General features: G+C 34.6%; 1 protein-coding gene, 1 long non-coding RNA gene and 1 other non-coding gene across 6 annotated transcripts; 2 read left to right on the forward strand and 1 right to left on the reverse strand.

The window, feature by feature from the left end:
• Positions 1-18362: 18362 nt before the first annotated feature.
• LOC105468261 (uncharacterized) lies at positions 18363-128985 on the reverse strand. Of its 3 annotated transcripts, XR_011609913.1 has the most exons (10): positions 128718-128985; positions 126218-126294; positions 115174-115266; positions 76994-77108; positions 61010-61196; positions 57618-57761; positions 54809-55015; positions 45866-46012; positions 22278-22573; positions 18363-18703 (listed from the first exon to the last, which is right to left on the reverse strand). It is a non-coding gene; the product is annotated as an uncharacterized lncRNA (long non-coding RNA). The 3 variants fall into 3 exon arrangements; XR_011609914.1 differs by lacking the exons at positions 18363-18703; positions 22278-22573 and adding an exon at positions 45110-45683; XR_011609915.1 differs by lacking the exons at positions 18363-18703; positions 22278-22573; positions 45866-46012 and adding an exon at positions 53954-53995 and having other exon boundaries at positions 54594-55015.
• Positions 76971-77103, forward strand: LOC112424373 (U8 small nucleolar RNA). The gene has a single exon (XR_003015119.1). It is a non-coding gene; the product is annotated as a U8 small nucleolar RNA (small nucleolar RNA).
• On the forward strand, positions 128971-224100 carry LOC105468262 (fibrous sheath interacting protein 2). Of its 2 annotated transcripts, XM_011718362.3 has the most exons (23): positions 128971-129142; positions 129495-129620; positions 133281-133442; positions 134488-134577; positions 135907-136046; positions 137151-137292; positions 137793-137903; positions 146719-146845; positions 149166-149246; positions 153926-154035; positions 154897-154942; positions 156105-156211; positions 157483-157546; positions 173497-173554; positions 177047-177083; positions 179383-188329; positions 190814-200253; positions 204506-205003; positions 206332-206432; positions 215480-215526; positions 219189-219232; positions 222684-222753; positions 223964-224100. In XM_011718362.3, the coding sequence occupies exons 1-23, from the start codon at positions 129044-129046 to the stop codon at positions 224098-224100; spliced, it is 20784 nt and encodes a 6927-aa protein (XP_011716664.3). In that variant the 5' UTR covers positions 128971-129043. The 2 variants fall into 2 exon arrangements, with proteins under 2 accessions (XP_011716664.3, XP_070929127.1); XM_071073026.1 differs by lacking the exon at positions 133281-133442.
• Positions 224101-288358: the final 64258 nt, after the last annotated feature.

A 288358-nucleotide genomic window follows, 5' to 3' on the forward strand; every position in this document is an offset into this window, starting at 1 on the left:
CAATTCTACTCAAAGCATATCAAGAGACCTAAATGAAGAGAATACTTCCAAATTCATTCAATGAGACCAGTATTACCCTGGTACCAAAAGCAAAGACACAATTAAAGAAAAACAAAACCACAGGCCAAAATCTGTATTGAATGTAGATATAAAAAAAAAAATCCTCAGCAAAATACTAGCAAACCCAATTCAGCAACATATTAAAAAGATCACTCATTATGATCACGTATGATTCATCTCATGAATGCAAGGATGGTTCAACATATGCAAATAAATCAATGAGGTACATCACATTAATAGAATGAGGGTCAAAACCATATAATCATTTTAATAGTTGCCTTAAAAAGATTTGATAAAATTAAACATGGTTTTATGATTAAAAAAAAAAACTCTCAGAAAACTGAATATAGAAGTAGCATACCTCAACATAATAAAAGGCATATGTGACAAACCCACATCAGGTATCATATTGAATGGTAAAAACTGAAATCCTTCCCTCTCAGATCTGGAAGAAGACAAGGATACCTACTTTCACCACTTTTATTCAACATACCACTGAAAGTCCTAGTCAGAGAAATTAGACAATACAAAAAAGTTAATGACATCCAAATTGAAAAAGAGAAAGTCAAATTGTCCTTTTTGCAAATTGCATAATCTTATATATATATATATATATATATATATATATACACACACACACACATATATACACATATATAAAGACTCCACTAGAAAACTATTAAAACTTATACATAAATTCAGTAAAATTTCAGGCAACAGAATAAACCTGCACATTTTAGTAGCATATTTATATACCAACAGTTAACAATCTGAAAAAGAAATCAAGAAAATAATCTCATTTACAATAGCTACAAATAATAAAAATTATCTAGGAATATACTTAACCAAAGTAGTGAAAGATCTCTACAATGGAAACTATAAACACTGATGAAAAAACTTCAAAGAAAACCCAAAATATGGAAAGATATTTTATGTTCATGGATTGGAAGAATCAACATTGTCAAAAATGCATATACAACCCAAAACATTTTGCAAATTGAATGCAATCTCTATCAAAATACCAATGACATTCTTCATGTCAACAGATAAAATAATGCTAAAATCTATGTGGAACTACAGAAGACCCAGAATAGCAAAAGCCATTCTGAGCAAAAATTACAGAACTGGAGGAATCACATTACCTGTCTTCAAATTATACTACATAGCTGTAGTAATCAAAAGAGTATTATGCTGACATAAAAACAGACCCATAGACCAATGTAACAGAATAGAGGACCCAGAAATAAATCCACACTTACAGTAAACTAATTTTTGACAAAAATTCCAAAATGCTACATGGGGGAAAGAATAATCTTCCATAAATGGTGCTGGGGAAACTGAATATCTACATGCAGAAGAATAAAACTACACTCCTATTTCTCACCATATGCAAAAATCAAAGCAAAATGAATAAAATACTTACAAAGACCTGAAACTATAAAACAGAAGAAAACTTTGAGGAAACACTTTAGGATATCGGTTTGGGCAAAGATTTCTTGAGTAAGACTACAAAAGCAAAAGCACAGGCAAATGAATAGAATAACTGAGTCACATCAAATTTAAAAGCTTCTGAACACCAAAGTAAACAACAAAGTGAAAGACAACCCTCATATTGGGAAAAATATTTGCAAACAATCCATCTGAAATGAATTAATAACGAGAATATATAAAGTGCTCAAACAACTCAATAGGAAAAAAATTTGATTTAAAAGTGTGCAAAACATTTGAATAGATATTTCTCAAAAGAAGACATACAAATGCCTAACAGATATATGAAAAAATAATAAACATCACTAATCATCAGAAAAATGCAAATCAGAACTACAATGAAACATTATCTTACCCCAGTTAAAATGGCTTTTCTTAAAAAGGCAGGCAATAATGAATGCTGGTGAGGATGTGGAGAAAGGGGAACGCTTGTTCAGTGTTGATGAGAATAAAAATTGACACAGCTACTATGAAGAACAATATGGAGGTTCCTCAGAAAACTAAAAATAGGACTACCATATGATCTAGCAATCCGATTGTTGTGTATATATCCAAAAGAAAGGAAATCAGCATATTGAAGAGATGCCTACACACCCATATATGGGTATTTGCACTATTTACTATAGCAAAGATGTGGAATCAACTTAATTGTCCATAAACAAACTAATAGATAAAGAAAATGTGGTTTGGATCTGGTCGCCGTGGCTCACGCCTGTAATCCCAGCACTTTGGGAGGCAGAGGCAGGTGGATCACTTGAGGTCAGGAGTTCAAGACCAGCCTGGCCAATACGGTGAAACCCCATCTCTACTAAAAATATAAAAATTAGCTGAGAATGGTGGCATATGCCTATAGTCCCAGCTACTCGGGAGGCTGAGGCAGGAGAATTGCTTGAACCCAGGAGGCAGAGGTTGCAGTGAGCTGAGATCGTGCCACTGCACTCCAGCCTAGGTGGCAGAGTGAGACTCCTTCTCAAAAAAAAAAAAAAAAAAAAAAAGAAAGAAAGAAAAGAAAAAGAAAATGTGGTATGGATACACAATGGAATATTATTAATCCATGAAAAACGAATAATGTCATTTGCAACAACGTGGATGGAATTGGAAGACTTTATGTTAAGTGAAATAAAGCAGGGACAGAAAGACAAATATGACATTTTCTTACTGATATGTGGGAGTTTTAAAAAAATGGAACTCACTCAGAAAATAGAATTATGGTTACTAGAGGTTGAGAATGGTATTGAGGAGTGTAGGATAAAGTGGGGATGGTTAATGGATACAAAAAACAATAAGATCTAGTATTTGGTAGCACAATAGAGTGACTACAGTTTACAATAATTTATTGCATATTTTCGAAACAATTAAATGAATGGAAGTAGAATGTCCCTAACACAAAGAAATGATAAATGTTTGAGATGTTGGATACCCCAGTTACCCTGATTTGATCATTATACATTGTATGCCTGTACACAAGGACTGTAAAAGATAACAATATTGGAAATCAAAAGGATCTGAGACAGGTCTCAATCAATTGAGAAAGTTTATTTTGCCAAGGATAAGGACATACTTGTGACATAGCCTCAGGAGGTTATAATGACATGTGTCCAAGGTGGTCGGGGCACTGCTTGGTTTTATACGTTTTAGTGAAACATGACAATCAGTATGTATGAGATGTACATTGGTTTGGTCCCAAAGACAGGACAACTTGAAGCTGGGGTTGAGGGCATTCAAGATTATGTGTAGATAAAAGACAAAGGGTTGCATTATTTTGAGTCTCTGCTTAGACTTTCACTGAATACACAATTTACATGTGAGAGGGAAATAGAGGAATAGTCACTTTTGTCTTAGTATGGCATAGTGAATCTGCAATTTTATGTAAACAATAGGAGCAGAGGAAGCAATCAGATATGCATTTGTCTCAGGTGAGCAGGGGGATGACTTTGAGTTCTGTCTCTCCTTTGTCTGGCACCTCTGAAAACAAGCTATCATTTTGCAAGGCCAGGGTAAAATTCAAGAGAACTGTTTTAGGGTAATGAGTTTGAGGCTCATAAGGAATTTCCCTCTGGACAAATTGCGAGGTAGATATGTAGCTTTTTAATCTTTGTATCTATTTTAGTTAGAAATAAAGTAAAGGGCAGGTTTGTCTGACACAGTTCCCAGCTTGACTTTTCCCTTTGATGTAGGGATTTTGGGGTGCTGAGATTTATTTTCCTTTCACAATATAAGTAGAGGGAGAAAAAAAGTGTTCCCATATTTCAGAATAACTTCCTGAAAACTCGAATAGTAAAAAACAGTCACAGTAGTCCCTTCTTATCCATGGGTGAGACATTCCAAGATCTCCAGTGGGTGCCTGAAACCTCAAATCATACCAAACTCTATAATACTTTGTTCCTGTATGCACACACTGTGAATCCCAAATATCTAGGACAGGTCTCAGTTAATTTAGAAAGTTTATTTTGCCAAAGTTGAGGACATGCACCCATGACACAGCCCCACAAGGTCCTGATGACATGTGCCCAAGGTGGTCAGAGCACAGTCTGGTTTTATACATTTTAGGGTGACATGAGACATCAATCAACATATGTAAGATGAACATTGGTTCAGTACAGAAGGGGGGACAACTGGAAACAGGGTGGGGGCTTCCAGGTCATAGGCAGAAAAGAGGCAAATGTTTGCATTTCTTTCAGTTTCTGATTAGCCTCTCCAAAGGAGGCAATCAGATATTCATTTATCTCAGTGAGCAGAGGGGTGACTGAATAGAATGGGAGGCAGGTTTGCCCTGAAGAGCTCCCAGCTTGATTTTTCCCATTAGCTTAGTGATTTGGGGACCCCAAGATTTACTTTCCTTTCACAATATCTATGATAATGTTTAATTTACAAATTAGGTACAGTTAGAGATTAATAGCAATAACTAATAATAAAATAGACCAATCATAACTACATACTGTAATAAAGGTTATGTAAGTGTGATCTCTTTTTCTCTCTTTTCCTCTCTCAAAATATCTCATTTTACTACACTATGGGTAACTGAATCCTTAGAACATTCGACCTTGAATAAGGGAAAACTGCTATATTTCTTAATTTGATTACATTAAACCTTCATTTTAATACTAAAATTGCCTTTGACTAATTGAAGGTGAAATTCAAATATAGAAGAAGAAAATTATAGTTTGAAAATTATCAATTTGTCACTGTCATAAATTGATATTAAGAACATATGAAGACTACTTAATTGAATACAACTGGAGTTGCTTATAAAACATTATTCCAGCAAGAATTTATCATATCTTACATTGGAACATCTGGCAGGCTACATGACATTTATTAAATTTGGCTTTTTCTAATATAAGGCATGCTAAAGCTTCAACTTGATGAACATTGATGGCTCATGCCAATCATTTGTTTCCTAACAGTCAAGATATACATATTTATTTGAATGATTTGGGCCTATATGGCATCCAAAATAAAAGCAATGTCATTGGAGTCAAAACTGAATCATATTACAAAGAAAAATAATATATGCACAATCTAATTTGCAGGGAAAGAAAGTCTATAGCCATTTGGAGCTGTTTTTCTGATATAACATTCCATATGTGATGGAAAATATCAGAAGAAAATAGGAAGCAAATAATTGATAGAAGCCTCTATATAATGAAAAACTGGAAACCTGGCCCTGGAACTGCTTGACAGTCTTCAGACATTTTTACACAAAGCAAGAATGGACAAAATGACAATTCATTTCATCTGTGCCTTTTTTCTCTACCCAAAACGCAGTCATCTATGGCAGAACTATGTCCTTTGCCCCAATTATCATGCAGTATAACACCTAAGGACACCACTTGGGTGTTAGCCTATGCTCCAAGACCCCCAGTGGATGCCTGAAACTACAAATAGTACCAAAGTCTATATACACTATGTTTTTTCTTATATACATATACCTGTGATAAAGTTTATATATTAGGCACAGTAAGAGATTAACCACAATAATTATAAAATTATAAGTATAAATATAATTATAAAATGGAATAATTATGACAATATACTGTAATAAAAGTTATGTTAATGGGGTCTCTCTCTCAAAATATCTTATTGGACTGTACTCATCCTTCTTTCTGTGATCATGAGAGATGATTAAATATCTACATGATAAGATAAGGTGAGGTGAATGGCATAGGCATTGTGACATAATGTTAGGTTGCTATCGACCTTCTGATGATACGTCAGAAGGACACACATCTGCTTTGGTTGATTTTGGATCATTGAACGATGATAATGTCTGTGGTTGGCTTTCAGGAGCAGGGAATATTTGGAATTTTTCACTTAATATTTTAAGATCAGTTGACTGCAAGTAACTGAAACTGGAAAGTGAGTGAAGGGGGACTACTGTACATATCTTTTTCATCATAAGATCTTTGTGCCCTTTAATACTATTGGAATATTCTTGCTTGTATAAACAAATCTCCACTTCTCTTTTCATGTTTTTTTATATTTACTTTTTATGGATATATAACAGCTGTACATATTTACAGGGCACTTGTGATATTTGATGAAAGCATATAATTGTAATGATCAAATCAGAGTAATTGGGGTATTCACACCTCAAACATTTCTCATTCTTTGTGTTGGTCCACCTCTTTATATTTTCTCCATAATATTTCCTTCACTCAGAATGTATATGCTCTCTGAGGCCAATTTTGTTACAACCTCCAGGCAGGAAGATTGTACTGACCCGAGAACTCTTGATGTCTAAGGCATTCTTCCTTTGGAAATTCCACCTTACTTCATATCATACATGAAGAGTTATCTGGATCCCATATTAAATATAATGTTTTTGTACAGGTTAACAGAATTATAGTTTTGTTTCTGATATTATATTTTTATATTTAAGATTTGGTAGGGCCTCTTTTTGACAATTCTCTGGCATGTTCAGGAATTCCGCCAAAATTAAAAATTGAACTTTCAATTCTTTTTTGGTTTTTACAAATACAGTGTATTAGCCCATTCTCACGCTGCTATAAATATATTACCCCAGACTGGGTAATTTATGAACAAAGAGGTTTAATTGATTCACAGTTCCACATGGCTGGGGAGACCTCAGGAAATTTACAATCATGGCTATTGGGGAAGCAGGCACTTTCTTCACAAGGTGGCTGGAGAGAGTGTGAGCACAAGCAGAGGAAATGACAGATGCTTATAAAACCATCAGAACTAGTGAGAATTCACTCTCTGTCACGAGAACAGCATGGGTGAAACTGCCCCTATAATCCAATCACTTCCCACCAGGTCTCTCCCTAAAACCTGGGATTACAATTCAAGATGAGATTTGGATCTGTACACAAAACCTAACCACATCATATAGTATTTAGCCTCTCAGCTACTATCTTCTGCTATGCTTTTAAGGATCTCCCCTCTGCATGGGCAGTTTATGAATCAGCCAAAAAAAAAAAAAAAAATGGGGAGGTATATTTTGAAGATCTTGTGGCACAATTCTCTGAGGTCCTACAGCTTTTCAGCTCAAGCTCCAATCTCAGCCTCCTCAGTACAAAAATATTGCTTTCTAATTCTTGAACTCTTTTTCAGTAAACTTGGAACTGTAAAAAATTGTTCTAAGCAAAAAAATCCAAGATGAGTGTGGCCTTTTTTATCTTTCTCTTTTCTTAAGTATTGTAATCCCTCAACTCCTGCCTAAATTGGTGCTCTGTTACTGCCTTTCAAGGGTATTTCAGCAGTGTTAATATTCTATTTATTTATAATTATTTCAGAAAGAGGATTAGTCCATTATAATCTGTTTTGTCCCAGACAAAAGTAGAAGTCTTATTTAAGTATGGTGATGGTAGTGGTGATGGTGGTGGTGGTGGTGGTGTGTGTGTTTCTACTTAAAGAACTTTCATCTTTACTTTATATCAGGGGTCTGCACCTCCCTGGCTGGGGGCCGATACTGGTCCATGGCCTGTGAGGAACCAGGCTGCACAGCAAGAGATAAGCAATGAGTGAGTAAGCATTACCACTGGAGCTCTGTCTACTATCGGATCATCAGGCATTAGATTCTCATAGGAGCATGAACCCTATTGTGAACTGCACATGTGAGGGAAGGATCATGTGTGCTCCTTATCGGAATCCATCTAATGCCTGATAATCTGAGATGAAACTTTCTCCCCTCACCCCACCCCCATCCGTGTAAATATTGTCTTCCATGAAACCAGTCTCTGGTGCCAAAAAGATTGGGGACTATTGCTTTATTTGATCGTCGACTCATCTGCAACATTATGTACAAATTCCTCAGTAACCTCTACAGGGCAGCTTTGCATACAGTCTTATTTCGTTTATTTCATATGTTTTGCCACCTTCATAGGATCCCTGATGCCAGATTATTTCTTATATATGTCTGTTCACTTGATTTTAGCCAACACATATTATTAATCTTTGTATCATTGGTAATTCATTGAGTTCCCAGCATATGGTACATGACCAAAAATAGTTTCAAATAATAAATAATAGGTCCTCAAATTTATATTTGTTACAGTCATCAACATCTTGGGTTATTTGAGAGAAATTTCTTTTGCTTTCAACAAAATAATTGAATAGTTTTTTATCTCCTGGTAACATGAATCATGGAAGATGTAAATAAGAGTTGTACTATTTGAAAACCTACTTGCAATTAAGTTACTATCTAAAAATACCTCATTTTAAGAGACTTATCCTATAAATGATGTTTATGTCACAGATTCAAAAGTATTTCTTAAATATAGTCTTTTAAAGTTACCGTAGGACATCACTTCACTAAATAGCTTGAGATCTAGTGTTTGATAGCACAACAGGGCAACTTCAGTCAAAAATGGTTTATTGTACATTTATAAATAACTAAGATAGGATGATCAGAATGTTTGTAACAAAAAGAAATGATAAATGCTTGAGGTGATGAATATCCCAATGTGATTATTGTGATGAATAATACAATATTTATTGTACTTTCTGAGGGCTCAGAAAGTAAAGAGGAAAGCTAGAAAGAAAAGGCTTCCATCTGCTTACAGAATATCTGAACAGAATATCTGATTCTATTTAACATCTATGGATGTTAAGGGCCATTATGCAAAACATGAGATGGAAATAAAGTTATCAGAAACTTGAAGGAAGGTGATACTTATTATAAAGTGACAAGTAACTTAGATAAATTGTGTTTGTATTCTAGATATCATGTAAGGTAGAACTTGAAAGCATCACAATGATGAATACCCTGATGTGATTATTGTGCATTGTAATGCCCTTATCAAAATATCCCATAGACTCCATAAATATATACACCTACTATGTACTCATAAAATTTTTAAAAATTAAAAAGAATATAATAATATATAAGATAAATTATTGAATATTTTATACTCTTAGAGAAAATATAATTTCTATGTTACTTTTAACACCAACAGCAGTATCTGAACATAACTATTTTTAACTTGATATATAAGTATGACATAAAGTTATTTAATTGTTTTTGTATTTAAATGAACAGCAGCATTCTGTTTTGGTATAGTAATGAACAATTCAAGTGCAGTTTTTAAGACTAAACCTATCCTAATGGAAAAACAAAAGTACATTTGAACATACAAAACTGACTGGGCCTAAAGCAAAAGTAGATGATGAAAGAAAATGCTTAATGAAAGCTTCATATACACACGCACAAAAAGACATATAAAGCAGTATGAATTTATAAAATTGTTCCAGAAGGAAAAGGAGTAAATGAAATTATAGAAAAATAAAAATGCATATAAGAATGCAGTCATACTATTTGTAAGCACAAATATTTAAAAAGGAAGAGAGAAATAAAGCTGAAAGTTAGCATGAATTATATCTGTTATTCTAAAAGCCACATTTGTCATTTAAAGAATTTTGATCTTTGAATTTTATACTGTTATGTAATGAAAGTTACTAAAGTATTTTTAACTAGGTGGCGGATATGATCAGATAGTCATTTAATATATACATTACTCTGACAATTGTGTAGAAGAATGATGGCACCAGGAGCAAAAGAAGAGAAACGAAGTCAGATGTTATTTCAAAAATTCAGTACTGTCAGTATGGATGAAAAAGAGTATGTGACAACAATAAATACCACTTGGTTTATTGCCCATATAAGGGTAGAAGAAGAGAGATAATTCAACAATTTCTCAGTTTTTCTGTCTTGGATAATTGGATGCACAATGGTACCAAGCATTAAAATAGAAAAATATTTGTAGCCATAGTTTTGAAATATAATAATTAGAGCTTGGTTATTAATTATTCATTAGAGACCAACCGAAACTTTTGATTATGGACTTGATTTTGGATGTCCCATCCTTCAGAACTGTGAGAAAGAAATTTCTGTTGCTTAAGCTACCCACTCTAGGATATTTTGTTTTGATAGCTTGAACTGATTAAGATTTTGGTAGAAGTGGGGTGCTGCTATAACAAATGCCTGAAAATGTGGAAGCAGCTTGGGGATTGGCCAATGGGTAGAAACTGGAAGAGTTTTCCAGGTACATCCTGGAAAAACAAATGTTAGGGTTAATGCTGGTGAGGGCTCAGAAAGTAAAGAGGAAAGCTAGAAAGAAAAGGCTTCCATCTGCTTACAGAATATATGAACACAATATCTGATTCTATTTAACATCTATGGATGTTAAGGGCCATTATGCAAAATATGACATGGAAATAAAGAACATGTTATCAGAAACTTGAAGGAAGGTGATACTTATTATAAAGTGACAAGTAACTTAGATAAATTGTGTTTGTATTCTAGAGTTCATGTAAGGTAGAACTTGCAAGCAATGAATATAGATATTTAGCTGAGGATATTTCTAAATAAAGTGTTGAAGGAGTGACTTAGTTCCTCCTGATTGTTTATAAGAAAATGCAAGAAAAGAGAGGGATGAATTGAAGAAGAAATGACTAAGCAAAAGAAAAAACAGAACTTGCAGATATTAAAAATTCTCAGCCTGTCCAAATACATTTCTCATTTCCTTAATATTTTCTCATTTCTCTGAAGAGAATACTAAGAGTACAATTGGAAAAAAAAATTCATAAAGTGGTCATAGGCGTGTCTCATGAACTAAATCAATCATCTCAATAGAATCTAGAAATAGGAATGGGAATATGCCAGCAGAGACACTGCCAGTTTGAGCTAAGGAGACACAGAAGGAAGGACAGATGAAAGGAAGTCTAATGACCTTCTTAGATTTTACAGGACAAAACTATAGATCTACTTGACTGGAAAAGTACAATATCTTTCGAGAAAAGGGAAGAAATGTACCATTATTTACAATAATGGAAAAAGAATTATTTTGTATATATAGTACTCAGCCTTAGAAAAACGAGGACATTGCTATTTTTGACAACATGGATGAACCTTAAGAGAATTATGCTAAGTGAAGTAAGTTGATCTCACAACTTACTTCACTTACCTTACTTCAGATGATCTCACATATATGTGAAATCTAAAAATACTGAACTTGTAGAAACAGAGTAAAATGGGGACCTCAGGGGCAGAGTCAGTCATGGGGGACAGGACTGGGGAGATGCTGGTCAAAAGTTACAAAACTTTGGTTAGGAGGAATAACTTTAACAGACCTACTGAACGACATAATTACTATATTAATAACAATATGTGTATTCTTGAAAAATGCTAAGAGAATGTATGGTAAGTGTTCTCACCACAAAAATCTGTGAGTTAATACATGTGTTAATTAACTTGATTTAACCATTCCACAATGTATACATATTTAAAAACATCATGTGGTACACAATAAACATATACAATTTTATCTGTCAATTAAAAAATAAAATATACATTTTTAAATAAAATAATAAAACTCTTACTAAAGCACGGTTAAGCACTTACAGAAAACAATTTTATTTAGGATCAGTTAAAATGTAAAACTCAGATTTGAGTTTTAAACCTGATATTAAACATTTGAATTCACATTTCACATTGATACTATTTAACTATAGTAGCCATGTTAATTTGTGAAAAAGAATAACTATGAGCTGAAAATTTCTCATAGAATATTAAAAATCCATTTTGTCTTGGGTTAAGCATTATAATGTATTATGTAAACTGCAAAACTTTACTACTTGAAGTTATTTCTTCTAAAAGATAGCATTTGAAATTTACTTTCTATCTTTTTGTTAAATGCCCTTTGTGCATCATTATGTCAATAGAATAAATAAATAACAGAGTATATTCAAATGCTATAACATAGTCTTTGGCTAAACATATCTATAATGTTGTGTTTCTACATAACCAGGCACACAAACAAACAAAAAGCAAACATTTGTTAAATTCAAGGATATATACTGTACCCTTTTTAAATCATTAATATAATATTCCAAATAACAGAAGTAATTACATTTTTAGGTACTTGGTTGAATAAAACCAGTAATGATGCTATTTTAAAACCAGTTTGTTATCTATAATTAGTAAAGCAGGTATTATTAGATATATTTGAAAAATTAAATGAAATTCACAAGTTTCATCACAGTTATACCATTTTAATATGTTTTACTGCTCAATTATTGTACTAAGATGTGAATTTAATCAGATGTATTTCCTGTGACATGTATTTGTAAAATATTTTTTCCTTATATGATTGTTAAAGAATTACATTCATGAAGTTACTATCTTAAGCCTTAATTTAAATTCTTAATCAAGCTATACTTTTTGTGATGTTTACTATTCTACTTGTTAATGCTTTATTTGGGATTTTCACATTTTTTAGATTATTTTATAATTTTAGTTTTCCATGAAGACTTTTCATATTTTAGCTAGTATGTCACAGTAGCTTTATGAATTGAATATAGATTTTATTTAAGAGTAGTTACTGCTATAATCTGAATTTTTTTGTCTATTCCCTCAAATTTTTATGTCAAAATCTAATCACCGATGTGATGGTATTATGAAGTAGGGCTTTTGGGAGGTTATTAGGTTATAAGGACCAAGTCCTTGTGAATGGTGTTTATGCCCATATAAACGATGCCCCAGAGAGCTGCTTTGAAGACGGAGAAAGAAGGCCGTTCTACGAAACAAGAAGACCTCACCAGACACCAGATCTATTGGTACCTTGATCTTGAACTTGTCAGCTTCCAGAACTGTGAGAAATAAATTTCTGTTGTGTGTAAGCTCTCTAGTATGGTATTTTGTTTAAGCAGCGCAAGCAGACTAAGAGAGTTTTAAATTATATATTATTAGGTAATTCGGGGTTACGAATTCAGTATTGTTATATATATTCTAATAAGGTTACCTTTTTTATTATGCAGTGAATAACATTACCATTTTTGCTCTAGTGACTGATGAAAAGTAAGGCCCCTACTTACAATGGTTCATCTTAAATTTTTTTTACTTTATGACATTGCAAAAGTGACATGCTTTTAGTAGAAACTGTTTTTTCAAGTACCTATACAACCATTCTGTTTTTTACTTTGAGTACAGTATTCAATAAATTGTATGAGATATTCAATGCTTCATTTAAAAATAGGATTCATGTTACATTATTTTGCCCAACTGTAGGCTAACGTAAGTGTTCTGAGCATGTTTAAAGTACAATAGGTTAAGTTATGATGTTTGGTAGATTAGGTATATTAAATATATTTTTGATGTATGATACTTTCAACTTACAAAGAGTTTATCAGTACATACCTCCATTGTAAGTCAAGGAGCATCTGTATTCAAACTCAGTTAACAGAAACAAGAGCAAACAACCTATATTTTAGTTACGTTTTCCTGATGTATCTTTTCTCTTTGTTTATTTTCAATCTTGGCGTGTCATCTAGCAGTAAATATGCTTCATGTAAACAGCATATGTTGGGCTTTATTCTGTTTTATGTGTTGTATTCTATATATGACACTCTTTTGGGGGGCAATTTAAAATTTATTTTCTTATTTCTCTGGGATTATTCTGTTTTCTTTATTTCCTTTCCTGCAGTGAAGATTATTTTTTATGGATTTAGCAATCATATTTCAAATTTTACTTGTAGACTTAGATATCACTATCCATTTCAGCAGATTAAGTTCAATTGAACTTAAAAATTCCATTTTCTTCCTGCCCCGCTCTATCTTCTGCAACTTCTCTTATGGTGTTCTACAAATGAAGTCCAGTCTTTTTTCTCAAAACGATCCCTCATTAGTCATAATGATTACTAACATTGTTTGTATTCAATATGCAATTAAATTTAATGATAGTCTTACTCATATTTGTAATGACCTCCTGGTTAGTGTTGACATTTTTTTGAAGTTTAATATTTCATATATCTTTTAGGTTAAATTTACATATATGTCCAAAATATATTTATCTTAAATTTTCAATTTGAATTTATCTAGGTCCGAAATGTTGACAAATTTCTTCTATTACATTTTATGACTGATGTAAAGCATGCTGTAATTTTAAGTGTCATATCTTTGTAAGCAATATGTGTTTTTTCCTGACAACTGCTTGTATTTTCTATTTGCTTTTACATTTTGTAGGTGCACTAAAATGTGAATAAGTACAGAAATAGTTCTATCTCCCAATTATACCTGATGTAAATGACGAGCTGATGGGTGCTGATGAGTTGATGGGTGCAGCACACCAACATGGCACAAGTATACATATGTAACAAACCTGCACGTCGTGCACATGTACCCTAGAACTTAATGTATAAAAAAAAAGAAAGAAAGAAAGAAATAGTTCTATCTATGCTGCTTGATGCTGTATAGCTTGCTTCTGAGAAGTCATATTCTCATTTTTGTTATTTTTAACAATATTAATTCCATGAATATTGAGCTGTGCCCTTGCCCCCTTCCCTAAATCTCTGATTTTCTTCTTATTAATTTTTTTGTTTGTATGGTTTTTGGTTTTTTTTGATAGAGACAGGGTCTTGCTATGTTACTCAGGTTGGTCTCAAGCTCCTGGGCTCAAGCAATCCTCCTGCCTCAGCCTCTCAAATTGCTGGGATTACAGGTGTGAGCCACCACAATGCCTGGGCTTCTTTTTTTTCCCAAACAAATGCTGGGTCTTCCTGTTTTGCCATTCATGACTTTTAAACAATACTTATCTTCCCTTCCTTCCTTCCTTCCTTCCTTCCTTCCTTCCTTCCTTCCTTCCTTCCTTCCTTCCTTCCCTCCCTCCCTCCCTCGTTCCCTCCCTTACCTCCCTCTTTCCTTCCCTTCCCTTCCCTTCTCCCTTCCCTTCCCTTCCTTTCCTTCCCTCCTTCCTTCCTTCCTTCCTTCCTTCCTTTCCTTCCCTCCTTCCCTCCTTCCCTCCTTTCTTCCTTCCTTCCTTTCTTCCTTCCTTCCTTCTTTCCTTCCTTCCTTCCTTCCTTCCTTCCTTCCTTCCTTCCCTCCTTCCTTCCTTCTTGCCTTCCTTTCTTGCTTCCCTTATTTCTATCTCTTATTTCTTCATTATAGGATAAATCCCCACACTTAAATTCCAATATATTAATTATTTCTTTGGCAGTATTACTGAACCACAAGTTGAACAATAACTTCTATATATATTTTATTCCCATAATTTATTTTCTAAATACAAGTGGCCTTTTTTTCATATTGTCTTGCTCTTTCTTTAGTATTTTGTTATTTTGGGGTATGAAAATTTACTTTAATTTTTCTTTCAGGGTATACTCACATTACATATTTTTTGTTGGATAACTTATTTTCTCACATTATTTTTTTTTACTGTGAGTTCATCTTCAGTTGAGGGGAGTTTAATTTACCTTAGGAGGTCTATGTACCCTACATTTTGAGTATATTCCCACAAGCAATAGTGTATTTTCCTCTGCGTGGATTCAGTTAATTTTACTGGTCCTGAACCGGTGTTTATGCCTTTTCAACATAACATCCTGGCACAACACAATGACTGTGAACTTCTCACTTCTATGCACAATGAAAGAGTGGGGTTCCATTTTCTTGTACACAACCCCTTTCTAACACTGGTTCAAATAGTCCATATTTTGAGAGATTTTGGTACGATTTACTTTGAGTAACAGACTTACTTCCAATCATATAAATACATAGGATATCTATACTTGAGTTTCTTCTTCATATAGATCTTAAACACAAACCCCAAATGCTTACTCACACTTACCCTTACATCTGTTATATAATAATCTCAGGACCTCCTTTATCATTCACTCCTACTCATTACTCAAAGTGTTAGTCCTCTTTCCTTTTGTCCTGGTATTAACAAATTTGTTTCTTGGCAATGCACATAAAATAATTAATGTTTTGAAATAGGCATAATGTTTGGTATGTGTAGCATGGTAGGAAGAGGGAAAGAAGCAGTGAATAAGTAGTTTTCACATTGGTCTTGTATGCCATGTTGTTATAAGTTAACAGTTGTTTTTTATGCAGCACACTATTTTGATTCATTCAGAAAACATATAGACACAATTACTTTGTTTCAGGTATCACTCCAGGTCCTAAAAATACAGCAGTGAATATAACAGGCACCGATCCTTGACCTCATAAAGTTCACATTTCATGTGGAATCGGAAAACAAACAAAACAAAAATAAGTGGGTGTGTGGAAGGAGAGATCAGTTCCACACCACTAAACAAGGGTTTGCTTTTGCTTTTGGTTTCCAGCAGCACAGCCTTTAATCAAATGATTTACAATGTTTTTGGAACACCCCAAACCTTATATCATGTAATGAGGACTGTTTCTTATATCATGTGTTACACCTTTGAGTACCCCTTGATTCAGCAACCACAGCCATAATACCTTTCAAGTAAGAATGTGTAGCTTGCTGATCCACTGTCATGAAAATAGACCTTCTTTCTCCTACCTAGAAGAGACTGAGAAACAACTAAAGCACTGTTTATTTGGTGACTTGATTCAATGTTTAGTCTTGATGTTCAGTCTCATCAAAAGGTAGGGAAGTGGGGGATATTATCCTACACACCATGTGAGTGAGAACGTTCACTGCCAAATCGTAGGGCGTCTTCTTCTATCTCCTCATCTGCACTGTGAGATAAGTTGCCTTTTCTCTTCCAGAAAGCCATTTGTCAACATCCCATCCTCTTCACCACAACTGACCAAGCAAAAAACATTTTAAAAGTTATGTTATCTAGTTACTGTTTTATGCATGCTTACAGAAAACTCGGCTCTTGGGTCAGAGACAAATGGCTTTATTTCTCTTGGAACAACAAGTAGCAGGAGCGTCAGTAGTTTTCTGTGAGTTCCTCTTGTCTACCAAGTCCATGAGGCAATATGAAGGGGCCCTAATCCATGCTGTGTTTCCAGAGGTTTCTGTCATAGCTTATGAACACTAAACTTGGAGAATACAAGGATAAACTCAACCTAGACAACACTAAGACAATTTTAAGTAATAAGTAAATTAATCTGCCCTGAAAACCCAGCTTGCTTAGAACAAGGATAATCAAAGAAGAGAAAATTAGATAAAACATGGGTGTGGAAAAATAGGGGTAGCTCAGTCTCTAATCAGTGAAACACTGTTTCACATTACATTTATCCTTTATATACTATGCAGAGAAAGCAAAGCACTGGGGCATTTTTATTCTTAGGCCAGGGATTGACATAAATAAAAGGCAAGATAGTAAACATTTTAGGTTTTGTGGGTCACATAGTCTTGTGTCACAAGTACCCAACTCTGTCATAGCAGTGTGAAAGCAATTATAAACAAAAACAGGTGTTAGCCTGGCCAGATTTGGCCTCAGTCATAGCACATTGACCCTTGTTTTAGACTCAGTGTTTGAGGATTATCATCAGAATAACTTGAATGACGCTCTGTGAAATCTGACTAAAAATAATAACATTAATGATATAGTGGAAATAAATGTGTATATGAATGTCCCCAAATCTCACAGTATAAAAGTTGATTCCTTCAGCAGCTTATAAAGAAGACAAGTACTTTGATCAACCTTCCCCACACATTCATAGAACTACAAACTGTTTATTATCTCATTATATTTATATAAAAATAATCATTATATATTTGAGAGAATATACAAAATAAAAGATAAAAAATACAGTAAAAAACAGCCAGGCGTGAGCTCACACCTGTAACCCCAGCACTTTGGGAGGCCAAGGTGGGCGGATCACCTGAGGTCAGGAGTTAGAGACCAGTCTGACCAACATGGAGAAACACCATCTCTACTACAAATACAAAATTAGCCTGGTGTGGTGGCCCATGCCTGTAATCCCAGCTACTCAGGAGACTAAGGCAGGAGAATGGCTTGAACCCGGGAGGCGGAGGTTGCAGTTAACCAAAATCGCGCCATTGCACTCCAACCTGGGCAACAAGAGCGAAATTCCATCTAAAAAAAAATATATATATATACACAAAATATAATATGTATATATAGTAAAAATATATAGTATATATAGTAAGAATATATAATATATATAGTAAAAATATATATAATATGTATATATAGTAAAAGATAAGAAAGCTTGACATCAATGAGAGAGATACTTTGACAACAGAGTGAAATTTAAAAGAAATTTATTTGACATTTTATTTTTTTTTTTTGTAATCTGGCATTTTAAAGAAGATACTGAAAACATAAAAAGCCAGAATTCTATAATAATAAGCTAGAAATAGAACACAATACATTTGAGTATTACTAATTGTTGCTTAAGTTCAAAAAATAAATGTCCAGAGTGTAAAATTTTTTAAAATATCACAGAATTCACAAAAAGCACATATACTATGAAAGAAAATTTAAAAGACAGAAGATCTATTCAAAAAAAGAGAATAAAGAAAATGGAGTTAAATAAAATTTTAAATAGAAAATATGAGAAAATTAATCACAACTAGAGGAAACGTGCATTTATATGGAGAGGGTTCTCTGAATAACACTTAAATTTAAAAAATAAAATTATTTTAACCTTAGAATTCTGAGGTAAATTAGCATTCAAGTGTGATGGTGAAATAAAGTTTCTGGGATTGAAAAATGTATTACCTGCATAACCTTTATTAGGAAATTGTTTTAAAATACACGTTTGAAAAATAGGGAAGTAAACCAATGAGAAAATGGGATAGAACCTAAGAGAGGTGACATCCATGAGGGTCAACAAAACCGATGTGGAAGAAGAATTAGGGACTGCAATCTTTAAGAAGTATAGTGATTTAATAGAATAGTCAAAATCACTTAGACCACTAAAGCTCTTCATAAATGCAGTAAAAACAATTGATGGGATCTGAAAAGACAAAAAATGAATTTAAAGTTTTACATAAAACCTTTTTTAAACAGGCATTGTTCTAACAACACTGCACTCATAAATAATTAAATCCTATGTCAGCAAATTCTTTGTAAAGTAAGATTGTTGATAATAATCGCACAAAAGCTACATTTTGATTTTCAATGTTTAGTGACATAACACAAATTATGGGAGACTTAAAGTATAATAATACAAAGTAGATTCCATAGAAGACATGATCCTATTTCATTGTAATATGGGAGAAATATTGTGGAAATTTAATGACAAATTTATATTACGGTTACTGTTTGCATTATATATGTGCAATATATGACTGTTGAGGCCTCCCTGACAGATTAACATAATGCCATTTGGCATATTCTGCTATGTGGTGAAATGCTTTTGACTCATAATTAAAGACTAGTGTCTACATATTTCCTTTGATAAAATCTACCTGACAAAACATTACAGCAATAATATTAGTTGAAGTTTAAAGTCCTTATAAATCTCTTCAAATATTGTTTATACTTGTCCTATCAATAAACATAACTTTTTAGTTAAAAATACACAGTCATATCCAAAGTATAGTCTTAAATCCTTCCCCAGTACATTCATCTAATTACCTTAGTTTTCTGGCCTACATTTTGTTATCTATAAACCAAAGATCCGTTTGTCATTAACAGGAGAGTAATTGCAACAGTGATTTTTTTTGGCATTTCTTCTTCCAAGCATATCAAGATCAGCATACATGTTTTTTCATTAGCTCACAGCACAAATGGTTGACAGTTTGGGGATTTGTACAGCACTTCTTGCTAAATTTCATTATTTGATCCATCTTGACGAAGGAAAGGTTGTTATACTAGTGTGCTGACAAACTGACAAACCTTGCTTCTGCTCTTACAAGTTTTTAAACATCATAGTTAATATTCATCTAGTGTTCCTCAACTGTGTGCCACAGGAGGGCATACCATTCACAAACAATTAGTTGAGAAATCACCATGATGATTCAGACAAATATTGAAAGTGATATGCTGATGGTAGCAGTCTATGATTTGACCCAGATTAAGAAAAATATATGTCATTTTTCCTCTTATGCAATGTATGTTTATGGAAAAAAGCATTTAGTTTTTTGTCACAGTATTTTTCACTGTCTACTACATTTCTGTTGTATTTAATTTTATTTTCCTATTTTATCATTTTTAATATGCTATCACAGTAATTTCATATTGAAATACAAAAATAATGAAGCTTATTTTAAAAAATCCTGGTAAAATATTTACATAACAGAAATGAAAATCAAATAACCCCATGATATTGGTTTAGATCCACCTATCCTACATATGCAAATAGACATAATGAGGTGGTAAAATTTCTGCATTTAGATCTCAGCAACATTTGAATCATTTTTAAGTAATCATTTCATAAGACTGACAGTTTTCCTAAAGTTAAACTGCATTGCCTTCATTGTGCTTTGAAAAAAAAAGTATAAAAGTGAGGAAATAATAAATATTAAATGACAATGCAAGATGAGTTATTGCAAAAGTTTTGCAAACTTTTGACCCTGATATCATTAATTCAGATTTTGAATTTCAGTTTAAGTTTATTGTTGTTATTCTACCATTCCTTTTCTACAAGGGATTTTAAATGATGAAATATAGCAACTCACTTTCTCATCTTTGTAGAAATCAAAAATTATCTACATATGTATCTACTGACTGAGGATGGTTCTTCAAATTTTTAAACAATTAACTATAAATTTTCTAATACTGATGTTTTTAATACATTGTTTTTATTTTTTTAATATTGGATTTCTCTTCATACATTGTTTTATGTCAAAAATCAAACTTTATTTGAACTAGAAAGTTATAGTAAAAAGTTCATTTTATTACTTTAGTCAGCTTTATTCTGAATTTTGCATTTTTTACCTTGAGCTGAGTCTTATAAGGTAGGTTAAAAATTGTGCAGGAAGAGTAAAAGTGAAAAACCTTTCAGTGGAAAAAAACAGATGAATGTCAAGTACAGATGTATATCAAGGACAAAACTGAATGAAACAAATTCAAAACTGAATGAAAGACAAAACTGAATTCAGAATTGGAATAAGATTTTTTCCATAATTTATCCATTTTCATATGTATATCTGTATTAGTTCTAATTCTACATTGTTATCAAGTTTGATGACTTATTTGCCTATTTCCCTTTTCTTTACAGCTATTTTTATTACTCATACATAGCATAGCTCCTACTACACTAATTATACTTTAATTCTGAATTATTGGGAAAGCACTCTCCTGGGCTCTAGAAAAATAGCACAACTGTAAATGTCAAAATACATTATTTTCATTTTCAAATTGCTTGTGATCTAACCAGTGTGGTAATTGGCTACTTTCTCTATTACTGATTCTTGGCACTTCCTGGGTTCTTCCAGTCCCACTTGTTCTTTAAAGTCAGTGATCTGTAGCCTCAATTTAAATCAGAGATGACCTTTAAAATAGATACTCAAAACAGTAATGATTGAATGGTACAACTATTTACAACAGGCATTTCCTCTCTTGTCAGAGTTAATGAAGACATTGTGAGCAGCAGTTTTGGGGCTATCTACCAAGGAAAATGTCATTCTTCCATAAATGTTTAAAATGTAACACAAAAAGTTAAAGCTAAGTAAGTGAAACTAACGTTTTTGTATGGATTACAATTATTTTAATATAGAATGAATACATTTTTGTTATATATAATTAATTAGTCACACATATCACTTTTATTTCAAGTCAAGGAAAAACAGGTAACTTCTTAGTAAGGATTGGCTGTTTCATAGTCAATCATTCCACATGTCACCTGTTGGGGAGGCAAAATATTCTCAACCCAATATTGGAATAGCCATACACATCATAAAAATATTTCACTCTAAATAATTTGGAGAAAATATTTATAGGTCATTTTCAATTTTCCATGAGCTTTTGTTTCTCATAGAGCTCCGTCACATCTTCGTACACACAGCCTCTGTTGACCCAAAATGAGTGGGCTGCTTGCGTCTCCTCAAGTCTCTTCTGCGCATATGCACAGTTTCTGATCAACCCAGGATATGGGCTTGGCTTATCCATTTCTCTACACCTATCTCACTCGTAGAACTGCCTCTTAAATTCCTCAGCTAGTCCTTTGGTCTATTGTTTGAGCCAATGGAACAACCCTAGCTGGCAGGGTCAGTAGCCCTCCTGTTTGCTTGCCACTAAGATCAACACTTCAAGTCATACTTCTCCAGATTAGGTAAGCCTCTCCTGACAGCAGCAGCAAAACAGCTGGTTTCACACCCTGCCCTACCTTATGTAACTAACAGGTTGCCAAAGCCAGGTGGGGATGGTAGCCACTGTTTACAGAAATTTCATAAGTAACCTAGATTTCACTAGAGACTTGATAGGCAACTAAATGGTACGGAAATCATGCAATATATAGCTTCCATTTGAAATCAGATGTAACTGTAAACGTATTTCCATTTTATTCAAAGACAAATGAAAATTAACATTATATAAGAATAGGTAAATTTTTTTGTAAAACGTGTGGAAACTAATCGGCCACTCACTTGCTATATGTTCTTAGCACAGGTTGGAACCTGCAGTCTCTTTGTCTGTAAAATGGCATCGATGCAAACACATGGCTATAATAAAGTAGCTGACTGTGATAATCCATTTAAGACAGTATTTACTTAAAGTATTCCATAATATCAAACTGGAAACTATAAAATCTTCACAGAGAGTGTCTTCCTTTAACTTTTCATCAATCGTCTTCACTCTTAAGTTTCCCAGTTGTCCATCATGACAATAAAACTTCAATAAAAGTCTGGTCACTAGTATTTATAGGAGGATTTCCTTGTAAATCCTATAAAAGAAGTAGACTTAGCTTACTTCTCTACATTGCTTCTTTATTTTTTAAAGAATTATTATTATTATTATTATTATTATTATTATTATTATTCGAGGCGGAGTTTCACTTTTGTTGCCCAGGCTGGAATGCAATGGTGCGATCTCTGCTCACTGTAACCTCCACTTCCCGGGTTCAAACAATTCTCCTGCTTCAGCCTGAGTAGCTGGGATTATAGGCTCCTGCCACCATGCCTGGTTAGAGTGTGTGTGTGTGTGTGTGTGTGTGTGTGTGTGCACACGCACGTGTTTAGTAGAGACAGAGTTTCTCCATATTGGCCAGGCTGGTCTCAAACTCTTGACCTCAGGTGATCCGCCTGCTTAGCCTCCCAAAGTGTTGGGATTACAGATGTGAGCCACTGCCCCCGGCCTTAAAGAATTATTTTTTAAATGTATGAACTATATGCCAACAAATTTGAAAACCTAGAAGAAACGGATAAATTCTTTTATACTGTTTTTAAATAAATATATAATATCACAGGAAAAAACTCTCAAAGATAAATAGAACTTCCATTATGTTCCAAAGGCCATTTTCCACCTATATTTTACTTAAAACATTTTCTGATTATGTAAAGAACAGATTTTTATAATAGAAAATTTGGAAACTACAGAAAACAATTGAAAATAAGTATCTAAAACAAGATATCCAAAATAGCAATTATTAACATTAAGTATTTTCTTTTAAAAAAGTTTGCTTTTAAACACAATGTTCAAGAAGTAAAACTTATTCTGATACTTTATTAGCTAGTAAAATTAAACTTTTTTTCATTTGCCTAAAATCTATTCATTATTGTTTTATTCTGAGTTTGTTTTAGGATTATCAAATAGCATACTTTTTGTTTTTTTAGAATAAACTTTGCCAAAAAATTTATTAACTAACTAATAAGGAAACAAGCAGGATGGTAAATTTGCTTCAAAGGAAAATAAATTGAGGGAAGCATACATAGTAGTTAAAGGAAAGAATATCTGAGTAAGGTTTCCAATTTACAATTCAAAAGAAAACCATAGATTTGAGCTTGTAATCTACTATACTGGACAAAGCCCAGAAACTATTAATATCTCTACAAGAAAAAATTAGTTTGCTTTCTTCGAGTAAAATCCATTTGCATAAATACCAGTTCTCTACAAGATAACATCTATCCCTACAGCATTGTAAAATGCACTAATCGGTACTAAAGAGTAAATCAAAGATATCCACACTTAAAAAGATTCAAATAATCATAGATAGGCCTGCTAGATATACCTACCAGACTCTGAAGGAACACACAGTAATTTTTTTCTCTATTATCAATTTTTGAGCATTTTTTCCTAACAGTGGTTCTTGTGATCATAAATAATCTCCAAAGATTATTCTTGGGCACAAAAAAGAGTGACAGTGATGAATGAATGGTACAACTGTTTAAAACAGGCATTTCCTGTTATAGAATAAACAAATAGAATAAAACTATATTTTATTATTTTTTTAAGAGATGCAACAAGAGGTTTTTTTTTTTCCTTTTTTAAAATTATTATTATTATACTTTAAGTTCTAGGGTACATGTGCATAACGTGCAGGTTTGTTACATATGTATACTTGTGCCATGTTGCTGTGCTGCACCCATCAACTCGTCATTTACATCAGGTATAACTCCCAATGCAATCCCTCCCCCCTTCCCCTCCCCATTATAGGCCCCGGTGTGTGATGTCCCCCTTCCCGAGTCCAAGTGATCTCATTGCTCAGTTCCCACCTGTGAGTGAGAACATGCGGTGTTTGGTTTTCTGTTCTTGTGATAGTTTGCTAAGAATGATGGTTTCCAGCTGCATCCATGTCCCTACAAAGGACACAAACTCATCCTTTTTTATGGCTGCATAGTATTCCATGGTGTATATGTGCCACATTTTCTTAATCCAGTCTGTCACTGATGGACATTTGGGTTGATTCCAAGTCTTTGCTATTGTGAATAGTGCCGCAATAAACATACGTGTGCATGTGTCTTTATAGCAGCATGATTTATAATCCTTTGGGTATATCCCCAGAAATGGGATGGCAGGGTCAAATGGTACTTCTAGTTCTAGATCCTTGAGTAATCGCCATACTGTTTTCCATAATGGTTGAACTAGTTTACAATCCCACCAATAGTGTAAAAGTGTTCCTATTTCTCCACATCCTCTCCAGCACCTGTTGTTTCCTGACTTTTTAATGATTGCCATTCTAACTGGTGTGAGATGGTATCTCATTGTGGTTTTGATTTGCATTTCTCTGATGGCAGGTGATGATGAGCATTTTTTCATGTGTCTGTTGGCTGTATGAATGTCATCTTTGGAGAAATGTCTGTTCATATCCTTTGCCCACTTTTTGATGGGGTTGTTTGTTTTTTTCTTGTAAATTTGTTTGAGTTCTTTGTAGGTTCTGGATATTAGCCCTTTGTCAGATGAGTAGATTGCAAAAATTTTCTCTCATTCTGTAGGTTGCCTGTTCACTCAGATGGTAGTTTCCTTTGCTGTGCAGAAGCTTTTTAGTTTAATTAGATCCCATTTGTCAATTTTGGCTTTTGCTGCTGTTGCTTTTGGTGTTTTAGACATGAAGTCTTTGCCCATGCCTATGTCCTGAATGGTACTACCTCGGTTTTCCTCTAGGGCTTTTATGGTATTAGGTCTAACATTTAAGTCTCTAATCCATCTTGAATTAATTTTCGTATAAGGAGTAAGGAAAGGATCCAGTTTCAGCTTTCTACTTATGGCTAGCCAATTTTCCCAGCACCATTTATTAAAAAGGGAATCCTTTCCCCATTTCTTGTTTCTCTCAGGTTTGTCAAAGATCAGATAGCTGTAGATGTGTGGTATTATTTCTGAGGACTCTGTTCTGTTCCATTGGTCTATATCTCTGTTTTGGTACCAGTACCATGCTGTTTTGGTTACTGTAGCCTTGTAGTATAGTTTGAAGTCAGGTAGCATGATGCCTCCAGCTTTGCTCTTTTGACTTAGGATTGTCTTGGAGATGCGGGCTCTTTTTTGGTTCCATATGAATTTTAAAGCAGTTTTTTTCCAATTCTGTGAAGAAACTCATTGGTAGCTTGATGGGGATGGCATTGAATCTATAAATAACCTTGGGCAGTATGGCCATTTTCACGATATTGATTCTTCCTATCCATGAGCATGGTATGTTCTTCCATTTGTTTGTGTCCTCTTTTATTTCACTGAGCAGTGGTTTGTAGTTCTCCTTGAAGAGGTCCTTTACATCCCTGTTAGTTGGATTCCTAGGTATTTTATTCTCTTTGAAGCAATTGTGAATGGAAGTTCATTCATGATTTGGCTCTCTGTTTGTCTGTTACTGGTGTATAAGAATGCTTGTGATTTTTGCACATTAATTTTGTATCCTGAGACTTTGCTGAAGTTGCTTATCAGCTTAAGGAGATTTTGGGCTGAGATGATGGGGTTTTCTAAATATACAATCATGTCATCTGCAAACAGGGACAATTTGACTTCTTCTTTTCCTAACTGAATACCCTTGATTTCTTTCTCTTGCCTAATTGCCCTAGCCAGAACTTCCAACACTATGTTGAATAGGAGTGGTGAGAGAGGGCATCCCTGTCTTGTGCCAGTTTTCAAAGGGAATTTTTTCAGTTTTTGCCCATTCAGTATGATATTGGCTGTGGGTTTGTCATAAATAGCTCTTATTATTTTGAGGTACGTTCCATCAATACCGAATTTATTGAGCATTTTTAGCATGAAGGGCTGTTGAATTTGCAACAAGAGGTTTTAACATATGCATGCCTTTCTGTCTTTATAGAGTTTAGCAACTACTAAGGCCAAAGAATTAACTTCTCTTAGGAATTTTAAAAGTGATATAGGGAGGTATTTTAGATAACTTGTCTCACACCAGAGATCTTTTTTGTATTATTACTATCATTCTTTGCTCTTTTTCTTTTTCTTTTGAGATTAAGAAGTCTAACCCAACAAGACTGTCTCCACCAGATTTCACTTATACTACTTATAAATAAGGCTGCATATCTCCCTCTCTCTGAGGTCCCACAAAACTGTTAAGTTTCTTGGCCTGGCAGAAAGTGACCTTCCTTACTACATAAAATACAGAGCATAGTAAACCATTAAACTGACACCACTCAATTTTTCTGAGTAGGCTTGGTGGAAATTGTTTCACTGAATAAATATAACTCAATTCCTTTAACTCAATTCCTTTTCATACTTATTGAATAACACATATTCTAAATTTTCTTGTAAAATTGACATAAAGAAAAAATATTTCAGTAGATTAAAATCTCAAACATATACTGTGTGATCAGAGTGTAAATAGATTAAAATAACATCAATAAAGCATCTCCAAAAGCAGTGAATATCCAGAAGTGAAACAACTTAATTCTAAACAGCTAATGTGTTAAAGAAGTTACAAAGGATATTTAAAAATACTTAAATTTCAATAATAATGAAAGCACAACTTACCAATTTTGGGGGGAAATAGAAATCTATACTTAGAAGAAAATGTATAGCTTTAAAGATGTATATTAAGAAAGAAATATTTAAAATCAAGAATACAGGCTTCAATCATTAGAAGCTAAAAAAAGGTAAAAATATTATCAAAATATGTAGAAAGAAAGAATAGATAGGAGTGAAAATAAATTAAATGAAAAAAGAAGACAATATGAATAAAACACTTAAAAAGATGTTTTGTTAAAGTCAGTAGAATTGATAAACCTATATGTAGACTCAGAGAGAAAGAGGGAGAACACAAATTATCTATATCAGAAATGAGAAAGGGGTCACCACTACATATTGTATAGGTAAGAAGAGAAAAATACTACATAAATACTTATTCCACAGATAATAGAAATTTTAAAAAAGGAATGTGTATATACAAATACAGGTATATGTATTAGAATTTTACTCCCAAGGATTTGAAAAGTTAGATAAAGTGGAAAAATGCCTTGAAAGAGAAATGTTATCAAATATACCTCAAAAGGAAACAGAAAGTCTTAATAGACTTATATTTAGAAGAACTGAATTTGTAAACAAAAAATTTCTCACAAAGAAAACTTTAAGCCTTGAGGAATTCACATGCAAATTCTATGTAATATTAAATAAAAAACCAATACTAATCTATACAAATTCTTTTAGAAAATAGAAGAACAGATGTTGGCAAGGATGCGAAAAAATAGGAACGCTTCTACACTGTTGGTGGGAGTGTAAATTAGTTCAACCATTGTGGAAGACAGTGTGGCAATTCCTCAAGGATCTAGAACCAAAAATACCATTTGACCCAGCCATCACAAACTCCCTCATGGCCTGTAGGTTTCCATTGAGAACTTGTTTCCAGGTGAACTGGGATTCTTTCATATGTTAGTTGATTCTTTTATCTTGCTGCTTTCAATATCATCTCTTTGTCCTTGACTTTGAGTTTGATTATTGTACACCTTGGGAAAAATCAATGATAAAAATAGATGTGTCGGTTACAAAGCTATAAATATATGTAATTATTTGGAGTTTTATAAATTTTGTCTTTTTGTTTCTTTCTTCCAAAAACTTTATTGTAAGGTGATGGTGCCTCAGATTGGAGGAAATCTAGGCTATCTTGGCTTCTAAATAATTCTGCTAGTATAAAATATCTCACCTAGAGATCTTTTGATAAGTAAATGACTATTTAATTTTAAAAATGTAAGCAAGTTACATGTATTGAAAGCTTCCAGTTTTAGATAGTATACGAGGCTTTATCCGACCAATAATAAACATAATATTTTCTCTGCTTTTGAGGGGCAAACAATATTAGAGGTAGACAAACTAGATATTGTACTAGATTTTGAAATTTATAAAAGGATGTAATAGAGTAAGAAAATGTCTCATATAATTGCATAGAAGAACTAAATTATTCTGCATAATATTTGACAGATGAAATTACATTTTTCATCTGTTTTTGTTTTTAACGATGCATAGGAAAAAATAACCAAGCAGTGGGCAGAAGATAAGAATTTGGGCAGGTATATGGTAAAATGAAACTTCTCTAAAACTTAAATCTTCATTATGAATGGACGATGAATATTACTAACATATGAACATTGAAGAGCTTGTTAGAGCTATATTTTTTTAGGGTTATATACACTATCTTGCTGGGGAGAAACTACTAAAGTTTTAAATGGAAAAGGTGACATGATTATGTCAGAGAGTTAGAGTAATAATTTTGGGCACTTTGCAAAAGTCATTTTTTTTGTTGCTAAAAGCTAAAAAAGCTTTCTGTTGTACGTTAAAGAAAGAGTGGATTGAGAGACTATTGTAATAATCCAGGTGATAAATGGCAAGTTCTTGAAATACAATAATATCCTTGAAGATGAAGGAGAAAGTATAGAATAGAAATCTATTTGGGTAAGTAATAGCTTCTGTACATTTCCGAACAATATTTCTAATGATATTGTTAAAAAACACCAAGACATTACAGTGAATGTTAACGCAAAGAAGAGCAAAATAGTAGGCAACAGGAACAAATGAGTGAAAACAACAAACAAGAAAAGAATATTATGTCAAAGATGGCCAACTAGAAGTCATGGCATTCAGAGGCTCCCAATGAGAAAACCATAATAAGCATGTAAATCTTCACCAGCAACCAAGGTATCCAGGTTCTCTCATCAAAATTGACCGGAAGGCTGCTATGACCCATGGAGAGAAGGAAGAGCAGTGTGATGTGGCAGCCCACCTGAGAGTCACAAGAGGAAGGGGTACCCCCCTACCCCCAGCCAAGGGAGGCAGTAAGTGAGGGTGCTACTAAGCTGGGGAAACTGCTTTTTCCACGGAACCATGCAACCCATGGATCAGAAGATCCCACTCGTGAACCCACGCCACCACCAGGGCGTAGCACCCCAACCCCAGGTGGGTTGCACGGTTCTGTGGAAAAAGTACGGTTTCCCGTGCTGGGTGGCATCCTCACTCACCACCTCCCTTTTCTGGGGGAGGGGGCTTCCCTGCCCTGTGTGCTCTCAGGTGGGCTACTGCACCACACTGTTCTTCCTTCTCTCAGCGGGTCACACCAGCCTCCTAGTCAGTTCTGATGAGAGAACCTGGATATCTTGGTCGCTGGTTAAGGATTCACATGCTTATTATGTTTTTGGTTTTGGTTTTGTTTTTGTTTTCGTTTTTTTGATGGGAGCCTGTGAACACTGATGCTTCTAGTTGACCATGTTGACTCCACCCTTGAATTATTTTAAGAGAGGGAAAACCCTGTTATTGCCCCAGCCAGTTCCTTGAGAATGGTCTGTGACAGTGAAGCATGAGAGAAAACTAGGGAAGAGCAATGCAGACTCTCTAAGTGGAGGAGGCAAAAATAAAAACTATGTGAGCAGAACTGTAAAAGAGAGTACTGGCAAAGATAGAACGACATGGAAAAAGGGCTCTGGAGATTTGGAAAGGGCTCCCTTAAGTATTTAGCTGAGTATAATTAGTTTATGAGTATTCAAAATCTAAAAGAAGTCAGGGAAAGCTATTGAAAAGTTTTAAAGTTAACCATGCCCATCTGCCCCACAGAGCTGGGATCAGTGTCTGTTAACTTCAGGCTAACAGGACAACAACATGATTCTCAGAGAATGTGATCAAGTGCAAAGAAGGGTACTGCTGCCAATGTGGAAGAGAATTAGCTTTACAAGGAATAACGTTCCAGGCACACCTAACAAAACCAAACTCTGGTCAAGTAAGTGATTCCATCCCCAAACAAAACTCAAGAATAGTTACAAACAAAAATATCCAGCAATCCTCAAGGTAAAATTCAGTGTTTGGCATCCAGTTAAAATTATCAAGGATGCAAAGAAGTAGAAAATACAACTCATAACTAATAGAAATATCATTCCGTTGAAATTGGCTTAGAATGGCACATATATTAGAATTAGCATATCAGTACATTAAAAGATTTATGATAACTGAATTCCATATGTTAAAGAAGTAAAATACAGATATAAAATATACAATAAGAAACAAAACTTCTAGAGCTAATATGTTTGTGCTGTTTAAGTCATTAAGTTTGTTGTAATTTGCTGCAGCGACAATACGAAACAAATACACCCCACCTTCTCATTACAATTTAGGGTAGATTTCTCCACTATTTGTTTAATTTCATCTCTTTGTACATGCTTCTATCAGAGATTAAAAACATTTTTGTGTCAGTTTTATCCAATTGAATAAACACACACAGGGTATTTTGCTGTATTTTGATCTCTTGAGTAGATTACAAGCTTCTTTAGTTCAAGACTTATGTCTTTCATCTCTATAAACATAGTTACTTTATCTACTTATGCAGTTGGAATTAAATTGCAGCTGAATAACAGATATATGAATTTCTCAAGCCCTCCAACCTGGAAGTTACCTTTCATTCTTCCCTGTCCTTTATTCACTACAACTCATCATCAAATTTATTTTTCTACCATTGAAAAAAAAAAACCCTAGAATATGAAAATTTTTAGTTTCTTCACCACTATCACTCTGTTCCAAATCACTATGATCCCTAATTGGACCTTATAACTTGCCAAAACTATTGCAATATCCTCATGATTAGTTTTCTTAACTATCTTCTTACCTCTTTATAGGTTTATTCTTAATCTACTACTCTCAACCCAGAGTACTTTTGTTTAAAAAATTCTGATTATTGCATTCCTCTGTTCCAATGCCTCCAATGCTTAAAGTGTCACTTATAATAAAATCAAAAGTCCTTTTGATATATCAGTTGCTACATGATTTAGCCCAGTGATATTTTGATGAACGCATCATCTCCCTTATTCCACTGGATCACTTTGTCTTGCTATCCTGGTCTTGTAAAACCAGCATAATTGTCTCATAGAACTGATGTTTATGGCTTCTTTTGATGACACAAAACAATTGACCCTCCCAGTCTTGAAACTTGAGAAACTCAAATTTGTTTTATCTCAGTTTCTTTCTCAGGAAACCAACCATCAGTCATCCCAGATAGTATCAAGGAACTGAAACTTAGCAGATCACCACATTTGGACAATGAGATGCCATACTCTTCACCCATCATGATTGCCTATTCAACCTCCTGCTTCCTATTGACCACCTCCACTTCCTTACCGCTCCAAAATTCCTGTGTTTTCACATATAGTTACATTTCTTCCTTGCTATATAAACCCCTACATTTAGTAGGTTGAGGAGATGGAATTGAGACTGACTTCCCACTTTCTCAGCTGAGGGACCCAAATAAAGCCTTCTTCCTTGGAAATATTTGTTTTAGTGATTGGCTTTCTCTGTGGTAAGCAACAGGACCTAGACTTTACCCTGGTGTTTCAGTAACACTTGCTATGCAAACAGTTAAGACACTCTGAGATCCTTAGCACTAAAACTGCCTATTCCTGGAATGCTTTTGCCCATTGTGTGCTTTATTCACCTCCTCTTACTTCACTTAAGTCTCTGCTCAACTGTGCCTAATATAATTGTTCCTCTGCGACCACACTATATGTACTCACACATTCCACTTAAATGTATCCATCTTCTACGGATTTATTTTTCTTCCCAACACTTATCGTGACATGATACTTTATATATTTATTTGTATCCTGTGTTTCTTCTCATTATAACATAAGGTCCATGAATGGAGACACATAGTCTACTGTTTTATATACAAGCGCACCCCCTATACCTAAGCTAGTTTTTTAGAAGTGCTTAATAAATGTTTGTTGAATAAAGAAGTAAATTACATTGTACAAAAGCATTTAGAATTGCTAAATGCCATCTTATATTGTTGAGTGGAAAAAGCAGGCCTTTCAAAAATATTTTTGTGCTATATGTTTATAAATATTTACATCAACCAGAACATGCATCACATTTTTATATAGTTGTTTCCAGTTTCAGATGCAAAGATGTGTTATATTTGTTATTGATATTTTATAATTACAAGGTATTAATATAATTGTGTAACTAAAAAGCCTATTAAAGTATGACAAATATAAAATTATAGTGGTCTAATATTTCTGTACATATTCATTATTATAACAAAAATAACCACTTATATACAAAATGTTAACATTAGCATTGTCTTAAAAAACTTTGAAATTGTTTTAATATATTTGATAGTCTCTGTGCATTAAAATAAAAATTAAAGAACAGGGATAAAGTATGACTTCATATGGTATGGACTTGCTTTTTACACTTTGTCATTATATATATAAGCATATTATTATGCAGTACTTGTTGCTAATAGTAGCATGTATACTTTGTTGGAAAAATACTGCCATGGAGGTATTATCCTGAACTGTGCCTAATTTTATCATCTAAATAATCTAAAAACGTATAGCTGAAATTTCAAATTAGTCAATAATAACACATCTAGGGAGATATCAAAAATGCAAATATAATATTATTCTGAGTATACAGATAGGTAAATGAATCAAGTAAAATAAATCTTTTGTTACTTGTATCTAAATTATTTCAAAGAATCATACACTGTACTCATGAAGACAAAAAGAATCACTTCCCATGTAGTTTTAAACATACCATATGCTTAATATAAATATTGGTAAAAACCGAACATGAGACATGTCCTATAGGCATACTTAGTAAACTGCATATGCTGCCATCAAGGCAGGTGAAACCTCCCTTGCTGTCAAATTAATTTCAGGTATTAAATGTTGTTAATGACTCTAGCAGTCTTGACTGATCTAAAATTGGACTGCTTTTAGATTTAAATTTGTGCCACTGTTTTCTTTGTAGTGTGATACCCTATTATTAACATGAAGTTTCCATAAACACAATTTTGTGTCATCTGATTACTGAAGACACCACTATCTACAAGGTCACACTCTAGTGGAAATGAAAGTAATTATGGAGCTGTGTAATATGATAATTTATCTTTTGGTCAAAGAGGACAAATGTAGAACAGCTGGATTTTCTGTTTTAAAATTCCCATCAGTCAATTATAGTACATTGATCTGAAAACAGATGGCACTGCAGTCAAGCAACATTATCCAGCATTGAGAATTAACATGCAGGAATTTTATTAATAAAAAGTGTTCACTTCATAAAATATATTCTGTATGACATTTACCATTGATATATTACATAATTAAATGGCTTTTTATCTCTTAATAAAATTAACCTGATTTTCTATTATTGAGTGATATGGCATTTTATTAACTAATTCTCTATACTTAGTGGCTACTTTCCCTGGAGAGAAACAATGGCTAAGTCCTCAGTGGCCTTTTTTTGACCAGATGGAAGTGAAATGGTAAGGTTTTTAAAAATGAATACTGAAACATCTGTTCTCAGTATTGTTCTGCTCTCAATAATTCAGCTTGTTAGTAGGTGAGGTTCCCCTATCTATGAGATATCTCCCATAGTTAAGTACAGACTTCCAGGATTACATTTTGTAGAAATAAAAGAAATAATTGGTAGCTCTCTTACGGAAAATATATAGATTTATTTTACAAAATGTTCACACCACACTATAGATGTTCATTTAATTGCATCTCTTTATATTAAAATAAAATAAATCATTTGAATTCCAACCAAATGTGAATGCCAACATTTAGCATATTGCATTCATCACAAGCAAATTAATTCTAAAATTGATATGCATCACAGCAGAACCTAAGAAAGCAGGTATACTGATTCTACTACTTAGCAACTACGTTCAATGTAAGAAAATACTCACATATTGAGATAAATATCATTAAGAAAGGAATACTAGCAAAACACGACTCTTATAAGAAATATAACTCTCAATATTTCAGTGACATAGGTACAAATAAATCAGAAAAACAAAACAAAAACATTTTAAGGAATACTGAAGGATTTCTAGTTCTAGCAAGACAAATTGTTCCTTCCATGTGTCTCCCATGCATAACTAAAACACCCTGGACATAATCAACAAACAAGTATAGGAAGACTATGATGGACTGTAGGAAGAAGAAAGTTAACCTGGGGGCTTCTGAACTTGATGAATGATACAATAGTGAGATCCTTATTGCTTCCCATATATCCCATTAGTATATTTCAGAGCACCTACAACATACTAATAATACTTCTAGATGGTTACAGAGAAGAATATTTTCCCAAGTAGGGTAGACAAAGACTGCTTTCCAAATAGACCACAAAGAAAGTTATTTTTAAAAAATAAATAAAATTTTAAGTAATCAAGAATTAGCATGGAGAATGAAGGGGCTACCTACAAACTTTGAAAAGACATTCATACATCATGCAAGGCATAAATAACATATTCTGAAAAAAATGTATATACAAATATGTTTTTTAAAAATATGTATCTACAGGCCGGACGCGGTGCCTCACGCCTGTAATCCCAGCACTTTGGGAGGCCGAGGTGGGCGGATCATGAGATCAGGAGAAGATCGAGAACATCCTGGCGGACACGGTGAAACCCCGTCTCTACTGAAAATGCAAAAAAATTAGCCGGGCGCGGTGGCAGGCACCTGTAGTCCCAGCTGCTAGGGAGGCTGAGGCAGGAGAATGGCATTAACCCAGGAGGCAGAGCTTGCAGTGAGCAGAGATCGCGCCACTGCACTCCAGCCTGGGCGACAGAGCGAGACTCCGTCTCAAAAAAAAAAAAAAAAAATTAAAAAAAATTTTTAAAAAACAGTATATACACTTTTTAAAAAATGTATAAAAAACAGAGTGAAACTTTGAATAGGTATGTCACAAAAGAAAATATTCAAATAACTAATAAATATATGAAAGGGTGTTCAATCTCATGATACAGAAATGCAAATTAAAACAATGAAATACCACCACATACCCTCCAGAATGATGGATGCAGAGCTGTCACGTTGAAAGTAGTTTTATTGGACTGAACTACATATTTAAATAATAATAAATTGGTTTTTACATGTTATCACTTTTTATCATTATTTATGCCCAAAAATGGGGTTTTAATGAGTTGTGATACAACAGACTTTACTATAGCTAAAAAGAAAAACTTTATTTTGAATTAAACACTTGGTAGAAGTCTTTAAAAACACCAGTATTTTCTTTTCCTAAGGAAATTGCAACTGAATATCTGGAACTTTCAATTAATAATATAATTTCAAATAATAGAAAATTGATATTACAGATGAATTGTACTGAACTAAAAGTACCAATTGCCTAGTAGGTCTCACTGAACTTTTTTTATGAAGGATACCATATATAATTACATTTCACAGTCAAAGGAAAAACCCTTTTAAATGCTTGTATTAGCATGATAACTATACATTTTCAAATAGAATACAGTATCAAGCTTTCTAATAACATTTCTGTTTTTCCCACTCAGAATGGCATTGTCAAATTATAGTTAATGACCCATTTTGAATCCCCGAAATTATAGAGTGAATGATGTGAGTTAATGTGCTCCATTACCTTTTTAACATTTCTTAAGTAGTTTTTCTAAGTTTTTTAAAGAGAAAATACGTTTCAGTCACATTAAAACTTATGTTCAACTTTTCCACATATGAAGAGTTATTTTCTAACTTTATTTTTTATAATAGATTTAGAAGCACAAATAAAGCAATATCCATAAACATATCACTGGATTTCATTCAGGCAAGTGAATTACTTTTAAGAAAAAAATCAAAATAACACATTTCAGAACCAGAATGTTTTATGACAGGAAGTAACATTGGTTTCAAATAGAGATTTTCCCCTGCATTATCCACTCTATTTAACTAAGCAGTATGATTATAATATGACAACACTTTTTTTTTGTCATAGTGACTTCTGTTTCCTATAAGTAGGTCTTTCTGTATCTTCTGAACATTATCTGCAACTTGACACAATGATGAAATCATGGGCACTAATTTATATTTAAAGGGAATGCCTTACAGGATAGAAGTTGGCCATATTGTACTTAACTAATAGGAAGTTCTTCATGGAAGTTTCTTCCTGGACGTGCAATGGCAGCTTGTGCATATAAATTTTAAGAATTACAGCATGATGCCCATATGTATGGGAGGAAGAAGACATTGTTTAATAAATAATAAGTGGAACAGAATATTTTCATCAAGCATTTACAGTTGTAACAGCCACATAATCAGCATAATTATTTTAACCTCTAGGGTCATGGGGAATATACCTATGGTATTCTTTTTCTTTTGTTCAGTAAGTGCTTATTGTCTGCAGTTGCCAAGGACTGAGCTAGGCATTTATATTTACGTGAAGTGATTAAAAAATAAAATATTTTTCAAAGTCTGTAGGTAGAGTTTTAAAATCATGATTTATTACAACTATTGTTTCCTTTTCTTCTGTAGATTTAAACTGTGAATTGTCTCTTAATGTGAATTGAGTAGAAAACTTTTCTGAACTGCTTAAAGAGATTGAGTTATAGAATATTTTGTGGTTATTGTAAGATGGTGGATTAAAGAAATCTAAATATTTACCTGCCATAAATATTTAGAAATCCTACATAATACCTAACAAATCTATTTTAAATTCAAATCTGCTTTGACCTTAAGGAAAAGTAAGGAAGACTTGAATTTAGGGGCGGAGCAAGATGGCCGAATAGGAACAGCTCCAGTCTCCAACTCCCAGCGCGAGCGACACAGAAGACCGGTGATTTCTGCATTTTCAACTGAGGTACTGGGTTCATCTCACTGGGGAGTGACGGACGATCGGTGCTGGTCAGCTGCTGCAGCCCGACCAGCCAGAGCTGAAGCAGGGCGAGGCATTGCCTCACCTGGGAAGCGCAAGGGGGAAGGGAATCCCTTTTCCTAGCCAGGGGAACTGAGACACACAACACCTGGAAAATCAGGTAACTCCCACCCCAATACTGCGCTTTAAGCAAACAGGCACACCAGGAGATCATATCCCACGCCTGGCCGGGAGGGCCCACACCCACGGAGCCTCCCTCATTGCTAGCACAGCAGACTGTGATCTACCAGCAAGGCAACAGCGAGGCTGGGGGAGGGGCGCCCGCCATTGCCGAGGCTTAAGTAGGTAAACATAGCCACTGGGAAGCTCGAACTGGGTGGAGTTCACAGCAGCTCAAGGAAACCTGCCTGTCTCTGTAGACTCCACCTCTGGGGACAGGGCACAACTATACAACAACAAAAGCAGCAGAAAACTCTGCAGACGCAAACGACTCTGTCTGACAGCTTTGAAGAGAGCAGTGGATCTCCCAACACGGAGGTTGAGATCTGAGAAGGGACAGACTCCCTGCTCAAGTGGGTCCCTGACCCCTGAGCAGCCTAACTGGGAGACATCCCCCACTAGGGGCAGTCTGATACCCCACACCTCACAGGGTGGAGTACACCCCTGAGAGGAAGCTTCCAAAGCAAGAATCAGACAGGTACACTCGCTGTTCAGAAATATTCTATCTTCTGCAGCCTCTGCTGCTGATACCCAGGCAAACAGGGTCTGGAGTGGACCTCAAGCAATCTCCAACAGACCTACAGCTGAGGGTCCTGACTGTTAGAAGGAAAACTATCAAACAGGAAGGACACCTACACCAAAACCCCATCAGTACATCACCATCATCAAAGACCAGAGGCAGATAAAACCACAAAGATGGGGAAAAAGCAGGGCAGAAAAGCTGGAAATTCAAAAAATAAGAGCGCATCTCCCCCGGCAAAGGAGCGCAGCTCATCGCCAGCAACGGATCAAAGCTGGACGGAGAATGACTTTGACGAGATGAGAGAAGAAGGCTTCAGTCCATCAAATTTCTCAGAGCTAAAGGAGGAATTACGTACCCAGCGCAAATAAACTAAAAATCTTGAAAAAAAAGTGGAAGAACTGATGGCTAGAGTAATTAATGCAGAGAAGGTCCTAAACGAAATGAAAGAGATGAAAACCATGACACGAGAAATACGTGACAAATGCACAAGCTTCAGTAACCGACTCGATCAACTGGAAGAAAGAGTATCAGCGATTGAGGATCAAATGAATGAAATGAAGCGAGAAGAGAAACCAAAAGAAAAAAGAACAAAAAGAAATGAACAAAGCCTGCAAGAAGTATGGGATTATGTAAAAAGACCAAATCTACGTCTGATTGGGGTGCCTGAAAGTGAGGGGGAAAATGGAACCAAGTTGGAAAACACTCTTCAGGATATCATCCAGGAGAACTTCCCCAACCTAGTAGGGCAGGCCAACATTCAAATCCAGGAAATACAGAGAACGCCACAAAGATACTCCTCGAGAAGAGCAACTCCAAGACACATAATTGCCAGGTTCACCAAAGTTGAAATGAAGGAAAAAATCTTAAGGGCAGCCAGAGAGAAAGGTCGGGTTACCCACAAAGGGAAGCCCATCAGACTAACAGCAGATCTCTCGGCAGAAACTCTCCAAGCCAGAAGAGAGTGGGGCCAATATTCAACATTCTTAAAGAAAAGAATTTTAAACCCAGAATTTCATATCCAGCCAAACTAAGTTTCATAAGTGAAGGAGAAATAAAATCCTTTACAGATAAGCAAATGCTTAGAGATTTTGTCACCACTAGGCCTGCCTTACAAGAGATCCTGAAGGAAGCACTAAACATGGAAAGGAACAACCGGTACCAGCCATTGCAGAAACATGCCAAAATGTAAAGACCATCGAGGCTAGGAAGAAACTGCATCAACTAACGAGCAAAATAACCAGTTAATATCATAATGGCAGGATCAACGTCACACATAACAATCTTAACCTTAAATGTAAATGGACTAAATGCGCCAATTAAAAGACACAGACTGGCAAACTGGATAAAGAGTCAAGACCCATCAGTCTGCTGTATTCAGGAGACCCATCTCACACGCAGAGACATACATAGGCTCAAAATAAAGGGATGGAGGAAGATTTACCAAGCAAATGGAGAACAAAAAAAAGCGGGGGTTGCAATACTAGTCTCTGATAAAACAGACTTTAAACCATCAAAGATCAAAAGAGACAAAGAAGGCCATTACATAATGGTAAAGGGATCAATTCAACAGGAAGAGCTAACTATCCTAAATATATATGCACCCAATACAGGAGCACCCAGATTCATCAAGCAAGTCCTTAGAGACTTACAAAGAGACTTAGACTCCCATACAATAATAATGGGAGACTTCAACACTCCACTGTCAACATTAGACAGATCAACGAGACAGAAAGTTAACAAGGATATCCAGGAATTGAACTCATCTCTGCAGCAAGCAGACCTAATAGACATCTACAGAACTCTCCACCCCAAATCAACAGAATATACATTCTTCTCAGCACCACATCGTACTTACTCCAAAATTGACCACGTAATTGGAAGTAAAGCACTCCTCAGCAAATGTACAAGAACGGAAATTATAACAAACTGTCTCTCAGACCACAGTGCAATCAAACTAGAACTCAGGACTAAGAAACTCAATCAAAACCGCTCAACTACATGGAAACTGAACAACCTGCTCCTGAATGACTACTGGGTACATAACGAAATGAAGGCAGAAATAAAGATGTTCTTTGAAACCAATGAGAACAAAGATACAACATAACAGAATCTCTGGGACACATTTAAAGCAGTGTGTAGAGGGAAATTTATAGCACTAAATGCCCACAAGAGAAAGCAGGAAAGATCTAAAATTGACACTCTAACATCACAATTAAAAGAGTTAGAGAAGCAAGAGCAAACACATTCGAAAGCTAGCAGAAGGCAAGAAATAACTAAGATCAGACAGAACTGAAGGAGATAGAGACACAAAAAACTCTCCAAAAAATCAATGAATCTAGGAGTTGGTTTTTTGAAAAGATCAACAAAATTGACAGACCACTAGCCAGACTAATAAAGAAGAAAAGAGAGAAGAATCAAATCTATGCAATTAAAAATGATAAAGGGGATATCACCACCGACCCCACAGAAATACAAACTACCATCAGAGAATACTATAAACCTCTACGCAAATAAACTGGAAAATCTAGAAGAAATGGATAATTTCCTGGACACTTACACTCTTCCAAGACTAAACCAGGAAGAAGTTGAATCCCTGAATAGACCAATAGTAGGCTCTGAAATTGAGGCAATAATTAATAGCCTACCAACCAAAAAAAGTCCAGGACCAGATGGATTCACAGCTGAATTCTACCAGAGGTACAAGGAGGAGTTGGTACCATTCCTTCAGAAACTATTCCAATCAATAGAAAAAGAGGGAATCCTCCCTAACTCATTTTATGAGGCCAACATCATTCTGATACCAAAGCCTGGCAGAGACACAACAAAAAAAGAGAATTTTAGACCAATATCCCTGATGAACATCGATGCAAAAATCCTCAATAAAATACTGGCAAACCGGGTTCAGCAACACATCAAAAAGCTTATCCACCATGATCAAGTGGGCTTCATCCCTGGGATGCAAGGCTGGTTCAACATTCGCAAATCAATAAACATAATCCAGCATATAAACAGAACCAAAGACAAGAACCACATGATTATCTCAATAGATGCAGAAAAGGCTTTTGACAAAATTCAACAGCCCTTCATGCTAAAAACGCTCAATAAATTCGGTATTGATGGAACGTACCTCAAAATAATAAGAGCTATCTATGACAAACCCACAGCCAATATCATACTGAATGGGCAAAAACTGGAAAAATTCCCTTTGAAAACTGGCACAAGACAGGGATGCCCTCTCTCACCACTCCTATTCAACATAGTGCTGGAAGTTCTGGCTAGGGCAATTAGGCAAGAGAAAGAAATCAAGGGTATTCAGTTAGGAAAAGAAGAAGTCAAATTGTCCCTGTTTGCAGATGACATGATTGTATATTTAGAAAACCCCATTGTCTCAGCCCAAAATCTCCTTAAGCTGATAAGCAATTTCAGCAAAGTCTCAGGATACAAAATTAATGTGCAAAAATCACAAGCATTCTTATACACCAGTAACAGACAAACAGAGAGCCAAATCAGGAATGAACTTCCATTCACAATTGCTTCCAAGAGAATCAAATACCTAGGAATCCAACTTACAAGGGATGTAAAGGACCTCTTCAAGGAGAACTACAAACCACTGCTCAGTGAAATCAAAGAGGACACAAACAAATGGAAGAACATACCATGCTCATGGATAGGAAGAATCAATATCGTGAAAATGGCCATACTGCCCAAGGTTATTTATAGATTCAATGCCATCCCCATCAAGCTACCAACGAGTTTCTTCACAGAATTGGAAAATTGCTTTAAAGTTCATATGGAACCAAAAAAGAGCCCGCATCTCCAAGACAATCCTAAGTCAAAAGAACAAAGCTGGAGGCATCACGCTACCTGACTTCAAACTATACTACAAGGCTACAGTAACCAAAACAGCATGGTACTGGTACCAAAACAGAGATATAGACCAATGGAACAGAACAGAGTCCTCAGAAATAATACCACACATCTACAGCCATCTGATCTTTGACAAACCTGAGAGAAACAAGAAATGGGGAAAGGATTCCCTATTTAATAAATGGTGCTGGGAAAATTGGCTAGCCGTAAGTAGAAAGCTGAAACTGGATCCTTTCCTTACTCCTTATACGAAAATTAATTCAAGATGGATTAGAGACTTAAATGTTAGACCTAATACCATAAAAATCCTAGAGGAAAACCTAGGTAGTACCATTCAGGACATAGGCATGGGCAAAGACTTCATGTCTAAAACACCAAAAGCAACGGCAGCAAAAGCCAAAATTGACAAATGGGATCTCATTAAACTAAAGAGCTTCTGCACAGCAAAAGAAACTACCATCAGAGTGAACAGGCAACCTACAGAATGGGAGAAAATTTTTGCAATCTACTCATCTGACAAAGGGCTAATATCCAGAACCTACAAAGAACTCAAACAAATTTACAAGAAAAAAACAAACAACCCCATCAAAAAGTGGGCAAAGGATATGAACAGACATTTCTCAAAAGAAGACATTCATACAGCCAACAGACACATGAAAAAATGCTCCTCATCACTGGCCATCAGAGAAATGCAAATCAAAACCACAATGAGATACCATCTCACACCAGTTAGAATGGCGATCATTAAAAAGTCAGGAAACAACAGGTGCTGGAGAGGATGTGGAGAAATAGGAACACTTTTACACTGTTGGTGGGATTGTAAACTAGTTCAACCATTATGGAAAACAGTATGGCGATTCCTCAAGGATCTAGAACTAGATGTACCATATGACCCAGCCATCCCATTACTGGGTATATACCCAAAGGATTATAAATTATGCTGCTATAAAGACACATGCACACATATGTTTATTGCGGCACTATTCACAATAGCAAAGACTTGGAATCAACCCAAATGTCCATCAGTGACAGATTGGATTAAGAAAATGTGGCACATATACACCATGGAATACTATGCAGCCATCAAAAAGGATGAGTTTGTGTCCTTTGTAGGGACATGGATGCAGCTGGAAACCATCATTCTTAGCAAACTATCACAAGAACAGAAAACCAAACACCGCATGTTCTCACTCATAGGTGGGAACTGAACAATGAGATCACTCGGACTCAGGAAGGGGAACATCACACACCGGGGCCTATCATGGGGGGGGGGAGGGGGGAGGGGGGAGGGGGGAGGGGGGAGGGATTGCATTGGGAGTTATACCTGATGTAAATGACGAGTTGATGGGTGCAGCACACCAACAAGGCACAAGTATACATATGTAACAAACCTGCATGTTATGCACATGTACCCTACAACTTAAAGTATAATAATAATAATAAAAAAAAAAAAAAAAAAAAAGACTTGAAAAGTAAGTTTCTAGTTCCAGAAATAATGTGAAAACTGAGACCTACTCAGAAAAGCTGATAAGTTTATCCTGACATGCCCCAGGTGTCAGGGGATAAGAATACACATTAGAAGGGGATTACATACCCCCAAGACCCAGGAGATTAGTTCTTGTGCCCATCTAGGACATAAGGTAGAAAATAAGATCACTGAATATAAACCAGGAACCCCAAGTGTCTATAAACCTTGAAAAGTAGGTAGACAGTAAGTGCATGGAAACCGTAAGCTGCACTGTACCTGCATAGGCTCTAGGTGAGAACAAGAAAAAGCAGTCTTCTCAGAAAACTCAAAATTTCTGCTCAGCCTTTACTTCTTCAAGTTTGGCCTCGACATGCTTTAAGCACATATAGGCCATGAAATTAACATAAAAATGGTCATTGGCTTTTGAACTCCTAAGATGTCTCATGAAATTAAACCACAATCTACTACGGAGATACACTCCAACTCTCAACCCACACCATCACAGGTTTCTCCCAGATAAAATTTAATAGAAGGACTTCATAAGACAATATTGCAAACATCTAAGATAACAAGGCCACATGAGCAAGAGACATCAGAAACAACTAAGAGTATAATTTTACTTTCAAGTATTGTTATTCTTATATTAATCATTGAGCAATCTGCTAGGAATAACAATATGAATATTTTAAGTACATACATATTAAATAAAGACTTGCAATCAATGAAAAATAAGCAAAGGTATCTGTGAAAGTGAACAAGCATGTTCTGAAACACCTTTTTAAACTTTATATGCTCAAGCTGCCATTGCACTTCTAGGAAGAAACTGCCATGAAGAACTTCATATTAGTTAAGAACAATATGCCCAACTTCTATACTGTAAGGCATTTTTTAAAATATAAATTAGTGCCCATGATTTCGTAATTTTGTCAAGTTTCAGACAATATTGGGAAGACAAAGAAAGACCTACTCATAGGAAATAGAAGTCACTATGACAAAAAAGAAGTCTTGTCTTATTATAGTAGTAATACTCAGTTGAGTGGATAACAGAGGGGAGAATCTCAAATGGGACATGAAAAATTTAAGTAAAAAGACAAAAATAGATTAAGGAAAAGATTCAAAAATAAATACTGAATTAAAATACATCTCAAATTACTTTCCAGAATAAAACCGTGAGATAAAGTGATGGAAGATATAAAAATACAGGTTAACAGAAATAGTGGTTAGAATGATAAAATTCTGCTATAGGTGGAATATAGTTTGTTTGTCTCCATCAAATCTCATGTAGAAATTTGGCTTCCTTAGTGTTGAAAGTGGGTTTTAATGGAAGGTGTTTAGATCCTGAGGGGACATCCCACATTAATAGAATAAAGCCCTCCCTGAAATAGGGGAAAGGGTCAGTGTGTTCTCACTCTGTCAGTTCCCATGACAGCAGGTTGTTAAAAAGAAACTAGCATATCTTCTCTCTCTGTCTCGCTTCCTCTCTCACTATGTTATCTCTGTACACACTGAATACCCTTTTCCTTCTGCCACAAATGGAAGAAGCCTGAGGCTCTCACCAGATGCAAATGTACAAACTTGAACTTCCCATCCATTTGAAATTATTTGCCAAATAAACCTTTTTTTTAAATGAATTGCCCAGCCTCAGGTGTTCCTTTATAGCAACACAAAATGAAATAAGACAAATCCAAATATATATATTTGATATGTCTTAGTTCAAAAAATATATAGTTATGTATATTAAATTTATTTAACGAAGTATTTACAGTTATAGTAAAAAAAAGAACAAAATTTTCAGATATAATGACATAGCATTTACCAGAATTGAAGACGTTGCAATGTAAAAAAGCATAACAAGCTACAAGCAGAATGAATTAATAAAAGTCAACATCTGAACGTACTGTTGTGGGACTTTTCCTCAGTTCAGCTAAAGACGGGGTTATTATCAGAGGGACACGAAAGATTAGGCTTGCAGACAATGTGAAGGGTGAGTAAGGCAGGTTTTTATTGGGTAAAAAGGGAAAGAAAGGGGAACAGAGACCGTCCAAAAAGCTAGGTCCCTGCTGGTGTGCTTCCCACTTCACAGTTTGAATCCCAGGTAGCACCTAGAAAGAGGAGGGTCCAGGCTCCTCCCCGCTGCAAACGGTGCAAATTTCTGTGGCTCCACCCCAGTGCACATTCCTCCCAGTGCGCAGGCTAGTTGGAGTTTCTCTGGGGATCCCCTTTCACCTGGCTATCTCATTGCCCTTCTCTAAAGAAGTACATCTAAATGCCCTTAGAATAAGGGTAAGTACAAAGACAAATCTTAACTGCTTCCTGCTGACAGGGGGCGCTGTTTTGGGGAAAATAACATTAAGAGCTTCCTCAGAGATCTTTCTAAGGGTACACAGTAGAAGGGGCTATCATCAGAGGCTTTGGTTGCATGACCATTTGGCATTTGATGGCCTGAAGGCAAGAAAAGACAAACGAGGTTATTAGAAAACATGTTATCAAAATGAAACAAGGGAACATGTAAGGACAGCTCAAAAATCTGGAGGCCTTTTACCAGTTTGCAGAGAGAGAGGGAGGCCAAAAGCCTGACTGGTAAAAACAAAACAAAACAAAACAAACAAAAAAAAAACCTTTACCCTTTTGGCAGCATGTTGGGCTTCTGGATTTCCTTCGCTGACCCTAATCTTAAGCCAACCAGTTTAACGTTTGGGAAATTAGCTCTTTCCAGTTTGGAGGAGGCATCCGAGGGGAGTGTCCTGTAGTACAGAGACACAATTACCTATCTGTGAAGAGAGAACAGAGGAAGAGAAAGGAAAAATGAGACTGGCCTCATACCTTTGTCTACACAGTCCCTATACAGGGCTCTGATCTGTGGTCAGTAAAGAATGTCACTTTTCAACAAGCTCCAAGTTTATCTTGGGACCTTAAGAGGAGAGAATCATCTAACTCATAGGTATTTGAGGTTACAAACCCATGGCTGGGCTCGCCTTGTAGAACAGAATTCCATGAAAGCCAATCCAAAAGGCCTATATAGAAATAGTTACTCTATTTCTTGCTGCACTTTATGCAAATAATCAAGCCAAGTATAAAATTAAAGTCTATTTTGCAAACAACTTGGTCCTATTATGATTTGTTATTTTAATAAACATAAGGACTGGAGAGAGAGAAATTATATTTCAAACCTTATCATACATTTGTCATTAAATTCTACATGGATTACTTGTTTTTAAGTTTTCTCCTACAATTTAGGCTAATCCTGCTGGTTCCTGTGAACCAACCAGCAGTCTCCGGCTGCAGCTCAGAAAGAACAAAAGGGATGGGTAATGTAGAAATCTGGATCAATATTCTAGTTTTGAGCAATTATTCTGCAAATCCTCCCAGGTGATGGGAATCAGCGAGCCATGGAGACCAACATCGACCTTCCTGACCCTCAGGAGTGATGGGGTGAAGGCATGGTTTCCCCTACCCTCAGAAGTCCAAGGATGAAAAGACTTAGAAGCAAGAGGGGAAAATATTGCTTGGTTTGCAGCTCAGTCACTGCTTCTCGACCCTATGTTGCAACATTTTCTGAAATATTGCAGGACATTTTCTTAGTTCAGCTAAAGATGGGGTCCTTATCACAGGGCCACAAAAAATTAGACTCACAGACAATTTGAAAGGTAAGGCAGGTTTTTATTGGGTGAAAGGGAAAAAAAGGGAAGTAGGGATCCTTCATAAAGCCAGAGTCACTGCTGGTGAGCTTCCTGCCTCAAAGTTTGAATCCCAGATACCACCGAGGAAGAGGAGGGACCAGGCTTCACCCCACTGCAAATGGATCAAACTTCCACGGCATCACCCCAGTTTGCACTCTTAGTGCACAGGCTGGTTGGAGTTTCCCTGGGGACCCTGGCTGTACCAATGTCTTAGTGAAATTTTAGAGTACTAAAAATAAAGATCTTACAAACAATCATAGGTATGAAATAAAAATTAGGTATATGACAAAGTTTCCACGAGCAACTAGAATCCAACTGGATATCTTTAAAGCTCTAGGGGAAAAAAAAGACAAAAATAAAATTTTTTTTTCTATCAAAATATGTTTATCACTGGTAACTTTCCAATTAAAAAATGTACATGTACTTTAAAAAGTAGAGAATTAGATATAGAGGGAGGAGACTAAAGAAATTCCTAGAGTGTGGAGTGTATAAAGCAATAATAAATATAAAAACATAAAAATTAACACAATGAAAACATTGTATAGCAGCAACACGTAAAATGTTTATCAATGTTCTGATATTGTAAAATGTTTATCAGCTCTAATATTGTTTGGGATGAGGCTATATCTCCTGATTATCTTTATAATTTAAAATTAAGTATATATAAGGAAAATTTAAGAGCAAGCTTTAGTAGAAGAGATAAAATGTGTAGCTTTAGATCACTAGAATTTAAAATGTCTATCCAATAGAAAACTAAAAATCAGTAACATAGAAGCCAAGAAAAAACATTATGGACCATTTCTGATAGCAAGAATACAGTATATATATCCCTCAAATCCCTGAAAAGAGGGATGGAGACAGAGACAATCAGCATAGCACAGAAAATCCTACCAGCAACCTCCTCATTGAAACTTGGTAACAAGACAACTCAACTTATTATATATATTCAGGCAACTCTAGAGTACATCAAGACTAGCCTATATATTGCCACGGCATCAAGATTAATATGAAACCATAAAGTGTTAATGGCACAGGATCTTATGAATCACAGAAACCAGAAACCAACAACAAATACCCATAAAAGTCATGCCACCACACTTTGTGAGAATCTGGATAAGTAAACCTGAGAACAACGAGTGAAATTACAAGAATTCTTCTTAGGCTCTAAGTTGTGGATGATTGCAATAAGACCACCACAGTAACCACTATAGGGCCTCAACACATATATACGGTTGGGAAGAACAGTTGTGAGAGACTTTAGAACGTTTTATCGTTATTTAAAAGCTGTAAAAACAAACAAAATAAAGCAGGACAAACCCGACTAACTGTATGAAGCAAATGACTTTTGTCTATAGTCTATTTAACTTCCAAGGTAGAAAAAGTTTTATTACCAATTTTATTTTCTATATCATTGGAACTTTTAATTTTCATATGTTTTTATCTTCTTTTTGAATATAGAGCAATTGCTCTTTCTCTCTATATATATATTTCATATAATATATATACACAAACATATATAATTCCCTAGTATACCAAACATCCATTTACCAAAAAGCATACTATTCTTCAATTTTTTTTTCTTTTGTCAAAGAGGACTTATAGTTCTGTATGATCCTACAATGTTAGTAAATTGCACCATTTGGCAGTGGTTGCCAAGCAGATTCTATATTCTTGATGTGCTGGAATGTTTTGTTCATTTTAGGTGAAACTATTTCCTATTTTAGTTCTAAAATGTCCCCAGAGACTAAGCGCAGTGAGTCACGACTGTAATTCCAGTACTTTGGGAGGTCGAGGCGGGCGGATCACCTGAGATCGGGAGTTCAAGACCAGTCTGACCAACATGGAGAAACCCCAATCTCTACTAAAAATACAAAAAATTAGCCAGGTGTGGTGGCACACACCTGTAATCCCAGCTACTTGGGAGGCTAGGGCAGGAGAATTGCTTGAACCCAGGAGGTGGAGGGTATAGTGAGCCTAGATTGTGCCATTGCACTCCAGCCTGGGCAACAGAGCAAGAGTCTGTCTCAAAAACAATCAAAAAATGTCCCTAGGTGACAATAATATAAGCAAAATTTTAAGGAAAAAAATACCCTTCTTTTTGTAGAAGTCACAATGATTACATATTATAGTACAAAATGATGTTGTATGATGCACTAGTGGTGTTAAACATCCCTTGACATTTAAGTTGTATTCACACAGGGCTAGTCAATCAAATAAGAACCAGAACTCATTCTCCTTTCTCCTGAGCTCTGCAAAAATAAGAGTTTTACCCATCTCACAAATAACAATGGAAGAAGAAAAATCTGTTATCATTGTTTGGTCATTAAAATTTTCCTTCCTAATTAATGACCAAAAGCAGGAGAAAAAATAACTCCTTTAGAAAAAGTAAAAAGTGTTGTATGGAAAAGTACTTCTAATGCCCATAAGACAATAGAGAACAATTTAGATCATTAAAAAAAAATAAATGAAAGCTATTTATTTAGATTAAAAATATAGTATAAGTGTAGACAGGGTCAATGTTCTTTTTTAAATTAAATATGTAATGTGATAAAAGGGTCTTTGCCAAAGGATCTTTGTACACTAAAAGGCTCACCTTTGTAATTCCAATCTTCAGAATTCTTTGAACTGTAACTGCTGCTAACCTGATCCTGGAAGTTGAAGTGAGTAAGGTTATACTTTCTTTATAAATTATGTTATCTGGATTTTGATCCTTTATTTCTAATTAGACAAAGATAAATAACAATTTTCTCTTATTCCTTTGATGCCAGGATCGTGCATTGTTCTATTCCCTTTAGTATTATAGGCCCACAAAGTAACAATGTAAGTGAATAGTGCTTTTCTAGCCCCAAACTTTACTTGTGTCTTCTTTCTGTGTTGGCCAAGCTACTTAGAATTAAAAAAGAACAAAGAAGCATGGGTGACTTACAGTAATAGAATTAAAATATATTAATTACAAGTAGGAATGAATGTCAAGAGAAATTATTTGCAGTAGTCTAATTTTTCGGGTTCACAAATTTCTTCCCTTAGGATCGCAAACATTATATGAGTAATGTGTTCATATGTTTGTTTCTTATAAACTTATTTTTTGTTAAGGAGATTTATGGGTTCATATAGTTTTTATAACATTTATTATGGTTCCAGTTTTAGAGAATCTCTCAAAGGAAGCTGTGCAATAAAATTGTCCATTACAAATACTTCATTAAATCTTTTTATTTTATAATTTATGATACCATGAGAAAGATATGTCAAAATATATATTTAAAAATAAATGTTCTAAATATTAATTCTTAATTATTAAATCTCATAATTTTTATTTTTGCATATATCTTTTTATAGAGGTGTAATCAGAGTGCATGTATGATATGTTTGCTATTTTTTTCATAGATTTAGGCTTTTTCTAAAAACATTTTAAATTGTTGCATAATTTTGTTATTTAATGAGTGCTTAGTTGTTCATTGGTTCTTGATCAAATAAAGAGTATTTCTTTTGTGAGTCTGTATATTTATTTTCCTCCTATTCAGGTATCAGCAGAGCCCCATTTATTGTAATAATAAAAGATGACATATGTAAGTATTAATAAAATGAGCACGTAGGCATTACCATAAATTTATGCTCATTCATGGACTTTGAATATGCATGTGCTCAGATTTTTTTTTTTTTTTTTTTTTTTTTGCCAAAAGTAGAAAATAAAAGTGTATATTGGGTGCTCACTATATTTGACAAACTAACTTTTGAGGAAGAAAGAGAGAGAGATGACCAGGACCCATTCCAAAAGAAGCTTATAGTCTAGTCAGGGTACAAGGAATACACAATTAATTTAATACAGTATAAAACATATATCAGCTAGTATTTGTACTCATAGTTATCCTTGAAGAAAACTCAACAAGTTATGTATTTCTTGAACATAAATAAGGAGAGAAAGATGGATTAGTATGAGATGAGGTTGGAGAATCAAACCATAGAAGGGCAAGTCAGGATATGCTAGAATCTTATCATTTATTCTGTAAGAGATGAAAAGTATGTAAGTTATGATAATAAGAGAGAGAAAGATTGAATTCGTTTATGTCACTCTCTTCACAAAATGTGCATTATTTTACTGATCTATAATATAGTAGCATAATAAAATATGTATACACTATATAAAAATATAGAGTGTCAGAGAGCTCAATATATTTTTACCAGTGAGGTGAAGATTGAATACGAAGGTATGCAATTAATTAAGTTTGGAGACTACATATTGATTTAGAAGAAGAATTTGAGAAATAGAGATGAAAGAAGGCAGTTATGAGGGTATGGCAAGAATCTGGAGATAATTACAGACTAAACTAAAAGAAAAAAAATGATCTCCAGTTGAGTCATCCTGTAGGTCATCCTATGAGGCCTTGGAATCCAGGATCTGTCTTAGATGTCCCTAGCTATGATATAACTTATGACATCTGGTGATTGAGCATCATGTCATGGTCCCTCTGCATTCATGCATTAAACATCATCGCAGCTCTCCATGACTTCAGGTTATTTAGACAATGCATTTTGTGTTCTGCTGTCTCCAAGTCTGTCAGCCCACATAGAGACACTGTTGTTGCTGCCTTTCTGTGCCCTATGGGCCAGCAGAAATCTGGAGAACTGCCTAGCCCTTTGTTCCTATCAAGTTCATAATGTTGCCACAAGGTTGCAGACAGTAAGCAGGAACAAGTTCTCTCTTCTTATATGTAAATATTTATTTGAAGGTTTTTGTCACTTCCCAGGTTTTGATCTGAGAGGAATGAGGGTGAAATTATCTGAGGGGAGCTCTCTTTAGTACAAGGATGAAGGATGGGTAGAGAAGGAATTGTCAACTGGCAGAGAAAAAGAAAGAAAAGAGAAAGTAATAAAGAAAAAAAGAAAGCATCTAGTGCTCATTTTCAGGGACTCACAATTTCTTAAGTTGGATTCCAATTTCAACTTTAGAAAAACCTGTGACATGTGTGACCTGTGGCCTGTGGCAGTTGTGTCATTGCAGTAACCATAATCATACAACAAATGACCTTTTAGCCTTTCCATAAACCTTTATGGAGAAATGAAAGTATTTGCTCTAATTTGATAAACAAAGACAATGCTGCAGTGTCCAATAACCCAATGAAATCAGAGTCCATCACAAATTTCTCCGTCATTGGAAGATTGAACTTGTCAAAATCTTTCAGTAGGTCACAGGGTCCATAATACATCCATAACAGAACCAATTGAGAAAAATTTCTCAATTTTTCTTTCCTGGTAGTAGTTTTTTAAGGATTTCAAGATGTCATTTGACCATAAGGCCAAAGATATCAAGAGTGTTGTTACTTTTTTTCTGAGTTGTAGATGGTGCATTGGCATTTATATGTTTTAAAATAGAGCTCATCTTGCAATGCACATTTTCTATGAAGTAACAGCAGTAATCAAAGTGCAGTAAAGAAGAGTAGGTTTATTTAGTTAGTGGTAGTATACCTATAGCTTTGAGAAAATATTTCTAAAGTCTATCGGTTACTAATCATTTTCAAAATTGCTTCACACTATAATAATTTCACCAAGCTTAATTATTAATATTAAATTATTTCTAAAAAAGGGAAGTAGAATGGGAAAAATACATTTTTATATTACATTTTTAAGGTATTCTCAATATTTATTATATCCTAAGACAGAAATACCATTAGAGGAGGTTTTGGAAACACAATAATTTATAATTCCCAATCTCTTTTGAAATTTATGCAAAATCAACAATATGATAACTAAGGATTAGCTAGTAAGCTATTTGTTGATTTAACAAATATTTATTGAATGATATTGCATACTAAGCTCTGTTTTCTGGTGCTAAAATACTGCAGCAAATATAGTAGATAAAACTCTGCCCTTGGTTGTTTAGACAGACAATGATTTGATCAGAGAGTGATATGTTAAACTTTCAAGTTAAAGCTAATGTGAATCACACTGCCTACGATGGGCAGGTTGAAATCATCGGAGCTCTCAACCAATACACAATAATGATATAAAGTATAATTATTCCAAATTGACAATTGAAGAAACTGAGGTACAAATAGATTAAAAATATTACAAGGTTTGTATGTAACTGAGTCAGGGTTAAAACCTTCTTTCTTTCTGTAAGGCTCATGCTCCTTCTCTTAAACGATCCTCATGACTCTATGCTCCAAAATTATGATTTTCTTTAAAAAGTCTAGCTGCCTATTGGATGTGGCAGCTATTTCTGTGTTGTTTTAGGTTGAGGCCTTTGTAAGTGGCCTGTAAAACAAATAAAACTGGTTAGCATTTTTCAGTAGCTATTAGAATTGTCTGTGCAAGATGTTTTGTTAAAAAATACCATAAATTGCAAGAAATGAAACTTCTTTCTCTTTTTGGTCTTTCATTATTACTAAATAACACTCTCATCTGGATGCCAGAAAGAAAACAGGCTAAAAAAATAATAGACTGGCCTCCGGAACGTCATTTGTTTCAGCAAAGGAGTTAAATAGGTGTACCTCCATGATCAAACTACGTCACATCTTAGAATGAGAGTTTGATCAACTACCAGAGTGAATGGTCCCTGGTAAAAACTAAAACTATCTCCTTCCACCAAGCATTGTAAGTGATTTTAATAACCTACTTTATGGAATATTAGTGGATATCTGATTCTATTCTATGAAGTTTACAAAGAAAAGAAAGTTTAACTTCTTTCCTTTTCTTAAACCTCTTTATGAGTCAGATTTTATAAAAATGAGAAAAACATTGCTAACAAGAAGTATGAACATAAGTGATACTGATTGTAGATGAGCAGTGATGACTGAAATATAATTCTGATCCTGTATTCACCATATGTTATATTGCAATGTAACAGCTATAACAGCACATAGAATTTGTAGTAAATAAATGACATATAAGGTAAGTAAATTCAGTAGTTCTATATGATGGCCAAGTTCACTAATAAATAATCTAACCTAATAATAACTAGGTTAAGAAAGCAAATAAACAATGAAAAAAACCAACCTACCCTGAATACATATGCTATCACCTTCTATCTGCTGCATTTTATAGTAAACAGTCATAGAAAATATGTTTAGAAAAAGCCTGTTAAAAATAACATTTGAATGGTAAGAAAAACAAATAAATATAACATGTTTCAATTTACCTAAACTCAATCTCATTTTTGGATTTTTAAAAAATAGGCTGGACTATAGCATAGACATATGGAATGTCTAGGTCATATGGAAACTGAAGACAATATACAATGAGAAGAGCTTCATTTTGATTAAATTTAGCTTTTTAAACAGAAAGGAAATATACTTTTCCATAGTGATTTATTTAGTTTGCCTAGTCCAGGAATAATTGTATATCTACCAAACAGAAAGAAGAGGAAAAACAGTGCATTAATTTCACATATCCGTTTATTGTAGACTTTAACTGTGTTACAAGACCTTTCAAATCTCAAATAGAAAGAGACAAATAAAACAAGGGTGCTGGGTTCATTAGCATTTAATGAATAACAAATTAGCTTGCCTGGACTAGTAATCTGAATTAGTTTTTCTCCTGAGTTTTCATTTATGTTATCTTCTTTCATGCAAATTAAGGAACTACACAAACACAATTAGAGGTGGCAGCTATCTTTGTAGCAAGTAACGGGAAATACGCTTTACAAAATGAATTATAGATATATTTCTTCTCTTACCAACAACAATCAAACACTTTAGTTCAAGCACATTTTAGACTTCTTTTCATCATCTCCTGTAAGTTAGAGGATAAGGTAATATAAAGTAAATGTTTTAAAGAAAATGAATTTAGTTGTTTTCCCCATTCTATTTTCTCTCATGAATAGTTGATTTCATGAAGTCTTGGGGGAGTAGTACTTTCGAGCATTTCTGCTGAATCCAAGGTTGTACTCACCTGGAATCTACAACTCCCACCAAGCACAGCCCAGTAAGCACAAATGTATGGTTCCCGCTTGCCCACATGATTTGGCTTTATGCCCTTGGCAACAAAAGTTGGGCTCTTCAAATGAAAGTAAAACTTGTTTTCCGTTCTTCAGCAATACACTTTTCAGACATAAATAAAAAATCGGCTGCATCATCACACAACTGGCTCCAGGTGAAACTGTAAAGTAAGCAAAGCTTGTCTACAGCTGTTATAATATTGTTTCACTTCTGTAAAAATGTTCCAGGCATTAAATTTACTTTACTTGAACAGTGACTCATTTTGCATATGTTAAATAATTTAATTCTCTCCATAACTTTATGAAATATGATTAGCTAAACTAGAAATTTTAATTCAGAAAAGTATGTGGTAACCTATTGCACAGTCAGTAAATGGTAGACCCAGTGCTTAAACATAAATCTGAATAACTCCAAAATATGTGTTCTTGCCTCTTTATCACACTGCCTGCCAGGAAACTGGGCTTTTCACAATTTTTTGAACGTGATTATTTGTAGTGTAGCTTACCTCCTGGGTCCAGTTCTTAACTAGGTTAATACTGTTGGCCCTACTTGTGCCTCTCCTCCTTTAAACCTAGAAGGCCTATGTCAGCCAACATTAAAACCTACTTTACTGTACTGTAGTTGCTGATTTTTAAGCTGCTTCTATAAGCAGGGTGTTATTTTAGCATCAAAGGGCATGGTTTCTGTGCTAAAGTAGTTTGGAGTCTAGAGGGGCAACATATAGATGAAGAACTTCTGGAGACTGTGATTACTATGAAAGTAAAGGTATTCAGGGAAGGCTGTGGAAGAACAGTCTAATTCTTTCTGCAGATTTCTGCCAATGTCCAGGGAAAAAGTCTACTCCAAGATGGTCATCTCTGGCTCCAACGCCATGATTGTTTCTTTGTTCAGCACCTTGACAATATTATTTTTTTCAGTAACAAAAATACAAAACCCAGCTTTTTGCTTTATATAACTACACACAATAAAATAAAACTGCCATCCTAATCCTGAATGTGTAACATTATAACTAACTAAAGAGAAGAGTTAACTCAAAACAAAATGAGCAATGTTAATCAAGTATTACACATTTTTGGTCTTAAAGATTCTTCAACCACTGCTCACTGTGTCCTTACTATACCCCACTCTGTCTTTTTTCCCTCTCTTCTTTCCTTAATTTTTCCCGAGCATCCCTTTTTTCCTATTTGTCCTGCCAATTTGAAATCTCATGAGCAGGCCAAGGTGGAAGGATCACTTTAGCCCAGGAGTTAGAGAGCGGCCTGGGCAACATAGGGAGACCTCATCTTTACAAGATTAATTTAAAAATATTAGCCAGACAAAGTTGTGCATGCCTGTAGTCCCAGCTGCTCAAGAAGCTGAAGTGGGAGGATGGCTTGAGCCCAGGAACTCAAGGCTGGTGTGAGGAGCTGATATCCTGCCACTGCACTCTAGCCTGGGTGACAGAGCAGGACCCTATTCCTGAAAAAGAAAGAAAAAGAAAGAAAGAAAGAAAGAAAGAAAGAAAGAAAGAAAGAAAGAAAGAAAGAAAGAAAGAAAGAAAGAAAGAAAGAAAGAAAGGAAGAAAGGAAGAAAGGAAGAAAGGAAGAAAGGAAGAAAGGAAGAAAGGAAGAAAGGAAGAAAGGAAGAGAAAAGAAATATAACAATCTAGTTTAGTGTGTTTGTGTGTGTCTCTTCAGGTAGGACATTATACCATCACATTCTCCTAAGCACAAGCTCTTTCTCCCTAATAGAAACTTCGATGATAGCTCTTGAAGCTACATAAGCTATATATATAGAGAGAGAGAGAGAGACAAACAGCAAATTTATAAGAGTGGTCCATGTATGACAGAAAAGGATAAAAATGAGCTTATTGGTGAGTTTCACAGAAGCAAAGAAAAAGAAAAACTTTCAGGGAAGAAGACTGAGTAAACAGTGTCAACTGCTAGAGAGATGAAGGGCAAGAAGGAAAACAGGATGTTGCCTCTGGCAATGTGGCAGGTATAGTTATTGCTGACTTCAGCATAAACAGTTTCAATATCATATGTAATGCTGACAAACTGTTTAATATAGATTCATCCTAGAGATAAGTACTGTTCACAATGGAAAGGGTTTTTGTTTGTTTGTATGTTTTAAACTCAGGTTAAAATAAAACAGAGCTTGGATAATATCTTAGGTTAAGCACATTATTATTATTAATAATTATTATTTGAGACTGAGTCTCAATTTATCACCCAGGCTGGAGTGCAGTGGCATCATCTTTGCTCACTGCAACCTCCACCTCTTGGGGTTAAAGGGATTCTCCAGCCTTACCCTCCCGAGTAGCTGGGACTACAGGCATATGCCACAATGCCCAGCTAATTTTTGTATTTTTAGTAGAGACAGGGTTTCACCATATTGGTCAGGCTGGTCTTGAACACCTGACCTCAGGTGGTCTGCTCACCTTGTCCTCCCACAGTGCTGGGATTACAGGCCTGAGCCACTGCGACCAGCCTAGTATAATTTTTTAAAAGAACTCCATGTAGATCTATAGCTTTCACAAGACAAGTGCACACAAACAATCCCCTTTATCTTGAATAAAAGGAATAATTTTATTCCTGCATACAATTTCAATTGTTATAGTTTTTAGGATTTAAAAATATCTTACCTATAATTGAAGCATGAAAAAGGTAATAAAGACTCTAATCATAACAATTAATGAAAAAAGAGGGCATTTATATATGTGAAAAATAAATTAGGAACATTATTGACAATATAAGCATAACATTCTTGATTCATTATTATACCTCTTTACTCTTGAGCATAATTGTGGATGATGAAGATGTGGAGATTACAGAAGCTCTGAGAAGCTGTATATATATATATAGCCAAATAGACCAATAGAAACGTTTGTAACAGCTCTTGAAACTATATAAGTTGGTAAGGTCTCTCTAAGAACACACAAAAAAAGAAGACAAACAGCAAATTTATAAGAGCGGTCCATGTATGACAGAAAACGATAAAATATATATACATAGTCTCTACATAGACTATGTGTGTATATATACAGCCAAATTTGGTACCCATTTTTATTTGGCACATTGTCTATTCACATAGATTAACTTATATACTTTATTATAATCCCTTCTTAATTCTTCACACATTTTTAAAATTTTAGTTAATTGTTCCTTTTTCTCATCTTTATTTCCCTATGTTAATTAAGGGGCTAATTAACTTTTTCTCTTTTGTTAAAACGAACTTCTGTTTCATGTATTTTAATTTTATTTCCAATGTCTTTCCCTCTCCTAGTGCTGATAATCTAATACATTTCTCTTCCTTCATATTTTTTTCAATCCCTATGAGAGGTGACAATGTGCTGGCAGCCCTCACTCACTCTCGGTGCCTCCTCGGCCTCAGGGATCCACTCTGGCCACGCTTGAGGAGTCCTTCAGCCCGCGGCTGCACTGTGGGAGCCCCTCTCTGGGTTGGCCGAGGCCCGAGCCAGCTCCCTCTGCCTGCCGGGAGGTATGGAGGGAGAAGTGCAGACGGGAAGCGGTGCTGCACGCACGCTTATGGGCCAGTGCAAGCTCCAGGTGGGTGCAGATTTGGTCCACCGGCACTCAGAACAGCAGGCCGGCCAGCGAGGCTGGCCTCCCAGGCAGTGAGGGGTTTAGCACCTGGGCCAGGAGCTGCGGAGAGTGTGCCAGGTCCCCCAGCACTGCCAGCCCAGACGCCATGCTCGAATTCTCACCCAGCCTCAGCCGCCTCCCCATGGCGCAGGGCTGGGAACCTCTAGCCCGCAGTGCCCAAGCCGCCTCCCCCAGCCTGTGGGCTCCTACATGGCCAGAGCCTCCCCTACAGGCACGGTCCCCTGCTCCACTGTGCCCGGTCCCATCAACCACCCAATGACTGAGGAGTGTGGGCACTGGGGTGACTGGGCAGCTCTGGCTGGTACCCCAGCACGTGATCCACAAGGCAAAGCCAGCTGGGCTCCTGAGTTAGGTGGGGACTTGGAGAACTTTCATGTCTAGCTGGAGGATTGTATATGTACCAATCAGCACTCTGTGTCTAGCTCGTGGTTTGTGGATGCACCAATCAGAACTCTGTATCTAGCTAATCTGGTGGGGAATTGGAGAACTTTTCTGTCTAGCTAAAGGATTGTAAACACACCAATCAACACTCTGTGTCTAGCTAAAGGTTTATAAATGCACCAATCAGCACCCTGTCAAAACGAACCAATCAGCTCTCTGTAAAATGGACCAATCAGCAGGATGTGGGTGGGGTCAGATAAGGGAAGACAGCAGTGGCAACCCGTTCAGGTTCCCTTCCAAGTTGTGGAAGCTTTGTTCTTTTGCTCTACATAATAAATCTTGTTGCTGCACTCTTTGGGTCTGTGCCACCTTTATGAGCTATAACATTCACTGTGAAGGTCTGCAGCTTCACTCCTGAAGTCAGTGATACCAGGAACACACCAGAAGGAAGAAACTCCGGACACATCTGAACATCTGAAGGAACAAACTCTGGGCACACCATCTTTAGGAACTGTAACACTCACTGCGAAGGTCTGAAGCTTCATTTTTGAAGTCAGCGAGACCAAGAACCCACCAATTCCGGACAGACCTATCTCCCTGTACTAGTTTGCTAGAGATATTAAGACAAAATTACATAGACTGGGTGGCTTAAACAATATAAATTCATTTTCTCGCATTTCTGGAGGCTGGAAGTCCATGATCGAGGTGTCAACACGGTTGATTCCTCTTGAGGCCTTTCTCCTTGGCTTCAAGAGGGCTGCCTTTTCATGTCCTCCTGTAGCCTTTTCCCTGTATAAGTGCACTCCTGGTGTCTCTTTTTCTTTTTAGGACATCAGGCCTATTGGATTAGGACCCCCACCCTTATCACCTCATTTAATCCTAATTGCTACCTCAAAGTTTCTATCTCCAAATAAAGTCATATAATGACTTTAAGTTATGTGCTTTGGGGTATGCAATTTGATCCATAGCATCTTATATATTCCATCTGTGAGATCTTCACGATATTTTTACTTCTGCTATCTCTTACCCTGACTCTGGGGGTAAACTTTGAAATACTTTAATTATCCACTTACTCTTACTTCACTTTTGATGAAATGGCTTAATCCTTTAAAATATCTCTTTGTTTAAGAATCCCTTTTATTTCAAGAATACTTAGCCTTCAACTTCCGCAGAATCTGCTCAGTTACATATACACATTTGTATCTGCAAGGTTCACTGCTCAATACTTCTCCTTTCAATTCAATTGCTCATCTTAAAGGCCTTTGTCTTTTGTTGTTTGGTTAAACCTTTTCTTAGAGTAGCCTTTTTGGTTGTTGTAAATGGGCAATAGATTTACTGAAACCCTTTAAGCAAATGTCTTCCATTATAACCAGTGAATAATGATGTATATCGGTTAATAATCCTCACATTGATGTTTTATTCTCTGGGTAATCTCTACATGTCATTCTACTGTGTTCTGTTTTCTAGTGTGGCAGGATGACAAACTCAATGCCTTTTTTTTTTTTTTATCTCTTTTAATGGCTAAAGTTATTTCTGTTTGAGGTTTTGTTCACAAAGTTTGTTTTTGTATAACAGTATGTAGTTGCATTGTCAATGAGCAATTTGGGGAATTTCATTCCATTTGCCTCCACAACATTTATTCATGTCTCAGTAATAACTCTTCTTTTCTTTAGATCATCTTCTAAAATTTTGAAAAGTTATAAAATTTTTGAAGTTTTCTAAAACAACGTGTTGATTTGGTGTTTTTGTTAGGCTAGTTGTGTATATTAATCTCCTTAAGGACTCTTGCTATTTTTCCAAAATAGCAGCTCCCAATATATCTGTTTAATTAGAGACCTTTTCTGATAGGTGTGTTCAATGTTCTCTAGGTCACTAGTGAGTGCCTTTTCTGTATCTGCTCATTGGGGTTTAATTTTAGTGGCTACTGTTCTTAAGGTGCAGAAGTTCACAGAGTGATTTGAGGCTCAGTGGACTCTGCTCCTGGGATAGCATTATAGCTGTGGGGAATTCCTCAGTGCCTACTCAATCACCAAGAGACATTTTTACTCCATACTCTCCTCCCACCTTTCTAGCTGCAGGAAGTGAGATAACCCATCACATTTTTTGGCAAATACCCAAGCTTTTGGGAATCAGGGAGAATGAGTACATCTAAAGAAGCCACAGCTGACCTTTCTTAAAGTGTGCAAGACATCTCTGGTCCTAGGAGGATTTAGTACTTTCTTATCCTAGTCCTGTTAATCTTCTACCCTGTTCCCAGTCTCTCATCAGGATCAGAGGTGAAAGTATCCTGCAGCAGCTCTCTTGGTTACATTCCCCAGATTTGACCTGACTACTGGAGACAAGAGTGGAGGATGGCTGAAAGAGAATTTGGGGGAGGAAGGGCAGGTAGGACATACTTAGATTGCCAGTTTCCAGAATCCTTATACCTTTTGAAAGATCTAACTTTTACTACAACATCTACATGACTGCGTTTGTTATTAGCATATATTGAAATTAGGTTATTCATAATTGTTCATTTGTTTATGCTTCATTGTATGCATTATTATTTCACAAGGAAAACGCTGCATGTTCAATGATATTCTAGATATTCAGTATTACAAAAAAGAATATTATTGTTATGCTTGTTTCTTTTATGTTTGGCCGAATGCTCACCAAATACCTGCTAACATAACTTGACAGAACCTTAATGAGGATTCTCTCCTTTTCCTAGACCCCTGAACTTTGTCCCATCCTTGAGCTTGAGCACTGAAAGTTAGAACAATGTCCTATTAACGGCCTCTGCTGAGAATCAGCTGACTAGAAAAAAAATTTTCTCTTCAGTTCCTTTGTCATGCCACCTGCTACCCCACTCCTCCATGTGTGGTTCTTTCCTGTCTTGTTATTACTTATCTCTATAAAAGAGGTAAGTCCTTTTCTCCTTTACTTGGAAACACTTTGGGATATTATGGTTACGGCATTCTTCCTTTGTAATAGTCTTTTATGTGGTGTCTTAGCTTATGTAAGTCTAGACTTCTTTTTATTTTGATATATTAAAATTGTTTATATGCTGAGTTGACCTTGAATAAAGTTAGGAGAAACACTTTTGAGGAAATAAGAGATGTTTGTGTTGAAGAGAGATTTCATTACTACACTGAAATCTTTAATTTAAAAAGATGAAGAATTTTAGAATGTAAACTAGCATGTTGTTAATGTTGACAAAAGGCAGCTAAATAATTCAACTAACTATTATTATCTTCAGTGAGACAGAAAATGTATTTTATGCTTCCAAATACTTTATCACCTTCAGGTTTCCCATTAACTCTATGAAATCTTAGCCCATTTTCTCTAAGAAGAAAATGAAACTCAGAGATACAGTCATAATATGGTTTGACCAAGGTCATACAGCTAGCAGTAATGTGGACAGTTGCCATTTGAATGCAAGTCTCAGGATGACAAGCCAAATGCTGTTTACACACAACAGCTGCAGCACAAAATGTGTATACCAATTGCTTGTAAAAGGGGAGAGGTGAGCTGCTTTGTATAATATTGAAAGTTGAGCACTTTCAAAGTCATCTAGGGATCTACAGGCTCAGAGAATGTTGTCATTAAATGAACAAACAAAACACATTAAGAACACTGAGGAAAGTTTTTCTCCATATACAAAAGATGACCCTACTTGTGGATATTTTGCAGTGTTTCCATTTGCTGGTGGTATTTAAGAGAACCGAGAATCCTATTTTCAGCCTGTGAGGCATTTTGGAAGTTTGCTGCAGAATTATTCTTCCTTTACTTGTGACGATTTTTTGCTTTGTATCCTGCCGTTATTTGAAAAAAAATTATGAAATATTTAAAGTGTTTTGAAAACTGGTGCTGGTTACATCTGATTCTTACTCAAAACTAATTTGTGTAGAAATCAAGGGACTAAAGAAAACCTTTTGTGTGTATGTTAACACCACTTGGTGTTCTTAAGTCTTCCCTACTTTGTAAAAGAAGCAATAAATCATTTAGATCTAGTCAAAGAAAAGGGTAATCATTTATCTTGACAAGATTCTAAATAGGTTGTTTTACATTTCAAGGTCACGGGTGCTGTGGCACAATGAGGCAATTTCTCCAGTCTGTGTTAGACTGAGAGGTAACCCACATGGCTAGATTACAGACCTTGGACTTTGGATCTGTTGCAGTGATCAAGTACAGTTCAAAGAAAAAAAAAATAGCTTCACAAAGACCACTTGTTGAGTAGTGTACTTAGAATAATAAAATCATCTCTCTATTTCTTTCCTCCTCTTTCATTCTTTTATTAATACTTTCCTTATCATTTCCGGTTTGTTTTTAGTAATGTGCACATTCTATTTAAAACAGTTTTACATACGCAAGCCTTAGTTTGAGGAAACATATGGAAATTTTCAAGTGCTAAGGCCGAAGTATTTTCATCGGCTGCACATTTCAATAAATTGATTTTGTGATATATTTAAGTAGAACACTATTTAGTTTTAGAGACTATATCTCTCCTAAGAGGATTCAATTGTTTTCATATTTCTACCCATTTACCATTTCATTGTGTCTTATTCATGTTTTTATTTTATTTCAGTTTTAATGTTTTCCTGAGTCATGTTAGGATGGCATCCTTTAAACTTTTCAGCAATTTCTTATGTCATGGAACAATCAAGGTCATTCATTCATTCACTCAATACATTTTTATTAAGCATTTACTATGTAACAAGAACTGTCATACCCACTAGAAATTAAATAGTGTGTGTGGGGGGCAGATAATGTACCTATTCTCTTGAAGCTTACACTCTCTTAAGGGGAAAAGACAAAAAATGAACAACAAATATATAATGTACTATCAGCTGTAATGAATACTTTGCTGAAAAATATACAGGAGACAGAGATATCATGCTCAGGTGGCAATGAAGAAACAAATCTTTTTAGTTAAGGTAGTTAGGAAAAGCATCTTCAATAGGAAAATATTTGAGCACACACCTAAAGTGACAGAGGTGGAAAAAACAAACGAACAAAAAACAGCAACAAAAAAATGCATTCTAGACAGAGGGAACAGAAAAAGTGGGAAGGTTCTGAGGTGGGAATGTCTTTGGTTTAATCAATGAGTATCAGCCAGACTCGAAAATGCTACAGCAAAGTGAGAAATGAAAAGACTAATGATTTCATAAATAGGTAAGTAGCCCACATTAGATCTTTGGTTAGAGTTATACTGATGTTAAGAATATGATCAATGAAAAACATGAACAGAGGACAGAAAGGTGATGAGATTTACTGAATCTAAGCCAGAGTGCTACTGAGGCAGATCTAAAATCAAGAATGTTCCATTAAAAAAATTAAGCATGGACCGGTGCGGTGGCTCACGCCTGTACTCTCAGCACTTTTGGAGGTCGAGGCGGGCAGATCACGAGGTTGAGAGTTCGAGACCAGCCTGGCCAACATGGTGAAACCCCATCTCTAGTAAGAATACAAAATAATTAGCTGGGCATGGTGGCAGGTGCCTATAATCTCAGCTACTCGAGAGGTTGAGGCAGGAGAATCACTTGAACCTGGGAAGTGGAGGTTGTAGTGAGCCAAGACTGCGCCACTGCACTCCAGCCTGGGAGACAGAGCAAGATTCCGTCTCAGGAAAAAATAAAATAAAAATAAGAAAATAAAAAAATTAAGCATGGATTTGCCCTCGCTTTGATTAGGATTTTCGAGGCTTCAATATGATAAAATAAGTAAATATAAATACAAAAGCAGGCCATCTTTGACCATGTGCAAAAGGAGCATCTGAAAGTGTTGCCATAAAAACCCCTTTGTCATCAGAGAAGCAGAAATAAAATGAACAACACTGAGGAGGCAAAGTCTGATTCTTGACAATTTTGAGCAAGAAATGGCCTATGAAAATGTTCCATAAAGTGGAATTGGTTCAGAATACCTTTATTATTTCCATTCAAAACAATAAATGTGTTTAGTTGACCTTAAAAAAATGTATTTTATTATTATTATATTTTATCCTATTTTTTATTCAAAGTATTATGCATTTTACTATATTTAGAGTTATAAATGATTATTTTGATAAAATTTAGGAAAACATAGGAGGTCATATTTTGGCATTTAAATGACATTTCCATGAACCCCTAATTTTCTGCTCTTTCTTATGAAAATGTATCTTAATTAAATAATTGATAAGTGTTTTGGGAGAGCCCAAGGCATCAGGAAATGGGTAGAATGAATTCTCACAAGAATTACTGGGGAAATCACTATAAATACAGAAATATCATGTGTAAGATGAAAACCAGTTGAAACTTAAGATGTTGAACCAAAGTCACAAGCAATTAAGATGATTTTGCATACTAAATTCACATACTAAGTCCAAGGTTGAGGGGCTGCATCTGGTAAGGGCTAGTGAAATTCTCCACAGATTCCTGAGGTGGCACAAGGCATCACAAGACAAGGGGGCTGAGCAGACTGGCTCAGGTCTCTCTCCTCTTATAAAGCCACCAGTGCCCTACCCTATGACCTCATCTAATCCTAGTTACCTCCCAAAGATCCAAGCTCTCAAATACCATAGTTGGATTTCCTCCTCTTTTAATACTATTAACATAGGGATTAAGTTTTAACATGAGTTTCAGAGGGGACAAACATTCAAGCCATAGCAAAATCCAGTATTGGTAATTTAATTAATATTTTCTCCTCTAATAAACTCATGAGTAAATACACATGTGTGTTTTAACCTATCATTTTATTCACTACCCAGTGTTCACAGAGTAGTAGCCAAATAAATCTGTGCATTTGAATCTGGTCTCAGCAGAATCTAACTTCCCATGTCACTCTTTCAATAATTCATATAGTTTAAGCCTCTTCCATTTTTTTCTGTTTCATGACCCAGCAATAGGACCTCACATAGGTGTCTAAGTACTGGTTTAATCAGGCTTGTCTTGGACTTACATAAGAAAGAAATCTTATAATTTACCACAAAACCACGATTCTAAGCCTGTTCTATTACTAGCAAGTAAGAATCTAAAATGACTGAAAATATAAAAATAAAAATCCCAAACTGCTTTGAGATGGAAAAGCTATAATAGAGAAACTTCGAGGTTGCAGAGATCAAGCAGAAATTCTGGCAGTGCTTTAAAGTCTTTATACCACCAAAGTAACATAGGAAAATAGTGAGTAGCTGACAAACCCAGGGTTAAAGACTGAAAATTACCTTCTAATATAAAATGTTTTCCTCTAATATTTAGCAATAGAACTCTCCAAGTTTTAGCCAAGCCCATGACTTAAAGATTGTATCTCCCAGCCCCCTTGCAAATCCATTTGGTTATATAATTAATTTATTACCAGTGGAGCACAAGCAATGTATATAATGACTAAGTGTTAACCATTAAGTAATTGAAAGGGTAATCCCTCTCTCTTTACACCTTCCCAAAGCTGCAATATTATAGAATACACTATTGACATAGATTCTAAACTGACTATGAAAATGATGTAACAGATACATAACCCAGCAGAAGGTAGAACTAACTTGGGTATTTAGGTGACCTTGTAGAGCAGAACTACCTGTAAGTATGTATACATGTACCTTCTCAATATCCCTGGCCAGTTAAGCAGAAAGGAAATAAGACACTAACTTGATAAAGACTTAAAGTTTGGAGTTTCAGTGCAGTTAAGATTATGAGGTACTTTAAATATTACAGAGGTGTTTTTGTGTGATAAAGAACAAACACAGGGGCAGAATACCAGCTTCCAATATTTATTTATTTTAAGGTGGTTGGGCATGAAATGCCAAAATAAGCACAAAAAGTGTCAAGTCCAGAACATATTTTTCAAAATAAGGGGAAATAATCACATTTAATATTTGCTTCAACTGAGTCAAACAATTTGCAATACCTACAGACAAAAGTTGCAAAGTAACACCTCGATTAAGTGTTAGGGCCATTCTAATACGTCAGAAGACGTGGGTTGTGGAAGAGATAAAGGAACAACAACAATCTTTACACTTTTTTCAGACATTTACCTCAAATGAAGAGACCTTGGGAAGCAGTAGGAAAGTTAAGACCATGGCACTTGACACAATCATTTAGACTGAAAATTTATGGATTAACTGTAATATATTGTAGTCCTAAGCCCCCATTGTGACTGTATTGGGAGATGGGGCCTTTGGGGGCAGTGGGGTAATCAGGGTTAGGTAAAATCATGGGAATAGGGTTCTCTTGATAAGATTAGCAGCTTTATAAAAAGAAACTCTCTCTCTTCACCATATGGCAAGACAGTGAAAATGTGGCTGTCTAACTCTTCATAGGAAGTAGGTCCTCATCAGGAGCTAAATTGACATGCATCTTGGTGTTGGACTTCCCAGACTCAAGAACTGTGAGAAATAAATGTCTTTTTTTTTAAGCCACTCAGTCAAGGGTATTTCACTATAGCAGTCGGAGCAGACCAATACAATAGACCAATGGTCAGACAAAATGCAACAGTAATACATACATTTTTAAGTCAATTTAAAGAAATCAGAGAATTGCTAAGACATCTAAGGCTTGAAGGTCCAAATCTTGGAAGAAAGAAATTCCTTTGAGATGAATCTAATTTTTTTTTTTTTGGTATAGTTGTTCTTCAGGAATTCATTGCCAGCAGACTGCACTAAAAGAAATATTTTTAAATAGTTCTCTGGATGGAAAGGTGGGCTGAGCAACCAAGTGAAGGTTGAGGTCAAGGTAACCATGACATAAAAGATCAAGATCTTCACATATCCCCCTACCCAGAAAAGATCCCAATCTGAAAAAGAATGGAGGTAATTAGAGGTAAGGCTGTATGCAGCAGTTTTCCCCTTGACGGTTTTGCTGAATTCTAATCAAGCAGGGCAAGACACAAATAAATCAAGAAGAAAAAACAAAACAAAAATACAGAACAATTTTTGCACTCTTATAATATTAAGAAAGAAAACTGTAGTTTAGAATTCACCAAGAAATAAAGGTGCCAATAAACACTCCAAGTTTGCAGCCAAAATGATTGGAGGCTTATGCCATAGGAATTATTGTTAACAAGAGATAATGTCATGTTTCCAAAGTGAAATCCCACTAGAGTCAGCTTAGACTGTAATTTGGGATAATCTCCCTTGTATAGCTCTTTGATGAAGGACGAAGTAAATGTTTTCTGACAATAAATCAAATAAGTCATAGTCTCTAAAGTTTGACATGGACAATGTTAAAATATTGTTAAAACTATCATTCATATTAACAAAAACAGCAAAAACAAAAAAAGGAAACTAGCTTATAGAAACAAACTCAGAGGTGACACATATTTTGAACTAACTGGTAATAAAATTTTTAAAACTGTGATTAAAACAACGAAGACAATAGTAAGCAATATATAGAATTTTACCAGGGAACTAAAGACTACAAGAATTGAATGGAGATTCTGACATTTTTTTAAAGAATGGAAAATTTAGAATGAATGTATTCAATAACAGATTGGACATAGCAGAAGACAGATTAACTAAATAGAACAGTAGAAAATGATTCACCCAAGAAACAAAGATTTTTAGAAAGGAAAATACAGAGGATATTAAACATATGGGACTTGATTTAAATCTAAATATATATATTATTAGGGTCCCAGAAGAGGAAGAGAATGGAATAGAGAAGCAACCTTCTAAAGAAGGAAAGGATGAGAATCTTCTAAATATAAAGACAAACATCAAAATAAAATCTTATGAAAATCAAGGAAGATAAACATACAGAAAGACAAACTAGTCAAAATGTACAAAAAGCTTCTGAAAATCAAAAGGTATATAGTGAATTTTAAAAGTAACCAAATAAAAGAGATACAGTTGCTCTCTGGTATTCATGGGGGATTGGTTCCAGGACCTCCCAAATATACCAACATCTATGGATGCTCAAATTCCTAATATAAAATGAAGTAGTATTTGCATATCACCTTTGCACATCCTCCTGTATACTTTAAATCACCTCTACATTGCTTATAACACCTAATACAATGCCAATGCTATGTAAATAGTTGTTATACTAATTCATTTAAGGAATAATAAAAAATAAAGTCTGTAGGTGTTCAGTACAGATGCAGATTTTTTGTAGTTTTTCCATTTGCAGTTGATTGAATTCATGGATATAGAACCCACAGATACAGATACAGAAGACCAACTGTATGTCATTTTGAAAGATGAAATAATAAAATTGACAGTTTATTTCTCAAATAATTCCATAAAAGAGAAGAAAATAAATGATACCTTTAAAGTGATGAAGAAAATAACTAGCAAACCTAGAAATTATACTTCCATCAAAAATATCATTTAAAAGTAAAAGCATTTCCATACAAATACAAACAAACAAAAATTGTTTCCAGAAGATTTTACGAAAATAATTATTTTACAAAAGTTCTTCTGACAGAGAAAACACAATCTCAGACAAAAGTAACAATATGCAATAAGAAGTGAAGAATGACAAAAGGGGTGATTTTGTGAGTAAATGTTAATAAATATCTATTGTATAAACAATATCATTGATACATATGGGTTTTTAAAATGTAGAACCATAAATGCATGAAAACAAAACAAAAAATAGGAGAGAGAAATTGATTTAATGAGTTCTAATGTATTATTATCCTGGGAAGCAAAGTAATCAGTTATATTAACCCCTAATGATTCAACTGTGCTTGTAATTTCTAGCAGTAATGAAATGTGTATCTCTCTAGCTAGTAGAATGACAAAACAGAATACTGAAAAACACTAATTAATAAAAAGAAGACTAAAAGAGAAAAGAAAACAAGAACATACAACTGTTGTATCAAGTGGAAAACAAATAGAAAAACAGTAGGTACAAACCCCACTACAGCATTACATTTTTTACGTATAAATAAACAGTATACTGATTTAAAAATGAGTGTGAGAAAATAAAACTACTCTTGATTTCTCAGTGTTCCTGTATAAAGTCCTGGGCTCCCAAGACAAGGAATATTCACAATATAAATATTAGATGTTTGCTTTCATTTCTTCTAGACTACTTTTCACATACCTTCAGAGTTAGATTTATAGCATTTAGCTATTTGTGTACTTAATTATTGTCATTCAAGAAGACCAAACAGTTATAGCCCAGAATAGGTCCCTAGCTTAATCCCTAGACAATAATTTAATTAGATCACTGGCATCCTAGATATTTTCAATTCAAAATGTATGGAATCTACACCTTGGAGGTGGCTCTAGGTCAAAAAGCCAGAACCATTGGATCCACTTGCCCTTTGTAAAGACTCATTTAGATTCCTAACATTAGGCTAATAACTCATGATCCTTTCCATCCCATATCAAAACAAAAACAAAAACAAAAACAAAAATGAGTTCCTTTCTTGTCCTTTTCATTTGCTCTCTCTTTTGGGCAGGAAGGGAATAGTTATTTTTCTCCATCCTTTACCAGTAAAGCTACTCATGTAGGAGAGATTTTCATCATGTTGCCCAGGGATATGGCAATTTCTAGGGCAATTTGGTCTAGGGCAATTTTATGATGAATAAAAAGAAAACACATTTCTATTCTGCATACAAAGGACATCCATTCAATACAAGGACACAGAGGGTTGAAGAAGAAAGAATAGGAAACATTCTCTATATAATACATAATTTTTTAAAAAGCCAAAGGAAGTCATACTAATATATGATCAATTGTATCTAAATTCAAGGAGTGTTACTAGAGATAAAGAGGAACAGATAAAGTCAAAAGGTCAACTCGTAAAGTAGATATAACAATATATTTAAAAACAATGAAAATATAGAATAGAGAATAGACAACTTTACAATTATTGTGGGAGTAACTCATCAAACAGCCAGACAAAAAATTCAGTAATGTGAACCTTGAAAATTTGAGACAGTTCTCAGTTAATTTAGAAAGTTTATTTTGCCAGGGTTGAGGATGCACCTGTGATACAGCCTCAGGAAGTCCTGAGGACATGTGCCCAAGGTGGTCGGGGCACAGGTTGGTTTTATACATTTTAGGGAGACACGAGACATCAATCAATATGTGGAAGAAGTACATTGATTCCATTCAGAAAGTCAGGGACAACTTGAAGCACAGAAGGGGCTTCCAGGACACAGGTAGGTGACAGACAAACAGTTGCATTCTTTTGAGTGTCTGGTAAACCATTCTAAATGAGGCAATCAGAATATGCAACTATGTCAGTGAGCAGAGGGATGACTTAATAGGATGGGAAACAGATTTTCCCTGAGCAGTTCCCATCCTGAATTTTCTCTTTAGCTCAGTGATTTTGGGGGCCCAAGATATTTTCCTTCCACAGTAACTATTTAGAATACCTGAAAAATATTAACAAACTTGACTTAAATTGCATATATAAACAGGGGACTAAGAAGTACATATTCATTTAAAACACATGGTAATTTTACTTCATCGATGGAATACTAGAACACAAAACAATTCTGCACAACTTTCAAAGTATTTAAATCAGGTATAGCACAATTACAAAAAATAATAATATAAATATAACTAGAAAAGCCCCACTGTTTGGAATTTAAGAAAATACACTTATAAATAACCCATATATAAATAAAAATTAGAAAATATTTTTAAGTGAATGGGAAAAGCAATACAACATATACAAATGCTGTTTATAAGAAAATTTATAGAGTTAAACTACATATAAAATATATACATTAGAACAAAAAAGAATGAAATTCATGATTAAAGTGAAAATAAGATAGTTTTGTAATTTTATGAAAAACTGGTAATTAGGGAGATGAAAAGATCTAAAAATTGAGCCAATCTATTAAAGTGTTTAATCAAGTGCTAGTTTCTGCCCTCAGCATAGAATAACCTGTACAGTTTTTAATGCTATTTCCATTTATTTCAGTAATGACATTACTTAATAGGGACAGAAGAATGAACATAATAACAACTAAAAGCCTTTTATTTCCATTGTTCCTTCCTTTTCCTTAAGGATATCTTGTCTAGAATCTTCTAAAAGCTTATTCAAATCAACACTAGTTGTCAACAAGACTAGCAGCAAAGTTTTCATTCTGAGAGCAAACACTATTGCCATTGATTTTTTTTTTTTTCTATCTTCTCTATTGGATTTACTTGCTGCTTTCCTTTCTATTGGATTTCTCATTTCCTCTATCACCTGTATTTTCTTTTCTTAGGTAACCCCACTGTTTTATTAGAGTATATCATTCATTATTCACTGTTAGTTCAGTTAGGTTGCAAACATTTTCAGCAGAAAACACAACACAGGTTTACTTTTCACTCATATTAATTCTGGTATGGATTAGGTGACTCATCAGGGCAGCAGTGACTTAGTGAATTGGGCTAATTTATTTTTGTGACTGTGGCCTCCCTTGCCACTTTGGAGGTAAAGTGGAAAGTGCAGAAATTCCCCATCAACTCTTCCATTCTTAGTCCACAAAGTGGTCCATGTTATTTCCACTCACAGCTCAGAAAACTAGGTTCAGAATTTGTATGGCATCTATGCAACTGCAAGGAGGTAAAAAGTATAGTCCATCTAGGTTCCCAGTAAAAACAAGAGAATGTAATGTTGGTAGACAACTTACATGTTTACAGCAAGCAATTTTTTGAAATTTTTGTATATCTGAAAACAATTTTATTCTACCATCAGTTTTTATTGGTAGTTGATGTTGATATTAAATTCTATGAAATTAATTTAACCAAAATATTGAATACGTTTTTCATTGATTTATTTTTTCCAGTTGATGCTCTTGATAAATCCAATATCATCATGATTCTTGGACCCTTGAATTCTATAATTGTGCAAAAACGTGTCTCATGATAGACATTAAAGTTGGCATAAAATATCACCCTGTAGATCAATTTCCTTCAATTCCAGAGATTTTTATTTCTTTGGTTATTGTTCACAACTTTGTATTCTTTCTGTAAATCTTACTATTTATATTAGAGCAATAGATTGAGACCCTATACTAATTAATCAAAATATTTTAAACTTCTGAAAGCCTTAAATGTATCCCTCCCCTAAATGGGTTTCATGTCTGAACACTATTGAAAAAAGAAGTGAAAGATAAAATAAATGTCTTAAATATTATTTATCTTACAGTTGATGAAACATCCATCTTATCTATTTTTCTCCTCTCTCTGAGGCATAAACATCGGTTCTGTCCAAATCTAATTACCTCACTTAACATTTTTGCTTGCATCTTCTAACTCTTTTATACGCTTGTTACTCTGTAAGATGACTTTTGAACTCTACCCCACCTTCCTTAGAAGTTGTATATTTGTTTTTTATTGAGGTACAATTCACATAACATAAAACTAATCATGTTAATATAAACAATTTGGTGGTGTTTAGTATATTTACAATATTGTACAATCACCATATCTGTCTAGTTCCAAAATGTTTTTATCACAAATCCCCCAAATTCATAATACAAATATTCGTTCCCCTCCTCCACTCCCCCACGGTCCCTTCAGCCCCTGGAAACAAACTGCATTCTCTCTGTATGCATTTATTTTAAATACTTTCTATAAATGGAATCACATAATGGTAATAATCATATAACCATAAAAATGACATTTTATGTTTGGTTTATTTTACAAAGCATGTTTTTGAGGTTTATCTATATTATAGCAAGCCTCAGACCTTCATTATTTTATGGCTGATTATTATTGTATCATATGGATATACCACATTTTGTTTGCCCATTTGTCGGTTGATGAACCTGGGTTGTTTCCATCTTTCGGCTATTGTGAATAGTGCTGCTGTTAACATCCATGTACAAGTTTTTGCTTCAGTATCTGTTATTACTTTTTTTGGTAAATACCTAGGAGCAGAATCCTGGGTTATATAATACTTCCAAATTCAATTTTTTGAGGTACTGACAAACTTTTTCCCACGTGGCTGAATAAATTTACATTCCTTTTAGCAAGGTTTAAGAGTGTCTCTTTCTCTATATCTTCACTAGCATTTGTTATTTTCTGTTTTTTGTTTATTTTTGCTTTGTGTGTAGTTATAGCCATTCTAATGGATATAAGATGGTATCTTATTGTGGTTTCGATTTGCATTAGTCACTACGGTGACTAACGATGTTGAGCAACTTTTCATGTACTTTGTGGGCATTTGTATATCTTTTGCTCATACTTAAATTGGATTATTTCACTTTTTGTTGCTGAGTGGTGAGAATTATTTATATATTCTGCATATAACACCTTTATCTTACATGTGATTTTCAAATATCCACTCCCATTTTATAGGTTGTATTTTAATTTTCTGGATAATGCCTTTGAAGCAGAAAAGTATTTCAGTTTAATGGGGTTTAATTTATCTGCTTGTTTTAGATTTTGATACTTGCATTTTTGGTGTCATGTCTAAGAATCAATTGCCAAACTCAAGGTAATAAAGTTGTAATCATTTTCTTCTAAAAGCTTTACAGTATTAGCTCTTACATTTAGGTTATTTAATTTAGTTAATTTTTGTAAATAGTATAAGGAAGGAGTCCAACTTCAATCTTTTACTTGGGGATACCCAGTGATCTCAATAGCATTTGTTGAAGACAATTTCCTTTCCACGTTGTGTATTCTTTCCACTCTTGTCAGAAATCAGATCAAAATAGATGAATAGATAAAAATGTGACAAATAGATACAACAGATCTTTTTGCCTTAGAAAAACAGAAGGATCCTGCTATTTGTAACATGGATGAAGTTGGAGGACATTATGCTAAGTAAAAGAAACTCGTCATAAACGGACAAATACTTCATAGTTCCACTTCTATGAGATAGTCATAATGGTCAAACTCATAGAAGCAGAGAATATTGATTGCCATGGGCTGGGAAATAGGGGATATGGGAAATTGCCAGTTATGATAGATGAATAATAGATCTTCTGTACAATATAGTACCTATATTTAATATGGTATTGTGCACTTCAAAACTTGTTTAAAAAGGATATCTTGTGTTGTGTCCATATGCTCTCTACAAAAAAATGGACACAAGGTAACTTTAGGAGATATTGGACATGTCTATTATCTTGTTTGTGGTGATGGTACCATGGATGTTCATGTATGTGCAGGTTCATGAAACTGGACACATTAAATTTGAGCAGTTCTTTGTATGTCATTAATACCTCAAAAAAAACTGTTAAAATTGTGTGACATATAAGAATAATGAAGATATTAATTTAAATGTCATAGAATACTATCAGTATGTCAGTGTATTAAATAACTTTAAATGCTCATAGCAACTAGAACAGCGCCTACCACATGATCGACACTAAATAATTATCAATTTTCTTCTTTTTCTCTCCTTTCATGTTTTAGTTGGTCAATTTTAAAAACATGCATTAAAGAAGATTGACAGTTGTTGTCATAATTATATTTTCTTTCAATTTTGCTATGAAGTTAAATGTAGAGGACTTATATTTCCTTCCACATTAAGAAGCAGATAATCTATTATTAGATGTCACTGTCATATAAGTACATATTCTTTATTTTTCACAGAATACTGAATCTTATTCTAGTTAAGTATTTGTCTAAATGCTTTTAATTCATGTGACTATATGATTATACTTCATATGTTAACTCATGTGACAGAATGAAAAAAGTATTATTTCAACTTTTTTTAAAACATTTTTTCTTACAATAGTTTGCAATTATTGAGAAAAAATGAATATATTATTGTTATATATAAGGACACTGTCATAGAAACTGACCACAATGCACATTAAAACAAATTATTAAAGAAAATAATCATCAACTTCATCACTGTCACCTAACATTTATATTGTACTTATTACACATGATACACTGTTCAAGTCCTTAAGATGTATTGTTATTCAATTCTCTCAATATTCTTTTTTTTTTTTTTTTTTTTTGAGACGGAGTCTCACTCTGTCGCCCAGGCTGGAGTGCAGTGGCCGGATCTCAGCTCACTGCAAGCTCCGCCTCCCGGGTTCACGCCATTCTCCTGCCTCAGCCTCCCGAGTAGCTGGGACTACAGGCGCCCGCCACCTCGCCCGGCTAGTTTTTTGTACTTTTTAGTAGAGACGGGGTTTCACCGTGTTAGCCAGGATGGTCTCGATCTCCCGACCTCGTGATCCGCCCGTCTCGGCCTCCCAAAGTGCTGGGATTACAGGCTTGAGCCACCGCGCCCGGCCAATATTCTTATATTAAGTATTTTTCTTTTATAGATGCAAAACCTGAGGCACAAAGAGCTTTTAAAATCTTGCCCAATATTACAGAGCTTGGAAGTGTTAGAACTTACAGCTCAACTCAGACAGTCTTACTTCATTGTTTCTGCTCCTAATCACTTGACTAATAGGTATTTTTCTATTTGTGTCATTATTTAAGTTAATATATTTTACTGATTTGTGAGTGGAATAAAATTTAAATGAGCACATTATTTTTCTAAAGTTGGTACTAATTTTATATTAAAATATACTTTCATTTTTTATAAATTCATGCAATTCTAGATTCTGGGAATTACTAATTGTTTTTGGACCAAATTAATAGAGAGAAAATTGTTCTTATATTTTCTAAGGAATAGTTTTGTCAGCAGTTTTTTTTTTTTCTGATTGCTTAAGTGTCATTTTGAGGAATAAACTAGATAATGACTTTAAGGGAAAAGTGAAACATTGAATTTGCTCTTAAATACTAACAAGTTTAATATGTTAATAAAATAGCATAAAATATTATATTCCAGTGGTAATTAAAAATGACAATACCATTAAAACTGCCATCTTCAAGTGAGATTTTTATATGTTTATTTTTGTTGCATTTTATGTTTTATCTTTCCAATAGTGAATGAATAGTAAAATGCCCTAACTAGTGACAGTAGTGTTCTGTTTATGTTATGTGCATTTCAACATCAAATATCTAGAGAGTGACAAAAAGTGGTGATTTTTCAGAGTACACTACAAAAACCAAATTTGCTAAAGGTTAAATAGTGCTAACAAAGAAATATTAACTGCAAGGAAAATGACATTTATAAACCTGTCCTAGAATGCACTTTGTATTAATATTTGTAAATTTATATATTGGTTCCTGAAAGGAGATCAGGGGCTATTTTATTTACATAAAATAAAACAAACTATTACTATTGATATTAATATTTCTAAGTCCTACTTTAATATAGAAAGTGATCATATAGAGTCTGGAAATTATATTTCTAAAATATCACCAGGTATTATCAGCTGGCATAATCCTTACCTGTTCCTTCTTTTGGAGGACAAATTAGGACATGATTGGGGTTCACATGATATGCGATTAACATCTCTGAGTAATCAGGACTTACAGTACCCTGATTGCTCCTATCTGATTCTTCCTGAAAGAAAATTACCAGGAATGATAAAGAGGTGATCACTTATATGGTTAATTACTTTTAAATTTCCATTTATTTATTTAATCTAATGGAGAAGTCAATATTAAAACTTTTGAAATTGTCCAGTTGACAATAAGTAATATAAGATGCTTTTCTGTCTTAAACTACAGGTTCCAAAAACTTCTTTGATGTGAATTCCACTACCTCTATCTAAGCAGAGAAATTTGAGAAAAATACTTTGCAATATAAAAAATATTAACATTATTCACTAATATTTTCAACTTGTAAATTTGAACGACATCTATAATTATACTGAGTATTTTTTATAGTGAATAGAATTTCTATAAGATGTGTGAGCATTTTTGCTCTTATGAAAACACAATATACATTTAGTTTGGATTGTAAAGACATGGAATTTAGTCAAAAATATGTCTCCTTCTATTCCTAACTAGATTATCACCACTTGTGGCTTCAATAGGAACCTCAAACTTACTGAAGCCATTTTCCAGAGAAGCCAAACCAATAGGATAAATATAGTTATACAATAAGCCCTCACTTAACTTTGTTGATAGGTTCTTGGAAACTTCAACTTTAAGCAAAACAATGTACAGCAGGTCTTCAAATAAGGTTGTTTCCTGCTTCCTTCAATGTTGGTTGTTTCATTATAACATCAATGAGAAGAAAAACATTGGCTTTGTTACACATATTTTTGCTTAAGCTCATATTTTCCAAGAATTTATTAATGATATTAAATGAGAATTTAATGTAGATAAGAGAAGATTTATTATGAGAATTGAGTCATGCAATTATGGGGGCTGAGAAGTCCCATAACATGCTCTCTGCAAGCTGGAGACTCAGGAAACTTGATGGTATAATTCAGTCTGAGTCCAAAAGCCTGAGAACCAGGGAAGCCAATGATGCCACTCCCAGTTTAAGGCCAAAGGCCTGAGAGCCAGAAAGTGGGAGCAGGCACTGCTGTCCCAGAGACTGAAGGCTGAAGGACCAGGTGCTCTGATGTCTAAGAGCAGAAGATGGATGTCCCAGCTCAAGAAAAGAGAGAAAGCACTAGCACTTTCTCCTTTTGTTCTCTACAAATTCTTAATGGGTTGGATGATGCCCACCAACATTGGTGACAGCAGATCTTCTTTACTCAGTGTACTGATTCAAATACTAGTTTATTCCAAAACCACACTCAGACACACCCAGAAATGTTTTTCCAGCTGTCTGGCATCCCTTAGCCCAGTCACATTGATACAAAAAATTAGACATCACAATTATTATTTATATAATATTCATCAAATTGTTCTCTCTCAAATATGTTTTTACTTAGTATTCACAATATCATGGCAATATTCTTTTCCTAACTAGTGATGTCAAACATCTGCGAATCAAATTATATGAATCTATTTTCCTAATGTCCTCCTTCAAATCTTAATGCAATTTCTTTTTTCCTTTTTTTAAATTTTTTTATTCTATTTTTTATTTTTTTGAGACGGATTCTAGCTGTGTCATCTAGACTAGAGTACGGTGGCGCAATCTTGGCTCACTGCAACCTCCGCCTCCTCGGTTCAAGCTGTTCTCCTGCCTCAGCCTTTCGAGTAATTGGGATTAGAGGTGCACATCACCACACCCAGCTAATTTTTGTATTTTTAGTAGAGACAGGATTTCACCAAGCTGGCCAAGCTAGTCTTGAACTCCTGACCTCAAGTGATCCACCCACCTCAGTCTCCCACAGTTCTGGGATTACAGGAGTGAGCCACTGCTACTGACATTGTTTTCTTTTTGACTTTATTTGCAATAATTTATCTTTAGTGATACACTTTTTAAACACAGATTATCTCCAGCTCTTGTTTTTCAACTTTTATCTCTTTTTCACTTTTCACATTAGGACAAGAGTGTTTTCTTTTTCTAAAATGCAAAACCGAAGTCATATTCCAAGAAAAAAATTATCTAAAATTTCCTGCTGCATATAGACAAAAGATCAAAATTTTCTAGTCTACGATGTAAGACCCACAGGCAAAACATTCTGGCCTGGTCTACTAGCCTCTTTCATTTTATGTTCAAAATGTAATGAATTGTATCAGTTTCTTAGTCATGTCAAGTACTTTCATACTTTATCCTAGGCTAAAGGAAAAGGCCATGTGGCTTTCTAGAAGAGACCTAGATAGATTTTGGAAACAACAACTTTGTGGCCTGTGTTAGGTCCTCGATACTGAAACCTTATTACAGTGACTGACAATCATTTTGTTTCAGGTAATTTCCTAAATACCACTGGGTGATGGGTTTTTATAAGAATCTTAAATCCTACCTTACACCCATTATCACATGTTGATCCAACAATTTATCCTATGTCAAAAGGAACAGGAAGGAACAACTCTAATCTAATCACAGTTAACATTTTCCATTTTCTGATCAACAGAATTCGTCAATAACGCAAACCTGAAGCACCAGATTGATATACTCTGCCCTTCCATAAAATGGGGCTGATTGCAAAAGGGAAAATATTAATTAAAATAAATGTCCCCAGGAGCAGTTATTAACTAGGTTATAGTGTTCCCTACTGAAAAATGGTCAAGAAAATTAGACAAGGTCATTTTGTGACTGTGGTGGAACAAGATAAATGAAAGACCATTTTGTAATCATGCCCAAATATTATAGAAAAGAAGGATTCTATACCATCATAAAATGATCAAACCATTTCTTCTTCTGGCTGAAATGAATTACTTCTTTTTCATTATCAATGAGAAATCTAGCTGTAAGTACTTACACCCATCTCTTAGATATAAACTATTTGGAGATCCAGTCATCAAATTGCCCTCACTTTCTCTCAGCACTAAATCCTTGAACTCTCTTCCGATCACCTAATTAACACATTGTAATTTTTTTCTTACCAAGATGCTCCTCTGTATGTAATTCCTCTTGGTATAGATAATTAATATACTTAACTTTGCTTAAACACAGTCAATATATTTGTGGCATTCTTTGCACACTGGAATTAAACAAATCTTCATTCATTTTTCTTCTTTAGTCTTATACCCAATCAATCATAAGTTCTTTCAATTGTTTTTCTTAAATTTCAGATATTTCACTGTTTTCCATCTCCATCATAACCCATTGTAGCCACCTGGTTCATCCCATGTCCATTATTTTCTGATTTATTAATCCCTAAAAGATCTCCCTAAACTCGAGATTTGACCCCTCTGCAATGCAGTGAAAATGAGTGTGATCGCTATTTTTTTTTTTTTTTTTTTTTTGTCAACTTTACCAGGTTAAGGGATACTGAAAGAACTGGTAAATCATTATTTCTGGGTGTGTCTGTGAGGATATTTCTGGAAAAGATTAATGTTTCAATCAGGAGACTGAATACAGAATATCTTCCCTCACCAATATAGGTAGGCATCATCCAATCTGTTGAAGACTCAAACAGGAAACAAAATTTGGAGGAAGCGTGAATTTGAATTAGGAGATGGGACTCAACTCCAAAGGTGGGGCTTGAACACGGGACCAAATTGAAGACTAGCTGAAACAGGTCAGGAGTGGAAGCAGCTTTCCTAAACACATGCCTACCAGTATGCCATGTCGGTTTACCATTGCCGTGGCAACACCCAGAAGTTACCACCCCTTTCCATGACAATGACAACAATCTGGAAGTTACCACCCTTTTCCCAGAAATTTCTGTATAAACTGCCCCCTAATTTGCATATAATTAAAATTGGATATAAATATGACTGCAGAACTGCCTCTGAGCTGCTACTCTGGGCACACTGCCTACGGGGTATGCCTGCTCCACAGGAAGCAGTACTTGTGCTGCTGCTGCTGTACACTGCTGCTTCAGTACACTGCTGCTTCAGTACACTGCTGCTTCAATAAAAGTTGCTTTTTAATACCACTGGCTTGCCCTTGAATTCTTTCCTGGGTTAAAGCAAGAATCCTTCTGGGCTTAGCTGCAATTTGCGGACTTGCCTGTCCTGTAGCAAATTCATTGTCTCTTCTTAAGCTGGAACATTTATCTTCTCTTGCCCTCACCCATGGGCCGTTCTTGATTATCAGGAGTTCAGCCTTAGACTGGGAGTTATCCCACTGATTCCTGTGACTCTCAGACCTTCAGACTTAGACTGAATTATACCATTAGCTTTCCTGGGTCTCCAGCTTGCAGATGGCATATCATGGGGATTCTCAAGCTTCCACAATCACATGAGCCAATACAGTCATGAATTGCTTAACAGCAAGGATACATTGTTAGGGAATTTCATCATTGTGGAAACATTACCAAATGTGCTTACATAAACCTAGGTGGTATAGCATACTACACAGCAATAGATAGAGCCCACTGCTCCCAGGCTACAAATCTACACAGCATGTTACTGTACTGAATATTGTAAGCAATTGTAACGCAAAGGTATTTGTGTATCTAAACAGATACAAACATAGAAAAGGTACAATAAAAATACAATATAAAAGTTAAAATGGTACACTTGTATAGGGCACTTACCATGCAGGGATCTTGCAGAGCTGCTTCTGAGTAAGGCAGTGAGTGGTGAAATGAATGTGAAGGCCTAGGACATACTGTACGTTATTGACACTACCATAGACTTTATAAACATTGTATACTTAGGGTACACTAAATTTATTTAAAAATATTTTCTTTCACCTATAATGAGTTAACTTTAGCTTACTGTCATGTTTTTACATTAAAAACTCTTTATTTAACTTTTTTGACTATTTGGTAATAACACGTAGCTTAAAACACAAATACATTGTGTAGTTGTAGAAAATATTTTATGTGGTTATTCTATATGCTTTTTTGATTTTTGTTATTTTATTCTTTGTAAAATTTTTTGTTGAAAACTAAGACACAAACATACACATTAGCCTGGACCTACACAGGATCAGGGTTATTAACATTACTGCCTTCCATCTCCACATCTTGTCCTACTGAAGGTTTGTAGCGGCAAAACCATGTATGGCACTGTTATCTCCTATGATAACAATGCCTTCTGTAAGGTTCTTCTTCCTGAAGAACCTGCCTAAGGCTCTTCTTAAGGAGGTGTCACACTTTTCAAAAACACGTCCATGGTGGTTTGCTTGGTTTGTTTCTTTGTTTCATCATATATTTGCTTCTTGGCACATAATGCACCATTTTTCTCTATTAATAACAACCTTTTGCTGTTGAAGTCCATGTTTTTAAACTTTTCAAGGAGCTTGCTGAGGTCTAAGAAAGCTTCTGCTAAACCATTCACTATGAATTTGGGGGGACTGCTCTTTTTATTTTTCTTCTCTTGCAGTTTTCTTTTCTTTTGTCTCTTCTTCAGCTATCCATTCCTGTTCCAGTTCCAACAACTCCTCATTAGTCGGTTTCTCAAGAACCGTCTCTAGGAGATCCTCAATTCATCCTCATACACACCCGGGTTAAATTTGTTTGCCATCTCAACCACAGCCTTATTTCTTTTTGCAACCTCATCATCCTTGACAAATCCTTTGAAGTCATGAACAAACTTCTTGTGTGTCTTCTTCCACATGCCATTAATACAATCTTTGGTGACATCATCCTAAACCCAAGCAAGGTTCTCCATTATAGAAGTCCTTCCACAACTGCATTAGTGTCTTCTCAGTGTCTTCCTTAGTTACAGCAATAGTCTGGTTGAAAATCTTCCTCAGGTAGTGATCTTTAAAAGCTGCTATAGCTTATTAATTCTTTGGTTGGATCAAAGTGATTTCTCCCTCCAAACATCATTTTGATGGTTGGATGAAGATTACCAATACAAAGAGGATGTTCAGGAGCATTAAAAACAGTAAGCAAAATATTGAAAGCTATGTTATTCTCCAAAGAATATTTTTCCATTTTGCTGGCATAGCAATTCAGGGGGGCATCTTAGAAGAGGAGTTGATTCACCTATGTCTTCATATTGCTCCTGTGGTAAACTGTCAGTTAGTGCCTACTGATAAGCTGGAAGGTCTGTTTTTGTTTTGTTTTGTTTTTTAACTGTGCCAAATCATAAAGGACTTCAATTTACAGCCAGCATCATTGCTCCCCAAATAAGACTGCTATTCTGTCCTTAAAAGCCCTGAAACATGGCATTGATTTGGCCTTCTTATAAATGGAAGTCTTTTTAGTCATCCACTTCCAGAACAGATAATTTTCATTCATATTGAAGATCTGGCAGGAAATTTTCCTCCACAATAAGTTTATCTAGTTTCCAAACATTCCTTACCTGCCTTCACATTTGAACTTACAGACTCAACATTCACTTTCAAATTATGTAATTAATAACAATTCTTGAATTGTTTAAACCACCCAGAGCTAAGAATAAATTCAATATCATAGGTGGGTTCAGCTTTTTCTTTCAACATCACAAAGAATCTTTTTGCTTTGGCTATGATTATAAACGTTCTGAGAGAGATACATATCCGGGTCTAGTCTTCAATCCCGGTGATTAGAAGTTTCTCCATATCTGATGTAGGCCCTTCTCAAATTGTTGTCACTCCCCTTGTCTTCAGTAAAACAGATTCTTTAACAACTTCTATCATTTTATTCTTGTTCTTCAAGATTATAGCCATGGTGGAAAGGGATGTGCCTGACTTGTAATAATCAGCACTGATTTTTTCACCTTTGTAGTTCTTAATCACTTTTTATTTTCAGGTCAACCACTCAATTGGGCCTCTTACTGGCAACAGTAGCAGTGAGTTTTGTATGCTGGGAGGCCATGACAAACAAAACTACATGAGATCAAATCAAACACAAGAGGAAATGATGCAACCAAGAGACACAGAAAACAAGATATGTATGAAGCCACTGCCAATGTAACATGGCATACTGTTTCTCAGTGAACTTGTTTTAATAAGTAAAAGGAGTATACTCTAAAATAGCAATAAAAAGTATAGTATAGTAAATATGTAAACCAGTAACATAGCCATTTATTATCCTTATCATTATCAAGCATTATGTATTTTACATAATTATATATGCTTATATTTTCATATAACTGGCAGTACAGTAGATTTATTTACACTAGCATCACCACAAACACCACCACAAACACATTAGTAATGCATTGAGCTATGACATTGAACTACCATGTCACCAGAAGATAGGAGTTTTTTAGCTTTATTATAATCTTATGGGACCACCACCATATATGCAGTATTTTGTTAAACAAAATGTCATTATGCAGTGCATGACTGTATATATTCTACTGATTCTAACTCCAGAGAATCCTGACTAATACAGTGCATTTCTCTTCAAAATCCTCCTTAAAGTATATTCATGGTTTCTCCCTCCTTTCCAAATCTGATTTACACAAAATGTTAAGATCTGGGCTGTAATCACTTCTCCAACCTTTTTATTGGCCATCCTACCTTGCTCTGTATACTCTAATCTTAATGATTATTTAAATTCTCTGTTTTCCTCATGGTGTTGTTTACCTGTGGTCTATCTCTAAACTGTCCTCTCTCCATACCTTTCCTACCTATTTTTTAGATTTCAGTGTGTATATTACTATCTTTAGAAAGACATTCCAGAGTATATATGGATCCCTCAAAATAATTGCTGTATATCAATACGTTATGTTACGAACTTCTTCCCCAACTCCCCTTTTCCTCAACTCTTGGAATTCTATGAGGGCAAAAACCTTGCTTTTCTTGATCACCTTACTGTTTACATCTGAAAGGATTCTTCTTTTAATGCTTCTAAGTCCTTTGTAAAATGAATTCCACATTTTATTATATTTAATATTAGGTAAAGTGATTAACAATCCTTTGTGTGAAAATAATTGGGTAAATGTCTGAGTGTACTTACCTATGGTATAAATTTTCACAAGTCATATAAATGTCATAGGATTCTATTTACTTATCAAAAGAGACGAAAATAACTATCTTGGAGATATTGTTTGAAATATTTAATTTAATATGTTAATTTTTGTATGTGTATAAAAATTTACAGTATATGTAAATTTATGTATGCAGAAATATAAAAGTGAGCTAGCTTAATCCTTTGTTTTTTTCTTATTGATATTCACATGGATTTTTTCCTTTTAGACAATTTGTATATTTTAGATTAATAACTCCTAAATATCTCTTTTAAACCCTGAGATATTTTCAATGAAACTCCTCAATTCTCAAACTTTTTCTTTAAAAGATCCTTCTATTTTCATAAATATTATTGAGGACCGTAAAAGTATTTCAGGGTGTGAGGAGAGAAACAATTAATGGGTACTGGGCTTAATACCTAGGTGATGAAATAATCTGTACAAGAAACCCCCATGACACAAATTTACCTATGTAACAAACCTGCATTTGTACCCCTGCACTTAAAACAAAAGTCAAAAAAGTATTTAATCTGTGTGACCTATATTTACTAATATGTAATGCATTGGAAATACATATTAAATAGTTTAAAAATATTTACTAATAGTTCATTTAAAAACTAGACTTACTCTTGAACCATATGTGTATAAAAATAACATTTTTATGAAAATAACTACCATGTGAAAAATAAAGAGGGGCTTTTTAATTTTTTTGAAAACTTTTTGAATATCTGGAGTTGTGAAAGAAAGCTGGAATTTCTATCTGCTGTGCATTCAATCTTTTGCAAATGCATCATTTCATTTAAAATATATCAAGAAAAACAGCCTTTAACAGATAAATAGTAGGTTAAAGAGGAGTATTTCAATAGACTTTTCAGATTATGTGGATACAATTCTTTGATACTACTTCAAAATTAACAAGCAGTGACTTCTTTGAGACACATTTTAAATGAGATATCCGCATCCATATTAATACTACATTAAAATCCATTGATTTGTCTTGCAATTTGAATGGCCCTTTTTCTCACGCATGGTTTTGAAACATTATGCATTGGTCACTTGGGAAATATTGGTTCACTGAATAATAAAAATTTTCCAATTATCAACATATTTTATTACATAAGATAAAACATTACATTCATTAATATCACTATTATTCCCTTCAGTAAAGTCTCTTTAAGTACTGGGAAACTGTGAATGCCATAGTAATGAACATATTTTCCAAAATTTTAATTTTAGCTTAAAAGCTTACATTTTATCATTGGCAAAACAGCTTCATTTTAAAAATGGCAGTCTCACTTCATCTGTGTTTGAGATCTAAATAACCATGGCTTTCCAAATAAAAATCGTGTCAATAAAAAAAAAAAAAGTTGTTTAGCTCACAACTCAACAATCAAATACATTCTTCTCCTAGAGACAATTACCATAGTTCTATATGAAGAAACTGGCTTCATTCATATCTTTCACTTTGTCTTTTAGACTATTAGAAATATCTGTAATCAAGGATCAGTATTTAATAAAATCAATTACTTTTATTGCTTTATCTAGAATGTTCTTAAGTAATATTGACATTTTAAAAATTGCTATGATGTGATAGCAAAAAATACAATCATTATTAACAACTGGGATGTGCAGAGCTTTTCACCTAACTGAATTTGTTGTAGGACTACTACTGAATTTACAGGCAAATTTGAGCCAGTCTACAGTACTGTACTTAGCAGCATAATAGTTGGCAAAGTGTGTTAAGTAGAAAGCCCATGGAAGACGATAGATTAAGAATCAAATAAAATATTTGAAAAAGTGTCAACACAAAGAAAGGCAATAAGACATAAAAAAAAACCCAAATATTCAAAGCAATTGATCAATAATTATAGGTAGCATACTAATGTTGGAAGACCACTTAAAAGTACAGCTGAAGAGATTCTTTATGTTACTATCTAGAAGCAAGCAGCCACTTATGAAGCAGAGAAGGAATCAATGTTAGTTGCATTGATTCCAGTTTGCCGACACAAAGCAAGTGTGTGGAAATACAAAAGATTTAGAATGTTGAGCATGCTGGCAAGAACATGTTAACAGTGTTGCACCATGGAATCTAGACTACATAAACTGAAATAAAGCAATAAGAAGACTGGTGGGTGGAGGTAGAAGCACTGGTTTAATGAGAAAAAAAAATCATATGAACGTTTATTAACTTTTATAAATTCAGTAAATAACCACATTAATAGGAGTGGAGGAATGAAGCAACAAAAAGAGATAGTCTACAGGAGATTTGCAGGGTGAATAAACGTTGTGACTGAGTACTAGACAAGTAGGTCATTTACATAAATGTTATACTTTTCCAAAATAAAAACTTTACTTGGATTAGAAAGAAAAGCTATTAACTGGGTTCCAAAGCTATTCAATGCTAGTAAACATGGAGGGCAGAAAGCAAACAGGTAACATTAAAAAAAAGAAGACAAAGATATAAACAAACATACGTATAAAATGAAGAGAAGTTTTTATATTTATATTAGAGGAATGTAAAGAGTTTGAAACTGATAGTGGGAAATAAGGAGTGTGCAGATACTGGTTCTGTAGCCTAGGAACTGGGGTGAGTGACAAGATCTACATGAGCATATTTATGAGAAAATGCTGTTCTTCTGGGAGAACCAGGTTTGTTATGGGAAGAAAGAATATATATATCGACTATATATAGGAATATATATAAGAATGAAAGTTGCTTTGTGAAGAATTAATTTGTAGAGGTATTAACCTAGAGAAGGTACAAAAAATGAAATGTCATCTACAGATGAAGAAAAGGGGCATGTAGGAGAATATAGGAGCATATGTAAAATTATGTGATAATATTGACTGGAATTGACTGGAGGAGTTTACATTTTGGAAAGTGGATGATGTTTACACAGATAAGTACGATCATGAATTTACCTGGCCCCAAGATGCATGCAGAGCCCAGGTAGTCAGGTGAGAGTAATGAGTGTTCCAACTACAACACTGGTGAAAAATTTTTTGGAAGCTCTTGAAGAAAACAATTATAGCGTGAAGTGACAAGGACAAACCTGTTCTTATATCATTTTTCTAAGTGTTTGTCAGATGAAATACACTAGCTCCAAGGAAACTCACTGTCCAGGGAATTAGTCATTTAAGTTCATAAGCAATAATAAACTAATGATAAAAAATTACTCAGATGTATTCTTGGTTCTGTTTTTCATCTACTGGTCTCATTTATCTGGCTGTTGAATATGATTCTGAGTTTGAACTATCACTACAAAGATGGTGTTAAAATGAGATGAGGGTATTAGCACATACATGTTAAAATGTATTGACTAGTGATTATTAAGCACGAATTACTGATTAATTCACAAATGGGCACACGATTGGAAAACTGGAAGAAGGAATCCATCAAAAGTGAGACAAAATTATCATTTCAGGGCTTAAAAATAAGGTACTATTTTTAATCACCTTAATCAAATAAAAAAATTCCACTGAGTTAAATAATGAAGTTAAATCTTTGGCCAAGTTAATAAAGCGACCTATAATAGTAGTTATGTAATATGACTGTTACCCAATAAATTATTAACTAAATATTTACTTGTAAATTTCAGAAATGCAGTATCAGTATCTAACAGTTTTGTTTTAGCAGAAGTGCTCTCAGTGCTAAGTATATATGTTCCCCTTGCTTATACAACTATTGATATATTATATAAATATTTCTAGATGAATCTGTCCTCCAGGAATTATAAAATAATATTAGCATAGCTTATGAAAGGTCTTAGAGGATTTTCCTCTATACTCCAAAAAATTTCTTGATTTCTTGTCTGTGCACTTTAAGCCATTGCCTATTGATAAATTAGAGTTTATAATAAAAATTAAAATATGTATCTGTAAAAAATTCCCATGGAGTTTACATTTTCATTAACTGTAACATAACATCATTTCTAAGGAACCTCAATAACATTAAATTTGACCACAAACTTTCATAAGGAGAAGAAATAATTCTTTGATGTAATGTTTCTTTTTATTCGAAATCCATTGAGTTATTGCTCAGAGTGAAAAACTAAGTCCTTATCATTAGGAAAATGGTTTCCATAATCAGAATATGAATCAACAACATGGATTACATATTTATAATATAGTCTGAGAGAATAATTTAGTACTTAATTTATGCCCAGATGTCAGAATACTGTAAAATGTAAGAATGTAAATAATTTTTTAAAGTCAGCCTTTATTGTTATACATTCCACTTATTTCATTGTTCTTATGCCAGTTCCAGAACATGACGTTTGACTCCTGGAGGGAGGGCACATTATGAAATCAATGTGTTGTCTGAACAGTCACAATTTAACTTTCTCAGAATATATTATTTTTACTATCACTATAGGTGATCAAAATTAAATTTCCCCTGGGTATTTTTAACTGCCATATTAGAATATACAAGAGTAGTTTTCTGACAAGAGAGATAACAATAATGATGTCTGAATTTCATTTTGATTATGACAGATGTTTCTGAGACAAAAGAGGAATGCTAAATGAGTCTTTGGGTATTATCATTATAATTTCACCTATTGCAATATTTGAAGTGTCTGTAGTGCAGATACAGAAAGAGAGAATACATATTCACTGCAATTATCTACATAGCTTATTATTGTACTATCTTCCTAAAATGTACTTTACCCATTGCTGGCTTGATTAAGCTTCCTAGTTGGCAACAACAATAAAATAGCCTGGGTAAATATACATTAACATTTTGGTGTCAATTATTTATCAATCAATGTGAATTTATTTATTAATCAATATGAACTTATTAAATCCAATGTAAACAGTTATGTTGTTTTTAATCAAGGCATGGCTTTTAATCTATGATTTGGTACAAGTTTAGAAAGGCAACAACTTGGCTTTTACATTTCTCTGAAGTATTATACAGTAGTCCCCCTTATCTGAGGTTTTGCTTTCCACTGTTTCAGTTACCTGCATTCAACTGTTGTCTGAAAATGGGTAAGTGTAGTAATATAAGATATTTTGAGAGAAGACAAAGACCACATTTACATAACTTTTATTACAGTAAATTGTTATAATTGTTCTTTTTAATTAATATTGTTTTTAATCTCTTAATGTGTCTAATTTATAATTTAAACTTTATTATAGGTGTGTATGTACAAGAAAAAAGAAAACATATTATATATATCGCTCAGCACCATCAATGGTTCCAGGCATCCACTGAGAGTCTTAGAACATATCTCTTGTAGATAACAGGGACTGCTATATTACAAAACTTGGCACTTTCTAAACGAAGTAGGTCTCAAATTTGGTTTATTGTGATTTGTTTATCTTTCTTTCATCAAGAGTGCCTCTAATATAATAATATTTCAAATTTTCAAAATTATACAGTCTATTAAAATACATTTTAACATGATTCTAATTACATGAATCACCTTTGAAAACAGGTTGCAAGGTGTTTTAGGCCACAAGAAAAAAATTGGAGATAAATCTAAAAAACAGCTGAAATTTTTATCCTTTTACCTCTATTACTGTTGTTGCTTTTATTTGATTTTTTGGGAGGAATTGTTCAAATGTTGCAGCCACAAATAAGACAGATGGCACAAAAACTGGTTTAAACAAGAAATGCAATGATGACTTAGTTTAAATGTAATATGTGTTGGTTATTCATCAAATTCTATTTAAAAAGTACCTGGGTTACAAAAGCATTATCTTTCTAGAACATGTTATAATAGGTAAAGTATTACTAAGACATTCATATGCAATTATTATAGAGTACAATTTTTACATTTAAACTGCTCCCAGCTATAATAGAATACTTTTTGTTACAGGCAAAATACTATTCATTTAAATAGTGTAATTCAACAATTCCCAAGGACCGTCTAGACAATATGGCCCTCTTCCTTAACAGCTTTCAATTTCCAGTGAAGACCTAAAATATACTGATAATTTCCATTTATGTAAACCATTAAGGACACACATGAAATAAAACAAAGTTAGATTTATTTGTTTGCTGAAGGAAGAGAGAATACCTAGCCGTGAAACTGCGTGGTGCCTCTGCAGGGAGCTAAGATGGTCTTGTTATGGGATACGGGCTTGAGCTGAGTGATTCTCAGGAGAGATAAGAAGCTGGATTCTGTTGTGAATTGGGTGCTATTAGGAAGGGGGACCGTCTTCACAGCTTTCCTGAGCAGAAGCATGCTTCTCTTAATGAACTCAAACCTCTAAACTATCACAATGTAAAAGTGCATAGACAGTATGCATTAATTTCACACACTGGTGGTGTGGTTAAGGATGATAGTGACGGTTCCAATCCTATTTCTATCATTGACTACAAAACCTATGCATTGTAACTACAGGGTGCATAGCCCTGTTTAAATCAATTATAGGTTTAGCACATATACCACATTTTGGAAGACAGCACCCACAGGTTGTCATTCATAAGTTGGCCACTTAGCCAAGGCCCTATTACTATACTATGAGACTAGCTGCATCTGAGTGATTCATGGTATGGAAATAACAGTGGATTGTTTGTTCATATGCCTATTGCACACCTTCTTTGCAATGAAACCGGACATCTCACTGAAGCATGTCATACTGGTTTATTAGGCCATCTGTTAGCCTTTAGACAGTGTGGTGCTGACAGAAGCACTCTAGGCAGAGGACAAAAACTATGTCTGAAATATGTATCAGTTTCGATAAGGATCAAATACAGCCCCATGGAAGGAGATCAAATGTAGTCAAACTGCCATACAATGGCTGGCTAGTTCAAAAAATTTCATTGTTCTAACCAATTCTTTAGTGTATAAGTGTTTTTTTTTTTAAATATCAAATTCAATCTCTAGAAAGACCATTATAATTTCCCTTAAATTATAGAGAACTTGATCACATAAAAGTTTTTATTTGTTTGTTTGTTTTATAAATCCTCTTATTATGACTTACACAGACAATTCTTGATATGCCTGGACTCTCTGGTTTGTCCTGTCCTGAACGTCCCTCTTTATTAAATAACCAGTCATTTTATTCTAGGACAAAATTTACCATACAAGATTTTTCTCATACAAAATTAATTATTTTTAAGCTTTCTTACCAAAAAATACCTCTTTATTTGTATAACTTTCATTACATCTCTCTTATTTCCTGTTTCCTTTTACCTTGTTTTATGCATAACTTTTAAATAAGCTTTGAATTAGAAAAAAATTCACTCTTTTAAAAGGACACGTTTTTTAGAAGGAATATTTTCCTACAGTATATTTTTATTGAAAAATACCTAAATAATGAAATGTCAATTATTTAATTTAATATAACTTTAGATGCTAAATATGACAAGTTTATCCGCAAGTATTTCTCCCATTATACTTACTTATTTTATTTTAATTGTTTACCTAGATTATTCATGAAAACCATGATAATCATAATTTAAAGTTATGAAACTGCCATAACTGAGACAGTGAAAAGATCTGACCTAACCGACTCCATCTTCTTTCTAACTTCCAAGCTGCCCTTTTTCATTCCTGGGAGTTGGCGCAACTAACTTTGGGAAGAACTTAGTTTCTAGTTTACCTCTGAAACAAAGATGATAACAGTCCTTTCCCAAAACAAACTTCCTTCCTGCCTATGGACTAGACTGCCTAAAGCCACAAGATTAGAAATTATGGTGATTTTACTAACTAACTCAAGATGTAGCTATTGTCAGTAAACCAATATCATTGTCTTATATATTTAAAATTACACAAGCAAAAATCATTCTGTTTGGGGCTGAGTTTATAGTTTTATGACCCCTATGCCAAATTTTGACTCCTTATACTATTTGGCAGGGATAAGTATAAAATTTCTTGATAAATAAATGCAAAGTAAAATGTATGTTGGCAATTCTTAAGACACTTCTAATATTACTTTACTAATAATTTTAAAGCAACCTTATTTAATAAAGATTTTACTTAAGACACATAGACTTAAAAAGCATTTGACTAGTCTCCTTTTTTCTGATAAAGTATTTAAGTGCTTTTATTTTTCTTTAAGCAAATTAGAGCTCTTTTATATATTTTTAGTAGTTGTATATACAACACATAAATACATAGACGTATTAGGCATACCCATAGAAGTACATTTTATAGATTTCTAAGACCTCCTTTTCTTTTTTGTTTCCGATCTTAGACTTACAAACTCTTCACAACTGGTTTTATCACCCTGGCAGTTGTCAGCTAAATAGCTCTAAATCTGCATGTTGAAGGAAACAACTCTTAGATGAAAAATCAGGTAACAAAATATGTATCTCAAGGTATGGAGAGAAAACGTCAGGTGGTGCTAGAGGGAGACTAAAGATGGATGCCAAATCAAACATAAAATTACAGAAATCTATTATAAGATTGAATAAGGAGACCAATTCTATTTAGCTAGGTACTACCAATCTTTTAACTGGATCTCTGAGCTCTGGGCAGAGATCACCCTGAATCCTGAATCTTCAAAAAGGGAGAATTAAATTTTTATTTTTAAACAAAGACATTTGTAAGTGTCTAAACTACCCACTTCCTTAAAAATCCAAGAGTAGCCCCTTTTGCAATAGCTATTTTAGTCAAAAAATCAGGTAACACAATACAAAAGCGAGCAATTTAAGAGCTAAGACAAGGTTGTCTCTTTACACTATTGGGATTCCATAAGGAAAAATAGAGGTTTCTCCCCAAAAGGGAGCCTGGTGCCTTCTCCATTTTCTTTAAGGAACCTCAGGCTGTCATAAACTATTTTAGGTCCCTCATGCAGCAGAGGGTGCAAGAGAAAGGAGAGACAGCAGAAGTAAATGAAGAAAACAGAATTCATTTAATTGGAAGAAAAAAACTTTTGCTGAAAAAAAGACAAGGTCCTAGGAGACAAAAAGACAACAAACAACAACAAAAACATAAAGGCCTTTCAAACACAAACACACACAGGCGCACATACACACACACACATATCTTGGATGTTAGCTTTTAATTAAGCTGACTTTTAACCATTAAGCTCCTTTAAAAAAAAAAAAAAACTTTAAAAATTTCATTACCATATTTAAGCAAGGAAAAATTGCTGCTATTTCAGAAGTATCAAGTATCAAACCACAAAGGGCTTGACTTAGGAACTAAACCCAGGCTGTCATGGTGGAAAAAATGAAGGCAGAACCTTAACTGTGGAACTGCAGCCTGGGGCGACTGCCATTGCTCTTTCAGTTTGGCCTGGCTAGCAGAAAGTTAGCCCTGTTCTGTAAATGAAATAAAGCCCTTAAGGAGTCAAAAAATATTTTATTTTATTTTATTTTTTTATTTTTTATTTTTTTGGCAATTTATCCACATCAGAGGTCTTGTTTCCATAATTTGGAACTTTCCTTCATAATTGTTCAAGTCTGATAAAGTTGGTCAAATGGGAAAAAGACAAAAAGAACAATAAAAACAGAAGCAAACAAACAGCAACAACAACAACAAAAAAAAACAGTTAAGCAAAACAAACAAATAATCACACAACTTATAGGATTATTGAGCTCTCTAATAGTAAGGAGAACTTAATACCAGCTGATTATTAATCTTCACTTTAGCCAAGACAAACTCCAATTCAGTAACTTACCTAGGGATGGGTCTCAGGCTGAAGGCTGCTCTCTACCATCCTAGAAGCAGGAAAAAACCTCAAACTCTTCTTTCCTGTTGGGAGTGAGTTCAAACCCTTAAAGAAGTTAACTGCCTTCTATCATCAGGAAAGCAGGAAAAACTTGCCTTCCTTGTATTGGAAGCAAGTAAAACTCCAAAAAAAACAGAGTTGTACAGCAAAATGAACTTTAGATTTGGAACAAATTTTGGGAGATCAGGGATTCTCTTGAAGGGTTGTGTCCAGACCTCAGCAAACTGTCCTATTGGTTTGAGCCATAAAGACAGCTGAAGCTGGTACCAGCACCTATAGAAGATCTGTCAAAAGTTAGCACTCCTCTCAGAATCCCTTCATGGTTACCAAAATGTAAACCTCAAATATCTGAGATAGATCTCAGTTAACTTAGAAAGATTATGTTGCCAAGGTTGAGGACTCATGCCTGTGACACAGCCTCAGGAGGTCCTGACGACATGTGCCAAAGGTGGTTGGGGCCCAGCTTTGTTTTATACATTTTAGGGAGACATGAGATATCAATCAATATATGTAAGATGTACATTGGTTCTGCCCAGAAAGGTGGGTCAATTTGAAGCAGGAAGGAGGCTTCTAGGTAGGCGAGAGATAAACAGTTGCATTCTTTTGAGTTTCTGATTAGCCTTTCCAAAGGAGACAATCATATATGCATTTATCTCTGTGAACAGAGGGATAACTTTGAATAGAATGGGAGGCAGGTTTGCCCTAAGCAGTTCCCGGCTTGATTTTCCCATTATCTTAGTGATTTTGGGTCCCCAAGATGTATTTTCCTTTCACAGTATTTATCTTACGTCTATTTCTCCTTCCCTAACAGGGATGGTAAAGCAAACATATTTTTGTTTTGAGAGCATTCAATATCTATTCAACTTTTCCTTATTAGTAGTTTTGCAAGTCTACCAACATAATTTAATTATACATAATTTATTTTTTCTAGATGTGAACAGATAGAATGTATTTAATATAATGTCTTAATATGAGTTCATATTTAAGTGAATTTTTAAATTACCTGATTTAAAAAATTGTTTAATGGAAACTATGTCCTTTTATTGCATTCTTTCTAATAACTCAAAGTGATAGCAAGTGAAAATGTGCTTTCATTCCTATTTAGTTTATTCTCTTTCAAAAAAATCACAGGGGTATTGTTCACAGATTTGCATTTTATTTTCAGATATAAATCTCAAATATGCACGTGGTATGTTTATGGAACTGTGTTTTTTTATGTGGGGCATTAAAATTTACTCTAAACTTAGCATTTACTTCTAGCTTTTTCTCTGGCATGTTGTTTTAAAAATTAATAAATTAGATAGAAAATTTGAGAATTGATAAAATTTGGGGTTAAGAAATAGAAGGAAGTAGAACAAAGGGGAGTTTTAAAATCAGAGGGGATAATTTGAACAACACGTTAAAATGCATAGGAGTTAGCAAAATTTCAGTGCTTGAATAGAGGGGCAAAATGTTAATAATTCTAGGGAAATACTATATTAAGAAGTGGTTACCACTAACTCTCCAAAATGCATAAATAAAAAGCCCAAATATGAAAAACTCAGAAAAGCAAAGGATAAAGTGTAAACTTGCTGTAATTGTTTCAAACCATAATGAAGGAATAGCCGATACTGCCATGTTAGCAATACTGTTGCAGAAAACATCATCAGACCTGTAGCTTTGAAATATCATCTATATGCTTCAGTCCAGACCCCTTGCCCGAATTTCAATTTCCTGTTTTCAACTTTCCACTCTGCATCCTCAGCTGTATGTCTATTAGACAAGTTAAACTCAGTATGTCTAAAAGTTAAATATACTCTAAATATTTACCATCTATGTGATGGCATAATTTCATTTTTTAGTAGCTCTGACCAGTAGCTAGATATTATTCTTAATTTCTTTATTTCTTTTACACCTTACATCAGATGAATCACAAAATGCATTGATTTTAACTAAACATATACCCAAGATCCTATTACTTCTTCCACCTTCAAAACTATCAGCTTGCTCAGCCACCATCACCTCTTACTTGGAATAAAAACATAACATCTTAACATTCTTCCCTATGCTGTATTTGCTCCTATTACATTGTATTTTAACAGAAAATAATTTCTAAATATGCCATTTCAATTGCCGCTTCACTTAAATAAAGCCCCAAATCATTGCCATCTTCTAGATGATATAACCCCCTCCTCAGTCCCTTAATATAGCACACCCTCACATTCTCTATACTGCCCATGTTGCCTGTTTGAGTACACCAGATATACTACAGCGTTTGTGATTTAGCTTTAGTGGTTTTCCACTATCTGCAACATTCCAGCCTCATATATATGCACAGAAGTCCTTTACTTTTAATTACAGTTTCTCAATAGTCACCATCTCAAAAATTTCTATTCTTATCCCAATAGGTAATGCTATACCCTGCACTATCTCATTCCACACACTCACAAACCTTTTTCGCTGATCTCTTGTTTATTTTCTACCACAAGAGTTATCAATCACCTTATAACATGCTAGCTTATCTTTACTTTTTATTATACGCCTCTCCTTGTTAACCTTTAAGCTCCAGAAATGCAACAGTTTTTGTTTGAATTATTCATTAGTGTATCCTGAGTGACTAAAAGAGTGTCTGGCACATGCAGTATGCACTCAACTAATATTTGTTTTTTTCTCTAATAATCATTTTTATTTCTCTTTAAATTATTATTATACTTTAAGTTCTAGCATACATGTGCATAACATGCAGGTTTGTAACATAGGTATACATGTGCCATGTTGGTTTGCTGCACGCATCAACTTGTCATTTACATTACATATTTCTCCTAATGCTATCTCTTCCCCAGACCCCCTCCCCTCAACAGGCCCTGGTGTGTGATGTTCCTCTACCTGTGTCCACGTGTTCTTGTTGTTCAACTCCCACTTATGAGTGAGAACATGGTGGTGTTTGGTTTTCTGTCCTTGTGATAATTTGCTCAGAATGATGGTTTCCAGCTTCATCCATGTCCCCCGCAAAGGACGTGAACTCATCCTTTTTTATGACTGCATAGTATTCCATGGTGTATATGTACCACATTTTCTTTATCCAGTCTATTATTGATGGACATTTAGGTTGGTTCAAAGTCTTTGCTATTGTGAATAGTGCCACAATGAACATATGTGTGCATGTATCTTTATAGTAGCATGATTTATAGTCCTTTGGGTGTATACCCAGTAATGGGATCAGCAGGTCAAATGGTATTTCTAGTTCTAGATCCTTGAGGAATTGCCACACCATCTTCCACAATGGTTGAACTAGTTTACACTCCCACCAACAGTGTAAAAGTGTTCCTATTTCTCCACATCCTCTCCAGCATCTGTTGTTTCCTTTTTAATGATCGCCATTCTAACTGGTATCAGATGGTATTTCGCTGTGATTTTGATTTGTATTTCTCTGATGATCAGTGATGATGAGCATTTTTTCATATGTCTGTTGGCTGCATAAATGTCTTCTTTCGAGAAGCGTCTGTTCATATCCTTTGCCCACTTTTTGATGGCATTATTTGTTTTTTTCTTTTAAAAATGTTTTAAGTTCTTTGTTGTTTCTGGATATTAGCCTTTGTCAGATGGATAGATTGGTAAAATTTTCTCCCATTCTGTAGGTTGCCTGTTCATTCTGATGACAGTTTCTTTTTCTGTGCAGCAGTTCTTTCATTTAATTAGATCCCATTTGTCTATTTTGGCTTTTGTTGCCATTGCTTTTGGTGCTTTAGTCATGAAGTCTTTGCCCATGCCTATGTCCTGAATAGTATTGCCTAGGTTTTCCTCTAGGGTTTTTATGGTTTTAGGTCTTACATTTAAGTGTTGAATCCATCTTGAGTTAATTTTTGTATATGGTATATGGAAGGGATCCAGTTTTAGCTTTCTACATATGGCTAGCCAGTTTTCCCAGCACCATTTATTAAATAGGGAATCCTTTCTCCATTGCTTGTTTATGTCAGGTTTGTCAAATATTAGATAGTTGTAGATGTGTTCTTTCTGAGGCTTCTGTTCTGTTCTATTGGTCTATATCTGTTTTGGTACCAGTACCATGCTGTTTTGTTTACTATAGTCTTGTGATATAGTTTGAAGTCAGGTAGCGTGATGCCTCCAGCTTTGTTCTTTTTGCTTAGGATTGTTTTGACTATGCAAGCTCTTTTTTGGTTCCATTAGAATTGAAGGTGGGTTTTTTTTTTTTTTTTTTTTTTTCAATTCTGTGAAGAGTCAGTGATAGATTGATGGGAATAGCATTGAATCTATAAATTACCTTGGGCACTATGGCCATTTTCATGATATTTGTTTTTCCTATCCATGAGCATGGAATGTTCTTCCATTTGTTTGTGTCCTCTTTTATTTCATTGAGCAGTGTTTGTAGTTCTCCTTGAGGAGGTCCTTCATATCCCTTGAAAGTTGGACTTCTAGGTATTTTATTCTCTTTGTGGTAATTGTGAATGAGAGTTCACTCATGATTTGGCTCTCTGTTTGTCTGTTATTGGTGTATAGAAATGCTTGTGATTTTTGCACATTGCTTTTGTATCAGGAGGCTGCTGAAGTTGCTTATCAGCTTAAGGAGATTTTGGGCTGAGACGATGGGGTTTTCTAAATATACAATCATGTCATCTGCAAACAGAGACAATTTGAGTTCTTCTCTTCCTAATTGAATACCCTTTATTTCTTTATCTTGCCTGATTGCCCTGGCCAGAACTTACAATACTATGTTGAATAGGAGTTGTGAGAGAGGGCATCCTTGTCTTGTGCCGGTTTTCAATGAGAATGCTTCCAGTTTTTGCCCATTCAGTATGATATTGGTTATGGGTTTGTAATAAATACTTCTTATTATTTTGAGATGTGTTCCATCAATACCTAGTTTATTGAGAGTTTTTAGCATGATAAGCTGTTGGATTTTGTCGAAGGTCTTTTCTGCTTCTATTGAGACAATCATGTAGTTTTTGTCACTGGTTCTGTTTATGCGATGGATTACGTTTATTGATTTGTGCATGTTGAACTAGCCTTGTATCCCAGGGATGAAGACAACTCGATCATGGTGAATCAGCTTTTTGATGTGCTGCTGGATTCAGTTTGCCAGTATTTTATTGAGGATTTTCACACTGATGTTCATCAGAGATATTGGCCTAAAATTCTCTTTTTTGTTGTTGTTGTTGTATCTCTGCCAGGCTTTGGTATCAGGATGATGCTGGCCTCAAAAAAATGAGTTAGGGATGATTCTCTCTTTTTTATTGATTGGAATAGTTTCAGAAGGAATGGTACCAGCTCCTCTTTGTATCTCTGGTAGAATTCATCTACAAATCCATTTGGTCCTGGACATTTTTGGTTGATAGGCTATTAATTATTGCCTCAATTTCAGAACCTATTATTGGTCTATTCAGAGATTCAACTTCTTCCTGGTTTAGAGGGTGTATGTGTCCAGGAATGTATCCACTTCTTCCAGATTTTCTAGTTTATTTGTGTAGAGGTGTTTATAGTATTCTCTGATGGTAGTTTGTATTTCTGTGAGATCTGTGGTGATATCTCCTTTATTATTTTTTATTGTGTCTATTTGATTCTTCTCTCTTTTTTTATTTATTAGTCTTCCTAGTGGTCTAACTATTTTGTTGATCTTTTTTTTAAAAAAAACAGCTGGATTCACTGATTTTTTGAAGGGTCTTTTTTGTATCTCTATCTCCTTCAGTTCTGCTCTTATCTTAGTTATTTCTTGTCTTCTGCTAGCTTTTGAATTCGTTTGCTCTTGCTTCTCTAGTTTTTTTAATTGTGATGTTAGGATGTCAATTTTAGATCTTTCCTGCTTTCTCTTGTGGGCGTTTAGTGCTATAAATTTCCCTCTACACACTGCTCTAAATGTTTCCCAATTTTCTGGTACATTGTGTCTTTGTTCTCATTGCTTTCAAAGAACATCTTTATTTGTGCCTTCATTTCACCACTTACCCAGGTGTCATTCAGGAGCAGGTTGTTCAGTATCCATGTAGTTGTGCAGTTTTGAGTGAGTTTCTTAATCCTGAGTTCTAATTTGATTGCACTGTGGTCTGAGAGACAGTTTGTTGTGATTTCTGTTCTTTTACATTTGCTAAGGAGTGTTTTGCTTCCAATTATGTGGTCAATTTTATAGTAAGTGCAATGTGGTTTTGAGAAGAATGTATATTCTGTTGATTTGGGGTGGAGAGTTTTGTAGATGTCTATTAGGCCCGCTTGGTCTGAACTGAGTTCAAGTCCTGGGTATCCTTTTTAATTTTCTGTCTCATTGATCAGTCTAATATTAACAGTGGAGTGTTAAAGTCTCCCATTATTATTGTGTGGGAGTCTAAGTCTCTGTGTGGGTCTCTAAGAACTTGCTTTATGAATCTGGGTGCTCCTGTATTGTGTGCATATATATTTAGGATAGTTAGCTCTTCTTGTTGAAATGATTCATTTGCCATTAGGTACTGGCCTTCTTTTTCTCTTTTGATCTTTGTTGGTTTAAAGTCTATTTTATCTACCAACATGTATGGACATTTTATATGACACAGCTATTAAGTATTTATTTGCTTATCATGTTTGCTACACCTTCTATGTCCCAGAGAGAAGACACAATTGTGACCAAGATAGTTATGATCTTTAATGAGGTTCTCCTGCCTCAGCCTCCTGAGTGGCTGGGATTACAGGTGCCTGCCACCATGCCTGGCTAATTTTGTATTTTTAGTGGAGACGGCGTTTTGCTGTGTTGGTCAGGCTGGTCTCGGGCTCCTGACCTCAGGTGATCCGCCCGCCCTGGCCTCCCAGGGTGCTGGGATTGCAGGCGTAAGCCACTGCACCTGGTCACCATAAATAAGAAAACAAAAGTAAGATACATTTATTATAGGTAATTGGAAAATACAGAAAAATAAAAATAAAGATCATTTGAAATCTCAAAAATAAAATAAAATAAAGTCTACTTTATCAGAGACCAGGATTGCAACCCCTGTTTTGTTTTTTTGTTTGTTTGTTTGTTTGTTTTTTAGTTTTTTGTTTTTTTTTTCTTTCCATTTGCTTGGTAGCTCTTCCTCCATCTCTTTATTTTGAGCCTATGTGTGTCTTTGAACGTGAGATGGGTTTCCTGAATACAGCACACTGATGGGTCTTGACTCTATCCAACTTGCCAGTCTGTGTCTTTTAATGGGGGCATTTAGCCCATTTACATTTAAGATTAATATTGGTATGTGTGAATTTGATCCTGTCATTATGATGGTAGCTGGATACTTCGCCCATTAATTGATGCAGTTTCTTCATAGCGTTGATGGTCTTTACCATTTGGCATGTTTTTGCAGTGTCTGGTACTGGCTGTTCCTTTCCATGATTAGTGCTTCCTTCAGGAGCTCTTGTACGGTGGGCCTGGTGATAACAATATCTCTCAGCATTTGCTTGTCTGTAAAGAATTTTATTTCTCCTCCACTTATGAGGCTTACTTTGGCTGGATATGAAATTGTCAGTTGAAAATTATTTTTCTTTAAGAATGTTGAATATTGGCCTCTACTTTCTTCTGGCTTGTATTGTTTCTGCCAAGAGATCTGCTGTTAGTCTAATGGGCTTCCCTTTGTGGGTAACCAGATCTTTCTCTCTGGCTGCCCTTAACATTTTTTCCTTCATTTCAACCTTGGTGAATCTGACGATTACGTGTCGGGGGGTTTTTCTTCTCGAGGAGTATCTCTGTGGTGCTCTCTGTATTTCCTGAATTGGAATGTTGGCCTGCCTTGCTAGGTTGGGGAAGTTCTCCTGCATAATATCTTGAAGAATGTCTTCTAACTTGGTTCCATTCTCACTGTCACTTTCAGGTACACCAATCAAATGTAGATTTGGTCTTTTCACATACTCCCGTATTTCTTGGAGGCTTTGTTCATTTCTTTTCACTCTTTTTTCTCTGATTTTTTCTTCTCACTTTATATCTTTAATTTAATCATCAATTACCGATATCCTTTCTTCTGCTTGATCGAATCAGCTATTGAAGCTTGTGTATGCTTCACGAAGTTCTCGTGCTGTGGTTTTCAGCTCCATTAGGTCATTTAAAGTCTTCTCTACACTGTTTATTCTACTTAGCCATTCTTCTAACCTTTTTTCAAGGTTTTTAGCTTCCTTGCAATGGGTTAGAACACACTTGTTTAGCTTGGAGAAGTTATTACTGACCTTCTGAAGCTTACCTCTGTCAACTCGTCAAACTCATTCTCCATCCAGTTTTGTTCCCTTGCTAGCGAGGAGTTGTGTTCCTTTGGAGGAGAAGAGGCATTCTGACTTTTGGAATTTTCAGCATTTCTGCTCTGGTTTCTCCCCATCTTTGTGGTTTTGTCTACCTTTGGTCTTTGATGTTGGTGACCTACTGATGGGGTTTTGGTGTGGATGTCCTTTTTGTTGATGTTGATGCTATTCCTTTCTGTTTGTTAGTTTTCCTTCTAACAGGCCCCTCAGCTGCAGGTCTGTTGGAGTTTGCTGGAGGTCCACTCCAGACCCTGTTTGCCTGGGTATCACCAGTGGAGGCTGCAGAACAGCAAACATTGCTGCCTGATTCTTCTTCTAGAAGCTTTGTCCCAGAGGGGCACCCACCTGTATGAGGTGTCTGTCAGCCCTTACTGGGAGGTGTCTCCCAGTCAGACTACATGGGGGTAAGGGAAACACTTGAGGAGGCAGTCTGACCATTATCAGAGTTCGAACACCATGCTGGGAGAACCACTGCTCTCTTAGAGCTGTCAGGCAGGGACGTTTAAGTCTCCAGAAGCTGTCTGCTGCCTTTTGTTGAGATATGCCCTGCCCCCAGAGGTGGAATCTGGAGAGGCAGTAGACCTTGCTGAGCTGCAGTGGGCTCCACCCAGTTCGAGTTTCCCTACCCCTTTGTTTACACTGTGAGCATAGAACTGCTTACTTAAGCCTCAGCAATGGCAGACACCTCTCCTCCCGCCAAGCTCCAGGATCCCAGGTCAATCTCAGACTGCTGTGCTAGCAGCAAGCAAGGCTCCAGGTGCATGGGACCCACCAAGCCAGCCATGGGAGGGAATGTCCTGGTCTGCTGGTTGTGAAGACCATGGGAAAAGTGCAGTATTTGGGCACAGTGTACCATTCCTCCAGGTATAGTCTTTCACAGCTTCCCTTGGTTAAGAAAGGGAAATCTCCTGACCACTTGCACTTTCTGGATGAGGCAATGCCATGCCCTGCTTCAGCTCTCCCTCCATGGGCTGCACCCACTGACCAACCAGTCGCAATGAGATGCACCTGGTGCCTCAGTTAGAAATGCAGAAATCACCTGTCTTTTGTGTCAATTTTGGTGGGAGCTGTAGACCAGAACTGTTCCTATTTGGACCCAAAATTTGTTTTAAAAATTTAGAAGTAAGTAGTTAGTAGCCATAATCCATATTTAGATGACAAGGATGATTGCAGTATAACAACAGCTCTACGGATCTATACAATAAAAGACCAAATGTTGTAAATAAAGGCTTTGTTAGCAGTTTTATAAGTACACTAGACTATCAACACATGGATTAAGTATATAGATCAGAAGTGTTACAAAAATTATTCAACAAGAAAAACCATAAACTAAAATTGTGTAGTCATAAACTAAAATTGTGTAGTTATGTATTACTACAGAATTTTCTGATTTTCATGTATATTTCATGTAATTTTTCACTGGTAAGGTCAAAATTGTTTTTAGTTGATTAACTGCATCAGTATCACTTAAAATGCTTATTTACAATGCAAGTTTCTTTGGCCCAAATATAGACATAACAGTATCAGAATTTGAAGGAGTGAAGTGGCTATCACATGGGAATATAATTTTTTTCAACATTTCTTTAAATAATTTTTTGTAAGCCAGTGTTTAATACATTTTTATTTGAGTATAATGACACAACAACTAAATGCATCTGCCTTCCCTCCTTTTGTTTTAATTAATTCTTCTCATGATGCAACACCATTTATTTGAAATTCATGCATTCTAATTTCTCTTCTAATATGCCGAACCAATTATATCCTGTGTTTTTTCCTCTCATATTCTCTGACGTTTTCCCCATAGAATATAAGCAAGATCAAATCCCACCAGCTCTTTAAAGCAAAAAATCTAAATTATTTGCAATTCCATAAAACTTCCATGGTCTCTGAACTTATATAAAGCACTAAACTGTTAAATCAGACTTACCTGTATCAGACATCTTGTCCAGTGTTAAACTTTACTAAATTTCAAAGATACAGGAAATTAACAGCCACAGATGGAGCAGAGAGTAGCACGGGATTCTTCATACATCTCCCCAGGTCCTGCTTCCCTTTATCAGATGCAGTTTATAAGTGATGTGGGTGGTTTACATCACTTACACAGATGAAACTAACTTAGTTATGAAAAAATATACATTTTATATTCAGATAGTTATATTGCTTATTTGACATTTCACATGGAGATTACCTTTCATAAATCTATACATTTCATGTTTGTTTACCATAAACAATCAGTCCATAGGCAGTTAGACTAAAAACATTCCCTAAATAAGAATTCTTCCAATAACAAAAATAATCAATTTTCCAAGCAATTGTTTATCAACATGTATATAAGAATATTAGACTGGGTTATCTGTCGTTTTCCCTTCCCAGGAGCATACTCTCCCCTTAGCACAGGAGAGAAATAGTTTGCAAGCCAGCTGCTTCATTCCTTCCTTTTTAGTCTAATTCTTTAAATTTGCATATATTATTTTTTCACTATCATATATTGACCGCTTACTTTTTCTGTTCATTGAATTACTATTTTCAAGAAACAAATATAAATTACTATTCATTTTGATACATAAGATAATTTTTCCATTTTATTTTACAATATTCTCTCGAAGTAAATAAACTTTTTTTCCTCAAAATTTATGCCAAGAAGTGACAAGATCCTAGGAAACAAATTTGTTTTTTACCTTATGAACACTATTATGCTTTTAAGTTTCTGTTTCCATGTTGCTATGCTTTACATATCTAACAAAGTATTCAGTGTAATAATCCCAACCTGGCTTTAAATTGCCTTCTAACTTTCACTAGATTGTTCCATATTCTCATATAACTTATTTTTATTAGTTTAAAAACTGCTCACTGTTTCTAGGTATCCAATAGCTAAGAACAGTTCTCAACTAATAGGTATCAAGAACCTAAGTCATATGGTCACAGGGAAATAAATCTTGCCAACAGGAGAACTTGGAGGGGGACCTTGAGCTTCAGATGCACTGTAGTCCTGGCTCACATGTTTGATTTCAGTCTGGTAAATTCCTAAGCAGAGGAATCAGCAAAATTATATCTGATGACCCTAAACGTGTGTTAAGTGCTAGGTTTATAGTAAGTTGTTACACAGAAATAAAAAACTAACGTAAATTTTGGTGCTAAAAGTGGGATGGTGTTCTAGCAAATACCTAAAAATATTGCAGTGGCTTTGAACTGGCAGTGGGTAGGAGCTGAAAGAATTTTGAGGAGTGTGATAGAAAATGCGTAAATCGTCTTTAAAACACTGTTAAAAATGCTGCTGGTAAGAACCAGAAGGAAGTGAAGAATATGCTACCAGAAACTGGAGAAAGGTGGATACTTGTCATATAGTGACAGTAAGCTTAGTAAAATTGTGTCCTGCAATTATGTGCAAAGCAGAACTTGTAAGTAACAAATTTGATACATTTCTGACTTTTGGCATCTATTACCAGCTAGCGAGGCTGCATATTTCAAAATCACCTAGCCTTGGTGATTGAGTGTGATGATTATGTATGTGCCTTGGGGTGGTTGTCTTGCATAGTACCTCACCGGAGTTTTCCCCAGAAGCACACTTCTAAGGATATTTTACGTATCTTCATCCACAACTGTGATAAAATGGCCATAGTAGGTGCAGGAGAGACCGAGTAGGTGAGTACTATTTCTCTCTACCAATTGCTAGTAGTAAAGAAGAAGGGGGACATCAGAAATTAGGAATGCGATTAGAGAGTTTCCCAAAAGTCAAAAGATTCCTTCTATAATTTATTTCTCTGTTCCTCAGTACAATTGCAACAATAGAATCTCTTTTTATCTATCAATAGCTTATGCTTTCCAAAGTTTACAAAGCAATCAGTTTCGTATATACTCTGTTCTCTTGGAAAAACTCTTTGAAAGTTTACCCAAATATATCTGTCTTCTACCTGAGGACATATGTGAAATCAGTAATCCTAAAACACTCTCCTTCTTCAAGAAATATAAAGTTAATGTGAAATCAGAATCCAGATAAACTTATTTCCCAGGTTCTTTTTTTCCTCTAGACATATCACATTCTGTCTACTCCAAAGCCCTTCCTCATAGATCTGAGTTGTACAATCCCCTATCTGTATCTGCAATTTTTAAAATCCGTTAGTCTGTTGCATTATAAGAATTTACAAAACCATAATTTGCTTTCTATATAGACTTTTCTAGTATCCTAAAGTTGTGCCAAATTTTAAAAGCCTCGTGACATATTTTGGTAAATTATTCAAATTGTGTACTATTTGGTTATTTTATTGCTATTTATCATTCTCCATCAATCTGAAAACCTTACTCTTTTTTTCTGTTGGGAGTTGACATAGCAAGCTTCATTAAACTAAGCTTTTGAATTAAATGGTTATACATTTTCCTGTCCATAATTTTTCTTTCTTTGGCTACTTTACAATAGTTTCTTATTTTAGCCAGCTTTCCTATTAATTTATCTTATCATTTCCTGTAAATGCAAATATCAGTACATAAATATCTGAATACAGTGATATGGACAGAGTTTAGTATTTGTTCAAGTTTTTTGTTTTGTTAGTTAATATAATAGTGACATACAATAAAATGAACAAATCCTAGGTGTACACTGGCTGAGTTTTGATGAATCAATATTCCTAACTCGCATCTTATCAAGATAGAGACAACTATTGTCACCTCAGATATTGCCTTAATCTTACCTCCCACTCAATTCTTATTCACACCCTTTCAAGGGCAATCATTATTATAACTTTTTTTCTGATAAGCATTAGTTTCATCTGTTCTACAAATTCATATAAATGAAATAATTCAGCATACATTCTGGACAAGGCTGCTTTCAACATTTTTAAATATTTTTATATAAAAATATAATATTTTTAAAAATATTTATCCATGCTGTTTTGTATATCACTAATTTGTTCACTTTCATTGCTGAGTAGGAGTACATGGTATGAATTATCACATTTGTTTAACAATTTTCCTTTTGAAGGACACCTAGGCTGTTCACTTTTTTCAGCTATTACTAAAGTTGCTGTGAATATTCATCACACTTCTTTTTTGAAAATAAGTTTTCATTTCTTTTGAATAAAGCCAAGGAAGAGAAGGCTATGTCATGGATTGTTTATTTTTTACTTACAAAGGGGAAAACAACTCCCAGATTTTCTTCTAAAGTGGTTTTAGCATTTTATCTTCAACCATGTATGATAAGACATGTTATTCAATGTTTCTGTCGACATTTGAAGTTGACAGTCTTTTTTGCTGCAGCCATTCTGATGGATGTGTAGTAGTAATTTATTGTAGTTTTAATTTGTGTTTCCCTGATGACTAATGAGGTTGATCTGTGCTGCCTAGACTTGACCTCACGTGGTTGCAGAGTCAGCTAGAGATTTTATCGGAATTTATACATAGAATTCAGAGCTCCTCATCCCTGTATGTTTTAATCTAACATTTCCATTAAAATTTCTTTCATATTTTCTCTGTGCCAGTATCAAATGTATTGGGGCATTTCTCTTGTATCTGCTATAGGCAACTATTCCATCAGTACAACTAGTCTAGCAATCCCGTTCATTTCTGCAACTCTTTTACCTCTCAGTCAAGCAAGAAATTTTAAAGGAGGATAACTGACTCAGGTTGGGAAACTGTAGAAAACAGTATTATGTTTACAATGTACTAAATGTTTGTTGGAGAAATGAACTCCGAACATTGGTTTTGCCTAAGCTTACCACAGCTACTGAATCCTTCCACATGGGTAGGATTAGTGAAATCTTGTATTTTTAATGCTTAAATATAACTTAAACTAGTGTAAGTAAAAAATGAAAAAATATTTACTATATGTTTAGAACATTTTTAAATGTACATGATAATTTAATATTTTAGATCAAAGGAAGTGGAAACTTTAATTTCAATTTAATTTTAAAATTCAGAATTTAATTCTGGAAGGAGAATGGGGAACAAAATGGGTGCACATAAAATAAGTACAATATGCAAAATGATTTCCATCTGCAAAAAAGAAAAGATTTGAGGAGATACAATATATTTGTACGTATATGGCAACAAGAATAAATGTCTTAAATTTTTATTCAAATTAATATTTTATGAATGTTTAGCCTATGAATCTTTGTTTAGCCTATGATTAAAATCAATTTCAAAATCATATTTCTTGTTTCCATTTTCATATAAAATGGACTTTATATCTTATGTATTATATCTTATGTATTAATGTTGGCACAGCTAATCCAAGTTTTAGAAATAATATACATTATTTAACTTAAATAATAAATAAATCTTAAACTGTGATTCTTTTACAGGTATATTGCTTTTATTATATATGTAATTATTTTACAAGTATATCATTTTGATTATATATTTTACAAGATTAAATGAAAACAATACAATTATATTTTCAACTTACTCCATGAGTATTTTAATACAATGAAAATCATATTAAACTTAACACCACGGTGGAAAAAGGTTTTTCTGTTTAGCAAAACTGCATCTTCCTTATGGTTCTAATTTCATAAAGCTTTTCCCATATCCTCACTTCATCTGATGATTTCATGACATGTCATTCACTGAGAATTAATTACATGTTATCTTGTGATCTCTCTTTTATTTGTAGTATTATTTCTGTTTTTCATATAGATATGTCCTGTTCCCCTAAATGAACTTAATATTCTCAGAGAGCTTATGTAGTAATTCAAGCTATTCCCACGCAGGAACACATAAGAGACATACACATGTGGTCGGTTGACTGCATATGAAAATGAAACATATCTTTGTTTAAAAACATAAGATATCTCTTCTAATATCATTTTAAGTGCTTAAATAAATTTTCAGCACTTAATTTAAATTCATTAAAATTAAATAAAGTTGAATGTAAAAATGTCAGCTTTTACATTGACAACCAAAAGTTATGTTTTGTCAATGTAAAAGTTGAATTGATAGGAGGCTAAAACAAAGATTTGGTATGAAAGCCAGCCAATGTCAGATTAGGCATGTCACAGGGAAGACAGTCAATATGTTAGTTCTGGGAGAAAAGATTCAAGGAAGGCAAGAACTTCCATATTTTAAACCTGAGATAGATGCTAGTGCTGTTCCAAAGTATTACAGAAAGTTGAAGGCCCAGTAAATATAAATAAGAACAGAGTATAAGGTGATTTTAAGGCTATTGCCTTTTGAATTTCTTACAACTTCTATTATTATTGTTATTATTATTGTTTCAAATGGGGTCTTGCCGTGTTGCTGAGGCTGGACTAGAACTCCTGGGCTCAAGGGATCCTCCTATCTCAGCCTCCTGGATAGCTGGGACTACAGGCATATGCCACCATGCTCAGCCTAACTCAATTTTTATTTCCTGCTTTGGTGCTTATCACAAAAATTAATGATAATTCACAGCAAGAGGTACATAAAATTATATATAGTCATCCACCACATGATGACGTTTTGACCAATAATAAACTACATATATGATGGTAGCCCTTTAAGATTATAATGAAGCTAAAGAAATTCTTATCACCTAGTGATGTTGTAACAATCATAAGTCATATCGCAGCTAATTACTCACATGTTTTTGGTAATGTCAGTGTAAATGAACCTATTGCACTGCCAGTCAAATAAAAGTATAGTACATACAATTCTGTACAGTACATAATACTTGTCAATGAAAATGAATAACTATGTTACTGGTTTCTGTATTTACTATACTATAATTTTATCATTATTTAAAAGTGTACACTTTGAACTTATAAAATAAATGCGTTAATTGCAAAACAATCTCAGACAGTTCTTTCATGAGGTGTTCTAGAAGAAGGCATTATTACACTAGGAGATGACAGTTTCATGTGAGTGATTGCCCTTAAAGACCTTTCAGTGGGACAATATATGGAGGTGGAAGACAGTGATATTGATGATCCTGATCCTGGGCAGTCCTAGGCTAACATGAATGTTTATGTCTTTGTTTTTAACACAAAAGTTTTACAAGAAAAAAATTAAAATGCTAAATATAGAAAAAAGCTTATAGTGTAAACACATAAAGCAAATGTTTTTGTACAGCTGTACAATGTGTTTGGGTTTTAAAAGTGGGCAAAGGATATGAACAGACATTTCTCAAAAGAAGACATTTATGCAGCCAACAGACATATGAAAAAATGCTCATCATCACTGGCCATCAGAGAAATGCAAATCAAAACCACAATGAGATACCATCTCACACCAGTTAGAATGGCGATCATTAAAAAGTCAGGAAACAACAGGTGCTGGAGAGGATGTGGAGAAATAGGAACACTTTTACACTGTTGGTGGGATTGTAAACTAGTTCAACCATTATGGAAAACAGTATGGCGATTCCTCAAGGATCTAGAACTAGAAGTACCATATGACCCAGCCATCCCATTACTGGGTATATACCCAAAGGATTATAAATCATGCTGCTATAAAGACACATGCACACGTATGTTCATTGCAGCACCATTCAAAATAGCAAAGACTTGGAATCAACCCAAATGTCCATCAGTGACAGACTGGATTAAGAAAATGTGGCACATATACACCATGGAATACTATGCAGCCATAAAAAAGGATGAGTTTGTGTACTTTGTAGGGACATGGATGCAGCTGGAAACCATCATTCTCAGCAAACTATCACAAGAACAGAAAACCAAACACTGCATGTTCTCACTCATAGGTGGGAACTGAACAATGAGATCACTTGGACTTGGGAAGGGGAACATCACACACCAGGGCCTATCGTGGGGAGGGGGGAGTGGGGAGGGATTGCATTGGGAATTATACCTGATGTAAATGACGAGTTGATGGGTGCTGACGAGTTGATGGGTGCAGCACACCAACATGGCACAAGTATACATATGTAACAAACCTGCACGTTATGCACATGCACCCTAGAACTTAAAGTATAATAATAATAATAATAATAATAATGTCAAGAAGTTAAAAAAAATTTCAGTGATTTAAAATCTGTTTTATATGATATAAGAATAACGACTTCTGCTCTTCTTTGTTTCCCATTCAAACATAATTATATAATATATATAGAGAGAGCTATGCTTTTCCATCCACACAAAAACCTTGTTGATTCTCTAGAATATGTAAAAATAGCACATTAAATTCTGAATTACAAATTTATTTAGTGCTAAGTATATATGGCTTGCTTGTGTTTGAAAGTGCTGTGATGTTTAAATTTAGCTATTATAAAATACAGATGTGTTATAAAAACCCTCGCAGACTATAAGTTTTAATAAAAATATTAAATTATTTCCTCACTATTGCTCATGTCTTCTCATCCTCTCAAATTTGTGAGGGGAATCCCAGCATCCTTGAAGAGCTCTGTAGTCACTTTTTACTGTAGGTCAGAAATTACAATGGTAACTGCTGCAATAAAACAGGAATCTCTAAATGCAATGGGGATAATAGGATCCTAAGTGGCATGGTGCAAGTAGTGGCACTTAATTATTAAACACAAGGCAAGCATGATTACTGTAACAGACAGCAGATGTAAAGCTGTGATCAATAGATTGACTCACAGAGATCTATGATGTTGGCTAGTTGACCATGGCTTCCCTAGAAAAAAATATAGATGGCAGTCTCTTAAATTCTTTTTTGATCTGTGTAAATGAGGAGTTCTGGATCTACCGAACAGAAACGCAACTTGTCACCAAAACGGACTCATGGCCCCTTGTTTCCATTCTTGAGCAGTTTACATACCAAGAATCTCTTGGTTGAAAAGAAGGCTGGGTTCCCTTAAGGCTGGGTCATATTGAGGAAGGACATAATTTTAACATATATATTTTTATTTCAAAAGCTTTTGAGGTACAAGGGGGTCTTGGTTACAGGGATAAATTGTATAGTGATGAAGTCTAAGATTTTAGTGCAGTTTTAATGTAGGTTTTTGCAAAACTCCCACCCTCCTTACTTCTAAGTCTCCAATAGCCATTGTACCACTCCACATGCCTTTGCAACCCAAAGCTTAGTTCTCACTTCTAAGTGAGAACATATAGTATTTGGTTTTCCATTCCCAAGTTACTCCACTTAGGATAATGGCACCCAGCTCTATACAAATTGTGCAATAGATATTATTTTATTCATTTTATGGTTGAGTAATATCCCATATTACATATATATGTAATATATATGCAACATATAATATTTTATATAAATATATGTTATATATATATCACATCTTCTTTATCCAGTTATCAGCTCTTGGGCACTTAGGTTGGTCCCATATGTTTGCAATTGTGAATTGGGTTGTAATAAATATATGCGTGCAGGCATCTTTCTGATATAATGATGACTTTTCCTTTGGGTAGATACCCAGTAGTAGGATTGCTGGATTGAATGGTAGATCTACTTTTATTTCTTTATAAATCTTCATACTGTTTTTCATAGAAGTTTTACTACTTTACATTCCCAGCATTGTATGAGCAGTCCCTTTTCGCCACATCCATGCCAACATCTATTGTTTTTTTTTTTTTACTTTTTAATCATGGCCATTTTGGCTGTGTTAAGGTGGTATCTCATTGTGGTTTTAAGTTGCATTGAAGAAGGACGTAATTTAATGAAGAAGATGCTAGATCCCTTAAAGAAGGATGTAATTATTTTCACATAATTAAGTACCTGCAAAAATAATGGTTACAGTGATTATCAAGGTTATGCAAAATAAAACATGATAAATTAAAAATGAAAGCAAATCTAAAACATGTTCACAATATTTAGACCTATTAGAGGATAGTAAGATCATATTTGAAATGAGGCACCTATGTAAATGAGGACACATGGAATAATTTAATCCATGAATTACAAACATTATCTGAATTTTCTCACTTAAATAAAACAGTATATTTTTTGTATCTTCAAAATCACAGCAAGAAACAATAGTTCTAATGGTCTTTAAAATTTGGCTAGAATTTTGAAAAATTACTGTTTTCAGTATGGAATTCCTAAGCCAAAATGAAAATATTACGAGCACCTTCTATGAGTCAGTAGTTGAAAAGTTCACTGCTTTTTGTACAAAGAACTCAAATACATTTAGAAGAAATATTTATAAGTCAACTAAAACCCTTGACACTGTTAACCAGGAGAAGGAGACAGACACCCACTGAAACTTAGTAAATATGACATAAAATAATTACACTAAGTAACATACAACATATTTATGTTAAGTGAAAATGGGCTAATTTATTACATTTAAAAAAACAAAATTTCAAATCACCCACAAAACAAAACCCAACAGTTTTCTGTATGTAGGAAATACATGTAAAACAAAATGATTAAGAAGGTTTTAAAATAGAGAAGTAGGGAATAATGTGACAAACATATGCAAATATTAATATAATAGAAGTCAGTTACTGATATCAGACAAGGGAAAATTCAGAAAGAAAAGCCACAAATAAGGGAGGGAAGAATGCAGCGTTTTGTTTGTTTATAATTTTTTTTTTCTGTAGAATGTCTCCAAAGGTCTTTATTATTCCCACTTTCATTACTTTTGAAACCATACTAAAGATAAAGCATTTCTCAGGCTGTTCACTAATTAGGTGAAAAAATTCAACCAAACAACACCAACAAAAACCCATAACTTGATAAGCAGCTTCCTAAAATAACATTGTGATCCCCTGCAATGTTAATATGAACAACCAGCTGGCAGAAGATGATAAGGATGCAGTAATATTTTTAATTGGTGCTTGTTCTGGATACATATTAGAATAGTTATAATACCAACTACATGAACAATTATTCTAATGTTAACAAAAAACAAATTTCTCTTAATTCATTATAATAAGAATAAAAAGTAAAGAAATTATATAACCACAATTAGAGGCATCCTATTTAAATGAATATTTATTCTTTAAAATTGGAGAATAGTTACATTTTTTGTGGTTATTGCATTTAAAGTAACAAATGTGTTTGCTTAAAAAACAATCTTAACTCAATGCCAGTTTCAGTTTAATAAATAGAACTGATCCAAAGTTACATGCTTGAACAGTTAGCATTATATTTTCTTAGCTGTATGATTTGATGGAAAACTGATAGAAGACTTGAGTTTTAATACTAAATCTCCCACTAATCTAATTTATAATTTTAGAAGATAATTTCATTTTACTGAGCGCCCGTATTATTGTTTATAAAATTAAAATGTTCAATTCAATGATGTTCCATAGTAACTTCTGTTCTAACATTTTGAAGGGTTTCACATTTTAGAATATTTTATTGAAATATAAATACTCATAATCAATCATCTTGTGTCACGTTCAAACTTTCCCTCCTTAAACTCATAATACACACATCACATATTTATATAAGCAAAGTATGTAAATTATACATCTATACTGAAAATAAATTTGCATAAGTTAATACTCTTACTAAATCTGAAAGACACTATTCTGTTCTTTTCTCATTTGCTTTACTTTAAAAAATATTACCCTTGGCATCAGCTTCTCTTCTGCTGCACCTGCCCATTGCTTCCTCACAACTTTCTCTGGTAAATCTCACAAACTTCTCTAGCCTTTCTTTGTCTAAAAAAAAAAAAAAGAAATTACACTTGACTCACTCAGTTAATATCACAAGTTACTAATAGTTTGAGATTCTCCATTTAACAAAATAATTTTATCTTCATGCAGATTTGTAATCTCTATACTATGATTAATTTGTGGATACTGGCAGGTTTTATAAGCATCTGTGCATGAAGGCTGAACAATCACAAAATCTTCTTCTGTGAAGTTTGTAACAAATTTATGATTTACATACCATTAAGTAGATAAATGAATGAGAGAAATAGATCAATAGCAAGCCTTACCATATTTTTACTATTCTATAGCTCATGTTCTTAACATTGAACATGAAAACAGCAATTTAGAAGCTAAAAATGTGGGATGCTATCTAAAAGAGGGCAGTGTCAATTAGAAGAATCAGTGCTCAGAAATGAATGCCCTCCTTCTCCCAAAAAAAAAAAAAAAAGGAAGAAAGGAAGAAAAGAAAACTGGAGATACCCTACTGTAAACACATTGGCAATGTCCATTTAAACAGTGACCCCAAAATAAATAAATAATGTGCTTACTCATTTGCTGAAGTGGCATTTATTTTATATCTACTAATGAGTCCTGTCTACTTAATAGTAATTAGTGGGCACTGTTCTAGTTATTGAAGAGTGCACTGAACAAGAAAGATGAAAATCTTCTTTAAAGATTTTTCATATTGTTGTGATGAGCCAGATAAAACAAGACAGAGAAGTACAATAATACACCAAATTTCACTTTCAGTTAAAAGGGGGACTGAATGCCTACCAACAATTCATATATGCAGAATTTCACCTAAATCGAGTATTTGTTAGCCAAATAATAAAAGTCTCTAAGTTTCAAAACTATTTATCAAAATATTATATTGGCTGAATCAGTGTTTCTGGAATCCCCAAGACCACCTACACCTCTGGTGATTCCTAGGACACATGGAACTCCATATAAAGTTATGTTCACTTCTAAGATTTATTACAGCATAAGAATACACAACAGGATCAGCAAAGGAAGGAGTCTGCAGAAATCCATACACAGTCTTAGGATGTTCTCCTTTTCCTTTTACATGACCACCTAGCATGCTCCTTTCATTGGCAGTGAAAAGTGCAGTAAAGTGTATGCAATGTATCTGCCACAAAGCCCATTAGACACTCAGAGCATGTATTAGTTTGCTAGGGTTGCCATAACAAACTGCTGCAGGGCGGATGGTTTACATATCAAACATTGATTTTCTCACAATTTTGGAAGCTATCAATTTGAAATTAAGGTGTTAGTAAGTTTTCCCTATGTATACAAATCTCCCCTTGTTGTAACAACACCAGTCATATTGGATTAGAGCCCACCCTTATGACCTCATTTTAACTTAATTGCCATTTAGAAGTCCCTGGCTACAAACACTGTCACATTGTGAGGTACTTGACATTACAATTTCAACATATAAAGTTTGGGAGACATAATTCATCCCAGAACAGAGTCCAGGGTTTTTATGGGGGCTGATCATGTAAGCACCTGCTTCTAGCACGTGTAAAAATTCCAAACTCCTAGAAACAAGGCAGGCATTCAGCATAAACTGCATTGTTTTTGCAAACCATGCAGGAACAATGAACTAGTGTTATCAGTTTGTGAATGGTTTGATTGCCAAATTCCCAGGTGCCAGCTAAGTGTGAACCTTGCAAACAGGTTTTTCTTTTATTATTATTATTATTATTATTATACATTAAGTTCTGGGATATATGTGCAGAACGTGCAGATTTGTTGCATAGGTATACATGTGCCATGGTGGTTTGCTGCACGCATCAACCTATCATCTAGGTTTTAAGCCTTGCATGCATTAGGTATTTGTCCTAATGCCCTCCCTCCCTTTGCCCCCCACTTCTGACAAGCCCCAGTGTGTGATGTTCCCCTCCCTGTGTCCATGTGTTCTCATTGTTCCACTCCCACTTATGAGTGAGAACATGCAGTGTTTGGTTTTCTGTTACTGTGCTAGTTTGCTGAGACACACATACAGGTATGTTTGTTGCAGCACTATTTACAATAGCAAGGACTTGGAACCAACCCAAATTCCCATCAATGATAGACTAGATAAGGAAAATGTGGCACATATACACCATAGAATGCTATGCATCCATAGAAAAAATGATTTCATGTCCTTTGTAGGGACACGGATGAAGCAAGTAGGTTTTTCTGAAAAATAGTGGTGTCAGGTCTACTGGGTTAAATCTTTTGTGCATAGTTAAGCTGACAAGTAGAAACTTGTTTTCAATTTGTGGTACATTTTTATACCAAATATTATATATAACATATATAATGTGTGTTGTGATTTTTAAACTTTGTTTTGATTTGTAAAAGATACGAAAACTATAAAATTTTACAGTTGAGTCCATAATAAGTAACGTGGTCCATTTTACTCACCACTTTTGGTCTTTTTACACATCACCTAAACTTATATTTTTAAAAATAACAGGCCGGAGCACGGTGGCTCACGTCTGTAATCCCAGTACTTTGGGAGGCCAAGGCGGGCGGATCATGAGGTCAAGAGATTGAGACCATCCTGGCTAACACGGTGAAACCCAGTCTCTACTAAAAATACAAAAATTAGCTGGGTGCAGTGGCAGGGGCCTGTAATCCCAGCTACTCGGGAGACTGAGGCAGGAGAATTGCTTGACCCCAGAAGGCAGAGGTTGCAGTGAGCCGAGATCACACCATTGCACTGTAGCCTGGGCAACAGAGCGAGATTCTGTCTCAAAACAAACAAACAAACAAACAAACAAAACACCTGAAAACTATCTATGGACTTTGTTGACAAACTACAAGTTTCTTTAACAAAAAATGGAGAGTAAAATTTGGGGGAAAGGAGAGAGGACTCTCTGTTATCTCTGAAACAAAAGAAAATTATATATAGAAAAAAATCGTTTTAGCTATTAGGTGAAACCACAATCTAAGAAGATGGTCTATCCAGTACAGAAAGAGAACACTAATTGCAGGCACATAGCTTCTCAGATGTTCATTTCCGGGAAGATAAATTATTGTAACCGCTTTGAGGAAAGCATGGCAATACCTCTAAGGAAAAAACCCCATAGAAATGGGGGTATCTTTTAATTCAGCAATCTATCTAAAAGGATGCTTACTGTAGAATATTTGTAATGTAAAAAAATGAACATTCATAAATAGAAGACTAGCTGAATAAATTATGGTAATTACAGCATTAAATAGCACATCCATATGGTTAAAAACTAAATTAAATCCTAGTGTGCTTATATGGAATGATCTTCAAAATATATTGCTCAGTTAAAAATGTACCAAGTGGAACTCTGAAGACTTAATATTTTATAAGATATTTTTGCATGTGTATAATAATATACAAACTACTGCTGTTTGTTTCTGGGTTGAGAGTGTCAGAATCTAGATTTAAAGAGTGAGTTATTTTCCTTTTTACTGTGTAGATTTTTTCTCACATGTGTATTATTTTACCAATATAGAATGTGCCTTTTGTGCCCCTAGGGGCTACCAAAATGATTAAACCAACTGCTAGAAGGATGAAGTTTAAGAAAAGCTATCATATAAATCAACATGTCTTGGAATTTAAAATAACAGAAAGGATCGGATTGATAATTCAGACTCAAGGACTCAGAGATCTTATCCAGTATCAAGTTTTTCTAACAATTTCAAGGTCACATGGAATCATGAGGCACAGGTAAGGAAAGGTGAGGTCAGGATGTCTGTGTTTATTTCAGTTGACTGAGTCCTATCACACAATATCAAAGACATTTCTGGCCCAAGTGAACAGATGAGTTTTCTATGAGGTATGCAGGCACCTCACTTTCATGAAAGGAGACAGATTATAAAACATTTATATTTTCTACAGAAAGAGTTACATATATTATAAAACATTTTCCAAGGAGTCATTATGCATAAGTCCATATATTTCTGTTTGCTTACTATAAATAATTCTAGACAATTAAGAACATTCTACTAAAAGCTTCACATAGGAAAAGACTCTTTTGTTAACAGAAGACCTTTATTGTTATTGTTGTTGTTTTACTGGGAGATTTATCATTAGTATGTTTATAAGAGGATTAGTTCAATTCACTTGCTTTCTTTATATTCCAGGAGCACCTCAGGGAAGGGAGAGAATGTACTGCAGAAATGCAACTTAACTTTTTCCTTTCCAGATGGCATGGATGAGTTTCACAGACATGCTGATCAAATATAATTACAAGATATAATCAAATATATTTACACTAGAATTTATACTAGAATAAGAAATTAGTAATTAGTATTTCATGCACAATGTTGTTAATTTATATTATTCTTTGTTCATTATAGAAGATTGCTAAAATAGATGAAAATAATGATAAATTTTGATAATAAATTGGCAAATGGAATCAGTGGATTATTGAAGTGCATAAAATAGTTTAATGATTGTATTTTTAACATGTGATATAGAATCAAGAAAAGAAATTGTTATCTCAATCCTTTCATAACTTGCCCCTTACGCCTCTGCCAGGCTTTATCAGAGTCATGGTGCAGAGTGTGGATGATGAAGCTCTGCCCATGTGGTGGTTTTAATGTTGGTTTTCCATTCTTTTTTTCTAATTATATACTGATGAAATCCAACATGAGAAGCAAATATCTACATAGTTTTCAAGATTTAAGGTGTAAGAAATAATTTTACTTTAAAAAATGATGAGGAGAAAGGAGAACTATTTGTTGGTTAAGAATGATCCCTTGTAATACAGCTCATTTCAAAGTTTTATGATGACAGGCACATTATTTAGTTTCTTCCAATCCAAAGTTCCTCTTTGAAAAATAGAGATTGTAATAACTGTCTCACAGTGTTAATGAAAGGATCACATACTTTGTCAGCTGACTACAACAATGAATAATAAATTGTAAAGATAGTTATCCACTTCTATAAAATGAATTGTTCTAAAACCTAACCACTCAAAACAGCAAACATTTAGTATCCCACAGTTTTTGCATCTCAGGAGCCTGGGCATAGCCTAGCTGTGTGCATCTGGCTCAAAATGTCTTACAAGGCTGTGAACAAACTGTTGGCCAGGGCTGAGGTCTCATCTGGAGGCTGAACTACGAGAGGATTGGATTCCTAGTCCCATCACCTGAATGTAGGCAGAATTCACTTCCTCAAAGACTGCTGGACAAAGGGCTCATGGTCATCCCTGGTTGTAGGCTAGAGGCCTTTCCCGGTTCCTTGCCATATGGTCTCCTCCTTAGATAGTTTACAACCTGGCAGCTGGCTTCATTCATAGTAAGTGAATGAGAGAGTAGAATAAGGTGGGCAAGATGAAAGCAACATTTCAAAAGTCATCACCTTCTCGAACATTTCAAAATCATCACCATATTATATTTGTTAGAAGCTAGTCACTAGGTACAGTTCACTTTTAAGTGTTCGAGGTTACATAAGCGTATAAATATCAAAAGGCAGGAATAATTTGGAACCATTTTAAAGGCTTCCTAACTACAGTAGACTTATTGAGGAGTAAATGGGACATGTTATTATTTGTATTAATATAGTTTTACTGGAAATTAATTATATAACAGTAAATTGCTTACTCTTCACTTATATATAAAGTTAATAAGCAGAAAGACTTTTGTTTTATAATATTTTTGGAAATACGACAAATTGTAAAAACAAACTGCAGCCATTTGATTAATAAAACAAAAATCCTCATTTTGCTGGATGATATTTTCTAGCTATTTTTCAAACTTTTTTCCCCCAAACACCTAACATATATAACAGTGACTGAGATTGTAAGAGCAATTTATTCCAATAATTATAAAGAAAAAAAGCTATAGAAAACAGAAAGTCCAGCTCCTCAACGTCTTTCTGTGATTTTAAGCTAGATAACATAACATGGTACAATGATCAGGACTACACAGAGATGGGGCAGACTGATCACTATAAATCATTGTCCCTATTGATGCTACCCAATCAATGATATCATAAGATTTGATATTTTAGAGATGAGGAAACAAGTCAAGAGTTGAAATAAATAGGGTTTAAACACAGGCAATCTTACACCTGAGTCTGTGCTATTAAAATTGCACTATATTTTCTTAATGTCTCTTACTACCAAGAAATTTTCTCCATTTATGATGTGGTATATGTCTCACTACCTTACATTTTAAGCTTGAACTGAAAATGTATTTAGCATTACCTTTTATTTTATATTTCGTGTATGTGTGTGTGTGTGTGTGTGCGCGCGCGCGCATAGAGAGACAGAAGAGACAGAGAGAAAATAGATGAATAAGTTTTCCAACCAATATTTAATTTGGGCCCTTTATTTAAGGTGTGAACTACTTAACAGGTCAGAAATCTGTGTTCAGTATCAGTTTTTCTACACCACTAAGATAAATATATTACAAAGCAATGCAAAGTACAATGCAATGTACTTTAAAGAGTGAGATGCTGGCAAAGATATATACCTCATATTATCAAAGGGTACTGTGTGGTTCCTAACTATATTTTTAATATAAGTTTTCATTTTGTCTTTCTTAACAATGATAATTATTTGAAAACTACATAAAACATCATCAAAGGAGTTATTTTCCAAAAATACAAAAAAATAGGTACTCGTAATGAATCAATTAAACGAGTCTTGGTGGTTTCGTTCCATCTGCTCTTCTGCAGATTCTGGAATCCTTTAGAAACTCACATACATCATGAAGATTCTGATATCTATATTTTTGTTATTACTAGACAGACTCTTGAGTCCTCTGTCAAATCGATATCCTTAACAAAGTCTTTAATGACATGCCAATATACCGATCTTACCTCATCAGCAAGATGTTCTCTCACCCTTTGTCCTTAAATGGATCCTCATAAAATTCATGTACACTCAGAACCTCAAAATGTGAAGTTATTTGGAAATAGAATATTTAGATATGTAATCTGGCCAAAATAAGGCCATACAGGATTAATATGGGCTCTAATCCTATGATTGGTATCCCTGTAAGAGAAGATAAATGTGGACACATGGATACACACAGACAGAAGCAGCCATGTGCAGACAGAAGCAGAGATTAGAGTGACATAAGAAATGCCAAGGATTGCCAGCAATCACCAAAAGCAGGGAAGAAATAAGAAAAGATTCTTCAAGAGAGCCTTCAGAGAGACCATGGCCTTGTCAACACCTGGATTTTTGGACTTCTAATCTCCAGAACTGTGAGGAAATAAATTTCAGTTATTTTCAGATACCCAGCTTGTGGTACTTTGTTACAGGAGCTCTAAGAAACTAATACACTCTTCTAATGTGGTGTTTACATTTCTGTGATGGAATTTATATTACTATGCCCTTTACTGTATCTGCATATACCAACTTTATAGCATTGAACCTTAATCTAGTTAATGTTCAGCCTTAATTACTATAGATTTATATATCTATTCTTCTTTTCCTATTTATTTCTCAGGCTTTTTTTTTTTTTTTTAGATTTTACATTGTAATCATTACTGTACATTTCTGGAAAAAATCCTTTAAAACCTTTGAAACTTTCTGTCATTTTAGAATGTTAATGTCAATTCCTCAAGTTTCTTAGTTTCAGTCTATTCTGCTATAAGTAATTCTATTACATTACAATATACTAGCTACTATTACTAGCAATTTTAGATATGCTTTATGTGCAGACTGCCTTTTTAACTGTTAAATGAATTATGATCACTACAAGGTAATATCAAAAACATTTTATTATGTCTACTTTCTGATGAATGTATTAATATTAATTATTTTAAGCTGTCAGGTTAAATTATTGAACCTGGACAATATAAGATAAAGTAGACAAGTAATTTTAAACAAAAGTTTACTTTTTATTTTTAATTTAAAAATACCTGGCTTAGAAAAAAGAGATAAGGTTATTGTGAGATATCAGTCAACCAAATATTAATTAAAAGGTGGCATTATTAAGAATATATGTCAAATATTAGATGAAAGCAAAAATAATCAAATGGAACCTTAAGCATTCAAGAAATTAAGAAAGTATATATAACTACATATGGTATACATAACTACGTATAGTATATATAACTACATATAGTATATATAACTACATACAAATTAAAATAAATGGAAAAGTTTATGGCTAGATTGAATCAACATAATAGTTCATTAATTAAATATTGTGTTTTAAGGAGTATAACTTAAATTGGAATGCTTTTTCTAAATTAAAACGATTATTTCTATTTTTTGGATTCAGAAATTAGCTCCGGTTAATGAAATAGACAAAAAATGGAGATCTGTGAGGTTTAATTCTACATATCATTGTGGCTGAGATCCAGCACCCAGATATTTGGTCTAACATTTGGAATATTTCTATGAGGGTGTTTTCTGGATGAGACTAACATTTAAAACAGTGGACACTGAGTCAAGTAGATTGCCCTTCACAATATGAGTGGGTCTCATCCAATCAGTTGCAGGACTTAACATAACAAGTACTAATTTCCCCCAACCAAGGAGAAATTCTGCCAACAGACTGCCTTTGGGTTCAAACAGCAATTCTTTCTCAGCTTGCTGGGCTACTGGCATACGTAGACAGCTCTCAGTAGATAGAGAGAGGAATATACACACACACAGACACATAAACACATATCCCCTGTTGGTTCTGTTTTTCTTGAAAATCCTGACCAACAGAGGATCCGAAAGATCTTGTATTTTGTTTCTCAGTTAGACATAAGGAGGTGGTAAAACCCAAACATTTAAATATTCTGCTTATATAGTTACATTAAGAAATGATAAATAAAAATGAGGAAAACCTGGGAGTACAGTGATTATTATATAAGCTAGGACTTTGGGTTGAAAGTAATAGAAAACCAGCCTGGCTAACCTAGAGAGAAAATATTTGAGAAAGCTCAGAGAATATTTAAGAAGGTCTGAAATAATTCAAGTTGAGGAAAATGGAAACACAACATAAAGCCACAGATGTAGTTGGATTAAAATGTTTTTGCTTGTGCTGTAACCAGACATTAACCCTGACTTCATGGTCCTTAGCTGTACAAGAGTCTTTGAATTAATTCCTTCTCAGACAAAGTCACATGCCCTTGACCCTCCTCCAAGGCATGCCAAATGAAAATATGTGCCCCATCTTAATTTCAGTAAAAAGTGGATTGAACATCTACTAACATTCATATATGCAGGATTTTCTCCAAATAAAATAATTATTAGCTAAAGAATTAAAAACTCTACACTGATTATCACAAGCAAAATTGAGTTGTATTTCCTCTCAAGACAGAGTACCATGGAGAAGATATGCCCTGAAACATCTACAAACAAACAAAATATATGAAGCAATAATTTTCAAGACACTAGATCAGAGAATGGTCAATGATCTCTGAAAAACAATAAACAAAAGAGGTGAGGCATATTGATAAAACTTGAGAGAACTTTCAAACCACAGCATAAGGAGGGAGAATCCAGATGGAGCTCATCTGACTCCCTGAGTTCAGGAGACAGAACCCAGAGCCCAGGAAGGCAGATATAATTAGAGTATGCAAAAGCAAAGTAGAGAGAGGACAGCTGCATGGAACAAGAACTTTCAAGATGTGTGGAGAATTGTCGTTGAGTATTTCCTGCCTATTTGTCAGAACACTGTGAGAAAACTACCATATGCCATGGAAAATAATCACTCAAAAGAGATAGTACTGGGCTTCCACCAACAGCTGTAAACATTACCTGTTCCCACCAGCTAGGCTGGAAAAGCTTCGATGGGATGAGTCATTGGGTGGAGTGTGGAGAATAAAACAATAATTAATCCTAAACTGAGGTCTCTTCTGGTCTTCTCTAACAGTTCTCAAAAGTAAGACCCAAAAGGAGAAAATTTTCTCCTATAACTTTGAAGGAGCTGATTCCAGCTATTAGTCTTCAAGTCTGTCAGCTGAAGTTCCAAACATCATAGAACAGAGAGCAACTGTCTCCTCTGTGCCTCATCTGAATCTCCAAACCCAAAGAGAAACCACTAGACACAATAAGTAATTAATGTTGCTTTAAGCCTAAGGTTTTGGAGAAATTGGTTTTTCATATATAGATTATTAACCCAACTTGTTTTTTAGTTCATAGGTCTTTGAATTCATACAGGCAGTATTCAAATAGCTGTCCATGGACATAATTGTAGATTACAAAACACTAAATTTTTAAGCCTAATCACATTACTGAATGAGACTCTTGGTAGTCTTAGGAGAGGTAAGTGTGTTTTGAATATAGAAGGAATGTGAATCATTTGATCAGAGAGTGATCTTTGGTAGATTTCTGAGGCAATGAGCCCTATGAATGGGAGCCTTAGTGTATCCATGTCTTTATGTAGCTAGTTTCCTTCTATGTCGGACAATAACAAACGTGATGTGAGTAAATACTTCAGAAGCACATAAGCACATTAATGTTTATTCAGTCTTGATGCTGGAAGTCTTGAAACTAAAATGTAAAACCGTATTGCCTAACTTCCTGGAGAATGAAAAGAATACATGTAGACAGTGATCCAGCCATCTCAATCATTCCAGCCTGTTTGTTTTTGTCTGAGAGCCCAGACATGTGAGTGAAGCCATCCTAGATGATCCAGCCCTAGCTAAGCAAATGCAAACCCAAACAGCACCAGCAAACCCAAACAACACCAGCAAACCCAGAGAACTGTGAGAAGTAATAAATCATTGTTTAAAGTTACTAAATTTTGGAAACGGTTTGTTATGTAGAAAAGGACAATAAAGTCTCCGAAAATACCCCAATGTTCATAAAACCTCAGTTTTATGAACTGAGTTCATAATGAACAATGTTCATAATACTCCTCTAACTTTTCCAAGAATACAACAAATTCTCCTTTACATATAAATGTCATAGATATTTTATCTACACTGTAGACTTCTTCTTTTCCATTTGCTTTCCTTATAAATAGAACTCACCTATTTGATGTGGATTTTTCTTTCATTTTTTTTGAGAATTCATTTTTTCTGGCTTACCTATTTCCTCTGGAAATTCAACCTTGTCATCCACCACCGTCAGCTTCTCACAGCAATGATTCCCACCAACTCTGTTCCTTTAAAAGTAGGTGAGATGAGGAAGAGCTCAAAGTTTTGAAAGTTTTCTTCTTAAAATTTTCTCAAATCCATTCTCTGCATGTCTACAAATCATGAAGTCTCCCAGATCTTTATTCTCATCCCCATAAATCCAGCTTCAAAATTGTTGCCAGGGTGTTCTTCTAGAACAATAATTAGCTTAAAAGTTTTCAGTGGGTTCTCATTCATGTCTGACTAGGTCAGGAAACAAAATTTTACTTAGTGCTCACTAAGTGCTTGCTCAGCACTATGCTAGGTGCTGTGCATACAAGTCGAATAAGCCAACCCCTGCCCTAAAGGAATTTATATTCTAGTAAAGGGAGACTGACAGGTAAACAGATATTCTTGCTGTAATGTGGAAATGTTAAGATGGAAGAAAGCACAGAGAGAGAGAATTTGTCAAAAGCTTAGAAAGTCAGAAAAACTTCCTGGAGGTGTAACACTTGAGTTGTTTTAAAGGCTGATTGAAATTAGCCAAGCAGTGAATTGAAAGGGGCTGTCAGACAGAGGGGACGGCATAAACAAAGATGCAGAATCATGCATGAATAAGCAGGCCCCATGTAGAGAACTAACCACAAACAGTTTGGTGTCTTTTGAGGTTCAATTCTGAGAGGTAGTATAGGGGAGTTATGTCTCAGAAACGGACAAAAACAGGGCTGTGCAAGGTAGTATAATAGTACCCCAAAGATGTCTATGTCTTCATTTCCAAGACTGAGTATGTGACTATTTCATAGCAAGGAGGAATTAAGATTGCTAATGGAATTAAGGTTGCTGATCAGCTGATATTAAGATAGATAAATTAGCATGGATAACCTAGATGGACCCTATGTAATCACAAAGATTCTTTAATTGTATAGAAGAGAAGGAGGCAGAGGTCTGAGTCAGAGAGAGATTTGAAGATGCTACATTGCCAGATTTAACCTGTGAGGAAGAGGCAGCTTCTAGAAGCTGGAAAGGTCAAGAACATAGGCTGTGATCTAGAGCTTCCAGAAAAAACACAGCACTTCCAATACACTGGTTTCAGCCCAGTGAGATTCACTTTGGACTACTAACCTCCATCACTGTAAGATAATATATTTGTGCTAATTTAAGCCACTAAGTTTGTGGTGATTTGCTAGCAATAAGAAACTGATACAGACACCAAGTAACAGAGGCTATTACACACTTTGTGCTGAGGGCAGTTGGGAGTTTAAAGTGAGGAAGATAAATGGTCAGTTTGCCATCAAAAATCAAATTGATACAAGATGGATTGCTGGGATAGAGGGTGGCAGGGAGATGTTATAAGGCTGTGGCAATGGTGCAAATAAGCAAAGAATGATTAGCAGCTTAACCAAGAGAGTAAAGTAGGAGTAGATAGAATGAGGCAAATTAATTTTAGTGATAAAATTAGTGGGACTTAGGGACCAACTAAACATGGTAGAAAAGGGGAAAAAGGAGTATGTGGAAGCATTCCTTAGTTTGGCTTGGGTAGACTTTGGTATTGTCACTGAGATGGGAAATGCAGGAAGAAGCCTTTGCTTTTTTCCTGGTTTGGTGAAGGGTGTGTGTGTGTTGAGATCTGAGTAGACTGAATTTAAGATGACTGTGGGATATCCATATGGAAGCTGGCAATAGACTATATCCCAAGCTTAGATTTCAAATTTAAGAGTCCTAAGCACATGTGTGAAATTACAACAAAGAGAGCAGAGTGCACTGATTAAGAAAACAGTCTCAGGAGCCACCATTTAAAAGCAATTGTCAGTCTTCCTCAATCTTTGAAAAATAAAGGGTAATTATTGATAAGGCTATTACAATAAATAAATGTTTAAAAGGGTGTTTAGCACAGTATATGTAAGCTAGTAGATTCTCAAGAAATGGTAACTGTTATTACTAGTCGGGCCAGAAATAAAAGAGAACAGCAGTGGCCCAAAGAAAGTATGAAGCTAAGTCTAAACAACAGGTGGGTTAGACACATACTGTCTCTGCCCTCAGAATACTCCCAGTCTAGTTAGCTTCTTACAGGCAGGGGCCATATTTTACTCACGGCTGTGTCCTACCCAGTGCCTAGCTCAATGACTGGCCCAGAAGGGTCAAGCACTTTATAAATTTCGGCTGGATGGTTGAGGAGAAAGAGTTAAATAGGATCAAGCGGCAGGAGCAGAGAGGAGGCAGTGGGAGAGTGGTAAAGAGCGCTAGAAAGGAGAAGGAAACCTAGGGGACAGAGGAGGCAGGAGGAAGGCAATGAACTCCTGAAGCCAACGCGTCTGCCTTGTGGACCTGGTGTGGGAAGAAGTTGTGGGAGCCTGGGGTTGGGGTGTGGCGCCTATGGGGGAAGATGTAGAAAGGGCGAAAACAATCACTCGGGAATTTTTATTGAACGGAACAGGGCTCCTCGGAGGCCAGAGGAAATGAACCAGTTACCCACCAACAAAGCTTATACTTTTTCGTTAGGATTGGCTAAGGGATGATGGTTTCAGAGAAAGATGAAGTTTCAACTGTGCTCCTCTCAGATCCGGCCTCTAGGACGGACTTTCCCAGCTCAGAGGGCGCTCTAGGCACTGGCGCGAGCCGCCCCTCAGGAGGCCACCGCCCTTCTGGGGCCGCTACCATTGGAAGCCTGGAACGCGGGGGGCGGGGCTGCGGTCGTTGGGTTCTGGCCATTCTTGGTCAGGTCGGGACAGAGGGACAACGGGGTGCGAGAGAAGGAGAGCGGGACGGGTGAGGAAGAGGCTGAGGGGGCCCGTGCCGGCCATGGAACTGTACCTCGGCGCCTGCTCCAAGCCTGCCAATATCGCCGTCACCAAGACGGTCGCCAGCGTCCTAGCTGCGGACACCCAGCAGTGCGGAGACGTGAGTGGCCGCAAGCTGGGCGGCGTCGCCCTCTGGCGGCCGCAGGCCTGCTGGGGAGCGGGGCAGGGGTCGCCACACGCGGGTCGCGAGGCTCCCAACTGTCCCCCTTCAGGAGACTGCCCTCTTGCGGCGCCCGGGGACGGTGGTGGTGGCTCGGACTGTACTGGCCGCAACTGGCAGGCGCGGGACGCCAGGAGAGCTGGTGACCAGGGAAAATGGGAGGACTTCAGAATGCCCCGAACCCTGATTGTGTAATTCTTCGGAGTCTTTGGTTGCAGTGGAAGTAGATTGGTCTAAACTAAACGAATACTGTCTAAAAGGAAAGACAAAACTCTCCAATTGTGTCTGACAGGGCGTGCACAAAACCCACTTTGCAGGGGTTGGACCGGCTCAGCTACTGGACCTACCTCTCGGGGTCAAGCTGCCTGTGATCCCAGGAAGCCATGCTGTATTCTATACTACGAATTTCGGTGAAAAGGTGAACAAGTTTTTATCATCTTTCTTTCCTTTACCCTTTACTACTTGCTATTCAATTCAGAGGCTGCATCATACAAAATCCATTAAAGGAATTTGCATCAACATTTACAGGAAAAAACAAATCCCACATCTGACCAAAGGTATTGCTTAGAATGCATATGAAGCACTTTCATCTAATATGGTTTGGACATAATAATATTCCAGAAAGTTTAGATTCTTAGTCCTTAATTTACAATTCACGGTATGATATTAATATTCCTTATAATAAAACTTCATATATACCTATATAGTAAGTTTTGATGTACTTAGAAACATGTTTAGAAGGTGAAAGGTTATTAGTGCTAGCTGCCATTTAATTATGTGTTACGATTTTAACTGACAGTATCTTGGACCAAACTCCCTTTACGGGAAACATTATTTTGTTTTGAGTTGAATTCTATTTTACACATAGAGAAAAATAAAAAAAGAACCGAAACAGTGGGACTTAAAATGAGTTAATGTGTTTAGTACTTTAACCTTACTTTAATGAAAGAAAGCCCTGCCTCAATAAGGAAGAGACTCCATAATTTGCCCCAGCCTTTCCATACAGTATTGTTTCCAACTAGAGAGGCTCAGCTTCTTCAAGTTGAGTCTTTCACACCTACCCATAAATACCGTGCTAATACTTACGTATTTTGTCAACTTTGCCCCCAAACCTGGCATACCTTGTCTTCTTCTCCCCAGTCTATGAATCTGAGCGATCAAGACTCTCTGAACTGTGATAGCCCGCCATTAACTTATTTTTGTTTAGAGTTCACATTGCCCTTGATTTGTATGATCTCACTTATACAAACCATACTTAATCATACTGGATTATAGTGTATACTTCCCTTAAGCCTTTTCATGTTTTTAGTCCTCAACACCACACCTACCCCCAAACCTCCCCAGCCTTTGACTAAGTAGTCAATGCTGAAGGAGGTTTAGTACATTCTTGTTGACTGGTTGCTTTTATCAGTTTTGCAAAAAGTTCTACAGGAAAGAATTCTAAGTGGCCCACTTACCCTTATAATGTCTATGATGTCATCAGAAATAAGTAGAACCCCTTGGTATTTGATACTTGCATAATGTCTTATTCAGTTCAGGCTGTTATAACAATGTACCATAGACTGGGTGGCTTAGAAATAACTTATTTATCATTGTTCTGGAGCTGGAAGTCCAAGATCAGAACAACAGCATGGTCAGATTCTGGTGGGGGCCCTTTGTAGTCCTTTCATTATTACCTCCCTGCATGGTAGAAAGAAGGATAGAGAGTTTCCTGTGGTCTCTTTTATAGGAACATTATCTCTCTTGATGAGGACTCCACCCTTATGACTTAATTATCCCCCAAGGCCCCAGTTCCTAAGGCCATCACATTGAAGGTTAGGATTATATATGAATTTTGGGGGCATACTGTCAATCTAACACACTAAATAAACATGATTTCTTAAAACAAGTTTTGTTTCTGAAAAAAGTATAATTGCCCTTAAAAAAAACCTAATCTACTAGATTAGAGCAAGTGAACTACAAATATACCAACTTCACACAATTTGAGTCACAAACACAAACTAACTTTGCAAAAACGTGCTTGAAATTTATTCCATTACAGGTGATATAATTCCTCTTTAGCGTATAAACTTAGAACTGCGACTTTTGTCTCCTCCCTCAAATATATTCTTTTTACTCTATTGCCATTTTCTCTGTCGACCATTAATTCACTTGTCTACTGCTTTTCAAAAAGATGTTCTCTCTATTGTTTATTACATTAATTCTCCCTAAATTTATTCATTTAATGATAATTGGGCACCATACTAGTTTCTCTGAAGAATTTTCTCTTTCAGTGTACTCTCCTTCATGAGGTAATGGTTAATACTGACATTTTAAGAGCAACCAGTTATTTTAATTGTCAATAGAAAGGTTACTCTGGCTGAAATGAGTGGATTTGTTTAAAGGCGTTCTTAGTTTACAGGTCAGTAGCTCAGGTTTGGTCTTGAGAAACATATGCTAAAAGTCACAGCTAAAAGGTAACATTTTTAAAAAGTTTACAGCTAAATGTCAACATCTGAAAGAAATATTCAATCCACTCCTTGACTTATTATTATTGATTATTTCCCTTCCAGGAAAGATCTGGGCTTTGTATGTGGAGTCACTTAATTTAAGACTTTCTTCCTTTATGAGTTCTTTCTTTGCCTTCTCAGTAGAGCATTGGTAATCAGGTAATCTAGTTTTCTGATTAGGCTCCTTGGAAGGAATTAAAGTTTAATGTTAAACAAGAGGTCAGAAACTTAAAGAAACTTTTAAATGCAAAGGAAGAGCTAGTATCTTATTTTGTTCCTCTCATCTACCTTTTACCCATATGCAAAGCGTTCTCCTACCTACCTTTCGAGAGTTCTTATTAGGGTCCAACCCAGTCAGACGCCATAGTGTTCAGGAGTTGGACTGCATCTGTGGTTACAGCTAGACTGGAAACAGAGGTCACAAATTGGTGCCTCCAGACATGTCGGGATTGGTGCTTAGTGTTGTAGTGGTAGTATAAATTGAATTTCATACCGGAAAACAGGGCAGATGCTCTCTGGTTTCCCATATTACTCACATACTCCAATTATCTGTCTCCTGAGCCAATTCCTGATTTAACATTATTTTGAACTATTATAAAACTTATGTTTTTCTGGCCCAGCAAACTTAAAACAGAAAGGGATGTAAAAACATTAACACAATTTCCTACTCTAATTCTCTACTTTTTCTATTTCAGAGGTCCCCCAATAAGCCATTTTCACCATCCTGCTATTGAAAAACTAACAGAACTCAAACCAAAAACTCACTTTGCTAATTCATGGTGAGATTGAATAACTCAGCTGTTTTCTCTAATGCAGCAGATGTAAAAACATGACTAGTAACTGATTATCTTTTCCTCCTTTTATGTGTTAATGACTATTGCCTAAAGGCGTATTTGGTCTTCACACAAATAGAAAAACTTCAATTTCTATCAATATTCTTTAAAATTGGTTATTTAATACGGTGAACTGCATAATATAGACCTTAGGTATTCTTCTTACTCTAGCACTCAGAGATTGTTGGTTTCTTGCATTAAAAGCCCCAAGAGGCAATGACTCTTTAACTCAAAATCGTTAACATCTAAGTTTTGCTTCTACTATTTGTTAAAGTTATTTTCATAAATTTTGATGAAACATTTTCTGTTTTTTTGTTCATTTTAAGGTGATTGAAATATAATCATACTTACTATTAATCCTTTTATGTTTTGAATAGAATATTTTGATTTGAGAGAGGGAGGAGGAGAAGAGAATCCTAGTGTTGGCTTTGTACCTTAAAACAAACTGTATGAAAAGAAATATATTCCCTTTCTTTTCCTCTGCTCTTTTCTTATTTGGCTGAGAGTCAGGGGCTGAAGAGGATTAGAGGAGGAACTGATTAGGTGAAGGTGAGTCTTTGGGGTAATTTATGCAGGTAAGGAGAGAGGAAGGGAAAGGCAGGAAAACATGCCCAACTCCAATTTTTCTGTGGCTCTTTTTCCCCACTTCAGATTCTTCTGACACATTTTATTTTCAATGAATGTTCTAATCATTTTGATAGATTATTTAAAGTGAAAATACATTAATTTTACGTATTTTTGAATCTGTGTTTGCAGCTTTTTCGACCTTCTTATGGTTTTAACCTGACTGATCCCTATTGTCGACTTTTGGAAACCCAATATAAAAGCCTCCATGATCCACATTTAAAAGCATACTATAAGCGCAAAGATATTTTGAAGAGATTAAAGAAAGGTGGCTACATCACCAGCAATAATAAAGTGGGTTGAAAATCACTTCTTTTTTTAATCAATTAAACACTTTAAAACATGATATAAACTTGTTTCTATACCTCACTTGGGGGGCCTGTGTCACTTTTAACTTGGTCATGAGACAATATTTAATAGGCAGTTCTATCAATTTCTCCATATTTGAATCAAGAGAAATCAGATAACAGTTGTTGCTAAATGAACGTACTTCTTCCTTCACGTTTTTTCTTTGTAATACCAGAAGATTATTGACAAATAACTTGAGAACACAAAGATATATTAATTTTCCCACATGTATTATAGCCTTCTTTCTCTGTCTTTAACGGCACTGTATACTTGTCAAGAATTATGTTCCATATATTTTTAAAATCTTTAGATGAAATAGAAACTTAGCAAAATTCAGTCTGTTAGAACCTTCATAGAGTATATCCTTATTGGAGTTGAACAATGTTATTACACTTAAAATTATAATCCAGTTACAGCTAATTGAAATTATTACTGTGATAACTCTAATTGTATGGACTAAACTCCTTTTACAATATAAGTAATGTTAATAAAGCAATATGTACATATTTTTTAGAGACAGGTTCTCACTTTGTTGCCTACACAGGAGTGCAATGGTGCAATCATGGCTCACTGGTGCCTGGACCTCCTGGGCTAAAGCTGTGTTCCTGCATCAGCATCCTGAGTAGCTGGGACTACAGACACAGGCCGTCCGAGCTGGTTATTTTATTTTTTTTTTTTAGAGATGGGGTCTTGCTATGTTGCCCAGGCTCATCTCAAACTCCTGACCTTAAGAGATACTCCTGCCTCAGCCTAAGTAATGTTTTTGGATAGAAATTTCTTGCTGCTTAACAAATGCTGAGAGATACTACTTACAAGATTGTTAGCAGTTTATTACTCTTTATGCCAAAATGTCATTGAATTTTATGTCACTGCTATTAAAGTGATTTTTAAATCAATTTAATGATTTAAAGAATATATTTAAAATATTTATATATTATTAACATACTTAACATTTTTTTAAATATCCATGTGTTTTCATTTTTGTTTGTAGGTTGTATGTACCTTGAGAGAATTGAATAAGTACAGGCAATATCTTACCAGTTTAAAATTAGACTTTGAGAGAAACTATCTAAGAGAACAAGTAAGTTCAATACTTAAATTTGGTTTATTTACACAGAGTTTGGAAGAAATTCTTGTTTATATGTAGAGTGTTCTTTTAATCATATTTTGACCCTTTATTATTGACAAAATAATTGACTATTTTTTCCAAGTGAAAATTTAGAGTAGGAATAAACAATATTTGAATTTTGCTATATTTGGCCAAGAATGGGAAAGGGACTGGGTCATCTATCAACACACCAGTGGTAGCTGGCATAATTCAATAATTAAATTGCTAGTCAGATGTATTGTTTCCCCCAGAGCTAAGGCCAATAATAAACATCTCTTGTGGCAGAAAGATTCTTTTTTTTTTTTTTTTTTTTTTTTTTTTTGAGACGGAGTCTAGCTCTGTAGCCCAGGCTGGAGTGCAGTGGCCGGATCTCAGCTCACTGCAAGCTCCGCCTCCCAGGTTCACGCCATTCTCCGGCCTCAGCCTCCCGAATAGCTGGGACTACAGGCGCCCGCCACCTCGCCCGGCTATTTTTTTTTGTATTTCTTAGTAGAGACGGGGTTTCACCGTGTTAGCCAGGATGGTCTCGATCTCCTGACCTCGTGATCCGCCCATCTCGGCCTCCCAAAGTGCTGGGATTACAGGCTTGAGCCACCGCGCCCAGCCGGCAGAAAGATTCTTAAGTTGAAAGCTAAAATAGTTTGAGCTATAGGAAAAGAACAATAAATACCTGTAGTGTTCTACAGTGATTCAAGAATATGTACACTCTGTGTTTGTATTCATACATGAGCACCTGTATTCATTCAGTAAAAATGTTGTTCTTGAATGTGAAATAGAATGACTGGGTGTAGAGTGAATGGTTATGGATAGTGACTTCCTTTAGATTTTTGACTCAAAGATGTGTGTATGTGTGTGTGTGTGTGCGCGCGCTTGTGTGAATTCAGATTTTAGGGTCAAGAGGTTTGGATCGAAATGAGAAAAGTGTATTTATATGAGTGTTTGCAAATGTATGTCCTAAAGATAAAAGGGTTAAATACAAACGAGAAAGACTTCACTATATTTCTAAGTATTCTGTATTTTCCCCACTTCATTCTGTACCCAGTGTTTCTTCTCTGCTTCCTGCATATTTTTATTTACCTTATTTAGAATAGGTGGACAAATAAACTGAAATGTTTACCTTTTATTTTCAGAGAGATAAATCTTAATTTTGGTTAACTTGTCTGTGTCTTTAATGGATTCAAAATAGATGTAAATACAATTAAACAGAAATAAGCATTTATAAAATATAGGAATTTAAATGGTTTTATTTCGGGGAAACATAAAAAAAATTATTTATATGTAATACACACATTTCTTAAATAGAGAATACTTGCAAAACAACTACATAACGTACCGGAAAACAATCAAATCCCTCAACATTGTGATGTTGCACAAGTCCAAAACTGGTTGTTAAAGGAGGGCAGCGAATCTATTAAGGACCAGGAGCGGCTAATGAGGCATAGGTAAGATTAAAGTTGATGTACATTTTATGTGTATGTTGTGGAACCAAATAAGCTGGAAAATGCTAGAAAGAATTGAAGACAATTTTTTAAGTACTAGACACCACTCTCCTGGATCCCTCAGAGTGGAGAGGAAGTAAGTGAAACCAAGAGGTGGAAGAATTTTCTACCAGAGGAGTTAGGGTTGCTGGAAGCCCAAGGGATAAGCCAAACTGGTTATTGAAAGAAAAATTAGATTCAAAATCTTTCTATATTAGAAGAGGAAGAGAAAGGATCTTTAACACATGCCTCAAACAATAACAGTTTTTTAAGATTCATCTTTAAGAACTGATAGCATTTTTTGAGGAAGTTAGTGCAAAGTCAAAAAAAGTAAGTTTGGAATAACTGATGCCAATATATAAATATGTGTTGTCTATAAAAAGGATTGTAAGCTCATTTAGATATGACTCAGTCATATTCAATCATGGCCATTCCATGGACAAGCCCATTTCTTAGGAAGTAAATGATGTTATAGTTCTTTTTCCTGCACTAAGGATGGGGTAAGGAATTGGGCTGACTTTTATTACCTGACTTTTATATTCATTCCACAGTTTCATTATGTGGTATTGTTGCCATATTACATATTGATGTACCAGAGATCCAGACTACAGATGAGAGATTTGTTCAAGGACTTGTAAATTACAAGGAACCCAGTGCCCGCTTTTTCTTAGAGAAATCAAATGTACTTTTTTTTTTTTTCCACATTTGAAGTTACTGTTTCAGTTATTTCAGCCTTTTTTGCAAGGTCATACTCTTAAATCTACTGAGTTATGAATGCTCACTTTGCAGAATGTCTTGAGTAACTTTGCTCTGCTTTTTACCATTATCTTTGCAATTATATCAGATAATTGTGTAGTGGAGAGACCTTATAATAAGTAAAACATGGTGAGATGGTGGGTTTGGCTGTTTTAAAAGTTTATAAACAGTACTGATAGAAAAACAGTAAAATTCCTGTAATTCAAGAAATGAAAGGCAAGCAAGGAAGTGGTTTGGGAATGGCATAGCAGATGATGCCATCGTGAAAGAAACAGCCAATTCACCTTTAGTAATATTTACGCTCTTACTCAGATATTTGGATATGATAAGTAGAAAACTAGAACAACTTGAACGCACAGCAGAAGAACAACGCCTATTCCTGATGGATAGAGAAGAAAGACGACAGCGAGAGCATACAAGAAGAAAACTTACTCTTCGTAGAAAAATAGAAGAGGTGAGACATAACTTTAAAACATTAAGAGAAAAGTTGTGTACAGTTGTTGCATTTGTAAATAATTTTAACTGTACATTGTACTGCTTGAAGTCATTTCAGTTCAAAATAATTTGTTACCATTAAATTTCCTTCATAGCTATAATATACAAGTTGTTACATAAAATAATGAGGTGGATACCACAAAGTATGTATATGAGCCAATTTCTGCTCTTAAAGAACAGTGAGAAAGTTAACTAGACACTATTTAACTCTCTTAATGCCCTTATTGTGGAGACAAAATTTTTTTTTAATTTAGCTTTAGTAAAAAATTATCATATTTGCATTCCTAATAAGAGTGCAGTAAGAAAAGTATATTCTAAACCCAATGTATGCCTTTCATTATGCTTAACCTGATTTCTATTAGGCTCTGACTTGTTTAATATACTTTTTGGTGGGACAAAATACAAAGATATCGTTGTGAAAGGAACACACACCAAGTGCAGTAACAATGTGATTTCTAGGAATGGAAGACAAAAGAGATGTTACTTCTGACAAGGATGGCAGAAGATGTTAAAAGAGAAGAGAAGATAGAAGAACAACGGCATAGAAACAGAGAAGAGAGTGACAGGAAGGTAGTGTGAGCTTTAACCTCTAACTTGAGCTGTTCGAAGAGAAGATTTTGTTTTGGTTTTTTGAAGTACAAATCACTTTGTGAGATGACTGTTGCCCAGTTACTCCAAATGATATGCATGATATAAAACTGAAAGCTATGGAAATTTTTAGTATATTTGACTATAGTATAAAAACTACTGCTCTGTTATGTGATATAACTATTTTTGGCTTTATTTTTACACTATAAACTGTACTTGTAATTACTATGAAAAAATTAAATGACTGACTAACTTTTTTTAGAACCAGCAATTCTTTGTAGGATTTCTCAATTTTTCCTCACTGGTTAATTTTATTTAGCTTAACTTTTCATCTTTAATAATATATAAGATTTTGTGATTTAGAGTGTAAATTAATATAAAGAGAAAAATCCTACCACCACCACCCTATCAACATTTTAGTTTCACACATATACACATACACCCCCCCACAATGTTTCCAATAATATTTATTTATTCCAATTAATAATTAAAAACATGTTATTATACCTCGCAAGCTGTTCTGTAGACTGTTTTTTTCATTTAACAAAATGTCATTGTCAACTTAGCATGTTGATAAATGTTGATCTAAAATTCTAAATAGCAGTTTTAGGTAGGCTATTGTTAACAAACCTAGGTGTGAGTGTAAGATTTGCACAATTTGATTTGTATTGATATATACTGTTACCCAGCAATTTTGTAAAAATATTGAACGTTTAAATATGTATGCTTAACTTTCATTCTGTTTGTTACCTGTATCTTTCAGTACCATCAGAGACTTACTGCTCATTTTGCAGGTTCAACTTATTCCAATTTACCATGATTATTTTTCTTCTTTCTTTTTTGTTTTTCTTTCTTTTTTATTTTTATTTATTTATTTATTTATTTATTTATTTATTTATTTATTGTAGAGATGGGTTTTTGCTATGTTGCCCAGGCTGCTCTCAAACTCCTGAGCTCAAACGATTCTCCCACCTTGGCCTCCTGAAGGGCTAGGATTACAGGTGTCAGCCACCACACCCAGTCATAATTATTAATAATATAATCTAATACTCAGTTTTTCACTGTTTTTCAATGAGAAGTCTCACCAAGTTGTCTTCTTCGTTTTGCTCTAAAACTGCACATCTCTGAAAGTATCTTTGTTTTCCAGAAGCAATTGAATGCACTAGATTCTTCTCCTTTTGCCTAATGTCAATTACTACCCAAAGAATGTTGGTCAGTTTTAGTGAAGACTAACACAACTGATCAAAATCGGCCTGGGAGGAGTGACCATTAGATGTGGTCACTGACTGTAAGCATGATAACACCACAGGCTGCCTAAACTGTGCTAATGGTAGAGCCATTTGAACATTGATATTTCCAATGGAGTTATTTTACAATTGTCTTTTGTGAATCTTGTTTTACTATAAGAAATTTTGAATTCCTTTGTGTTTCATAATATTTTTATGTCATGATTTTCAGATTTGACATAATTTTTCACTGCAAATTATCTTGTTATATTATAGTTTAGATTTTGCTCTTAATATCTTTGTCAAAAATTATTTGTGTGGGTCTATTTTTGGACTCTCTTCTATTCTTTGACCTACTTGTTTGATTATTGTACCTTTAATAATTCTTTGAATCTGTCGTGCCAGGCTTACACGTTTATTTTTCTATTTCAGTTGTTTTAGTTAATCCCAAGCCCTTTGTATTTCCATATAAATTATAGCATCAGCTTATTAATTTCTACCAAAACGTCTTGCTGAGTTTTTAAATTCGATTTGCGTTAACTCTATAGGTCACTTTGGGCACAATTTACCTCTTGATAATATTGAGTCTTTCAACTCGTGAACGACATATGTCACTCCATTTATTTAAGTCTTCTTAATTTCTCCTAACAGTGCTATGTAGCTTGCAGTGTACTGTTCTTATGTATCTTTTCATAGATTCATCCCTAGGTATTTCATATATTTTATGCTATTGTAATTTATATTTCTTAAATTTCAAACTTTGAATACCTAATGCTAGCATTTAGAAAAACATCTGATTTATTTATATTCATCTTGTATCTTGCATTGTTAAAAATCAATAATCAGTTCTAGTAGTTCCTTTTTCTAGATGTCAATTAATAGTCTACATAGATGATCATTTCTGTGAATAAAAGGAGTGTTATTTCTTCTGATGAGTTCCTTTTTTTTTTTTCTTGCTTGATCACACTGCCTGAAACCTTCAGTATAATGTTGAATAGAAGCAGACATACTAGCTATTTTTGACTGGTGATTTGCTTGTTAGTGACTCTCTTTGCTAGTGATCTCAAAGGGAAAGGATTAAGTCTGTCACCATTAATTATAGGGTTAGCTGTGGGTTTTTTTACAGGTGTCATTCATCAGGTTGAGGAAATTTTCTTATATTTCTAGTTTGCTGAACATTTCTATCAGAAAGGGATGTAAGATTCTGTCAAACATTTTCTTCTGTGGTTTTATTGAATTCATATGTAGGTTTTCTTTTGTGATTCATTGCATAGTAGATAACATAAATTGATTTTTGAATGTTGAATGAATCCTGAACAAAAGATACTTAAAGCAACATACTTGATCTGATTTACATATTGTTGTATTAAGTTTGCCACCATTTTGTTTAGAATTTTGCCCTAGAGATGTTAGTGCAAAATGTAGTTTTCTTGCACTGCTCTTCTCTGATTTTGGTATCAGGGTAATGCTGGCCTCATACCATAAATCTCTATGTATTCCATCTTCAGATTTTTGAAAACATTATTTTAGAATTGGTATTGTTTATTTTTTATATATTTTATGGAATTTATCAGTGAAGACATTTGGGTATGAGGCTTATTTGTGGGAAGATACGTAACTACATACCTATTCAAAACATTATTTTTAAAAGTTTTGATAGTGTATTCTAGTAATTTTTTCATTTCATTTGAATTGTGGGATTTATTTACAAAGTTGTTTATAACATCCCTTTGTTATCCTTTGCGTATTTCTAGACCCTGGTGATGTCACCCACTCTCCTTGCTTATATGGTAATTTGTAACTTCTTTTTTTCCTTATCAGTCCTGGCTAGAGTTGCTTTTTCTTTTTCTTCTTATTTCTCTTTTTCTGATTTTCTCAAACTGCTAGTTTTTAGTTTTAATGAATTTCTCTGTTTTTTTTTCCTATTTTGTTTATTTCTGTTCTGATATTTTTGTTAAATACCTTTCTCTCTTTAGGTGGAAGTTATTAATTCAAGAACTTTCCTCTTTTCTAATACAGAAATTTAGTACTCTAAGTTCTTCCCTAACACTGGTCTATCAAGAGTCTCCATATTTTTTTTTATATACAGTGTTTTTATATTTATTCAATTCAAAATAGTTGAATTTCCCTTTTATTTTTATGTTTGATTCATTAGTTATTTAAAAGTGTGTCATTTAGCTTCTAAATATTTGGAGTGTGTCCAAGATCTTTCTGTTATTGATTTCAAATTTACTTTTATTGTGGTCAGAGAAAACTTTTATTTCCCAAATCTTTTTAAATACATTGAGACTTATTTTATCTTCCCAAACTCTGGTCATTTTGGGTAAAATACAAATGTATACCTGAAAAAAAACTTCTTTCTACTGTTGTTGGGTGAGGTATTTTATAAGTGTTCTCTAGATATCAAGTTCATTGATAGAATTGTTCAAATCTAAATCCTAGCTCAATTTCTGTCTACTTGTTCTCTCAATTATTGAAGGAGTTATTAAATCTCTGACTATATTTTTGGATTTGTCTAGTGTCTCAGTTTTTGTTTTATTTGAAGCTCAGTATTAGGTTAAAAAATGGCTAGAATTGTTATGTCTGTTGGTGATTTGATTTTTTTTATTGTTATGAAAACATTTTATTTTCCTCTGTTATTATTCTTTGTTCTAATATTACAGGTAATATTAACATTGCCACTGCAGCTTTATTCTGATTACTGTTAGCATGGCATATTATTTTCTTGTGTTTCACTTTTAAGACCAAATTTGGGTCTTTATTTTTCTGTGTGTGTGTGTGTGTATGTGTGTGTGTGTGGCTACTATTCATATAGATGGGCTTTGGTTTCATATCAAATCTGATGACTGCCTATAATTAAGGTGTTTGTAGCATATACATTTAGTGTGATTATTAAAGTGATTAGTTTTATGTCTGTCATCTCATTATTTGTTTTTAATTTGTCTCATCTATGTTCTTTTCTTCATTTTCTGCCTTTTTCTTTGGATTTTTAATGATCCCTTTGTATCTATTTTGTATATTGTTTCTTTGTTTTAAATTTACCAGTTGCTTTAAGGATTATAGTATATGTCTTTAACTTATTAGGGTAGATCTTAAAGTGCTATTATACTATATTATACTATTTCATATATAGTATAAGAGCCTTACAATATTATGCTTTATTTTTCTCCCTGTGGCCTTTATGCTATTTTGGTCATTCATTTTATTTATATACATATACGTAATAAATCTGACAATACAACATTGCCGAGTTTGTCTAAGCAATCATTTATCTTTTATCATGATGTAAATAAGTCATATATTTGGCCATATACTTAAAATTTTTTATGTTCTTCATTCTTCTATTTTTGTATACCCATATTTTCATCTGCTATCATTTTTTTTTCTGTCTGAAGGACTTTCTTTAACATTGATCCAAGTACAACTTAATTTTGTATGTCTGCAAAATACTTATACCTTTATTTTTGAAAACTTTTTTTTTTGAGTGTGTATCGGTTAACATCAACTGGGTGTAGAATTCACCATTGACTATTTTTTATTTTATTTTAGTACTTTAAAGATGCTCTTTCACTTTCTTCTCTACATTGATTTCAAGAGGAAATCTGCTGTTTTTAAACTTTATTTTTCTCTATGTAACATAATTTGTTTTTCTGGTAACTTAAAAAATTTTTTTTTATCCCTAGTTTTGAGAAATTTGATTATTATGACTTGGTGAGATTTTTCTTGTTTTCTATGCATTGGTATTTTGGGCTTCTTGGACCTGTGGATTTATGGTTTTCATCAAATTTAAAACATTTTAGGATATTATTATCTAATATTTATTTTATCTTTTCTCTCCTCTCTTCAGGCATATTAGGCTGCTTGAAGTTGTCCCATATCTTACTGAAATACTTTCATTTATTCATCTGTCTGTGTTTTCTTTTGGATGGTTTCTCTTGCTGAATTCCCATTATCTAATCGTCTGCAATGTCTATGCTGCCATTAATACATCCATGGTATTACTCATCTTACATATTTGGAAATTGCTTTCAGACCTTGTTATATCTTCCATATCTCTTCTTCACTTTGTTTATATACAAATTGCAATTATGTTACTGTATTGTTTCTGTCTTTAATTCCAACATTTGTGTCATTTTTGAGTCAATTTCAATTGATCAATCTACTTCTTTTATAAGTTATATTCCCCTGCTTCTTTACGTGCCTAGTATTCTTTGATTGGATGCCAGACATGAATTTTAGTTTGTATACTGAATATTTTTATGTTCTTATAAATATTCTTTAGCTTTTTTGATGTAGATAATTTATTTGGAAACAATTTGATTGTACAGGTCTTGCCTTTTATGATTTGCTGGTAGGGTGAGAGCCATGTTTTATCTGGCTTTTCCTACTACTTTCCTAGTAGTTATTTCCTACTACTGAGTTAAGATCCATCTTAGTACTCTACTCAATGCCCTATGACTCATGAGGTTTTTTCAGTATAGCTTTCCAGTGAAATATTTCTAGGGGGAATAGGCATGTTTTCTATCCCTAGATAGCTTCCAGTGACTGTTTTCTCCAATCCTTTAGGAAGATCTTTACTGTCATCTTGGGTGGTTTTTTTTTTTTACATAAGCTAATCCATTTTCTTGCTAAATACTGCAAGAACCCTCTAAGAATCTCTGGGGTTCTTTCTGTATGGATTTATCTTCTTTCTAGTACATTCATTACAGGCCCAGAAATTCACAAAGGCAAGTCACATTTTATGTACTATATTATGTTTATCTCTGGTAGACCTGAGTGATATTTGGTTAAACCCTCAGTAATCTTCCAATTGAAGATGATTGAGAAATTACTTAAACTCACCAGGACAGCTATGGATAAGATACGCTGTCTGATCAGAAACTGGATTAGTTCTCTGATGGTATGTAGAGAGGTAAATTGCATACATGTTAAATACATTCTTTGTGTTTGATCACAAATGGAAATTTGCCCCTTACTACTCTCTTATTTTTGTAACATTACAAATCAAGACATGACTGATTATCCATTTTCAATATATTGTCACATTTTAAATAATTTGTTTTACATTTCTTTTTTTTTTTTTTTTTTTTTTTTGAGGACAAGCTATTCTTTTTAATAAAAGGTTCCGGGACAATTAGATATGACATTTTTTAAAAAAGAAGGCTTGATTAGTACCTCATACTGTGCATATAAATCAATTACACATGGATTGTAGAACTAACTGCAAAAAATAAAACCAGACAACATGTTGAATATAATATAGGAAAATATCTTCATGAGTTTGGGATAGGAAAAGACTTCTTCCCTGGAACCATCTCCACCCCCTACAAAAAAAAAAAAAAAAAAACTTTAAAAGATTTGATAAGATTGTCTTTAATAAAATGAATAATTTCTGTTTGTCAAAAAGTCCATTAATAAAGTGAGCATGAGAGCCATAGATGGAAAGAATTTGCTTACAATACAAAGAACTTGTATCCGGGGTAAATAAATCTGTAAGACTAAGAAAGACAACCCAAGACAAAACTGGGCAAGAGACTTGTTCCCATCACATCTAAACACAGGTGCCACAAAGCCACAGTCTTTGTCACCTCTCACTGCTTCTGTAGGTCACAAAGTCGGCAGTGGCCCTGCCAGGCAGCTCCGACGTGGGGTCTGTCCCAAGGCCACCTTCAGATGGTGGCTGGCATTGGGCCCTCTCAGAGGGGTCTTCCCCACTATTCTAGTGCTTGCTATGAAACAGCTGGGCCACCCTGGCATCTCTCTTTATCTCCAAAAGGCACGCACCTGGTCCCGACACACAGAGTGCTGCGCGGAAGCCACACCACATTTCCTATCTACTCACCGAGGCTGCCACAAAGTCTAACCCAGATTCAGGGGACAGCTGCACCCCACCCCTGTGAGAGAATAAGTAAAACCATTGCAGATGACCTTCTGCCACAGGTGATTTACACTCTTCTCCATACAAAGCACACTTGCTTCCAACGCAGCACGGGCCACCGTTCTCCTGGCATTGAGCTCAGGGATGAGATCCCGGAACCCACCGTGTGCGTGCCTGATGACCTCCTGGGGTGTGGTTCCTGGAGGGTGGCACCTCGAGGAGAGTGTCTGTCTGAAGACCTGAGAACTGAAGAGACAAGGTGTCATCACACACCCCCATGCAGTCCTGGGCAGACACAGGTCAGTGTGGTGGGTGCCATCTTTCCAAATGGAGAATTGGAGACATCGCAGCCACCAGGCCACAGAAACTCAGGAATCCACGTGGGCACCTGCAGTCAAGGCGTTGACAAAGTTTCATTCCTCCTGCCCAAGAAAGCCACTCATGGCTGCAGGCTCTGCCCCCTGGACTCCGGGCTCTGTCCTCTGAGACTTCATTTTCCACAAGAAACAGCCAGCGCATGCCTCCATCTCTTCAGTGGCTACACCTGTCTCTTCAGGGGGCTTCTCTCACCCAGGGGTTTCGAGGTACAAAGGCCTCTTTTGATTTTTTTTTTTTTTTTTTTTTTTTTTACTGTTTTTCGTCCTTTTAGTCCACATTGATATAATTTTTTTTTTTTTTTTATGGTAAACAGTGTGGCGATTCCTCAAGGATCTAGAACTAGATGTACCATATGACCCAGCCATCCCATTACTGGGTATATACCCAAAGGATTATAAATCATGCTGCTATAAAGACACATGCACACATATGTTTATTGAGGCACTATTCACAATAGCAAAGACTTGGAATCAACCCAAATGTCCATCAGTGGCAGACTGGATTAAGAAAATGTGGCACATATACACCATGGAATACTATGCAGCCATAAAAAAGGATGAGTTTGTGTCCTTTGTAGGGACATGGATGCAGCTGGAAACCATCATTCTTAGCAAACTATCACAAGAACAGAAAACCAAACACCGCATGTTCTCACTCATAGGTGGGAACTGAACAATGAGATCACTTGGACTCGGGAAGGGGAACATCACACACCAGGGCCTATCATGGGGAGAGGGGAGAGGGGAGGGATTGCATTGGGAGTTATACCTTACGTAAATGACGAGTTGATGGGTGCTGACGAGTTGATGGGTGCAGCACAGCAACATGGCACAAGTATACATATGTAACAAACCTGCACGTTATGCACATGTACCCTAGAACTTAATAATAATAAAAAAATATATATATATATATATTGAACAGAATTATGTTGGCCAGGTGCAGTAGCTCAGGCCTATAATCCCAGCACTTTGGGAGGCCGAGGCAGGCGGATCACGAGGTCGAGATCAAGACCATCCTATCCAACATGGTGAAAGCCCGCCTCTAATAAAAATACAAAAATTAGCTGCGTGTGGTGGCACGAACCTGTAGGCCCAGCTACTTGGGAGGCTGAGGCAGCGGAATCACTTGAACCTGGGAGGTGGAGGTTGCAGTGAGCTGAAATCGTGCCACTGTACTCCAGCCAGGCAGTAGAGCAAGACTCCATCTCAAAAAAAAAAAAAAAAAAAAAAAAAAAAAAAAAAAAAAAAAAATTTGTTTTACATTTCTAAATGGCAAGTTAATATTAACCAGTATATTTTCTTTAATATTGTAGAAACAAGATCTTCTAGAGAAAAAAATGGTTTATCATTTACAAAAAATGCAAGATACTGGCTTTAAAGGAGAAGATATGGGAAAAAATACATTTAAATACAGAGGTCAAGATGGAACACGTGGTGAATGTGAGAACATTAAAAGATGATGTAGCTAAGTAGGAAATGCGTATCTATGTAAAAATCCTTGTGTAATACTCTGTGTACTTACACTTGCTACTCCTTTTGTGCCAGACACTGTTCTAGGTATTTCTATGTTACAGTTCAAGTTAAAAAGTAGGCATATATGTAACAATGATAACAAATTGTAACAATCTCATCAATTGGCTGAGGAGACAGACTTGCCTATACTGCATTTGTAACTAACCTCCCTATATTTAAAATAACTACTAAAATGATACAAACTTGTATCTAAGATACTGCTATTATATACCAACATGGTGTTCTATTATGTTGCCAACCAGTAAGAATGGGAAGCGATACAGAATTAGGAAAAAAAGAAGGAAGAAATAAATGAAGAAAGAAAAAATGAAGAAAGTTTAAAAGGAGGAATGGCTTTGTTTTGCCCAGCCTCTACCAGCTTCCTTTATTTATAACATTATAAAATTGCAATGGGTTTTTGTTTTCTGATACTAGATAAAATTTCATGGCCAGAATGCAAAATGTAGACTTGTTTTAACTATCTTTGACTGTGTAGTATCAGGAAAGAAACTGATTATTTTCCATGCAGCTATCATCATAGTATCTCATCAATCCCATTTCTAGGTCAGAGCTTTCCTGTGTCACTCCAGTAGATTACCAACTAGCCTCTGTTAAGTCTTCTTTTTACCTGCCTCAAATCCATTTTGTACCCTTGCTTGTTACATTTAAAACTCTTTTCTGATGGTTTCTTCCTCTACCCTTAAAACTATTATCGATTAAATGAAGCTCAGGCTGCTTCAGCACGCATTTATCAGCATCTGGAATTCAGTCTTTACCTGACTTTTTAACTTTATTTTACACTACATCCTTGAAGATGGCAGCTATGATCTAGTGGTGATATGCACAGGCTCTGAAACTGGATTGTAGAAGTCCAATCCTGTTTTATCATTTTCTAGCAATGTTATGGCTTGTAAATTACTTAACTTCCCTAAGCCAGTTTTGTTATCTGAAAACAAAGATAATACTCCTAGATAATTCCTATAAAGAGTGTAAAAATTCTAGTATATAGTAAGAACTTAATTTATTTTGTTGTTTAGTCAAATTAGACTACTGATCATTCCTAAAACACATGTTACTTTTCCGACTTCTCTGCCTCTCTGTATCCAATTTTTCTCAATTTAGAGTGATCTGATTACTATCTCCATTTATCAAAATCCTACAGTTACTTAAGCCGCACTGTAAATTACATACCAAAAAGTCATTGTTGATAACCCTAACTGGAAGGTTATCTCTCAAGTAGTTTGCACCACTTTTAATTCACTTATTACATACTTACCGCTGTCTTAATCGTTTATAATAGTAAACTCCCACCTTTGTATTCAATAGAACATCATTCAAAGCATATACACTAAGTACATGTTTGCTAAATTGATTAATTCGATCTACTTAGTTCATTGAGGCAATGACAGCAATATCATGCCTCATATATGAAATCACTTCAGTAACTATAAAAATTCCTGCCTCTTCATTAACTTTCTCATATGGTAGGAAAAATTTAAGTAGCTTAAACATTTGTTATTTAAATACACTGTTGAAGAAGTAGTATGTAAATGAGTTTAGTTTATATTATCAAAGTGATGGAATAGAAAGAATATCTATGGCACAAATTAAATTGAATTATACCACTATTGTAATGTTGTTATCTTCCAACAAGTAGACAACTTTTAGTGGGACAAAGTAAAAGAAAGGTAATATCAGAAGAATTTGCTCAGTGATCAGTGAATGGGGAAACAGATCACATTCATAGTTTACATCTCTAACAACAGCCCCTTGAGCACACATGCGGTGAGTAACTTTTGCCACCCTAATAGTTAGGAAAGCAAAACTATAATTACATTTATCACAAAGAAGGGAATATATATGTGCATTTGCTTATGCCAGGCAGCAAGGCATATCCAAGAATTACAACAGTCACTGTGGACTACTGAGTCTTCAGCCCAGCCACTATGTTGTTATGCACCCAGATGGATATTGACATGTTTCAATTGAGCCAGGTGCAGATTTCCTTTTCTGCTAGAAAAACATTCTATCCTTCCAAGTGTATCTTTTAATATTAAGGGATAATATGTCAAGAATTGTCTTTTCTCCCATTTCATATCTCTCTATCTTCTCCAATTTCTCTCACAATCCCACATACAGACTAGCATATAGTTCAGCTCCTCTTGGGCATAAAAGGATCAGTAGTCTATCTTGGGTAATTCTGTCATCATCATAAGTAAAAATAAATATTTTATTATGTTTCTTTAAGCTTCTCCAAAGAATAAAAAGAAGACTTCTGAAGATATAATGTTAGTTTATCCTGCTGGAGACCAGAATAGAGAAACACGTGGTAAGTGAATATTGTGACAAGAAACACTAGATACTAAACAATAATTTGGGGTAAGACAGTTTTTTTTTTTAACAACTTCTTTCACTTAAATGCAGACAAATCCTCTGTTTTCTTTTTGTCAAATGACTGATTTTGAGTGATGCTTATCAAGAGCTATGTGGCCTTTATTAGTTTTAGAATTTGATAACTAGATAATTGATTTACTGTTTTGAACCTGACATTATATTATTATTTTAGAAAATTAAATGAAGGTTCTGTTACTATTAAATATATAATACAGCATGCCTACCAACTTATAGAAAATATATTTGCTCAAAATAATCTCAGAAAACGCTGAAATATGTCAGAAATTAAGTACATTTACTCTAGATTCACTGTGGCTTTTACTGTAACATCACTTTCTTATCTTTTAACTTATGTCTCTTCATGTTGTTCATTAGAGCTCACTGAAAGACTATAAGCCCAAATTACAATATAAAAATCCTCCAAAAATATATTACCAGAGTATGACTGTTCAAAAGTTGAACAGTATAACTAATCTCCCATTATTAAATTTCAAAGAAAAATTAACATATAAATGTTAAATTTCTTGGCCTTATTGGTTAAAAAATAAAAGAAATACTGTTTAAAATCTTTTCTTCCTGAGTATGCAATTTGCTTAGTTTTCATCAAGAATCAGAAATGTTGGATGTCTTAGCCTAGGATGTCTTTCTGCCTCAGAATCACTGAGGTTCAGTTAATTTAACTCCAAAGTTCATGGGTACCATTTTTAAAGTTCAGCTTTTACAACATACCAAAGGATTATTTACAACTGGCAAATTTATGTCAATACCAGCTCTACATCTTATACTGCATGTAGACAACAAACTGAATTATTAATTTCTAAAGCAGTTATCTCAAATAAAGTGATCCTGTAAAAATCTAGTGTTGAATGCATCCCAGACTGATCTTACTGTTGTCAAAGAATCTCAGTGACATTTCAGGAAAGGATGGTCAATGGAAAATACTGTTTTTAGCCTCACTGCGATACCAGTTTATTGTGACAATTGTCTGGAGAACAGACCTGTAAATTTAATTAAGCATGGTTGGGAGAAATATCCTATTAAAAGATGAAATGTAAAGTAATGTGATTCATATCAGAATTGGGTGGAGCAGGTTATGTATATCTACTCTCCAGCCTCAGTGAAGGGTATGTGAGTCATTGTAGTCTTTTTGTGAATTTTAAAAATACACAGTAGTGCCATCACAGGTCATCATATGTTTTTAGAGGTGCTCCTCTTTCCCATTCACCATCATCAGGTCTTCCTGGTTTCCATTTCATCATTGAGTCATGAGTGTAAACTCTGTGCAGTGTCACATCCTCTATACTCTTATGAGAAATTTGCCCCACGCGGTTTTGGAGCTGGTGATTCTCCAAGCAGAGTTCAAAGTGAATTTCCTGCTCCAGCTTCTTAGCTTGTCTGTGTATTTTTTTCATTCCTAGAAAAGATCTCAAGGCATTTATTTTGGTTTTTAAATTACCCTAAAGCAAAATGGAACATTTTTACAATTACATGTATAAACACATGTACAGATTTGTGTAACCACTGTCACAATCACATGTAGAACAGTCCAGCATTCCAAAAATCTCCCTCATGTTGTTTATTTGTTTATTTGCAGTCACACCCTCCTTCCTCCAACTAATACTCCCAAATTACCTCTGGTATTATTAGTTATGTTACCTCTGGGATTATTATCAAATAGTAATATGTTCTCCTGACTATAGTTCATTTTCTGTTGGAGAATGTCATATAAATGGAATCATACATTATGTAACTTTATAAAAATATCTTCTTTTACTCAGCATAATACCTCTGAAATTCATTCAAGTTATAGCATGTGTCAATGGTTTGTTCCTTTCCATTGTATGGATGCACCAGAGTTCGTATTTTTCATTCTTCAATTGAAAGAAATTTGAAATTTTGGATTGTTTCCATGTTTGGGTGATTATGTATAGAATGACTAGAAGTACAGTTAATGTTTGAACATCAAGGGGTGAGAGTTGAAGCACGGACCCACTGCACAGTAAAAAAAATTACATTTAACTTTTGACTCCCCAGAAACTTACTAACAGCCCACCGTTGACCTTACTGAAAACATAAACTGTCGAGTAACACATATTATGTATGTTATCTCTATTATATACTGTAATCTTACAATAAACTATAGTGTTATTAAATTGAAAAAGTCATAGGAAGAGAAAATGTAATGTATTTACTACTTATTAAGTGAAAATGGATCATGGTTTAGGTCTTCATCTTCATTGTCTTCATGTTGTAACACCTCTGGCCAGTGGAAGCGCCTTTGTTATAACTCTAGAGGTATTTTTGGCATAACCCTAGTGGTTGTTGATAGCTTCCTTGCTACCTGAGAAGACAGGAAGATCCTAGCTTATCTTGTACAAATCTAGTTGCTTTGGCAACTTTGGAAATATAAAGTGATCATCAATAGCTGGGCCTATTTCTAAACATTCTCTTCCATTCTACTGATCTATTTATCTGTCTTTATGCAAATACCTCAATTTTCTTCATTATTGTGGCTTTATAATAAGTTTTGAAATTCAGTAGTTTGAGTTATCCAATGTTAGTTGTTATACTAGGTTGACTTGGTTATTCTAGAGCCTTTGTATTTCTATACAGATTTTAAAAACAGCTTGCCAACTTTTACAAAATACCTTGCTGCGATTTTGTTAGGATTCACTTTTCCTTTATTTCTCTCTGTCCAGTACAATGTTGAACAGCAATAGTGATTGTGTATATCTTAATATTGTTCTAAAACATAAGGGAAGCTGATACGTATGAATTAGGATATTAGCTCTAGACATTTAAACATAGCCTTTGTTAGAAAAAGACATCCCCTTTTTTCTTAGTTCACTAAGTTTTATCATGAATGGGTGTTAAATTGTATCATATTTTTTCTGTGTCTTTGACATAATCACATGAATCTGCTCCTTTTTTCTCTTTATATTATATATTACTTTGATTTTTGAATGAATCAAATTACTTTTGATTTTCTTCATTCCTTGGATAAACCCTACTTATTCATAATGCATTATCTTTATTACATATTATAATATGTAATATTATTAACATAATATTTTAACATACTTATATTTATTAAAATTATATTATGCATAAATATATATTCACATATATTTATATTACTTTATAGTATATGATATATAAGATATTTATAATTATAGTTATAAAAATTATAATTTACTATATTATATAATTATGATTACTATAATATTAACCTAATGGTCAGTATATTATTAATAATATTGTTATATATTATATTATATATTATTCACGATATTTATTATTTGTTTTGTTTGTAATTTTTGCATGTTTGCTCATGGGGGAGTTGAACAAATTTTTAATTTATTATAATGCCTTGTAATGATATTTTGTATCAAAGTGATTCTGATGTCAAAGTATAAGATAGAAAATGTTCACTCTTCTTCAATTTCCTGGGGGAGTTTGTGTAGAATTAGCATAATTTCTTGCTTAAATATTTAGCACAATTCACAGGTGAAGTCTCTTGAGTCTGGAGCTTTTTTGTGGAAAGGTTTAAATCTCGTATTCAATTTCTTTGCTACAGGACTCTTCATATTATCTATTTATTTGTGATGAGACATGATCATTTGGATTTTTCAGATAATTTGTTCCTTGTATATATTTTCAAATTTATTGGCATACATTTTTCATGTAGTTCTTTATTATTTCATTTAGTAATTATTTGTAGATTCTATTTTGCTGATTTGTGGCCTTATTTGTTTTCAGCTTATTATTTACTAAATATCTTAATGAGCCAGTTTTTTATTTCATTCTTTCTCTCTTTTTTTATGTTTTTTAAAAATTTTACTTTGATCTTCATTTTTCTGCTTACTAAGTTTTGGCAAGGATGTGAAAGAACTGAAACTCTGATGCACTGCTGATTGATATGTAAAATGGTACAACCACTTTGAAAAACTGGTTTGGCTTTTTATTTAAGTTAAACCTGTTTTTACCATGTGACCAGTCATTCAGCTACTAGGTATTTACCCAGTAAAAATGAAAAAAATGTGTTCACACACGACCTGTACGTGAAAGTTCATAGAAATTTATTATTTATAAATTTTATTTATAATAAAATAAAATTTATATTTATTTATAATAAAATAATACAAACAAGTAAAATAAATAAATATTTTATTTATTTATAAAAACTGGAAACAATCCAAATGTCCATCAACAGGTAAGTGGATAAAAAATTATAGCATAGCCATACAATAGAATTCTTCTCAGAAATAAAAAAGAAAAACAATACCACTGATATATGCAACAATGTTGTGATAAGTGAAAGCAGCCAGGGAAATATGAAATTCTAGAAAGTGCAAACTAATCTAGAGTTAGTGGTATATATCAGTGTTATTGGAGTATGAGAACAGAGAGATGGATAGATTACAAAGTTTCATGAGAAAACTTCCACGGATAATAGAAATGTTATCTTGAATGCAGTGATGGTTTCACGGTTGGATACGTATTTCAAAGTCAACTAGATAATTAAATAGGTACAATTTATTGTACTTTGATTGTACTTCCCTAAAGTTGCTAAAAAAACAACTATAGAGTTTCTCTCTCTTTTTTTACTTTTAGGACATACAGCAAATGCTGCTCATCAAAATAGTTCAAATAATTTTACGAAAAAAAACTCAACTTCTGTTGTTTATCAGGCAGATGTACAGGATAATGGTATAAATCAAAAGGTATACAATTATGCTTTACAGTTTGGTGTTGTATTTATTAATTTATCTACTTAACTTTTATTTCTATGAACTCTCTCCTTCAGCAGCATAGTACTGATTGTTCAGGGATATTGAGTTTTATTCATGAAACCTGATCCATTTTCCTGGCTTTAAAGTGTTGAGTTAGCTTCGTGCTAAATGCACTATGGATTTTAGCAGAAAATAACCCAGACAAATATTTGGCAGTAATATTAATAATGACAGCTTGCATTTATTGATCATATACTATTGACCAGGTGTTGTACTAAGCTAGAATGAAGGAAAACAATAATTGGGTAACGTAAGATAAATATAAGAAGTTGGGTAATACAAGATAAAAAGAAGAATAAGACATAATTGCTCCTCTAAAAGACTCATTGCCTAGTGAGGCAACAGACACAGAAAAATACTATTCCAATAAAATTATCCTGGAATGATGAATTTTAGTTTGATTCTAAACAGTGTTTTTAATAAGCATTACACTGGTTTGGACTGGGTGTGAATGGATTAGATTGGATTTTTCTGAGACAAACTGAATGAGTCTAAAGTTTTTAGAACCAACCATACATGTATTACCATGCCTTTAGGCAAAATAGGGAAGATTGGGGAAGTAGGTTTATACATTACTACATATTGAACTCAATTTTGGACTAGTTAAATTTGAGATTATATGAAAGATATCCTAGGAGGTTGACGATATGTATTGTACCTAAACAGTTTTTATGAGTTACAAGATAAAAGAGGGAAAACATCTGTATTCGTTGGTTAATTGATAGAAGGCAGAGTCTTTTTGGAAGTACAGTTACTAATGTAATTTTTTCTCTTTAATGTGGTACCATGTAGAGAGATGGGATGGTATCTAAAAACTCAATCATTTTCGATGATAAAGGTAAGAAAATACACAATAGTTATAATTTTTCTGTTATTAAGTATGCAGTTACAGTTTTATTATATATTTTAAGTTGTTTTATCTGACTAAAATATGCTTATTCTAAAAAATTAAGGCTGATATAAATTTTTTATGAATAATAGATATTGTAATTAGCCCATATATTTGAGTGATTGCTGGATGAGTGTGCCTTTTGGAATTTGCAAAGTGTGGAAAAGATAGGGTCCCTGCTGTGGCCATTTGTACTTACAGATAAAGATGCTGGCATACTGGCTTCAGGAGACTAGAATACAGAGAGAACTGTCCCCAAGATTGTTTCCATATTTCACTGCCATTAATTTCTAACAAATGATACATTTTGTTTCCCATTTCTCTTTAAATGAAATATTCATTACCCAATATCTGTGTGCCTTGTTATGTTTATGCAAGTCACTAAATATACTCACATGCATATCTGACATATGCATATGGAAAACATGAGACATCTTCCTCCAGTGGCTAAGGATCACCTCAAATTTAATACGAAGCTCAATAATCATCCTTTTCCTGACCCTTTTATTTCACCCAGGCACAAAATCTAAGTTGCCTTGGACTCTTCCTCTTATATTTTGCACCTGAAAGTTCACACTTTCTGTCTACTCTACTTCTTTAATTTATTTTGATCTTCACTTTTTTCCATTTCCGTTGCTCCTACCCTTGTTTTCTCCATTCTTCACTGTTGCAGTAACCTTCCTCCAATTTTATCTTCCTCTTGTTAACCCACTATACATTTTTCTATGAAACAATCTTCCTAAATCACAGCTTTGTTTATTTCACTATCCAAATGATTTTTCATTGCCTAATTACTGAAATGCAAACAGTTAATTCTAGCAGTGGGCTGTGGTTATAGCAGAAGATTAAGCTGGCATAAAGCATTACATAAGGATTTCAGGCTTGTCTTTGAAGGCAATGGGAACCACTGGAAATTTGTAGGCAGTAAACATCAAAAAAGTCATGTTATTTTTGGAGAATTTCCTTGACTCAAATAAATCCCTGATTGTGTCAATTCTAGTCACTGTGGCAGCTGAGCAGGGAGAATGTTGGAGTAATGCCGTAATTAATATTAACCATTGTCCCAGCAGTATCAGCTTCTCATATTTAAAGTTATCTCTTCTTTCTCTAGGAGGTATAAATATTTCAGGCCAAGGTTCAATTATTTCAGCTCAGATATCACCCACAAGAAATTTTTCCAGAGTTTCACAGGCATTTTTGGATCCTTCAAAAGAAGAGGTATGTAACAGTTCTTTTACCTCAAATACAAACACAATAAAAGGGATATGATCTTATGGTCATAACTGGTATAAAATGTCATGATTTATGTAACCATACAAAACAACTTTATTCCCTGAAATTAGTCATACAGTAATAACATTTTAATAGCCCTTGAACGGTCTGCTTAAATGTAAGCTACAAGATGTTAGTTCATGGTACATAACTGCAGCTTTTAGAGGAGGTATAAAGTTGGACTTCGTTGACTGGGCTTGTACAGTAATGATTTAGTACTTTTTGACCAGAGATCAGTTACCTGCTGTTTGAGAGATACCAGCAAAGATTCTGGGTATAGGTTTTGTACATGAAATAGATTTTCTCTGTGGGTTGCCAACTTGTTATAGGAATCAAATATGTATCCTTTGTTTAATTATTAGTATAGTACTAACTAGCTCAACTGCCCTAGGGAGTTAATGTGGTTTGAAATAGATTTCAATAAACTAGAAATTTACTAAATTATTTTTAAAAGAATTCTTCATAACTAGGGTAGAAAGTGACATCATTTTCCATCTCCTAGAATGCATAATAATTGGGACACTAAATTATGTATAACTCCTAAAATGTAGTATGTTTACCACAATGGGCTTTTCTGTAGTGCAGTTTTATAATAAACATTTGACAAATGTACATCAGGCTTAGTTCACTGTTCTACTATATCAATAGCCACATTAAATATGCTAAGAGTCACAAAACTTTTAACAGCTTTGACATTGGGCATCATATTGGCCAAAATATTATAAAGACTATGCCCTTAACTTAAAAAAAACTCCTTTAAAAACAGTATCTAAATTTTATTACTGGCCTTTTTAGGGTAACATGTGCACTAATGACATTGCCATCCATATTAAATCTTAGATTACCATCAGTATTAAATCTTAGATGTGTTAGATGAAAGTACAACTATATGCTAAATCCCAAAGTCTCAGCAAATTACCAAATGTGTAGGTGGTTTTAAGTACAACTTTTGATACAACTATGAGCTTTGAATTCTATAAATAATACCTGTAATATAATACATGTTAATAACATATTAATACATATTATACATATAGTACATATTAATACCTATTAATAACATAATAAAAACATGTGCATTTCTTATAAATTGACATTAAAGAGAAATTCTCAAAATCTTAAATTTCTGTACTATAAATATAGAAATAATAGTTGATGTTTGAGTCCTAAAAATTTTTTTTATGGATCTATTTGTTTTGCTGTTGTGAATTATGTAGAAGGAGACAAATGCTGATTGGGATGGAAGACCAACCAAGAGATCAAGCTATCTCTGCGAATCAGGTAAATATCAGCAGTAATTATTGAGTAAATCTTGCATTCTATTTGTTCTTTCAACTAACATTTATTGAGTTTTTGCTTCATGTTAGATATGGTGCTAGGTTTTAACCATTCAAGGAAAAATGGCACAATTTTTGCTCAGGGCTCTTACAGTATACTTAGAAAGATGGTCATGGCCCAGTGTGATAAGAGCAACAAAGGAAGTGGGTATGTGTATAAGCTGGGAAAGTTATGGGAAAGAGAATGCATAGGCCTATCTAGGGTAATCACAGAAGCCTTTATAATTTAGAAAGACTGTGTTGAGACATGAAGGATCAGAAGGAATTTCCTATTTTCTTTTTGTTATTTTTATTGTTAGTACTAATGTTAACAACCAAAATTTGAAAAAAAAAATTGAAGTCATTGTACTCATATCCTTATACTTACTGTTTTCTGCTTTTACAGCAGCTTCTCTCCCACACCACGACTTTATTAAGGTATAGTGGATAATTTAAAATTGTATATATTGACGGTACAGATGTCCCTAACTTGTAATGGTTCAATTTAGGGTTTTTCAACTTTACTGTCTGTTTATTGGGGTATTAAATGCATTCTCAGCTTACAATATTTTTGACTCACAATTGGCTAATCAAGATGTAACACCATCCTAAGACAAAGAGAATCATATACAACTTGACATGTGTATATACAGTGAAATATTCACCACAAGCAAGCTAATTAACATATCCTCACTTCATATAGTTACTATTTGTGTGTGGTGGTGGAAGAACACTTACGAGCTACCATCTTAGTTTTTAGTGACACAATATTGTTAACTATAGTCACATTGTTGTACATTAGATCTTCCACACTTATTTATCTTATGTATCCTCCTCCCCATAACTCCTGGTAACCACCATTCTATTCCCTGTTCCTATGACCCTGACATTTTTATATTACACATATAAATCATGCCGTTTTTGTCTTTCTGCATTTGGCTTATTCCACTTAGCATGATGTTCTCCAAGTTCTTTGATGTTGTCACAAATGGCAGGATTTCCTTTGTCTGAAAGGCTAAATAGTGTTGTATCTTTCTATCTGTCTGTCTGTGTATCTGTGTTTATTTATATATCTACTTAGACAGACAGATAGATCTGTCTCTTGGTATATATCAGATCTTCTTTATCCCCTCATCGGTTGATATACATTTGTTTCTATATATTAGCTATTGTGAATAATGCTGCAGTAAACACAGGAGTGCAGATATCTCTTCAACATACTGATTTCATTTCCTTTGGATATGTACCCAGAAGTCGAATTGCTAGATCATAAGGCAATTGTTGAGGAACCTTCATACTGTTTTCCACAATGTCTGTACAAATTTATGTTTCTACCAACAATATGCAAGGATTTGTTTTTCTTCATAATCTTGCCAACGCTTGTTGTCTTTTACATTTTTGATAATAGACATTCTAAGAGATGTGAAGTGGTATATCATTGTGGTTTTGATTGTATTTCCCTGAGATTAGTCATGTTGAGCGTCCTTTCATATACTTTTTGTTTATTTCCATGCCTTTGTTTGATAAATGTATTTAAGTCTGTTCATGTATTTTGCTCATTATTTTTAATATATATTATTTTACTATTGAGTTGTTTCAGTTTTTTATATACTTGGGATAACAACGCCTTATCAGATATGTGGTTTACAGATATTTTATACAATTCTGTAGGTTGCTTTCTCACTCTGTTGATTGTTTTACAGCAATGCAAAAACTTTTACATTTGATGCAATCTCGTTTTTCTATTTTTGCTTTTATTGCCTATGCTTTTAGTGCCATATCCAAACATTTATTGCCTAGATCAACATCAAGAAGATTTTTTGTTTTCTCTTATAGTTTTATGCCTTAAGGCCTTACATTTATATCTTTAATTCATTTTTTGTTGTTTTTTGTATATGATGTGAGGTAAGGGTCCAATTTAATTCTTCTGCCTGTGAACATACCGTTTTCTCAACAATATTTATTGAAAAAATTATCTTTCCCTATTGTTTCGTTTTTATGTTATTTTTAATTGGCATACAGTTGTTTTCTATGTTTAGGTTGTTTTATTTTATTTTTAATGGGCAAATAGTTATTTTCTTTATTAAGAAAATCTTTTATTTTAGGCTGAGTGGTACATGTGCAGGTTTGTTTTACAGATAAACTTATGTCATGAGGGTTTGTTGTACAGATCATTTCATCACCCTGGTACTAAGCCTAGTACTAGTACTCAATCATTATTTTTTCTGATCCTCTCCCTCCTCCCACCCTCTACCACAGTGTGGCCTCAGTGTCCTTGTTCCCCTCTTTGTGTCCATGTGTTCTCATCATTTAGTTTCCACTTATAAGTGATAACATGTGGATTTTGTTTTCTGTTCCTGTGTTAGTTTGCTAAGGAAAATGGCCTCCAGCTCCATCCATGTTCCTGCAAAAGACATGATTTAATTCTTTTCTGTGGCTGCATAGTATTCCATGGTGTATATGTGCCATATTTTAAAAAATCTAGTCTACCATTAATGAACATTTAGGCTGATTCCATGCCTTTGCTATTGTGAGTAATGTGCTGCGATGAACATACACATGCATGTGTCTTTATGATAGAATGGTGTATGTTCCTTTGGATATATAGCCAGTAATGGGATTGCAGGGTCAAATAGTAGTTTTGTTTTTAGCTCTTTGATGAATCATCACACTACTTTCCACAGTGATTGAATTAATTTACAATCCCACCAACAATGTATAAATGTTCCCTTTTCTCTGCAACCTTGCCAGCATCTGTTATTTTTTCTTTTTAATACTAACCATCCTGACTGGTGCAAGATGGTATCTCATTGTGATTTTGATTTGCATTTATCTAATGATCAGTGACATTGAGCTTTTAAAATATGCTGCTGACTGCATGTTTATCTTCTTTTGAAAAGTGTCTGTTCATATCCTTTGCCCTCTTTTTAATGGGATCGGTTTTTTTTTCTTGTAAATTTGTTTAAGTTACTTACAAATGCTGAATATTAGACTCTTGCCACATGCATAGTTTGCAAATATTTTTTCCCATTTTGTAGGTTGTTTGTTTACTGTGCTACTAGTTTCTTTTGCTGTGCAGAAGCTCTTTAGTTTCAGTAGACCCCATTTGTCAATTTTTGCCTTTGTTGCAATTGGTTTTGGCATCTTCCTCATGAAACCTTCGCCAGTTCCTGTGTCCAGAATAGTATTGCCTCCATTGTCTTCCATGGTTTTAATAAATCGGGTTTTACATTTCAGTCTTTAATCCATCTTGTGCTGATTTCTGTATAGGAGGGGCCCAGTTTCGATCTGCATACGGCTAGCCAGTTATTCCAGAACCATTTATTGAATAGGGAATCCTTTCCCCATTGCTTGTTTTTGTCAGCTTTGTTGAAGATCAGATGGTTGCAGGCCTATGTATCTATTTTTGTACCAATACCATGCTGATTTGGTTACTGTAGACCTGTAGTATAGTTTGAAGTCAGGTAGCTTGATGCCTCCTGCTTTGTTCTTTTTGTTTAAGATTGCCTTGGCTATTCAGGCTCTCTCTCTTTTTTTTTTTTTTTTTTGGTTCCATATAAATTTTAAAATAATGTTTTCTTGTTCTGTGAAGAATGCCATTGGTAGTTTGATAGGAATGGCATTGAATCCGTAAATTGCTTTGGGCAGCGTGGTCATTTTGACAATATTAATTCTTCCTATCTATGAGCATAGTATCTTTTTCTATTTGTTTGTATCATCTCTGGTTTCTTTGAGCAGTGTTTTGTAATTCTCAGTGAAGAGATCTTGCACCTCCCTGGTTAGTGGTATTTCTTCAGTATCCTCATTCATTTTGTGGCTGTTGTGAATGACATTGCATTCCTGATTTGACTTCTGACAGGCTATATATGCATGGTACCAGCATTGCTTCTGCTGAGGGCCTCAGGAAGCTTCCACTCATGGCTGAAGGTGAAGGGGAAGCAGGCTTACCACATGGTGAGAAAGCAGCAGTGGGTGGGTGCCACACTTTTAATCTGAACTCAGAGTGAGAACTCACTGTTTATTATGAAGTGGGCACAAAGTCATTTATGGGGAATCCATTCCCATGACCAAAACACCTCCCATCAGGCCCCACCTCCAATATCAGGGATTATACTTCAACATGAAATATTGAGGAGACAAAACATCCAAACCATATCATTCTGCCACTGGCCACCAAATCTCATGTATGTTTTATATTGCAAAATACAATCATCCCTTCCCAATAGTCCCCCCAAATCTTAACTTATTCCAGCATTAATTCAATAAAAAGTCCAAGGTCCAAAATTTAATTTGAGACTTAAGGTATGTTGCCTTCACTTATGAGCTTGTGAGTTCAAAAACATGTTATTACTCCCAAGATACTACGGTGGTACAGGCATTGGGTGTAGACATTTCCATTCCAAGAGGGAGAAAACAGCCAAAATAAAGGGGCGACGTGCCCCATGCAAATCTAAAACCTAGCAGTGTCAACATTAAATCTCAAAGCTCCAAAATAATCTTCCTTGATTCCATCTCTCTCATCCTGGGCACACTAATAAAAGGGGGTGGGGTCCCAAGGCATTAGTCATCCCCACTACTGTGGCTTTTCAGGGTGGAGCCCCCATGGCTTCTGTCACTGATTTGAGTCTAATGCCTGCTGCTTTTCTGTGCTGAGGTGTCAAGCTGTTGGTGGCTGTACCATGCTGGGATCTGGAGCGCAGTGGTCCTAGTCCCACAGTTCCACTAGGTAGTGCCCAGTGAGGACTCAGTGTGAGTGCTTCAATCCCACATTTCCCATTGGCACTGCCCTACTAGAGTCTCTCTGCAGGGGCTTCAGTCCTGCAGCAGGTTTCTGCCTGGGCACCCTGTGTTTCTTATACATACTCTGAAATCTATGTGGAGCAGCCAAGCCTCCTTCACTCTTGTATTCTGTAAGCCTGCAGACTAAACAGCACATAGAACCTGGCAAGGCTTATGCCTTGCAATGTCCACAGTGACATCCCAAACTGTACCTGGGGCCTTTGAGCTGAGGCTGGAGCTGGAGTGGCCAGGATGTGAGCAGCAGCGTCTTGAGGCTGAACAGAGGAGCAGGTTCCTGGGTCTGGCCTCTAAAACCATTCTTTCCTCCCAGATCTCTGGGCCTGTGATGGGAGGGTCTTTCCCAAAGATTTCTGAAATGGCTTCAAGGGCTTTTTTCCATTGTCTTGGTTGTTAACACTTGGCCCCCTTTTAGTCATGCTAATCTCTCTAGTAAGTGATTGGTCCACAACCTGCTTGTATTTTTGTCTTGAAAACACCCTTTCCTTTTCTATCACAAAGACAGTTTGTGAATTTTACAAATTTTTACACTTTGCTTCTTTTTTAAATATAAGTTCCACCTTTAACTCATTTCTTTGCCCCAATATCTGATTATAGGTTGTTAGAAGTAGCCACATCATTTCTTGAATGCTTTGTTGCTTAGAAATTTGTTCTGCCAAATACTCTAAGACATCACTCTTTAAGTTCAACCTTCCATAAATGCCCAGGGCATGGACACAATGCAGTCAAGCTCTTTGCTAAGGCATTGCTTCTAATGAGAGCTTCAGAAAGCTTCCACTCATGGCAGAAGGTGAAGTGGGGGAGCAGGCATATCATTTGGTAAGAAAACAGAACTCTTTTAAACAGCCAGTTCTCATGTGAACTCAGCACAAGAACTCATTCATTACTGCTGTAAGGAGGGCACCAAGTCATTCATGAGGGATCTGCACCCATGATCCAAACACTTCTTACCAGGCCTCACCTTCAACACTGGGGGATTACATTTCAAACTGATATTTGAAGGGATAAAACATCCAAACCATATCAGTGAGTTTGTACTTTTGTGTGTTTTCATAATGGTGACTATCACTTGAGTTTTGAATTTTTTTGAGCTTATCTTTTATTCCCTCCCTTCCCCTCCACTTCCCTCCTCTCCTCTCCTCTTCTCTTTTTCTTTTCCTTTCTTTTCTTTTCTTTTTGTTTTTTTCCTTTTCTTTTTCAGATCCAGCTCTGTCACCCAGGCTAGAGTGCAGTGGCATGACCTCAGCTCACTGTAATCTCCACATCCTTAACTCAAGCCATCTTCCCACCTCAGCTTCCCAAAAAGCTGAGACTACAGACACATGCCACCACACCAGCGAGTTTTTGTATTTTTTTTGTATACAGATTGGGTTTTGTCATGTTGCCCAGGCTGTTCTCAAACTCCTGGGCTCAAAGCAATCCATCTTCCTCAACCTCCCAAAGTGCTGGGATTACAAGCATGATCCAACATGCCAGGCCCAAAGCATTTCTTATAGGACCAGTTTAGTGGTGATGAATTCCCTCGGTATTTGCTTGTTTGGGAAAAACTTTATTTCTCCTTAATTTGTGAAGCTTAATCTTGTTAAATATAGAATTTTTGGCCTGTAGAATTTCTATATTTCTATATTATATATATGTACACACTATATATATATATGTATGTATGTATGTATGTATGTATATATTTTCTTTCAAAACTTTGAATATTTTATATCATTCTTTTCTGGCCTGTAAGGTTTCTGCTGAGAAATCTGCTGTTATTCTAATGAGATTTTCTTTGTAAGTGACTAGATGCTTTTCTCTAGCTGATTTTATAATTTATTCTTTCACTTTGACTGTAGTCTGGGACCCCAATTTTAACATATATTCGATCACCTGATACTTTCCTGCAGGTTACTGAGGCTCTCTTAACTACTTATAAATCTTTTAAAAATACACATGCTTCAGTTTGTATAATTTCTAATGCTATGTCTTTGAGATTATTTTATTTGTCTGTAGTGTCAAATCACACCAGTAAGTTTTTAATCTCAGAAAATGAGTTATTTTACAAGTTCTGTTGGCCCTTTTTATATCTTAACATCTCTCCCCCTCATTAAATGTTTCTAAGGTCTATCCTGTTAATTCTGTCATCTCTACTATTTCTCAATCTATTTCTGTTGACTAATATTTTTCCTAGTTATGTCTCTTCTTTTCTTGTTTCTGTCCATGGCTGACATATTTTATTGCATACCAGACAGTTTTATTGCTATGCTATTGTCGAGTTTTGTCTGCTTTCAAAAATTGGAGAATTTTGTTTTAACAGGTTTATGTATGATTGTGATTTTTTAAGGCTTATATTTAAATGTTGTTATGGGACGTATAATGTCAATTTTACTTTATGTATCCTTCAGTTCTCCTAAATGGAGATTAATTTTCTGGAGTCTCTATAAGATGTGCTAGACATTCTACCAAGTCCCTCCTCTCTTACTAGTCAGTTAGGAAATATTTTCCAGTCTTGTGTGAAATTGAGACTTATTCTTTTCACACCTCCACAGTAATATTTTTTTCTACAAGAAGTTGTCGTTTGCCTGGGTATCATACTAGATTGTGCAACTTAATGTAGAGCTAAAATCTCAACAGGGTGCCATTTTAGAAGCATGGACTTCTTCCTGTATATAATGCCATATTTTCCTGGTACTATTCTCCATAGTTTGTAGCGGTCTTAGCTTTTTTAAATCTCTGTATAATTTCTAACTCCTCAAATTAGTTAAGTCACCATAGTATGTTATTGCTCGGAAAGTGTCTTTAGTTAATAATATGTGGTAATTTCAAACTTCACTTTATCTTTATCCCTTTGTGCAGAGAGTACATTATTGTGATTCCTGTTCTCCATCTGTAAAAAGATTATTCATATAGTCTAATTTTCTGATTGATTATGGTAAGAAGGCTGGTCAAGTGTCAGTTATTCTATTATGACTGCAAACCATCAAGCAGGATTTTTAACTACTGAAGGAGCTATTATATATGTATTTTTTAACTACATGGTTCAAATTTTTCTGCAATTGTCTCATTTAAGATGTTTTTATTTATAAGTAGGCTTGATCTCTTCTTTATCATTCTTTTTCCTGTTTGAAAATAAAGTTGTACTAATTTTGTAAAGAGAACGAGAAAATTTCCACCATTTTATTCCCCAGAATGTTCAATGTAACATTTAATAATCTGTTCTTTAAAGTTTATGTAAAATGTAGCAGTTAATATTTGCATCCTATTAACTGTTTCTCCTTTGCATTTTTATGGTGATTACCCTTTCAAGTTTGCCATCTTTCCTTAGTCAATTTTGTTAGATTGTATTTTGCTAGGAAATTATGAATTAGACTCATTGGCCTAGAGATTCATGTAGTTATTATCTCAATAATTCTAATTTCTCCTAATTTTGTATTTACATTATCTAACACTAACTAGTCTTTTCTTTCTTATTTCCCTTATTAGCAGTTTCAGAAGCAGCTTTCTTCTTCCTTAGCATTTTCAGTTCAGATTTTTAATTCACTATTTGCTTGGGTTTCTTTTTTTTAAATTTTAATGTCTATTTTAGTCCTTTTAAATTATGTTCTCGTTCTTTTAACATTTATTTGAATGAATACACTCTTGAAAAGATTGCACAAATTTGGGTATTTGAAAGGACTCACAAGACTATATTGAGCATACCAACATAAACTATATAGCAAAAGATATTGTGTGACTAGAGAAAGAGAGGACAAGCAAGCATTAAGGGCCCAAGAATCATACAGGCACAACCTCCTCAGAACCTTTATTCACACATGGACACATTTCATTTGTGGATCTATATGAAAAAAAAAAAATTGTTTTCTGGAAAGCTCTCAATGTAGTAATTCTTAGTAGGGTGTCTTTATGCCCCTCTGGTTACATAGCCAAGCCATGTTGTGTATTTGATTAATCTGAGTGAAAACCATTAGTAAACAAAGCTTACTCTGACGTTCTTCAGGGACGTTTGGGATCTTAAATTTCAAATCATAAATTGCATGGTCCTAGCTTGTGCAAAAATGAAAAATCAGTTATCTAAACTTCCACAGAGTTAAGGATAGAACACTCCCAGACCATCTGTTAACTCTATCTTCCAAAATTGTGTTTTTTTTGTTTTGTTTTGTTTTTTTTCGTGGAGCCTCATTCTCTCACCCAGGCTGGAGTACAGTGGTGCAATCTCGGCTCGCTGCAACCTCTGCCTCCTGGGTTCAAGAGATTCTCCTGCCTCAGCCTCCCGAGTAGCTGGGATTACAGGTGTGTGCCACCATACTCCACTAATTTTTGTATTTTTAGTAGAGATGGAGTTTCTCCATGTTGGCCAGGCTAGTGTCGAATTCCTGACCTCAGGTGATCCACCCACCTCTGCCTCCTAAAGTGTTGGGATTGCAGGCATGAGCCACCTCACCTGGCCGGGTTTTTGTTTTATTTAAAAATTACATTGTGCCGGGTGCAGTGGTTCATGCCTGTAAACCCAGCACTCTGGGAGGCTGAGACGGGTTCACTGCTTGAGCTCAGCAGTTTGAAACCAGCCTGGGCAAAATGGTGGTACCCTGTCTCTACCAAAAATACAAAAACTTAGCCAGGCATATTGGCACACATCTGTGATCCCAGCTACTTGGAAAGCTGAGGTGGGATAATGACTTGACCTGGGAGGCAGAGGTTGCAGTGAGCCACGATCACGCCAGGGCACTCCAGCCTGGGTGACAGAGTGAGACACAATCTCAAAAATTAAATAAAATAAGAAAAAATAGAAATTATATAATAATAATAGCTTTCATACTCTATATTTTACTATGAATGTACAACTCAACACTGTACATTTTGATGTCAGTTGTCCTGCTTTTCATTGGTTTATATGTAATTTTTAACTTTCCCTCTTAGAATCCCTTTCAGTGTAACAGTTACCTGGGTGAATATTGCTTTCATTTCTAATTTTGATAACATTCTTATTATTTTTTAATTCATTTGAATTGATATCAAAAAATTAAATCTCTGTTGACATTGCTAATTTTGATAACATTTCTATTATTTCTTTTTAATTTATTTGAATTCGTATCAAAAAACATAGGCTTTAAATCTCTTTTCATTGATGTTAAATTTTCTTTATAGCTAAATATGTGATATGATATATGACATTTTTAAGTGTTTTATGAATATACAAAATACGTCTATTTTCTATCTGAGGGATGCAAGATTTTTATTTCTATTGTTGTTGTTATTATTATTATTATTATTATTATTATTATTATTTTGAGACAGAGTCTCACTCTGTTGCCCAGGCTGGAGTGCAGTGGTGCAATCTCGGCTCACCGCAACCTCCGCCTCCCGGGTTCAAGTGACTCCCCTGCCTCAGCCACCCGAGTAGTTGGGATTACATGTACCCACCACCATACCCAACTAATTTTTGTATTTTTAGTACAGACCAGGTTTCGCTATGTTGGTCAGGCTGATCTTGGACTCCTCACCTCAGGTGATCTGCTCACCTCAGCCTCCCAAAGTGCTGTGATTATAGGCGTGAGCCACCGCACCTGGCCGGGATGCAAGATTCTAATCCACATGTTGGCCAGGCATATGGTCTCTGTTGCAGCTACTCACTCTATCCTAAGGAAATCAGCCAGAGATAATACATAATGAATAGGCGTGGCTATAAATTTTCCATCAGTTTTGCTTCCGAGGATGACCATAACCTCCTCCCTGAAAATAACAGAGTGCTGTAAAGTACAGCTGGAGGAGGTTAGGGGTAGAGAGACCCTCTTTTATTTCTCAGCAGAGGGCTTAATATTTACTAATATATTAATCCTGTCCCCATAACACAGAAATAACTGTGTTTTTTAAAAAAATCAAATGATATCTTCTGCAAATAATAAAATTTAGTTACTTCGTTTGCAATTCTTATAATTGTAGTTTTCTTTGCACTCTTCCCTTTCCTAACACCTGAAGTGCAATGATTAATAAAGTGGTAAAAGTGGGCTCCTTGTCTTCTTTCTTAGTAAAAAAAATGTTTAAATAATTTCTCATTAAGTATGATATGTACTGTGATCTTTTGGTAGATAATGATGTTAGGCTAAGAAAGTATCTTTCTACTTCTAATATGCAAAACTTTAGTGGTGAATTTTGACTTTTTAAAATATATTTTATGTGTCTGTTAAGGCTATCATATTTTATTGTTAAAACAGCCACACACCCTTGATTAAATCAGTTTTATCTATCATGTGTTTTTCTTCTTATACATGTGTAGATTAAATTTACTAGTAATTTGTTTAGGATTTTAGCATCTAGGTTCTTGAGAGAGGTTGGGTTGTAATTTTCCTTTCTCATAGTATCCTGATACGGTTTTCATGTCAAGATTATACTAGCTCCATGAGTTAATTATGTTGGCTGCTTTTACTGTTTTATAAACATTTAAAAAGTTGAAATTATATATTCTTTGAATGTTTAGTAGAAGTCACTGTTAAAATAAATAACCTAGTCTTTGTTCTTTTAGTGAGAAAAAGCTAAATTATGAATTCAATTACTTAGTGATTCAAAATTATTTTTCTTCTTTTTGAGTGTTTTCAGCAAGTAACTTTTTTTTAAATTTATTTAATTCACATACATTTTCAGATATACTTGCATAAAGTTATAATATATCGTATTTATTTAGATGAGATTATTGAAAGGCAGTATGACATAGTCACTAAGAGAATGTACTCAGATAGATAGGTTTAATCCACACTCCAGTACTTAAAATGCATGTTAGTTTGGCCAAGTTATTTAATGTCTCTGTTCTTTAGATTTTCCAACTATAAAATAAATATAATAGTAGTAATACATACGATTTTTATGGGAATTCAATGAGTTTATATTTTAAACTTTTTAGAACAGTATGTGAAACTTAGTTGGTGATATGTAACTATGAAAATATAAAATGTATCAAAAAACTTGCCTTATAATACTTCATTTTTTTCTAAATCATGTTTAATATTCAATTTTGTTTATTAGTTTGTACTCATGAGTTAGTTATTAAATTTCATACTCCTGGGTTAGTTACTCTAAATTTACTTTATTTTTGTTGGTGGTCATTTATAATTTAATTGCATTGTAGACTGAGAGTATGATCTTCATGATACCAACCATAAAGAGGAATCTAGAGCATACTTTCTGGCTTAGGAAACATGATTAATATTTAATAGGTTCTGTGTGGTTGAAAACAATGAATATTGTTCAATTTGGGATGTAATGTTCTAAATATGTCCATTCAATCAAGATAGTGAATTGTGTATTTCAAATATGTAGCTTATTATATATTCAAATACACATATATACTTATTTTTTACTCCTTGTTCTAAAAATTATTGAAAATAAATTGAGTGGGTTTGAAAACTCGTTAATGTAGCTCTGACCATTTTAAAAATATTTTTGATCTAGTGATTAGACATATCCAAATTTTAGAATCATCATATCTTCCAGGTGAATTGAATATTCCTATCATCATGCAGTGACCTTTACCATAAGTTATGTTTTTTGGCTTAAATTAAATGTGTCTATTATTAATATAGAGACATCAGCTTCTAATCTTAGTGTCTTTATTTGTTTAGATGCCTCTTGTAGACAGTCTACAGCTGGATTTTGCTTTATTTTTAATGTCTTAGCATTTCTGAATTTTAACTGAACCCAATCAATTTGTATTTATGTAAATTACAAATCTTTGGAAGTTTTTTACTGCCTTATTTGTGGTTTCTCTTTGTTCTACTTTTTAATATATTATTATTTATTCTTTATTGCATTCTCTTAGAGTGCTAAATTTAGTTTTTAATCTAGGTTTTTTTTTTCTGTTTTACAAATTGCGTAACATATGTATGTTTCTTTTGGCAATTACCCTAACATTTTGTTTAAATTTTTATGGATACATAAAAGTCAGACATATTTCTGGGGTACATAAGTATTTTGATATAAGCATACAATATATAGTGATAAGTCTGGTTAATTGGGAGATCTGTCACTCAAACATTTGTTATTTCTTTGTGTTGAACACTGTAAATTTACTCTTCTAGTTCTGTTGAAGTATATTTAAAATAAAAGTTAAAGTTGGATAATTTACTTCTAATCATCACTTTGTATCATACTTGTTATTGTCCAATAGTTTAAATTTTGACATTTTAAAGGTTTTATCAGTCAAATTACTTTCTTATTACTGTTTTATACAGATTTTATTTATATTTGCCCACCTGTTTACCAGCTTATTTTGTTCTCCACTCATTCCTTCTTGCATTTAATACTTCTTGGGATTATTGCCATTTGTCCTAAAGTACTGCATTCTTTAGAAAGGTCTTTAGTGAACGTATTTTGGGAGTAAATTCTCAGATTTTATTTGATAAAATTGTCTTTATCCTTGTATTAGAATATCATTATGTCCAATGATATGAGTAAGTTTCAGGGGATGGTTATTTTTTTTTTCTTAGCACTTTAAATATAACAGATTTTTAGGCTGAGGCACAAGAATAACTTGAACCTGGGAGGCAGAGGTTGCAGTGAGCCAAGAACGTGCCACTGCACTCCAGCCTGGGTGACAGAGCGACCCTCTGTCTCAAAAAAAAAAAAAAAAAAAAATTGTTTTGTGTAATTCTTTTACTTTTTATTCTGTGTAATTATTCCTTTGTAAGTGATTCTTCTGTCCCCCACCTCAGGCTGTTTTTAAGATGTTTTCTTTGTTTTTCCTTTAGTAGTATTATTAGGAGCAGTTCTGTACAAGTTTCAGCCATTTTCTCTATCTATATTGCCTCTCTTCATTTTCATTACTATCTTTTTCTGGGTATTAGACTACCTTCTTGTCTCATGTACTTTAACAACTGTATTTTCCATTTCTCTCACTGCATTTCTGTTAATTTCTTCAAATATGTTCTCCAGTTCACTAATTCTCTCTTTATTTAGTTTTTCTATATAATTTATTATTTCATAAATTAATTGCTTTGTAAAATTGATTGAACTATGGTAATTATATATATAATACAATTTCTAAATAGTTATTTTTAAATTTGGCTGGACTTCTTATAGGCTGTTTTTCTATTCTTACCCTTTCAAATCCCTTCTTTATATATTTAAACATATAAAGTCCTCTTATTTTATATTTTATATCTGTTAATTCAAATATTTGAAATCTTTGGGGTCTAATTTTAATATATTGTTTTTGTTTCTGTTAAAAGCCATGATTTCTTGTTTTTCTTTTTTTATATTTCTGTGGGGAGTGGGAGGTTGTTATTGACAGAAATTTATTATTGGGGATTCAATAATATTTGGATAGACTATAATTCTCTAAAAGAAATTTACGTATGCTGCTGCCAGTTATCTGTAAGAGCTGTGCACACTGATTCATCTTAAATTAAATTCTCACATGGAGTTTTAGGGACAATACAGTTTCTGTGGATTTGAAACTCAAGGTCATAGAAAACATAATCTGTGATTATGACTTCTTAGCAAATGCTTTTATCTTCTCCTCCTCCTTCTCCACCCACAGCCAAAAGCCAAGACGTAATTTGTCTGCTTCCTCTGTGGTATGAATTTTTTTTTTTTTTTTTGTAGATGACTAATTGAAGACATAGCTCATTGGGATCCTAAACAGATGACCTCCCCACTTACAGTGGTTGGACTTAAGATTTTTCAACTTTAGGATTGTGTAAAAGCGATAAACATTCAATAGACACTGTATTTTAAGTACCTATACAACCATTCTGTTTTTTACTTTCAGTATAGCATTCAATAAATTATATAAGATATTCAACACTTTATTATAAAGTAGGCTTTGTGTTAGCTGATTTTGCCCAACTGTAAGCTAATGTAAGTGTTCGGACCAAATTTAAAGTAGGCTAAGTAAAGCTATTATGTTCAGCAGGTTAGGTCTACTAAATGCATTTCCAACTTATTTTCAACTTATGATGGGTTTATTGTGATATCAACCCCATTGTTAAGTCAAGGAGCATCTGTATATTTTAGGAGCTCTTAGTTTTAATTCCCCATCTTTTGGGGGGCCCAATGTCATGTTTTAAATGCTCTGACCAGACACTGAATTTCCAGATGTGGCCACTGTCCCTAGGGCAGGTATCAGCTTCAGCATTTGTTTACCTCTATAGATTTGTGTTCTCCCGTTTGTTTTACCTTCAGAAAGTTCTCCTATCTCTCTGAAAGTTTAGCTATTTTCAACAGTATGGCTTTAATGCTCTATACTGAATTCTAGGCAAAATTAAAGATACTTATTTAGCATATTATGGGAAACCACAGAAGAGATTTTTTGTATTAAAAACAGTGTTGTCTTCACATTTAATTTTCGGATATGGGCTCCGCCTCTCAGGTTCACACCATTCTCCTGCCTCAGCCTTCCCAGCAGCCGGGACTACAGGCGCACGCTGCCATGCTCTGCTAATTTTTTTTGTATTTTTGGTAGAGACGGGGTTTCACCATGTTGGCCAGGATGGTCTTGATCTCCTGACCTCATGATCCGCCCTCCTGGGCCTCCCAAAGTGCTGGGATTGTCAGTTCCTTTCTTTCTAAAATTGATCACACACCAAAACATGTTAAGTACTGAGGATATATGTGGGAAATCATAATCAGGTGTACACAAGAGTAAACATAATTACTGTGTAGGCATGATGAGTTTTATAATATAAACATGTTTAGAGTGTTTTGAGAGCACTGGGAAGGGTATTTATTCAGGTAGGTATCAAGGAAGGCTGTCAGGAGTTAACATAAGCTGAATGAGCCCTAAAAGATGAGAAGTTAAAATACAGCACAGGGTGTTTTAGACAAAAGAAACTGCAAAACCACAGTCCACAGAGGCATGAGAAACATGATATATTTAGGGAACTGCAAAATATTCTGTCTCTGGACCATAGCTTAAGTATGAAAGACTAGTCAGAGAAGACACTGAAGAGATAGATAAGGACATCAGATCTTACAATACAGGTCCTTGCTAAGGACTTTGGACTTCACTGTGGAGAGTCCCTGAAAGCCTGTAAACAAGGCAGTGATAACAGAGAATAAATGGTCCTCCTACTGGAGGATTACCATTTAGCAAATTGCTGAGGATGGACACAAACTATGTAATTTTATTTTTCTGATAAATAGGACCTCAGGCTCATGCTACAGACCCGGGTATATTTTCTTCTCCTGTTTGCACAAATAGGTAAGTACCTAAGGAATTATATGTAATCATAAATAATTTTAATAATTATATAAGAGTGCTGCTCATAAGCAAATTATTCCATGGAATCCTCCATTTTTATAGTTCTACTTGGATTTAGTGAAACTTAGTCTTTTGCAGACTTTCAATACTAAGCTTAAGTTGTAGACAAAGTGAATCATTGTCCTTTCCTTTCTCCTTCTCCTTACCTATAATCCACCTATAGTCAGGACCTCCATGCCATTTTCAAGTGTATCCACATCATAGCCTTCTTTTGGTAGCTTCTCATGATCTGGCTTTATTTGTTTCCTTTTCTCTTCTTTGAAACAGCTACCATCTCTTATGCTTTTTGAGATTACTGGCTGTCTAAGACTGGTAAAATAGTTCATAGTACAAATGACTTAATCAGTTATTCCCGCACCCCAAAGGCTATTTTGCAGTTTAATTAAAAAAAAAAAAAAATCTCTAGTAGTGGAAATTATGGCACTTACAAGAGATAATTGTTAAGCCCAGGGACATTTCATTCTTCAAACCTTAGTGACCACCTATTTTGTTGATGTTTATATCTGTTTTCCTCAACTCAAGAAAAGAGAGAGAGGAAAACATGAATCTAAGTAATGGCAGTGAGCTTTGTATTATTTTACACCCAATGCCATCATCTTTTTAAAAAATCAACAAACCAAATGAAGTCTAGGATAAACTTTACAAACCCCAAATTCCTATGAAGATGATTGAGTAAAATAAGTGGTGCGTGACAGCAAATGGTATTGACATGTTCAGACAAGGTTTCCTGAAATAATAATTTTTATTTTAAGACTGATAAATATCAGTTTGTTTGACTTATTGAGTATTCATATGATACATAATACTGTAAAAGATGCAGAAGGAAGGAAACTGACTTGTCTAGTTCAAAGCAATAAAACTTGATGACCATGTGTAGACCATATGTAAAATAACATTGTTTATTTTATTTATTGGATACAAACATTTTTATTTATTGGAAATATAAATACCTACCTCTTTAAAGAAAAGGTTAGAAGAGGCTCATAATATAGTTGTAATAACTGCAATTTTTATCTTCTCCTATCCAAGAATGTAGAACTACAAAAATCACTTGAATCTTTCATAGCAAGCATTTTGTATGTTCTTTCATTAAAAATCCTACCTTAGTGAAAAATAAAGAACTCTATACCTTACCTGGAGCTTCTTCACCACTGCCCCAAGAGCATACACACAGATCCAAATAAAGAGCAAAGACACATATGTCACATTCCTCTTGTTCAGGTTTAACTCCAGGTTTTATAGGAGTTTGCTGTGGAAGCCTCACATCTATTCTATTTCTTTTCTCACTTATTGCTTAGTTTTCTTGTCCCTGATCATTTGTTTAATGTTAAAAAAGATTTATAAAATAGAGATGAAAATTCAGTACCAAGGGAATGAAAATAAATATGACTGCAGTGGGAGTAAAGTTGCAATAATTAAGCATTGCACTTAGGTGATAAGTAACTTTGTATTACAGGGAAGGTATAAGGAGTAACAGAATGAAGAAGGCATAAATCTATTACCCTGAAGATTGTGGTTAAAACTTGTAGTTTATTTATTGTGTAATAGTCTGATGGTTTTTAGTGGGGGTGTAATGGTCAAATTAGCATACACAATGAATAACTTTGACACCAATATATAGGAAAAATTGAAAGAAAGAAACTCAGAACCAGTTCCCAAAAGTTATCTGTGGCCTGCAAAGACTTCATTTGGGATGAGAGAGAAGTAGGCACCGATCCAAAAGACTTTAAATAGGAATTTATTTATCAAACATTTATTGAGAACCTACTATGTTCAAACTATAATGCTAGATTTTGGGCAGATACCAAAATAAAACTATGTTGCTGTGATTTCAGGGTATTATTTTTCAAGGATATTACGAAGCTGGAGAGAGGGGATGAAAATAAGACAAGTTAAAACACCAAAACTCAATGCTATTACCTAGATTCACTGTTTTTCCTAAATAAGTGCTCTCTGGAATGCTGCAAGCCTTTGATAATTTTCTAGAGCCCCAGAAACTATAATTCTCATCATTGTTCTTTTGCCAGTTTACTTGTTACTTTTTTGGAGGAATGAATTTCTGAAGATACCCTGCCATTTCTGCTGATGCCATGCTTTATCTGGTTAATAAAATTGTTTTCTAATAGTCACCAATGAAGCTTTTTCAGTTTCCTGACTAATTTTACCTGTAGGCCTTTGCACTTTGTTTGGTTCTGTGTGTATGCTTTTGGAGCAGAAAGTCTGTTGGGAACTGCTGTCAATGAATACATACAACTCCTTGAGTTATGTTTCGTGCCAATGATATAACATGAAGAAAACAGAAAAGTGAATCTGAATGCATTAGGTTGCAGAATATCTAAGAGAAAAACCTGTGGAAACTTGGGTTGACCTAAGAAACCAGATCCTAGAAAAACAAATTAGGACAAATGATAACAGTGTCACTGACATCAGCTTTCATGATCCTAATTGCATACTGCCAGAAGGTACTAGTCTAAGGATAGACTGTTGTCATGAAGCCCATTTTATGAACTGAACCCAGTGAAGTTTGTTTGTTTTTTTTCTGCCAAAATATAGGATATAGTTTTCAGTCTGGCTGTTTCTCAAAATTAAATTATATCCCTTGGGGGAAATGTAAATTTGATCATGTGGAGTACAGGTCTGGAAAGGAGTGCCGATTTTCTTAAGAAAGTAGAAAGAAGAAAAGAAACAGTTCAAATCAGCAAAAAAAAATAAGAAAATAAATCAGACTTCAGATGTAGATCTTGTTTTAATAAATATTTATTTTCTATTATTTTTATGATTGAGCTTTTTTTTTGTAATTCAGAAAACTATGTTTTTATTTCATTAGTGTGTGATGGTAAATCTAATAATACATGATAGAATATTGTCATACACAGAAAAGGAATGCATCTAAATCGGTATTAAATATAGCTAGAAACTTATTATTTTAACCCATAGTTACTGAATAATCATTCACATATTTTCTTCCTACTGTGGAATATGGGGAGGGGACAGTGGAACTGTGGCATTTGAACGAACAAATAAAGGATTTTCAGAAAGTTCTGGTCAGATGCCTTGCTACTCCATCAGGCCTTTTAGCAGTCACAAGGGACTCATCTGCCCCCTTCCTGCAAATCCTATATCCATTTTCAGAGAAACACAATGTAGGCATGGCTAAGGTGTGTTAGAAGTATAAGGATCAGAGAGGGACACTGTTTATGCAGCAGCCATACTCCTGTTCCCCTGGGTAATAAAGCACATTTCTAAAACTAGAGGCCAGTCTAAGGAGGAAGTGAAATAGGGGTGTTGGAAAAAATACTGTGTTCTTCATTTTGAATTTCTATAGAAAAACTCTTAGAAACAACAAAATGATTCTATAATTAGAAATTTTGGGAAAAGTTTTATAAATTTTTGACTCTGTGTAATAACTAAATGATCAACCTTTCTTTACAGGCAACAAAACATCCTGAAAAATTGCTTGCAAGAAAAAGTATGTATCATAAAATCCATTGATAAAGCAACATATTAGTCATAGTTTCTGAGGCGTCATAATAGAAAATATTTTGTTAACTAATAAGAATCATCCATTGATATTTGTTAGGCTTCCTTTTTGCCCTTTCTTTCTTCTTTGAAGTTTACTTTCAGTTCATTCTTATACTTTTCTGTGGTCCAAAATTGTTATCAAAAGATAATACTGACCCTTCAAGACAAGGTCTCATGGGTATAGAATGGTGAGATATTAACGGACCTAACCATCATAGGAAGAGAATCAAATACCACAAGCCTATTATATCATGGTAAGCCATTAATCAATAAGGCCTTTCAGATCTTGCTGGAGAACTCAGTAGTAGGTGAGTTGAGATGCTTGGATCTGTCTTCAGCAGTTTTGTGAAAAGGGACCTGGTCACCTGTGAGCTGAGACTTGGAACAGGCAAAGATAAGATAGTGTGTTTTTATGAGGCCTAACTCTGGATCTAGACTGAACGGTCAGGAAAGAGAAAGGATTTGAGGAACAACACATACTCTGACACACTATTTAACATGGAAACTTGCTCAGTTCACAGAATATGCAGCAAATACAAAAGCTTTGACCCAAGGGAATTTTTTTCAGTTTAATGTTGTAATAGAAAGCAATTAAAAACTAGGATTCTATCTATCATATTTCACTACAAAGAAAAAGTTAGAAATATATCCCTCTTTTGTATATTGAGGTTGGAATCTCTTTGCCACAACTAACTTAAGAGTAATAATGTAGGTTATTATTCATCATCTCTAGTAATAAGAAAAATGATGTATATTGAATTCTTAGTTTATAATTGGTATGTGTTGTAGTTGATTTAGAATAATTATCTTCTCTATAAACATTTAGGTATTGTTCTTAAATATTTGATTTAGAGTAAATTTATTTAAGACACGTATTTTACAACATAGACTGTCATCTCAAAATATGTGTTTAATACCACTAACCCATTGTTCATACAATAAGTTAAAAATATGTTTGTGTATTTGGGGATTACAGCTGAATAAAATGGCCTTTCCTGGGGTGCTCCTCAAATGCTTTCAAGTGAGTCCGAAGAGAGTGTGCTGCATATATGTTAACTTTTCTTTAAATGTTTCTCAGAAATATGGATAATTTCAGACTAATTTAGGCAATATTTTGGGTGTGAGAAGCCTAGTTACAGGAATCATATTTACGCTGAGACCTACATATCAGTCTTCTAAGCTTTTCTGCCAATTACTTGTGTTTACAAGCTGTATGTTTTAAGAGTTTTAACAATTTAAAAAGAGTACTACTTTATTATATGTAAGATGAGTTTTGTAAGCACAAAATATATTTGCAGTTACTTAGTAGAGGTTTATAGAATTCTACAGATGCATTTATTTCTACCCATGGTACAGTTCAAATCTATGACAGCAACACTGGTCACTAAGGAAATGGTTATTCAAATCTGGTTCTTGGTTCCAGCTCAAACAAATTAATAGTCTAACTTTCTTAACCTTGTTCAGCCCTCCCTACTCTTTGATTCATGAATCTAGTTTGGCTTTTATTTTCTCTCTAAATTAATTCGTTACCTTACTTTAGTATCTGTTCTTAGCTTTCCTATCTAGGAAAATTTGTATTTATACTTTTTTGTTGGATACAAAGCCCATCAATCTATATAAAGCATTAGCTTTTATTTTTGCCTATCAAATAATTCTTAACAATTAACTTTAGTCATTCCTATATTTATAGACCACAGGCTCACCCTTTCAGCAGGGACTGGGAGAGAAAATGGTTTATGTTCCTTCCCCAAATCTCAGCTAGACAGATGTTTCTGAAAGCATCCAAATATTTTTGTTTTGAGAAATCATCCAAATGATCTGTTTTGAGAAATATTTTGTTACAAATATTTAATGTATCTTTAAAAATTAGCTGGATCATAAACATCACATATTTTCTTTCCAAAATATTTGCATGTTGTGTGCCTAGACAGCAATTTAGTGATATTTTTCACACAAAAAATCATTTATCCTTATAATAAATGCCAGGGGAAAAAGAAACTTCAGAGAGACGGTGAATAAAATAAATCTTACTCAAAAAAGTACTTCACGGTAGTGCAGAATAAACCAACTAGAAATTCTAAATTTCTAAACTGATATTTCTTTACTATTTTCTTTCATAAACCATAATGGTATTCCACCAATACATTGATATAAAAATTAAATGTTACCTTCTATCTCCAAAACGTGTTGTTAAAACGTAAGTTGTTACATGACTTTATTTTCATCTCTGCTTACCTCCTTTCCAGGTAACTTCTGAAGAACTGAATATTATAATTCAGAATATAATGACCTGGGTTGTGGCTACAGTGACCAGTATATTGTACCCAGCCATCACAAAGTATGAAGAAAGATTGCAAAATAATACATACCCAGTATCTGATGATTCCATCCTCTCTTCAGATAGTTCAAGTTTCTGTAGTACATGCAGTGAAGACTTTACGTATAGAAGCTACACATCTGCAACAACGAAAACATTTCAGGCAGAACCCTGTGCATTTGTAGTTGACATGTCAGTAAGGAGACCAACCACGCCTATAAAACCTCCTCATGCACATGTGGAAAAAACAGTTGTGGGGAAAACATATCACGTAAAAGGACAATCTATAACCTCTAAACTTAAATATAATAAAACCAACTTGCTATATTCATACCCTAAGCTCAGAAGTTGTAAATCAGATAGTCACCTTTTAGCATCATTTGAAACAGGCACAAAAAAATCTAAGGATGCTACCACTGAAACAGATAGCTTAGGGAGTTCATCGCGTTGTGATAAAACAGCAAAAGCCATGGATGAAATGAAGAATTTAAAAAATGTTTTTGTTAACTTTAAATGTTACTTGAAAAGGGAAACTGAAGTGATTTTAGAAAGCATTTTGCGAGAAATAATGTCTGATTTAACCCAGGCCATTCCCTCTCTCTCTTCTGTTACTGCTGAAGTTTTTGTTGAACAATGTGAATGTGTAAAAGAAGTCTTGCTTTCCAATGTTGGTATTTCCTCAGTTGCTTCTGAGATTGTGGAAAATATGCTTGAGAAGTTAGAGTCTGCAGTTGAGAAAAAATGTGTTGAGATGTTTTCACAAGATTTGTCAGTCGACATTAAACCAAGTTTAGCAGCCAGTGATGAACTTCTCACATCATCTAATGGAAAACCTTTGAAAAACTCAAAGCTTCATACTTTGGACCCAATGTGTGATATTGCAGAGGACATGGTGCATGCCATTTTAGAAAAACTAACGACTCTTGTATCTTCTAAGCAAAATGAATTTCTTCATCTTAAAGACACAACTAAGCTTTCCTGCCAGCAACATAAGACAGACTCAATATGTATGTTCTTTCAAAGAGCTGCCAAAAATAAATCTAGTCTTGAATCTGATGAAGCTAGTTTAATTGTCAATGAAGAAGTACAAAATTTAATATCAAATATTTTTTCCCAGTCCTCTTTGGTTGGTTATATAGAGGAAGCAATCAGTGCTATACTAGGTTATATACAAACTGAACTAAATAATGAGAGAATTATTGCATCTGAAGAAACAGTAGTATTCCTTCAGCTACTTGATGACATCCTTGTTCAGCTCCATCAGGAACCAGTAAATGAAAGTTTTCAAAAAAGTAAGCAACGGCAACCCAGAATAAGTAGTCCTTCTGACACCAAAGAAAAGTACAGACTCACTGGCACTAGACTGTCAAATAGTCCTAGGTCTGGAAGACGATTTCCACCTATAAATGTTCCAGGCATGGTTCTTTATTCTGATGATGAAAATGAGGAAATAGAAAACATTGTAAAAAATGTGCTTGATTCAACTTTCAAAGATGAAAAAGGAAAATCACAAGAAGAGATACCTAATCGTTGGTTTACAAAGGGAAACACTTGTTTTGAATACAAAAGAAATATCAAACCACCTACAAAGCCTGTTTCTAGAAACAAAGCTGCATTTCATGATTGGGAATTAAAGACTGAGCCACCATCTACTAATCATGAAGATATTTTAAAGAAAAACCTTTGTTTGAATAAAGACATTTCAACTTTCAGCCAAGATCAAAAGCATCAAATACAACAGGCTTCAGAAAACATAGTCACAAGTATTTTAAAAGAAATGCTCGAGGACATATCTTCTGTTCCTTTTGGTCACTTAGATAGCAAAACTAGCAATGAAGCTTCAGTTCTTGTTTCAGAAAAGCCTCAAGGACTGTCACATCAAGAATGGATAGACCAGATGTTTTCTGTTTCAGAAATCAGTACAGTGGCTCAAGAAATAACAGATTCTGTGTTAAACATACTTCATAAGGCATCAAACTACATTTCCAATACCACTAAAAGTTTCATTTCATCATCAGTTCATCAGACTTCCTTACATAATTCTGACACTGAACATGTAGTCAAAGAAGCACCAAATAAATGCCCATTAAAGACATGGTTTGACAGTGAAAAGAAAATGAAATATTTATCTTTATTTGATATTGATCCTGAAAAGCCTTCCTGGTTAAAATCTGGAAAAAGTGAACCTAAACCTGTAGATGACATTAATGATAAGATCATTCGTACAATTTTTAAAAGATTGAAGTCATTTATTTACCCAAAATTGCATATGGGCTTCAAATCTTCATTACAATCTCAACTTAGTAAGTATACAGCTAAAATAGTAAACATTGTTTTATGTGCTATCCAGAATGAACTGGAACTTCACAAGGAAAACCTAAATCTTAGGGAGATTGACCATACAAACTCCCTTACAGATAAAGGATTTTTTGCTAGTACTGATAAAAAATTAGAATCTCTTGTCACGAGTATTGATGATAACATTTTGGCAAGTCCATTATTAACCTGTATTTATGATATATTATCAAGTGAAAATGCACATCAAAGAAGCATTTCATTCTCTTCTCGTAAGCCAAAGTCTGCAACTGACAGTGTTGATGTACAAAGCATTTTGCCACATAGGCAGGATAAAAAATCTTTTCACAAATATTTGGCTACTCCTTGTACTCTCCACAGTGTCATTGATGGAAAACATATTAAAGAGAATGCAAAATTGCAAGTGTTAGAAAGAATTGGGGAAACACTACATGAAATGTTAAGGAAGCTCCTGGGGACCCATCTTCATTCTCAGCCATCTTGTAGTCAACAAAGCAGAGATATGACAAATACGAATCAGAAAATGGTTGCTGCATTGCAGTCTAATATTCAGTTAATTTCTAAAGCCATTTTGGATTATATCCTTGCAAAATTATGTGGTGTTGACATGGATACCAGTTTTGCAAATTGTGGATTAAAAGCTGTCTCAGAGTCTCTTGACATTGACAACCCATCATTTGCTTCAATTATTGAGAAAATGGCCAAATCCACCAAAATAATCTCCAGCATAGTTTCCAGAAGGGTTCAGGAGGACGATAAAGAAGGGACTAAAAACGAGGCAAAGCCTGTTGCCCCTGTGTCTTCCAAAACACCGAGCACAAAAGAAATGCATCCAAATAAACTGAAAGCTGTAGCTTCAGATATTCTTAATATGGTTTTTGCTAAACTGGAAGGGTTTGCCAATGGACATTTAGAAATTTTGGGTGCTATTAATGATGGAGATAAGAAAAGCAATATGATGGACTGGGAATGTGAAAGCACCAATATTTCCAGAGACACACATGAAACATCATTTCTGTCTGCTTTATATATGCATGCAAAGAAGGTATCAAGTGCTATTTTGAAGGCTATTCAAACAGAATTAAATGTGACCTCATCAGATTTGAAGAATAATGAAAAAAACCTACCACCTGAGACTCAAATTCTTAAGGATGTAGTCAAGTTAATTTTAGATGCAGTATCTTCTGATATGTTTAATGAAACAGAATCTGAAGGGGGAGGCATTGAAACTTATCGATACAGGCCAACATATGGAAAACTTCCTGGAGGAGCTGAATCAAATTCATTTCTAGATGATGATACATATACAGATAAAAAAATTATTGATGAGAGATCACCACAAAGAGAAGAAATGAGAACACATTCTCTTAAACAATGGGCTCTAGAAAAAACCTTAAACAAAATTGAAGTAAAACTCAAAGAACCACATATATCTCCAATTGCTCCCATTATAAGAAATATTTTGAATGAAATTTTTCAAAGTACTTTAATCAATCAATTAAATGTCCTTTCTCTCTCCCACTCTAATTTTAATGGCATGCCTCACAATGTTGATGAGACAACTCCCCAAACATCTGTTCAATTTATGGATAAAATGATGGATCCTTTACTGTCTGAAGCAGATATAACCATAGTAACAGATAATATTGTTAGGACGGTATTTCACAAACTTTATTCAGCTGCCATTACAGAAAGAAATATAAGGGAAAATAGGTATAAAACTATCACTTTTTCAGCAAATGTTTCTCTTCATGAACACACCTATGAAGGAAAGTCCTCTGTCACTGTGTTGGATGAAAATCCATGTACTTTTCAGTCTAGATTCAGTGTTGCTGACAAAGAAGCAAAGGTAAATCTAGCTGAAGATATTGTACAGGCAATATTAACAAATTTAGAAACTTTTGCTACTTCCAAAGTAAAATCTCTCTTTCGTTCCAAAGTCAACTTTACAATTCCAGTGGCTTTACCTATTCAGCAAGATCACAGTACATTGAGCAAAGCATTATCAGCCAAAGATTCATATTCTGACGAGCAATTTTCCTGTTTCTCAGTAGATCATACTAAGTCAGGAAAGACCAACTTGTGCCAACTGTCTTTTTCTAAATTAAATACTTATGCACTACAAGTGGCTAGAAAAAATTTGCAAGGAATCAAACATGAATTAGATAAAGAAAGGGAAAATCCTTTTTTAACTCATGACATTGGGATTTCTGAAAGTATTGCAAGTCAAATTGTTAACGCATTGTTAGACATTATATCACGTAAAGGCAAATGTGACAAAAACAGTGCTGACAAAGAGATCGATTTAGATAAGCAAAAAGGTGTAATTGAAAACCTGCTCAGTAAGACCGAATATCAAAAAGTACTTCAACTTCAAATACAAAATACCATTGAAGGTATCCTATGTGATATTTATGAAAAAACCCTGTATCAGAATAATCTCTCATTTGCCGCACCCACTGTGAAATGTAGCATAGCTGATAAACATTCAGAAGAAAATTCTGAAATGTTCATGGAGGGTGCAAATAAGATTATCCCTAAGCTTTCAGTTCCTAAATCAGATGTCATTTTGATATCTAATGATATAGTGAATATTGTTCTTCATAATCTCAGTTCTGCTGTCACACTTGTCATAAATGCAAAGAATCCTACTTCTGCAAGATTGCCCCTGACATTCTGTGATATGTTTCCAAAAACAGACTGTCAACAGCCTCTTAAGGGGTCAAAAACTGAAAGGAAAACAGAGTGTTTTTCATATTCAAAAAATCAGAAATCAGCTTATGCTGATAATAATCAGATAACTGTAGTAGAGAAAGAAGACACCCAGGAATCTGCCACTGACTCATGTGAGGAAAATGCTAACTTCATTACTAAAACTATTCTTAATCGTTTAGAATCTTTTGCCACAGAAAGAATAGATTCATTAATTACCCTTGCTTTCCAACATAAAGAAAAGTCATTTGTTATCCCAGAATTGGAAAATTGTAAACAAAATGACCGCATCCTTTATGATTCAAGCCAAATGGAATCAGATGTAAATGTCCTGAAAATATCAGCAACTGAAACCATTCTCAGCCAAGAGCTTACAGATTTCACTTTTGTCAGTCACAGAAAAAAACTTGGATCCACAATTCACCTATCACAAGCTAGCCTTAAGACATATGCTGACATCATTGCCAGTGCCATTTTGAAGCTTATTAAAAATGACTTAGATGTAGAAATCCAAAAGATATATTCATATCAAAACAATATTTTGTTCCAAGAAAACATCATTGTGAGTGAATTTGTTGAGAGTATGTTAAAGATGTTAGATGATAAAAGATCTGTAAAGGAAATTGGTTTTAATTCAAAAGAGAATTCTAACTTTTCACAATTGACTTTATCAAATGAAATATTGTTGGGGTACAAAGAGAAGGAAAGAAGTACCAATCAATCTCTATTTACAAAGTATCCATTAGAACAAAACAAAATGATATTGGAAAACAAAAGGCAGATAATTGTTTTGGAAGAAATATTTATGAGAAATGGAGAACCAAAAAACAAAGAAAAAGGTGAACTGCTCAGTGCAGTGGAAGAACTTTTGAATAAGTTGTATCAAAGAGTAGTGGAAGTCATAGGCCATTTGCCTCCCCTTAATGAAACTTCCAACTTTATATCTAATTTTAAAATTAAAACATCAGACACAACACAGAAAAACAGTTTTCTATCACATATTAACAGTGTAGCAAATGACATAGTTGAAAGTGTTTTGGGGAAAATGTACTTGGTAGTTGTGACATCATTATATGAAAATAATAAAAGTAGGAGAGAAGTTGAAATGTCTGACCACAATGATTCCTTACCAATGAAACCATTAAGGTTTAGAGAAACTAAACAAGCAGGAAAAATAAGTAATTCCCCTAGATATGTGATACCACAGGCTTATTCTTATGTAGACAGTCAAAATATCTCTGTGATGGAAAACACCTTTTTGCCATATTTACCATTGCAAGTGAAGAAAGACTTAATTCAAATGGTTCTCAATAAGATCACAAATTTTGTCTCACTTCATCTAGAAGAGAGTTTGTCCCCTGAGTATTGTGCTGATAAGTTGCAACTTTTAAGGCCACACACTTTAAAGGTCAGCCCTAAGGACAGCCCTAAGCCATGCTTTAAAGCAAATTTAAAAGAAAGGTCAAAAATGACTACTTTGCCTAAATTTACAAAAAAACCACACTTAGGACTGAGTGCTGCTAAGGCCAAAAGCAAAACCAAGTTAGGTCCTGGAGAGAAGACCCCAAAAGACAGCCGATCCAAGACTGCCATTGGGTTGTCACACATCATGTCAGCTGGAGATGCCAAAAATTTACTGGACACAAAATTGCCCACTTCAGAACTAAAAATATATGCCAATGATATAATAATTAATATACTGGAAACAATTGTGAAGGAATTTGGAAAGGTAAAGCAAACCAAAGCTTTACCATCTGATAAAATCACAGCTGCAAGTAAAATAGTTGATAGAGTTTTGCAAGAATTGTATGTTACAAATAACTGCAATTTGTCTTACCCGATCAAATCCTCACCTCTCAAACTTTCACAGGGGAATATAGGCACAGGATCCCTTCCTAAACAACAAGCATGTTTTTACTTGGAGAATGTTTCTTCACAGCTAGAGCACATTTTTCCTAGAGAAGGTATATTTAAAAAAATGTTTGACAAGTGGCAGACAGAATCAAATGACAAGGAAAATGAAAAATGTAAGCTATTGATGATAACTGAAAATGTTTTGACTGAAATTTCAATAAAAGCAAAAGAATTAGAATCTTCTCTTTCACTTTTAAATTTGCCACCTCTTGAGAACTGTGAAAGCAGGTTTTATAATCATTTTAAAGGAGCTTCTACTAGAGCTGAGGATACTAAAGCACAAATTAATAAGTTTGGAAGGGAAATTGTTGAAATGCTATTTGAAAAATTACAGCTATGCTTTCTGTCCCAAATTCCCACTCCAGATAGTGAAGAAACTCTATCAAACAGTAAAGAACACATTACTGCTAAAAGTAAATATGGTTTTCCAAACAAGCACAGCCTCAGCAGTTTACCAATCTATAACACAAAAACGAAAGACCAAATTTCTATGAGCTCTAGCAACCAAATTGTTCAAGAGATTGTAGAAACAGTTTTAAACATGTTAGAGTCATTTGTGGACTTGCAGTTTAAACATATCTCCAAATATGAGTTTTCTGAAATTGTGAAAATGCCTATAGAAAACCTTTCTTCTGTCCAACAGAAACTGTTAAACAAAAAAATGTTGCCAAAATTACAACCACTGAAAATGTTTTCTGATGAATCCGAGTCAAATACTATTAATTTCGAGGAAAACACAAAGAACATCCTTCTACGGGTTCATTCATTCCATTCACAATTACTTACATATGCTGTTAATATCATTAGTGACATGCTTGCTGTAATTAAGAACAAGCTAGACAAGGAAATAAGCCAAATGGAACCATCTTCAATTAGCATATTGAAAGAGAACATTGTAGCAAGTGAGATCATTGGCACACTAATGGACCAGTGTACTTATTTCAATGAGTCTTTGATACAAAAGCTTTCAAGGGAAAGTTTGCTACAAGGAACTGAAAATGCCTACACTGTTAATCAGGTTGAATTAGCAACTAATATGAAAACGTTTACATCAAAGTTAAAGGAAGGTAGTTTGGGGATTAATCCTTCACAAGTGAGTAAAACTGCGTTTGCGTTTTGTTCAGATGAAGATATGAAAGAAAAGTACAGGATTTCATCAGATTTACCCACCTCTGTTAGATCCTTTGTAGAAGACACAGTTAAAAACTCAGAGCCAATGAAAAGGCCTGATTCAGAAACTATGCCATCGTATTCTAGAAACAAAGTACAAGACCACAGACCAAGGGAATTTAACTTTGGTAGTTTTGATGAGACCAAGAAAGGAAATAGCTACCTCCCTGAAGGCAGTATCTTACAAAAGCTGCTTAGGAAAGCAAATGACTCCACAGAAGCAGCATTAAAGCAAGTCTTATCATTCATAGAAATGGGAAAACGTGAAAATCTAAGAGTATTTCATTATGAGAACCTAAAACCAGTTGTTGAACCAAACCAAATTCAGACAACCATTTCTCCACTCAAAATATGTTTAGCTGCAGAAAATATTGTCAATACTGTGCTATCCAGCTGTGGCTTTCCGAGTCAACCACATGCTAATGAGAACAGGGAAATAATGAAGCCATTTTTCATATCAACACAAAGTTATTTATCTGAAGTATCTGGAGGACAAAAGGATAAGGAAAAAAGTTTGCTTAGAATGCAGGATAAAGAAACCAACTATATACCTGAGAAAGAAAACAAAAACCTTAAAGCCAGCAGGGAAGATTCTTCTTTATTGCAAAAATTGAAAAATAAGGAGTACCCAAAGATAGAGACTCTGAAGGAAGTTGAGTCCTTTACTTTTGCTGATCATGAAATGGGTTCCAGTGAAGTTCATTTGATAGCAAGACATGTCACCACATCTGTGGTCACATATTTGAAGAACTTTGAAACTGCAGGTAAGCAAGAAAGAACATACACTAAAAATTTGCATGATTTAGGAAGAAAAGCAGTAAAAGCCATGTTTAAAAGATCTCCTGTCTAAAAAGCTGTATTCATTATTTTTCTGAAAATAGCCTGGGAAGTAGATGACTACTGAGTTACATTTTAATTTTATTTTAAATTTATTATTTTATTTTATTTAGAAATAGTGTCTCTGTCACTGAGGCTAGAGTACAGTGGCATGATCATTGCTTCCTGCAGCCTTGAACTCCTGGACTGAAGAGACCCTCCCATCTCAGCCTTCCCCCAAAATAGCTGGGACCACAGGCATGCCACTGCACTCTAAATTTTAAAAATCTTTTTGTAGAGACAGGATTTTGCTATGTTGCACAGGCTGCTCTCAAACTCCTGGCCTCATGTGATCCTTCTTTCTTGGCCCCTCAAAGTGTTGGGATTACTGGCATGAGCCACCATGCTCAACCTCAGTTGCTTTCTAATTCATCATAATACAAAAATACATAAATAAATAAATAACTGTTTGCAGGATTTGAATTTGAAGAGTGTGTTGCTCAGTTTTCTCTATCTATAAATGAGAGAAAATGAGACCATTTTAAAGCAGGAGATTTTCATTGAGCATGAGGCGAAAATGTGAAAGTGTTTTAAAAATTCTTATGCATAACTTCTTTATAATCATATGGGATGTGCAGTTAACTGATTAAAAGTCATTTAATTTTTGTATTCTTGAAGGCTTTGTTACTATTATACAAAGTTTAAAAGAACAGTAGAATTAAATATCTTGTTTTATTTGCATTCCAGTATTCTGACTTAAATTCCTTTTAGGTATAATACTCCAACTGTATCATTACAGGGATTAAATTTGCATTACCTTTCTAAGTATGTTCATGTTTATATATTCGGTTAAGCAACATGTAATAGTCATTTTGAATATCAAAAACTGTTGATTATTAACAATTAATAAAATTCAGTTTAATATTACTATAATACCCCAGAACTAGGACAGTAGTTTCAGTTACCAATAATTACTTGCTACATCACCAGCCCAGATACATCACTCACACATCATTCTAATTGGAGATATTAGCAGTCCTACCCACCTGCACAAGGAGGTTATTTTCCACCCTTAAAATCAGTATTCTCCCAAGGTGGACGGCAATGTAGCTACAACTACACATTCTTTTTTTTTCTTTTTTTTTTTCTGAGTCGGAGTCTCGCTCTGTCGCCCAGGCTGGAGTGCAGTGGCCGGATCTCAGCTCACTGCAAGCTCCGCCTCCCGGGTTCACGCCATTCTCCTGCCTCAGCCTCCTGAGTAGCTGGGACTACAGACGCCCGCCACCTCGCCTAGATTTTTTAGTAGAGACGGGGTTTCACCTTGTTAGCCAGAATGGTCTCGATCTCCTGACCTCGTGATCTGCCTGTCTCGGCCTCCCGAAGTGCTGGGATGACAGGCTTGAGCCACCGCGCCCAGCCTACAGCTACACACTCTTAAATAGACTTACTCCAGGCATGACTTAATTGATTTTAGAAAAATAAACAAAAGCAAAACAAGCAAGAGAAGATCCATGATTTCATCACATTGATACTTGGCTCTATCAATTCTATTCCTATTCTCAGACATCTCCAAGGTCTTCCAGTGACTTCGCTCATCTTCCTTCTTCCGCTAGGAATACCTTTTCCTCATTCCCTTTATCTTGACATGGCCAAAACCTGTGTAGTAGTCAAAGCTCAGCCTAAAGTCTTCTATCTGCATAGAGTCTTGCCTGATAACACATGAAGATATGTAATATGTAATTAGGTTCTGAGGAAAATAACTGTGTTGTTCTTAGCTGCCACACCCAGAAGTTGGCCATTGCAAGTAGGTAATGATTTGTAACAAATACAATTTTGGACATAACAAATATAGAGTTCTTCACCTGGCTGGGCCAACCTTCCTTCTTTGTGACAAACTATAATCTAGGGGTTAAAGTACTACTGCTATTACAATCTATTACTAGCTTTTCTGGAGTTGCCACATTTTTATTTTAGTCAACTTGATACTGCAACACAACTCCTTAATGTCCTAAAAGTAAAACATAGCATAACATTAAATGTTTTGTCTAAAGATATTTTAAAATAATTATATGGCACCTCTAGATATCACTGGAGACATGGTAGGATGCATCGCTAAACCTGGAAATTATTTCTCTGCCCCAAGCTTTCCAACTTCTTAGAGTTCATAACCATCCAACCAAGGCAGACATCAGCATTTGACCTAAAGGATTGAATTTTGGGGTGCTATTTTCTTAACTTACTGGCTAAAATTAAGATTCTACAGGTGATAAATAAATGTTTAAGGAAAATCTAATTTCTTTTTTTTTTTCTAGATTTTTCTTTAGTGAGTTGCTCAAAGGGTGAAATATATATGTAAATAATAATTACAAATACATCAAATTTTCTATCTTTTCTTTAATCCATGCTAAAATTACAATGTTTTCTTTTTTAAGTTTTTAGTGAAGAAGAGATGTCTGCTGTTTCTACATGGTCAAGGAAAAAATATGAATCAAAACAGCTCCTAAGAAACATATACAATGATTCTTCAATTTATCAATGTTGTAAACATCTCACTGAGTCAGTACTTTACCATTTAACTTCAAGCATTTCTGATGGCACCAAAAAGGGTAGAGAAAAAGAGAAAGCATGGGAAATTCAAGAAGCAACATTTAGCAAGATTATTTCAATTCATTCTCAAGTATTTGAGAGCAGGTCAATTTCCATTGGAGAACTTGCTTTATGTATTTCTGAAATCATTATTAAAATTCTTTTTAATAATAAAATTATACAGGCTGACATTGCACAGAAAATGGTTTCCATACCAACAAAATACATTTACTGTCCAGGAATAGTTTCTGGTGGCTTTGATGACCTCTTTCAGGATCTCTTAGTAGGAGTGATTCATGTACTGTCCAAAGAAATAGAAATAGATTATCACTTTGAAAGCAATGAAAGAAACAAATCATTTTCTATGCATAGCAATAATAGTGTATCCGTTTGCAACAAAATCAATAGACAGGAAGGCCCCACAGACTGGCAATTCTCTACTCAACAAATTGATCAACCTTTTCAAAAAAATAAATTAAGTTATCTTACATATAAGTTAAACAGCCTGGTTGGTAACCTAAAAACAAGTGAATCCAAAGAAGTAGTCAATAAAGTTTTTAATATTGTTTCAGATTTATTTTCACCAGATGAATGCCTAGATAGGGGTATGGATTCTGGTAAAATACAAAGAACATTTTTCTACTCCTCAAATAATGAACAACCTACTAGCATACTTAGCAATAACCTACAGCTCTCCTCAAAATCAGTTTTTCTTCTCAATGTTGTATGTGAGAAACTTATCAGAATGCTTTTGGAAGAATGCACAAGCACTGCTTTTCTTGATAAAGGGTCTGTTTCAGAGGAAACATCAGAAGAAGAATGTCAACTTTTAAAAATGCTTCAAAGTGTAGAAGATGGAAAATCTGATTATCATAAGGGAGGAATGGACCATGAATGCCTTCAAGTAGATTACATGTCAGAACTTTTGGAGAATGTGGCAGAAATTGATCAAGACTTATTGTCATCAGACTCTATGCTTACTATTATTTCCCACAGCTTAGTTAAATCATTGATGGACAAGTTATCTCACAGTATACAACAAGCTCCGGAAAGTCTACCTTTTGCAAATGAGTATCTGAACTATAGAACAAGAGAAATACAGTCCAGTTTCACAAAAGCAAGAAAGCCAGAATTAATAGAATTAGGACAAAATGAAAGTTCTTTAGGACTCGGTAGCTATGACAATAATTCTTTGACAGTATCCATGAATAATCCCAGTGTGGTTAGCTCCAAAATACAAACACCATTTGACAAGCATTGTGCAGTAAAATCCTCTTCTGTGTCACCTCTTGAAAAACAGAGAACAAAGGAAATGGATAAGGTAGCCATTCATAATAAGCTACATCAGGAAGGTATATATGCTGGTGTTTATTCAGCCACATTTTTGGAAGGAATAATTTCAGAATTGTTTTTTAATCTCTCTATGTCATTGTGGGGCAAAAATAAAAACATAACTGTGTCCTGGCTCAATGAGATGAATATATTACTTGTCAACAGTGTAGTGAATGAATTTAATAATGCTCAAGTCACCGTTCTACGGAATGCTGAAGAAAGGCTGTGTTTTCCAACAGTTCATACAGAAACAGTTAGCAAAATTGTTGACTCAGTTTATTATGATGTTTTACAGCAGTATGAATTAAAAATGATCTGTGGTAATAATCTGGTGTACGACAATGCCTCAGTAGCAGAACAAATAACAAATGGCATATTGTTAGAGATTTTAGACTACAAACTGCCATCTTGCTTCAGGGAATATCTCATACCCCATTCATATTACCCTCTCAAACCTGAAATTATATTGCAAAAGCTTCAAAGTAACCTAACAGAATTTACTTCTCTACCCAGGTCTTCATCAGACTATAGTACCATGTTATCACATTCATTTTTAGAAGATGTCATAAGAAGGCTTTTATCTCAGCTAATTCCTCCACCCATTACATGTTCCTCTTTAGGAAAAAAATATTTAATGAGTTCTGATTTTAATGAAATGTCCACTTGTATAATAGATAAGGTTATGTCAGCCATTTCAAAACATAAAATCTGTTTCACTATATATGATAAACAATATCTATATACTGGAAAAAACCTCCAAAAGATGGTGGATTCTGTTTATTGTAATATTTTACAAATGTCTGACTCTCTTGTTTCAGTACAAAAAAGTATAGTAAGCCGAAGCCCAATTATGGTTGACCAAATAGCCAGCTGTATCATCCAAGAGATTATCGAAAATCATCTTCAACCATTTTTGAGTGGAGAGGTTTTATGTCATCCAGGGACTCCACTGGATCCAGTGTCTACTATTGTTAAACAGGTTCTGAGTGAAGTGATAGAGTCACACAGACCTCAGAAGCAATCACCCTTAGATATTCACCCTGATTCATTTGTAAGGGAGATTGTTGCCAGACTTTTGTCAAAGATTTTCAGCCCAAAACATAACACTGAAATTGAGTTGAAAAACATGACCCAAAGAATAGTAAACTCCATAAATAAGCATTTCAATAGAGCTAAAATTCACATTCTTTATGATGACAAAGAACAGTCTTTCTCTTCTTTCAATACAGATATTGTGGATGAACTTGTCACCACAGTTTATAGAAATGCTTTAAAGCAGCATGGGCTAGACTTTGCTGTTGATAAAGAGTCTGAAGATAGTGGCACTTTTGTGGAAAATATTACCAATTTAATTGTAGCAGCTATTTCAGATTACCTTCTTCATCCACTGTTTTCTGGGGATTTGTCAGCTTCTACCTATTCCAATTCAGTGGCTGAGAATATTGCTCAGGACATCCTTAGTAATATCAGTAAATCTACTGAGCCAAGCCAGAGTGTACCTCTATATAACACCTTGCTGCCCTACACATTTTTAGAAGATATGATCAGAGTACTATTATCTAAATTATTTTCTTCTGCATCTAGCCTGGTTCTAAACAGAGAAACCCAAAAAGATATATCAAGAGTGAATTTCAATGACATTGCTTCAAACCTAATTAGTGATATTAGGATGAAAATTTCCCAACATGAAATTCGATTTTCAAAAGAGGAAGAAGAAACCAAGTTTGTTTATTCAGAAGATGATATTCAGCACCTTGTTGATTCAGTATTTGAAGATGTTGTGCAAACCTCTGGTTCTCAAGAATCAGCTGTGCAAAATATCGTAAGCAGTAATGATGTTCTTATCGATAGAATAGCAGGTTTCATCATTAAACATATCTGTCAAAAACATCTTCAGCCATTTGTGAATGGAAAATCATTATCTTCATCAGACACATATTTTGATGATGAGAGAAGGAAGTTATTTTATACCAGTGCTTACTCTTCAACATTCTTGGAAGATGTAATCTCTGGGGTTTTAAGAAAAATATTCCACAGGTTAGTAGGCATTGTACAAACAAAATCCACAAGAGATTCAGAAGATGAACTGTTTGAGAAAGCTGAAGAACTCATACATTTGATTATAGGGGAATTCTCAAAAGCCCAAGTTAGCATTATAGATAATACTGAGGAAAGATTGTGTTTACCTCCAGTGGAGAGGGATGTAGTCAAAACAATTGTTGACATGGTGTATAGCAAAGTTTTGCAAGAATATGAAATGGAAGTAGTGCCCAATAAAGATTTTCTAAATGACACAAAGACATTGGCTGCAAGAATAACTAATGTCATCCTGGCTGAAATTTTTGATTTCCAAATTCACCCAGATCTTATAGCAAATCTACCTTTTAAGTCATATTCCAAACTCAGTGCAAATGTTTTAATAAAAAGAGTTCAGTATGATATAAGTAAATCAAGATTCAAAAGACAAGCTTCAACAATGTATACCACTATGTTATCACATAGTCATTTGGAAAAAATAGTTACTCAGCTTACATCTCAGATCAGTCCATTGAACACCAGTGCAGAGCAGTCAGATACTACTAAATCAGACTTAAGCAATACAGTGATAAAACTGATAAATGAAATTATGTCAATAATTTCAAAACATGAAATATGTATTATTAAATATGGGAATAAAAAACAGAGTATGATTTCAGCAAAAGATATCCAGTCTATGGTGGATTCCATTTATGCTGATCTTTCTCATTCAAATATATACCAGTCCATTACAAAAGACAAGAAGAGCATAAGTGACATACCTGTTCCAAAAATAGCAAGTTTTATAATAAAAGAAATCTTTAACCATCATATTCAATCATTTTTATCTGAAGATGAAACTCTCCTTTTGGCTGCAGTTGATCAAACTTATAAATCGAAAGCAATAGATCCTAAACAAAGAGAATTATCTTTTATTGTCAACTCATCTGTCTTTTTGGAGGAAGTAATTTCTGAGCTCTTATGCAAAGTTCTTTATGCATTTTCACGTAATATGTTGGTTACTGAAAACCCAGATAGAGCAAAACCAAAACTTGCCAGGATTGTTACAACATTGGTAAATTCAATTGTTCAGGAGTTCACCACATCAGAGATTTTAGCTGCAGATAACTTTGATGAAAATTTGTGTTTCTCAGAAATATATAGAGAAATGGTTCAAAAAATAGTCAACTCTGTATATGGAAAAGTATTAGATCAATATAAGTCTCTGATTCAAATACATAGGGTTATACAAAGTGACACAATATGTTTTGGTAGGAAAATATATTATTTGCTATTGGAAGAAATATATGATTATCAAGTGCAGTCATTAGTTGCAGGAGAATTAGAGTCTTCTTCTTATTCATACCCCCAAGCTGATAATATCATCAGAAATGTGCTTAACGTAATCACAAAGGATAGCCATGCCTTGCCATCATATATTACTGTGTTGCCTCGTTCTCTTTTAGAAGATATGATTTACAGGCTTCTAGCGCATGTCAACCCTTCAACTCACACTGAAAATGAACTAAAAGAGAAAGAGCTTCCACCAGATGATGAATTTGTGAACATAGCTTCAAAATTGACTGATGAAATTATAAAAGAAATTTCTGAACATGAGATTCGACTTTCCATGGCAGAAGATAATGCAGAAAGTATGAAGTTAGAACCTACTGAAAATTTCGTTGACTCCATATGTAATAATATTTTGAAAACATCTGAATTCCAAGCTGAAGTACAAAAAGATGCAGACAAAAAAGGACGCTCATTCCTCAGTAAATTAGCTGGTTTTATTATGAAAGAAATCATGTATCATCATTTACATCCATTTTTACATGGTGAAGAATCATCTTTCAGTGACTTATCTGATTATGACCATGTCTCCAAACTTGCTAAATCTGGTAAAGAAAAGACACAGCCTTCTCTATATTCAGCTACATTTTTGGAAGACATAATCGTTGACCTTGTTCACAAATTTTGTTCTCTCCCCATTATTACTGAAGATTCTAAGAAAAATGAAATAACAGAGCTAGATATTACGGGCTTGGCTCTAAAACTTGCAAATTCTCTGATAAGGGAATTTATGAAAAATGAAATTAAAGTTTTACCAAATGCTGAAAAAATATTTTCTTTTCCAGCAATTGATAAAGAGACAGTTGATAAAATATCCAATTTTGTATATGATCAGTTCATAGAAAAATGCACATCTAATGATATTCAAAAAGGTGATGAAAGTAACATTGCTATAGGGATGATTGCTGCTCTAACCCAGAAGGCAATGTCTGCATTCAAGATTCAACCACTTTTTTCAGGAGACTGGTCTTCCACCTTCTTTTCATTTCTAAATCCAGATAATATCACCCAAAGGGTTCAACACCTACTACAAAACACCTTTACACAAATAAGCAGATGTGCAAAAGAGAACCAACTTTCTTTACCAGATCAATCATATAAAGATACTTCTTCCACCTCAGACTGCAGAAACACGATGAGCACTTTGGAAATAAATAGAGGCACAGTGAGTAGAAAGAAAAGTTTTAAAACCAAGGACACATCAATGAAAAAAGGTGACATCCAAAATCCAGTACTTAGCTCTATAAATGCAATTATGAAAAGCAGCATAATTAACCTGACATCAGGGTTGGCTACAAGTGTGACAAATGAAAAGAAAGTGAATGAAAATAAAGTGGGAATTTGTACTCAGAAACACAGTGAGAATGTATCAAAAGTTACTTCTTCAACTACCACTGTGAAAAGTAAAGATACTCAGGAGCTAAATTTGAGTGAAACATTTAATAAAGAAATTGAGAAGGAAATAAATTTAATTCCAAGAGATAAAAAAGGGAAAGATCATGAGGTACACACACATTTTTCATTAATAATTGATGATACAGAATATGAGAAGGAAGTACTTGAATCAGATTCTGAAATAGGCTATAAAAAGAAGATTGACAATGCAAGAGAAAGATCATTCAAAAAAGATGACAAGCTCTTTCAGTTACCCTCCTCGAAGTCCAAGAGAAATCTAGGGACTAAAACAGAGACTTTGGAAATAAGAACTCAAACATCAGTCAGTGAGGGGAGAAGAGACTCTCCAACACAAACAGGTAGGGATGAGGAACACCACTCAGATTATGAATATGTTCAAAATGTCACTGATAATATTTATGAAGATGTTTTAGAACTATCTTCTTCTCCAGAACCAGCATATTATTCAAAACTCAGTTACGACCGAAGGCCCCCAGGTGATAATGTATTAAATGTAATTCAAGAGATTGGCAGGGATTCAGCACAGTCTGTTACAACAAAAGAATTATCCTCCTCAACTAACGAAAATGTCCCTGCCAAAGAAAAAGAAGAGGAAGAGAGAGAAAAAGAGAAAGTAAGAGAGGAGATTAAAAGTGAACCCAGTAAACCAGACAATTCTCAAAACCAACCAGAGAGTAAACCTGGAATTTTTCCCGCTAAGTTTTTAGAAGATGTTATTACTGAGATGGTGAAAAAATTGATCTTTTCTTCTATACCAGAAACACAAATACAAGATAGATGTCAAAAAGTTAGTGATAAGCAAAATCAAGCTAAACTCTATGACACTGCTATGAAACTCATCAATTCACTGTTAAAGGAGTTTTCAGATGCTCAAATTAAGGTTTTCAGGCCAGATAAGGGAAATCAGTTCCCTGTGGGTAAAGTGTCTTCAGTTCCTCAAGTACCTCCCAGGTATAAAGAGACAACTACAGATGAAGCACCATCCAGCATTAAGATAAAATCTGCAGATAAAATGCCACCTATGCATAAAATGACAAGAAAACCTTCTTCAGATAAGATACCATCAACTGACAAAACATTGGTCAATAAAGTTGTTCACTCTTCTGTTTGTAATATTTTAAATGAATATGGATCTCAAGACTCTATTTGTAAGAATATAAACAGTAATGGAGAAAATTTAGCAAGAAGACTAACTGGTGCAGTGATAAATGAAATTTTCCAGCATCAGGTTAACTTGATATTTTGTGATGAGGTTTCAGTTTCAGCATGTTTGCCTCTGGAATCTAAGGATGTTGTTAAAGAGGTCCAAAAGTTGGCCCGAACAGCCAGCAAAGAATGTCAAACTTCATCACCATATACAATAATGTTACCTCATAAATTTTTAGAGAATGTGATTTCTGCTCTTTTATCCAAAATTTTCTCAACAATATCCAGCACTAAAACAAAAGAACCTGAGGACAATTTGTTCACAGAACTAAATTTCCTTCAAGTGAAGTTAGTAAGTGCAGTTGCAACAGAGATCTCCCAAGATAAATATATGACTATACAATATGTAGAAACCTTACAATCTGATGATGATGAAATTATTCAATTAGTTGTTCAGTCTGTTTATAATAATCTCTTGCCACAGTTTGGATCACAAGAGATTATACAAAATTGTGTAATCAGTGGATGCAAAATCCTTTCAGAAAACATAGTTGACTTGGTTCTACAAGAAGTGGCTAGCAATCAGTTGCAGAGCTATTTTTGTGGAGAGCTAACTCCACATCAGTGTGTGGAAGTCGAAAACATTGTTGAAAAGATCCTTAAAGATGTTTTCCAAACTACTGATGTGCCCCTACCTAAACCATCACATGCTCATAAGCTGTCTTACAACATAATAGAAGAAATTGCTGTGAAATTTTTATCAAAGCTTTTATCTATATTTCCAAAAGTGCATAAAGAAAGAACCAAATCTCTAGAAACTGATATGCAAAAAATAACTTCAAAAGTACTAAATTCAGTCCAAGAATTTATCTCCAAAAGTAAGATTAAACTTGTACCACCCACCAAGAAATCACCTACTGTGCCTGTAGCTGATAATGCAACTATTGAAAACATAGTTAATTATATTTATACCAGTGTTTTAAAGCACTCTGGCTCTTATACTTCTATATTTAAAGATTTAATGGGTAAAAGCAATGTCCTCTCTGATACAATAGGCTTTTTAATGGTGAATGCAATTTCCAATTCTGAATTTCAACCTCAAGTAGAGGAAGAAGTATCAAATTCAGAATTAGTTCTGGAAGCTGTCAAAATTATGGAAAAAGTGATCAAAATTATTGATGAACTTAAGTCTAAGGAAAAGTCTTCACCCAGAAAAGGTTTGACATTAGATGCCAAACTTTTAGAAGAGGTGTTGGCCTTGTTCTTGGCTAAACTAGTAAGGTTGCCAGGTTCCTCAAGCAAAGATGAAAAGAACTTATCAAAGCCTGAGTTAAATAAAATTGCATCTCAACTATCAAAATCGGTAACAACTGAAATTTCCAGAAATAGCATTAGTCTAATAACTTCTGATCCTGAAGAGCACTGTTTAAAGCCAGAAAGTAGAGAAATGATTTATCAGGTTGTTGATTCTGTTTATAGCAACATACTGCAACAATCAGGAACCAACAAACAGCTTTATTATGATATAAAAGATACAAACACAGCCTTTCCTAAAAAAGTGGCTAGTTTAATTATTGATGGAGTTTCAAGTTTTCCGTTAGATACAATTAGCTCAACAATTTCAAATGCTGATCTCCCTGGAGAGCTAGACATTAATAGAATTGTTCGAAAGGCCCAAGAACATGCTTTTAATGTGATTCCTGAATTAGAGCAAGAAAAGTTAGATCAAAATTTATCTGAAGAGGAATCTTCAATTAAAATAGTTCCACATGTTGGAAAAAAACCAGTCAAAATAGATCCAAAAATTATTTCAGAACACTTAGCAGTTATTTCTATAAAAACTCAACCTCTTGAGAAGCTTAAGCAGGAGTGTTTGCAAGTAACTGGACGTAGCATAGCAGAACTGAGAAGAGCATCAATAAGTGGGAGAAATTACTCCTCAGAAGCACCTAATTTAGAAAAGAGAAAGAGAGAAAGACGTCCCTCATTGGATAAGACTGGAAGACTGGATGTAAAACCATTAGAGGTAAGTGCAAAAGCAATGGCATGAAAATGAGTGAATAGTGAGACATGGTTCTTCTGTGATTTCTTTCCTCAAATAAGTATATGAAAATGCATTCATTGTTGTTGCTGTTGCTCAGCCCAATAGGAGAATTGGTTGCATCAGTTCATCCATACAGTCATATTATTCACTAGGATTTGTCATGTTAGTTCTGTGGCTCACTCTAAAAGTCTCAAACTAGTTTTCCTAAGACAATCCTTTTGAATTTTTCTTTTTAAGAATGAGATTATAAGCACATACCCTTCACAGTAAAACCAGACTGAAAGAAGTTATAATTGTCATTTAAATATTTAAAAGCAGCAAACTTGTGTAGTTCCTTAGTTCGTTATGGATATCTAAAGATGTTCAAGCAGGTCAGTTAAAAGAATATCAGGATATATGGAACAATCTAAAATAGTTTTAATTTTCAAATTTAAAGCACCAGAGTAGTACTCATTTTCTTTTAGTAACATTCATCCGCAGACATTAGACTGCAGACTCTTAGATTACATTTGTTCTATTTTACTTCAATTATGTTAGCCTTTCCCATTTGCCCTGGCCTCTCAAGATGTATCCATTTTCTTTCCACTTACACACTTGTATTTTCTAAACCCAGCTGTAGTATTGCTGCTATTTTTATGAGCCTCTCTCCTATTGCTCTAGACCTAACTCTGTCCTGTCACCCCATACGCAGTCCCCAAATATTTTAACTGGGAATTTAAAATGCCAAAAATAATGTCCTTATTACAAGGAAACTACTACTGAGGACAAAAGATTTGTCTCGCCAACAGAAAGGTTGCACTGATCTATCAGACATTTTGATTTTTATTAAAATCCCTTTAACTGATGGTATGCATTTGTGAGAGTGCTGAGTATGCTTAGGCATGTAGTCCATAGCCTGGAAGATTACCAAAATTTTATAGAACCATGCTTCCTGGAGCATAAGCTTACAGTAAATTTTTTCAGCACTCTTCTGCAACCCACTAAACTGAATCTCAAGGCTAGTAAATATGTTAATTAATGCTTTAAGTTTTCACACCCTGATATAGTTTGATATTTATCCCTGCCCAAATCTCGTGTTGGATTGTAATCTCCAATGCTGGAGGTGGATCCTGGTGGAAGGTGTCTGGGTCATGGGGACAGACCCTTCATGGCTTAGTGCTGTCTTTGCAGCAGTGAGTTCTTGCAAGATCTGGTCATTTAAAAGTGTGTGGCACCCCCCTGCACCCTGCCCAACACATACACATTATTTTCCTCCTGCCTTCATCATGTGATGTGTCTGCTCTTATTTTGCTTTCAATCATGATCGGAAGCTTCCTCAGGCCTTCCCAAAAACAGATGCCACTATGCTTCCTGTAAAGCATACAGAACCATGAGCCAGTTAAACCTCTTTTTTAAATAAATTACCTACTCTTAGGAATTTCTTTATAGCAGTGGAAGAATGGCCTTACACAGAAAATTGGTACTAAGGAGTGGGGCATTACTGTAAAAAATACCTGCAGATATGGAAGCAACTTTGGAACTGGTTAACAGACAATGGACAATGAAGTCCAGGCTGATGAGGTCTCAGATGGAAATGAGGAATTTACTGGAAACTAGAGCAAAGGTCACTTTTGTTATGCCTTAGCAAAAAACTTGGGTGCATTGTGTCCATGCCCTAGAGTTCTGTGGAGTTTGAACATGTGAGTGATGACCTAGGATAGCTGGCAGAAGAAATTTCTCATAAATGAAACATTCAAGATGTGATCTGGCTGCTTCTAACAGCATATTCTCAGATGCAGGAGGAAATAAATGACTTAAATTCGGAATTTATATTTAAAAGGGAAGCAGAGCATAAAAGTTTGGAAAATTGGCTGAGCGTGGTGGCTCACACGTGTTATCCCAGCACTTTGGGAGGCCGAGGTGGGTGGGGCACTTGAGGTCAGGAGTTTGAGACGAGTCTGGCCAACATGATCTCCAAATCCATCTCCACTAAAAATACAAAAATTACCTGTGCATGATGGCACACACTTGTAGTCCCAGCTACTTCAGAGGCTGAGGCATGAGAATCACTTGAACCTGGGAGGCAGAGGTTGCAGTGAGCCGAGATCATGCCACTGCACTCTTGCTGGACTCCAGCAAGACTCCACCTCAAAAAATAAAAATAAAAATAAAAAAAATCAGCCTGGCCATGTGGCAGAGAAAAAAAAAAGATTTTTTGTTTGTTTGTTTGTTTGTTTGTTTGTTTTTTGAGAGAGAAATTCAAGATGGCTGTAAAACTACCAGTTGTTAGAGAAATTTCCAAAACTGAAAGAGAGCTAAGTGCTAATATTCAAGACAATGGAGAAAAGACTTCAAAGGCATTTCAGAGATCCTCACTGCAATCTGTTTGATTTCAGTTCCAGAGGCCTAGGCGGGAAGAATGGTTTCATGGGCTCTGCAACCTCAGAACAACATTCCTCACATCCCCACAGCTACTTTTCCAGCTGTGGCTCAAAGGGGCCCAGTTACAGCTTGGGCTGCAAGCCATAGCCTTGGTGGTTTCTATGTGGTGTTAAGCCTATAGGCACACAGAATCCAAGAGTAAATGAGGCTTCTCAGCCTCTGCCTAGATTTCAGAGGGTGTGCAGAAAAACCTGCATGCCCAGGCAGAAGCCTGCTGCAGGAGTGGAGCCCTTACAGAGAACTTCTACCAGGGCGTGCAGAGGGGGCATGTTAAGGTTGGAGATCCCACACAGAGTCTCCACTGGGGCACTGCTTCGTTCAGTTGTTGGAAGTGAGTCTGCATTCTGCAGACCTCAGAGTGGTAGATCCACTGGCATCTTGCACCCTCAGCGTGGAAAAGCCTCAGGCACTCAGCAACCTCTAAGAGTATCCACCAGTGCTGCAAAAACCACAGGGGCAGGACTGCCCAAGGCCTTGAGAGCCCTACCTCTTCCATCACGGTGCCCTAGATGTGGGACATACAGTCTAAGGAAATTATTTTGGAGCTTTAAAATATAATGATTGCACTACTGGGTTTTGGACTTGCATGAGGCCTGTAGCCCCTTCTATCAGGCCAATTTCTCCCTTTTCAAACATGAATGTTTGCCCAATGCCTATACCCCCATTGTATCCTAAAAATAAGCCATCCTAAAAATAAAACAATAAAGAACAAGACATGGGGAACTCAGTTAAGGCATGTAATTGGCACCAATCTGGCTACCAATGTTATCTATCTTCAACAAAAGGACACAGCAGTGAAGAGAAAGAAAGATAGGTTAGAAACCCTAGACTCTTGTTGGTTCTGCCTCAAGACTTAATTCTCTGTTTTAAGGTACCATAGATTCTTCACACACCAGACATATGCATACTAAAACCATTTGTAGTAATATATCCCAAAGCCATATAAAATGATTTTGGATTTTCTAAACCACTGTTTTCCTCCAATAGCACAGATAATCAAAATTGATTTTTAAAAATGTTTTAAAGAGGTTCTTCTGGTATTTTGTTTCTATGGATATTCCTTTGAGGCACCATTATCTGAAAAACTGGTTTATGCTATTACAAAGGGAGGTTGAGAGCTAATATTATTAACTTAATTTTGAGATTCTGTGGAGTGGTCAAAAGCTAGAGAAATGGGAAAATTCTGTCATTTAATTATAATTGTCTTTTCTTTGATCTGTCTTTAACATTGACAGTGGAAACTGAGATTTAACTGAGGAAGTGAGAAGAAATGAAGATTTATATTTTGAAGAATCTTTTGGAAAATATGCCCAAAAGATAAAAAGTGGAAGAATAGGGAGTAAAAATTTTAAAACCATTATTTGGGTTATTCATTACTTTTGAAAATCAAGATCAGTGAATATGTTACCCTTTTTTTTCTTGAAAATATGTATATTTAGATTTCTCTATAATTCCTTACTTAGGATTTTGGAAAATAGGTTATCCTGTCTACTTCTGTCACAAAACTTTCAAGATAAATGATAAAGAGGAAGTAATTAAATTAATTATGCTAGACCTTGCTCTGACTTTTGGAAAGTTATATTAGATTAAGGTATGTAATAAATACCTTAATAAGAAAAATGGCATGCCAACAAATGTTTTGTTATGTGTCTTTATTTATTTTAAAAATATTGCTAATATATAATTAAGCGATATTTGAAGATATTACTTAAATCGAAACTAGAAATTATAAGAAAATAGCTACATCATAATCAAACTACAGGAAAGTGATTTAGGCATTTATTTTTAATATTTGCTATACTTTTAATTTCAGGCCGTTGCCAGAAATTCATTTCAGAATATAAGAAAGCCTGATATTACAAAGGTGGAGCTCTTAAGAGATGTTCAAAGTAAAAATGATCTTATTGTTCGATTAGTAGCTCATGATATTGATCAAATGTATTTGGAAAATCACGTAAAAGAGGAACCAGATTCTGATGAAGAGGAAGTTGTTTTAGGAGAGACTTTTGCAAAAGAAGAAGGCATTGAAGTATTTGAAGATCAAGTAAAAGAAGTCAAGAAGCCAGTACAAAGCAAAGTTTCTCCTAAGTCAACACTAAGCACGGGCAGCCTGAAAAAATTTTTGTCACTAAGTAAATGTTGTCAGACCACAGCCAGTGCAAATATTGAAAGTACTGAAGCAATCTCAAATCAGGTAATAGAATCCAAGGAGATGCATGTTAAAAGAGCTGTTGCTGAGCTTGACATGGCCACACCAAAGACAATGCCTGAAACAGCCTCTTCATCTTGGAAGGAAAAACCCCAGTGTAAGGTAAGTGAGAAGCATGACTGTTAGTGACTAGAAAGGAGAGACAGCTTCATAAATCTGGTCCAAGAATGTACCTTGATTAGTCAGAAAAGAATGCTAAAATGAATTCAATCTCAAGCCCGGTGATATTTACAAAATAAGGGAAATTATTACCAGATGTAGCTATGAAACTCAACTGTGGGAAAGCAGATAATAGGGGAAAAACCAGATTAATTAGAACCCCAAAGAAAAGAGAAAATGGAAACCAGTTAAGAAAAATGTAAGTTAATTATTAAAAACAGTTGGTTTCCACCCTTTTGTATTTTGGTTGGTAAATACTCATTGAACATTTTGTGTGGAGAGCCCAGTGCTACTAAAATAGCACCAGAAGACTGGCTGAAGTAGGAGGAAGAAAATAAGATGCATGGAAATTCAGATTGTTTGGGTTTGAATCCCAACTCTTAGTAGCTAGGTGACCTTTTGGTAAGTTATATAACCAACTTATCCAACCTTAACAAGTTAATTCATGTATTTTAAATATCACCCTTATATTTAGCCCATAAACTCTGCTATCAGCATGGTGAACATCTCTTGTTGCTGGCTCCAAACTCTCAAATGATGGTCTGAGTCTCAGTGACCTTTTAAGTTTGGTCCTGCAGTATAATCTACATTTTAATGGAAAAATGTTTCAGAGATTAGTTGAAAGATGGATGAGCCCTGTAATTCTAATTAATTTTAGAATTAAGTTTAATTAATTTCATCTCCTGGGTACACGAAATTCTATACCATAACATGTTTTTGGAGAATGTACAACTTTTGATTTTCTGATGAGGCCATTCTCTTGATTATCCATTTGGTGTGATTCTAAGGTTAACACAAAAGCTTAGATGAACCACAGAAAATAACATAAATATAACTGCTCCATTCAGAAGCTGCATGACTTTGCAACAAATGGATCAAAGTATGTGCTAAGATGATTGACCTGGCAAGGTACCTGATTGACCAGAGTTGTATCTGTGTTCTTCCTCTTTTTGAACTCAGTAATATATGACTTAAAATATTTTTAAAGTTTAGAAGAAAATTTGACTCTTTAAACATTGTTTAAACATAGGTTTATGTTTAAAATTTGTTCAAAATCTAATGTCATAATTTAGGTGATCTTCACTGAACTATTTCAAGTTAATTATATTGGAAGACACTTTTTAATTAGAATTATAGGCCTCACCCATCTTTTAACTAATCTCTGGAACTTTTTTCCATTAAAATGTAGATTATACTGCAAAGAATACCATAAGGTAAGAAAGTATATTTCAAACTCCATTTAGTGTAATAGTTGATTTGTCCTTTTCCAGAAAGAAGAAAAGAATCTTGTTACTGAACCAACACATTACTTCATACACAGAATTATGAGTTCATCTTCATACAACCAAGAAGATCTCATTTCATCTACTGGGTATATGAAATGAAAGCAGTAGAAATATAGAAATCTGATAAAGTAGAGCTTATGAGTAGAATGGGGCCCCTGGCAAAACTGTAATTGAGCAAGTATTTAGCTTCAGACCTTCCCCCACTGCTTCCCTTCCCTGGCACCCTACTGTGAATAATTCCAAAGCCACTTCTTGCTATCTGCTCCTCCATTTTTAGATACCTGGCCTCTATGTCCTAGTTTTGAAACCAGTTTCTAGTGTATCAGTATCTTATATAAACTATTTGCTAATGTATTAGGGTATTTTCTAACCTGAGAGAGAGTTAATGGCCCAGAAATGAAATATGCAGTATGACTACAAAAGTGTTCATGCTTAGCTCTCTTAAGAAAGCTATTGTCATTGCCTATAAGAAAAATCCAAAGGAATGAGAAAGAAATATAAGTTTTAGCATTCAGAGATAAATCGTAGAAAGCACTGGAGTTTGACATGGCTCTTTAAGAATGGATAGCATTTACACAAGTGAAAGACAATCCAAGTTTGGATGACACTAAAGGCAAAGTATGGACTGTAAAAGTGATAGGGGACAGAGAGGAACAAAGTGCATTATAGACTTGAAATCTCACAACTCCATCAAGAATAGTGAAAATATCTAAATCTGTGCTTGCATTCATAAAATTATACACAACTTGGAAGAGAGAACTTTGTTTTTAATCTGGGGAGAAGTACTCATGTTATACACAGAAAAATCTAGTGACTTTTTTTTCACTCAGCATGCTGGAATTGTATTTTTTTTTTTGACATGGCCTTATTTTGGGACATCTGTTTTTGACCCACCATTGTCTCTTTTCTCCTGCATAATAGGTTATTTTTAACATACATAGCTAGAAATGTTGGAACCTCTCTATTGGTTATTTTAGTGAAGTAAAAAACAGGCATAAATAATACTAAATAAAAATGATTTTAGAGCAAGATAATACCAGGAAGCTCAAGGTTCTGATTTCCCCATGGAAACAAAACATAAGCAACTACAATCTGACTAACACAACTTTATAACAGCTCTGGACAACAGTCTGCAGCAACCAAATGAATACTCAATCAAGAAAAAGCTGGCTGCTCATGGTGGCTTATGCCTGTAATCCCACCACTTTGGGAGGCCGAGGCATGAAGATTGCTTGAGGCCAGGAGTTTGAAGTCAGGTTGGGCAACATAGCAAGACCCTAACTCTACTAAAATAAAATAAAATAATAAAAAATTAGCTGGCATGGTCATATGCACCTAGTCCTAGCTACTCAGGAGGCTGAGGTGATAGAATTGCTTGAGCTCATGAGTTCAAAGTTACAGTGAGCTATGATTTTGCCACTGCACTTTAGCCTAGGCAACAGAGCAAGACTCTGACACACAGAGAGAGAAGACAAAAGAAAGAGAAAGAAAAGAGAGATAAAGGAAAAAGAGTATAAGAGAAAGAGAGAGGAGAGAGAAACGGAAGAAGGAAAGCAAAAAATGAAAGAAAGGGAAGGAAGGGAGGGAGAGAGGGGTGAAGAAAGGGAAGGAGGAACGGAGAGCGAAAGGGAAAAAACACATTCAAAATAGTTTAAAAAAATCTGTGAAGTTTAACTTGCTCTTGCATCCAACTTCCTCCCAGCATGGTGTAACACAGTCAAGAGAAAGAAGCCCAATTTCCAGTTTCCTCCTTTTGGTGGAAAGAACAGAATAGATCTTGTTTTGACCTATCTATGGGCTTTCTTAAGAAATTATTTTTGTTTCACTTGACTAGGAACTTAGATAGGCAATGGTGTCATAGTTTGGTTCTAAGCCCGGAAACCACAGAAAGTAGTGGATAGGTGCCATAATGCATGAAAACTACAGAGGGACTGCAGAACCATAAACACCTTGGGCAAGAAATTATGGGAAGAGAGAGATACAACAGAACATCTAAGTTCCTAAGAAGGAGCAGGAAGTGACTCTTTGGGAAATTAAATCATTTACAAGCGGCCCAGAAAAACTGAGTTTGGGGATGCACAAACATAGACTTGAAAACTACAATCTCAGAAAAGATCTGAAAAAACCCTAAATCTTTACTTTGGACGGTTTCCAAGGCTCAAAGTCTCATTAATTAGTAAATATTTTCCACATCCAATCGGCAAAAGCTAGAAGAGGTGGCTTCTTTATTATTTCAAGTACTCATATTTGAACAAAAGATTACTAAGCATACAAAAAATGGGGAAATTCAAATGGAAAGAATAAAATCCCAGAAAATGTTCCTGAAGAAGCATATCAGTTGGACCTACATGGCAAAGACTTCAAGACAACTATCCTAAATATGTTCAAGAATTGTAGGTAGACAAAGAACTAAAGAAATTAGTAAAAATATGTATGAACAAAATTAAAATATTAATAGGAAAATTATAAAAAAGAACCAGACAGTAATTCTGGTTTTGGTAGTGCATTAGGGTAACTACAGTTAACAACAATTTATTGTATATTCTAAAATAACTAAAAGAGAGGAATTGGACTATTCCTAATACATAACACAAAAAACAATAAATGTTTGAGGTGATAGATACCCCAATTACCCTGACTTAATCATTGCACATTGTATACCTCTATCAAAACATCACATGTAACCCATAAACATGTGCAAGTATTATGTACTCATAAAAATTAAAAATTAATTCTGGAGCTGAAAAATATAATAACTGAATTGAAAAATTCATTGGAGAAGTTCAACAGCAAACTTGGACAGACAGAAGAAACAATCAGTGAACTTGAATGCAAGTCATTTGAAGTTGCCAAGTCTAAAGACCAAAAGGAAAAATGATTGAAAAAAAAATAAGCAATGCCTAAGGATTTTTGAAACACCATCAAGCAGAATAATATACACATTATGTAAATTCCAGAAGAAGACATTGAGAAAGAAACAGAGAGATAATTTGAGGAAACAAGGGCTGAAACTTCCTAAATTTGAAGAAAGACATACATACACAAATAAAAGAAGCTTAACAAACTACAAGCAGAATAAACACAAAAATATCATATTAAGACACATAATGATCAAACTGTCAGAAGACAACCTTTAAAGTAGACAAAGGAAAGTGATTCACTGTGTACAAATAACCCTCATAATACTATTAGTGATTTTCTCATTAGTAACCTTACAAGCAAGCCAAGAGGCAGTGAGATGATATACTTAAAGGAATGAAAGAAAAAAACGTACTGTCAAACAAGAATTCTACATACAGCAAAAAATGTTCTTCAAAAATGAGGAGAAATTAAGACATTCCAAGACAAGGAAAAGCGGAGGGAGTTCATTAACACTAGACCTACCTGACAGGAAATGCTAAAGAAAGTTCTTCAAGTTAAAAAGATAAATGAAATGATGCTAGACAGTAACTCAGAGCCATATGAAACTATGTAATTTTTAACAAGTGTAAATACATGAACAAATATAAAAATAGTATTATCATAATTTAGCTCATATATCCACTTTTTATTTTCTAAAGAATTTAAAAGACAAATGAATAAAACAGATTATAAGTTTATGCTAATGGGTACAGAATATAAAAAGGTAATTTTTGGGACCTCAATAACATAAAGTGGGTAGGGGGCAAATGTGTTAAAAAGTAGAGTTTTTGTATGCAATTAAATTTACTTGGTATCAATTAAAAATTAGAATAATAATTTTAGGATGTTACACATAATCCTTGTAATAACAACAAAGAAAATATTCCTAAAATATACATAAAAGAAAATGAGAACTGAATTAAAATGTGTCACTAAAAAGTTCGTCTAAATACAAAGGAAGATAGTAATGGAAGAAATGAAGGACAAAACAACTGTAAGATGCAGAAAACAACAAAATGGCAAAAGAATGTTATTCTCTATTACTGATTACTTAAAGTATAAATGTGTTAAACACTTTAATCAAAAGAGATAGAATGACAAAATGGATTTTAAAAACAGAATCCAACTGTATGTTATTCATAAGATATTCACTTTAGGTCTAAGAATACATGTAGGTTGAAAGTGAAAGAATTGAAAAATATACCCCATGCAAATAGAAACCAAAAGAGAGGGAAAAAAAGGACATTGTATGATGATAACAGCATCAATTTACCAGGAAGAGATAATAATTAAAAACGTATACAAATGGTCTCCAGCTTAGTGAAAATTTGACTTACAATTTTTTAACTTTATGACAGTGTGAAAGGAATACATATTCAGTACCATATTCAATATATTATATGATAGTTTTAATACTTTGTGTTAGATGATCTTGCCAAACTGTAGGCTAATGTATGTGTTCTGAGCACATTTAAGGTAGATTAGGCTAAGTTATGATGTTTGGTAGCTTAGATGTGTTAAATACATATTCAATGTATGATATTTTCCATTTAAAATGGGTTCATTGAGACGTAACCCCATTGTAAGTTGAGAAGCATCTGTATGCACCAAACATCAGAGCTCTAAAATATACTAAACAAATACTAACAGAATTGAAGAGGAAATAAACAGCTCTACAATAATAGTAAAGGACTTCAATATGCCATTTTCAATCATGGAGAGACAACTAAACAAAATAAGGAAATAGAGGATGTTGATATGTTTGGGCTGTGCCTCCACCAAAATCTCATCTTGAATTGTTGTTCCCATAATCCCCACATGTTGTGAGAAGGACCAGGTGGAAGGTAATTGAATCATTGAGGTGATTACTCCTATGCTGCTTTTCTCATGATAGTGAGTGAGTTCTCATAAGATCTGATGGTTCTATAAGGGGCTTTTCCCCCTTTTGCTTGGCACTTCTCCTTCCTGCCACCAGGGGAAGAAGGATATGTTTGCTTTCCCTCCACCATGATTGTAAGTTTCCTGAGGCCTCCCTAGGTATACAGAACTGTGAGTCAATTAAATCTCTTTCCTTTATAAATTACCCAGTCTCAGGCAGACCTTTATAGCAACATGAGAACAGACTAATACAGATGTGAATAAAACTATAGATTTATTCAACCTGTCATATATATATAGTTAAATATATATGTGTATGTGTGTGTGTGTTTGTATATATGTATAAAACAATAGCAAAATACACAGTTTTCTCAAATGCACATAGCACACTCTCCAGGATAAATTATATCTTAGGCCACAAAATGAGTCTTAATAAATTTTAAAAGTTTGAATACATACAAAATATATTTTCAAATTGCAGTGGGATAAAGCTAGAAATCAATAGCAGAAGGAAAAACCAAAACACCCTTAAAATGTGAAAATTAAACAATATAGTATCAGCTTATGGGTCAAAGAAGAAATAATAAGGGAACTTACCAAACTCACCAAAATTTAAGGAATACAACAAAAACAATGTTAAGAGGAAAATTTATAGTCATAAATAAATCAAATAAGAAAGATCTTATACCAACAACTTTATACCTTAAGCAACTAGAGAAAGAACAAACTGAAAGGTATTAAGTGGAAGAAAATAATAAAGATTAGACCAGGAATAAAATAGACAATAAAAAAAGTAGAGAAAATCAAGAAAACTAAGAGTTGGTTCATTAAAAAAAAAAAAAAATCAATGAAATTGACAAGTCTTCAGCTAGATTACCTAAGGAAAGAAAGAGAAGACTCAGTTAAAATCATAAATGAAACAGGTAAAATAGCAACTGAGTTTATAGAAATAAAAGGATTAAAAGAGGGTACTATGAATAATTGTATGCCAACAAATTGGATAATCTAGATGAAATGGATAAATTCCTAGAAATATACAGCTTGTAAAGACTGAATTATGCTAAATTAGAGTGAACAAATTTAGAAATAGTAAAGAAATTGAATCAGTAACTGAAAAACCTCCTAAGAAAGAAGAGCTCATGACCAGATAGATACTTTCATTGGTGGATGTCACAAATTTCAAAGAATTAACTCTAACCCCCCTCAGACTTTTCAAAAAAATTGAAAAGAGGAAACACTTCCAAAGTCATGATGCCAGCATTACATTATTGCCAAGACCAAAGACAGCAATAAAACACTACAGAACAATATTACTGATGAATATTGATGCAAAAATCTTCAACACGGTATTAGCTAACCAAATTCATCAGTATATTAAAAGGTTTATAGATCATGACCAAGTCGGTTTTATCCCAAGAATGCAAACAAGTTTCAACACAAAAAACCAATCAATAGGCCAGGCACAGTGACTCACACCTGTAATCCCAGCACTTTGAGAGGTTAAGATGGGCAGATTTCTCAAGCCCGACAATTTGAGACCAACCTGGGCAACATGGCGAAACCCCATCTCTCCAAAAAAAATACAAAAAATAGCCAGACATGGTGGTGTGTACCTGTGGTCCCAGCTACGAAGGAGGCTGAAGCAGGTGGATTTATTGAGAACAGGAAGTTGAGGTAGGCTGCAGTGAGCTGTGATCACACCACTTCGCTCCAGCCTGGGTGACAGAATGAGACCCTGTCTCAAAAACAACAACAACAACAACAACAAAAATCAATGTAATACATCACATTAACAGAATGAAAGGGAAACACACACGTACACACACACACACCTGTCCATCTCAAATGATGCAGGAAAACCGTTTGACAAAAGTTAAATCTTTTACATGGATAAAAGGACTCAGCACAGCAGGAAGAGAAGGAAATTACTTTAGCATTGTTAAGGTCATATATGAAACATCTACAGCTAATATTGTAGATATTAGCTGTATCTAATATCTATCTCAGTGGTGAAGAAATGAAGTATTTTCTCTGAGATCAGGGACAAACAAACAACAATGACTACTTTTGCCACTTCTATTTAACATAGTACTGAAAATGCTAGTCAGAAAAATTAGGCAAGAAGAAAGGGAAAGGCATTCTAATTGGATGAGCAGAAAAATTATTGTTTATAGATGACATGGTCATAATGTAGAAACCCCTGAAGAACACATAAAAAATGTTGTAATTAATGAATTAATTCAGCAAAGTCACCAGATATAAAATCAACACAGAAAAGATAGCTGCATTCTGTATAATTACAATGAGCAATCTAAAAATAATTAAGGGGAAAACAATTTAAATTGAGGGGAAAACAAATTTAAAAACAATTTAAGGGGAAAATCCATTTATATTAATAACAAACAGAATAAAATACTTAGGAATACATTTAACCAAGGAATTGAAAGACTTGTACTTTCAATATTGCTATAAGAAATTAAAGAGAACGCAAATAAGTCGAAAGACACCTCATGTTTATAGATTAGAAGACAATATTGTTAAAATGTTAATTCTACTCAAAGTAATCCATAGAATCAATGGAATCCTTATCAAAATACCAATAATTTTTTTTTTTTTTGCAGAAATACAAAATTTATCCTAAAGTTCATTGGTTTCTCAAGAGACCCTTAATAGGCAAAAAATCTTAATATAGAACAAAGATGCAGATGTCTTATTTACTGATTTCAAATCTTACTACAAAGCTACCGTAATCAAACAGTGTGATACTGACATAAAGACGGACTTATAAAGCAAAGAAATGGAATAAAGAACCCAGAAATAAACCCTTCCATATATGGTCAAATGATTTTTACCAAGGGTACGAAGACAATTTAATGAGGGAAGGGATGGCCTTTTCCACAGGTGGTGATGGGAATAGATACTCACATGCAAAAAACAAACAAAAATGAAGGTGAACCCTTACCTTACGCCACATACAAAAATTAACTCAAAATGAGTCAGAGATCTAAACATAAGAGCTAGAAAAACTTTTGTCAGAAGACATGGGAGAAAGGCCTCATGACATTGGATTTAACAGTGTTTGTTGTTGTTGTTGTTGTTGTTGTTATGAAATCAAAGCACAGGAAAGAAAAGAAAAATAGGTATATTGTGCTTCATTATGATTAAAACTTTTGTGCTTCAAAGGACACCATCAATGAAGTGAAAAGTCAACCCATGGAATGGGAGAAAATATTTGAAAATTATATATATAGTAAATAATTAAGATTCAGAATATATAAATAATTCCTATGACTCAACAATGATAAAACAACCCAATTAAAAATGTGCAAAGGACTTAGACAGTTCTCTAAGAAAATATATAAATGGCTAAGAGGCACATAAAATGATTTTCAATCATTTCCCTAATCATTAGGGAAATGCAAATCACAATCACAAGATTCCACTTTCAACACATTAAGATAACTAAAGAAGGGAGGGAGGGATGGAAGGAGGGAGGGAAAAAAGAAGTAAAGGCAAAGAAAACAAGTACTGGTAAGGATGTCAAGAATTGAAACCCTTATGCATCAATGGTGGAAATTTCAATAGTGTAGACACTGTGGAAAACAGTATTGGGCGGGTTCTCAAAAATTAAATATAGACTTACCCTACGATCAAGCAATTCTCCTTCTGTGTACATACTCAAAATACTTAAAAGCAGGGACCAAAACAGATATTTCTACACCGTTATTCACCATAGACAAATGGTGGAAGCAATCCCAATGTCTATCGATAGATGAATAAACAAGCAAAATGTGTTATAAATATTCAATGGAATGTTATTCAGCCTTAAAAAAGAAAGATATTATGGCACATACTACTGGATGTATGAACTTTCAAATATATTTTGCTAATTGGGATAGGTCAGCACAAAAGGACATTTCATGATTCTCATATGAAGTCCCTAGCATAGTCAAAATCATAGAGACAGAAAGTAGAATAGTGGTTCCCAGGGGATGGGGAGAGACGGAAATTAGGTTTTAATGTTTAATTGGTATAGAGTTTCAGTTGGGAAAGATGAAAAAAGTTCTGGAGCTGGATGGTTGTGATGGTTGCACAACAATGCAAATGTACTTAATGCTATAGAACTGTACACTTAAAATGGTTAAAATTGTAAATTTAATGTATGTATAACCACAATTTTAAAAGTAGGGGAAAAAGTCAATCAGAAATCATTTTTATTTGATTTGGAATCTCAGTGAATAGTATATTATTTAAGCTTTCTTTCCATATGAAGACTAACTGTTCTTTTGCTTAATCAGTAACTTTTTCATTTATCAAATTCACCCTAAATGATGTTCTTTTTCTTTTATTTTAGTGAGGATGAAGATTGTTGCCCAGACCCAAGTGCTAAAATATTAGAAGGTTGGACTCTTTTTTCTTAAATTAGGAAGTGTTCAAAGATAAATGTCTACTATTTTGATGTGTGTGTGGTTTTTTTTTTAGTTATCAAACTTGAAGTTAATACAGGCTTTATTTTTTCTATGAGTTTATCTACTTTAGAAAATGATCCAGTATTACCTCATTCAGGTGTTAAAATGAGTTAAATACTTTGCCTTGCCTAAATTACCGTTAAGATTTTATCACTGATTGTGGTATCAAGTATATGGAGTGATATGAATTCACATTTACCATACTCCTGTGAAATATCTACAAAATAGAGAGTATTGTAACAGCAGTTTATATCTGAGCCAGAATCCATGCTACTAGAATTTAATTATTTCTTTGAAGGATTATGCCTCTTTTTAAAGCTAAATTTATTCCCTCATATTAAAATCTGGCTAGGATGTACCTCACTTTTTTTTTCATTTTTCTATTTTTTTTTATTCAATCCTTAATAGTACTGGCTCCTTAGAAAATTTGTAACGACTTTTAGGTTCTCTAATTGTCAAGACTTTAGAGGGAGGATCAATATGGTTCTAACAATAATAGCATATATAAGAGGTAGAGTGTCATGTTTGCTATAAAGTCACATTGAAAGTCAAACCACAAGTTTATCATTACTATTTCAAACATGCAACCAATTCAACATATTCTCCCAATTTTAAAGTGAAAATCATTTTTATTAAGATAATCCATAAAATAACATTAAGTATGCCAGAATTCAGTGACCATATCATAGATTTCACAAAAACCACTCCTATAATGTCTGAATTGTGGAATTATACTTTGCTAGATGCCAACAGAAACTGTTTCATACAACCATACTCATTTCATAGATGAGGAAACTCAAGCTGAGGGTGAGGCAGTGACCCATCCAGCATTCCTCTGAGTCAAAAACAGAGTCCAAAACAGACCAATGTAACAGACGTGGCACACCAGAAGGGAGGAGGGGGGTGAGTGCTGAAAAATTACCTATTGGGTATAATATTCACTATTCAGGTGATAGGTCACTAAAAGCCCAACCTCACCATTATGCAATATATCCAAGTAATAATCCTGCACATGTATCCGGTGAATCTATATATAAACAAAAGTTCCATCTGCATCCCACGTCTCCTGCCTCTAAATTCAGTGTTTTAATATGCTTTTCCCAACTTCATTTTGGTGATCTTGCTTAGTACTTATATCCTTTAGTAATATCACAGATGTTCAATTAAATCATTTACTTACTCATTCATCCAAAGATTTGCTGAGTGTTTTCTTTGTATCCTGAGATTCCATGTCTGAACAAGACTGACAAAGGTTTAGCTCTCATGGAATTTACACTTTAACTCGGAGTAGGAAGTCCCATCCCAAGAGTAAAGACTTAAACAAGATAATTCCAGACATTAATAAGTAAAGTCATGTGTCACATAATGATGTTTTGGCCAATGATGGACTTGTATAAAATAGTGGTCCCATATGATTATAATACTGTATTTCTACTGTACTTTGTCTATGTTTAGATACACAAATACTTACCATTGTGTTACAGTTGCCTCCAGTATACAGTGTCATAACATTCTGTACAGGTTTAGCCTAGAAGACATACCACACCATATAGCTTAGGTGTATAGTAGGCTATAGCATCTAGGTTTGTGTAAGTACATCCTATGATGTTCACACAATGATGCAATCACCTAATGAGGCATTTCTCAGAATGTAACCATGTTAAGCAATGCATGACTGTACTTCCCATCTCATTTAGAACAAAATCTCAAGTCATCACAATGGCTTACAAACCCCTACATCATCTGGGCATCACCCTAACATCCTATTCCCCCTCTAAGGTACTCCTCTTTTTCTTTCTGGCTCAATTCATTCCAATCACACTAACCTCCTTGCTGTTCCTCAAACACTTTATATATTAATGGCCCTTGGATTTGCTGATCCTCCTGTACTCTTTCCCCTATATCTGCATTGCTCATTCCTTACTTTCAGATCTTGGCCCAAATGTCACTTTCTCAGGTCTTCTCTGGCCACACTCTGAAACTGCAACTTAATTCTGATCAGTGCACTACCTATCCCAGTTCTTTGCTTTACTGGATAGCACTTTTTGTTATAGTGTGTATTTTAATTGTTTTTTTGACTGTCTCTCTAGAATGTAAGCTTCATAAAGGTGGAGATTTCTGTCTGTTAACAGCTGTATCACCAAGAGCCTAAAACACTACTTTGTTTATAGTAGATACAGGGATTTAATGAGATAGGAGAGACTATTGGATCAACCAAAGGTGAAGGAGGAGTACAAGAATTCTTTCTTTTGGTTACGTTAAGATTGAGGTATCCTTTAGACATTCAAGTTGAGATGTCACATAAGCAATTGGATATTTAAGTCTGAAATTAAGTGGAAAGATTAAGGCCAGATATATTCATTCCTAATTCATATATACAATAAAATCTCAAATAACTTAAATCCAAAAATTGGGGCCCCATAAATATCAGGAAATTTTTTATGCCTCTTCATCAAAACAACTTCCTAGTTTTTCTGGGGAGTTGGAAGCCCATATGCCTTAGAAACTTAAAAACTTGTGTTTGGAATCATTGCCCTTGTAGTAAACCCAAATGTTCTCATTCATTTAAAATAAAATCTGTTCAATTATGTGCAATATATATTTAGGTGCTTTTTAGGAAGATTATCAACCAACAATGAAATCTAACCAATTTTGTCAGATATTTTAATCACTTCTCATATTTGAGCTGATTGAGATTTTACTGTTACTTTTTTTTAGAACCCATATTGGCCCAAAGGGTACTTTAGATAGTTATTGCTTGTGTTGGCTCGTGATGAGTGTAGCTATATAAAATGCATAGTTTTTTCTTATATGATATCTATAGCCAAGGAAGACAGTCTCATTCACGTACTATGTATGAGAAAACAGAGTCAGAGAAGTTAGATGTTCAGTGTTCACACAGCTTTAAGCAATGAAGCTAAGATTTAAATACAGGGTTTCTGCCTTCTTAGCAGGTTAGCTGCTTCCCTTGCAGTGGGTTCTTGAGAAGCTTCTCTCACAGTGTCATTTCTACCTCCTTGCCTGAATTTATTTCACTAATATATTGACCTCCCCTGGAACTCAGACAACTTTTGGTTCTATAGACTCCACCAAATTTCCTCTGAGCATTACCTCGAAGCTCTCCTGATTCTCCCAGAAGTTACTATTTAATAATACCCGTACTCTCCTCTTTATTCTAATAAGCTGCTTTTAAGTAGGTATGTAAAGAAAGTGGTAGACCTGGAAGGGCTTTTAAGAATCATCTATAGAGTAATCCCTCATTTCACAGGTAAACAAACAGGCTTATAGGGATTGAATAGTTGCGCATAGATGTATAGCTACTAAGTTACAGAGCTTGCCTCTCCCACTATGTTACATTTCATCTTTCATAATTTCTAAATTTCTAACTGAAGGGCTAAGACATGCCCCAACATTCTAGGGCTCTCACTTACTTCAGTGTTGTTCCCAATTGCTTATACATTTAAAATAACAACTTCTTCGACCTGCTTAAATTATATGATTCTTTGGTGAAAAATAAGTAATATGATCAGATTTCTGTCAACAAATATATATGCCTCAGAAAGAGACTATTTTACTTTTTTTTAATCTCTACAGAAAGTTCTCAGGAACAAAAGCCAGAGCATGCAAGCAGTGTTAAGGTAAGTATTTTTAATTAGCCTTAATTGGTATATATTAGGATCTAGTTAAGAACAACTCAGTTTTCATAGTTCAGTCAGGGACTGTGTGGTATGATTTGAAGGATATCAGAAAGCATTCTCCTATTCACAATTTCTTACACCCTCTCCCTCTTCCTAGTTGAGGCCTGTCCCTGGTATACTAAAATATGTTGACAAAATCCTTTGGGTTAAGTCATCATTTCTTGTTTAGGTGCACAAAGTAATATACTGGTTCTCCCTAGCATCTAAGTACAATTCTGTTTATTAGCTCTGTTAGTACAGTCTCTAGCAAAACACTAGAGGGAGTGAATTACTCGGCCCTACCTAGGATGAGTAGACTCAAGTGAGAAACTTGGGGAGGTGGGGAGAAAACAGAAGCTTCAAACATGGGAGGGGCATGGCTTGCAGGAAGTGAGTGCTAATTCTATTTTTCTGTATTCCTAAACATTACTTCTTTACCGGCAACTTTCCACAAAGCCCACCTACTCCCCAGTGTGAGCCAAGAAAATTTCCTCTTTATAAATCTTTCTTATAAAGTTTCCAATGAGAAATGAAGCTACACATCTTCGTCTGTGTTTTTTAATCAGATTGTTTCTTTCTTGGTTCAGTTTAATCACCCTTCAAGTGGGTCCTTCCACCCCCACATACAACATAAGCTATCAATTATGGAGTTACTTCTCATATCGCAATATAGTACAATTTTCAGAACCAACTTTTAAAATCTTATAACTTACACTTAAGATATATTTTTTTAAATGTTCAAAGATACTGGATTTATCACCCACTGAAGCTAATCCTCATTTGTGAATATAAGTATTTATTTAACTACCTCAGGCTCCATTTTGGCCACACTTTACATATAACTTGCATATATGTAAATTTACAGTATAATTTACAGTAAAATTATATGGCAACAGAAGGGAAATGCTGAAGCTCTAATCTAAGAACCTGTTGACACTCAGTGTGTCAAGTGGAATTTCTGGCTAATCTGGACTCCTTCTGCTTTTGTTCCTTCCCTCTTTGCTACCTTTTCCATGGTAAAATTATGGGTAAAGTTGTTATCTAATCCAGTTCTGGGTAAGGTGGAGTAGGCAGGCTCCATCTTACCTCTCTCAGTGATTACAACTAAACACTGTGGGTAACTACCGAGGATTCTGAAAAATAAATAACAAGAGTTAGGCAGGGGAATCAAAACTCAAAGAATGGCCAATGCCATTGTGAGTTTCCTGGGTTTTGTTATTTTATTTGCATATCCTCTAAGACTCAGGGAAACTCAAATCCTGGAATTGCATAGATCAACTGGATAGAATATAGCTCCTAGAGAAACCATTGTTTTCTTACCGCTTAGGAGATTCCCGTGACATGGAGAATCTGGGGAGAATCCCCACTTTTTCTCCCTCCTTGGTCCTGCCTCAAGGCAAGGTCCCCTCGTGAAGCTGCATGGCAGTAGCAGCAGAGGCCGCTGAGGTACCACTTAAAACTCTGAAAGAAAATTCTTCTCTGACCAATAGGGAAAGGGTCTTCAGTAGACTAAGGAGTATTGATTGAGCCTGTTGTGCTTTTCTCTGCTTTCTCTTGTCACTTTACTCTTAGTGGTAGATGCAGATATAAACTAGAAACAGCACATACACAGAGGCTAAAGCCACAGCATTTTAGCCATAGAACTAGAAAAGGGGGCTAATGAGAGTCAGGCATTGAGGAAAATCACAAAAAGGGGAACCTCAAAAATCTGTTTATAATGCCCCCTCTGAATTGTACATATTTGGAAATTACCTGAAGTTACAAAGACAAAAGTCTTCGAGAACTTGAACTGCATTCTTAACAGTAGTGCATACATAAGGATACTCAAAGCTACAAAAATTTTGAAAACAGAAATTAAATTGAAACCACAGCCATGAGAGGCAGGCTAGGATGTGTGATCTGAACATAATGAGTCAATTACCTACCAAAATAAAAAAACACGCGCACACACACACATCCTCTACAGGATTTTGAAAGGACCAAAAATCTGACTACTTACATATAATGTGCAGGATACATTCCAAAATGATTCAACATACAAAAAACAAAGACAATATCTACAGCTTTCAAGGAAAAGGTCAAAAGATGCCAACTCCGACATAGCCAAGGTTTTGAACTTTTTAGATTAAAAACTTTAAAGTCATGATTTTAACAATGCTCCATTAAGTAAGGGTAAGCACTCTTGTATCTAACAAACAGATACACGTTTTCAGCATAACTTAAGTACTGTCATCCCCTCATAGCTGTAGGGGATTGATTCCAGGAATCCCAAAAGATATCAAAATTCAGGGGTACTCAAGGTCCTTATATAAAATGGTATATTTGCATATAACCTACACACATCCTCCCATATATTCTAAATTATTTCTAGATTACTTATCATACCTGACACAATGTAAATATTATGTAAATAGTTCTTATGCTGTATTATTTAGGGAATAATGACAAGAACAATAAGTCTATACATATTCAGTATACATACAGCTGTCCATTATTTTTCATTTATTTTTTTATCTTTAGTTGGTTAAACTTATGGATACACAACTGAGAATCAGCACTTTACATTGTCTCTGCCCCATTTTATTCCTCAGTTATCTTGTTTCCAATAGCTTAATATGTGAGCACCCTTAAGTCTTCTTGGAGGAACTATGGTAAAACTCTTGTAATAGTATCTGTTGCTTTTTACCTGATATAGACACTGCGCATTCCTCTTATGTTACATGTATTTAAGCCTTGTTTTATTGATTTTTAACAGATGACATTTTAGAATAGCTACAGAATTCTGGTACCCTTCAAATCTACCATTTTAGAATAGTTTCAGAATAGCTGAAACCCCACCACCTGTCCCAGGCTATTTTATGCCTCTCTGGGACAATTGCTGCTCTTGCATTCAAAATTGATAAAGGTCTACAGAGTAAAGCTAGTACTGGAGACACAATCCCAGCACAACCAGGTCCACAGAGTCACTTTATTGCTCCAGACTCTGCAGTGGCTAAGATTTCAATAAAAGAAAATTTGGGGTTACAAAGTGAACATCCTTTTTTCTCCCCTTACTATTACATCTTTTTTCAGAAAAGAATTTTTAACTTTTTTCAATTCAGTCAAAGGATAGAGGAGGCAGATAGAGCTGAGATTTTTCATGAGTTAATATGGCTGAACCATTGACCCTCATTTAGTGCTAGCCAAAGCCTGCATTCATAACAAGTGTCAATCTTAGGCATCTTACTTTCCAAAAATTATGAGCCTCAGCCTTATTGAACAATTCTTTGAGATTGCAGAGCACAGATATATTTTATGTAAGATACTGTAATGGTATTTATAGGTATATCTAGTGGATTTGAGGATTTATGGGTATATTTAGTGTTTAGTGTCCAGTGAAAGACTCAGTTTGTATTTCAATTTACCTTGGCAGTTTATCACCATCTTTGAAAGATCCAAGGATGTTCTTGGCAGTGCAAATCCCTCAAAGGAAGTCACTTCAGGTACAAAATGTACTATTTTAACAACTGGTGTAATTAAACTCTCAACTGCATCATTTTGAGTTTAGAATTTTTTATTACTGTCTGGAAATGAGTGACTCTCCCCTTGCATATTATCAAAATGGGATTGAAATAATATTCTTACTGTTTGTATAAATACCAATTTTCAGTTAATTATGTAGTTCTCTATCTTTACACCAAAGGGACAATAGATAATATAACTAAAATATATCAGGCCCTAGCTATTCCCATTTTATTTAAAGAAAAAAAGTGAGAATCATTAAAGAGAAAAATGACAATACGTTATCCCAGGTTATCCCACAGCTAACAAGCAGCAGAGCTACGTTTCAAATCCCAATCTCATGCAACATCATCACTGTCTACACACTCAAATGGTTATAAGAGCAAGGTAGGTACCATAAACAACAGCAGCAGGTTGAGAAGGGGTGTGTGACTCATGGGAGATGGCATGCTGTCTTTGAAGGAGGCAGCTGCTACTCAGCTACAATCATTGGCATGCTAGATTGTTCCTAGTTCTTCCATTTTTTCAAAAGAAGCTGGGAATTAAAGTTTTATATTAAAATTTATAACTTTTGAGTGTCATGTACTACAATCAAGAAAATACAGGATTTTAGTAGCCCTATCACAACTTATGAAGTATCAGAAAAGCACATAAATGATTATTTCTTTACATATACAATTATTTCTTTATGTATAAAATAATAATTTTGTTAAACTGAGATGATTATATTCTTTAAAACCTCATGCTGAATAAATGGTGCAAAAAAATCCAAATAGGAACTCTCTCATTACCTACACAATCCTATTTTCCATGACATAAATAATCACTTGGGGTCAGTCAATGGAAAATTTACTTAAAGTAGGTGAGAATTTATAGTATTTTTAATGTGCTTCTACTTTCTCTTGAGCATTCTGAAATAGGTGTCCACACTGTGTATAGTTGAAAGTTACTTTCGCATTTAACTCATTAGACATTTTCAGAGAGTGTTCTGCTGAGAAAAGAGAAATGGACTTTTGCATACTTGACTAAAGAAGTCTTATAGTACAGTAGGCATAATGATGTCATGAGAGTCAGAAAATCTGGACCCTATTACCAGCTGGGCCACCTTTTACTCATATGACCTTAGGCAAGGTATTTGACCTCAGCATCCAAAAATAAAGATATCATTCTTCTTGTTTACTTTGTCCACAGAAACTCCCAAGTCTGATGTCTCCAAACAAGGATCTAAAATGCTGACAAAAATGTCTTCAGCTTTGTCAAAGGTGTTTTCTCTATGTAACACCAGTAATCCCACATCTTCCTCACCAGCTCACAAGGATGAACACTGAAGCTTTTGTACCTGATATAAGTATGCTTACTTCTCTTAGAAAATAAAATGGTTTTTAAAGCATAGTATAGTGTCTTATAAGATGATTCGTATACTACTGAAAATAAAAGCAAAAGGAAGCATAAAAGGGACCAGGTAAAAGAAGGGTTTAATAAATGCTTTGGACAAGCATTTTGATGTAAGAAATGCTAATAATTAGTATTACCTGTGTGCCATGAGAGTTAAATGACTAAACATATAATTATTAAACTAGACAACTCACAGTACCCACCAGGAAATGCACATTGATTTCTCCTGTTAAATTTTATAGGATGTTGTTACTGGGATAGTTATTGAGATGAAAACCAAGCTGAACATGAAACTATGTAAGGGACAAGTTTATTGTTAAAGGCATATTTAGATACTCAAATAAAAGGATTTATACCAGATAAATTTTTCCCACCTGTAAGTAAAGTTAGTTTAGTTTATGTCTCCCAGGCAAAATGATCCAACTGTAGATAAAGCATCATTTGAAAGTAAGCGATAACTGTATAAATGCCATATATACATAAAATGGCCGCTGTGATTAAAAAAATCCTTACAAGTAAGGTACTTCTTATGGATAAAATATCAATCAAGAAATCATTGGTCAATAAAGTTATTAAATAATTTTCAGGAATATTATACTCAAATATAGAGATCAAGATCCATTTGTAAAAACAAAAAGTAATGGGAAAAATTTAATAAGGTGGCTAGCTAGTGCAGTGATAAATTTTTCAAAATTAGCTGAACTTGCAACTTTGTGATATAGTTTCAACGTCAGCATATTTGCCTCTGGAATCCAAGGAGGTTTTATAAAGAGATTCAACAGATGGACCAAGCAGCCAGGAAAGAATGTCAAATATTGTCACCCAAAAATGGTGACTAATGAATTTTTAGAGAATGCGTATTCTATTTTATCTAAAATTTTCTTGACAATTGCCAGTAATAAAGCAGAAATTTCTGAAAAAGTTTTGTTTTAAAACACCAAACTTCCTTTAATGAAGTTGACTGGTGCAGTAATGACAGGAGAGAAAAAAGTGATTATCTAGTTAAATGTTTACATATAAATAATAAAATTATGTAACTGGAGGTTTAGTCTACTTATAATAATCTCTTAAAAATAGATTAATCCCAAAGATCATACAAAATTGCCTAACTTGTAGATGCAGACCTTCTAAAAAATTATGGTTGGTGAGAAATAGCTGGAAATTCATTTCTGAATTATTTTCAGAAGAGCTCACTCTACATCAGTTTGCATTAGTTGACAGTGTTGTTGAAAGCATTCTTACAGATGTCATCCAAACCAATGATGTTTCCCAAACTTAGATATTATGTGTTTATAAGTTGTCTTTCAACATAACATAAGATTTCACTGTAAAAATTTAAAGTACTCTAATTCACATACTTATCAATTGAATAATATATAAATGTAAGATACTCTGATTTAAGAGAGTTTTTAATGGTGAAGGAAATTTCCCGTTTTCTCTGACTCAATTAGAGGAAAGAACGTCAAGTTCAGAATTAGTCCTTGAAGTTGACAAACTTTAGTAAGGAATGGTTAATATTATTGAGAAATTTAAGTCCTAGGAAAAACCATCCAGAAATACTTTTGTGTTAGACATGTATAAGAAACATTGTCTTTATTTTCAACTGAACTAGTAGGGTAAATGTGCTAAAAGTATCAAACACTGAATTGAAAAAAATATATATTATTACCTGATAAAACCTGTAGTAGCTGAAATTTCTAAAAGTAACATTAGTCTTCTAGCTAATGACTAATGCTAAAGCAGAAGAAAGCTTTCAAGATTCATAAAATTGAAATTATTTCTTAGGTTGTTGATTATGTGTTTTACTAAAACGAACTGGAAAACATTTTGTGTGAAAGACTAGAAAATAGACATTTTAGGTTTGTAGATTCTCTGTCAAATCTACTCCATTATGCTATTGTAGCATAAAACCAACCATATACAACACATAAGCAAATAGATGTGGATGTGATTCAATAAAACTTTCTTTATAAACACTGAAATTTGAATCTCATTTAATGTTACATGTCATAACATAGTATTTTTATTTTGATTTTTTCAATAATTTAAAAATATAAAAATTATTCTTAGGTTGATTAAAGACAAGTGACAGGACAGATTTAGTCTGTGCTGATTTCTGTACTATAATAATTTGGAACCCATGAATAAGCTTAATATTATATGAAGGGTACAGATTATTGCCTTAAAATAATACTAGTGAAGGTTCAAAATCTGTTGTGGGAATTCAGGGACCCTGAATGGAGGGACTGGCTGGAGCCATGGCAGATGAACATAAATTGTGAAGATTTCATTTTAATATGGACATTTATCAGTTCCCAAATAATACTTTTATAATTCCTTACACCTGTCTTTAATCTCTTAATCCTGTTATCTTCGTAAGCTGAGGATGTACATCACCTCAGGACCACTGTGATAATTGTGTTAACTGTACAAATTGATTGTAAAATATGTGTTTGAACAATATGAAATCAGTGCACCTTGAAAAAGAACAGAATGACAGCGATTTTTAGGGAACAAGAGAAGACAACCATAAGGTCTGATTGCCTGTGGGGTTGGGCAAAAAGAACCACATTTTTCTGCTTACAGAGAGCTATAAACAGACGTGCAAGTAGGAGAGATATCTTTAAATTCTTTTTCTAGCAAGGAATATGAATATTAATACCCTGGGAAAGGAATACATTCTTGGGGGGAGGTCTATAAACGGTTGCTCTGGGAGTGTCTGTCTGATGTGGTTGAGATAAGGATTGAGATATGCCCTGGTCTCCTGCAGTACCTTCAGGCTTACTGGGATGGGGAAAAACTCCGCCCTGGTAAATTTATGGTCGACTGCTTCTCTGCTCTCAAATCCTGTTTTCTGTAGTTTAAGATGTTTATCAAGACAATACATGCACCGCTGAACATAGACCCTTATCAGTAGTTCTCCTTTTTGCCCTTGAAGCATGTGATCTACTCCCTGTTCTTACACCCCCTAAACCCTTAATAAAAAAACTTTCTGGTTTCAGGCTCAGGCAGGCATCATGGGCCTACCAATATGTGATGTCACCCCCGGTGGCCCAGCTGTAACATTCCTTTCTTTGTAGTCTTTATCTTTATTTCTCAGCTGGCCAACATTTATGGAAAATAGAAAGAACCTACGTTGAAATATTGGGAGCGGGTTCCCCCGATAAAATTCCATTACAAAAATTAGTTTGTGTAGTTCAAATGTTGATTTCTGTAGTGATTTACTTATTGAATATATTGTTGAAAAGCCACATGAGCATTCTGCTAAAATATACTTAGAGTTAGAAAAAGAAGAGTTAGGGCTGGGCACGGTGACTCATGCCTGTAATCCCAGCACTTTGGGAAGCCAAGGAGGACAGATCACTTGAGGTCAGTAGATCAAGACCAGCCTGGCCAACATGGTGAAACTCCATCTCTACTAACAATACAAAAAAAATCAGCTGCACATGTTGGTGGGTGCCTGTAATCCCAGCTGCTCAGGAGGATGAGGCAGGAGAATCAGTTGAACCCAGGAGGCAAAGGTTGCAGAGGGCAGAGATCACACCACTGCACTCCAACCTGGGGACTCCATCTCAAAAAAAAATAAAGAAAAAGAAAAAGAAAAGATAAAGAAGAGTTAGATCAAGATTTAATTTGTAGGTAAATTTCTAGTTCAAAATTCTTTCTTACTTTGAGAGTAGCCAATCAAAATGGATGTAGACATAAAATCAGAAGACTTGGTAGTCATTTTTGTAAAAGAAATAAACTAAAACCTCAGTTTATAGTGCTGCATAATGGTGGAGCAGGCAGCTCCAAGCTCTTATCATCCCACAGAAATATTGACAAATAAGAAAAAAAATGTCAGAAGCAACTTTTTCAGAACTCTGGAAAACGGTCAAAAGTTTACAGCAATTAATCAAATACTGAATCAAGAAACATAGGAAAGATTTGTGATATATTTACTTGCCCTTGCCCAAACCCTTTTCTCAACCCAGTAGCAGTCTTGAACAAAGGAGTCTACATTCCAGTGCTGGGCCTTTTTGAGAGAGCACAGCAGATCTTATTCTACAATTACTGTGTACGTCTGTTCTCAACTTTCTGTGTGCCACATGAACAGCTGAAGCAAGGTACTTGTTTCTGTTTTGTCTAACTGGGAACTCAGACTGGAAAAGCAGTGAACATTGCTCAAAAACACTGCAAACCAAGTAACAACCTGGAGATGCCTGAGGCATAAAATAACCAAAGAACCGGGAAACAAAAATAAAAACAAAACAAAACAAAAAAACAACCTGGGGAGAAAATCTTCTAAGAAATCAAGATGCCCACATCTTCTATGTGGGGGAACTTAGAAAGCCATACACATGTATAGGGGAAGACCTACCTTCAGAAAAGAACAAAAATAACCTAAGATTTTTACCTCAGGTTTTTCCTTTGGCTCTGTGCAAACCTAGCTAAGAACTGAAGGAGTTTCCTAGCACAGATCCAATAAGCACAGACTGGGAGATGTATTTCCAGTTGTTTCGTTGTTTGCTTGTTTGTTTTGTTTCTGTTCTTTAAATACTGGAGTTCAAGGAAATCTCTGTGAAAACTCTAACTGAATACCAGGAATGGATACTTCAGTGATCACACAAGGAAGAGTCTTTACAAAAATACATTGTCAAATACGCTGTCAAGACACTAAACAAATAGACCACTAAAGCCTTCAGCAGTCAAAAAACAACTCCAGGAAAAGGGGACTATCTGATTTCCATAGTTACCACATAATATTATTATGCCCAGTTTTCAACAACAACTACAAAAATCACAAGAAATACAAAGAAGCAGGAAAGTACAGCTCATTTAAAGGAACAAAATAAATAACTAGAAGCCATGCCTAAGGAAGTTTATACTTTGGATTAATTATACGAAGACTATAAAACAACTATTTTAAAAATACTAAAATAGCTTAAAAAAATACATAGACAAAGAATAAAATAAATCAAGAAAATAATACAAATATTAATAAAGAGATAAAATGATAAAAAAGTATCATTGAATGAAATGAAAGTATCATTGAATGAAATGAAATAAAAGTAAACATTCACTGTGGAAAAGTTTGGAGGTTCCTCAAAAAAATTAAACATGGAATGACTACATAATCTATTATTTTATCTTCTCAGTATACACCCAAAATAATCAAATGCAGGGATTTAAACGTATAATAGTACACCAACGTTTATAGCAACATTTTTCACAAAGCTAAATGTGAAAGAAACCCAAATTTTTTATCAGTAGAGGAATAGATAAAATATTTGTGTGTATGTGTGTGGGGGGGGGGAGGGGGGAGAGAGAGAGAGAGAGAGAGAGAGAGAGAGAGAGACCCAACATAGTCTTAAATTCAGTCTTAAAAAGCAATGAAATTCTGATACATTTTACAAAAAGGAAGAAGCTGGAAAACATTATGCTAAGTGAAAAGGAGACACAAAAGAGAAAATGTTGTTCCACTTCCATGGAGTACATAGAGTAGACAAATTTATAGAAAAAGAAAGGAGAAATAAAAAGTAGAAAAGAAAAAAGTAGGAAAAACTAGAAAGTACAGTTGGAGAGAGGGAGGAATGGGAAGTTATTGTGTAATGAGCACAGTGTTTCTCTTTGGAATGATCAGTTCTGGTAATCAATAGAAATGATAATCACAAAACAGGTGAATGTACTTAATATTAGGGAACTATACACTTAAAATCATTAAAATGATAAAAATGGAAAATTTTATGTAATGTATATGTTACCACAGTAGTAGAAAGGAAATCACATAGAAATTCTGAGGCTGAAATATACCATAACTAAAAGAAAGAATTACTAGAGGGATCCAATAGCAGAGTCTGAACACACAGAAGAAATAATCAGTGAACTTGAAGACAAAACAATTGGAATTATTTATTCTGAGAAACAGAAAGAAAAAATAATGAAGAAAAGTAAACAGAGCCTAAAGGACCTAAGAAAAACCATCAAGAGACCAAAGTGTGTAAGGAGGAAAAATAATATAGGAAGAAATAATTTTAAAAACTTATAAATTTGCCAAAAGACATAAATCTGTAAATCCAAAAAGCTCCCAGAACTCAACTAGAATAAACTCAAAGATACTCACACCAAGACACACTATAATCAGAATGTCAAAAGCCAAAGACAAGATTCTGGAAAATAGGTAGAGCAGAAAGCAAAAGAAGTCTCTCACCTCACCTAAACAACAATTTTACTGGTAGAATATGGCTGATGTAACTATTTTGGAACTCTGGCATTGACTGAAAGCTGATATATTTTAGAATAAGGCATGGATGCTAAATTGCAGTTAATTTCAATTTCTTAGCACAGTAGAAGCTACCTATTTGAATTCCCATCCTGGGCAGGAAGCTGTGCTCATGTTCTTGGAGGAGTCTGCACACAATTTGTGGGAGCACAGGTTCACAAGGAGGACCATTTCCTCCAAGTTTTGTGAGTGTCATCTCTAATCACTGATTGCTGAATCTCATTAAAGAGGTACAGACAGAGGTGGGTGGTAATTGTTGCTGCTGCTTGCATTGTGAAAACGACTTCACTTCCAGTTGAAGTGATTTCCAAGATTTGAAGGACTGATGTCTCTTTCATCTCCTTAAATTTTTCTCCCTTTTTGGGAGCTAGACATTCAACACTAGACATTAGAAAGCAATGCATATACAAAGAAAAAAATAAAGTGATCACACACGCTCAGGAAAAGGTGCAGTCTCAGAAAAGACCTGAGAAGACCTTAAGTTTACATCTCAGGCAGATCCTTGGGATACAAAAAGCCACAATTTAAAAAAGTAACTAAAAACAGCAAACCAGGAAGGGGATAATGTGATTTCCAGAACTACCACATTTCTTATATTCAAATGTCCAGTTCCAATGAAAATTCACAAGGTATACAAAGAAACTTGAAAGTGTGGCTCATTCAAAGGAAAAAAAAATAAACAAAAATTGTTATATAAAAAGGCCTGACAGCAAATATACTAGAAAAACACTTAAAAACAACATTATTAAAGATGCTCAAAGATATAGTTAAAACTGATGTATGAAAAAAATCAAAATATGAATAAAAGACATAGAAAGCTTAACGGAAAACAAAAATTCTAGAGGCAAAAATTACAATAACCTAAATAAGACATTTACTAGAGAGATTCAAAAATGGGTTTGAGCAGGCAGAAGAAAAAAACCTCAAACTTGAAGATGGAACAATGAAAATTAATTAGTCTGAGGAATAGATTTAAAAAATTAAAGTGAAGTGAACCTAAGGAACCTGTAGGTCACCACTAAGTGGATCAATTCATTTTGTGAGTCCCAAATGGAAAAGACAGGGAAAGGGGGAGAAGGAATATTTGAAGAATGTCTGAAAACTTCCCACATATGATGACGGATGTGAATATAAACATCCAAAGTCAATAAACTCTAAGTAAGATGATCTCAAAGAGAACCACACTGAGGCATGTTATAATTATATTTTCAAAAGATAATGAGAATTTTGAAAGCAGTAAGAGAGTAGTGACATGTCACAGGAATTCTCAATAAGATTGTCAGCAGATTTCTCTTTTTTTAAAAAAATTATACTTTAAGTTCTGAGGTACATGTGCATAAAGTGCACATTTGTTACACAGATATGCATGTGCCATGGTGGTTTTCTGCACCCATCAACACAACATCTACATTAGGTATTTCTCCTAATGCTATCCCTCCCCTAGTCCCCCACCCCCCGACAGGCCTAGTGTGTGATGTTCCCTTCCCTGTGTCCAAGTGTTCTCATTGTTCAACTCCCACTTAAGAGGGAGAACATGTGGTGTTTGTCTAACTGGGAACTCAGACTGGAAAAGCAGTGGACATTGCTCAAAAATGTCCTTGTGTTCTTGTGTTAGTTGGCTGAGAATGATGGTTTCCAGTTTCATCCATGTCCCTGCAAAGGACATGAACTCATCCTTCTTTATGGCTGCTTAGTATTCCGTAGTATATATGTGCCACATTTTCTTTATCCAGTCTATCATTAATAGGCATTTGGGTTGGTTCCAAGTCTTTGCTATTGTCAACAGTATTACAGTAAACATACAGGTGTATGTGTCTTTATATTAGAGTGACTTATAATCCTTTGGGTATATACTCAGTGAGGAGATTGCTGGGTCAAATGATATTTCTAGTTCTAGATCCTTGAGGAATCTCCACACTGTCTTCCACAATGGTTGAACTAATTTTAACTCCCACCAACAGTGTAAAAGTGTTCCCACTTCTCCACATCCTCTCCAGCATCTGTTATTTCCTGACTTTTTAATGATCATCATTATGACAGGTGTGAGATGGTATCTCGATGTGGTTTTGATTTGCATTTCTCTAATGGCCAGTGATGATGAGCCTTTTTTCATATGTCTGTTGGCTGCATAAATGTCTTCTTTTGAGAAGTGTCTGTTCATATCCTTCACCTACTTTTTGATGGGGGTGTTTGTTTTTTTCTTGTAAATTTGTTTAAGTTCTTTGTAGATTCTAGATATTAGCCCTTTGTTCGATGAATGGATTGCAAAAAATTTCTCCCATTCTGTAGGCTACCTCTTCACTCCAATGATAGTTTCTTTTGTTGTGCAGAAGATCTTTAGTTTAATTAGATCCCATTTATCTATTTTGGCATTTGTTGCCATTGCTTTCAGTGTTTTAGTCATGAAGTCTTTGCCCATGCCTATGTCCTGAATGGTATTGCCTTTCTTCTAGGGTTTTTATGGTTTTAGGTCTTACATTTCAGTCTTTGATCCATCTTGAGTTAATTTTTTTATAAGGTGTAAGGAAGGGATCCAGTTTCACCTTTCTGCATATGGCTAAACAGTTTTCCCAACACCACTTATTGTATAAGGAATCTTTTCCCTGTTGCTTGTGTTTGTCAGGTTTGTTAACAATCAGATGGTTGTAGATGTGTGGTGTTATTTCTGAGGTCTCTGTTCTGTTCCATTGGTCTATATCTGTTTTGGTACCAGTACCATGCTGTTTTGGTTACTGTAGCCTTGTAGTATAGTTAGAAGTCAGGTAGCGTGATGTCTCCAGCTTTGTTCTTTTTGCTTAGGATTGTCTTGACTATGTGGGCTCTTCTTTGGCTCCATATGAAATTTAAAGTGTTTTTTTCCAATTCTGTGAAGAAAGTCAATGGTAGCTTGATGGGGATAACATTTAGTCTATAAATTACTTAGGGCAGTATGGCCAAAATAATTTATAGACATTCATGATGTTGCTTCTTCCTATCCATGAGCATGGAATGCTTTTCCATTTGTTTGTGTCCTCTCATATTTCCTTGAGCAGTGGTTTGTAATTCTCCTTGAAGAAGTCCTTCATATCCCTTGTAAGTTCTATCTCTAGGTAATTTTTTGTCTTTGTAGCAAACATCAGAGCAAAACTCAGGGAGATAGAGACACAAAAAGCCCTTCAAAAAATCAATGAATCCAGGAGATTTTTTTTTTTTTTTAAAGATCAACAAATAGATAGACCACTAGCCAGACTAATAGAGAAAAAAAGAGAGAATAATCAATAGATACAGTAAAAAATGATAAAGGGGATATCATCACTGATCCCACAGAAATACATACTGCCATCAGAGAATACTATAAACAACTCTATGCAAATAAACTGGAAAATCTAGAAGAAATGGATAAATTCCTGGACACATACACCCTCCCAAGACTAAACCAGGAAGAAGTCGAATCCCTGAATAGACCAATAACAAGTTCTGAACTTGTTTAGATTAATAGCCTACCCATCCCTCATGGCATTTCCCAAAATTGGGTTCCCATCTTCATCAAACTTAGAGTAACACCGATTACCCCAATGTTTTCCTTTTTTACATTTTGGACATATTTCAGGATCAGCAGCTTTCTTTTTTTGCCTCTCTGGCAGCCTGACTCTCAGATTTTTTTCTACATTCTTTTTTAGTATGACCATGCTTCCCACAGTTAAAACAATCTCCAGGAAATGGAGTATTTCCTTTATCCACTCTCAGTCCTGCAGATTACCTCCAATATCATCACAGGCCTTGATATAATCAACTAAATGTGCTTTCCTTCTGATAGGTCACAGAGCTGCCTGGCAATCGGGATTAGCATTGTCAAAAGCTAATAACTGCAACACTATATCCTGAGCAGCCCAATCTGCAATCATCTCTTTAAGAGACTCCTGTAACCGAGCTATAAAATCAATGTATGCTTCTTTGGATCCCTGCTTTATAGTACTAAAGGAAGGGTATTGTTCTCCACCTGAAGTGATTTTTACCTAAGCTCTAATGCACACTCCTCTAAGCTGTTCTATGGCATCATCCTGCATGACCAGTTGTGCATCTAAACCAGCCCAGCTGCCAACCCCCAAAACTTGGTCTGCAGTTATATTAACTTGAGGTTGGGCCTGGGAATTGTGAGCAACTTGAATCGAAGCTTCATCTGCCCACCAAGTTTTAAATTATAAGAACTGAGCAGGAGTTAGACAAGCTTGAGTAAGAGCATCCCAGTCAGTAGGAATCATCTGACTGGAAACAGCAACATTCTTTAACAGTCCCCTTACAAAAGGAGAACCTGATCCATACTGATTAATAACTTGTTTAAATTATTTGAGTAATTTAAAAGGAAAAGGCTCAAATGTAGCTATAATATTTCGCTGTTGGGGTGTATTCTAACAGGCAACTGCCAGGCCTCTAAATCACCCTCTTGTCTAGCTTGCTGAATTCCTGCCGGAATAGAACTAAGAGCGGTTACTCAAGGCACTGCTCTAACAGTCACTGGGGCAACAACCTTTTGCCCAGTGTCCTCCAGAAAAGAAAGATCTAGAGAGTCAGGCCACTCTTTTTCTTCAAAATAATAATGAGAGGGTGCAGAAGGGTAGGGATGAACCTCTCCTTCCTTTGCCACTTTAGCTTTAGCTGGCAAATAAACCTGCCCTGTAGCCTCTTCTGTTACTTTGTTATACTCTCCTTCCTCCTCATCATCAATGTGAAAAAGTTCCAAGGTGGAACGAACCAGAGCCCGCACTTGTCCCATTGTTACCCTGATGCTTCTGAGCTCCCCTTCTTACTCACCACGGGGATTGTTTTAAGAGTACTTGGGTGTCCTCCAGCTAGTTCCACTTTCTCCAACTATTGCTCCGGCGACCCTTCAACCTGGATTCGAGGCCCCAAGTTGGGCTCCACTTGCCGAGATCAGCTCAATCAGGGAGACCCTAACCCAGCAGCACCAGAGGAATTAAAGACACACACACAGAAATATAGAGGTGTGAAGTGGGAAATCAGGGGTCTCACAGCCTTCAGAGCTGAGAGCCCTGAACAGAGATTTACCCACGTATTTATTAACGGCAAGCCAATCATTAGCATTGTTTCTATAGATATTTGACTAACTAAAAGTATCACGAAGGGATGGGCCAAATTAAAGGAATAGGTTGGGCTAGTTAACTGCAGCAGGAGCATGTCCTTAAGGCACAGATCGCTAATGGTATTGTCTGTGGCTTAAGAATGCCTTTAAGCAGTTTTCTGCCCTGGGCAGGCCAGGTATTCCTTGCCCTCATTCCAGTAAACCCACAACCTTCCAGTGTGGGCGTTATGACCATCATGAACATGTCACAGTGCTGCAGAGATTTTGTTTATTGCCAGTTTTGGCACCAGTTTGTGGCCAGATTTTGGGGGGCTTGTTCCCAACAGAGGCAGCAATTAATAGCCTAGCATCCAAAAAAAAAAAAAAAAGTCCAGGACCAGACGCATTCACAGCCAAATTCTACCAGAGGTACAAAGTGGAGTGGGTACCATTCCTTCTGAAACTATTCCAAAAAATAGAAAAAGAGGGAATCCTCCATAACTCATTTTATGAGGCCAGCATCATCCAGATACCAAAACCTGGCAGAGACATAACAAAAAGAGAAAATTTCAGGTCAATATCCCTGATGAATATCAATGCAAAAATCCTCAACAAAATACTGGCAAACCAAATCCAGCAGCACATCAAAAAGCTTATCCACCATGGTCAAGTTAGCTTCATCCCTGGGATGCAAGGCTTGTTCAACATGCCCAAATCAATAAATGTAATCCATCACATAAACAGAACCAATGACAAACACCACATGATTGTCTCAATAGATGCAGAAAAGGCCTTCGATAAAATTCAACAGTCCTTCATGTTAAAAACTCTCAATAAACTAGATATTGATGGAATGTATCTCAAAATAATAAAGAACTATTTAATGACAAACCCACAGCCAATATCATACTGAATGGGCAAAAACTGGAAGCATTCCCTTTGAAAACTGGCACAAGACAAGGATGCCCTCTCTCACCACTCCTATTCAGCATAGTATTGGAAGTTCCAGCCAGGGCAATCAGACAAGAGAAAGAAATAAAGGGCATTTAATTAGGAAAAGAGGACATCAAATTGTCTCTGTTTGCGGATGACATGATTGTATATTTAGAAAACCCCATTGTCTCAGCCCCAAATCTCCTTAAGATTGTCAGTAGATTTTTCATAAAAACTTTGGAGGTCAGAATGCAATGGATCAATATACTGAAACTGCTAAAGGAGAAAAAAAATTCAAGCAAAAATCTATACCCAGGAAAATTGTCCTTTAAATGTGATAAAGAAAATTAAGACATATTCAGACGAACAAAAGCTAAAGAATTTTCTTACCACTAGACCTACTCTGCAAGAAATGCTCAAGGAAGTCCTACAGGATGAAATGAAAAGACAATAGACAGTAATTCAAAGCCATATGAAGAAATAAAATGTGAATAAATGTAAATCCATTGGAAATTATAAAAAACTAGTATTAATGTAACAATTATTTATAATACCATCTCAGTTTTCTATACGATTTAAGGTGCTAATGTATTTTTAAAATAATTGTCTAAAAGCTAGTACTATTGTAACTTTGGTTTATAATTTCACATTTATACTTTAAGAGAAGAATGCATTTAAAATACCACTTTATACTTTTAGACCCACAATGCATAAAGATGTAATTTTGTGACAATAACTGAAAGTGATAGAGATAAAGCAATAAAGGAGCAGAAATTTTGTAAATCATTGAAGTTAAAATAGTATAATTCAAATTAAGTTATTGTAACTTTAGAATGTTAAATGTAATCTTTATGGTGACTAGAAAGAAAATACCTTAAAATACAAAAGCAAATGAAAAAGAAAGTTAAATATTTCATAACAAAAAATTGAACAAAAAAAAACAGTGATGCAGGAAATGAGGGACAAAGAACTGATAAATCATATAGAAAACAAATAGCAAAATGACAGAAGTATGTCTTTCCTTATGAGTCACTACTTTAAGTGTAAATGTATCAAACTGTTTCAAATTAAAAGACAAAGATTGACAGACTAGATTTAAGCAAACATGATTCAATTTTATACTGTCTACAAGAGACTCCCTTTAGCATCAAAGGCACAAATAGATTGAAAGTTGCAACACAGGCAACAACATGGATGAAGCTTGAGCGCATTATGCAAAGTGAAGTAAGCCAGTCACATAAACACAAAAACTGTATGAATTCACATAAATGAGACACTTAGAGTCTTAGTTAAAATTATAGAGACAGAAAGTAGAATGATGGTTGCCAAGGGCTGGAGGGCTTAGAATGAAAAGATATTGTTTAATGGGTTAAGTTGTAGTTTTACAAGATGAAAAGTGTTAAGGAGATGGATGGTGGTTGTCTTAGTCCATTTAGTGTTGCTATAACAGAAAACCTGAAGCTGGGAATTTTATAAAGAAAAGTTTATTTCACTCATGGTTCTTCATGTTGGGAAGTTTAAGGGAATAGTCCTGGCTTTTGGCAAGAGTCTTTCTGCTGCATTATAACATGAGAAAGAAGATCACCTGGGAAGTGGACACATGCAAAGAAGTAAAATGCAAGGGGCATCCTGGCTTTATTACAATCCATTCTCACAGGAACCAATCCATTATTGCAAAAACTAGTCCAGCCTCACTGGAATGTGAACATACTACCGTAGGAATAGCACCAAGCCATTTATGAGGGATCTTCCCCCATGACAAAAATACCTCCCAAGCATCCCTACCTCCCAACACTATCACATTGGATTTCAAATTTTAACAAAAATTGTGATGACAACAAACCACATTTGAACCATAGCATTCTACTCCTGGCTGCCCACCACTCATATTCTTCTCACATACAAAATACCCTCACGTTGCAGGTCTGCAGACAGCACCATGTGGAAATATCCAAGGCTTACCATTTGGGCCTGCAGAGCAGTGATCTGAGCTGTACTTGGGGCCATTTGAGCCACAGCTGCTTCAGTTAGTACGACCAGGATGCAAGGAGCAGTGTTTTAGGCAACATAGGGTAGTGGAACCATGCGCCTGTCGCCCAAAGTCATTTTATCTTCCCATACCACTGTAATGGGGAGGGTAATCTCAAAGGCTTTTGAAATGCCTTAACTGCCTCTTATCCATTGCTTTGACTATTAACATCTTGCTCCCTTTTATTCATGCTAATCTCTTAAGAAAGTGATTACTCAGTTGTATCCTTTGATTTCTCCCGTGCAAATGCTCTTATTCTTTACCACATGGTCAGACTGAATTTCCCAAATCTTTATTTTCTACTTCCCTTTTAATTATAAATTCTGCCTTTAGGTCATTCCTTTACTGCTGTAACTGATCATAAGCTGTTAAAAGTCGTAACCATATTGCTTATTGAATACTTTGATATTTAGAAATTTCTTCCACCAGGTATTCTAGTTTGGTTTTTTATGAATCCCTAGGTCATGAACACAATGCAACCATGTTTTTTACAATGGTATAACAAGGATAACCTTTGCTCAGTTTATGAAAAACTACTTCTCATCTGGTCAAAATTTGCCTTCTTCTGAGCCCTCTCCAGCATCACCCTTAATGCTTTATTCATAACAATAGTCTTTTTTTTTCTGGCCTGATCCTCCAAACTTTTCTAACCTCTACCCATTACCCAGTTCCTAAGACATTTCCACATTTTCATGTTATTTGTATAGCAAAACCCACTCCTTGGCACCAATTTTATGCTTTTGCCAATTCTGTGTTGCTATAATAGAATGCCTTAAAACTGGATAATTTACAAAGAAAACAGAACTATCTATCTCATAGTTCTACAAGATGGGAAGTTCAAAGACATGGCCCTGGCTTCCGGTAAGAGCTTTTGTGCCATCTCACAACATGGCAGACAAGATCAAAAGGGAAGTGGACACATGCAAAGAAGCAAAACACAAAAAGTGTCCTGGCTTTATAACAACCTGCTCTCAAGGAAATTACTCCATTTTTACAAGAATGAATATAGTCTTGCCAGAGTAAGAATGCACTACCAGCCAGGTGCAGTGGTTTGTGCCTGTAATCCCAGCACTATAATCCCAGGTCGAGGCAGATAGATCACTTGAGGTCAGGAGTTTGAGACCAGCCTGGCCGACATGGCGAAATCTCTACTAAAAATACAAAATAAAACAAAATCAGCAGGGCATGGTGGCATGCACCTATAATCCCAACTACTCAGGAGGCTGAAGCAAGAGAATTACTTGAACCTGGGAGGCAGAGGTTGCAGTGAGCCGAGATTGCACCACTCCACTCCAGCCTGGGTGACAGAGCGAGACTCCATCTCAAAACAAAAAAAAGAATGCACATGAAAACAGTAACAAGTCATTTATGAAAGATCCACTCCCATGACCTTTTACTTGGCCTCACTTCCTAACACTACCACACTAGGGGTAAAATTTTAACATGAATCTGAGGGGACAAATTTATCCAAAAACTATAGTGGTAACAGCTGCACAATATTATGAATGCATTTAATACCACTGACATATAAAATTTTAATATGATTCCAATTGTACATTTTATGTGTATTTTACTACAATTTTATAAATTTGGAAAAAAGACAATCATAAAAGCAGTGTCAGAAGAGACTCCTCAATGTTCATGTACAAAGATTCTCAATAATATTTAAAGTTATTAAAAATTGTCAACTAAGAATTATATGCCTCCATAATTTCTTATAAGATATTCTTGGCCGGGCGTGGTGGCTCATGCCTGTAATCCCAGCACTTTGGGAGGCCGAGGTGGGTGGATTACGAGGTCAGGAGATCGAGACCATCCTGGCTAACACAGTGAAACCTCGTCTCTACTAAAAATACAAAAAATTAGCCGAAGGTGGTGGCGGGCGCCTGTTGTCCCAGCTACTCAGGAGGCTCAGGAGGCGGAGCTTGCAGTGAGCCCAGATAGCGCCACTACACTCCAGCCTGGGCGACAGAGCGAGACTCCGTCTCGTAAAAAAAAAAAAAAAAGATATCCTTAAAAGTTGAGGCAACTTGTTAGCACTAGACTTCTCCTGTAAGAAATGATAAAGGGAGTCCTGCAAGTTAAAATGAAAGTCACTAAACAGTAAGTCAAAACCACATGAATAAATAAAATTCTGGCAAAGGCAAATACATAAGTAAATATAAAAGACAATAGTATTATATATTTGATTTGTAATTATGTTTTTCATTTTCTTCAGAACTTAAAAGGCAAACTTGTGAAAACAATTATAAATCTATGGTGTTGTCCACACAATATATCCAAAAGCCACTTGTGACAATATACAGGAAAATGGGGAAGATGAAGCTGTATAGGAGCAGAGATTGTCCATCTACTAAAGTTAAATTGAAAGCAATTAAATTGTATGCTATAAATTACAATATTAAATGTAATCTCCATAGTATACATTAAGACAATATTCAAAATAAACATATGAAAGAAAATGAGAAAGGAATCAAACTACAAAAAAATCAACTAAACACAGAAGAAGATAGTGTTCTTAGTTCATTTGGGCTGCTATAACAAAAATATTTTAGATGGGGTAATCTATAAACAAAAGATTTTTCCATAGTTCTGGAAAGTGGAAAGTCTGTGATCAAGGCACCAGCAGATTAGGTGTCTGGTGAGGGCTTGCTCTCTGCCTCAAAGTGATATTTTCTTCTTGCATCTTCACATGGCAGAAGGGCCATATGCTGTGCCCTCAGATGGCAAAACGAGCAAGGCAATCCATGAAATGTCTTTTATAACAGCACAATCTTCATTCATAAACTTTGCTCTCTCCGGCATCCTTTAAAATTTAGGTGGAGGTAGCCATACCCCTAAAACTCTTCGACTCTGTGTATCTCCAGAATAAGCATTACACTGACGCCAGCAAGGATTACCACAATGTACCTTCCAAAGGGAAAGCCGCTGTGGCCTGCACTGCTCCTTGGTCTACCTGAGCCACATCTGGGACAACTAAGGAGCACTCTACCAGAATGCGGGGAGCAGAGACTTAGGTAAAGAACCAGGAGTACCCAAGACTCCCCTTTTGTCATTGTTTTGCCCCTAGGCCTTGGCACTCTGAGCCTGTGATGGGAGGGGCAGCATCAATTATCTGCAAAATGCCTCCAGGATCATTTTTTTACTGTCTTGATAAATAACTACCGGCTTCCTTCTGTTTATACTAATGTTATCAAATGTTTGTTCAGTCACACCCTGTAGAAGTCAATAAAAGTCATGCTATACCCTCAACACTATGTTTAGATGGATCTTTCACCAAATATCCTATTTCATCACTCACAAGTTCTGCTTTCCATAAAACACCAGGGCATAAACACATTTAGTCAAGTTTTTGCCACGTTAAAACAAGGATGTCCTTTTAGTTTCCAATGACATGTTTTAGTTTCCATTGCCATACAAGACCTCATTACCTTCATTGTCTATATTCCTATCAAATTTTCTTCATGACCTTTCAGGTAGTCTCTAAGAAGAGTCTGACATTCTCCACAACTCTGTTCTCCTGGACCCTCACCAGAATCAACCTTAATACTTTGATTTTTGCAAATGTACCACATAACTCTTCCAGAATTATTTATTATCCAGCTCTATGGCTGCTGGAATATGTTTAGGTATTTATTACAGCAGTACTCTGCTTCTTGGTACCCACTTTTGTCTCAGGTGTTAGCTACTGTAAAAAAATACCTTAGACTAGAAAATTTATGAAAAACAGAATTTATTGCTCATAGTTCTGCAGTCTTGGAAGTCCAAGATAAAGGTGCCAGAAGATTTAGTGCCTGGTGAGGGCTTCATAGATGGTGCCTTGTTAGTGTCCTCACATGGTTAAAAGGTCAGAAGCCTCTCTCAAGCCCCTTTTATAAGGGCACTAGACTCATTTATGAGAGCAAAGCATTTATGACTTAATTTTCTCCCAAAGGCCCCAGTTCTTTATGCTACCAAAATGGGGATTAAGTTTCACCCTGAATTTTGGGAGGACACAGATATTCAGACAATATCACCAGTGTGTTAGGCCATTTTTGAGTTGCTATAAAAAGATGCCTGAGATTCAGGGTTTAATTTGTCATACATTCCTGCAGGCTATACAAGTATAGCACCAACATCTGCTCAGCTCCTTGTGAGGGCTCAGGAAGCTGACAATCATGGCTAAAGGCAAAGGGGAGCCAGCATATCACATAGCAAGAGCAGGAGCGAGTGAGAGAGACAGAGAGAGAAAAGGAATATACTACACTCTTTTGAATAACTAGATCTCGTGTAACTGCCAGAATGATAATTCATTGATCACCAAAGGGATAAGACTAAGCCATTCATGACAGATCCACCCCCATGACCCAAACACTTCCCACGAGGCCCCAACTGCAACACTGGGAATTACATTTCAACGAGATTTGGAGATGACAACATCCACATTATATCAAGCAGTGATGGGAAAAATTAGGGGGGAAGCTATCAGACATACAGAAAACAAATAGTAAAATGGTAAAAGTTCTTCCTTATTAGCAATTACTTCAGATGTAAATATATGAAAGTCTTCAATCAAAAGACAGAAATTAGCAGAATAACAAAAGACACATAAAAAAAAAACATGATCCAACTATATGCTGCCTTACTTTGGATCCAAATAAGCAAATTTTTCAAAAAAGAATGGAATAACACATTCTGTGAAAATATTAACCCCCAAAAAATCTTTGGGTGGCTATATTAATATCACACAAAATAGATTTTTGGTCACCTACTGTTCCAAGATGAAAGAATGACATTATATATTGATGAAAGGGTCAGAATTCAGTGGATAGAAAGTTCTTAAATAAGTTCAGTATACCACTTTTAATAATGAATAAAACATCTAGACTGACCAATAAGTAATTACAGGATCTTGAACAAAACTATAAACCAATTAGACCTAGTAGATATACAGAACATATCACTCAACAACAGCAGAATATGCAAGGGTACCTAGAACATTCTTCAGAATAGACCATACGTTAGGTCATAAACACACCTCAATAAATTTTAAAAAGTAGAATTTTACAAAGTAGCATTTCTAAACAAAATGGAATGATGTTAGTTATCAATAATTATAGGTAAACTGAAAAATTTAACAAATATTTGGAAGTTAAACACACTATTAATCAACAGAGTCAAAGAAGAAATCACAATGGGAGTCAGAAAATTCATATAATTTTTTAGCAAAATTATAATAAATAGTAACAAAACATAACAAAGATTGTGGAATGCAGCAAAGGCAGTGCTCACTAGGAAATTTATAGCAGTAAACGTCTACATTAATTAATAATATATATAAAATGAATAACCTTAACTTTACATGTTGAGGTAGAAAAAGAAGAGCAAAATAAATTCAAAGCTATTCAAAAGAATGAAATAATAGGATTAAAGTATAGATAAACAAAGTAGAGAATGGACAAATAATAAAATCAATGAAGTAGAAAATTGTGTTTTTGAAAAGATAACACAATTGACAAACCTTTAACTAGACTGATGAAATGTTGAGAAAACTTTATCACTATAGAATATCATGCTGGAATTTTTTGGAATTTTTATAAATCTCCTTTATTATAGTGATGAAGTTTCTTTATTTTTCTAGTCTCCTAATGGTCCCTGTCATGAAAGAGTAGTAGTTCTTGTCAAATGCCTTTTCTGCCTCAATTGAGATGACCATGTTGTTTTTCCTCTTAATTGTATTAATGTAGGCGTGTATTAGTTTCCTAGGGCTATTATAACAAAGTACCACAAATTAAATGGGTGAAATAATATAAATCTCTTATATCCCAGTTCTAGAGACAAGAATGCTGAGATCAAAGTGCTGGTATGATTGTGCTCACTCTGGAGGCACTAGGAAAGTATATGTTCCAGGCTTCTCTCCAAGCTTATGGTAGCTGCTTGTCTTGGCACAACTATTCACATGGTGTTTTCCTTAGGTGTGTGTTATTCTCTTCACATGACATTCCTTTTTAATAAGAACATCAGTTATATTGTTTTAGGGACCCACCAATTCCAGTGTGACTTCATCTTAACTAGAAATTACATCAACAAGGACTCTATTTCCAAATAAAGCCACATTCTAAGTTACTGGGGACTGAAACTTTAACTATTTTGAGGGAATGCTATTAAATCACTACCATGGTGTGTTAAACTGATTGGTTTTCTTAATGTGAACAACCCTTACATTTCTGGGATAAACCCCACTAAGTCATAGTTTAAAATATTTTTATTATGCTGTTAAATTTAGTTTGATAGCATTTTTGTTAGTTTTCTTCCTATCTGTATTCACAGGAAATATCACTGTTTAATTTTGGTTTCTTGTAATGTTTTTATTTGGCTTTAATACCTAGGTAATGCTGGCTTCCTAGAATGAGTTAAGAAGTGTTCTTTCCTCTTTTATTTTCTTAAGATTTTGAGATGAATTGGTGTTAATTTTTTCTTAAATGTTTGGTATAGTTCACCAGTGAAGCCATGTCTTCCTGGACTTTTCTTTGTTGGAAAGTTTTAATGTTTCACCACAGCTATTCAACAACATATTGCAAATATCAACCAGAACAATTAGACATATACAAAAATGAAATGAATCAAAATTGGAGAGAAAGAAGTCAAACTCTGTCTATTTACAGATGAGAAGAAAAATTCTGTGTATACAGCAAATCCAAAAGAATCCACAAAAAGGCTAAAAGAGCTAACAAATGAATTCAACAAATGTCTATTATGCAAGATACACACACACACACACACACACACACACACACACACACACACAAATTATGTTTCTATGGACCGGAAATAAATATGTTTTAATGTAAGAAAGTATATTAGTCCATTTTGCATTGTTATAAAAGATACTGGGTAATTTATAAAGAAGAGAGGTTTATTTGACTCAAGGTTCTGCAGGCTGTACAGGCATGGCACCAGCATCTACTCAGCTTCTGGTGAGTTCTCAGGAAGTTTTTACTCATAGTAGAAGGCAAAGGGAGAGCAGGCGTGCCCACAGCATAAAAGGGAATGAGACATGCCAGCCTCGTATAAACAACAAAATCTCACATAAACTCATTACTGTGGGGAAGGCATCAAGCCTTCATGAGGAATTCACCTCCGTAACCCAAACACCTCCCACCAGGCCCTACTATATCCAACATGGGAAATCAAATGTCAATATGAGGTTTGGAGGAGACAAACATCCAAACTATACTAGAAAGTAATTCCATTTAAAATAGCATCTAACAAAATAAAATACATGGGAATAAATTTAAAGAGATGAAAGGCACTACAAAGAATACAGCATTGCTGAAAGAAATTAAAGAAGAGCTAAATAAATGGAAAGACCTCCTTAGTTCATGGGTAGGAAGATTCAATATTGCTAAGATGTCAATATTACTCAAAGTGATCTACAGGTTCAACATAATTCCTAGCAAAATTCCAACAGTTTTTTTATGCAGAAATAAAAAACCTAATGCTAACATTCATAGGCAACTATACAGGGTCACAAACACCCAGACCTTGAAAAAGAAGGGCATTGTCAGAGGAATCACACTTCCCACTCTCAAACCTTTTTACAAAGCTACAGTAATCAAAACTGTATAGTAATGGTATATCAAAGAACAATATCAAAAGATTGAAAAGACAATTTACAGAATGGGTGAAAATATTTTCAAATGATACATCTGATAAAAGTATAAAATCTAAAATATATTGTAAAAACTCCTACAACTCAACAACAAAAAGGAAAAAAGCAACTGGGCAAAGGAGATGAACAGACATTTTTCCAGAGGAAACATACAAATGAGAAAAAGCACATGCTATGATGTTCAACACTATTGGGAAATTCAAATCAAAATCACAATGAGTTACCACTTCATACAGACTAGAATGACTAGTAGGAATAAATAAAGAAATAAAATAAAAATAAAAACAGAAAGTAAGTTTTGTCAAGCATGTAGAGAGATTGGAACACATACATTGCTAAATGCAGAATTATTACATGACCTAGCAATTCCACTTCTAGGCATATACCAAAAAGAAGTGAAAATATAAACTCAATCAAGTATTTATACATTAATTCTCATTGGAGTATTATCTGCAATAGCCAAAAGGTGAAAACAACCCAAAAATCTATCATCAATGGACAAAAAAAAGTCATATATACATACAATGGAATATTATTTAGCCATCAAAAGCAATGAAGCCCTAATACATACTACAACATAGATGAATCTTCAGAACATTATGCTAAGTAAAAGCCAGATGTAAATGATAAATATATAATTTCATTTAAATGAGATATCTAAAATAGCAAACTTGTAGACAGAAAGTTGATGAGAGGTTACCACGGGCTAGGTTTGAGGGTAAGAACAGAAAGTTACTGCTTGATAGATGGAGTTTCTGTTTGGAATGATGAAAAAGTTTTGGAAGTGTTGATTCTGCACAACACTATGAACATAACGCTACTCAATTTTACAATTAAAAATGGTTAAAATGGCAAGTATTACCACAATAAAATTTTTTTTTTAATCCTCAACTTCTTGGGAAACTGAAGACAGTTGTATTTATTAAGAGCAGGACATAACACAATTGAATCGAGAAGAGCATCAGTAAGTGGAAAGAGTTACTTATTAGGCTGGGTAATGCTGGTCTCCTAGAATGAATTAAGAAGAAAAGAAAACAAAAGACCTATCTCCTTGAGTAATCTAGATAATTGGATGTAAAATTCTTAGAGGTAAATGAGAAAAGTAGTGATGAGAATAAATGAATGTGTAGTGAGACATTATCGACTGCCTTCCTTACACTGGGTTCTGGTAATGGGAATACAGTAAAACTGTTTTGACATTTTAATCCTCATTGGCTGTTTAGAAGAAATGTGATCTCTTAGTTTCTATAGCTCTTTGTCATGAAACTTATTATTATAGCACACTAGGAGTGCAAAGGTGCCAGTAATCAGAATATCAGACAAATGAATATTTACTGTAGTTTTAAATCCTCAAAGTTAATGTTCCACAGTAATATTGTTCATATTTTAACATTAATTAGACTTTAAACTTTAGACTTCTTTCACTCTATCTTATTTTGCTTTTATTATATAAGCCCTACATTTTCACATCCCCATTATGTACCCTATTTCTTTCCCCTATTACCTTGCCCCAAACTCAGCTATCCAAACGCCAATTTCTTGCACAAGTTTATCTCATACTCTATTTTTGAAAAGCACAGATTCCATGACCAATTCCAAAGTGCAGTTTCTTCCTACAACATGGCCAGAAATGCTGTTATATAGAAATACAAGTAAATTCTATGCTGTTTCCCTAGATAATACCAGATTCTACTTTGTCTAATACTGGACTTGTATTTATTTCCAAAAGAAGACGACGTATTACTGAACCAACACGTTGCTTTATACACAGAATTGTGAATTCATCTTCATTTATCCATGAGGATCTGATTTGATCTGCTAGTTACATTCAGTTAAAGTAATTTAAAAATATAAATCTAAGATGTTAAGTTATACATATGACAAGACAGAGGTCTTGATTACACCTTTAGGAAACCATTGTTCAGTCCCTCAATCTCTGCTGACTACTTTCCCATTTCTCCATTCCCTGACTCCCTACTATGGTCACTACTTATACCTCACCTTTTCATCTCCTCCCCATTGCTGTTTACCTGATTTGTACTTATTTTCTTGATACCTATTTCTCTATGCATCAAATCTCTGTGAATGTGTTGGATTCTTTATTTTTATTTTTTATTTTTATTTTATTTATTTATTTATTTTTGAGACGGAGTCTCGCTCTGTCGCCCAGGCTGAAGTGCAGTGGCCGGATCTCAGCTCATTGCAAGCTCCGCCTCCCGGGTTCCCGCCATTCTCCTGCCTCAGCCTCCCGAGTAGCTGGGACTACAGACGCCCGCCACCTCGCCGGCTAGTTTTTTTTGTATTTTTTAGTACAGACGGGGTTTCACCGTGTTAGCCAGGATGGTCTCGATCTCCTGACCTCGTGATCCACCCGTCTCGGCCTCTCAAAGTGCTGGGATTACAGGCTTGAGCCACCGCGCCCGGCCGTGTTGGATTCTTTAATTGGGAGACAAGTGTTGGTTGAGTCAACTATACTACTGTGCTTGCACTACTGGCCCCCAAATTCCCTGATTTATAGCTTATATTTTGTCTTTAGTATTCAACTCATTCATTTTATAAATCTAAGTTCACTCAAACTTGTAAACATAATTTACAATCTGGTATGGTCACTTGTAAATATACTAATTTGTGTTACAAGTGCTTACTTTTACTTGTATTCTTTGTTTAATGCTCAATTACCTTATCATTTGGACAATGGAAAACTGCCTTAAACATTTACCATGGTTTAACAATGTTATTAATTCCTTAAAATGTTTCAGACTACATGAAAAAATTAGTCTGTTTTTCTCAAGAATTCAATACATCTATGTCTCAATCTAGTCAACATATGCTTCCTAACATTTACTAAACTCTTAAATCTAATATATGAGACTCTTAAATTTTAAAAATCATATAGCATAAAGTTTCCAAAAAAAATAATAATTACAAATTAGCAATGCTAGGGATTTTGATAAACCTGCACTCTTTTAAATGTACCTACACAAATATTAATATATACACATAAACATTATTATGACTATAAGACAGCTTTAAGCTTTGTGACCAAACCCAAAGATTTGGGTGAAGGATTTCATTGGTGGTTACCATTAGGGTGTCTAAAATTATTAAAATTTACCAGACACAACCCAGCGGTCACCATTGTGAGAACTAGACCAATCTAGGAGCTATAATCTTGGAAGACACCCAATTGACTTTATATTTATTTAAATCAATAGGAATGTCTCCAAAAGACGATTTGCCTTCTGATGAGTTTTTTAACTGTGTGAATATATAACTAAAGAGACAATTTAAACAAGAAGAACCTAAAATGTGGTGAATTAAGAAATTTATTTTCCCATGAGCAGAGTGAGAGCCCATGAGAGGTCAAGGGAAATATTAGAACACCTAAAGAAAGACAAAGAGACCAGTGTTTTCTCTCTGAGTGCCAGAGTACTGTCTAAGTAAATTTACAAAGACTGTGGATAGATTCTTTACTAGAGCTTGCAGGAGTTTAATGAATCTTCTTCCCCCAAACAAGTATAAAACTGAACAAAATTATCAGAACAAATCCTATCAAGGATCTGGAAATAGACAAAGAGAAAACAAGGAAGTGAGAAGGGATTATTCATGATAACTGCCAGAGCATCAGGTAAGAATAACATCTGTTTTGTGTGAAGCTGCTTTCTTCCTTCTCTCTCTTGATCTTTGTCAGGTGGAAGGACAGTTTTCCCAGGTTATGGCTAACCATCACAACCAGAAGCGTTGCTGTCAAAAAGGGCACACTTTATTTGGGGCAAAATGCAGAAACCCACGGTGATTTTTTTTTTTTTTTTAAATCAATAATAGCAAACTTAGTAGGAGATAAAGGTGAGAACCTACAACTCTGCTAGGATTAGTTTGCAGTCATAATTGGTGCACAGAAAGGACTAGTCACAAATTTATTTATTTATTTATTTATTTTTAATTAATTAATTATTATTATTATACTTTAAGTTCTAGGGTACATGTGCATAACGTGCAGGTTTGTTACATATGTATACTTGTGCCATGTTGCTGTGCTGCACCCATCAACTCGTCAGCACCCATCAACTCGTCATTTACATCAGGTATAACTCCCAATGCAATCCCTCCCCCCTCCCCCCTCCCCATGATAGGCCCCAGTGTGTGATGTTCCACTTCCTGAGTCCAAGTGATCTCATTGTTCAGTTCCCACCTATGAGTGAGAACATGCAATGTTTGGTTTTCTGTTCTTGTGATAGTTTGCTAAGAATGATGGTTTCCAGCTGCATCCATGTCCCTACAAAGGACACAAACTCATCCTTTTTTATAGCTGCATAGTATTCCATGGTGTATATGTGCCACATTTTATTTTATTTTATTTATTTATTTATTTTTATTTTATTTTATTATTATACTTTGAGTTCTAGGGTACATGTGCATAACGTGCAGGTTTGTTACGTGTGTATACTTGTGCCATGTTGCTGTGCTGCACCCATCAACTCGTCAGCACCCATCAACTCGTCATTTACATCAGGTATAACTCCCAATGCAATCCCTCCCCCCTCCCCCCTCCCCATGATAGGCCCCGGTGTGTGATGTTCCCCTTCCTGAGTCCAAGTGATCTCATTGTTCAGTTCCTACCTATGAGTGAGAACATGCAGTGTTTGGTTTTCTGTTCTTGTGATAGTTTGCTAAGAATGATGGTTTCCAGCTGCATCCATGTCCCTACAAAGGACACAAACTCATCCTTTTTGATGGCTGCATAGTATTCCATGGTGTATATGTGCCACATTTTCTTAATCCAGTCTGTCACTGATGGACATTTGGGTTGATTCCAAGTCTTTGGATCCAGAACCTACAAAGAACTCAAACAAATTTACAAGAAAAAAACAAACAACCCCATCAAAAAGTGGGCAAAGGATATGAACAGACATTTCTCAAAAGAAGACATTCATACAGCCAATAGACACATGAAAAAATGCTCATCATCACTGGCCATCAGAGAAATGCAAATCAAAACCACAATGAGATACCATCTCACACCAGTTAGAATGGCGATCATTCAAAAGTCAGGAAACAACAGGTGCTGGAGAGGATGTGGAGAAATAGGAACACTTTTACACTGTTGGTGGGATTGTAAACTAGTTCAACCATTATGGAAAACAGTATGGCGATTCCTCAAGGGTCTAGAACTAGATGTACCATGTGACCCAGCCATCCCATTACTGGGTATATACCCAAAGGATTATAAATCTTGCTGCTATAAAGACACGTGCCACATTTTCTTAATCCAGTCTGTCACTGATGGACATTTGGGTTGGTCCCAAGTCTTTGCTATTGTGAATAGTGCCGCAATAAACATACGTGTCAGATAAGTAGATTGCAAAAATTTTCTCCCATTCTGTAGGTTGCCTGTTCACTCTGATGGTAGTTTCTTTTGCTGTGCAGAAGCTCTTTAGTTTAATGAGATCCCATTTGTCAATTTTGGCTTTTGCTGCCGTTGCTTTTGGTGTTTTAGACATGAAGTCTTTGCCCATGCCTATGTCCTGAATGGTACTACCTAGGTTTTCCTCTACGGTTTTTATGGTATTAGGTCTATATCGTGAAAATGGCCATACTGCCCAAGGTTATTTATAGATTCAATGCCATCCCCATCAAGCTACCAATGAGTTTCTTCACAGAATTGGAAAAAACTGCTTTAAAGTTCATATGGAACCAAAAAAGAGCCCGCATCTCCAAGACAATCCTAAGTCAAAAGAACAAAGCTGGAGGCATCACGCTACCTGACTTCAAACTATACTACAAGGCTACAGTAACCAAAACAGCATGGTACTGGTACCAAAACAGAGATATAGACCAATGGAACAGAACAGAGTCCTCAGAAATAATACCACACATCTACAGCCATCTGATCTTTGACAAACCTGAGAGAAACAAGAAATGGGGAAAGGATTCCCTATTTAATAAATGGTGCTGGGAAAATTGGCTAGCCATAAGTAGAAAGCTGAAACTGGATCCTTTCCTTACTCCTTATACGAAAATTAATTCAAGATGGATTAGAGACTAGTCACAAATTTAAAAGAAGATCCTAGATATTGGAAAGTGAACTCTTTCTCCATGTTCAGATGATATCTAGTTGTTTAAAAGTGTGTGGCACTTCCCCAACTCCCCAACATTGTCTCCTTCTCTCTCTTGCTCCTTATTTCACCGTGACGTACAGGCTCCCACTTCACCTTCTACCATGAGTCAAAGATCCCTGACACCTCCCCAGAAGCCAAGTAATGTAGGCACCTACAGAATCATCAGTCAGTTAAACCCCTTTTCTTTATAAATTACCCAGTCTCCGGTATTTCTTCATAGCAGTGTGAGAATAGCCTAACACATCAGGGATAAATTTCACTAGTTCGTAGCATGTAATACTTGTTTGTAGTATGTAACAATGTCCTACTGAATTTGGTTTGCTAGTATTTTATTGAGGATTTTTACATCTATGTTCATTAGCGATATTGGCCTGTAATTTCCAAGCATCTTTGCTGATAACAATGAAATAAAACTAAAATGATAACAGTAAGAAACTGGATAAATTCATAAACACATAGAAACTAAGCAAAACAATCAATAGGTCCAAAGAAGAAGTCAAAAGGGAATTTCAAATTACCTTGAGACAGATGAAAACAAACACAATATCCCAGAAATAATGAAATGTAGGAAAAGTATCTCTTAATTACTTGGAGGGAAGTGTATAGACATAAATGCCTACATTAAAAATGAAGAAAGGTATTTTTTTTTCCTTAGCCTCCTCCCTCCAGGAAAGGTCTTGTAATTTCTTATACCTCAAGAAATTAGGGGAAAAAAAAAAAAAAAAAAAAAAAAAAAAACTAAATCCAATGTTAGCAAGAGGAATAAAATAATTAAGATCAGAGTAGAAATAAATCAAATAGAGAATAGAAAAGCTTTAGAAGAACATTATAAAACTAAGAGTTTTTGAAAAAATAAACACAATCAACAAATTCTTACCTATACTAAGAAAACAGAGAGAGGATTCAAATAAACAAAATCAGAGACAAAACAGGCAACATTACAACAGATGCCAAAGAAAAAAAATAATCATAAGGAACTATTAGGAACACTCATATACAAACAAATTAGATAACCTATAAAAAAAATGAATAAATTCCCAGAAGCATACAACCTACCAAAACTGAATTAAGATGAACTAGAAAGCCAAAACAGACAATAACGATTGAATTTTAATTATTAATTAACGACCTCCCAACAACAAAAAAAGCTCAGGACCTATGGCTTTATGGATGAATCCTACAAAACATTCAAATAATGATTAACAACAATCCTTCTTAAACTCTTTTTAAACTAGTAGAAGCACGAACACTTCCAAGCTCATTTTATGAGGCAGTATCAACCTACTAGCCAAAGACAAAGTCATCTTTTAAAAATTGTTTCCAAATGTTTACATTGAAATATCATGGAAGTATTTGTGTCAAAGTCACTAATCTCTTCAAACTTCTCATCATTTTAATAATATCTGAGACTTTATTTGCAACAAACTAATTTAAATTGGTCATATGAAGTTTTTCTACATAAATTATCAATTTTCCAGTATTATTTTAAAAATCTTGTTCTCTTAATTACATGTTTTTATGCTGTTGCCCTTATAGGAATGCTAATTACACTTCCAAAAGTTCAAAATTATAGTGAAATCAATTTTTGTGAGGGAGATTGTTTATGATAATCCATAAGATAACTATCTTCTTTACTCTGGTGAAATAAAATCAACACATTTGGAATTTCTAAGAGACATTTCCAAAGTTCTTACTGAAATTTTAAGAAAGTGACAGCAGATAGGTGATTTGGGGAGGATATAAGAGGTACACTGGTTAAATGATTTAACGTGTATAAACCATTTAGGAAAACCTGATACAAAGTAATCTTAAAATTGATCAAATAAAAGCATGACCTAAATTTCCATGCAACCTCACATGTCTCACTTCTCCTCTGGAGAATTAAAATAACCCATAATGTCACATTGAAAAAAAAATGAGGGTTCATGGGGGTTCATCTAAGACACCCAAGTCTTTTTAGATCAATAGGAGAATTAACAGATACTCAATTTTACATTCAAAAGCACTTAATGGTAGCTAAGGGAACTACTGCAGAAAAGTCTTATGATCTTTTCATGTGAAGTGAAACCTCACATTTGGAGACTTGTAAGAGTTTTGGTGATAAAAGAAATGATAAATAAATACACTTAGGGAAAGGTCATATCAGTTACATTTTGTTAATCCTTTATGTCAGTTTATACATAGCTAAAAGATTTAAATTCATCAGAAAATGAAAGGTTTTTTTTGTTGTTGTTTATTTTGTCTTTGTGGTGTTCTTTTTTCCTCCAAAAAACATAGAAAAGGGTTATGTTGATGGAATAAGTTACTCCTAGTGGGAACAGTGGCTTCCTTAAAGAATACTACCGTTTGCACCTAGAAGGATCAGATGTGAGAGAGATAAGAGAGTGGTAATGACTTTTTAACTACAGTACTTAAGAACTACAAGTGCTATGCTTATGATCTCAAAAACTAAGTTAAAAGCTAAATGGAATCCCACATAGGATTTTGGACTTACATTATAATGCTATTTAATGTGCTGAAGGAGATTATGTGAAATATTTACTGAGCTTCTACTATGTCTCAGGCACTGTGCACAGTGAGGTGATACAAGAATAAGTTGAATACTTGTAGCTTTGGCTCACTATAATACACAAGAAAGACACATTAACAGATAATCACAATACTTTGTAAAAAGTGATATGACTAATGTAAGCAATGCATAATAGAAAAGTACCTTAAAAGCATATCTAATGTAACAAACTACATAATTTTAAAATATAAAACCAGTTCTGTAGAAATTACAATAACAAATTCTCAGAAAATGAAATATAAATGTTGTATCTTTTATAATAAAAATATGGCTAAATACTAATGAAAATCAGAACATAAATGACCATTATATCAACACTGTTAAAAAGAATCTGGAGGCCACATATTAAGATATAAAGAAACATTTATAAATTTGCATGAAGTCTGAAATGAATTATGGAGAATCAGAACAATTATGTTAACTCTGAGTATCACTTATTTTTTTCTTTTTTAAAGCATTTATGATTCTAAAATTAATAAATAAAAAAATTTTGATAGAATGGAAATCATCATTTCTTATTTATCATTTATTTTCATATGGTTTTTAATGTTAAATAGTATGATTTTTAATGTTAAATAATATGTTTTAATGGCAAAACTTTCAAACATCGTTAACCACAGAAATGCTTGAAATTATGGTAAATTTAACAATTTTACTAAAAGAATTATATAACAATGCATACTTGCAAGTTGCATTTCTTTCAGTACATCAAATGCATTTGAGTAGGTAAATTCTGAAACAGGAATTTCATTTGTATTTCTAGCTCACACAGCTTTCTAGCTTCTTAGTTGTAATACTGCCTCAAACAATAGGTTATACAATCACATAAAGTGGGAAAAATTTAGGAGCTTTTTTTATACGTTTCTGGATTTACAGTCAGAATTTTATAAATACCTTTTTTCCAAGTGAAATAAACACCACAAAGACAAAATAAACAACAACAAAAAAAACCTTTCATTTTCTGATGAATTTATTGGATAGTCTAGGTATCTTTCATCAAATTGTCACATTCTAAACTGATTTGTGAACTGCTAAAGGTTATGCTTATATGCTATGTTTTGAATAAACTGGAAGTCCATCTTTAATTATTAATACAGCATATTAGGTGATAAGCGCATTGCTGATGTTTACTATAGCACAATAATCAATATGGTTAACTCATTTACACAAACTAATTAAAATTTAATTGCATTTCACTGAAAGTAAGATTATTAATATTTAAACAAACTAAAAATTCTATGTAAGAACAAAAAGACAATGTTAATAATTTATCCTCAGTTTCAAGATTTCATAGGTGCAAATCATGCTTCAAAACTCTCTTCTAATGAATTCATAATAAATATTCAAAGCCAACACATTTAAAAACCCTGTGTCAAGTTAGAGTCTAATAAAATGTGAGATCTGTTAGCAACATATTCTCATCCAAGTTAGTCCATAAGCATTACATGAAGTAAGCACTAAATCAATAAAGGATAAATTCTGTTACTGTTAGCATATGATAGCTGTTACAATTTTAAGTTATCATATCAAGCCAAAAATAGATTAATATAAATGAAAATATAAATCTGTATGACTAGTAGTAGAAACTTTTAAAAATAGTATTTATGAAAGCTTTTTATAACACTGAATATGAAAGACTAGGAAAAGATGTTAAGGAAGATTTGAAAATTTCCTGAATAATTTATCAGGAAGAGGTTATATACCAAATCTAGAAAAGAAGGCAATTCTGGCTAACTTGAATAGAGTTGTGAGTGAGAAAAAGAAACACTTACCACTCTCACACCGTTTTGGAAGTGTTTAGAGCAAAGATGAAGTAAAAGAATACAAACACAAGGCTGCCTAACTGAGTTAATTTGGAGAGAATGTTTTGGGGAGCGGGAGTCAGCCACTACATTATTATTCTGTGGTAATGGGAAGAAAAAATCTCAAAATTTGGAAGTCCTTTATTTGGAGCTACATTTGCCACTACATAGTTCAATACACTTCATAGTTCAATAGCTCATAGTTCAAATATCACAGGCTTTCAATCCCTGAGCAGTTTGCATGTTGGTGACAGCATAGTTCAATAGTAGTCAGATATTTAATTAAGTCCACAGACAAGTTGAGATAGTTAGCTAGTCATATATAGAAAACAAATAAATCGATACCACAAAATTTATTCTTAAATTTATTCATATAAATATCCATATGGCCAAAATAATCTGAATACCAACTCTTATCTTACATAACATATAAAACTTTACTCAAAATGGATCATAGATCTGAATGTAAAAGCTAAAACTAGAAAATTTCTGGAAAAATATTAGAGAAATTCTCTGTCATCTAGTGTAAGAGAAGCTTTCTTAGAAGTAGGCAAAATATCTTAACAGACACTTTGCAAATAAAAGATTCATGAATGGCCAACAAGCATATAATAAAAGGTTTAGCAGGAAAATGGGTTTAAAATGATGGTATGTGCCACATTTTCTTAATCCAATCTGTCACTGATGGACATTTGGGTTGATTCCAAGTCTTTGCTATTGTGAATAGTGCTGCAATAAACATACGTGTGCATGTGTCTTTATAGCAGCATAATTTATAATCCTTTGGGTATATACCCAGTAATGGGATGGCTGGGTCATATGGTACATCTAGTTCTAGATCCTTGAGGAATCGCCATACTGTTTTCCATAATGGTTGAACTAGTTTACAATCCCACCAACAGTGTAAAAGTGTTCCTATTTCTCCACATCCTCTCCAGCACCTGTTGTTTCCTGACTTGGAGTTATACCTGATGTAAATGACGAGTTGATGGGTGCAGCACACCAACATGGCACAAGTATACATATGTAACAAACCTGCACGTTATGCACATGTACCCTACAACTTAAAGTATAATAATAATAAATAAATTTAAAAAAATAAAATAAAATAAAATGATGGTATGTCTATGTGATGATACATGATACAACAATAAAAAGGAAATGAACTACTCCTAATAAGTGCAACAACATGGATGAATTTCTAAATTATTTTCTTGTGTGAAATGAAATAGACAAAAGTAGTGCATACTCCATGATTTCACTTATATAAAAATCCAGAAAATTAAAACATACATAGTGACAAGAGGCTTATGTGCAGCCAGGAGCAGAGAAAGAAATAGGTTGCAAAGGTGTATAAGGAATGTTTGGCATGATAGAGATGTTTGTTGTAATTGTGGTAATGGTTCCACAGTCATATTATCACTCAGACTTCATAAAATTTTATCTTGTCCATGGTTTAAGTTTATACAAATTATGCCTCTAAAACTTAGTAAGACAAATACATAAAGAATGTATATACAAGAATGTGTATCATGTTACAGTTTTAAATAGAAAACGATTAATATATAATTTCCAATATATGAGTTTAAATAAATTATAATCCAGTTGCATGTCAGTTTCACTGAAAACTAAACCATTAAAATTGTTATATATTGTATATATATAATTTTATTTCTATGGTTAGCCTTTTTTTCATTTAATAATATAGCATGATTAAAATATGAATATTATGAGCATAGGTTTATAATATATAAGAATATGAAGAGTATTATTATACAAAAAAGAAACATAAAGATATCATATATTTTAATGACAGATCTGGAGAATTATTATTGTAAGGGCTCTAGTAACAAAGTTACTTAGGTTTTGAGTAGGCTTCTAAATCTATTTCCTCTAAAACACCTGTTAGTTTTAGTGCATGCTTTTGCAGAAAGCAAGGTTTCTGAGGAAAATATACAATTGGCAGAAATTATACATTAATTATACATTATAATTATAGTCTAATTATATCTTTTCAGAATGCTGTTTTTTAAAAGCCAATGAGATATTTAAGACAGATGTGTAATTTGGTGTTAAGCTTTTGATCTAAAATTGATATGCATAAAAAGTTCAGAGACAGGAGAAACCAATGAATAAGAAAAAATTGTTCTGGTTCAAGATAGCTGACTGTAAGAAGCTCGTGGGTACACTCTCACAGAGAGGAATAAAATGAACAAGGAAATATTAACACTTCAAGTTGATTTTCTAAGAGAGAAAACTGGAATTCATCAAAGAAGCAACAGAAATCATGGGAAGCGGAGAAAAGTGAAGCTAAGCAGCGCACTGAGTTGGAACCAGTATTGAGCTAGGAGAGGCTCCCTGACACAGGGAAGGGCTGAATAAATGAGAGATTCCTGAGGCTCCGCACTCCGGCCAAAGACCTTTACAATTGTAGCTATAGGAGAGCCCCTTCTATCCCCATGGGCCTCCAGACTAACACAGGAAGTTGTCCAGATACTGTGCAGAGGCATTGCTCAAGCCCACGAGAAATGCCACAGGCTTCGACCACAGCAGTTGCATCCTAGTGCCAGCTGCAGCTGCCCTACCAGGAAGAGAACTGGTCCCAAACTATTCTTTGTGTGTGGAATCTAGGAATTGTTTGACTTACTGCTTTCTAATGTTCTTTCCTTGGTGTTCAATGGTATCTTTTCATGCATACATAGAACTGTACAGATCAGTACCCAGCTGGTCAAAGAGTCAAGGGGATCTCTCTGCAGATCTTTAGAATTCTCTCTCTCAATCTCTCCCAATCCCAGCTCTCTGGCACTCTGCTACTTAAACACCAAGCTCTGTTTCCTTAACTCAGTGATGTGTCAGGCTTTATTTGCATTCCCTTTCTTGCGCTGCAGTGAGAAAACTGATTTCAGGTAATAATTCGAAAGAATTTACAGGACTTACCTTTGTTTTACTCTTCTCAAAGAATCATCGTCCTAAATTGCATTTTGTTCAATGTCTGAAGATAATTATTTCACATATATTTTTTCTGTCTTTTGATCTTACTTTTGCATAAGGAGGGAAGGTAAATTTAACCCATTACTCTGTCATGGATAGAAGGGGAAGAGGTATTATATACTTTTCTTGTGTGCATAAATTCCCTTTGAGCTGGAGCCCACTAAACCTAAACATACCAGACCTTAGAAAACAACTGAAATGATGTATATAAATAAACAAACAAAACAAAATAAACATGTATGAGTTTAGTTTTTTAATGACTTGAGAAGTGAAGTTTAGATAAATCACTTTTTGATATTCCTGACTGGTTCATCATATAAACAGCAACCATCATATTTTATGTTCTCAAGTTTCCAGTCACTACTATGTGCCAGGCTTGATACAATTACGTATGCTTAAATAAATTTTACATCAGATCATCTTTTGTAGATGACTACAAATAAAGTTCCAAAATTGACAATCTTCAATTTTCTTTAAAAGTTTGAAATATGAGTATTTTGTTTGTCTTTAACGAAAATAACAAATGTTTCAAAGTAATATAACACAATTAGGATAATTAATCATTATCAGCATATCTTGATTTAAATTATATATTTAATTCTTGAAAATTATAGATTTCTAACTTGCTGACAGCCAATTTTAAACAGTTGATAAACTATTTATTCTCTAATGTATTTCTCCTATGATTTATCTTTGATTGTGATATAAGAAAAAAAAAGCAGCTGCATTCTCCAGCTGTGATAAAGTGTTTCAATAAATGAGACAAGCAACCTCAGTAATAAATAAAGCAATTTACTTCTTTACAAAAATTACTATCAGTATTTAAAATCAAAATTGTAGCTATTGGTAGAGCCTAGCAGCTGGTATGGCTAAAGTGAATACTCTCTGGGAAATTAGGTTGCCACCGTATTAGCTATATTATACTGAGAAGGGTGTACTAAGATATCTGTGGGAAACATTTAAGAGCTTTGCTTTTGCATTCATTACCAAGAAACTATCTCATTTCACTTAGGTCACTGACAGCAGGTGAGTGACAAAATGCAGTCCATTTCTGCTACTGCAGGCAATTAATTTCTACTTCCCAATGTAGGCAGAGATTCTGGAATATTCTTTAATGATATAGAGAAAGAAACGTAATAAGTTCATACTGTTGATGCAAAAAAATGATACTGGAGAAACTACACAATTATTCCACAGTGATATGTTAACTACAAACCTGGAATCACATTCTTTCACTAATATTTGGATATTAAAAATCAAGGCATCATTTATTTATGAATTGAGGCATGTATCTTAAATTTCCATATAACAATGCCTGAGTGGTATTGTGTTCATATTTCACTGAAATACTTACAGCTGATATTTGTGTGCCACTCAACAGTTTATAGTATATTATATATATAATGTTATATATATATATATCACTATATTTAATAACTAGGTAAGATACATAGGACAGAAAATAGTATTCCATGAGATGTGACACCACTAATTTCAGAAGAATACTAATAGCTTAATACTATATATCTAATCAATTGGAATCTTTCTGTTTTGCTAGACTGTGAAAAAGGGTAAAGTACACAGAAAAACTGTCAGAATTAAGTCATTATTATTACCCTAATACACCATGTTTGGGAAGTGAGTTAATGAAAGGAGAGGGAAAAGAATAAAAAAGAAAAGCTTATAAATAGAATTAATAGAGGAAGAAGATGATTACATAGGACTTCCCAATTAACTTATATGTTCTCATCAATATTGTATCCCATATCTTTTTATAATATGAACTAAAATTGATTTATGTTAATTTAAACATGTTTATTATCTTATATTTGGAGAAATTCTGTATTATGGGTGTGTCAGCATTCTTGTAACTTGTCTGAGCTGCTAAATGCTTAGCAGATACATACTTACCACAAGTTTTATATCCCCAGAGGTTTGAGACTTGAGAGCAAACTAAAGAATGTTTCCAAAATTGCCAAGTGGTACAATAAATGATTGTAACAAAGTAAAACTTAAGCTTAATTTAAAGGTAAAATAACTTAAAAGGCAACCTAAAAGGCTCCTTCTTGATTTTATAAAACCTACAAAATGTCAGTTAGGTCACAACTGTGAGAGTATAATGCCTGATGATCTGATGATCTGAGGTGGAACAGTTTCATCCAGAAACCATCCACCCCCACCCCCCACCCACATCCATGGAAAAATTGTCTTCCATGAAACTGAAACCAGTTCCTGGTGCCAAAAATGTTGGGGACCACTGGTCTAAACTATGTAAGTAACAACTACTTACATAGCATTTACATTGTACCATATAGAGATGATTTAAAGCATCCATGGATTTTGAAGGGGTCCTGGAACCAGTTCTCTATGGATACGGAGGGATGACTGTATTAGTAGTGAACACGTGAAAACCGAAATTAAAAACCACCACTGCTTAAAAGGATAATATATCATGACCATATAGAGTTTATCTCTGGAATACAAGATCAGCTTAATATTCAAAATTGACTTAATTAACAAATTAATAGATTTAATTAACAATTATACAATTTAATTAACAATTATACAATAATAATAATATAACAATATATATAATAATATACAATAATAATAACAATAATAATATAATATAATAATATATTATTATACAATATAATATTGTTATAATGAAATAATATTAATTGATTTAATTAACAATATTAATGAAATAAAGGATAAAAATCTTTGTTCACTTAAATATATACATAAAATTTGAGAAAAAGGGCAACACTCATTTACAATACACACTCAACAAATTAGCATTAATAGACACCTTCTTCCTCAACCTAATAAAATGAATCTAAGAAACACCTACAGTCTTTATTTTTTTAGTGGGGAAATCGTGACTCATTTCCTTCTGAAATCAGGAAAATGGAAATGATGCCTACTTTTACCACTCCTGTTCAAATTTTTCCTGGGGTGGGGGTTGTAATTTTCACAATAAAGTGCAAAATAAATTAAAGACATAGAAACAGGAAAGGAAGAAGTAAACCTTCTATAGATGGTATAATGATTTAAGTAGAATAATTCTATGGAATATAAAAACAAACAAGCAAATAAAAAACTACTAGAACGTATAAAGGAATGTGTCAAAGTCCAAGGGTAGAATGACAGATACAAAAAAAAGTTGTATTTTTATTGACTAGTGTCAAACTATTGTAAAATAAAGTATTTAAAAGTTTATTTACTGTTTCAACACAATATATAAATAAATAGGAAGAAACCTAACAAAATATGTATAAGATCTCTACAATGAAAACTACAAATCATAAATGAGAGAAAATAAAGATGACCTAAGTAAATGGAGTAATATAGAATATTCATGGACTAAATCACTCTATGTGTTAAGATAACCATCTCAATTGAACTATATGGTAAATATAATTCCACCTACACAAATTGATTAGTTGATTCTGAAAATGATACTAAATAAGAAGAAAAAGTTGAAAGCATCATTCTGCCTGATTTCAAGAATAAAGCTACAAAAATTAAAACTATTTGTTATTAGCAAAAAGGCAGATGTGTAGATCAATGTAATAGAATGAAGCATGCAGAAATAGGCCTGCTCATGTAAAGTTAATTTATTTTTGACAAAGGTGCCAAAGTTATTCCATTTAATTTGTATGGATAAAGATTGAGGGCTGGGCCTGTAATCCCAGCACTTTGGGAGGTTGAGGCCGGTGGATCGCTTGAGCCCAGGAGTTCAAGACCAGCCTGGGCAACAGGGTGAAACCCTGTCTCTATAAAATGTACAAATATTAGCTGGGCATGGGGGGTGTCCACCTGTAGCCCCAGCTACATGGGAGGCTGGGATGGAAGGATCACCTCAACCTCAGAGGTCGAGGCTGCAGTAAGCCTTATGTCACCACTGTACTCCAGTCTGAGCAAGAGTGACATCCTCTCTTAAAAAAAAAAAAAAAAAAAAAAAAATAGCATTCTCCCTATCTTACACCATGCACACATCTAACTTCAAATGAAAAGTTTTCCTAAATGTGCAACTAGAAACTATAAAGTTTCTAAAAGAAAAAGACAGGAAAAATTTGTGATCTTGCAAAAAAATTTTACATAGGCTAAATAAAACATGAAATATAAAAGTAAAAACACAAATTATGACTTCATAAAAAATGCTCTTCCAAAGATACCATTTATACGATTAAGACAAAAGCAGTTTAGCTACCAGGTGTTGAGGTGGTAATTAGGGCGAGCTAAACCAAAAGTCACAATCAAACCTTTATTCACTTACCACGTGTATTCATTTGCTTGGTCTGTCGTAACAAAGCACCACAGACTGAGTGGCTTAAACAACAGAAATTTGGTTTTTCACAGTTACGAAAGCTATACTTCTGAGATTAATGTGTTGGCAGGACTGTTTTTTCTGAGCGGTGCCTCCTTGGCTTGTGGATGGTCATCTTTTCCCTTTGTCTTTCATACTTCTCCCTCAGTGGGTGTTTGACCCTAATTTGCTCTTCCTGTAGGAATACCAGTCATTATTAGATTACGGCCCATCCCAGTGATCTCATTTATCTTTAATTACCTTTTTAAAGACCCTGCCTCTAAAGACAATCACATTCTGAGTTACTGGTGGTTAGGACTTCAACATATAAATTGGTGAGGGAGGAGATGCAATTCAGCCCATAATACTTCAACAGTGAACAGCCATAACACTAACAGTGAAGGTGAGGGGCAAAGAAAAAAAAAAAAAAAGTGCTCACTACCAGTGTTCCATTTTCTTCTACAAAATGGCTCTGGTCAAGGGTCAGTCAGATGACATGCAGGGCAGGTAGAGGAATAATCTCATGGCTGATAATCCTGAAAACAACAACGAAAACCTTTCTGTCTTTTTACAGACCCAGGTAGCCAGGAGGAAGGTGAGGGAAATGTGCCAGGAGTGGAAACTGTTACGTCAGAGTGGAGAAAATATCTTAGTCAAGGTTCCCTGATAAGGTTTCAGCAGAAGCACCTAAAATATATCCAGCCTCAGTCCCCTCATAATGAGGTCTCTGAATGGAGGCACCTGTGCTAGGAATGCTGCAAAGCACATGAGCATGCCTGGCCCAGGAGTGGGGGGCTGCATCCTTGACTGCACTTCCTCTATATTTAAACTATCAAAAATACAATGTATAAATGAAAGTCCACATTTTTAATACATTCTGGATATATAATCTAAAAGTAACTAAAATTAAATTGTCAGTGTACTAATAAAGGAACTGTAGAAATAAACAAAATCCACTTAAATGAGAACAAGCAAAGGCTATTGATTCAGAGCTTCCCATATGGCAATGGAGTGAGACACCATTCCTCGTGTTTGGCAGAGACTCAAAGGCAGGCACACAAGTGGCTAAGTTTTATATGGAAAAAAAGAAAGGCTACAAGTATGCTCTGATTGGAGTCTGTTGCCATGGAAAAGCTGTAGGCAGGCCAACTACAATCAAGGGCATGCTCTATGATTAGTTATGGAGGCATATTTGGCTTTCTCTCATTAGTTCTAAGTTGGAAGTAGGGGCAAAAATTAGAGATGATGTCAGTTATTTATCATGCCTTGGCTACTTTGGGCCAGTGGCTACTGGGATTGTTGTTCCACTTCCTGAACCGGTTGCTACAGAATAAGAGAGTTCTCTTTTTATATATGGTGTGACTATTGTCTGTTGTATATTCAGTCTCTCAAAGAGAAAGCAGTATAATATAAGCTCAGGACTTTATGACCAAATTATACTGTCGGTTTTTGAATAAAGCCCAGCTAATGAATATTCTTTTGCATTTTCTTCCCGGAAACTGGAGTTTATACATGAAATGGAAAGCAACAGAAACATACCTTATAAAATTAGAATTAAAATTACATGTTAAAGTAGAAAAATGTTCAAAAAGCAGAAAATTAAGTGCAATATGCATGAATATACCACAAAATACTAAGGATGAAAAATCTGAGCCGGGAATTCCATGGAGCATAGTGAATAGCAATGCAAATCATAAATAAGGCAAAATACAAGATCGACAGGTCTTAGATCCTAATAAGTTATAATTTTTAATTCATCATACTGTGTTCAGGAAAAAAAATATGTGGAATAGCAAGTTTTAGCATGTTGGAGAAGGCATATATTCCAAGGTATTGATAAAATTAACGATCAGAGAACAAACAAAACTTCCGGCTGTCTCTCAGCCAGTGTAAAAGTAAATTTAAATTGCATTGCTCTTTTTATGTGAAAGAATGAAAAACGTCAAAACCTCAGAGAAGAGATAGTAACATTTTACTTTAAACACTAAAGCACATTTCTCATGCTTTGATAGTTTGGTATGATGGTTAATTGCATAGTCTCTGAAATGAGACTACCAAGGTCAAATCCTATCTTTGTCACTTACAAGCTAACAGTTTCTCTTCATAACATGGGATTCTTGTCATGATTATGTATCATACATTTGAAACACTTAACATAAAACCTATCATGTAGGTTGTTAATACCTCGTCAATGTTTTCTATAACTGTGTTATTTACATGAGTAATAGGTACCGAGTGTCGAATGCTTTACAATCACCATTTAAAACACTGGGGATTCAATAGTAAACCAAATAAACGAGTTCTTTCGTTTTATTGAGGTTGCATTCTGGAAGAATATAAATGTTTTAAAGAAGATTAGGGCAAAATAACAGCTAGAGAGTGATAGTGGAAAGAAGTACATTCTATATAGAATGGTCCAAAAGGATCTCTTTGACGAAGCAACCTGGGAGCAGAGACATGAAGTAAACGAGGAAAAAGTCCCATGAAGACGCAGTGTATTTGATAGAAGGAGTTTGGAATATCCATTACACTTCAATGCATTTTTAATATGTTCCAGAAATAGCAAGTCCAGTTTGGTGGAAAGAATAAGGAAAGAGATGACTGATAGGAGAGATAGACGGGCAAGAACACATACAGTCTTATGAGACACGATGAGAACTTTGGAATTTACTCAGAGTAAGATGGGAAATTACGAAGTATTTTAAACCAAGCAATGACTTGATTTTATTCTGAAAGATTACACTGGCTGCTCTTTGAAGTATGAACTATAGAGGGACAAAGAAGGAAGAAAAAAGACCGTTACCGTTGTCTCTGTCTGCCTGTTTCTCTCTCTCTATCTATGTATCTATGAATTCATCTATTATTTACCAATATATCTCTGTCAATAGCTATCTAGAGCATATGTAAGTATATATATTATGGATAACAGTAGAAAAACTATCACATTTCTCTTATCTATCTGAGGTGATATAACAAGGACTCACTTTGGAAGACTTTTTTTTTTTTTTTTTTTTGAGACGAAGTTTAACTCTTGTTGCCCAGGCTGGAGTGCAATGGCATAATTGTACAACACTAAAATAAATCAATAGCACATTAGAACAAGTGAGAAGGTTCAGCAAAGTTCTTAAATCTGTGAAAAATGAATAGTATTACTCTACATGAATAATTTACAAAAAATTATTAGTAATGGCATTATGCTATACCAGTAACAGCAAATATAATGGAAAATAAAATACTATGCACAATAACAACAATATCTAATACTCAACCTAACAAAGAAAGCAAGAGTCTTTTACAGAGAAAAAAAGTAAAGCTATATTAAATTGTACAAAAGGAGATTTTTAAAATGAAACTATATACATCTTTGCAAGTAGGGTAAATCCTTCAGTTTTACTCTTCTTTTTTGAAATCATTTTGCCTTTTCTAGGTCTTTCACATTTCTTTATTCATTTTTGAATCAGCTTGTCAACCTCTGAGGAAAGCTCCCATTGAGATTTTTATTGGAATCTAGTATTTGTAAGGTTTGCAAACAGTTGTCTGCAAAATATTTATAGTGTACATAAGAAAATATCTTAGCTTTCAAAGATGTTTAACCTAGGAAAATATAAATTATTCACTAGACAATAATATAGAGAAACATTTGGCCAATTGTTTTTTAATCAATATTTTTCTTCATTAAAATACATAAATCCAGCAGTAATTATTCCTAAATATAAGAAATACAATATTCTCTAATTCTCTTTAGGTATCACTCTAAATTTACATTAAAATATCTTTCTCACTAGATTACAGGTGAAAATTAAAATGTTGGTCCAAATTAACAGGACTTGCTATAATAAGCATAGCATAGACCCTAATTAATGTTCTTAATTTTCATTAATGTGATAGCATATTTTATTTACATATTATTATTTTATTGTAAATATAATTAGCACTCAGTCTTCTCAGCTGTACAATTTAATGGGTTGAGTTTGATCACACAATTATCAAGAAAGAACAATATATAATTATGCATGATTAAAAGAAAATATTCTTTAACAGTTTATCTCTGTAAAAAACTAAAAAATTCATTTAATTCTTATAAACATATTTAAATTCTGCTTAAATTAGAAAATGCCAGTTTAAAAAAGATACAACAAAAATTTAATATAATTTTTTTTAGGTATAAGTAAACAGGGACAAATATTAAAAGTCACAATTCACCTGTCATCTCTTTTGGTCCACATTTATCACTACATTGCCTTAATATGTGTCTTAGTCTATTCTGCATTAGTATGAAGGAACACCTGAAGCTAGGTAATTTATAAAGAAAATAAGTTTATTTAAGTCGTAGTTCTGCAGGCTGTACAAGCATAGTTCCAGAATCTGCTTCTGGTGGATCTCAGGAAGTTTTCAATCATAGTGTGAAAGAAGGGGAGTAGGCATTAGATGGTAAGAGGAAAGAATCAAGAGAGAGTAGGGGTGCCAGGCTCTGTGAAACAACCAGCTCTCATGTGAATTATTAGAGTAAAATCTCAATACCATGGGAAAATGCCAAACCATTCATGAGGGATCTGCCTCTGTGATCAAACACCTCCCAAAAGATGCCATCTCCAACACTGGGAGTCAAATTTCAACATGAGATTTGGAAGAGACAAATATATAAACTCTATGTATTTAAGCACTGGACATTTGCACCATTGTTGGCTTGAATAACAACAGGAAATTATGTAGAGTAGAACCTTGGAGAAATATATTTAAGTATTCTGTCTTCTGGGGAGCAAAGTCTGTGAAATATCTCGGTCTAGCACTGCTCCTACTGAATGAGCTGAAAAGCACAGGCAAAAGTTCCCTGGGAACTGGAAGGGTTCAGTGTTTATAGATGTTGGGTTATCTGTTGGTCTTTCCAGATGATCAGTGATATGGTTTAGCTTTGTGTCCCCACCCAAATCTCACCTCTAATTGTAATAATCCCCACAGATTGTGGGAGGTACTCGGTGGGAGGTAATTGAATCATTGGGCAGGTTGTTCTTTTTTTTTTTTTTTTTTTTGAGACAGAGTCTTGCTGTGTTGCCCAGGCTGGAGTGCAGTGGCGCCATCTCGGCTCACTGTAAGCTCCGCCTCCTGGGTTCACGCAATTCTTCTACCTCAGCCTCCAAAGTAGCTGGGACTACAGGCGCCTGCCACCAAGCCAGGCTAATTTTTTTGTATTTTTTAGTAGAGCTGGGGTTTCACTGTGTTAGCCAGGATGGTCTCGATCTCCTGACCTCATGATCCGCCTGCCTCGGGCTCCCAAAAGTTACAGGTGTGAGCCACCACCCCTGGCCATTGGGCAGGTTTTTACCATGCTGTTCTTATGACAGTGAGTAAGTCTCACAAGATTTGATTGTTTTATAAAGGGGAGTTTCCCAGCACACTCCCTCTTGCCTGCCACCATCTAAGATGTGTCTTTGCTCCTCCTTCACCCTCCACCATGATTGTGAGGCCTCCTCAGCCATGTGGAACTCTGAGTCCATTAAACCTCTTTTCCTTTCTAAATTACTCGTCTCGGGTATATCTTTATTAGCAGTGTGAGAACAGACCAATACAAACAGTCTGGGATAGCTAACCGGTTAATCATCTTATGTAGTTGCAGTGTGTCTAGACTGACCAATATATCTAAAACTGCAACCACTTCTTACTGTATTCACTACAACTGACCTTTATTGCCATTTCTTAGCTACATCATCATAATACATTTCTAAGTGGTCTTTCCTTGCATTTCTGCTGTTCGTTCTCTATGAAAAAAAAGAGTGAGCCTTTAAAATCATTATTCAGATCATCTCATTCTACTGTTCAAAACCATTCAATGTTTTAATCACGGCAATTTGGGAGGCCTAAGCAGGCAGATCACTTGAGGCCAGGCATTCAAGACCAGCCTGGCCAACATGGTGAAACCCCATCTTTACTAAAAATACAAAAATTAGCCAGGTGTGGTGGCTCACACCTGTTATCCCAGCTACTTGGGTGCCTGAGGCACAAGAATTGCTTGAACCCTGGAGGCAGAGGTTGCAGTGAACCAAGATTGTGCCACTGCACTCCAATCTGGGTGACAGAGCAAAAGTCTGTCTCAAAATAAGAAAACAAAATCTTCAGTGGCTTTCCATTTAACTCAAAGCAAAAGCTAAAAGTTCTCATAATGGCCTGCATTACTGCCTAAAATCTAATTCTTGGTAATGCTGTGTCCTTGTTTCTTTTAAGACAATATTAAAGGCCATAAAAATGGGCCAACACAACTATAGAGTTTGACACTTTTCTACTTAGTTTTTGAAACCTCCAACCCCTGCAGGTGTATGATATGTGATCTTCTCCCACACACATACCCAAAGAGATTGTTTAACCAGCTGCTTCACTATCAAATATGGATTGTCCCTACTTGTTAGTGGAAGAATATTCATATCCATCTAGTGACACAAAAAAGTCATACTTTAAAGCCTGTGAGATATAATACCCTGCTTCCAAGTACCAGAATAAGCATTAAGTACTGCAGATGATACCAATGCATCCCAAAGTAGTTCTAAGAAAAGAAAATATAGTGCTTATCAAAAAAGAACATTAAGAGGGGACATGAATTCAGGGATATCTCCTTTTCTTTTGACTTTACCCTTCTTCCTACTGTATGAAGCTCCTTTTATAAGCTTTACAGATGAGGTTCCAACATTCAAACAGCTGAGAGGATCCAATGTCATGTCTTCACAGTATACGGGTTTAGAGATTTTTTTTATTATTTCCCCCTTTTTCTTGTTTCTTAAAAATCAATATTAGAGAGTACACATTATTGTCACTCTTTAGTTTATATGCTCAATTTTTGACAGACATTGTTGAAGAGGGAAAGAAAAACAATAATTGACCTGATCTGGGTCATTGTTCCCCTGAAACTTCTAAGTCAGGGCTCTCGGAGTGCCTTACCAGGGTGGCTCGGTGTGTAAAATTGACTTCTCAAAGGGAGAGATGCTGTAAACTACAGCCAAGTGTGGCTGAAACGAGGAAAATTATCTGATTTTCTTGCTGTGATGTAGTATGTCTGCACTGCAAAGATAAGATATGGAAGAAAGTAACATTTGTCACCTGGCAAATTCTGCATCTTTGACTATAAAAAGGTTTTCACCCTGTAGAAGAATGTGACATTTTCATAGAGAACATTAGCAACAGACTCAGAATTGATGTTTTGCTCTCAAGAAACTTGAGTAACCCATATCAGTGAGAAACCCAGGGGTTAATGCTGTATGTCTGCAAATATGTAATATGATAAGCCTTACATGGGTAAGGCTTCAAAAAGGTTAAATTCCATGAAAAAAGTGGAAAAAAACTGCTATAAGAAGGAGGAATCTTGGATCTAAGAACATATAAATTAATACTAGTTTTCAACATAAAAAAACAACAAATTATTTAACATAGTAGCAAGAACTGCCACAAAAATATATGGATTCACCTAACAAAAAAATACGTAAGTATTTTATAATTTCAAAACTTTATTACAGAACATATTATAAAAGAATACCTATACAAATACAGCCATATATCATGTTTATAGCATGATAAAAAAAATCAGTATTATAAAGATGCTCTTCTCTCCACATTATAAATAAGTTTAAATCAATACAAATCAAAATATAAAGTTATATATAAAGGTCCAAAATGTGCATAGGAAAATAAGTGCCTACAAAGAGTAAAAAAAAAATTTAAAAGAACAGACATAAGGGAAGCCAAGGAAAGTTCACCCTAACAGATATTAAGCTATCTGAAGCCACTGCAATCAAAATAGCATGGAACTTGCAAAGACAAATAGACCCAATAGAGTTCAGAAATCAGTGTGAATTTATGTAGAGATATCATCATAAATAAAAGCGAAAATAATATAATAAATGACTTTGGAAAATTGTCTCACTTTATTAAAAAATAGCTTTATTATTATCATAAACTCATATCACATATGAAAATAAGCCCCAGATGGATTAAATATCTAGACATGAGAAGCAAAATTACAAAGCTAAAGAAGATGAAGCTAAAGAAGATTTTTTGGAATAGGAAAAATTTGTTATACAGGGCCTCAAAAACACAAACTCCAAAATAAAATGTGATGAATTAACTACAAAATATAATGATAAATGCATACTCGTTTAGCTACTCTAACTTGTTCTAAACAATCTTCATAGTCAATATAAATTTACCAGTAATCATTAAGCACTATGTTAAAATCTAAAAAGTACTGCTGAGAGTGCAAAAAAAAATCCCTGTTTTCAAGAAGTTGACATGCATGTTAAAAATAATTCTGATTCCAATTAGAATATAATACATACCTCAAAATAATTGGAAACCACTGGTCATTTTTTCCACATTGTATATTTTAAAGAATAATGTTCTATATATATGTTACCTTGTCCTAATTTCAGAGAAGCATGAAGGATAAATTCAATATTTTTATGTTTTCATTTATGATGCTATCAAGTAAGCTTACTAATGTATTTTCAAAAACTGCTTTAAAACATCTATTCATTTCAAATTAAATTTAATATAAATAGGAAAAAGTATAATGTTGCAATAGCCTGTTGACTGACAAATCTGTTGCTTTAAACTGATAAAAATGTATAGGCTTTCCCCCACACCATGATTATATTCTGCAAAGTTCTACGTAAGCCACGTACCATATGGGTCACACCAGAGGAAATTCATTTAACATGTTACAAAAGACTATTTTCTTCCCCTTTAATTAACACTCTAATGCCAACAAATTAAATCACATTAACCACTGCACCCTAAGTTAGCCACAGAAATTATTAACATTATGCTTAGATTTGATTTAAAATTTTATTATCCCTTTTAACATAGTAATGCAAAAAAGCTAATAAATTAGAATAAGATTTATAAGATTTATAATTTTTTTTGAGACAGTGTCTTTCTCTGTTACCCAGGCTGGAGTGCAGTGATGTGATCACTGCTCATTGCAGCCTTGACCTCCTGGGCTCAAGTAATCCTCCCACTTCAGCCACCTAAGTAGCTGGGACTACAGGTGCACGCCACCATGCCCGACTAATTTATGTATTATGTGTAGAAATGGGGTTTCTCCATGTTGCCCAGGCTGGTCTCGAACTCCTGGGCTCAAGCAATCCACTCACCTCAGCCTCCCAAAATGCTAGGATTACAGGTGTGAGCCAGCATACCTGGCAAGATACAATAAAGATATATGTTTTATATTTAAAAAATTAGATGTTTTGAATATGCACTTTAACTTATTTGGAAATAACCTAAAAGTGATGTCAAGATCTAACTAGGTAATATTGTGGCATCCATTCTATGTTATATTCAAATGCAAACTGGTACTGATTTCTAAGTGACAAAAAGGTTCTAAAAACACCCTACATAATGTATCACATCCAGTGAGGCAAAGACAATATATACTCATATAGGGAATATTATAATATTTTCTTAACTGTAACATCTGCCACCATCTTCTGTCCTTTGAATTTTTCCAGTATAGTGTTGCTTGCTTATTCTTTCAAAACCACTCTCAAAGATTTCCCTGTTCAAGAGTCATCAATTCTTCACTGCCTCCGGGAAAAAAGATGTCTACACTTATTAACTGACTTAATGCCTTCCACACTCTTGCCCAAATAGATTTGCAACTATATTTTCTCTTAGTATCTTACAGGCAATTTGCACTTCAAGATTAAGAGCTTACTTGCTGTTATATAACACTTATAATTCACTCAAATATTGAATACCTACTATGTATCAGGTATCATTTTAGCACCTTTGTTTATCTAATGCATTTCATATGACATCCTCTGGTGATTCTAGTTATTAAAAGTCTATGGGTCTTTCATGTCTCAGAACAGACCTCATCTGTACCATAACATGTTTCTTGAATAAAAGATGGCCATCTCTACTAACACTAATAATGTATGTTCTGTACAATCTGAAACATCCACATAACATACTTCTTTGTGTTGTGTTTTCTATTTTCTCATATTATTATTTAATATGAATGTTATTGCTCCTGCTTTCCAAAGCTTATAAAACCAAAGAGCAGACAACCACTCCAATACCTTCTTCTGCCACATGCCTCAATAGGCATCCAGTCTATCAATCAATCAATCTAGCTAGCGATCATCTACTTATTTATTTATCTATCTACACACACATAATTTATGAAGTTCTTCTTCTTTATTTACATATTCCTTTTTCATTCACTCTCCAACTGTCTTCAACTACTTTCCTAATCTTTGTTTTCTTTTAAAACCTTTAATATATATTTTTTTCTTAATCTCTGCTGATGACCTTGGTTCCTATTTCATTGATTAAAATGCACACACACACACCACCACTGCCATCGCCACGTGGTCTACTAATAGACTCAGATTTGTTCCTATAAATTCTGCCTTTCTTCCTTTTTTAACCTATTTTGGGTCTTATCTAAGACCAATCACTCCATATGTGCCCTGTATCTAAGGTTATTATACATTCTCAATTTTTCAAGTATAATCCTGATTTACAGGTATATTTTGTGTGTATTTATGATAAAAAATCTTTCACTAATGTGATTATATGTACAAAGTTCAATAAAATACAATTTCACTGTCAATATTTCTTTTAAGGCTATTATCAGTATTTGGGGTTTATTTTCATGGTAATAACTAAAAATGATGTTGTTGTATATAGGAGGGAAATGTCAAGAAATAATCTGCTCCTGGTGTCAAATCCATTAGATATGCCATTATCTCCTTGTAGACAGATCCAGCAATTAATATCCTCTTTTCTATCAGCATGTTTGTACATAGTTGATGTCTTCCTCCTCTTCGCACATTCTTTCCCTCAGAACATCGGTCCCTTAGTATTCTTCCCCATCACCAACCACTGCTGTTTGGTCCATTTTTCTGATGCCCTTTCATCAATCCGACCCCTAACTGCTAAAATGTTTATCTCACATCTTATCTCTTTTATATTAACATTTACTCCCAGAGTTTCAGGCAGAATCATAACCCTTATTAAGGTATAACTTTTAAAATGTTAAATTTATCACTCTGCATACATTATTAAAATAGACAAACTTCTAGTCAGAATGATCAAGGAAAAAAGGGACCAGACACAAATAGCAACATTATCAATACAAAGAATAGTTGAGAGAATCTTACTACAGATACTTATAGACATTAAAGGATAATAATTAAATATTACGAAGAAATGATTCCAGTAAATTTTATAATGTACATGAAATGGACAGATTACTTGAAATATACAAACTATCAAAGGTCTAGGAAAGAATGCAATAATTTGTGCTTGCCCCAAGCAGCTCCTCTCGTATTCCAGTGCCAACCATAGAGCAAGACTCTCTATTCTTTCTTATGAGCCCCCAGTGATAATACTGAAAAGAATTTGCCAAGTAATTATAAACTTTTCCTATGTCTGGAGCCCAAATCATCCTGAAATACTAACCCACACATAACATTTAGGAATCTGTTAAAAATTATAATTTGATGACTAAATTCTGACCTTTTTTCTTTTTCTCTTGCCCAAATTCCTATGTAAGGGGCCTGGAGTCACACCCTACAAACCATAAAATCTCATTAGACAGATTTTCATTAACCTTATATAATGTGTCTTATTCCAGCCTCGCTGTATCATATAGTATCACATGACAGCAGACCCTGAAAGAAATAAAAATAATTTCCCCAAAATATATTTTTGACATATTTGAAAATGGCTGCCACAGGGTCAACAGATTGAAATGGTCCTGCAAAGCTATCTTTTGTTGGGGGAATTTGTGCCTGTAGAGAATCTGTATTAATGTAGCCACACCTTTTCTCTTCTAGGCCTTTCCTGGATCTAAGAGAGATTAGCTGAGAGCCTGATACCTTCAAATTCTTAAAAGAAACATTTACCATCTATTCTTTCTGAGGGCTGCTACCTATGAAGCCTCCTCTACACAAGAATCTTGAGCTCCAAAATTCCCTTATTTCAACTCAGGCAATCTTATTTTTTTATTATTTTTTTGATACAGGGTCTTGCTCTGTTGCCCAGGCTGGAATCCAGTAGCATAATCATGGCTAACTGCAGCTTCAACCTCTCAGGCTCAAGCAGTCCTCCCACTTCAGCCTCCCAAGTAGCGGCATGTATCACAGGCATGTACCACTATGACTAATTTTTTTAATTTTCTGTAGAGATAGGGTCTCCCTATGTTGCCCAGGCTAGTCTGAAATTCCTGGGTTCAATTGGTCCTCCCACACTGGCCTCCCAAAGTGCTGGGATTACAGGCATAAGCCACCATGCCCAGCCTCAGGCATTTCTTTCTACTGATTTTGTCTTTAGACAGTAGCTTAACTCTCAACCAATTGTCAACTAAAGAATTCCTAAAACCCACCTATGATTTGTCAGCCCCCACTTGTAGTTGCCCCACCTTTTCAGGCCAAACCAATGTATACTTTCCATGTATTGATTTATGGTTATACTTGCAGTTCCTGTTTCCTTGAAATATATAAAACCAAACATAACACAAACACCTCAGGCACACTTTCTAAGGAGATTAGAAATCTCACACCTCTTGGGATTGTGTAAGCCAGGCCTCAGTCACTCATATTGATTCATAATAAACCTCTTTAAATATATTTTGATGGAATTTGGTTTTTCCATCATCAAAAGAATTTTTCTCACCTGTTTTTATGACAGCCCAGTCTTTTTCACATGTTCTAACAAATTGAAGTAATACATTTGTCTTGTCTTTCTTTGGAGAGACCTGCCATTCTGTGAAACTCAGATAACCTAGTGACATCAGATCTCTTATGGTTTTTAAAAACAAACAAACAACAACAATGACAAAACAACAACAACAACAATAACAACAACAACAAAAAGCAGCGTCTCACTCTGTCACTCAGGCTGGAGTGCAGTGGCATGATCACAGCTCACTGCAGCCTCAACCTTCCAGACTCAAGGGATCCTCACACCTCAGTCTCCTGAGTAGCTGGGACTATAGACACGTGCCACCACACCCAACTATTTTTTGTTTGTTTGTGTTTTGTAGAGATGGGGCTTAATGATATGACACATTGTCTGGATTTTTTTTCTCTTTGTTTGGGATGACAATGATGTTCTCTCACAGTTTTCTGTTACTGGAGCTCAGAAGCTGATACCTCAAAATAGGGTGTTTTGATATACGGAACTACAGAATCCTCAAGGTCCTTGTGAAGTTCTCTCACCCTAGTCTTTCCCAAAGCATAGAATAAAGTTGTTCTCTGAAGTTTTTTTATCTGTCTAAAATACAGACTTTTCTTAGTGAAAAACAATTATTTTTTTCTTTCCCTTTCTGTTGTCTCATTATCTTTTGCAGAAAAGAAGACCAAGAATGTAATTACACCTTAACAGACCCTTTCTCAAGATAATGCCTGTCTCTCATATTCATTCAAATTCCCAAAGAATTATTTACCAATTAATCTCTGCTTCCCAATTCATTCATTCTTGCTAGTAATCACTTATTGCCCCCCAACAGGATTCTTCTTTTTCCCCTTTCCATAACCTGTTAGCCAGGATGGTTATATAAGCCTCTGAACTCCTTTGTGGAGGTAAGTAATCATTCTGTGATTCTTCCCCTGTAAACACATTAAATAAATTGACATTCCTTTTCTCCTATTAATCAATCTGCCTTAGCCCAGTAATTTTCAAACCTCCAGGGAACCAAGGGCCTTGGTCCCTATGCTATATTTAAGCACAAGTCAAAATCCTTCCAGAGACTTTTTAAAATTATATAAAATGTATAAACGCTTGAATTGTTTAACATTTACATTTGCTCTTGTTTTAAATTTTGATTCTTTTTTCTTAAAGGATTTTCAAATAAAAATATAAATACAAATTTGGTAGTCTCAAGTCATTTCACTCTCTTGCGTAAAACCTTTCAAAATACAAACTTCTCAAGATATGTGTTGTCCCTGCACTGCCTATTGCTCTGTTGTTTCCCTCAAGACTCAGTAGATGCTGTTTCCTATACCTAAGTTCCTCCCTTGCATTCACACCAGCTAATTTTTTTAAGTGCTTTTTTTTTTTCCTTTTCAACTTTAATTTTATATTGCAGAGGTACATGTGCAGGATTGTTTCAGAGGGATATTTCTTTATGCTAAGGTTTGGAGTACAATTAAACCCATCACCCAGGAAGTGAGCATAGTACCCAATAGGTAGTTTTTCAACCCTTCATCCCCTCCCTTGTACCTACTTCTTGTATTCCCCAGCATCCCTGTTCCACATGTTCATGTGTACTCAATGTTTAGCTCGCAATTATAAGTAAAAACATGCCATATCTGATTTTCTGTTTCTGTGTTAGTTCACTTAGCATAATGGCCTCCAGCTGCAACCATGTTGCTGCAAAGGACATGATTTTATTCTTTTTATGGTTGCATAGTATTCCATGGTGTATATGTACCATATTTACTTTACCCAGTTCACCATTGGTGGATACCTGGGTTGATTCTGTGTCTTTGCTATTGGGAATAGTATTGAAATCAACACATGGGTACCTGTATATTTTTGGTAAAATGATTTGTTTCCCTTTTGGTATATACCCAGTAATGGGATTGCTGGGTTAAATAGTAGTTAAACTCTTAGTTCTTTGAGAACTCCAAACTGCTTTCCATGGTGGCAGAACCAATTTACCCTCTTACCAACAGTGTAGAAGCATTCTATTTTCTCTGCAGTTCTGCCAACATCTGTTATTTTTTACTTTCTAACTACAGCCATTCTGACTCCTATGAGATGGTATCTCATTGCAGTTTTGATCTGCATTTCTCTGAGGATTAGTGATGATGAGCCTTTTTTTTTATGTTTGTTGACTACTTGTATGTCTTCTTGTGAGAAGTATCTATTCATGTCCTTTGCCCACTTTTTAATAGGGTCATTTGTTTTTGCTTGTTGATTTGTTTAAGTTTCTTATAGATTCTGGATATTAGGTCTTTGATAGATGCATAGCTTGCAAGTATACCTCAGATTAATTATAATTATTTTAGGGTACTTTATCTGGCTATGCCATCAAAATGATCACCCCACTCCCATTTTTGCTATTCATTCACCAAACATCTCCACTCTTCCACAAAAGCACCTATATAATTTTATTCTCCTTGGAACTTCTTTGATTGTATACAGAAAGTCTACCGGTGATAGATTCATTTAATACATTCTTATTTTACCTTTCCTTCTGAACAATAATTTGACTGGACATGGAATCCTAAATGGGCATAATCTTTTCTTTCAACATTTTATTTCACTTTCTTCATGTTTGCATGGTTTCTGGTGAGAAATCTGCTGTAATTCTTATCCTTATTCATCTGTACATAAGATTTTTCTAAAAAAATTAATTTTTAATTTTTGCAGAGACATAGTATGCATATATATATTTATTTATGGGGTATATGGGGTATTTTGATACAGGCATAAAATGTGTAATAATCACATCAGGGTAATGAGGTTATCTATTACCTCAAGCACTTATCCTTTGTGTTACAAACAGTACCCTCTGGCTTCTTTGAAAAGTTTGTCTTGTGTTCTCTGTATTAGGAATATGCTATACCCAGGTGTAGAATTTCTGGTATTTATTCTGCTTAATTTACTCTGAGCTTCATGGAACTGTGCTTTGGTGTCTGTCACAAATTTTGAGAAATTCTCAGCCGTTATTATTTCAAAATTTCTTCTCTGTTGTCTCATTCCCTTTTTTATATGTTATGTCTTTTGTCATTTTCCACAGTTCCAAGACGTTCTGACTTATGTTTGTTTTCATTCTTTTTTTCACTCTTTACTTTTCAGTTTGGGAAGTTTCTGTTGACCTGTTCTCAAACTCACTGACTCTTTCCTCATTCATGTTTAGTGTAATAACGAGTCCATTAAAGGCATTTTTAAATTTCTGCTACACTGTTTTTGAGTTCCAGCATTTTCTTTTTCTTTTCTTACAGTTTTCACTTCTCCACATAAAATAACAACTGTTCTTCAATGTTTTCTACTTTTCCCATTTGAACCTTTAACATATTAATTATAGTTATTTTAAAGTCCATGTCTACTAATTCCAACATCTGTGTCATAGCTAAGCTCAGTTCTTATTCTGCTTTATATTTTCAGATTACATTTTTTTCTTGCCTTTAATATGCCTTGTAAATATTTTGTTGAAGTCAGTCATGATATATTTGAGCAATAGGAAGTATAGTAACTAAATGTTTACCATGCGATTTTCTGTTAATCTGGGATTTTGGCTTTGTTTAATGTTTCCTGTGGTTACAATTTCAGCTTCTTCTACTGTCCTTGTTTTTGTTTTCTTCCTTGGCTTTGGACTTCCCTACGTATTTCTCTGAGACAGCCTGGCTTGCAGCTTTTTCAGCTGAAATCCAATGTTGTAATACTGGAGCTCCATTGGTGTGGTGGCAAGGTACGTGGGAAGAGATGTATTCTATGACTTATAAATCACTTTCGGATTTTTAGTGGGTCCTTGAATCTAGTCTGCGACCCCCCCTCAAATATTTGTTATTTCTTCCACTTTTTGGCAATCAGAAGGCTGCAAGGGGCTGAGTGGGAGAAATGCGCTGTAAGATAACACTCTGGTAAGATCCTCTCCCCTGGAGAGTAGCAAATGCTCCAGGCACATTTCTCAATTGTTAATCTTCCCCAACCTCTATAAGAGCTAAGATGAGACATTTCCTGGCTGTTCAGTGTAAAAATCTAGTGCAGTAGGAGAAGCCACACAAAAGTGTGGGCCACCATGGAGACTACGGCTTCCAGGAGCTTCTCATTCTCATAGTAATCCACACTAAGCCTCCAGAAGTTTGTCAAAATTACTTAAGTGTTCCTACTAGTTTATGGCTCCAGCAGCTTCTCCCCCAGGTAAGGAGATCTCAGCTGTGACTCCCTAGATTTGTCCAAGTCTCGAGATTATGGGGTAGCAATTTGCCATGAAATTTCAGTTCTCTCATAGGCCTTAGAAAAGCATTGGTATTCCGTTTGTTTAGCTTGTTTCTTGTTGTAAGGATAAAAGTGACAACTTCCAAACTTTTTACGTTAGAGCTGAAACCAGAAGTACTTATTATTTATTTGTACATTTATCATTTCTATAGTTTGCCCTCCCCAAATGATAAATTTCATGACCACAAATATTATTTGTCTTCATATTGAACCTAAGTAGTAGCACAGTTTCTGGAATATGGTAGATAATTATATTTTTGAATTAATAAAAATTTACTATTGCATTTTTAAAAAGCATTTCAGTAAGATAGCATATTCTCTATTGTTATCATAACTTTGTAAAAAAAATAAATATTTGGTCAAAATTACATTTGTTGATTAAAAGAACCCTAATTTCTTTCACTGCTGCCACAGTGATGATTCTTTTACATGTGTGTGCAGTCAACAATCTTGTAATTGGATATTATAAAGTAACATTTAAAATTTTAGAAAAAGACATTATCTTATAAAAGTAAAAACATTTGAAAATCAGCAATTAATATAGAAGGAAATTAAAAATTAAATTGTTAATCTGCTCCTTCAAAAATCAGAGTAAGCAACTACTATGGAAAAACCCCTCATGTTCTTTAATCATCTCTCATAGGATATTAAATGAAACAATTATAAAGGCTTTATTATAATATAAATTATAAATGGTTTCAAAATGAAAAATCAAAAAAACCAAAAATGAAAGTCACAGGATTTTCCATATAAATCAAGGTCTTTTTATTTCTGAAGCAAATGACTGCATCCACTTTAAATTTTAAACTATGTTTAATTCTCTTCATAGAACTATTATCTACTTTTGAGAGACAGTAAACCTCTATCTGTGGAATAAATTTAAAAGTGTATATAATCCTACTTTCATACCTGATGTTCACTTCAGTTTATTGATTTACACAGACATTCTAATATCTTGAAGCTAAATTTTCTGAGTACAGTGAAATAAAATTCTACTCATCATTGGTGCCTTATGATGAACACTGCACTTCTACATTTGCTGTCAATGTAAAAAAAATCAAAAGACATTAAAGTGCTTACTTTTACGACACAAACACAAAGCAAAACAAAGTACTATAAATGTAAATTACAAAATCAATTTAAAAAGAAAACTCCCTTTTAATAAAGTTAAATACACATAACTATCTTGACATCTTTAAAATATAAGGTTGTGATATTTTATAAGTCATCTCGGTTAAGCCTGTAGCCGACAATTCTTTCCTATCTCTGAAGAGTGCTGCAGGCAAGTATGCTATGTGGGAGTCAAAGATGCCTTAGTAGATGTTATAATAGGTTATCGGAATATAATCTCAGTCGGGATGCTGACTCCAGTGTACCATTCTTTAGTACTTTCGTAAGGTACTGCACTAGAGGTATCAGCATAACCTGGGAACTTGTTAGAAAGGTAAATGCTCCAGCCCCGCTAAGACTTACTGGGTTAAAAATTCTGGTATGTGTTTTAATAAGCAAGCCCTCCATGCCTGTAATCCCAGCAGTTTGGAAGGCCATGGCGGGCAGATTGCCCAAGACCAGATGTTTCAGACCAATCTGGGGAACATGGTAAAACCTCATCTCTACAAAAAATACAAAATTTCGCTCGGCATGGTGACACACATCTGTAGTCCCAGCTACTTGGGAGACTGAGGTGGGAGGATCTCTTGGGCCTCAGTGGGGCCGAGGCTGCAGTGAGCTGTGCTCATGCCTCAGCACTTCCAGGCTGGGTGACAGAGTGAATAAATAAAATAAAATAAAATAAAATAATAATAAAATAAAATAAAAATAAGCAAGCCCTCCATGTGTCTCTGCAAAATGCTAATCTGTGAGAACCGCTACTCTAGACATCTGGCATGCCCCATTAGCTGATTATCTCACTTGAAAGGATGAGAATCCTCCACTTTCAAAGCCAGCAACAGCAGGCCCCATCTTCTCATGCTTTAAGTCTGCCCTGTTCTCTCTCTCTGTTCTGTCTCTAGCCACACCCTGGAAAGATTTTTCAGTTTGGAGGACTCATGTGATCAGATGAGGCCTACCTAGATCATCCAGAATAATGTCCCCATCTCAAGATCTTTAACCTTAAGCATATCTGCAAGATGTCTTTTGTCATGTGAGGTAACATATTCACAGGTTCTAGGGGTCAGAAGGTGAGCATCTTTGGGTACAGAGGGCATTATTCTGTCTATCATGACTCTGAACCCTATAATCCAAGAACTGAGTTAGTTTTTCCAAGAGGATTTTATAAGCATGGGCTTCATAAAGTTAAATTTAGGAATAACTGAAGTTTCCAATTATGCCCTGGTAACAAGGAATATACATTCCTATTGAATCTATGCACATAATTACAAGGTTATGAGAATAAGAAAATGAGGACTTTCAAAACCTGGAGAAGCCAAGCAGAGAAAAGAAGACAGATTATTTTATTTCTCTTTACAAAAGCATGGTCTATTAGACTGTTATGACTTATAGATATCTTAAGAGGAGAAATATATTCCCTAATATACAAAAATAGAACGTTAAAACCCCAGCAATATTCCAAATAAAAACCAAAGTCATCCCTCATCGAGTCATTTATGTCATGTAATTAATTCTTTTTGCTCCATTTTGAATTTAGTGGTCTCAGGAACCCATCTGCTTCTTGACTAGAATTCTGGAATTTGTGACTCAGTTTAAACGTAGAGTTACAAATTTATTTAAGTGATACCATCAGAAGCTGGTACCTAAAAATACCTGACATAGTCCTTTTCCACTGAACTCTGAGACAGTCCTTCTTTGTTTTAGACAAAGCACCATAGCCGGTAGCTGATGGCAATTGCTTTCAGGGAAACAGTGTAAAACAAAAGCTACTGGTAGATTACAAAAGACTTAAAATGGCTGTTGTTAACTTATACCTGATGATTTTCAAAAATGAAAAACCTGATAAGAGTTCATATGAAGAACAGTGCAACTTAAACAAAATCTTATTGTTCCTATTACATGCAAAAAAGATATTAAAATCAATCCCAAAATATTTTATTTAAAAATCTATATTTTTATATATCTATAAAAATAAAGATAACCGTATTTTTAAAGAAAAGTATATATTACATCTTATTTATAAAAAATAGATGAACAAAAAATTTTCAGATATAATATTCCCAAACATAATATGCCATGAATATACCATGAATATACCATGGATATAGTTAGAATATACTGAGAATACATCAAGGATATCAGTTAAAAAGATTCAGTAAGTCTAGAGTAAGTCCTAAATATGTGTATATTAATAAACCTAAACAGGTAAGTGACATAAATTGGAGAACTGTGGAACGCTAACCAAGAAGATGCAAAATTCAAATTAAAGAAGTAAAGTAGCATCCACGTTATCGTTCAAATAAACAGCTAAAATGACCAATAATATTATACTATTGATGTCTGATATCAGGTAATACATCCATCAGGAGTCCTATAAATAGAAACATATCCTGGACAGCTAGAGCATTGACAAATTTTTAGGCACTATTCATATAGCACAGTTTCTAAAATATTTATAATAGTAGCATGTTACCCATAGAAATTTAACCTAAAGGATATTAACCATGTATTCTGATGTGATCTTTCTTCCTATGCAACTCTTCAATAATAACATATCAAATAAACTTAATTATTTTCAGCATCTCCTTTTTGGTAAGATGAAAGCATATATATTTGTGATCTCTGGGGCATCTCAAATATAGTTTTTGGGGTAAAGTGTATCCTGCAAGTTTTATAGCATTTTACATCTAGGATTTAATTTCAGAAAAAAAAGTGGGATGCAGTAAAAAATAAAGTCACATGCCTAGGGAGAAAATCATATTAAATGCTTGAAATTTATTTTCTTTATTTATTTAGCATTTAAAGAGAAGTGGATTTACACAAAGAGAAATGTCGTATCTTTAGATTTACACTCTCTGTCTTCTGACATATCCTGATTAGAAAAAGCATTAAAAAATGAAATGAAACAAAACACTATTAATGCTCAAAAACTAAAGCACTTTGTGTCCACTTAAAGGTAAGTAAGAAAATGAGTTAGAAACCATAAGTTTGATATCCACCTATAATTGAGTCACATGAAGAAAGTAAGATGGCAACCAGGAAATAAACTCTTTAGGGGAATAAGCATATGTAGTCCAGGAACAAAAATTATGTTGATTATTCAAGTGAAAAAAACAGGCTCAGAAATTGCCTTTTGGCTCACAAATTTGTCTGTAGTGCTAGGTCCCCAGTACTTAACACGGCTTGCACTGTTTTATATTGGTAACAGATGGAGTTAATGAGGAGACCAAGTGCATGCCATCTCCTTCTTGACATACTTAAGGATTCAGAAACATTGAAGCAGAATTAAAAGCAAAATGCGTTGACACCAATGGGACCTTTTTGGCCCTAATTCCCAAAAGATGTGAAGCTGCTGGCAATGCTGTTCAAACATAAAAGGGTCCAGCCAGATTTGAAAAGTTGGTAATTCATATCTCTAAGAAAGATTTTTTTCCCTCTGCAACACCACACTTTGAATTTCAATTAATTAAATTGTGTTTCAATCATTCATTATAAAATCAATAACATTTTTAAGCATCTACCAACACTAGGCTAGGTACAAACAGTGATGATCAAAATAGATGTGACTCTTGCCCTCATGACCCTTATATTTTGGTGTTATCAGAAAGGAATAATAGTTGAGCAAACATATTAGGTCCCATAGTGCTTAAAATAAATTTTGGAGGTAAGATTTGATGATTAAATGCTAATGATTAGTGCATATTCCATAGGAGTCATAGTTCTTTAAGACAGTATCACTGATAGTCTTCATATTTTATTCTTAACAAGAATGGAGAAAGTATTGCTGGCTAAAATGGTAACATGAACAAAGAAAAGAGGAACAGGCTGAAAAAATCTTACATTACTTTATTCAAAAATATTTTGCATATCCACATAATGTAATTTCTAGAAATCTCTGGAATTTAGTTCTTATTTTTCAATTTTCTATCTAGGATAGGTGAGATATAAAAAGGTAATTGATGTGTTCAAGTTTAGTGAAGCTAAAAACTGCCTGAACTAGGACTAGATCATACATTTTCTTTAATCCAGTGCTTTTATACCATAATGTTATATAAATTACCACTCAAATAACATTTTCTGAAGCAAACGATCACAGTAGATGCTATGCATAGTTTGTACGACAGAAATCAGATCTGGTAATAAGAATACCAATTCATAATTTTTCAAAATACATGCTAAATGAGTTTAGAGAAATGGTTGGTGGCTTTTTTCCCAAAATTTTCAACAATATTGTACTTTTACCTCTTTACATTGAACATTTGCTGTAACAAATATTTTGAAATTTTTCAACATATTTAAATTATTATTATTTTCTTTTTTTCTTAAAAAAAAAAAAAAAAAAACAGATGAGGCCTCACTATGTTGCCCAGTCTGGTCTCAAACTCCTGGGCTCAAGTGATCCTCCTGTCTCAGTCTCCAAAGTGCTGGGATTTCAGGCATAGCTCAGGACACCCAGCCTCAAATTATGTGGTTGAAAGCTATATAAGATCTTCCCTACATTTTACTATTACATAAGCATTTATTCACTAGGATAATATAAGAAGGAATATATTTAAAGATGAGAAATAATCATAATTATAGAATATAGGAAAATTAGACAGTTATTATATAGATTATCCTACACTGTTTAGTTTCTAATTCCTGTATTTAAGAAAAAAAGGAACAAATAATATTATCTAATTAAAAAAGGATATATAAATAGGCAATATTGACACAAATGATAGCGTTATAAAATAATATGGTAGAATTAATCAATTTTCCCTTTTTCATACTCATAGGTATGTACATTTAAGTATTCATATTTCCACTTATAGACTGTCCACATATAATACCAGTACTTGAAAGTAAAAGATATTCACTCTTTTCCTCTACTGAAAACTGTATAATGTTTTTATATATACCAGTAGCTAGTGAGTAGATTATGGAAAAAGAAGAGAGAGGAGGTGAAAGCAAAAAAGGAAGGAAGGAGAGAGAGGACAGGAGGGAGAAAAGAAGGAAGGAAGAGAGGAAGAGAGGAAGGGAGGAAGGGAGGGAGGAAGGGAGGAAGGTGAATGGGCAAGCATCACGTTAACTTTGTGAATTGGCTTTATGGCCTTTTAAGTTTGAATTCTTTGATACTAAGTTACTAGTGTTCAGAAGGTTCAAATGCAGAAAGCAGCAGAAATATAGAATTATTATTATGTAATTGACATTCACAGTCCTATATTACAAAAATCCTCATATAAAGAGTGCCTGTATGTAACTAGTACACGTACAAAGCAAGAAACAGTTGCTAATTTTTGTCCACTTTTATTATCAAGCTAATGGAGTACTTTACTGAAGCATGAACTAACATTTTTACTGCTGTATACTTACAATGTAATCTTAGAGCTTATAATTTATAATGTTTATAGAGTACCTTTTTATCATATGGACAGGTCTATTAGTAGATAAACATTCACAGTTCTATTTTATAGATAAAATGAAGGTTTGGGTGGCTAAATGATTTTCCGAAGGCCGCTCAACTAATAAATGGTAAAGCCCAGACTTAACCGTATCTTATGAGTTTAAAGGCTGTGTACTTTCCATTGCTAAATTATCCCTATTGTAATGAGTTTTCATTATCTAGTGGTCATAATCAAGGCACATGCTCATCAACAGCCATGTGAATTGAAGTCAGAGCAGCCAGATGACCACTGAATTAGCTCCTTTTCCTTTCATGCTAAAGATAATAACTTGAGCATGCTTAGAAAATTTTAAACTTTCATCATATTTTAGATATCAAAACACTACCTACTGGATAAATAGCTCTGTCTCCTCTGTAAAATTTTGCTTCTCATCTCAATTAGAGTTCAAATTTGGTGCTATGGTGCATAAGGAGTTTATGTCCCCTGAAAATTCATGTGTTGAAATTCTTAACTCCAAAGTTATATATCAGAAGGTGGAGGCTTATAAAGTGATTAGGTCATGGGGCATTGTCTCCCGAAGGGGATTAGTGCCCTCATAAAAGACATCCAAGAGGATCTCCTAGTTCCTCTGCCATGTGAGGTAGCAGTAAAAGAGGGTGATTTATGAGAAAGCAGGCCCTTGCCAGATGTCAAATCTATTGGTGCCTTTATCTTTGACTTCAAATCTTCCAGTACTGTGAGGAACCATTTTTTGCCTCGGCTGGCATGCGGCGGCAGGATCTGGGCTCACCGCAAGCTCCGCCTCCCGGATTCACGCCATTCTCCTGCCTCAGCCTCCCAAGTAGCTGGGACTCCAGACGCCCGCCACCTCGCCCAGCTAATTTTTTGCATTTTTAGTAGAGACGAGGTTTCACCCTGTTAGCCAGGATGGTCTGGATCTCCTGACCTCGTGATCTGCCTGCCTCGGCCTTCCACAGTGGTGGGATTACAGGTGTGAGCCACCGCGCCCGGCCTAAATTTTTTTTT

The sequence above is a fragment of the Macaca nemestrina genome, chromosome 11 (assembly GCF_043159975.1).
Source record: "Macaca nemestrina isolate mMacNem1 chromosome 11, mMacNem.hap1, whole genome shotgun sequence".
Classification (NCBI taxonomy): Eukaryota; Metazoa; Chordata; class Mammalia; order Primates; family Cercopithecidae; genus Macaca; species Macaca nemestrina.

What these genes read in the sequence shown, in the direction of transcription:
- LOC105468262 (XM_011718362.3), top strand. Translation starts at nt 129,044, where the DNA reads ATGGAACTGTACCTCGGCGCCTGCTCCAAGCCTGCCAATATCGCCGTC. An exon ending in TGGATCCTTCAAAAGAAGAG is followed by an intron (nt 156,212 to 157,482) that starts GTATGTAACAGT and finishes TGAATTATGTAG; the next exon opens with AAGGAGACAAATGCTGATTG. An exon ending in TCTCCTGTTTGCACAAATAG is followed by an intron (nt 173,555 to 177,046) that starts GTAAGTACCTAA and finishes CTTTCTTTACAG; the next exon opens with GCAACAAAACATCCTGAAAA.